The 248,177-nt window shown below is 49.3% G+C and overlaps 3 protein-coding genes and 1 long non-coding RNA gene across 19 annotated transcripts; 1 reads left to right on the forward strand and 3 right to left on the reverse strand.

Moving 5' to 3' along the window:
- The first annotated feature begins 14,448 nt into the window (after positions 1 to 14,448).
- Positions 14,449 to 190,798, forward strand: RAP1GAP2 (RAP1 GTPase activating protein 2). Of its 16 annotated transcripts, XM_047758834.1 has the most exons (25): positions 14,449 to 14,602; positions 18,726 to 18,761; positions 93,811 to 93,895; positions 133,033 to 133,068; positions 137,868 to 137,912; positions 138,656 to 138,688; positions 139,088 to 139,300; positions 140,756 to 140,859; positions 145,180 to 145,258; positions 146,036 to 146,089; positions 149,024 to 149,107; positions 155,652 to 155,752; positions 158,497 to 158,626; positions 160,806 to 160,961; positions 166,650 to 166,721; positions 167,476 to 167,562; positions 168,888 to 169,022; positions 176,484 to 176,621; positions 178,205 to 178,323; positions 181,106 to 181,219; positions 181,463 to 181,580; positions 182,051 to 182,177; positions 185,203 to 185,279; positions 185,652 to 185,690; positions 186,555 to 190,798. In XM_047758834.1, exons 1-24 carry the CDS (start codon positions 14,559 to 14,561, stop codon positions 185,658 to 185,660), a joined length of 2,196 nt encoding a protein of 731 aa, XP_047614790.1. In that variant the 5' UTR covers positions 14,449 to 14,558; the 3' UTR covers positions 185,661 to 185,690; positions 186,555 to 190,798. The 16 variants fall into 16 exon arrangements, 15 of the variants coding, with proteins under 15 accessions (XP_047614790.1, XP_047614796.1, XP_047614800.1 ...); XM_047758840.1 differs by lacking the exon at positions 133,033 to 133,068; XM_047758844.1 differs by lacking the exons at positions 14,449 to 14,602; positions 18,726 to 18,761 and adding an exon at positions 57,388 to 57,792.
- Positions 88,694 to 93,990, reverse strand: LOC125115079 (uncharacterized). Its single transcript, XR_007131979.1, has 3 exons — positions 93,782 to 93,990; positions 89,983 to 90,202; positions 88,694 to 88,722 (listed from the first exon to the last, which is right to left on the reverse strand). It is a non-coding gene; the product is annotated as an uncharacterized LOC125115079 (long non-coding RNA).
- Positions 190,799 to 213,202: 22,404 nt separating the features above from the next.
- LOC125114642 (olfactory receptor 1D2) lies at positions 213,203 to 214,184 on the reverse strand. The gene has a single exon (XM_047758034.1). The coding sequence runs from the start codon at positions 214,152 to 214,154 to the stop codon at positions 213,207 to 213,209; it is 948 nt and encodes a 315-aa protein (XP_047613990.1). The 5' UTR covers positions 214,155 to 214,184; the 3' UTR covers positions 213,203 to 213,206.
- A 16,710-nt stretch (positions 214,185 to 230,894) lies between these two features.
- Positions 230,895 to 231,866, reverse strand: LOC125113890 (olfactory receptor 1D5-like). Its single transcript, XM_047756822.1, has one exon. The coding sequence runs from the start codon at positions 231,834 to 231,836 to the stop codon at positions 230,895 to 230,897; it is 942 nt and encodes a 313-aa protein (XP_047612778.1). The 5' UTR covers positions 231,837 to 231,866.
- Positions 231,867 to 248,177: the final 16,311 nt, after the last annotated feature.

Genomic DNA, 248,177 nt, shown 5'->3' on the forward strand with positions numbered 1-248,177 from the left:
CACCCCATTTCTGGGCAGAGGCAGATGCTAAAGTTGGGGAGGGCCAGGGCTAGGACTTCCACTTGGCCTGTTCAAGTCAATTTGACCCTCCTGCTGTGGTTCCCACCCCCTCTTCTCCCTCTTTCCCGTGACTCTGTCTGGGTCACGTGTGGCTGAGCCCCTGTGGTTCATAATGACTTGAACGAACCTTGAGGGAAGGGGACCTTGGCATGGATGGTGGTGGCAGCAGCAGAGTGCAGTGGTCAAGCACGAAGGCTCTGTGGTCCCCCAGACCTGGGTTAAATCCCAGCTCTACCACTTAATCGCCGTGTCTCCACCTGTGTTCTCCCAAAGCAGAACCCCAGAGGTTTCCTTGGGACGTGGCCTCTGGGAACAAGGGTGGGGCAGGGGGTATCAAGGAGAGAAAAAAATTGTCGCAAGGAGGCATTCTTGGTAATGCTCCCACCGCTCTGTCCTGGGAGGTCTCCCAAGGAGCCTTGCATTATGTGTTTCAGAATGGCCCTGTTGGGGAGAGAAACGGGCAAATGTTCTATTCTGTCCATGGACGTTAACTCCCACGTGCTTCCAGGCATGGGTGTCCCACACTGCAGCTTCAAAGAAGGTCCCACTGGGTCCTCCGTGAAGCATGGCCCCGTGGCACCATAAACCTGTTGCTCGAAGCCTGCAGGGAACCAGTTGTTGTAGAAGTGGCTGGAGGAAGAAGTGGGGTCAGGAGAGTTGGAAATACACACTGACGTGTCTGACACCGCATGACCTTGGGCAAATTGCCTGTCCTCTCTGCGCCTCAGTTTCCTTATCTGGGGGTTTTGGAAATTAAATAAGGTATTTACTAGATTTTTGAACGTGTCGATGGGTCCAGAGTGGGGGCCCCATGAATGGGGTGTTTCAGTGTATTTGGGAGGCCAACACATTCATTTACTTAAGTGGAGGAGGAGGCTGGATTAGGTGACCTCTAAGGACCTCCTTCTTGGTCAGAGAATTTGGGGCTCAGGGGCCAGACACCTGACCTGGTCAGTTCCCCCTGGAGTTGTGGCCATATTTCCAGACTCTCTGAATGGTTCTGCTTCACAGTCTATGAAGTGGAGGCAACAGTGCCCTGCCCCTGAGCTGGCTGCTCAAATGTGCCTTTCCCTGGGTTCTGTCCCTTGGAGGACATGGGAGCCCGGTGGATGGGCAGGGGGGGGAGGGGAGCAAGCAGCCAAGAAGCAGGTGCTTGAAGGAGGAGTCACGGGAGGGTGAATGCTGGCGTTTGGAGCTGGCAGATGGTCGTGGGCACTGGTCTGGGCCACAGTCAGTGGGGAGGACAGGGCAGGGGGTGTGGAGGAGGAGGGCGAGAGAAAACAGAGAACAGGAAGGGAGGGGAGAGCGGGTTTGCAGTGTGGACCAGAATGAAGGAGGACCCAGGGCTTGGGGCGAGTTGGGCAGCCTTGGTGCCCAGGGAGTGGGTGTATCTGGAGTGGCAGGGAGAGGCTGCACCTGTGGGAGAGTGATGGGCTGGTGTGAGGGAAGGGACGGCACTGGTGGAGGATTAGTTGGGGATCCTTGGGCATAAACCAGGGCAGGCATCAGATCAGAGGACAGCACCTATAAGCCTCCTCCTTTTCCTTTTTCCCAGTGCATCTACCTGCCCCTCCTGGGCCACCACCCACTCTGGCAGGTGAGGTGCTGTCTGCAAACACTTGGGTCCCATCCAGTGTCACGACTGCAGAAGGCAAGGATGTGCCTCTGCCAAGACCTGTTGCCATGGTGACCCTTGTCTTCCCATCCTCTCCCATCTCTGAGCAACGTGCCCTCCCTGCGGGGAAGGTGTATAGTGGGGAAGATGTCTAGTTGCCTCTTGCTTGGGCAGGGGCAGCTCGGGCTGGCAACACGAAGGTCCGGGTGTCTATCCCTCTGCCTTCAGGCAGAGTCACACCCAGCCTAGGCTGGGCAAGTACAGCAGCTACTACCTTCACTGACAGTCATTTAAAGACTCCTCTGACCTCTGCAATTTGTAATGCCAGCCTGTCTATCTCCTTCTCCCCCTTTTTTTCCCTTTTTCAGCCGCACCGTGGCATATGGAAATTCCTGGGCCAGGGATCGAATCCTAGCCGCATCTATGACCTATTATACAGCAACCCCAGATCATTAACCCACTGCACCGCAGTGGGAACTCCCAGCTCCTCCCCCCTTTTTTCCCACTTCTGTATGTTTTATTTAATTTCATGATTTAAATTTTTTCCATTATATTTGGTTTGCCGTGTTCTGTCCTCCCCCTTTATTTTTTTATTTTTATTTTTTTTGTCTTTTTGCTATTTCTTGGGCTGCTCCTGCGGCATATGGAGGTTCCCAGGCTAGGGGTCGAATCGGAGCTGTAGCCACCGGCCTACGCCAGAGCCACAGCAACGCGGGATCCGAGCCGCGTCTGCAACCTACACCACAGCTCACGGCAACGCCGGATCCTTAACCCACTGAGCAAGGCCAGGGATCGAACCCGCAACCTCATGGTTCCTAGTCGGATTCGTTAACCATGGGAACTCCTGTCCTCCCCCTTTAAAGAGCCAGATGACCACTCTCTTCTTGTTCACACTTCTTCCAATGGTTCAGTGCTTCTCTAGTGGGAAGTTCTGCATCATGTCTGATCTCAGTCTGCCATGCTGCACTTTTTTTTTTTTTTTAAACTCTCTTTGCCACAACCTTTCACGGACTTCCAGATAAGTTATAAGGAGATTCTACTTTACCTGCTCAAGATGCAAAGTGGCTTTTGGGGCTCCCAAGGCAGGTGGGACACCAAGGCAAGGATTGTGCTTTCAGGAACCTGGCCTGAGACTTGGCTTGGGTTCTGGACTTGTAGCTTGCTCTCAGGGCCAGCTGGTATCCCACCCACTTCCCTAGTTCAGATCCAGGGCTGTCAGCCTCCTTCCTGGATCATGCTGGGTGTGCTGGCTGGGCCCTGCCAGGTCTGGGTCAGCAGATGGCCTCAAGCATGGGCACCTGGGGGACCCTGCCAGTAAGATGAATGGTAGTGAGCAAGAGCTGGATGGGCACAGAGAGGTACACCTGTTTGTGTGCGCACATGTGTTCGTGGAGGGCGTATTGCTGGATCCATGTGTCTGCACATTTCTGTGTGGTTATCTGTGGTCCTTTGATATCTCTGAGTGCTTTCGTGTGTGCTCTGGCTTATTTGTGTTCTTTTCTCTGGGTATGTGTGTTGGCCACCCACCGAGCCCTCTTCAGGGTCCTTGAGGGTGTGACGGTCTGATGGCAGGTGGTATTTTATCCAGCAGGATTTCCTGGCCCCCTGAGGTGCCTGGGTCTTCTGCCCTGCCCAGCTCTGCCCTCTCTCAGGATTCCTCCCTCTGCCTTAAGAACGTTGCTTCTCCTCCCCTGGCAGTGTGGGTGCCTGTGCTGTTTGGGTGGGGCCTGGGGAGCGACAACCAGTCCAATCTCCTGCCCCATCCTTCGAGCTCTGAGCCGAGGGTGACGGGTGGGTGAGCCCTGGGTGGAGGAGATGAGTCAGGATGGCTGCAGCGCGTGGGCGGAAGCCAGACTGTGTGTCAACATCTCCAGGGAGGTGCGTTCCCCCATCGTCCGTGACTTGGGCACCGGTGCAGCAGTGGGAAGGCTCCTCCACCCCCCCATATCCATAGTCTCTTCCCTCATAGCCATGCCTGGCCCAGTTTCTGATGGGAGAGCAGCATGCTGTCTGGAGCTCCAGGCATCCCACTGGCAGCCTTGGCCTCAGCATAATCATTTAAAGTTATGGAAAAAAAAATTATGGCGCTCCTCCTGTGCCAGACCCTGGACTCACACGATACATGTATTAGCTCATTGGATCCTCAGAATAATCCTATGAGGTGGATTCTGAAAGCATCTCCGACTTGTGAGGAAGTAGAGGCTCAGAGAGGCTGGCTCACTTCCACAAGGTCATCCAGCTAAAAATTAGTGGAGCCCGGAGTCCTGTTTGCTCTTGACACTTGCTGCTGCTCCCTCCACTCTTCACAAAGTTGGATCCATCTCATCTTTATAGTTCCCCCTTCCGAGAGGCCGACTCAGATGATCCTGTCTAAATAGGGCTCCCCACCCCCTCAGTCTCCTTTTCCTATCACTCTATTGTAAATACTTGTGCAGCGTGATTATCCCTCTCTCATCCTCCACCTCCCCATTCCCTAGTTCCCCCAGCAGGGATTTGTCTGTCTTGGCCACTGAACTATCCCTCAGCACTAGCAGAGCGCCTGACACACCGTAGGGATGTAATCGGCACGTGATGGATGGATGAAGGTAGGTCTGCCTGCAGACCCAAGCCCCCTACCCCTCCTCTACACCATCTCTCATGGCAGGGGCCGCCGCAGGGTGGCCAGGAGCACAGCTCTGGAGGCAGCTCGCTTGGTTCACTGTTCTGGTTATCTGACGCTGCACAATAAACCACCCAGCAGCTTATGGCCTGAAACAGTGATGTTTATTTTGCTCAGGAATCTGCAGTTTGGGCGGGGCTTGTGGGGATTCTTGGATCTGCTCTGCTATTGTCTCCTGGGGTGGCTCAAAGTCTAGGCGATGGAATTATCTGAAGACTCAATCGGTCATAGGTCTGGCATTTGGTGTTAGGTGTTGGGCGGGAGGTCTTAGTTCCTCACCACGCAGACCTCTCGGTGTGCTCCTTCTGTGTGCTAGTTCTGACTTCCTCACAGCATGGGTGGCTGGGTTTAGGGGCAAGAAAGACCCAGAGTCACTTGGAATTCCGTTGTGTTACAGTGGTTAACGAATCCGACTAGGAACCATGAGGTTGCGGGTTCGATCCCTGGCCTTGCTCAGTGGGTTAAGGATCCGGCGTTGCAGTGAGCTGTGCTGTGGGTCACAGACGTGGCTCGGATCCTGCATTGCTGTGGCTCTGGTGTAGGCTGGTAGCGACGGCTCCGATTAGGTTCCTAGCCTGGGAACCTCCATATACCGAGGAAGCGGCTCAAGAAAAGGCAAAAAGACAAAAAAAAAAAAAAAAAGATCCAGAGTCACAGATCCACATGGATCCAAGAGGAGGGAACATATGCTCCGCTGCTTGAATGGAGGGATGTTAGTGTCACATGGTAAGAAGCGCATGTGGGATGGGGGGTATGTTGTGGGGTGGTGGGGCTTTGGAAAGTATAGTCTACCACAGTCACTTTTTTTTTTTTCCCCCGGCCACACCCACAGCATGCAGAAATTCCCAGGCCAGAGCCTGAACCTGCATCACAGCAGTGACAAGGCCAGATCCTTAACCATTAGGCCCCCAGGGAAGTCCAGCTGTTATTCTTTATTTTTTTATTTTTTATTTTGTGTCTTTTTGCCATTTTCTTGGGCCACTCCTGCGGCATATGGAGGTTCCCAGGCTAGGGGTCGAAGCGGAGCTATTGCCACCAACCTACGCCAGAGCCACAGCAACGCGGGATCCGAGCTGCGTCTGCAACCTACAGCACAGCTCACGGCAACGCCGGATCCTTAACCCACTGAGCAAGGGCAGGGACCGAACCCGCAACCTCATGGTTCCTAGTCGGATTCGTTAACCACTTCGCCCCGACGGGAACTCCCAGCCGTTAATTTTTATAGATGAACAAAGTAAGGTGGAGGGAGGTTACGAGATTTCCGCACAGGTACATTTAACTCAGAATCAGGGCTGGAACGCATGTATTCTGACAGCGGGTGGTTGTTGCTCATTTCCTGCCATGCGGAGAATTCCTCCAGCCCTCAATCGCTTTTGTCAGGGAGCAATATGGCTGCCATCCTAGAAACGCAAGCAAGGAGATGCCCCCTTTCCCTCCTTGCACTACTCAAACTAGCCCATAGAGGGCGCTGATGCCCGCCTTCTTGTCTGTCTGGTGCGGGAAGCTTCCTGGTGAGGCTCTGCAGAGGTCCTGGGAGGGTTGGGCGTGACAAGCTGAATGGCGAAGAGTGAAGAGCTGGCTTCGTGATCTCCTTTAGTGAGAATCGCCCTCAGAAAGGTCCCAGTGCCCAAGCTTTCCACACAGATAACTCCAGGGCCACCAAAGATAATGGGAGTAGTGTAGTGGATTTCATTCCAATGTTTCTCACTGGCTTAGACTCATCTGGGGAGTTTGTTAAAGATACAGATTCTGGAGTTCCCGTTGTGGCTCAGTGGTTAATGAAACCGACTGGCAACCATGAGGTTGCGGGTTCGATCCTTGGCCTTGCTCAGTGGGTTAAGGATCCAGTGTTGCTGTGAGCTGTGGTGTAGGTTGCAGACTCGGCTCGGATCCCGTGTTGCTGTGGCTCTGGTGTAGGCCGGTGGCTACAGCTCCAATTAGACCCCTGGCCTGGGAATCTCCATATGCCGCGGGAGTGGCCCTAGAAAAGGCAAAAAGACAAAAGACAAAAAAAAAAAGATGCAGATTCCTGCCCCACCCCAGAACAATGGGATCCAAATTTTAGCGGTCCCACTGCCCAACAGGTCTGTAGGTCTGTGCCAGGGATCACTCTGAAAGCTTAACACGTATTAACTCATTTACCCCTTCCAATAGCACTGTGAGGCAGTTACTATTAGCATCCCCGTTTTATTTTATTAAAAATTATTTTTTATTTTTTACTTTTAATCTTTTAAGGGCCACACCCATGGCATATGGAGTTTCCCAGGCTAGGGGTCAAGTCGGAGCTACAGCTGCCGGCCTACACCACAGCCACAGCAACGTGGGATCTGAGCTGCTTCTGGGATCTACAGCACAGCTCACGGCAACGCCAGATCCTTAACCCACTGAGGAAGGCTGGGGATTGAACCTGCGTCCTCATGATTACTAGTCGGGTTCCTTGGATACTACTTGGGTTCTTTGGATACTAGTCGGGTTTCAGTGAACAAGACAGAGCCATGATGGGAACTCCTGCAGTCAGATTCTTAACCCACTGCACTATGGCGTGAATTCCTAAAATGTCATTCTTTTTTATGGCTAAGTAGTATTCCATTGTGTGTGTGTGTGTGTGTGTGTGTGTGTGTGTGTGTGTACTACATCTTTATTCATCTGTTGATGGACGCAGGCCTTCCAATACTTAATTTTTTTATTTTTATTTTTTTATGAGAGGAGGAGCCAATGTAATGGCTAGTCTTTATTGGAAAGAAGAAACTTTACAGCGCCCCTTGAGTGAGTGCAGGGGCTCGGTGGGCCAGCTGGGGCAACAGCTTGTAATGGGCTCCACAGCTAGGACATCGCTGGGTCTCGCCTTGGTGCACCCAGAACCAGATGACGGCCCTGTTGTCGTCTTCACAGATGCAGCCCACTATCTGCTTGTTGGGGATGGAGGGAGACTAAATGAGGGTCTTCCTTGGTACGTGAGGCTGCCTTTGGAGCAAGCATATCGTATGGGTCCCGTCCCTTGCGGGCGGCCATCCTGACATCCCTCTCCAGCCCGCATCCGTAGGAACGCCGCCGCCAAATGCCGCAGAGCGCACCAAGGCGGCCGTGCTCCAGCTCTGTGGAGTAGCCTTGAAGCCCTCATGCTCACTACAAATCAGGTCTTCCAATACTTTAAATCATCTCTGGATTGCGTATAATACCTAATGCAATGTAAATGGTATGTAAAGAGTTACCGGTCTGGCAAATTCAAGTTTTGGAATTTTCTGCAAAATTTTTTTTCCTGAATTTTTTCCATCTGGGGGTTGAACCTACAGATGTGGAACCCCTGGATACGATGGGCCCCCTGCACTTCTGCACCCTCTTTGTATTGGCTGAGACAAACTGTGCTGTTGAGAGATGTCTTTCTCTAGCCTAGGTCTTCTGGTGGTAATTTACGTCCTTCCTGGTGTTTTCTAGTTATGACAGCAATGAGCTGGAGACCCTCAAAAGTACAACTTGGCACCTATCTCTGATTTTTTTCCCCTTGGGATTTTTAGGTCATGCATATTTAAAAAACCCTTTTTGGAGTTCTCTTGTGGTGCAGTGGGTTAAGGATCCAGTGTTGTCACTGTAGCGGCCTGGGTCACTGCTGTGGCTTGGGTTTGATCCCTGGCCCCAGAACCTCCATGTGCTGCAGGTGCCTTCCCCCACCACCACCAGTAAAGAAATTAAAAAATTAAAATCCCTTTTTGGGGAGTTCCTGTTACAGTGCAGTGGAAATTAACCTGACTAGTATCCATGAGGATGCAGGTTTGATCCCTGGCCTCGCTCAGTGGGTCCGGGATCTGGCATTGCCGTGAGCTGTGGTGTAGGTTGCAGATGAAGCTTGGATCTGGGATGGCTGTGGTTGTGGCATAGGCCAGCAGCTGTAGCTCCAATTTAACCTCTGGCCTGGGAACTTCCGTGTGGTTTTTGGTGTGGCCCCAAAAAGCAAGCAAGCAAACAAACAAAAAAACCTTTTTTTTTTTTGTCTTTTTGCTGTTTCTTGGGCCGCTCCTGCGGCATATGGAGGTTCCCAGGCTAGGGGTCTAATCGGAGCTGTAGCCACAGGCCTACGCCAGAGCCACAGAAACGCAGGATCCGAGCCGCGTCTGCAACCTACACCATAGCTCACGGCAACGCCGGATCGTTAACCCACTGAGCAAGGGCAGGGACCGAACCCGCAACCCCATGGTTCCTAGTCAGATTCGTTAACAACTGCACCATGACGGGAACTCCAAAAAACCTTTTTATTGAAGCATAATAATAATACATAGCTGTGCACAGGTTTTAAGTGTGCAGGTTGATGTATTTCCACAAACTCGACACCCAGATCCCCATAGCAGCCGTGATCTGCACTGTAGAAGTCCCTTGGCATGTGTGTAAGGATTCTGATGTGTACTGTCAGGTTTCCTCCAGCAAAGTGGTATATTGATCTCCTTGGAGTTTTCTTTTTTCTTTTTTTTTCTTTTTTTTGGCTGCCCTTGTGGCATGCGGAAGTTCCCTGGCCAGGGATCGAACCCACACCGAAGCAGTGATAACACCGAGTATTTAACTGTTAGGCCACCAGGGAACTCCATCCTTGGAGTTTTCTTACTTAAGATTGAAAGGTAAACTCTTTGCTGAAAAGCAGGGTGGATGGAAGACCCATGTGGAGTCAGACACTGAAAGAGAGAGACCTGGGTTCTCCCTTTTTTGGGGCAAAACACACCTTCAGGGTAGAAGAGGTGATCTCAGGCCTGCGATCAGCAGCTATAGTTCCAGCTCTAAATAGTTGAAGAAGGTTTTAAAGAAATGAGCTTTTGGAGAGTTCTCATTGTGGCGCAGTGGTTAATGAATCCGACTAGGAACCATGAGGATGCAGGTTCCATCCCTGGCCTTGCTCAGTGGGTTAAGGATCCAGCGTTGCTGTGAGCTGTGGTGTAGGTCACAGACACGGCTCGGATCTGGCGTTGCTGTGGCTCTGGCGTAGGCAGGTGACTACAGCTCTGATTTGACCCTCAGCCTGGGAACCTCCATATGCCGTGGGAGCGGCCCTAGAAAAGGCAAAAAGACAAAAAAAAAGACAAAAAAGAAATGAGCTTTCGTAGCTTCCTTCTTTCTGCTCTTCTTTTCTTTCTTTTTTCTTTTGCTTTTTAGGGCCATGCTGTCAGTGTATGGAGGTTCCCAGGCTAGGGGTCCAATCGGAGCTACAGCTGCCAGCCTACACCACAGCCACAGCACGCAGCATCTGAGCTGCATCTGGGACCTACACCACAGCTCACGGCCACTCCAGATCCTTAACCCACTGAGCGAGGCCAGGGATCGAACCCGCAACCTCATGGTTCCTAATTGGATTCGTTTCCCCTACGCCACGATGGGAACTCCTTCCTGCTCTTCTTTATCTTCTTTCTTCTTCTTCACAAACCATCTTTTTTTTTTTTTTAACACCTTTTCTTTAAATTATACCATGTTCTCGGTTAAAAAAAAAAAATCAAGCGGCACAGGAGGACATAAAGTGAAAAGTTTCTTCCCCTCAGATTTGCAGTTCCAGGCCCATTCTTTAGAGGTTACCAGTCTTGGACCGTTGCTTCTGTTTTCTTCCGGAAACTCTCTAGGCATATGTAAGAATTTACATATTTATTTAAACTAATAGGATCCTGTTATATGAGCTGTTCAGGGTGTCTTTTTTCTTTTTTTTTATGGCCGAACCTGCGACACACGGAGGTTCCCAGTCCAGGGGTCAAATCAGAGCCACAGCTGCCAGCCTACACCCCAGCCACCTCAACGCGGGATCTGAGCCATGTCTGCGACCTACACCCCAGCTCACAGCAACGCCAGATCCTTAACCCACTGAGTGAGGCCAGGGATCGAACCCGCAACCTCATGGATACTAGTTGGGTTCGTAACCTGCTGAGTGCCAGTGGGAACTCTCTGTGCTTAAAATTTTGATTGATCTTGCCAAATATTTGTGCACTAATGGTGGGGTGCCTGTCTCCTTACACTCTCACACCATTATCAAGTTTTTTTTTTTGTCTTTTTGCTATTTCTTTAGGCCACTTCCCGCGGCATATGGAGGTTCCCAGGCTAGGGGTCGAATCAGAGCTGTAGCCACAGGCCTACGCCAGAGCCACAGCAACGTGGGATCTGAGCCGCGTCTGCAACCTACACCACAGCTCACGGCAACGCCGGATCGTTAACCCACTGAGCAAGGGCAGGGACCGAACCCGCAACCTCATGGTTCCCAGTCAGATTCGTTAACCACTGAGCCACAACGGGAACTCCAAGTTTTTTTTTTTTTTTTAACTCTTCCTATTTGATGGGTAAAAATTATACTTTATTATTAGTTAAAAATAATTTAAAATCATGGTACATGATGTTGCTTCTTTGGCCCACAACCATGAATTGCTAGGAGGTCTCTTGGTAGGCTGGCGTTGCTGAACAAATCAGAGTAAATTGTGCAATCATTGCATGATGGGGTCCTGCTCTTGGAACCGTTTTCACAAGCACTTCTCTTGCAATTTTTTGGGTCATCGTCTTGCTTCTCAGCACTTGTGCAATGGGAAATTCAGTCTGGCCCTTGAGACAGTGTGGGGGGAAGTGGTCAGGACTCTGTAAATCCAGATGCGGATGTTAGATGTCATTTTAGCTCCATCCCAAGGTGTGGGTTCCCAACTGAGGTGGGTCCGCTGGTTGTGAATGCCACGGCGCCCTGTTTTCCCGGAGATCCTCGTGTCCTTCTCTGCCCCTGTGCTTTGTCCTCCACGGGTTATAAAGGAAGCAGAGGCCAACCTAGCCTCCATGTTGAGGCAAGGTCAATGGAAGCCTCCAAAGACCTGTGACCCACTCCAGGTGATCCAGTGGTGGAACTGGGAGCAGAGCTGAACCCTACGGGGTGGGCACTGATGCCAGCTCACGCTGTCTGGGCTGGGGGAGGATCTAGGCTGAATGATCTAGCGCCCGAGTCTCTCAGCATCTGTTTCCTGAGTTTCCTGTAACTGCCTCCTCCCCACGCCTGGGGAAGGAGCTTGTCTTGTCTTTCAGCTCCCATTGGTGGCTACGAGGACAGAGCTGCCCAAGTTGAGGAAACCACACTGACTGTCCCTTCCCTGCTGCCCCCAGGGGTCTGCGGACATGATGGAGGGGTGCTGGCAGGGGCCTGGGCTGCCTCTCCTCCCCTGATCCCAAGCAGCTTTCTCGGCTCCACGTTCCTCTAGAGCCCAGAGAACCGGTTGGGTTCCCTGGAGCGCTCTGTCCCAGGTTGGGGCTCTGGCTGGGTCTTACCCCCTCAGCTGGGCCAGAAACACCCACAGGCCTCCACCAGGGAAGTCAGGGCCTTGTGACGGGGTGACCCAAAGTGGGCCCTTCCTCTGTGGAAGGGCGAGGAGCGCATCCTCAGGAGAGAAGGAGCCCATCTGGCCACGTGTTGGGAGGACTTGGGCAGCTGCTCTTTCCTGCTTTGTCATTGCTCTTTCCTGGCTGCTGAGCTGGGCTTTGCTTTCAGGGCCTTAGATTCCCTGTCTATAAAATGTGCCTTGAATCAGCTTAGCGTTTAGGTAGGTTCCAGAGTCCTGGGGGCAGGTTTGATCTGATGCTCCAGATCATTGTGCAGCACGACGCCTGGGAACTTGGGCTCCGGAGGTAGAGCGAGCTCTGCCACCGTCAGGCTGGATAAATTTCCTCATGTTCCTTAACCTCTCTGGGCCCCCCCGTGACCCCATCTGTAAAATGGGCCTATAACGTTGTGCCGTCTCAGGGGCGGCTGTGAGATGGAAAGGTCAGCGCTGGCCTATAGTCAGCTCCCAGACCCAGGTTCCCCTGTCCCTGTAATTTGTCCTCATTTCCACCCTGAGTGCCAGCGAGCTGAGTCAGCCCACGTCTGGGAGGAAGCCGGGCTGCTCTTGTTGGGGCAGGGGGCTGGGCCTGGCACACAGAATGCTTCTCTTTTTTTCTCTTGACTCACAGTCCTTCCCGGAGCGCCATGGGCCCTTTGCTGCCCACCACCACCCAGAAGAAGAACTGAGGGGTCAGAGCAAGGGTGACGGGAGGCTGAGCAGGACGGAGGGAGGGGGCGGAATCATTCTAGGTAACAACTACAACAGCTCCAGTAACGATGTGGAGGCCCTGTGCTGTTTTACATTCATCGATAATCTTGCAAGGTTGGTGGCGGCCCCCTCCTATTATGGAGGAGGAAACTGAAGCCTGGAGAGGTTAGGTTAGTTGCTGGAGGTCACACAGCTCTAAAGCTTGGAGCCTGAGCCCTGAGGAGAGGAGAGCGGATGTGGCTCTGGAATGGCTCTTGCCTCCCTCCAGAGCTTACGGGGTAAAATGAAAAGCCATCTGGGAACTTCCCTTCTTCCTCTCTTGGGGGCAAGGAGGGCATGGATCTTTCCCCAAGTTCAAGGAAGTCCCAGGATGCTGTGAGTTCTGTGTCCCTCCCTGGTGATGCCGCCAGGCCATTGCTGATCTTTCTCATGTTCCCCGTCTCTGTCATTTCTCTCCCCTGCTTCCCTCTGCTCTCTGCAGCCCCAGGCTTCCATCCTGTGGTTCAGCAACCCCAGGGGTGGGGGAAGCATTCTGGGAATGAGTCCTGTTGGTGCACGTAGGTCTCCTGCTCACTCCTGCACCAGTCACTGCGGCCAGTGGGGGAAGCCCTGCTTGGTCAGGCCTGGCCAGGTGCCCCCCTCGCCCCCAGGAACGGATGGAGCACAGAGCTGGTTTGCTCGGAGGGAGGCCAAAAGGATGCAGGGTAGGCAGGCCCCAAGGTACCCACAGTACCTGTTGAGCATCTCCTGGCTGTGGGGTGGGCGCAGCGGGAGTGAGAGGTCTGAGTGTGGAGGGGATGTCGGGTGGGAAGCCAGTGGTCCATGCAACCCTAGAGGGTGAACCACACGGGCCTTCCTTCCCTGGTGAAGGTGGGCCTGAACCAGGGACTACCAGGCTCCTGTTGAGTGGCCAGCTGCCGTGGAGCAAAGACCCTACACCTGCCACACCCAGCCCTGAACTAGGCCAGGACCCTGTGCCACACCCCTAGGGCGTGAGGCTGCTAAGGAAACGAAATAAAAGTGCCTGTGCCTTTTGTCCACGACCTGGGGATCTGACTCCCAGCTCCGGGGAAGGTGGGCCAGTGCAAAAGGCCAGTGGTGGCCGCTTCTCCACTGTCTGCTGGGACTGGGGGCCTGGCACCCCATCTGTGACCCCTACCCTAGGTTGTGTAGTGTATGTGCCACACCTTTGTATGGGGCCTCTTTAGTGAGTGCCTCTTGTGTACCGGGCACGGTCAGCCCTCGTGCAGACAGAGATCGGGGCCAGCCTGTGGTTCTCGTGGGAAAGAGACGCACACACAGCTCAGCAGGAGCAAGACACATCTGTTTAGACGCTCAAGGGGTCTGAGCAGCGCAGAGCTGGGCCTGGGTCTGTGCCTGTGTCTGCGAGGGCACTTTGTAAGCATGTGTGTGATTTGAGCGTGAGCTTAGATGTGTGCACGTGTATGTTGATGTGTGCGTGTTTGTACAGGGAATTGTATGTGTATGAGGTATACACGCGGGTGTCTGTTAACATCTGCGTGAACCTGTGTGTGTGTGCACTGCCTCTGCACGTGTGTGCCCATGTGTCCCTGTAGGTCCTGTACATACATATGTGCACGTGTGCGTGTGCCCCTGTGCCCACATGGATGCATGTAGAGTTTTGTTCTCATGCACATGAACTGGGGGGGGGGGTGCTGGTTTATCTCGCATAAGATGAGCCATGATGGGGTGGGAAGGCCAAGGTCCCACCTCTGGCAGCCCCGGGGAGTTGCGTGGAGGCGCCAGTCTGCGGGGCTCCGTGAGCCTTCCAGCCAGATCTCCCCCCCACCCCCTCCCCAGCCCCCAGGCACAATCGTGGGAATCCTCCGGCCTCCTTGGGTTCCGGAAAGCCCAGGCTATGTGGGGCAGAGGTGCCACCTTGGGCTGTGGTGCAATCTGCTGGCCGAGCCCCTTCCGGAGCTGTGGGTTCCTCTGGGTGTGGGGAAGCTGCCCTCTGCGACCGCCCCTGCCTGTCTTGGTGCATCCTGAGGGACAGGACACACCTCCCACCCCGCAGCCTCACCCACAGGAAGCCCGGTTGGGGGGCAGGCAAAGGGGGAGGTGCCATGCTAGGCGCCCCGCCCTACGCCTGTGGCCATCAACCCCGCTCCACCAAGGCTGCAGCCGTCGTGCCAACAGCCCCGGGGGGACATCTCTAGACGCGGGTCCTGAGGCCACAACCATGTTTGGCAGGAAGCGCAGCGTCTCCTTTGGGGGCTTCGGATGGTGGGTGACAGATGGGAGCCGGTGCAGGGGTGGGAGCGAGCCTGGCTGTGAAGCCTGGCGGAGCTTGTGGCCGCCGGTGCAGGGGGCTTGGAGGTTGTGCCTGAGACCTGGTCAGGGGCCGGGAGGGACCTTTCAGACGCCTGAGCGGGATGGAGGTGGGGGATCCTGAGGGGCATCCGACACCAAGCTTTCCTCACTGTCCCCTGGGTACAGTCTTCTAGGGAACCCAGAGGTCAGAGCCGGAGCCAGTATGAGTGCGACTTGCGCGTCCTGTGTTGCTGTGTATGTGTATGTGCATCTGGGATGATTGTGAACATGTGGGTGTCTGAGGCTGTCTGTGTAGGCGTGCACGTCTGTGCAACCAGGTGTGAGTTGTGTGCCTGGCTGGGTGGGTGTGCCTATGTGGGTGACCACGTTTGCGCCCTGCGTTTCTGAGCAGGTGCTGGTCTGCCCCTCGGGGCTTCAGTACCTGTGTGTGCTCTTGTTGGCGCGTGTGAGTTTTGCTCCTCTCCGGGTCATCTTTTAAGACGTCGTGGCGGGGAGAGTCTGGTGCCTGCTGGGCCTTTGAATGGCCCCTTCTCCTCAGGCGTGAGCTGTGAGAGGAGGGGACAGACCTGTCTCCAGCGGTCCCTCCCCGCCTCCCTCTAGGGCCAATCCCAGCTCTTCCGGAGCCTGCCCTGCGCTGCTGGGTCTGTGCTCCAGCTTCTTGTCTGATCTTCCGGGCCACTTTTTGCCACTACGCTTCTGTCTGGGGCAAGGAGAGGCTCTTGGCTCCTCGTGGGGCCTGGGATGGGGGGGGGAACTGAGGTCAAAGGCTTGTCTTTGGTGACCAGCTGCTTGCAGCTCCTCCTCAGCTGGGGAGCGGGATCTAGTGGTTTTCATTATCGGTTTCCTTTCAGCCTCTGGGCCTGGGGCCATGGTCAAAGGAGAGGTTCCTACGGCTGGGGGGAGGGTGGCCTGGGCCGTCCTGGTGTGGAAGCTGGGAGGCCAGCGAGGGGGTATAAGAGGTGAGCGAAATAGGGAGGGAGCACAGGGGCTGCAAGACAAGTGCTCGGGCCTCTGGCGGGTGACCTGCTCCCACGCGTGCGCAGATTTTGATCTCTTTCCTCCTCTTTGAAAGCACTTTGCCAACCTTCCTTGGGCAGGAAGGGGTTATGGGTGCTCCATGTCTGGCAGATGGAGCAAGTGAAGATGAGATGATGCCAGCCTAGTGCCTGTTCGGGGGCCCTCCCCAATGCCCCGGACAAGGGGCCGCTGTCCTGAGGGTGGGGTCCAGCCTTCTTCCAGGTCAGGGATGGGTATGTGAGACTGGCCTGGGCTTCTTGCAGGGCAGCCTTCAGGCGGTGAGTTGCTGTCCTCCGAGGCGCAGCTTTCTCTGGAAGGCATAGAGCAGGCAGAGGGCTTGTGCTTGGCTCCTTGTGTGTGTTCAGTAGATGCCTGTGGAATGATGAAGTGAGGTGTTTTCCCCATGACAGGCCTTTGGTTGGGGGCACATCGAGTGGAAGGCCTGGCAGGGCTTCCTGATGGGTGCTGGAGGGTTGGGGTGGGTATCATGTGGGTTTGGCTGTCAGCCAGGAGGGGATATTGCAGTTGATTGAAGGCTAAATTACAGGTTCCTGGAGCCTGGTCCACTCCAGACAGTGAAAAGAATCTTGGAGGTGGTATCTTCTTTCTTTTTCTTTTTTTTAAGGGCCACACCTGCGGCATACGGAGGTTCCCAGGCTAGGGATCGAACAGAGTTGTAGCCACTGGCCTACACCATAGCCACAGCAATGTCAGATCCGAGCCGCATCTGCGACCTATGCCACAGCTCACAGCAACGCCAGATCCATAACCCACTGAGCGAGGCCAGGGATCGAACCCACTCATGGTTCCTAGTCGGATTCGTTTCCACTGCGCCACGAGGGGAACTCCAGGGGTGATATTTTCAAAGCTCCACTGGGTGCCAGGGTGGATGTCCACTAGCCTCAGGGTGGACAAGGTATGCGGGTGAATGGGGTGGAGTGGGGGAGGGACGAGAGAGAAGCTGGCAGGGAGAGCCTGGGGACCCTGGTTTCCTGAAAGGGAAAAAGCCCAATGTCACAGCGCTGCCCTATCTCCTCCATCTCAGCCCTGCCAGGCTGTACACCCCGCCCTTGGGGGCCACACCCCAGCGTGGGAACCCTGTTGACTGAATAGGTGTGGATATGGGTGCCGGGACTGGGGCTGCTGTGACCCAGAGTATGACCCAGAGTGTCGGCAGTGGTGTGGTGGTCAGGGGAGCGGGTGCTGCGCCGTGAACCTGGGTTAAGGTGCTGCTACACCTCTGCTCTTTGAGCAACCTGGACAGGACACTTCCTCAGTTTCCCTGTGTGTGGGAATTTCTGCCTTAACCACAACATAGGAATGTTGTAAGAATTAAAAAAAAAAAAAAAAAAAAAAGGAGTTCCCGTCATGGTGCAGTGGTTAACGAATCCGACTAGGAACCATGAGGTTGCAGGTTCAATCCCTGGCCTTGCTCAGTGGGTTAAGGATCCGGTGTTGCTGTGAGCTGTGGTGTAGGTTGCAGACGTGGCTCGGATCCCGTGTTGCTGTGGCTCTGGTGTAGGCCGGTGGCTACAGCTCTGATTAGACCCCTAGCCTGGGAACCTCCACATGCCATGTGAGCGGCCCTAGAAAAGGCAAAAAGACAAAAGAAAAAAAAAAAGATTACCTGAGAAAATAGAAAATGTAAGGGCTTATGGTTAGGGGTTCCAGTTGGGGTGCTCCAGGATACAGGTGTCACAGCAGAATGCAGGGGTCTGCCTTGGGGGCCCACCTTCCTCCCATATGGTGGGTTGAATGGGGGTGGGGGGAGGAGGATTTGCATTCCAGAGAGGGTTTGGAGCCACTGAGACCCCCAGGGAACTCATGGAAGCCCCAAGGAAGGGCCCCCCCCCATCCCCTGGGAGGCACGGTTGGGGAGCAGGGGGGACGAAGCTGGGAGGAGGGACCTGGACCAGGAGCCTCGGGTGTGGCTTGTTTCGTTATTGGGAACTGAGATCAGAGGATGCTGGGAGTTCACTCAGAGTGAAAGGATCCCACTGGCCCCCAGCTCAAGGGCTTGGTGCTGACTTGTGATTGTTGGGAGAGCTTCACATCCTCGTCGCCATGTGACCCTAACACTGCTCCCCTCCCCTCGCTGGCCCTGGTAGTCGAGTGTGTGGGGAGCTTGTGGCAGGGCTGAGCTGATGGACAGAGGTGGCTCTAAGAACTTGGCAGGATTTCAGACATGCTGGAAGTGGTGGTGATTTTGGCAACATTGATGGTGACGGTGACACTGGTGTTTGTGACCCCCTAAACAAGAGGAGACACAGACGGTGGGAATCTCGCCTACCTTTCTGTCTCTGGGGAGAGGAAGGGGCCTGTTTTATGAGCCATAAGGGCTGGCATATGCCGAGGGTAAAAATAGAAGCCGAGCAGCACTGCCTTGTCTTGCAGCGAGGGTGGGTGCAGGCTGGGGTGGAGGAGCTGGCTGCCAGGATGGTCTCCTGCAAACGTGATCTTGCCTGCCCTGAGCTCCTGTGCCTGATAGAGCCTACCTCCCGTGCACCCTGGAGCCTGCTGTTAGCTTCTGTCCCAGGAGTGGCTTCTTCCTCCTTGGAGGGACCGGCAGCTCCCAGAGCAGAAAGGTCCCTGGTGCTGGAGGGGCTGCCATCTTTCTAAAGCAGAAGCCCAGGACGTATCCATGCATTGGCTGTCCAGCTGCCAGTGGCCCGTGAGGCTGCATTGCAGGGTACTCTTCTGGGGTGTGGGTAATAGAGGGAAAGAAATACAAAGTTCTTAAGTTCCCTGGGTCTGGAGTCAGATATCAGGATCCAGACTGGGCCAGTGATTTTATTCTCCTGAGCCTGTGTCCGCATCTCCAAAGAGGGAGAAGAGCAGGACCTGTCTCAGGGGGTTCTGAGTGGCTGCAGCCCTCCCAGAGCGCCCAGTCCTCCCTTCGTGGGCTGAAGGAGAACTTCCTCCTGAAAGTGTGTCACCCCCCGGCAGGGCCCTGTGGGGCTGGTGGTCTGGGCTGCCTTCGGGACCTGTCCCCAGCAGGGGCTAGGTGGGAGCCTTCAGCCCCCCGCACTGATGGAAGCCCTTGCTTTTCTCTCGGCAGGATCGACAAGACCATGCTGGCGAGCCTGAAGGTCAAGTAAGTAGCCACTTCCTGTTGTGTAAAGGTCACAGGTAACAGCTGACGGAGCTCTGCTGGGGGAGCTCCGGGTTGTGGGCTGTTGCATTTGCTAGGTACCCAGTTCAGGGGCTTCAAGGTTGAAGGAGGCTGGACTCGGCTCTTGATTTCTGAAGTGTGCAGGGAGCGGCAGATGTGGGGAAGGAAGCAGCAGGTACCAGCATGACGTGTGTGTAGCGGTGTGACTTTCAGGTCCCAGCTCAGGGGTGTAAGAAAGATAGTTGTATTTCCCATCATTTTAAGTTTTATATGGCACCTCGGTCCCATCAGGCTGTCTTTCTAAGATTCCTATCTACCTGGAAAATTGTGCCCCACAGTTCTAGGAGCTGACAAAGCACACGTGTGTGTGTGTGTGTGTGTGTGTGTGTGGTTAGTTGGCCACTGAGTCATCTGTTACCAGACACCTGTCATCCTGACCAGCCTGGCCCTGGGGCTCTCTGAGAATTTCAGCACCAGATTCAGGGTCTGAGCATTGCCTGCCTCAGTTTACCACGTGTCTGCTCATCTGTCTGGGGAGCCCTGAGCAGGTGCCCTTCTGTCCCAGAACCTCCGATGGCTCTTCTCTCACCACCTTCATTCCTTTTCCCTTCCTGTTTCTGGTTGAACTATTTCATCTGCATCCGGATCCTCTTTCCCCCTTGAAACTTAACGAACGTCAGCTTGCATCTGCATCCCGCCCTTGGGCAGTGGGCGCTGACCAATAACCTTCTCCAACTGAGGGACTTGGAAAGGAGGGGCAATTCTAGGAGGGAAATGCAGCATTGGTCTCTAGCTCAAAATATTATCCTGCCTTATGGGAATTAGCTTGTGCGTGAAAAATTCCTCTACTGAGTGTCCCCCTTCAGAGGCAGCCCTTCCTGCTTGTTGCTCCTGCCTCTCAGCTGAAAGGTTTTCCAGGACAGCCTCCCTCTATCGTGCCGTTTAGTTGTCAGCACTGACCAGGCATCTTCTGGGTACAGGTCCCTGGACCGAGCACAGCCATGCTTGAGAGTTGGCGCAGAAGGGGGTCAAAACAAGAAAGCTTCCCACTCTGGTTTGTTTTGCTAAGAAGGGTGAGGATGGGCAGTGATGGACAACAAACTGTCCCTGCCTCCTTAGAACTTTTAGTCTCTCTGTGGAGTTGATGCCAGGGATGCAGTCGGAGCAGTCTTGGAAGACTTCCAGTAGGAGGTGACTTCTAAAGCAACTCTTAGGGCGGGACAATGGGCGCACCCGTGGCTGTGCTGGTTGGCATGGGGTGTGCTTCAGCGCAGCCGGGCATTTAGGGCAAGACACTCTTGGGCAAGACACTTCACTTCTCTGGACTTCAGTTTCTGTATCCTTTGTCCAGTGGACACAACAACGTCTGGCCTTCCTAGAGCTTCCTATCTGCATGTTGAATGAGATGCTAGACATGAAGCTGAGTTGCTAATGGGTGTAGAGTGGTAGGAGTTGGGGTTTTTGGTGCTATTTTGGTTATCTACTTCAATTGCACAAGGGTTTATTGAAGGCCTCTTTGCTTTAACAATAAAGATGATACCTGTCACCCGGAAGGAAATTAGTTATAAGGTGGAGTGAGGCATTGGGGGCATAGGCCAGTGTTGAGATTAGGACCCCAGTGGGGTCTTTGGGCCCCCAGGGGACCGTCTGAGGGCTCAGGCCTTGGGGAGGTAGTGTTAAGAGGGTTGTTTGGGATGGCTCGTAGGGCCATGTTCTTGCTTGTATTTGGTTAAGAGTCTTTGGATTGTAAGAAACAGAAGATGAAATTTATGTTAAAAATCCCGGGGGGCCTCAGGGAACCTGAGGGGAGGAGGTGAAGCATGAGCTCAGGAGGGTCGAACAGGAGTTGGAAACCCATCCCCATCAAAATCCCAGCAGGCTTCGTTGCCAAAATTGATAAATTGATCTTAAAATTCTCATGGAAATTCAAAGGATAATCTTGAAGAATAAAGTTGGAGGACTATACTTCTTGATTTAAAATTTGCTATCAAGGGAGGGTTATCAGGAGAGCTTGGTACTAGCATAGGACTGACTTATAAATCAATAGAATAGGAGTTCCCAGCGTGGCACAGTGGAAACGAATCTGATTCGGAACCATGAGGTTACAGGTTCGATCCCTGGCCTCACTCAGTGGGTTAAGGATCCAGCATTGCCGTGAGCTGTGGTGTAGGTCGCAGATGCAGCTCGGATCCCGCGTTGCTGTGGCTCTGGCTAGGCCGGCAGCCGTAGCTCCAATTGGACCTCTAGCCTGGGAACCTCCATGTGCCACGGGTGCGGCCCTAAAAAAAGACACAAGACAAAAAATAAATAAATATAATAAATAGATAAATAAATAATAAATAAATAAATGGAATAGAATTCGGAGTCTAGAAATAAACCCTGTCGTTTGTGGTCAATTGATTTTCAATGAGTGTGTCATGACGATTCAATGGAGAAAAATAGAGTTTTAGCAAATGGTGCTGAACAATTGATATCCACATGCAAGAGAATGAAATTGAATCCCTTTCTCACATATATACAAAAATTAACTCAACGTGCACTCAAAGACCGAAATGCAAGAGCCAAAAATTATAAAACTCTTAGAAGAAAACATAGATGAAAATCTTTGTGATCTCAAATAAGGCAGGGGTTTCTTCGATATGACATTGACAGGATAAGCAAGAACAACAAATTGATAACCTAAACTTTATCAAAATTAAAAACTGCTAGAATTCCTTGGTGGCCCAGCAGTTAAGAATTTAGCATTGTTGGTGCTGTGATGCAGGTTTGATCCCTGGCCTGGGAACTTCCACATGCCTTGGGTGTGGCCAAAAATAAAAATTTTAAAGCCCTTATGTTACAAAGGACATCAGAAAGAAAGTAAAAAGGAAACCCACAGAATAGGAGAAAGTATTCTCAAATCACATATCTGACGAGGGACGCATATCTAAAATATGTAAAGAATGCTATCAATCCACTAATATGAAGACAAAAACACGATTTAAAAAATGAGCAGAGGGGAGTTCTTGTTGTGGCTCAATGGGTTAAGATCCCGACATGGTGTCCATGAGGATGTGGGTTTGATCCCTGGCCTTTCTCAGTGGGTTAAGGATCTGGGATTGCTGTAAGCAGTGGTGTAGGTCATAGATGTGGCTTGGATCCCACCTTGCTGTGGCCGGTGTGTAGGCTTGCAGCTGCAGCTCCGATTCGAGCTCTAGCCCCAGGAACTTCCATATGCCACAGGTGTGGCCATAAAAAGAAAAAAAAATGAGCAAAGGATCTGAATAGACATTTTTCCAAAGAAGATATATAAATGGCCAATAAGGGAGTTCCCGTTGAGGCACAGCAGAAACAAGTCTGAATAGGAACCATGAGGTTGTGGCTTCAATCCCTGGCCATGCTCAGTGGGTTAAGGATCCGGCATTGCTGTGAGCTGTGGTGTAGGTCGGCAGCTGTTGCTCTGATTCGACCCCTAGCCTGGGAACTTCCATATGCTGCAAGGGTGGCTCTAAAAAGCAAAGCAAAGCAAAACAAAACAAAGCAAAAAACAGATAATCACAAGTGTTGATGAGGATGTAGTGAAATTGGAAGCCTTACACACTGCTGGTGGGAATGTAATATGGTGCAGCTGCTTTGGAAAACAATTTGGCAGTTTCTTCAGCATGTGGAGGTTCTCAGGCTAGGGGGGCAACTGGAGCTGTAGCTGCCGGCCTATGCCAGAGCCACAGCAACACGGGATCTGAGCCGAGTCTGCGGCCTACACCACAGCTCACAGCAATGCTGGATCCTTAACCCACTGAGCGAGGCCAGGGATCGAACCTGCAACCTCATGGTTCTTAATCGGATTCGTTTCCACTGAGCCACAACGGGAACTCCCAATTTGGCAGTTTCTTAAAAGGTTAAACATAGAGTTACCATATGACCAGTGATTCCAATCATAATAAGTATATATTCAAGAGAAGTGTAAGCATGTGTCCATACAGAAACTGGCACGTGAATGTTCATAGTACATTATTAATAATAGCCCCAAATGGAAATAATGCGAATGTCCATCAACAGATGAATGGATAAATCAATGCAGCAAACCATACAATGGAATATTATTTACACCTAAAAAAGGATGAAGTCCTGATTCATGCTACAGTACGGATGAACCTTGAAAACATTATAAGTGAAAGTCAGACACGGAAAACCACATATTGTATGATTCCATTTATCTGAAACATCTAGAGTAAGCAGATCAATAGAACCAGGAAATAGATGACTGGTTTCCGAGCACTGGAGAGGTTGTTGGGAGAATAAAGGAGTGAATGCAGGAGTTCCCATCGTGGCGCAGCAGAAACGAATCCGACTAGGAACCATGAGGCTTCAGGTTTGATCCCTGGCCTTGCTCAGTGGGTTACAGATCTGGCGTTGCCCTGAGCTGTGGTGTAGGTCGCAGACATGGCTCGGATCCTTTTTCTTTTTTTTTTGGCCTCGCTTGTGGCATGCAGAAATTCCCGGGGCAGGGATTGAACCTGGGCCATGGTAGCGCCCTGAGCCACAGCAGCGACCACGCTGGATCCTTAACCTGAGGCACCACCAGGGAACGTCCTGTGCTCAGTTGTCATCACACACCTACTCTGAGATTTCACAACAATCTCGAGAAGCAGCTACCACCCTTCTCAGCATTTTGCAGAAGAGAGGGATGCTCGGGAGGGGCGTTTGGTCAAGGTCGTCAGTGAGGAGGTCATCCAGGTGGGATGTGAATCCTGATGCAAATGGAGAGTCTGGTGCTTTGGCCCCAGAATGCTCCTCTGCCTGCATAACCCTGGGGGAGACCCAGGTTGAGAGAGGTCTGTGAAGGATGACCCCGAGAGGCAAGGGATGCAGGGGGCCTGAAGCCACGCAGGAACACCAGAGAGGGGTGGCGGTGGCAGCACATGCAGGAGAAAGTGTTGGGAGGTGCAGGGTATAGTCCCACACTAACCAATGGGCAAATTGTTAACCTCTCCGAGCCCGTTTCCCTGTCCTTAAATGGGAGGGTTGGGCTGGTGTCCAGCCTGTTTTCTTCCAGCTTTGACGTTCTGGGAGTTTGCCCTCGTGCCTTTTGTCTTTTCCTGTGTCTCTCAGGACCTTGATCATCATAGGTGCTTGCTGTTGAATAAGTGAATGCACGAATGAATGAATGAATGTGGGATAAGGTCTGTGTCTGCAGCAGTAGAACCGTGGTCAGCTGGACGCCTGCAGAGGCGACGCCTGCAGAGGCGACGCCAGGTTGGCAGGGCCAGGTGTTTGCTCATGCAGGTCCTTGAAGCAGCATCCAGAGGGGAGGGGCCTGCGTTGGGAACCTCAGATCCTTTCCTCCGCTCTTTTTTTGGCGGCCCCTTGCCCTCCCTCTCAGAGACCCCTGCTTCTCTGCTAAAGAGAGAGGAGTGTGTGTATGTGTCTGCCGCACGGGCTGGTGAGCCATGCGCCAACCGTCTGAGATGACTGCTGTGCACAGACACGCGCCTGGGGTGGTTTGGTGCAGCCTGTCTCCACTGCTGGGGCCACAGCATCATGTACAGTCCTGATGACCGGGTGAGTCTAGAACCCACTACCCTGTAGGGAAAAGAATCCATCCTTTTATGTATTCTTCTATTTACTTATTTGTATTATGTGTTTATATATTTATATGTATTATGTATTTATTTATTTATTTTGGTTTTTAGGGCCGCACCTGTGGAATATGGAGGTTCCCAGGCTAGGGGGTCAAATCAGAGCTGTAGCCACCTGACCTATAGCCACAGCCACAGCAACTCAGGATCCGAGCCACATCTGCGACCTACACCACAGCTCATGGCAATGCCAGATCCTTAACCCACTGAGCGAGGCCAGGGATTGAACCCACGTCTTCATGGATATGAGTCGGGTTCGTTACTGCTGAGCTATGATGGGAACCCTGTAATAGCTTTTTTTAACACATCAGTTGGCGGCCACTGATGAATTATCAGTTCATTTCCCCATCTTTGACCACTGGGTCTTTGTTTACTGTGTGTTACAGGAATCCTTGGGGCACCACAAAGATATGCTAGAACCATCTGGGGCTGCCACAACTCAGTCAGCTTTTTTCCCCGCACACCTCAGGCATCTGAGTTGGCTGAGGTTGATAAGGACAGGGGGAGCTTGCTGTTTTGGTGGGTGAGAAGGTTGTATGCATTCAGCTCCCATTTACTGGGCATCCATATTCCAAGTCCAGTGCTAGGCCCTGGGTTGGTAGGAAAGCAAAGATGAAAAAGACACAATCTTGGCGTTCCCGTTGTGGCTCAGTGGTTAACGAATCCGACTGGGAACCATGAGGTTGTGGCTTCGATCCCTGGCCTTGCTGAGTGGGTCGGGGATCTGGCGTTGCCATGAGCTGTGGTTTAGGTCACAGACACGGCTCGGATCCTGCATTGCTGTGGCTCTGATGTAGGCCGGCGGCTACAGCTCCGATTCGACCCCTAGCCTGGGAACCTCCATATGCCGCGGGAACGGCCCTAGAAAATGGCAAAGACAAAAAAAAAAAAAAAAAAGACACAATCTCTGCTCATGAAAGTGTGCAGTCCCGTAGGGAGGTGGGCAGATGTTCCAGTTGCAATGGACTATGACAAGTGCTAACAGAGGTGTCCTCAGAAGGGATGGAGGAAGGCTTTCTGGAGACGTGGGGGTGCCTCGGCCATCTCCAAGGGGGGGGAGAGGTCCACCTGGATTGCAGGCAGCAGTGGCGCACAGGCAGCGAGGTGTGGATGGAGTGGGCTGGGGGGACCTGGGTGTGGTTATTACAGAAGCCAGATGACCAGGTGGGAATGTGGGGTCAGGCTGGGCCACGTCCAGGAGTGTGGGAGGGCTGTGTAGAGAGGACTGGGCTTCCCTCTCTGGGTGATAGGGAGCCACGGAAAGGCTCTAAGGCAGGGGAGTAATGTGGCCAGATTTGAGTCTGCAGGTTCCTCCGGCTGCTATCTGCTGACTCATTGGAGCTGTTGGAGGCCCGAGCAGTGGGGCTGGGGAGCATAGACGGATTGGAGAGCTCTCCAGGAGGTGGACTCCCTAGCTTGGAGCTGGTATGATGTGGCAGGTGAAGGCCAGGGAGGGGTCAAGGTGAAGACTCAAGTTTCTGGGTGAGCCCTTGAGTGGATATTGGTCCTGTGTCCAGAGATAGGGGGTTTGGGCAGCGCAGGCTAGAGAGAGAGAGAGAAAGGCTCTGACTTCTGCTCCCTCTTCCCCTCCCCTCTTCCATATGGCCGGCTTGGGCCTCAGCTTTTATACCTACCCTGTTCCCCTAGAAGGGCACAGAGGAGAGAAGCAGCATCTTGAGGGGTCCTGGAGCTGGTCTGCGGCCGGGGAAGCAGGCTGGGCAGTGCCCTCTCCCTGGCCTTGCAGGCAGAGCGGGTGGTGGTCCTGTGCTCTGGCCCCTTCCCCCAGCTCCAGGTGTGTGGCAGGTGAGTGCCAGGTGAGCACAAGCTGTTGCTGCTGCTCTTGTAACCGGCAGCTGGCCATACCTGGTGTGCAGGGAACCCACTTCCAGACACGTTCCCGATGGAGCCAAGGGCAACGTCCCTCTTTCTGTCCCACGTATCAGCCCTGGTTCATCGATTTCTTTAGGCTGGTCCCCAAGCCTGAGAACAGTGCTGGCGTGTGTAGGTGTGTGTGGGTGTGTGTGCATGCTTGCCCGTGCAGGTGGACATGAGCTTTGAGGGCCCATGTGGGTGATTGTGTGGTGCCTTTTTTGGCTTTAGCGAGTTCCTATGGTAACCACGAACATGTCTGTTTTGGGATCCGGAGTCGTGGGGTGTGAGTGGCTACAGGGAGAAGCAAGGCGGGCGGGTGCTTTGCTGGTATTTGGGCTGTGGCCTGATTTCATTGCCAGGCACCGGGGAAGCACCTGGAGGTGCCATTTGCCAGGCAGCAAGGTCTGCACACCCCAGGGACTCCTTGCTCCTGACCTTCAACCTGGCCGGTCCTCACCATGCCCAGGAAGCCCTGGTGAGTTCCTGTTCTCATTTCCTGATGGATACGCAGCTCCCTGGGTCTCAAGCAGGTCTGGTGTATCTAGGGATGGGCAGCAGGAAGCTGGCTGGCAGCTCTGGCCAGTAGGTACTGGGCCTTGGGGCTCTTCTGACATGGGTGCGGGATGGTGGGCAGGAGAGGCTTTGCTTGTTCCTGGGGCCCATCGGGGTGTTTTCCATGTGTCTAGTGAGATGAATGGTGCTGGTTGAGCCTGTGGGACAGGCTTCCCTGTGGGGAGCAAGGGCAGGGATACAGGGGAGCAAAATCCAGGTGGGGCAGCCTGTGGCCTGCCAGCCCAGGTCCAACTCTCCCTGGGGGGGCCTCCTTGCCCCATTCAGCTCCCTGAAAGTTCTTGTGGATCCCTGGGGCTCTGGTCATGCCCTTGAGGTTCTTCAGAGGCCTGCTGACCTGGTCTGGATGCGGAGACCAGGGTTCCACGGGGAGGAGGCCAGCGGGCTCTGCTTGGCTCATGGGAGCTGGATTTGGCCAAGACTGGGAGAGAATTGCTCCCATGGGCTTTGGGGAGAGGCTCTGACTCCCCAGGCTGTGCATCCTTTGTGCACCTGTCCACACACTGTGGACCTTTGGGTGTGTTAGGACCCCTGCATCCCCTTGGAGAAGCTGATGGACAGGTTCCCAGGAAGGACTCAGGGGGTGTCTGGAGTTGGGGGCTGCTTGCTTCTTATTGCCTTTCTCCTGCTGGTTCCTCTGGGGCTGGGAGCTGGGAGTGGGGACAGGGGTGTCAGAAGGAGATGTCACTGGCCCCCTGGCTTGCGCTGGGAGGAACCAGCTGCTCCCCCTCTTAGGGGGTCCTGAGTGAGGCTATGTTGGGATGCGGGCTGGGTGGCAGGTATTGCTGGGGCTGGCTGGGGACTGAGGTCCTGGTGATGGGAAAGGAGAGAAGGGAAGTGGACGTTCTATGCTTTTTCCAGACCCTCTTGGCCTTCGCTCTCTGGAAGGCTGAGTCCAGAGCTTACTCCTCAGCACCTTTTCTTGGAAGCATTGGAAAAGGGAGAGAGAAGCCTTCAGGAAAGACCCCCTGATCTCTGGAGTCTTACAATCTTAGGGCTTGAAATAAAAAAGTTAAATTAGCCCCTCTGTGAATCCTTTGGGCCCCTAAGACTAGTCTCCTGGCCTGAGCTTGGTTACCTCCAATGACAGGGAGCTCATTACCTTGTAAAAGATGCTTATTCTACTGCAATACAGCTCTGGTTGTTTAAAGCTATTATTTTCATCTGGAATCTCTGTACCTGCCACTGCTTGGTCCCTCCTCTCCTAAACAAGGCTAATGTTTCTGCTTTCTCCCGAGAGCCCCCTCAGACTTTGGAAGGCGGCTCCTTTTCCCTGCGCCTTCTCTTCCTCTGGTGGGTCATCCCTGGCCTCTTTGGCTGTGTTTGGGATTTCTCACCGCTTGGGCTGATCTTTGTTGGAAGTGTTCAGATTTTGTAGGCTTCATTCAAATCCTGGCCAGACTGGCCTGGGTAGCCTGGCATGTCCTGAAGGACGTGACGATGGACAGTGAGAGGTCGTGGGCTTCAGCATCCTTATTTGCACATCAGTACACTGAGACCCCAAGTGGGGGTGCACTGAACTTGAGATGGCTCAGCTCGAAGGTGGTGGGTGCAGGACCAGGACGTGAGAGCTTGGCTCTTGGCCTCTCTGCAGAGCCTGTCTCCCTTCCTGCTTCCTGATCCACTGTTCCACCTTCCCCACTTTCTGATTTAGGATCTCGTCTCTTCTTTCTGAAGACAGACTGGGTGCCTGCAGGGCCAAATACAGGCATCGGGGGAAGGGGGGGGGGGTCTGGGGGCACCGGTGAGCACACAGCTCTGCCCTTCAGGAAGGCTGCCTGTCTCCTCAGATCTCCCACGTTACAGGAGAAGCTGGAAATCTGGAGTTTTAGGCAAAATCTTGACAACTCGCTCAAGAATTAAAAAAACAAAGCCATCTGTGACCCATCCTGCAGGCCAGATTTACCCCCACCTGTGCGCTTCTTCTGTTCCAGGTGTGTTGGCTTTCCAGGTCCGAGTTCCCCTCTCCCTGTGGCTGACTCCGGGGTCCCTTCTCCCCACGCCACCCCTTCCCCGGTGCTCTCGGCTGCCTTCAGCTGCTGACTGGTCATTTCTTGCTCTGGCCGCAGACCAGACTCATTCTCAATTAACCTCTTCTCTCTTTCAAATCCTGTTCTTTGTCACTGGGTCGTGCAGCCCCTGAGTCAAGGGGGTTGGTCCTCTCCCGCCCTCCTCCTGGGTCAGGCCCGGTATCTCCTCCTGCCCAGACGGAGACAAAGGCTGTCTAATTAACCTCCTCCTCGGGGCTCTGCCAGCTCTGACTAATTCATCATCCCACGGCCATCTCTAACTGCGCCATGGAGGCCTGGAGCCGTGGCACCAAGGATTGACCTTGTTCGTGCTTGTCCCTGGGACCCTGGTAGGGGCTGGGCAGTCTTGGGTTGCATTTCCTCTCCCGTGACTTCTCTTCCTGGCATTAGCAGCCCTAAACATCCTTGGTCCACAGCAGATAGTCGAGCCTTCTGTGCCCCCAACCAAAGCACCGGTTCCCAAGCTTTTCTGCACTTTGGTGTCACCTGGGAGGCTTCAAAAATATCCTCGGAGTTCCTGTCGTGGAGCAGCTGAAACGCATCTGACTGGGAACCATGAGGTTGTGGGTTTGATCCCTGGCTTCACCCAGTGGGTGAAGGATCCAGCGTTGCCATGAGCTGTAGTGTAGGTTGCAGACGCGGCTTGGATCTGGCATTGCTGTGGCTGTGGTGTAGGCCGTCAGCTGTAGCTCCTATTAAACCCCTTAACCCTCCGTATGCCACAGGTGCAGCCCTAAAAAGAAAAAAAAAAGAAAAGAAAGAAAAAGAAAAAAATATATTCTCATGCCCAGGTTGCACAATTCCAGACTTGGAAATCAGTGTTTGGGGTGGGGTCCAGCACCAGGACTTTCTGAAGATCCCCGGGTGGTTTCAATGTGCAGCAAAGTTTGCCTCCCCCTGCCCCGCATCCCAAGGAGCAAGTGAGTGTGATAATACTCAGTGGTTCAGGTGGGGCTGGGTGTGAAAGTGGGTTGCAGGTGGGCGAGTCTCTCTAGGCCAGGGTTTTTGCTCAGCATTTGCGGCTGAAAAACACTGTTGTGGGGGCCTCTCTGGTGCCCTGAAGGATGCTGAGCTGCATCTTTCACCTCTGGGTGTGAGATGCTAGCACCCTACCCCCTCGTAGTGACAATCCACAACGCCTCCAGGCATTACTGAGTTTCTGGGGCAGGGGTCTCGGTGCTCCCCCCCAACCCCACTGAGAAACGGCTCCCAGCCCAGCCAGGTCCACCTCTACAGCATTCTAAAAAGGAGCAGAGGAGAGCGCTACCAGCCGGCGAATCCCATCTGAGTGGTTCATTCGTGGGCTTTGGAGTCAGGCAGCTTATGACTCCATTTCGATTCCACCCACTGGGTGACCTTGGGCAAATTATTTAACTTCTCTGTGCCTTGGTACGTTTCTAGGTTTTGTTTTTGTTTTTTCTCCCTCACCGCTGTCCCTCCTCCTGACCTTTAGATACAGCCAGATGCTGTGCCTTGCTGTTCTCTGTCGCTGTTCAGCCTTGACGTGTGATTCTGCTGTGTGCTGCCCCTCCCATCCCCCTCCCCCCGGCGTGAAAGGCCTTTACTTCCTCCCCCTGCATCAGCACCATCCCCCAGCCTCCCAGGACCCGCTTAGATGCTGCTTCCTCCATGCACACTGCTTTCCCTTTGAGAACAAAACGCTCCCTTCCTTGTGCTCCTGGAGCAGCTGGAACCTCAAGGGTCACCTTTAGCTCCCTCTGCCCCATGGTGGTCCTGTGGTTTCTGACTGTGCCCCTCTCCCCTGGAGGGCTGAGGCTGTAGGAGCCCCTCGGGTGCCCCGCCCGGCTCTGTCACTGTTTGTTGTCCAGGTGAGGTGGCCGACCCCTCCCTGCCTTGGGCTGAGCTGTGAACCCGGCACCTTACCGCATTGTCATCCTCCACCCTGGCCCCCGGCTCATTCTGAGAGGGTGGAGTGGGCGGAAATCCGTGCCTGGCAAGCCACAAAGCCACATAACTGAATTTTGGAGCCCTGCCCTGGGGTGTGTGTGACACCAGCCATTACCTCTTTTCTTGGTTGCCATGTCCCTGGCAGATGCCATCTGGAATTGAGGAGCTTTAAACCCCAGACTTTCCCAGGCCCCTTTCTGGGCCAAGGAGCAGCCCCTTCCCCACCCTGCCATACCCTATCCCACCCTGTCCCCCACTTCAATCTAGTGGACCCGTGGTTGTCAGTGGGCAGTGCAGACCCACCGTGGGGACTCTGCTTCCTCAGGCCTGGGTGGGGCTCAGAGAACCTGTTGTCAGCACCAGAGGTGGTGCTGCTGATGCAGCTGGGTTTGCAGCTGTTTGGGAACTAGTGACATTTAAAGCTTGTTCCCCACAGTAAGAGTCAGTGGTTAGGTTCCTGTGCTCTGGGTGACCTTGGGTAAGTTACCCAACCTCTGCGTGCCTCACTTTCTTCATCTGGGGCTAATAATAGTACCTCTGTGTAGGTCGTAACTGTGCTGAGGTTTAAAGGAGATAGTTCAGGTGAAGCATGGGGCACAGTGCCTGCCACATGGTCAGCGCCTGGTAAATGCTATCTGCCTCAATATTTCTGATATCAGTAATAACAGTCCTGGGCTGTGTGGATACATGTAACCACGTGACACGCCCACACGCATGCAGACATACCCCCGTGGGCAAACCCGAGCCCCGTGCCCCCAGACCCAAGCCTGCTGCTGAGGACAGACACGTGCAGGTGCAGTCACTGCAGGCTCCGGCATGGACACACCATCCCTCGATAAGCATATCAGGAGGGCAGACGAGTGGGGACCCGAGGCCCAGATGATCGGGGCTTTGATTTCATTCACACTCTGACCGTATTCCTGGAGTTAGCAGCACCGGGGCTGAGCTCCGGGTGCTGAAGGGGCCCCTTGTTTCCATAGCAACCATGATGCTGTGAAAGGAGGAGGAGGAGGCAAGAGATGGGAGAGGCCTGATCCAGCTGCCAGGGGCGTCCTACCTGCTATGGGCTCCACAGCCTCAGCCACACTGAGCCTTCCGTTTGGTTAATCTTTTAGAACAACGACCTGGCAAACTGCGGAGGGCTCATGACCTGGAATTGACAGTTAATCTTTCTTTGCGTTTTCACGAAACCTCTTTTAAAAAATTGTGGTAAAGTATCTACAGAGGCATTAACTACATTTATGTTGCACGACGCTCACCACTCTCCATTTCTAGAACTTTTTCATGGTCTCAAATGGAAACCGGGGGAGTTCCCGTCATGGCGCAATGGTTAACAAATCTGACTAGGAACCAGGAGGCCACGGGTTCGGTCCCTGCCCTTGCTCAGTGGGTTAACGATCCGGCGTCGCCGTGAGCTGTGGTGTAGGTTGCAGACGTGGCTCGGATCCCGCGTTGCTGTGGCTCTGGCGTAGACTGGTGGCTACAGCTCCGATTCCACCCCTAGCCTGGGAACCTCCATATGCCACGGCAAGTGACCCTAGAAAAGGTGAAAAGACTAAATAAGTAAATAAATAAAATTGAAACTCTGGCTCCGCCAAACACTAACTCCTCATTCCCCACCTCTCTCCAGCCCCTCGCAACCACCATGCTGCTTTCTGTCTATGAATTTGACTGCACCCAGAGACCTCATACAAGTGAAATCATGCAGTCTTTGCCCTTATGTGACTGGCTATTTTACTTAGTATAATGTCCTCAGGGCTCCTCCGTGTCACAGCAAGTGTCAGAATTCCCTTCCTTTTGAAGGTCGAGTATTAGGCCTTTGTATATAAATGCCACATTTTGTTCATTCAGTCATTCGTAGGTAAATCCCTGGGTTGCTTCCACCTTTTGGCTGTTGTGAATAATGCAGCTATGGGCATGGGTGTGCAAATACCCGAGTTCCTGCTTTCAGTTCTTTTGGGTTATACCCAGAAGTGAAATTGCTGGATCATGTGGTAACTCTATATTTAACTTTTGGAGCTTTTTTTTTGTTTTAAAGAAAGAAATAAAACATAAACCATCATAAAGTTAAGTTCCTTGGAAACTCCCGTCGTGGCACAGTGGAAAATGAACCCCACTAGTATTCATGAGGACGTGGGTTCAATTCCTGGACTCGATCAGCGGGTTAAGGATCCGGCATTGCAGACGCAGCCCGGATCCTGTGTTGCTGTGGCTGTGGTGTAGACTGGCAGCTATAGCTGTGATTCGACCCCTGGTTGGGTGCCACAGGTGCGGTCCTAAAAGACAAACAAAAAAAGACAAACATCATAAAGTTAAGTTCCTGGGAGTTCCCTTCATGGCTCAGCGGTCAACGAACCTAACTAGGATCCATGGGGTTGCGAGTTCGAACCCTGGCCTCACTCAGTGGGTTAAGGATCCAGCGTTGCTGTGAGCTGTGGTATGGGTCTCTGATGAAGCTTGGATCTGGCGTTGCTGCGGCTGTGGTTAGGCTGGCAGTTGTAGCTCCTATTCAGCCCCTAGCCTGGAAACTTCCATATGCCACAGGTGCAGCCCTAAAAAAAAAAAAGAAAGAAAAAATGAATTCTTGGAATCACTCCTTCTCAGCCCCATCACCTTGTCTCCTCCGTTTGTAGAGGTGGGCACTGTCAGGAGTTTGGTGTGTTTTTCTCAGTCAAGTTTTTTTTAATACTTTCAGATCCATAGGATAGATATCTAGAAGCACAATATCCTTTTTTTGTGTGTATTAAAAATTCACATGCATAATGTCCTTTTGAAGTTCTGTGTCATGAGGGTGTTCTGGCTTCAGACTGCTGGGGTTCAGGTCTTGGCTCTGCCACTTAACTGCTGCGAGTCCTCTGGCAGGTTACTTAATTTCTTGGCGTCTCAGGGTAGTCCCCTGTAAAATGGGAATAATGGTAAACCTTCTTGTAGGGTTCTTTTGGGGGTTATGTAAGCTGACATATGTCAAGTGCTTAGAACAGAGTGGGGACACAAGAGTCCCACTCAGTGTGTTAGTTGTCACCATTCTAACTTTGCCTTTCCAAAATCCTGCTGCCTGGATTTTGGAATCCATCCACGGGGCTAGAGAGAGGTCTAGCTCCTTCTTTTGAACGGCCAGGTAGTAGTATTTTGCACAAACATCACATGTTTTGTTTCCTCCGCTGTTTCTCTCCTGTTGTTTCCATTGTCTGATACTGCAAACAATGCCGCAGTGACTGTCCCCTCCCCTGACCTTCTGTGCATTCGTGTGGGAGGTCACACGGGGGGAGGGACCGGGAGGTGGGGCTGCTGGGTTGCAGCTCTACCACATGTCGCCTCAAGAGAGCTTTTACCATCAACGCTTCTAGCCAGGGTGTGTGAGAATTCTAAGGTCTTCGTCCTCCTGTCCTTACTGATGTTTAATTTCGAGTTGACTTGATGGACCACAGCAAGTTCTGTTTTGGTCTTTATTGTACAAACATTACTGTCACTCTGAATAAGTGAATGAAAACATTCATGAATGACCTCCTGAGTCTCCCCCGCCAGGCCTGGACGGATGTGCTTCTGCCCACATTTTTTTCTCTGTTGCATCCAAGAATTTTCCCATATTGGGAGAGTGTTCTTTTCCCCCCTTTAAAAATAACTTTTTTCCTGATTGTAAAAATAGTATGTGCTCACTGCAGATTTAGAAAATACATGCAGGAGTTCCTGTCATGGCTCGGTGGTTAACAAATCCGACTAGTATCCATGAGGATGCAGGTTCGATCCCTGGCCTTGCTCAGTGGGTTAAGGATCCGGTATTGCCGTGAGCTGTGGTGTAGGTTACAGATGTGGCTCAGGTCCTGCGGTGCTGTTGGCTGTGGTGTAGGCCAGTGGCTGCAGTTCCGATTCAACCGCTAGCCTGGGAACCTTCATATGCTGCAGGTGTGGTCTTGAGAAAGCAAAAAAAAAAAGGAAAGAAAAAAGGAAAATGCATAAATGCATACAAATACTAAGATGAAAAAATAAAAACCCATGACCCACTGCCTAAAATGTTCTTTTTGATGTGTTTCTTCACAGTCTTTTTGTGCTTGTTAGCTTCTTTTTAAAACTTACCATATAATGACATTTTCAGCACCTTTAAATATTCTTTAAAAATGTAATTAAAAATATTGCATACCAGGAGTTCCTTGGTGGCCTAGTGGGTTAAGGATCTAGTGTTGTCACTGCTATGGCTTGGGTTTGGTCCCTGGCCTGGGAATTTTTGCATGCTGTGGGCGGAGCCAAAAAAAATACTGCATGCTCTACTAGCATTTTGATGTTTTGTAGTTTATCTAACGACTGTTTTTAGATATTAAGATTCTTTTTAATTTTTAGCTATTAAATTTTTATTATTAAGTAATGTTGCAAAAACATCCTTGAATATAGATCTTCATGTGTATCTTTATTTCCTTTGCCTGTCAATAAAGGTAGAATGTTTTCACATTTTCATTTTTAAATTTATTTGAGAAAATGTTTCTTAGTGACTCTTGCCTGTTTGTCTGTTGGGATGTTCATATTTTTCATGTTGATTCGTTAGTGCTTTCTTTAAAGTTGTTAATTCTGGGAGTTCCTGTTGTAGTTCAGTGGTAATGCACCTGACCAGTATCTGTGAAGACGAAGGTTTGATCCCTGGCCTCCCTCAGTGGGTTGAGGATCTGGCATGGCTGTGGCTGTGGTGTAGGCCAGCCATTGTAGCTCCCATTCGACCCCTAGCCTGGGAACGTCAATATCCCACATTTGCAGTCCTAAAAAGCAAAAAACAAACAAACAAACAAACAAAAACAGCAAAAAAAAAGCTGTTAATTCTTTATCATTCATATTTTTATTTTCAAATAATCTTTCTCAGTTTATCCTTTCTCCATAAATTTGACTCTGTTATTTCAAGAATTAGTACAAAAGTTTTTAATTTTAAGATGGTAAAATCTGGAGTTCCCATTGTGGCTTAGGGGTTAAGAACCCGACTAGTATCCATGAGGATGCGGGTTCGATTCCTGGCCTTGCTCAGTGGGTTAAGGATCTGCCATTGCCTCAAGTTGCGGCATAGGTTGCAAATGCAGTTTGGATGTGGCGTTGCTGTGGCAGTGGGGTAGGCTGGCAACTGCAGCTCTGATTTGACCCCTAACCCGGGAGCTTCCATATGCTGCAGGTACAACCAAAAAAAGAAAAAAAAAAGATAGTATAAAGTCTGTCAGTCTTTTCATTTGTGACTTTTTATTACTTTTATGCCTAGAAAAGTCCTTCTCCATCCAGAAAGTTGGTGGTTGCCTATGTGTTCTTTTCTTTTTTAAAATCGGTTTTATTTCCTTTTTACATTTGATTCTTTAATTCATATGAAATTGAGTTTGGAGTAAGACGAGAGATGAGCTTACAGTTTCATTTTCTGCAAATAATCAGTCAAGTGTTCCAGCACTAGACTTTAGTTTTCCAGGTGCACCACTACAATCTAACATATCCAAAGTTATCTTTCTGGGTTTCTGTTTCATTCCATAGACCTGTCTGTTGAATTCTGTGCAGGCTCAGAGATGAAAAAGAGCAAGGTTTGCTCAGGTAATTGGTGAGGCTGGGCTCTCAGAGGAGTGAGGGTTCGGGTTGAAAGGTAGGGGCCCTACTTGTGCTGGTGGGACTTGAAGGTCAGGTTGTGTTTAGTTTATTGCACTATGCGGAGATGGAGGTTTTGAGTAGGGGTCTGGAGTGGGGCGTCACCGTGGCTGCTGGGGTAGACCCAGTGGGACCTGGTTGGACGTGACATGGACATGGACCAGCAACGGGTCAAGAGAGAGAAGCAGGTGGGTTCAGGTGTGACATGGAAGCAATATATGCTTATAGGATGCTCCAAGGTAGAACCTGAAAAAGGGTTGGCTTGGGCAGAAATGGGGGAGCCAAGGACTCTACCTTGGTATGGCATCTGAATGACCCAGATAATTGTTCTATTCATCAAGTATTTTCCAGGTTGTAAAAACTTAGATCGTGATGGTTTGATATAACACTATGGAGGACTGATAATAATTTTTAGCAAACGTTGAGTGCTTGTTCTGCGCATCTGCCCTGTGTGAGATGTTCTTATGTGCATATCTTGACCCTCCCCCCATCCCTATGAGACATGTGCCCTGATTTCTATTGCACAGATGAGAAAAATTAGCCTTAAGGAGGTTGTCGCTTGCTTCAGGTCGCACAGCTGGCAATCTGGGAACTGAACCACGTTTATCGTGCATCTGCAGTGAAAAGGCACGGAAGGCTCTGGGTAGCTCTCTGTGCACATGGGATCCAAGCTCTTCCAGAGTTGGGCTGCACATGGAGCCCTACCTGGGGCCCACTTGCCGCTCCAGGGCCCTCTTGTCTTTGAGTGGCAGGCCTTCCCTGAGTGTGCTTTCTATTCATAGGCCCTAGAAGATGATCTTTCGGGGTCAGTTGTTTTTCTTCGGATTGGTCAGGACTCTTGGTGGAAGTGGCCAGAACCCAGGTCTCACCAGACTACGTGAAGAGACTGTTTTGGTTTTCAGAACTGGGAGGTCCAGAGAGTCAGTCTATCTGGCCTGAGGCATAGCTGGATTCCAGGGTTCAAACAATCTTCCAGGCCAGTGCTGTCCAGCACGGGCATGTGTGGCAATTTAAATTTAACTTAATTAAAATGAAGTACAATTAAAAAGTCAGTTCCCTAGTTGCTCTAGCCACATTGCCAGTGGTCAGTAGTCACATGCGACTGGTGCTTTCTGTACTGGACAGCAGATACAGAACATCTCCAGCACAGAAAGTTCTGTTGGACAGCACTGGACAGACTCCCCTGGACAAACCCAGAGCTTCTACCTAGACTGTGACAGGTCACATGCTGCATAGAGATGTTCCCAGACCTCCAGAACCAGGTGTCTGAGCTGCATAAATCCAGTGCCACTAGGTGGGGCCAAGGAGGCAGCCGTCAGCAGGCTCTTTGGCAGCTAGGAGCTCACACCTGGCTCCTGTCTCTTTGGGCCTGAGAACAGGTGAACTGGCCAACACTCAGTTCAGATGTAATAAGTTGTGGGCCCTGGCTCCTCCTGCATTCACACTCAGACCCCTTCCGCACACGGGTGCATGCATGCAGACCCAACCACACACACATCTGTCACTCAGGGTCACACTCTGAGAAACACAGCCCCCAAAAGGCATGAGTGTGGTCAATGCCACATTTTGTTGTAACAGCAACAAAGATAGCACCTTCTCTGTTCTCTCATTCCCCTCTCACAACTGTCCCCTGAAGTGGCGCCGGCTGTTCTCCCCATGTTATTTTTATTTTTAATTTTTTTGGCTGCATCCACAGCTTGAGGAAGTTCTGGCGGCCAGGGATCGAACCTGCACCACAGCTGCAACCAGAGCCAGCAGTGACAAAGCCGGATTCTTAATCCACTGAGCCATGAGGGAACTCCTGTTCTTCCCATTTTATTTTATTTTTTTAATTACTCAATGAATTTTATTACATTTATAGTTGTACAGTGATCGTCACAACCCAATTTTATAGCATTTTCATCCCAAACCCCCAGCCCATCCCTCACCTCCCAGCCTGTCTCATTTGGAAACCATAAGTTTTTCAAAGTCTTTGAGTCAGTATCTGTTCTGTAAAGAAGTTCGTTGTGTCCTTTTTTTAGATTCCACATGTAAGAGATAGCACATGATGTTGGTGTCTCACTGTCTGACTAACTTCACTTATCATCATAGTTTCTAGGTCCATCCATGTTGCTGCAAATGCCGTTCTTAGTTTCCTTTTAATGGCTGAGTAATATTCCACTGTGTATATGTACCACATCATCTTGATCCACTCCTCTGTTGATGGACATTTAGATTGTTCCCATGTCTTGGCTATTGTATAGAGTGCTGCAGTGAACATTGGGGTACATGTATCTTTTCAAGTCATGGTTTTCTCTGGATAGATGTCCAGGAGTGGGATTGCTGGATCAAATGGTAATTCTATTTTTAGTTTTCTAAGAAATCTCCATACTGTTTTCCACAGTGGTTGGACCAATTTACATCCCCACCAACAATGTAACAGGGTTCCCTTTTCTCCACACCCTCTCCAGCATTTATTGTTTGTAGACATTTTGACGATGGCCATTCTGGCTGGTGTAAGGTGGTACCTCAGAGTGTTGTTCTTCCCATTTTAAATAGAAAAGGAGGAGTTCCCGTTGTGGCTCAGTGGGAACGAACCCAACTAGCATCCATGAGGACTCGGGTTCAATCGCTGGCCCTGCTCAGTGGGTTAAGGCTGTGGTGTAGGCCACAGATGCGGCTTGGATCCTGCATTGCTGTGGCTGTGGTGTAGACCACAGCTGTAGCTCTGATTTGACCCCTATCCTGGGAACTTCCATATGCTGCAAATGAGTCCCTAAAGAACAAAAAAAAGAAAAAGAAAGAGGTTCATTGCAGCAGCGCTATTCTCAATAGCTAAGACATGGAAACAACCTAAATGTCCATTGACAGATGAATGGATTAAAAAGATGTGGTACATATACACAATGGAATACTACTCAGCCATAAAAAGGAAAACATAATGCCATTTGCCACAACATGGATGGAGCTAGAGACTCTTATACTAAGTGAAGTTAGTCAGAAAGAGAAAGACAAATACCATATGATACCACTTTTATCTGGAATCTAATATACAGCACAAATGAACCTTTGTAAAGAAAAGAAACTCATGGACTTGGAGAACAGACTTGTGGTTGCTAAGGGGGAGGGGGAGGGAATGGACTAGACTGGAAGTGTGGCGTGAATAGATAGAAACTATTGCCTTTGGAGTGGATAAGCAATGAGATCCTGCTGTATAGCACAGGGAACTATATATCTAGTCACTTGCGATGGAACATGATGGAAGATAATGTGATGAAAGGAATATATATTCATATGAGTGACTGGGTCACTTTGCTGTACAGTACAAGTTGACAACACTATAAATCAACTATAATGGAAAAAATGAAAATCATAAAAAACAAAACAAAAAATAATTTAAGCAAGACGGATTTAGATAAAAACAAAATAGAAACAAATACTGTTATATTCTCACTGGAAATAAAATTAAATAGCATAGCCACTGAATATATTGATAGCTTACTTTTCAGCAGCAAAAGTAAGTGGACCAGCTAGGGTATTTATTTCTAAAGAATTTACAGTGTTTTATAAGAAAAATTTAAAGAATGGCAGTATCATTAAATCAAAAAATATTTTTGAAGTCAGATTTATACCAACCAAAAAGGTTTCTATGATTGAAACTATAAATTACTAGTATGTTGACCTCACATATAATGGTATAGTTCAGTCGAAAATTATCCTCATCCTAAGTGTAATATATTTCAGTCTTCATAAAATAATGTAAGATTAAACATGCATTGGGGAGTTCCCATCGTGGCACAGTGGTTAATGAATCTGACTAGGAACCAAGAGGTTGGGGGTTCGATCCCTGGCCTTGCTCAGTGGTTTAACGATCTGGCATTGCCGTGAGCTGTGGTGTAGATTGCAGATGCAGCTTGGATCCCGCGTTGCTGTGGCTCTGGCGTAGGCCGGCGACTGCAGCTCCGCTTCGACCCCTAGCCTGGGAACCTCCATATGCCCCGGGAGCGGCCCAAGAAATGGCAAAAGATAAAAAAACCCAAACCCAAAACAAAACAAAAAACATGCATTGGACGGCAACTATAGTTTTTAGAGCTTTCTGCCAATGTGAGAATAATATCATATTTTGGAAAAAAATAAGAAGAGGAATTCCCATTTTGGCTCAGTGGATTAAGAACCCGACATAGGGTCCATGAGGATGCAGGTTCAATCCCTGGCCTCGCTCAATGGGTTATGGATCTGGCATTGCTGTACGCCGAGGTGTAGGCCGGCAGCTGCAGTTCTGACTTGACCTCTAGCCTGGGAATAGCCTGGGAACTTCCATATGCTGCAGGTGGAGCCATAAAAAAAAAAAAAAGGAAAAAACCAAGGCTGGGGGAGGTTAAGCATCTGCCTGGTCACGTGGCTGGTACGAGACGCAGTGAGTTCTGATTGGGGTTGTCTGACGCCAAAGGCTCTGTCATTCTCTTCTCTCGATCGTACTTAATTTTGAGCACAGGCACAAAGGCAAACCCAGTGATCCCGCTCAGGCAGATTCAGGTGTGAAAGGGTAAAATGGTTCTGCGCTCACCCAGACACCCATCAGTGCTGCTGGTCCCCCAAGGCTCGAGAGGCTCACGGAGCGATGGGGGGAGTAAAGTGGGAGGGACGGCTGCTGCTTCCCAGGGTGCGAGGCACGGTGCATGGAAAGTCTCTTGGTGACGTGTCAAGTGCTGTCAACGGGGGCGGTTGTACCTGGGTCCGGGGTATTTTGAGTGGTATGAGGCTGGAGGATGAAAGTGGGGCTGGCTTCCTGATACCTGACCTTTGCTACTTCCTCTGTTTACACTTGAGCCTAGGACCTCCGGGGTGCAGCCATAACCCCCCCACCCCACCCCCCGCTCTTTCCCTTGGGACCCTGTTAGTTTCTGGTCACGTGGGCCTGGGCGGGCTGTGTTAGAGAAGACACATAAGACAACTCTGTTTTGCATGGCTTGGGCTCCCCCGCTGGGGCCCTTGTTCCTCGGAGTGAGCTGGGACCCAGGCTTTGTCAGGGGAGCCCCTGCAACATCTGCACGCCTGCCCCTCACATGGGGTAGGCTCGGGAATTTAAGTGTCTGAGACAGGAAGACCATGCGGATTCTAAGTTTAAAAAAAACATGTTTTGCCTGTATTTTTGTCGGGTCTCCCGCTCCCACGAGTAGTCAAAGGCACGTATGGAGCAGGTAGGATCGTGTCTGCGTGGCGGGGGCTGAGCATCCAGAATGAGGTGGATGACTGCAGCTTTTCAACCAGCTGCACCCCACCTGCTCCCCTCCAGGTCAGCCACTCGGAGCTCTCAGCCCACACATGCCCTGAGCCAAGGCCCGAGGGGGCAGCCATCTCCCTAAATGGCTGTGTAATACATAATGTAGCTGGAAAGAGTGCAAAACAGCAGAATGGAGAAGCAACGAAACTGAAGAGGAAGTGGTGTATTGGCTAAAGAGTCTCTTGCCTGAGCAGAAGTAAGGAGGTTTGGCTACAGAAGAGAAAGAAGGGGTAGGTAGAGATGATTGTGGCTATTCTGAAAGGGACATCTGGAATTTTTGCAGGATGTCTCTGTACAGCATCCAGGTTCACCTGGAAACATCATGCACCTCCTCTCCTCCCATTTTTATTTATTTTTTCGCTCCCTCTTTTTTTTTTTCTTTTTAGGGCCACACCCGAGGCATATGGAGGTTCCCAGGCTAAGGGTCGAGTTGGAGTTGGAGCTGCCAGTCTACGCCACAGCCACAGGCACAGGATCCAAGCTGCGTCTGCGACCTACACCACAGCTCACAGGAGCCAGCTGTGAGGATATCTGGGGGAAGAGCATTCCAGGTGATGGGAGCAGCATGTGCAAAGATCTTGAGGCTTGAAATGAGAAAGCGGGAGGGGCAGGGGGTGGGATGGGAAGCCGGCATCTCCAGGGGGTGGGCAAGGTGGGAACACAGACAGTTCTACCAGACACCAGCAGGTGGCGCTGCTTGCGGGGGACTGCTAACTCTTTGGCGGCCAGCAGAGTGGGCGGGTGAGCAGGTGCGCTTTGACTTCAGGTTTGTAAGTTGAAACATGGGGAGACTGACCAGGGCCAGCAGAGCAGGTGATGATTTCCTGACTGTTCCGATCCCTCAGATGTGTGGTTTGCAGGGTTTCTTCGCTCATCTCTTTGGTGGCTGCTGGGTATCCGCGTCTTGCCCCTCTCCCTTCGCTTCTCGCTCTTGCTCTCTCATTCTCTGCTTCTCCTCTCTCTCTCGCTGAGCCCTGGTGCAACTGGTTCCTATCTCAGAGATTATTCACTTGCTTTCCTGATTGGTAGCTCCGGTGGAAGGTGTGTGAGTTGGAAGAGACTGTTCATCACTTTTGTGCCTGCCCCTCCTTCCTGGGGCTCCAGTTCTCCAGGGAAGGTCAGGGCTCGGGCACTGACCCCCATCAGAAGAGAATGTTGCTGGGGACCCCTCACTCCAGGACCCCTGGGGCCCGTCTCCCAGTGCTGGCCCTGCTCACCTCTGGCACCTCTGGCAAGCAGCTGCAGCCGCAGCCTCTCATCATCCCTGACAGTGGGAACCAGGGCTTGAGCCGAGACAGGAGATCTGGACAGCAAAACAGATGGCACAGGACAGCAGAGGATCAGTCACCGTAGGGACTGTTATAATGGGTCATTTCAGCTGGCCAAGATAAAGTGTCTCCTTTGCCCCCATTAGGACATGCTCTTTGAGTTATTTCTTGGCAGAGAATGAACTGGCTCCAAGCTGGAGTTGACCTCCTGGCTCCGCTCAGGGCTAAGGGTGTGGGGTGAGCATAGTGGTTAAGAGCTTAGTGTTTTTATGTCTCCTGCTGGGTGGGAAGTCCAGCTCTGCATCTTACCGTGGGACCCCAGGTCAAATGCTTAACCTTTCTGTCTTTTGGCTGCTTCATCTGTAAAATGGGAGCACCAGGAGTAGCACCATATAGGTTGTCCTGAGGTCTGAGTCAACATGTGTAAAATGCTTCCCACGGCACACGTGGGGAATGCAGTGAAATTGCTTGCTCGCCTAACTCTATCTTATTTACTAATAATTAAGGCTGTATTATTACTTACCCCGTGTTGTTAATTTATTGATGTTAATAAAATAACAGCAATGGAGTGGTGACATTATTAGTAAATATATAGAGCTTTTGGGTCGACCTAGAAAATAGGACCGAGACATTTGCTTCAAGCTCACCTCCCCATGCTCACCTTGGTACTTAACACGCAAAAATCAAAAATCATTATCCATGTATGCAGGTCTGTGTATGCAGGTCTGTGTCTTTACTGGGAAGGTGATATCACCCACTGCTAAAGAAAATGTGAGGAGTTCCCGTCGTGGTGCAGTGGTTAACGAATCCGACTAGGAACCATGAGGTTGTGGGTTCGGTCCCTGCCCTTGCTCAGTGGGTTAAGGATCCGGTGTTGCCGTGAGCTGTGGTGTAGGTTGCAGACGCGGCTCGGATCCCACATTGCTGTGGCTCTGGCATAGGCTGGTGGCTACAGCTCCGATTAGACCCCTAGCCTAGGAACCTCCATATGCTGCAGGAGCGGCCCAAGAAATGGCAAAAAGACAAAAAAGAAAAAGAAAAAAGAAAATATTTTCATAGGATAGGCATAGGATAGTAGTTTTCAAAGTGACAAGTTCCTGTTGTGGCTTAGTGGGTTAAGAACCTAACACAGACTCTGCCTTGAGGGTCCCTCGGGCCTAGTTTGGAGCCCAAATGCATTTCCTTTGCTGATTAACTGAGAGGCCAGTTCTCACTGGTCTGGTCTGGGGTGTTGCCAGCCAATCTCAAACCCAAGGTCAAATTCTCAGGTTCCCTGAAAGGCCAAGAACTGGGCAATTGAGTGGGAAGGGGGTGACCTTGGCGACAGTTTCTGTCACCTATACCCACATCCTTAGAAAGGAACCTCACGGGAGTTCCTGTCATGGCTCAGCAGTAATGAACCCAAATAGTATCCATGAGGGTGTGGGTTTGACCCCGGGTCTCCCTCAGTGGCTTAAGGATCCGGTGTTGCCATGAGCTGTGGTGTAGGTTGCGGATGAGGCTTGGATCCCGAATTACTGTGGCTGTGGTGAGGGCCAGCAGCTGCAGCTCTGGTTTGACCACTAGCCTGGGAACTTCCATGTGGTGCGGCCCTAAAAAGCGGGGGAAAAAAAAAAAAAGCAAAAAAAAAAAAAAAAGAAAGGAGGAGCCTTAAGATAGTAAAGACCACCTCATCTAGGCTTCCGCCTTCAGTTCTTAACCGCTTGTCTTCACTGTCCTGCCCCATCCACCTCAAACCTCATTCTGCATCTCGTGGGTGTGCATAGAACTTGCAGCCCTCATTTTACAGCTGAGAAAACACTGCGAATGTAAGAAGGAAGGGGCGTATGGATACTGAGAGGACAGATCCGCTGCAGAAGCAGGTTCTCCTGACCCTGGCCCAGTGCTCTTTGCACATGCATCTGCTGGGTCACGGTATGCACGCATGTGAATACATGTGCCTTCCCCACACACGTGCACATGTGTGTACATTTGAGGATGGGTATTGGCAAGGGTGGTGTGGGGTTTTTTTTCTTCACCTTTTTGTTTTGACGATGACCAACCTATGCAAAAATGAGAATAGCCCAATGAGAGTCTATATTCACCTAGATTCATCACTTATTAACATTTGCACAGGGAGTTCCCATTGGGGCTCAGCGGCTTAGGAACATGACTAGTATCCATGAGGATGTGGATTTGACCCCTGGCCTTGCTCAGTGGGTTAAGGATCTGGTGTTGCTGCAAGCCGCAGTGCAGGTTTCAGATGCGGCTTGGATCCCATGTTCCTGTGGCTGTGGCACCTGCAGCTCTGATTCTGCCCCTAGCCTGGGAACTTCCATATGTCGCAGGTGCAGCTCTAAAAAGAAAAAAATTGGGGGCTCCCGTTGTCGCACAGCGGAAACCAATCCGACTAGTATCCATGAGGATGCGTGTTCAATCCTTGGTCTTGCTCAGTGGGTGGGGGATTCCGTGTTGCTGTGAGCTGTGGTGTAGGTGGCAGATGCAGCTTGGGTCCTGCGTGGCTGTGGCTGTGGCTGTGGCGTAGGCCAGCAGCTGTAGCTCCGATGAGACCCCTAGCCTGGGAACCTCCATATGCCTTGGGTGCGGCCCTAAAAAAAAATTGCAGTTATTCTCATTCTTTTTCTATATAATGAGAGTAAAATAGAAAGAGTTAAGTTGCAGACATCGTGATACTTTGTATGCCAATATTTCAGCAGATGTCTTTCCCAAATAACATCATTTTCTGATATAACTACAATATTATTATCACATGTAAGAAAATGAATATTAATTTAGCAGTGTAACAATATGTTGTCCATATCCAAATATTTCCCAAGTTTAAATATGGATTGTATATTAAATTACATTATTGCCTTATTATTAATGGTCTCTCTTTGCACTTGGTTATCACATCTCTTTAATCCCTTTAAATGTGGCTTGCAAAGTTGTTTTGTGCAATGTCCCACATTTTTGGATTTGTCCAAATGTTCCTTTTTTTCTCATGTTTCCCTTGAATAGGCTTGATTTTACTGAAGGAAAATAAAATGAGTGACCCATATGCTGGCAGTGAGGAGGAAAGGAGAAATTCCAGTTTTATCTTCGGGGGCAGATTTAGGCCATCCTACCTTCTGCTTGAGTAGGGTCCAGAGGATTGTCCCAAAGCCTGTCACTCATGGGCTGGGTTGTACATCTGGGTCTGTTTGGTGTTTCCAGGGCCTCTTCCTGGAAAGTTCTCCCTTTGACTCACTTTGGGGGATGCTCCCCTTGGGTGAAGGAGTGATGTGGTTTTCTTACTTGTCTGAAGCTATTATTTTGCTCCTTCATGTGTTTCTTTGTCCATTGGATGGAGATCTCGTATGTTAATCCGCTAGCTTACTAGTGACAGACATCTAACTCAAACTAGTTTAAGAAAAAAAAAAAATCTGTTTCCCAAAGGGATAACAGCTTCAGGAATGGCTGGATCCAGGTGAGTCAGAAAATATCATTAATTTGCTTGTCCCTATCTCTTGGCTCTGCCTTCACTTCACTTATAGGCAACTCTCCTCTCATAAGATAGCTGCTGACTTTGGAAACCCCAGGGGTAGTAAGAAAAAATTAAGGTTTTCACTTGTTTGGACCTACTTGGTTTATACGTCCATCTCCAAAGTAGTCACTGTGGCTTGATGAGTAGAATACATGGATTGGCCAGGCCTTGACCAAGTACCTACCCACCCAGAGCTCCAGGGTGGGTAGGTTGAGAAAGGGGCAGCCCCATCTGAACCACAAAAACCAACAGTGGTGTCAGGGTACTCCCCAAGGGAAAATCAGGGCCTGGCAACCAGAAGAACAGCCCTGGTGTCTAAGCTGGCAGAAAAACCAACTCCACTGCACGGGTGACAGGCATGGTGAGCCTCTGATTGGTTGAGTTCCCTCCTAAGCCCCTGGGCTTGCCATCCTCTCCATTTTGTGGGAGTCAGCGACTACAGAAGTCACTTGTGTCTGGGTCCCAGCTCTGCTTCTTCTTCTTCTTTTTTTTTTTGTCTTTTGTCTTGTTGTTGTTGTTGCTATTTCTTGGGCCGCTCCCGCGGCATATGGAGGTTCCCAGGCTAGGGGTTGAATCGGAACTGGAGCCACCGGCCTACGCCAGAGCCACATCAACGCGGGATCCGAGCCGAGTCTGCAACCTACACCACACAGCTCACGGCAACGCCAGATCGTTAACCCACTGAGCAAGGCCAGGGACCGAACCCGCAACCTCATGGTTCCTAGTCGGATTCGTTAACCACTGCGCCACGACGGGAACTCCCCCAGCTCTGCTTCTTTGGAGCTGTGTGATCCTGGTCAGAAGAGGTTACCTCTCTGGATCTCAGTTTACGCATCTAGCAAACAGGGATGATATTAATATTCCTTCCTTACAGAGCTGCGAGTATCCAGTGGAATAATAGGTGTGAATGTGCGTGCAACTGTAAAATGCTGCATCAAGAGGGTGGTGTTTGTTAGCCCCCAAGGTGTTTCTCCTGCTTCAGGGTGAGCAGAGCCTGCCCTTGAAAATGCTCCCGGGACTGTTGGGATGGTGCCTGCATCAGGCTGTGGACCCTCGCGATGGGTGGGGTGATTCCTCCACAGGTGACCATAGAATGGGGCGCAGCACTTCCTGCAAGGGGACCATCTGAGCCCTTGTCGTTCTTTGAGCCCCAGATGAGGAAGGGATGATGGTGGAAGTAAATGGGCTGGAGGAGAAGGCTCCCAAAAATACTTTTCCTCCAACCCTGGAAGAATCAGAGCCGCGTCTGCGACCTACACCGAAATGCTGCATCCTGAACCCACTAAACGAGGGCAGAGATGGAACATGCAACCTCATGGTTACGAGTTGGATTCGTTTCTGCTGCGCCACAACAAGAACTCCAAGAATTTTTAACTTGTTTGCACCCCCTCCCTGTCACCCAGGTGTAGACCCTTAAGTCAGACTCAGCTTGTCCAGTGTTGGTCCTAGAGAGGTCCCCCCCTCATTTAGAAACAGGAGACAGATACTAGTATCTTCCTCCATAGACTCGTCTAACAGCTGGGGGAGGGCAGGGACTTTTGGGTGCCCTGAAAGGGACTTTGGAGTTGGATCCACTGCTTTGAGGTCTCTCCTTGCCAGACTCACACGGCTGTGCCAACCTGGACAGGGGCTTCCAACGTGGACCTCCTCTCAGTCACCCTGTCTGAGTGTTCGCCCCCCGTGAGAGGGTGGAGGGTGGGTCTCCAAGCCTGCGTCAGCGATGCGCTGCCCTCCCCTCCAGCCAATCTGGTTCCATGTCGCCAAAAACAAAAGAACACAAACCAAACACACACAAAAACCTGGGAGAGATTTTTCAGGGGCCAAGGAAGCTCCGACTCCAGGGCACATGGTGCCCCTGGTGGGACTTCCCTCCCTGCCTTCCTTTCTCTTGCTCCTCTCCATCCTTACTCCCAACAAGATTAATTGCGAGCGAGCGTGCCTTGGCTGTCATCTTGGCGGTGGAGGTGACGGTGACCTCTAGGACCTCTGCCCTCCCGGGGTGTACGGTGTACGTGTACTGTAACAGACAGACCGAAACACGCAGCAAACAGACAAATGGATAAAAACCCCTCAAATCCCCTCCTGAAGCTAGAATACATTGTCACAGAGGAAACAAACCCGGGGCCAGATGCAGAAAAAACCAAAGGATGTGGTCTAGGTGAGGGGTCAAGGAAGGCCTGTTTGGGGAGAGGATCTTTGGGACAGGTCAACAGGGGCCAAGGGTCATTTCCCCATTGGATCTTCGGGGGTTAGCCTGCTGGATGCCCCTTCTAAACTCATTCCCACACATCCCACTGCCTCGACAGCCCGATGGGTCGAGACTGTTTTACTCCAGGGTCTCTAAGATGGGACCCCTGGGAGTTCCCATGGTGGCACAGTGGTTAACAAATCTGACTAGGAACCATGAGGTTTCCGGTTCGATCCCTGGCCTTGCTCCGTGGGTTAAGGATCCGGCATTGCCTTGAGCTGTGGTGTAGTTTGCAGACACGGCTCAGATCCCGCGTTGCTGTGGCTGCAGTGTAGGCTGATGGCTACAGCTCCGATTTGACCCCTAGCCTGGGAACCTCCATATGCCGCGGGTGCGGCCCTAGAAAAGGCAAAAAGACAAAAAAAAAAAGACCCTCACGAAGGTCACTGCTGGCCTTGGCTGGAGACAGTTGTATGGCAAGTCTCACGTGTTCTCTGCGTGACAGGTTTGATGGATGGTGTTCACACACAGCTGGCTGCTGAGCCCAGCTGCCCATAACCTTGAAACTGCTCTAATGCATTCAGAAGAAGGAAATAATTGGGAACTTGGGTCCTTTAGTTATTAGCTGTGACCCCAGCAGCCTCATGACTGTGAGTGAGGAGGGGGTGAGGCAGTGGAGAACACTGATGGGAGCAAAGAGTTAGGAGCCTTGGGGTGAAAGGGAAACAGCTGGTGCAGTTTCTGAAGCTGCTTTGGGACTTGGAAGAGGAGCAGGATAGCAGGAACTAAATGGGGTTTTCTTAAGGATGGAGGGAGTTGCTCCTCAAAAGGGCTTAGAGTGCAACAGGGGTGATATAGGCTAGACAGCTGGGAGAACTTTCCTGGTGGGAAGGGCAGAAAGGCCCCAGAAAGGAATCCTGGTGAAAAGCTTGCAAATTGCAGACTCTGAACTGCTCAACGGGAGGCCTCAAGCTCCTGGCTGGGCAAAGCTCAGGGAATCTGTGTCTATAAGGAAGATAAGCTCTGTGTTTGTCTTAAGGCTAAAACGACTTAAAGTCAGGGTGGGAAAGAGCAATTAAACACATCAATGGGTTAGAGTCCAGAGTCCATTGTGGAGCAAAACTCCAATTCTGTTTAGATAAAAAGGCTTTGATTATTCCCGCCCGTAGGGGCAATTCCCCCTAGAAAGGAGTCTCCGAGCCAGGGTGGGTTCTTTCGGGACCCGGAGAAGCAGATTAGTTTAGATAACAGGAAAAAAAATAATTAGGATTTATTGGGAATCAGGTCAGTGGGGCTACAACCTATGACTTTTCTCCTTGACCTGGCTTGTGAATGATCTGTGGTCCATACAATGTGATCTCTATGTTCTGCTTTGACACACACACACACACACACACACACACCCTACATTACTGTTGGGCTTCACCCCACAGGCCTGCAAGCCCTGTACTTGCCCAGCCTTGAACGGGAAGAAAGAGCCCTGAGTCAGCGCCAGAGACATCCATCGATGGTTGAATGGATGGAGGATCTTAATGTCTGAAACAAGGTCCTGGGGTGACACCCACTGTGTGAGGCAGATGGAGGGCAGGACACGGCAGCAGTCTTTGCTCCCGGAGAGGACAGGGAGGTTACCAGTTATAAGGGGGAGCTGCCATCAGGTTGGCTCATTGGTTACCAGGGAAACGCATAGAGAGGGGCACCCCTCCACCCTTTGGTAGGCGAGTAGAGATGCTCTGATCGAAAGATTAGAACGACCACTCGCTGGGGCCGAGGTCAGGTATGTAGGCTTACTGATCAGGAAGGTCAGTCCTATGAGTAGGATGTAGGTGAGGCAGGTGCTGTCCAGTAGGGGATGTACAGAGAGCAAGAGAACGGTCATCTTGGGGGGGGCTGACCATACACGCTTCGGGACGGGTAAGGTCCCCATCCATGCAAACTACTGCCTTTGGAACGGCTGAGCAATGAGATCCCGCCGGGTCGCACTGGGAACTCTGTCTAGTCACTTAGGATGGAGCATGATAATGCGAGAAAAAAAGAACGTGTCCATGTATGTGTAACTGGGTCCCCATGTTGTACAGGAGAAAAAAAAAATTGTATGAGGGAAATAACAGTTAAAAAAAAAAAAAAAAAGATCCCCAGCCATTAGACCATCGATATCTCTGATGTTGACTCGACTCTGGTCTCCCGGCTGGACAAGAACAGGGCTGGCAGGTCTGAGGGGTACAGCCCATCAGACCCCCATGGAGTGTGTCGGGAATGCACACGCATTGCACAGGCCATCTAGATCCTTGGTCAGCTGCGGTGTCTGTGTGTCCGTGTGCAGTAAACCACCCCACCTCCGGCCGGTAAACAGGAGCACCCCGGTCTCTCCCAGGGCTTGTGCAGACAGTAAGCATATACAAGTCAAAAGGGAAAAAGGAGAGCCAAATCGAGCCTCTAAAGTTAGAGTCAGAAACCCCCTCAGGTGCTTGTCCTCTTTTTAATTTTTTTTTTTTAAGGGCCGCACCCTCGGCATATGGAAGTTCCCAGGCTAGGGGTCCAATTGGAGCTGCAGCTGCCGGCCTACACCACAGCCACAGAAATATGACACACCGAGCTGTGTCGGTGACCTACACCGCAGCTCACGGCAGCACCGGATCCTTAACCCACTGTGCGAGGCCAGGGATAGAACCCATATCCTCATGGGTGCTAGTTGGCTTCTTAACCTGCTGAGCCACAATGAGAACTCCAGCTTGCCTTAATTTTTGTCAAGCTGGGTTACAGGCATACTCATTTCATTGCACCTCACTTTCTTGCATTTCGCAGATATTGCATTTTGTTTTGTTTGGTGTTTACAAATTGAAGGTTTGTGGCAACCCTGTGTTGTCAGATGATGGTTAACTTTTTTAGTAGTATTTTAATTTTTATTTATTTGTTTATTTTTATTATTATTATTTTTGTCTTTTTGCCTTTTCTAGGGCCGCTTCCACAGCATATGGAGGTTCTCAGGCCAGGGGTTGAATCGGAGCTGTAGCCACTGGCCTACACCACAGCCACAGCCACACCAGATCCGAAACACATCTGCAGCCTACACCACAGCTCACGGGAGCGCTGGATCGTTAACCCACTGAGCAAGGCCAGGGATCAAACCCACAACCTCATGGTTCCTAGTCGGATTCATTAACCACTGCGCCACGACAGGAACTCCTAGTGGTATTTTTAAATTAAAGCATGTGCATTCTTTTTTTAGACAGAGCGCTATTTCACACTTAATACACAGTCTAGTGTACATGTACCTGTTCTGGAAAACCAAAAATTTCATGTGACTTGCTTTCTGGCGGTAGTTGCTTTTTTGCAGTGGCCCGGAACCAGACCTACAATATCACCCAGGTATGCCTGTGTTTGGTTTCCCAGGGCGCAGTCCCTGTGAGCAAAGACTCAAAACAGCCCACTGAGAATGGCCACTTAAAGAGGACTTATGAGGTGCTTTTGCAGGCATGCTCATTTAATTAATGATAACATCCGTCGTTTTAACTTATTTATAAAACTAACATGTGGTCCTTATAAATTTATAAGTAGAATTGAAATACCAAGACAACAATAAAAGTCATCATAATTCCAGCAATAAGCACCATTAATGTTTTTTTCCTCACTGTGGACATTTTATCTATACTTTTTATTGTGGAAAATATGAAGCATACACCAAGTCAGAGGAACAGCGTAATGAAGGCCCCCCCCAATTATCCACATTCTGCCCTTTTTGTCTCATCTATACCTCTACACACGCCACATGCCCACTCTAATATTATTACTCATATTATTAATTTCTTCTTTGAGGTAAGATTTATATATGTTGAAATGCACAAATCTTAATTATATATTTTGGACACATGGATCCCGCCATCCCATTCTGATAGAGAACCTTTCTATCTCTCCAGAAAATCCCCCACCCTCCGAGGCAATGACGGTTCTAATTTTTTTGCACCTCAGAGTGTCTAACTCTGTATAGATGGAATCATACAGTAAGCAGTTTTTGTATCTGGCTTTTTTTTCCCCCACTCAGTAATGTTTTGGAAATTCAGCCATGTTGTCGCATGCGTCAGGATTTTGTTCCTTTTTATTGCAGAGTGGTCTTCCACGGTGTGACCAGATTGCAGTTTGTTGATGGACCGTCTATTTTGAACAAAGCCACTTTGAACCTTTTCGTACATGTCTTGGTGTGTGGACCCTGCACGTTCATTGCATCCTTGCAAGAACCTAGCGGGATGGCACTGTTGTTACCCAGCGTTCTTTTACAGATGAAAAAAAACAGGCTCAGAGAGGTTACATTTGTAGCCCAAGGCCACACAGGTAGTAAAAGATGAAAATAGGGTTCTAGCTCAGGTTTATCTGATGGCGAGAGCTTTTAGTTTTTTTTTTTTTTTTTTCCCCCCTTATTGCAGTATCTTTGCATCACAGCTGACTGAGGTCAGGAAGTATAGGCACAAATGGGTCCTCCCCTCAGTGGCCTGTCATTCATAACTGAGTTTCAGCTCAAGGACAGCAGGTGGTCTTGATGATAATGACCCTGAGTCACCAAGAAAAGATTCCATTAAACCTATATTTGAAGAGGACAAAAATACAGAAGACATTTTAGAGATAGTTGGAGCCAAGGTCCTTACAATAAAAGCCAGCAAGCAACAAAGGAAAGTTGTGCTACTCAAAGCTCTGTTGTCTAGAAATCTCACTTAGGTGTAGTATGTCTTCTCCTGAGGAAAAAGGAGGTGTTCCTGGGTATGTAGAAAAGGATATAAATAATGCATGTATAAGAAACCACTCTGGTCTTTGTAGAGACAAATAGAATAGGTTTTTGGAGCGTCTGCTGGTTCCTGCTTTGCAAGATGTTGCTAAGCAATGCTGCTAACATTATGGAAAGACAGCTTTCCTCCCCACTTTTCCACTCACCCCAGACAGCCTAGAGTTGAAAGTGTCCTCAGTGCCCGTGTGGGTTTGTGAACCAGTGAGGTGGGGACAGACAGAACAGGGACGCTGGATGTGAGGGGACTGTGCTGCAGGCCACCCGCCTGCGGCCTCGTCTGCTCCCACTTCTTTGGAGTGACCCCTGGGCAGCCTCCGTGCAAAATCTACTTCTTCATGTTCGTCAGAGCTTCCACACATGGAGGGGTTCCCGTTGTGGCGCAGCAGAACCGAATCCGACTAGTATCCAGGAGGATGTAGGTTCGATCCCTGGCCTCGATCAGTGGATCGGGGATCTGGCGTTGCCGTGAGTTGTGGTGTAGGTTGAGGATGAGGCTCGGATCCCCGTTGTTGTGGCTGTGGTGGAGGTGGATGGCTACAGCTCCTGTTGGATCCCTAGCCTGGGAACCTCCATATGCCATGGGTGCGGCCCTAAAAAGCAAAAAAAAAAAAAAAAAAAAAAGTAAAATTTCACACATGGAAGAATCCTTTTGAATGTTTCTACTGTGGGAAATTATAGCCGTGCTGCTTAGAGTCGTGGATCCAAAATTCCGTAACTAGACCAAAAAGAAATATTTAAAATAACTTCGGTAACCCAAGAAATAGATGAAGAGCTCCTTTCTTCTTTCTCTTACCCCCTTTTTGTGACTCCTGAACAGGAAATCAGCAAATTCTGATTGACATCATGTGTCGCATGCGTCGCAGGCTCTGGGTACCAAATGATGTGCAGCGCAAGGACTGGATGCCTGCCACTGAGTGGGATCTGTGGGTTTCCTCGGGCATGGTTTCCTTTCCTTGGAGCTCGGAAATGCCATACAAGTCACCAGGATCTGTTTCCAAAATCGGAGCCAATTTCTTCGCAGATCCTCTGTGCCACATGATATGCATGGCTCAGGGAGGTAGGCTGAGCTGTGTTCCTCAGTCTTGGCTCCCATGCTGTTCTTGTCACTGAAGAACCCTGTTGTGGTGGGATGGACCCCTTTGGGGGCTGGCGGTGGGCTCTGGGAGGGGAGATTAGGAGCTGGGAGGAGAGTCAATAGGTTGGCAACGATCTCTCTTGCGCCTCGCTCTCTTTTCAAAATAGAAACGGCTTCCCTACCTCAGATGACCTTCCCAATCTTTCCCTCCCCTCCTCCCTGCCCTTCCCCCTCCTCTCCGCCTTCCTCCGCCGTCCCTCTTCCTCTAGCTCCTTTTCCTCTTAAGGTGGTATCCTAGCGATGCAACTGTAACGTGGCCCGGCAGGGGGCGCTAACGTACGCGCCAAGGATGAATGTCAGTCGCCTCCCCACCAGCACAGGTGTGAGTGCGGAAGTAAAACATGAAGGGCGTGCTTCTGAGGGATTTCTCCGAGCTGGTGTGTGAATGAGTGTGCCCCAAAAGGCATGATAGAGTGAGGTTGCCGGCCTGTCCTTTGCAGGTCTGAGTCGTATATGTATAACTCCTGCATTGCTCTGACGTTTGTGTGGTCCAGGGGGGTCGCTGGGGACACTGTCTCCTGCAGAAGGGGCGGAGCAAGACATCTGAAAGTAGCTAGTTTGGGTAAAAGGCCCCACCCCATGGCTCCCCAGCCCCTCTGGCCCCACACCTGCCCCCAATCCTAGCCTAGAAGAGGTGCATTCCTTTTGGAGAACAGTGGAGGCACTGGGAGTTGGAGGTGGGGTGGAACCGGGAGAGAGCACTTGCTCTGGGCTTGCTCTCAGACCTGGGCGCTGGCAGCAGGGCTGAGTCCCGGTTTCACACGGATGTGTCTCCTGGAGCGGCTTCCCCGGGCACAGAAGGCCCTTTTCTTCACGATCAAGCATGCGTGTCTGTCTGCCTCACCCCCACTGGCCCATTAGGAAGGGGCTGTGCAGCTGTCTGCCCTGTGTTCATGATTAACTGCCCTGCCCGCTCTTCACCCTCAGCTCCCACCCAGGCCCCCTTGGCCCCGGACTGGGGTAGAGACCCAGGCTGGCAGCTGCCTGGCACTTTGTTCTCAGGGACTGTGGGCTGGAAAAGGGGGAGAGCTGGAAGTGTCCAGCCTTCTTAATACACCTCCGAGCGCCCCACGGATGTGACCCTCGAAGACTTCTAAGTCACTTATTTGAAAACGTGTTCTCTTCCAAATGTTATGCTTTCTTCAAAGACGGTGTCTTCTTCTGGTGCAAGTGTACAGGTGTTAACCAAACACTTGTGTATTTTTCTCTTGTAACAGAAGTGCTTCAGGTGCTGAGCCTTTGCCAGGCAACCGTATTTGGTTAGAATTTCATAAATGTGTTTTTATGGGATGAATGACAGGTGACAATAGATTTTCATTTGGGGTGGTAATAATGTTTTTCTTTTGAAATTAATTAAGGAAAGAAGTGAGTGGATTTAATTAAAGCAAAATAATAAGTAAATAACCAAGTAGTATGGTGTAAGACACAAAAATTGTGAAGGTGGTACGTGGATGGCCTAATGTGGGGGAACAGTGGCTGGGCCACTCGCCCGTCGTGGGATGGTTTTACGGTGTCATGTGTGTTAGCCCTGTTTGTTCTGAGCAAGGATGGTCTTACATTTCCATAGCAGTTCTCGCACAAAGCTGGATGCATCCTAATTTTTTCACAAATATTGGTTCAATGGGCACGTCCAGCATAGATAGCCATTGCATTCTCTGCCATGGATGGGTTTCCTAATGCGTTGGTGTTACCTGTGCGGGTGTAGGCAGAAGGAAGGACTCCCCCAGCCCCAGGAAACTTCTCTCTCCTAGGGCCCTAGGAATCAGAAACCAGGTTATGGTCTCTTGGGGACAACCTTGTATTTCAGCCCCACTGGTGCTGGAAACACTGGGGTTTTAGAGGAGCTGAGAGGGCCTGGAACCCCAGAACAGCAAAGAATAACCTTACCTGCTAGGTGGAAAGAGTTTCCACTTTCTTCCCAATGCCCTGTTGCCCACAGATGCACTTGAGCTAAAATACCTCCCAGGCAGTGGGGCATGGGTGGAAGGCATCCATCCCTCCCTGGGAGGGACTCAGGCCTTGTACTGAGATGTGCCCTGCCCCTGTGTTTGGATAAAATATACCCTATGCTGGCCTAGACCTACAGTCAGTGCCCCCAGCACCCTACCCACCATGGAGAGGTTCTGTGTATGACAAAGGCCGGAGAAGCCCTCGGCTATGTGTGCTTGGGCTCTGCCCTCTTCCCCACTGAGGACACACTCATTTCCCCAGTCTTTTTCCAGACTGATTCTCAGGTCACTTACTGGTGTAGTCCTTGCTGCCAGCCTAGCTGCAATCCCAGGGGTGGGGCCTGGGGCACTCACTCTCTGGCTATAAATAGACGTCCATGGCTATATCTGTGATACCCCACCACCCAGGCAGACTCAGGGGGGGCCAAGGCTCTTGCTAATGGATGCTTCATAAATAAACCAGGCACGTTTTGGCACCACCCTGGTGCTTCCTGCCCTCCTTCCAGTTCCATTGCCAGCCAAGAGCTGTGCCCATTGGAGAGGTGGGGTTAAGGCCTCAGGCCCTTGAATTCATTCGCAGCCCCTTCCTCTCTCCAGCCAGGTCCCTTTTCCTGGCTGGCTTTTCTGTGCTTTCTTGAACACCAGACAGTAGAAAAAACAAGGCAAATTGCCTCAGGGACCTCTTTGGCCCCAACAGGGCTGTTTCCAAAGATGGACTAATTGGCTTGTTTTAATTCCCTCCAGCCCTCTGCCCGATTACCTTCCCTAGGGGGCTGGAAGGAGAAGCAAAGCCAGTAGTTAAGGACGGAAGAAGGGGGAGGTGGGGGTGGTGAGAGGGGCTAGGCTTCCTGGCAGCAGATGTAAGTCAATGAGTGGGGTTTAGGAGCACCCCGCGCCCTCCAGCCTGTAGTAGGAAACAGGCTAGGGCCCTTTTCCCACGGGCTGGCTTGACCTTCCCTCTTTGCGTTCTGAACCGAGGAGGAAGCGTGCAAGCGGTGTGCAGGAGGAGGGGAAGAATGCACGCGGGGTGTGTGCGGCAGCCCGCGCTGGGGCCCCGGCTGCTGGTAGGGTAGGGTCTCCACCCGCCTCCGCCCTCCCCCCGCCCCCCGCCCCGACACCGCGCCTCACGTCTCCCTGGCAACCTGGGACTCAGAAGTGCAGTGCAGGTGTCGCCGCGGGGACATCGATCGGGGACCCTAGGTTGTGTCAAACTCCCAGGTCCAGGAAAACCATTGTTAGCCAGAGGGGGCTGAAGCCAGCCTCTGTAGGCGCGGACTCTGCAGTGAATCCTTCCTCCACCCTCGCCCCACAATCCTTTCCCGAATTTGGGAAGATGTGAGGTGTAGCATCCGGTCGAGTCAAAACGCCAGGGAGCCCCGGCCGCGGAGGGCGGGCGCTGCGCACTTGGCGCGGGATGTCCTTCTAACCGCCCGGCAGCCTGGCCTCGGGCAGCGGAGGCCGCGGCGGTGCCCGCGCGCGGGGGCAGTTTCGCTTGGACTGAAGAAGCGCATTTCCTCTCGGTGCATGTTTTTCCTCCCTGTTTTAAAGACAGTGACAGCATCGGAGAAGTATCCCGGCGGGCCGGGCTGGGAAAGCGCGTCAGCCGCCTTTGCCCGGGGAGAGAGCCCGGGGCCCGGCCGGCGGGGGCGGGGGACAGGGAGCGCGGAGGAGGGGACCGAGGGGGAGAGGCGAGGGAGCGCTAGGGGCCTGGCCGCCCAGCGGGATGGGAAGGAGCCCGGGCGAGGGGTAGTGGGCGAACGCGGGCGCGTAGCCCCGAGAGCGCTAAACACTAGCCGTCCTCCTCCCTCCGCCGGCGGCTCGGCAGCCTGAACCGCCAGCAGCCGGGGCGCCCCGGGCCGGGGCCCGGGAGGCGGGGCTGGGGCGGGGTCCAGGGCGCGGGCGGTGCATTGGAGCCGGAGCCCCGGAGCCGCCCGTCCGCGCCGCGCCCGGAGCGAGCCTTGGAAATGCCCGCGCTGGGCAAGCGGCCGCCAGCCGCCCGGTGGGCCCCTAGGAGACGCTGAAGGTCGCAGGGAAGTGAGCGCCCAGTCACCTGACCCCCGGGGCGCACCTAGGCGGGGCGGGGCCCATGCGAGCCGAGCGGACGGGGGCCCGGGCGCCGGCGCAGGGGCCGGGAGCAGGCGGCGCAGAGCCGGACCGGCGGGGGCGCGCGGCGGGCGGGCGAGGGCGCGGCCGGGCACCGCCGGCAGCCTCGCCATGTCCCAGCCCGCGGGGAGGATGCATTGCCGAAAGGCGGGGATTCGCGCCGCCGTGGTGCTCATCGGACTCCTGCACAAATCTCGAAAACAGAGTAAAGAGAAAAGGTAAAGCGTGGCAGCGCCACCTCCCCCTTCTCACCGTTCTCGGGCTAAATTCTGTTTTCTTTAGGGTGGACTTTCCCACGAGGGCGTTTGGCTCAGAGCTGAATAGGAAAAAAGCCTCCACTCCGGGGGCTGTCCGGGGAGCGAGTTTGGAGCTTCGTCCCAGACACTAGCTGTTGTGAGAGAGCCCAGGCAGGGCATTGGTTGGGTCCGAGAGCGACTGGGAGGACCCTTCAGACTTCCTTCCCAACAGAGGGGCACCAAGTCCTTCACCCCCACTCCCGGCTTTTGCCTATCGCGGCGCCCTTCCCAGAGCCTGCAGCGTGGGTAGCATTGATCCGACCTGGGCGATAGTCCCTGGCGCAGGCCCAGGTGGCCCAGTGCGCCGGGGATGCCATTTGCTTCTCTGCAACTTGGCTGAGCCCTCGAGTGCCGGCCAGACCAGGGATCTGCTAGCTTTTGCGCACGGTGCCGGCAGGCAAGGAGCAAGTTTGGAGGGTGCCTACCATCCCTGGCCCTGCCTCCGTGCCTCTCTGTCTTTGAGTTTTTCTGTGTCAGGCTCTTCATCTTTTTAAGGTTTGCTCCTGGGGTGTTGAAAATCGTCCTCTCAGGTTATTTCAGACCTCACCTGTGGGGTGAGAGATGTAGGGTTTGGGGTGGGCAAAGGAGCTTTGGGGCCCGCTTCCTGGGCTCCAGCCCCTAGCTGCAGGCTTGATGTCCACAAGTCCCCAGGGAGCTGCCCACACAGGCTGGCACAGCCTCCTTCCTCTGCTAGGGTTCATGAACCTAAAGCTTCCCAGCAACTGGGGGTCATTAGAGTTGCCTGTCCACAGAGATGTTGTGGGAATTTGGGGCAGCCTCTCTTTGCCCTGCTGGGTCCTAATTCCCAGAGGGGTTCAGAGTGGTGAGTGCTGCATTCTGCATAACAAGGGCTCAAGTAAGGGTAGTGGAACCAGAGATGCCTGGGTGGTGACTGGTGGCCCCTGGGCTTGCCCAGAAGCTGGGTGTGCCTGGGGGAAGTGGCAGGCAATGAACTGGCTGGCGTTAGTTGCACTTGTGCTGTGGTTGTCTCCCATCCCGTCTGTCCCCTTTCGTATAAGATAGTCTGATTTGATGTTTCCCATCGTGGAGGATGCTCCACCGGTGAAGTAACTGAAGGTGGTTAAGCATGAAATAACATTGAGTCACTTAGTGAGAAAGTCCTTCCCTTTTCAGTTCTCTGCTGATCCTTGTGATTTCTTTAGGGGGAAAGTTTCAGGTTGGTGCTAGTCTGGCTTTAACACCTTTTTAACACTTGCTAGTCTCCCTTTTATAACAAGGAGAACAGACCTTTGGCTCAGGGCCTTTAAAGGGGAATGGTGCCTGTCTATAATTTAGTTTACTTTTGTACTATTTAATTTTAGGATCCTATCCTAGTTATGGCCAGTGGGACTGATGTCCCCCCTTGCAGTGATGCTATAAAGCATCATTTTAAATGAAATGTATTGGAGTTCCCGTCGTGGCGCAGTGGGTAACGAATCCGACTAGGAACCATGAGGTTGCAGGTTCGATCCCTGGCCTCGCTCAGTGGGTCAAGGAGCCGGCGTGGCCGTGAGCTGTGGTATAGGTCGCAGACACGGCTCGGATCCCCGCATTGCTGTGACTCTGGTGTAGGCCGGCAGCTGTAGCTCCCATTAGACCCCTAGCTGGGGAACCTCCACATGCCGGCGGGAGCGGCCCAAGAAGAGGCAAAAAGACAAAAAAATAAATTCATTAAATGTATTAAGTTGCAAGACCGAGTCTATTTAGTAGGAATAGTAGTAATAATACCAATGGTATAGAAAATGGCAGAAATCCTGGAGGTGATCTAGGAATGGCTGATGCTGGGCACACAATTGTCTAGCAGAAAAAGCTGCTAGCAGGACTCCAGAGCTCAAGACTCCAGGTCTGGGCCCCATTCTCCCCTGGACTTTGGTTTTCATCCATTCTCTGCCAGTGTTTTAGCTGGGCAGGGGGGATGAGCAAGCCAACCCCCTAAAGTCAGAAGGATATGGGTGGGCTGTTCTGAGACAACCTGGACCTGTTTTGAGGGATGAGTAGTGAGATGTGCTCCATAGAAAGGCAGATGTATCAGACCCGCTCCTTTCTCTGAGTACAGAATGTGGAAGCATGGAAAAGGCCCTGCACAGGGGGCTAGAAGTTCTAGTCCTGGTTCCTCTGTTGACTGTGATATGATAGAGTCTGGATTTCTTCTCTCTGATCCTTAGTTCCTGCATCCACACAAAGGATGCGTGTGGCTCAAGGGAGGTCATGTGGGTGAAGATGCATCTGAAAGTTAGGAAGGGCTTCATGGGGATGGAGGGGTTTGATTAGAACTTCTCCCATTCTCCTCTCTCTGGACATGTGTCCTGAAAACCAAGGTAAGATGTCTGGTGGTAACAGCCCCACCGGTAGTCCAGACAAGCCATGTGTGGGCCAAGGAAGGCACCCATTGCAGGCACGGACCTGGGCAGAGATGGTCTGGGGATGGGAGGCTGCAGTGAGGCATAGGGAAGGACCTGGACAGGGAACAGGAAGGAATTGGCTGGGATGAGGATGCCCCAGGCTCCTGGTACTTGTCTTTCCTCCTGGATGCACTGTGCTCTTCCCTGCAATGCAGGCAAACAGTGATGACCCTCTCAGCCTCTGCCTTCGTCCCATTCTGCTGTTGCTCCTGCCATCCTCATGGCTTTGGCCATGGACTTAACCAACCAAGGAGAGACGGAGCTTGCTTTCACGTTGGTGCTAAATGACCTTCACTCCCCTTGCTGTTATCTGGAGTTTCTTTGTCTTTAAGCATCTGAAATCAGTGCTGTGCACATGATTGACCCTTGCTCAGCAGGCTGTGGCCGTGGGGGAGCCTGGAGCAGGCTGCAGCTGCCAGCCTCTCTTAAATACTTCCTAAACCCCATGCTGGGTGTTAAATTTGCTGAGTTCCTCCTCCCCACCCCCCTTCACAGGGTCATATCAGACTCAGGTCCCTTCCTCATCCTTCCCAGAAGGCTGGATTCACCCATCGATCTTCCCAGCACCTCTAATTGACAGGCTTGTGCAGATACCGCTCCTGGCTCTTGGCCATAAGGGATATAAGGTCCTGTGCGGCTTGCAGTAATAGCCCAGTGGTCCTTGTCATCCTCTTGCCCTCCTCGGGCCACTTGGGAATGCTGTATGTGGGGTGCAGGTAGGGGTGCCAGGGAGAATGACGGTGACACAGGTAACCCATATGGGCCCAGAAGCAGGAGACTCCCAGGCGCTCTTGGTGGGTCCCAAGAATTGTACTCTAAGCTCCAGGCTCAGTCTGTCTCCGAGAAATGGGAGCGGGGCTCCTCACTCTTGCCTTGACAGCTCTATGGGGATTGTGGGACAACCTGGAGCTTCCTCTTTCTCATGATCTTCCAGGAATTTCATCACCTGCGATCCTATAGAAGCAGTGTTGTGTTTGAGAAGGGATTGAATGTGAGCAGGGTTCCAAGGAGGCACCAGAGTGAAGCCATCCTTGGAGATGGCAGTTTTATTTTATTTTATTTATTTATTTATTTTGTCTTTTTTTGCCATTTCTTGGGCCGCTCCTGCGGCATATGGAGTTTCCCAGGCTAGGGGTCTAATCGGAGCTGTAGCCACCGGCCTACGCCAGAGCCACAGCAATGCTGGATCCCGAGCAGCGTCTGTGACCTACACCACAGCTCACGGCAATGCCGGATCCTTAACCCACTGAGCAAGGCCAGGGATCGAACCCGCAACCTCATGGTTCCTAGTCGGATGCGTTAACCACTGCGCCACGATGGGAACTCCAAGGAGATGGCAGTTTTGAAAACTCCAGTAATGCAGGGCTCTTTTAAACTCTCTGATTTTCTGAACATACAGGTGTGACAGCTCAGGGTCAGATTCAGAGCGCCCCTTCAATAGTAAAAGTGGGCGCTGAGCGGAGCGGTGCCCTCTGGGGGAAATAGGCACTTTTGATGGGAAGGACCAAGGCAGAGTTACCCAGTCAAACTATGTACCTCTGAAACGTGGATAAAGTCAGTAAGGCTTTGGGTATGATGTTCGGAACTGGAGAGAGGTCAGTTAGCATAAATGAAAGAGAAATCCACATCTTCCAGGGGGTAGTTATTTGGGGACATATTCCACTCTTGGGTTTATGACGAGGAAAATAAAAATGCACTCATCATTCAGCAAATTGTTAATGGTAGACTCTGGGGGCGGAATAATGAATCTGATCCTTCTCTTGTGGGGTATAATGTCTAGTGGGGTATTTCTGGATAGGTTATTAGAAAAAGCTCACCCCTAGTTGCTCCCCCCCCCCCGCCCCCACAGCATGGGGAAATTTCCTGGGCCAGAAATTGAACATGCGCCGCAGTTGCAACCTGCACCACAGGTGTGGCAACGCTGGATCCTTAACCTGCTGTGCTACATGGGAATTTCCATCCCCTGGCTTAAAAACAAAACAAAACACAACACATCTTTTTATTGCAGAAATTTTCAAGTGTACACGAAAGTGGAGAGAATAGTATAATACCGTTTTAGCCATTGTCAACTCATGGCCAATCTTGTTTCGTTTATTTTTCAATCCACTCCCCCACAAGATTACTTTGAAGTAAATCCCAGACATTATATCATTTCATTCTTACATATTTCAATATGCATCTTTAAAATTAAAAAAAATTTATTAAAGTGTAGTTGATTTACAGTGTTGTGCCAGTTTTCAATATGCACCTTAAAGAATTCTTGGAGTTCCCATTGTGGCACAGTGGAAACGTATCTGACTAGGAACCAAGAGGTTGTGGGTTCGATCCCTGGCCTTGCTAAGTGGATTATGGATCTGGCGTTGCTGTGAGATGTGGTACAGGTGGAAGACGTGGCTTGGATCCTGAGTTGCTGTGACTGTGGTGTAGGCTGACGGCTACAGCTCTGATTTGACTCCTAGCCTGGGAACCTCCATGTGCCTTGGGTGCAGCCCTAAAAAGCAAAAAAAAAAAAAAAAAGAATTCTTCTCAAAAACTACCAATTGTCATACCTCCTAAGTAAACAATAATTTCTTCATATTATATTCAGTGTTCAGATTTTTGTAATTGTCTCATAAAAAATTTTCAAAAGTTTTTTGAGTCAGGATTAAAAAAAATCCAATGTGATTGGTGTTTATAAGTTTTCTCCTCCAACTTTTTTCCCCCTTACAATTTCTTTCTTTCTTTCTTTTTTTTTGCTATCCTATGGCATATGGCGTTCCCAGGCCAGGGATCAGCTCCGAGCCTCAGTTGTGACCTCTGCTGCAGCTTTGGCAATGCCAGAGCCTTTAACCCACTGTGCTGGGCTGGGGATCGAACCTGCATCCTGGTGCTGCAGAGATGCCACAAATCCCATTGCATCACAGTGGAAATTCCTACAATTTCTTTATTAAAGAAACTGAGTTACTTGTCTTAGGGAATTTGCTACAGTTAGGATTTTGTGGATGGTGTCTCCTGGTGTCATTTGACGTGTTCTGCTGTCCCCTATGTTACTGTAAGTTAGTATTTAATTTTAGAGGCTCTGTCAATTTTTTTTTTTTTTTGGCAAGACTATGCCAGTGGAGGTTGTCCGGTTGTCTGCTTTTGTGATGTTAGCAGCCGCTGACTGATTTGTCCTTTGGCTTTGAAGGCTGGTGTCATGGAGGATACTTGGGTTCTCACCTGGGAGAGCCGGTGACAGCCCTGCGAGCTGGCTGGATGAGGGGGTCTGAGTCTGAGGCGTGTCCGTGAGTCCTGACCTTAGAGTCTCAGAGACCCAGGGCTGGAAGGGGACACAAGGCAGGCGCTGATCTGCTCCCAGGCCTAGAACAGATGGCTGCTTGTTCTCTTCCTAGGAGGTGGCTGGGTTCTGCCCTCTGTGGAAAGGCCTGTTACTCGTCCTTTCTTGTCTCATGTTTGACCTGGTTGGCTGTCCTCGCTTTAAAGAACAAACATCTCCCTTTACCCAGCTTCCCATTTGAACCTCACTGTGAGTCTGAGGAGCTCACGGACAGAATTTGAGGCATCAGTGAGTTTATTAGATTTCTTTTGAGCCACTCTTTTAATCTTCTGTTTGATCTCCTCGCTTCTTATCCCCCTTACTCATTCTGATGGTGGCCACAGTGGAGTCTTAAAAATTCAAGTAATATCAAGTCTGTCTACTGCAGAAAACTCTCCATAGGATTTCTTTTTCCTTTTTGGCCACAGAGTGCAGCAGCTTGATGTGGGGTCTCAGTTCTCAGACCAGGGATTGAACCTGGACTGCAGCAGTGAAAGCGCCAAATCCTATCACCAGACCACCAGGGAACTCCCAGCCATAGGCTTTCCATTATACCTTAAACGAAATCTAAACTTGGAAGGTGGGCTGCCTGGTTTTATGAACTTAGCACTCTCTCCCTACAGCATGCAGAGGTTCCTGGCAGGGATCGAACCCACGCCGCAGCAGCTACCTGAGTCACAGCAATGACAGTGCTGGACCTTAACACACTGAGCCACCAGGGAACTCCTGAACTTACCTGTCATCATGTTCTCCCACACCCACTGTGTCACTGTACTTCTGTTGCAGAGGCCTTCTTTCCATTTCTAGAACATGCCAAGCTTGTTTCTACGACCCAGGCCCTTTACACATGCTTTTTATGGTGATTTCGTTGACTGTGGTTCCTCATTATAGGGCTCTCAACTCAAATATCATCTCCTCCGAAAGGACTCCAACGACGGCTGCATCTAAGCAGCTCTCTGCCGTCATTATTACTCTACCCTGATTTATTTCCTTCCTGGCACTTATCACCAACTGACATCACCTAGTGTAGGTAATAAACAATTTATTGGCCATTCCCTCCCTTAGAAGGTGAACTGCCTGAGAGCAGGGACTTTGCCTTTTTCACATCTGGGTCCTCATTCCCTGGAATCAGAGCGCTCAGCAAATATTTGCTGAATGAACAGATAGCTGCTCCGAGACTCACTGACTCCCCATTGCCTCTTTTTTTTTTCTTTTTTTTTCTTTTTGCCTTTTTCTTGAGCCACTCCTGCGGCACATGGAGGTTCCCAGGCTAGGGGTCTAATTGGAGCTGCAGCTGCCAAGCCTACGCCAGAGCCACAGCAACGCTGGATCTGAGCTGCGCACCGCAGCTCACGGCAACGCTGGATCCTTAACCCACTGAGCAAGGCCAGGGATCGAACCCGCAACCTCATTGTTCCTAGTCAGATTCGTTAACCACTGCACCATGACGGGAATGCCTCCCCATTGCTTCTTACCTGAGGTTCTCTTAATACTGCAGTGCCCTCTGACGCAGGCTTCACGGTGCCCTTTTCTTGTTAGAGATTCCCCCCCCCCCCCTTCCCCTTCCTTTCTTCCTTTCCAGGAAGAGATTTTGGAGAGAAATGCACCCGATCACTTGCACACATGTACTTCCATTGTTATTCTTCTCCTTCCTGTCTGTGCGTGGTTTGGGGACCCATAGATGTGAGGGTCCGGGCTGAGTTCAGCCATCCTGAAGCGGAGGCTGGGCGCCAGGGCTGTCCTGACTCCGGGTTCCTAGATTTCGGGTCCTGGGGCTGCTGTCTGATAGGCAGAGGCGGGCTCCCTTCATTCATGCCAAAGAGGGGCCAGTGGGCGTCTGAATTAGTGAACAGTCGCCATTAGCGAATATGTATTTTTTTTTCCTAAATGCAGCTTTATCTCTTGGGAGCCCGCGTAATGCACAGATGGCTGGTTACCAGGATGTTGCCAAATAGAGGGCTTGCCAGGCCTGCTTGGTTAAACCAGCGAAAATCACTTCTTTGCAAATGGGGGCTGCTGAAGGGCTCAGGAAGTTTCTCAGTCATTTTAAGCAGTCGAGGCCCTCCCTCGCCCCACACCTGCTCCACACACCGAGTTTATTTGCCTCCCGAGTCCATAAAAAGTAAAGGAGGTAGGCAAGATGATTTCAGGTGGACAAGTGCTTGTTCTTCTACTAGCTCTTTAAAAAAATGAATTCTGGCAAGTGATGCTGGTTTTCCACGGACAACAGTTACATAACATTTTTAAAAAGTAGATTTGTTTAAAGTAAAAAATTGCAAGTCAATTTAAAGAAAGCGTTAAGAAAAGTAATAGGTGGTATGTGGATTTGGGAAAAATTGGGACGATGACGTGGAAATGCCTGTGGTTTAAGGAGCGCCGTTGGCAGGAAGGGGGCACATTTCTCCTGTGTTAGAGTGGACCCTTTGGCCCCAGGGTTCCTGGTTGTCGATGACTGAATGATTGTAACAAGCCCGCAACCTTTTGAAGTTTACCATCTGCAAGGCCCTGTGCTGAGGACTCACGTGCACGTCTGTCTGAATTCTACACGTTATCATCTTTGTTTTCCCGCGGAGGGACAGAGGCTCAGAGGTCGAGGAGCGTGATAGGGGCGGCATCGGAAGTGGAGGAACAGAGATTTTTAACCTGTTTCTCTTGAGGTCCAGAGGCTGTGCTCTTAGATGCTGTATTTTTCCGAACCCGGGATAAGCACTTACGAGGGGCCTGGCTTCTGAGAAGTGCGTACTCCATGCGGCTACTGTTATTGCAAAGGTACTGAGTAGAACCTCCGCAGAGGAAATGCACAGCTCTTAAAGGTGCAGCTCAGTGAATTGCCGTGTATCCACCAGCGTAGACACTACCCATTTTCCAGCACTCCAGCAGCCCCCCTCATCCACAGTCCAGTTGGAATTACTGTGGAGTCGGGTCGATTGCCTTGCAACTGGGTGGCGTGTGGGGTAGTTTTGACACCCTTGGTAAAGGGAATGCCTGTCCTGCATTGGGATTTCTGAGTGGGGCGTCCCCGGTCAACCCTGGAGAGGGTGGTGTCAGACTCCACGCTGGTTTCTGGGGGTGAGTGAGCCTGCTGTCAACCTTCCTGTCTCCTTCCAGACACACTCAGTGGGGACCCGGAGCCAACACTGTGTTTATTCGCTGCCCTTGGAGCGAGGCTGGGTTGAAAAATTGTCACTCGCTTTTAAGCTTATCAGTTATGAACACGCTGTTTCATGAAGGCTGCAGCTCCAGCCAAGTCCTTCCCGCAGCCCTGGGGCGGGGGGTGCTGACCCTGCAGGGCTGTTTCTCCAAAGGCCGGAGGGAGCCAGCTGGTGGTTAGAGCCTCGCCCTCCCCTGGCCTTCCCCTGCTGCCCACGTTTCTGTTTCTTTGATGTAAAGCTCTTTTCCAACCCCACGTGAATGCCCGTGGTAGAATCAGGGCGCTGTACTGATACCTGTTGTCACATGCGCTTATTCTCAGGGCTGAAGCCACGCGTACCAGACCCGGGGCAAGGGGCAGCTCTTCCTTGATTTCAGGACAGACTCTTGCAAGGGTGCAGGCCGGACCCCTCTCATTTTTCACTGTCATGTGCTATAACACCACACTGCCCTGTCTGCAGAGAGCCGGGACAGCAGGACCGCTGGCCCCCGGGGGTTTGTAGTCTGAGGCAGAGGTTGGAAACTGGCCCTTGCAGACTCCTCAGATCTTCCCGAAGCTTCCCCTCCGTGCCAGACCCTGTTGCAGGCGCTGGGGAGGCAGCAGGGAACAGCAAGGAACCAAGCCCTGCCCATTTTCCAGGGGCTTGTTAGGCCCACATATGTTTTTTCCCTTTTAAGCTGATATTTTTAAATTGGAAGGTTCCATGTTACAAATGTGTATTTCAGCCTGCTCTTGAGAAATCAGAAGCTCTGGCAGCACTGGCTGGGCCTGCCTTCCCACATCGCATCCATGCTGCCAGCTGCTGGCTCCAGGCAGGGCTGGTGTCCTCCTGCTCACCCCAGCGCCCACACCTGGCTGCACTTGTGTGGGAAGCAGGGGGCTCAGGGTTGGGGAGCTCTACGTGTACTTAACGGAATGTGGAGGCTGGGGGTCAGGTCCTAGTTCTGCATGCCTGTTGGGGCTGCTTGGTTTGGGGCAGGTGCATTGTGTTTGGAAGTGAGGGGTCCTGGCAGCCTGGTGGGCTCCCTGCCGGAGCTGGGCTGCAGAGGGGCCACTGTTAATTTGCTTGTAGATGTTCCTTCTCCCCAGTCCTTCCTAATTATCCTCCAATAAAATAACAGAAATTATGGGAGGTTGGATTTTATGGAACAAAAACTCAGGAATCCCAGGAGAAGGGACAAGGATGGGGACTGGTATTGAGCTTCAGTCCGGGCGTGGCACTGGGCTGGCACTTAAAACCTCACTAATTTCACTCTCTGCATAACCAATCCTTGTCCTCTCCATTTTTTCATAGAGGAGAAAATGGAGATTCAAAAGGAGTGGCATATCCAGTGCCACTCAGCTTGTCCAGTGGAGCTGAGATTCAAACCCAGGTCTGTCTGATGCCAAGTGCCTTTCTCTCATTGCCTATTCCGTTGGTGACCCTGGCTGAATTACTTGACCTTTCTGTCCTTGACTTTCCGTGTCTAGGAAGTAGACTGTGAGGCATACCAGGTGTATGCAAAGGCTTCAGATTATACAGAACCACAACGCCTCAGCACATTCTCGTTACTGTGTGGAAGGGACTAGATAGGTCTCTCGGGCAGCTGGGCTTCTTTTGAACACCAGCCCTTAGCTGAGGGGGAGGGGGCGATGGAGCCTTGGGTGGGGGAAGGGTCTGTCCTGTCAGGCTTCAGATAAGCTGAAAGGTTTCTTGGCTGCTGTCCTCACTAATTAGAACAGAAATTCCCATTCCTGTGTGAGAACGGGAGGGTCTGGGCTGGAGCCCGGGTTACCTGTGCCATCTGTATTTTAATAGAACATGTATTTTAATAAGATATTTAATCCGAGATGCAAAGGCAGACACAGTGCATAAAGCAAGAGGTAACTGAAACAGGCTGTCTGAAAACTCTGTCTGCAAAGGTGCCAGAGAGGGCTTTTGAGTGTGTCACCAACAAAGGCCAGTTACTGATAGCCGAGACAGTCCCCCAAGGGCACAGGGACACGGAGCAGGACACAGGCTGTGCTGTAAGCGGTGGGAACAAGGCCACCTGGCTTCCGCGTCTCAGGTCTTCTGACCTCTCCTTGCTTCTGGAAGGTGCTGCCACCCGCCTCTGCAGCATTTGCCCTTTCTTTCTCCTCCATAAATGCAAATGCAGGTGACAGTCCTGCTTCTGAGTGGGTTGGGTTCCAAACCTTCACTCGGGCTGTTCCAGTTCACTTCCACTGGTACACGTGGAGCCCCAGATGTGTACCAGGCCCTGGACGACAGGCTCTAGGAGCAGAATGAGAGGCTCTTCTTGCCTCAGGCAGTCTGTACTCCAGAAGGAGAGACCGGGCATGCAGGGTGAACCCAAGACTGGAGATGCTGGGTGCTGGGGAAGCTTCGGGGCCTGGCATCCTGGAGGCCACCTGAGGAAGGTTTCGTGGAGGTGGGCCACGGAGGTGGGCTACGGAGCCTGGACAAGTCTTCTTCTTCTTCTTCTTTTTTTTTTTTTGGTTTTTTTTAGGGCTGCACCTGCAGCATATGGAGGTTCTCAGGCTAGGGGTTGAATCGGAGCTGTAGCCACCAGTCTACGCCAGAGCCACAGCAACGCAGGATCCAAGCTGCATCTGTGACCTATACCACAGCTCATGGCAACGCCAGATCCTTAACCCACGGAGCGAGGCCAGGGATCGAACCTGCAACTTCATGGTTCCTAGTCAGATTTGTTAACCACTGCGCCACAATGAGAACTCCTAGGCAATGCTTCTGAAGGGAGAGATGGAATGGGGAGGCACATTCTAGTTCGGTGGGATGTGTAAGTGGAGGAGTGGAGGTCAGCATGCAGTTGGATGGTGGTGTGGCTTTCACGTCGGGGAAGAGCAGGACATGAGGCTGTCCAGGTCACCTGAGACCGCCTTGTTTTGGGTGCTGAATGTCAGGGAGAGAAGGGCAGCTTAGGCAATGGGAAGCCTCTCTGCTCTGGGCCTCCCCCCACACCCCTGTGGCAGTTTGGTACCCCAGGCAGCATAGGAAAGCAGAATCAGTCCATGTCACAGTGAATATAGAGTTTTGTGACATTTATTTTTATTTTTTTGGCTACACCCACAACATGTGGAACTTCCTGGGCCAGGGATTGAACCCTCACCACAGCAGCGACCTGAGCCACTGCAGTGGCAATACCAGATCCTTAACCCACTGTGCCACAAGGGAACTCCTGTAACATTTATTTTATTGTAACCTAATTAATCAGGGGTTTGTGTTGAAGTGGTAGTACCTCTAAAATGACTCTTTGGATGGGCAGTTTAGCTGAGTTAGTCAGGAATCTTTTGGTTGCAAATGACAGACCCCCATTCAAATTAAAAAAAAAAATATTGGTTTAGGTCACTGAAAGTTCAAGGGGGTACAGGTTCAGGAATGGCTGGATCCAGGGCTCTAGTGGTGTACTTGGATACCAGTTTTCTTTCTCTTTCTCCAGGGTGTGTTTTCCTTTGAGTTGGCTTCATCCTCAGATAGGTTATCCACTAAGTTGGATGATGGCTGCTTTAGGCTTACATTCTGCCAGTTTAGCCACACCAATGGAAGAACACATCTATTTTCCAGTAATTTTAGCTGGAGTCCCAAGGATGACTCACACTGCATACAGTGGGCCATGTGCCCATCCTTAAACTTTGGCCAGAGGGATAGAATACATTGATTAGCCAAGCCTGGGTCTTATGCCCACTCTTGGTTCCAGAGATGGAGTCACTTAGGCTAAGACAATAGGAAGGGTGGGTCACTTAAGGAAATTTGGTGTGTTGCAATCAGAAGATCAGGGAATGGAAGCAGGCAGGAACAAAACCAATAGCTGTCCCTTTTCTTGGCACCAGTGTCTAGCTGATCTTGGTCTGGTCTCGGTTCGGTCTTTGCTGGGGGCTGCAGCTGCTGGTCCTCTCTTAATGCAAGATGCCTCCTTCCACCTCTGCCGGGTAAGATTTTCACGCTTCTTCCCTGATGCAGCATGGTGAATGCAGCCTTAGTAACCAGGCTCCCTGGGCCACCTTTTGCCTGTGTTCATCCTGAACTTTGAGGCAGGGAGACATGTGACTGCCCTAGACCTTGTCCTAGAGGACAGCCTGGCCTCCCTCAGGAGCAGCCTCAGCACTGGGGGTGGATTCTACTCTGAGTCTCCTTTTGCTGATGCATAGTGAGGCCCCGTTGCTCTTCAGCCCTGAAAGTCTGGATTCCTTGCATACAGATTGCCGCGCCCTCCAGCCATGTAGCCGATAGGTGCCCTTGGTCCTGGCCAAGAGTGATCCAGCCCCCTGTTAGAGGCCCAGGTCCAACAGGTCTCAGGGGTATGAGACTTAGGGGCCCCTTGATAGCAAGGACGTGACTGTAGAAAGGCAGAGGGGTCGCTTGAAGCCTCATGGAAAAACCGAGGGAAGCAAGAGCATATGTGATCTTCAATGCATAGGATGTTCAAACTGGGGCCCTCAGTTTCCCTGTCTGTGAAATGGGACTAGGACTAATGAATGATCGTCACTTGTTCTTTAGTGGAATTATTCATGCAGATAAAAATCTTATTTGGCAATTCCATTCCTAGGTATATACCCAAAAGAATTGAAAGCAGGGACCTGAACAGATATTTGCACACCTATGTTTATAGCAGCATTAGTCACAATAGCCAAAAGTGGAAGCAGCCTGTGTCCTTTAGCTGATGAATCTATAAACAAAATGTGATATATCTCTATCTCTACTTCTATCTATCGATCTATCGATCTATCTATCCATCCATCCATCCATCCATCCATCCATCCATCCATCAATGTATTCAGTCATGAAATAGAATGGGATTCTGATACAACATGGATGAGCCTTGAAAACATTATGCTAAGTGAGCTAAGCCAGACACAGAAGGACAGAAATTGTATGATTCCACTTATTTGAGGTACCTGGAATAGGTAAATTCATAGAGACGGAAAGTAGAATAGAGGGTACCAGGAGCAAGGTGGGTAGGGCGGGGAACGTTTTTGTTTCGTGGATACAGAGCTTCTGTGAAGAATTCTGGAAACAGTTCTGGAAACGAATAGTGGTGATGACTGTGTGTACTGCATGATGCACTTAAAAATGGCTAAAGTGGTAAGAGAAAAAAAGTCTCATTCAGGACCCTAAAATATAAAAGCAGATAAAAGAGAGTGTTTCCCTGGGTAGAGACGGGGTGGGCGGGTAGGGGGTGGCTCTAGTCCCGTCTCTGTGAAAACTGAGATACGCTAGGAGCCAGAGTGCCTTGGGGACTCCAGGGAAGCGACAGCCCTTCCTTCCCTAATCCTCCGTTCTGAAGTTGGAGGTCCCCAAGGCCTTTGTCCTGCCCAAGCTTCACGCCCTACTGCTGGTCCTGTGCTGCTGGGCGGGTCAGCCCAGGGGGCAGGCACTGGAGGGACTGGGCCACCCCGTGTAAGCTCACCTCGTAGCCCCAGTTTCCTTTTCCTGCAGTCAACAAACAGCTCGTGCATAGGCGTTTGCCAGGGCGTTAGGGGCACCCCCACCCCCACCCCCAGGCTGAGGGGACTGCCCGTGGGAGGGGATGACGGGGGCTCAGCATGGGCTCTAGGAGGAGCATGAAGCCTGGGCTCTGTGCTGATCTTGGGGCACAGACCAGAGCCGGTGGCCACATGATGTGGGCCTGGGGTTTGTGCCCATAACGTGACCACCTTTAGTGACCTGCCAGCTAGCCCGAAGCCGGGCATCAGCCACCCCAGGGTGCACCGACCATGCAGAGCCGTCATCTCTGCGGTCTCTGACCACTGCACATGCTCCGAACCTTCCTCTGAACACTCACTGGGCTGCTTCTTGCTGATCTGATTTTTTTAAAGAAATGTTTATTATATTTTTAAAATCCGTGTTCCTTGCAGAAAATTTGGAAAACACAGAAAAGTACAAAGACTAAAATAAAAGTCATCTGCACTCCCAGATGGGGGATTTGCAGAGATAACCACTGTTAACATTGAATATATTTTCTCTGGTCTTTTTTCCTATCCAAACACACAGCCTCCCACACAGTATATTTACATCTGCATCTACATCTGTTTCTCTGTATGATAACACAATTGGGATTATACTTTATACACACTGTATTAATTAGGACTCTTGAGGGCAAGTGACAGGTTGAATTAGCCAAACAAGATTGGGGGGATTTATTGGCTGGCATAACCCATCTGCAGAAATAGCCCAGCCTCAGGAACAGCTGGATCCAGGACCACGAGCCGTCTCTCTTCTTCCCTGTCTCTTGTGTCTCTGTCTCTCTTTGTGTTGGCTTTATTCTTTTAGGCCATCTCTCCCCATGATGTTGAAAGCACTGTTTCAGACCACCGTGAGTTTATATTTTAACCCCTTTTCCTTCAGAGAGGGAGAAATTGTTGCTTTGCACCAGCTCTGGTTAGACAGATCCCGAGGAGGAGTTCTGATTGGCCTGGATCATGTGCCCATCTCTGCATCAGTCCCTGTATGGTAGTGGTGGGTGGGGAACTATGATGACCCAGCCTGAGTCAGGGGCTCATTCCTGTGGCCCGTGTGGGTAATGCGACTATGAGTCCTTTCCAGTGGGAGAGGACCAGACCCCTGAGGTAGGGGTGGGGAGTTTTATTACCAGAGGAAGGGATAAGACTGAATTGGACAGGTAAAGCCCCAGGCAAAAGTGGCTTTGGCATTGGTTCTAGACATAAGGTCTAGCGCAGTGTGTTGGGCGAGCATGTGGGCCCTATTCTTGTACCCATTTAATGGGAGATCAGGTGGTACCATCTCATGAGCAGCACAATTTGACAGCCCTTATTATTATGCATGCAGATCCCTTTGACCCGGGGGAGCCACTTTTGGGGATTTACCCAGAATGTTTATTTCCATACATGTGGAAGGATGGAATATAGGATCGGTGCAATGCACTGTAATTTGAAGTAGCAAAACATTGGAAAACAACCGAATGCCCATCAATAGAGAACTGGTTACCTCAATTATTTTGCATTCATGCCATGGGCTACTCTGTTCCTTAAAAAAGAATGGTGACACTTTTTATGTAAAGATAGAAAGTTCTCCCAAGATATTCCGAGTAAAGCAAGCAAGGTGCAAAATGGAATATACAATATATTACCTTTTGTGTAAAAATGGGAAATATAGGACCCCATCTTTGTATTGTTTTGTATTTGCATAAAGATACTGCAGAAGGATGTGTAGAAACCATATCTTGGGCCACATGGGAACTAGGCAGATTGGGACAAAGATTAGAGGAGGCCTTTCACTGTATGCTTTCTAATAATTGTCGGCTTTTGAACTACACAGATGTATTACTCATTCAGAAATCAACAAGTCAGTGTCCTTTGGGGCTGATGAAAAAGTTCAGGAACTAGAACTTATGTGATGCTGATGGTTAGAAAACATTGTGAATATACTTAAAGCCGCTAAATTGTATACTTTAAAACGGTCAGAATAGCAAATTTTTTTTTTTTTCTTGTCTTTGTAGGACAATGGAGGTTCCCAGGCTAGGGGTCTAATCGGAGTTGTAGCCACCAGCCTACACCACAGCCACAGCAATGTGGGATCTGAGCTGCTTCTGTGACCTACACTGCAGCTCATGGCAACGCCGGATCCTTAACCCACTGAGCAAGGCCAGGGGTCAAACCTGCATCCTTATGGATGCTAGTCAGATTTGTTTCCGCTGAGCCACGAGGGAACTCCCAGAAGAGTAAATTTTATGTATGTTTTACCACAACTAAAAAAAAAAAAAAAAAAAAAAAAAAGTGGAATAAATAGAAAAAACATGGCACGAGGGTCCTGGAGTTAGACTGCCTGGGTTCAAATCCTGGCTTGGCCACTTCCTAGTTTTATGATTGGATAGATAAACTACTTAATTTCTTGGAGAATCAGTTGAGTCATTTGTAAAGGGCGGGTAATAAAAGACTGTAATCTGAGAATTGGATGAGCGGTAAAGGGTTTAGCTGGGGAACTGTAGGCTTCCCTGTGGGTCGGCTCTCCAGAAAGATGAGGATTGTAAGTCAGGCCCCCTCCTAGCCAGAACATTTGCATTTTAATGGAAACTCTTGAGGACTAAAAACCTTTGCGGCTCAAAGGGAGGAATGGTTGGAATTTCAGAAAAATTTATAGCTCCCACCTGGGGAAAATGAGGTCTGGTCTTTTCCCGGGCAGAGTTAAACTTTTACCGTGTCCTTACCTGTGGCCCCAGCTGTTTGAGTTGGAAGCACAATGAATGGCTGGCGAATGGAAAGGGAAGACGATGGGCAAGGAGAAGGGAGGAGTTCCTGTCGTGGCGCAGGGGTTCACGAACCCCACTTGCATCCATGGGGATGCGGGTTCGACCCATGGCCTTGCTCAGTGGGTTAAAGATCTGGTGTTGCCGCGAGCTGTGGTCTAGGTCGCAGATGTGGCTCGGAACCCGAGTTGCTGTGGCTGTGGCGAAGGCCATTGGCTACAGCTGCAGTTTGACCCCTAGCCTGGAAACCTCCATAGGCCGTGGGTGTGGCCCTAAAAAAATACAATAAAATGAGCCTCCAGGTGCTGCCCCGCTACAGACCCATGGATTGGTCTTGGGATTGGATATCAGGTGTGCTTGGGCCTTTGAGAGACAGAACCTGGTGGGAATAATACGTTGGGGGAAATGATGAGGTCACTTTTGGACATGCAGAGACTCTGAGATCCCAGAGGAGATGTGCAGTTGGCCGTGGGGTCTGAGGCTTAGAGGCCTGAGCTGGTGGCAGAAATTGGAGGGTCATCACAGGACCGGCAAACCCAGCCCCATATGGGTGAGCTGAGTGGGGACAGGATGGGCAGGGCTGTGGGGAGCCCTCTTCTCTCCGGAAGACTCATTGCCAAGGGAAGGGCTTTGGTTAAGACACCTGACCTTGCTGGTTCAGTAGGCCCACGAAGAAAACAGCAGGAGCCTTTTCCCTGAAGGAGGCATCCAGCCTGAGGGCACAGGAGGGAAGCCAGACAACCCTGGTTCCCCAGGAGGTGGTGGGACATGCTCCGGTTTTGGTGCAGTGTCTCAGGAGGCCTGTCCTGGAGCATCTGGGTGAACCTGCTGCCTGGGGGTCCCATTAGGACTCAGGCGAACCTGGGTGCAGATCCCACCTTCCCCCTGGGTGGCTGGGTAACCCTGGGCAAGGCACATCCCCTCTGTGGGCTTGGGTTTTCTCATCTGTGGGATTGGGGTAGTTACAGTAGTGGTTGCGAGGGTCAGGGAGGTGGTGTGTACGGTACCATCTGAACCCAGAGACTGGTGCCGCCCAGAGCTCAGAAAGGTTATAATCATCTCCAGGGGGTGGCGGCACAGTCAGGACGGATGGACACCGGCCTTGCCTCCTCCCTCCCTGTCTGCTCCCTTGCGTGCTCTTGGCTTGGCTCCACCTCCAAGCACTTCTCACGTTGAAAGGCCCTGTGTCCTCCTCAGTCCTTCTTCTGGGCTTGAACCTCTTGTGGAGCTCATAGTCCAGCGGGAGAAGCTGGGGAGAATGGCCTTTGGGTGAGGGTCTGACTTGCTGGGCAGTCAAGGGCCGAGGACTCTTCTGAAGCCCCCGGGCTTGGGGGAAAGCACTTCCTGTCTTTGGGTCACTGGGATGTCAGGTCGCTGCTGTTCCTTGATGGGACACGCAGGGTTCTCAGAGCTTTCCTCCATTCTTGCCACTTCTGTCTGGGTTTTGGGAGGACTTGGAAGGACCTGGCCCAGCCCTTTGTGTGGTCGCATTGATGGTCCTGCCACAGGCCCTGCTTTGGGTGCCGCGCACTTGCTGGGGCTTCTCCAGCTCTGTGGCCTTTGCGCTGATGAGTCTCGGCCGTGATGGGGAAGGAAGTCTTCCGTCTAAAAGCTTCCAGAAGCTTCCATTTTCTTTCTTCCCCCCTCTCCATGTTCTGTCATTCCTTCCTTTTCTCCCTCTTTTTTCTTTCTCTGCCCTGCTGCCCCTGTCCCCCTCCCCCAATCCCTGTTGTGTGCATTTGTCAAACAAACACATTAAAAAAACAACAACCCAAGGAGTTCCCATCGTGGCGAATCCGACTAGGAACCATGAGGTTGCGGATTCGGTCCCTGCCCTCGCTCAGTGGGTTAACGATCCGGCATTGCCGTGAGCTGTGGAGCTGTGGTGTAGGTTGCAGACGCGGCTCAGATCCAGCGTTGCTGTGGCTCTGGTGTAGGCCGGTGGCTACAGCTCCGATTCAACCCCTAGCCTGGGAACCTCCATATGCCGAGGGAGCGGCCCAAGAAATAGCAACAACAACAACAACAAAAGACAACAACAAAAAAGAGACAAAAGACAACAAAAAAACAAACAAACAAAAACAACAACAACAACAACCCCTCCTTTGCGTATTCCATCTGCAGCTCAGAGCAGGATAAAGCTACGGCCTCCCTTGGGAGTTGGCTTTTGAGCTTCGGGTCTTAGTCAGCTCTGTTCCTGGGGCGATCGCTGACAGAGAGTCCCAGGTCCCTGCCATGTGGCCTGGGGCCTCATCAGCCAGGCCTCAGAGGCTCTGACCCAGATAGGCCCTTTCTCTCTACTGCGTGCTTTACCTTCTGGTCTGGAGAGGGACTCCGAAAGAACAGGCAGGGGACCGGGAGGCTTCAGGCAGCCTTTGAGTAACAGTAAAGCTGGGACAGGCTGCGGCAGGCACTCCTGGTCTTTGGGGACTGTGGGCTCCTTGGCAGACCTGACCTCTGCCCGCTGTCCTCTCCCAAGGGAGAGCTGGGGCCACAGGGATGATCTGCAGGGGTGAGGGGGGCACCTCCACCTGACGGATGCCTTGTGTTCCTGGTCTAAGTGGACACAGGCGAACCGTGCAATAGCAAAGGTGCTGCCCCAACTAGGACACCGTCGAGTCCTTTGCTCAGCCAGACGGGAATTTATCGTTCAGCACTGCTGACGTGCAGGGTGCGAGGCCGGCTGTAAGGAGCTCAGGGTGTGGTCCCTGGAAGCCTGCCTGGAGTTTGCCCTGCGAGTGAGAACCATCCTTGCTCGGTGGGACCCTGATGGAGTAGGGAGAATAGGCAGTGATTTCTGTGCTTTGCTGTGGGAAGGCCGAGGTGGGAGAGCTCAGGGGGGGATGCAGCCATCCTTTTCTTCATCCTTTCTGTGGTTCGTTGACCACACACACACACACACACACACACACACACACACACACACACACACACCCCCCAGAGCCCTCGGCCCACAGACCTTGAGTCATTCTTGAGTTTGAGTTCCAGTCTCTCCACCAACTCGCTTTAGCAAATCATTCAGGCTTCCCCAGGCCTCAGCTGACTCATCTGTATATAAGATGAAAACATCCCTCCTTGTCCGAATCATCTTCACCAAACTGTGCCTGGCAGAGAAGGCGATTGATAAACATCAACCGTGCAAATTGTTATTGGAAGGTAAGGTTTTAGTATTGACAGTTTTGAGGGCCCGCAATGTCCCAATACTGCTCTGGGCCCAGTGGCCAAGACCATCCCTGTCCTTCGAGCGCTCACAGCCTTGGTCTGCAAGTAGACTCATTTCTAGGAAGCTCTCCCTGGAAGGTTCTCATCATGCCTCCCTCATGGGGCACTGACCCGTCCTAGCCCTTAAGCTCTTCAGTTCATGTAACAGGTAGTTACCAAGGGCCCAGAGGAGCTGGGCCATGTGCAAGGAGCCGGTTGGAGGCCGGCAAAGGGCCTCTGGGTCCCCGCTGGGTCTTGGAGCTGTGCCCGGCTCCTCTGGCAGAAAGTGCTGCATCCTCTCCCCTTGCTTGCTCCTCCCGTCCCATCACACACACTCAGTTTCAGCAGCGCCTTTTTATCAGATGATTTTCTGGCTGGCTCAGGAGTGGCCTCTTCTTTTCGCTCTTTGGTCCGGCCGCCTGGGTCAGGGAGTAGATCTGGGAAGGGCCAACAGGGATCCTGGGCTGGGACCCTTCCTTCTCAGTGGCCCCAGCTGCCTGTCAAGGCTGACTTCATGCCTCCTGGGGAGAACAATGCCGTGTCCGTGGACAGACCCTTCTAGCATTATTGACGTTGATGCATCATCTTGTCACTTAAGTGACCAGGGCAGCTGGAAATGATTCAGCAGGAAGGCTGAAACAGCAGCCTTTTCTCAGCCCTGATTCCCTGTGGCAGGTGCTGGGTCTGCTCCCTGGGGCCTCGTGTGCTCTGGTTTTTGATGGGTCGCATCAGAAGAGCAGAAAGCAGATGTGGCAGGGCCCCTCCTTGCCTCCACCCCACTTCGTGCAATGCCTCTGGGTCCTCTGAATTTGTTCCCAATGAGTATCTATTAATATTTACACTGAAAATGTGGAAATTAGAAATAGAAGGATAGTTTCTCACTAGTGGTGTCCTTCGAAACAATCCAGAATAGATTGTATTGTTTTAAGGGATATTTTTGTAGCCATTTAAAAATGAAAAGTTACTTTCTCTTAAAAAATACTCATCCCAGGAGTTCCTGCTGTGGCCCAACGGGCTCGGCAGCATCTTGGGAGCAATGGGTCGCAGCCTGGCACAAAGGATCTGGTGTTGCCGGAGCTGCAGCTCGGATCTGATCCCTGGCCTAGGACCTCTATATGCTGCGGGGTGGCCAAAAAAGAAAAGAAAAGAAAAGAAAACAAAACAAAACTCATCCCAGGCCCCTTTCCCAAGCAGCATTGCTTTTGCGCCCAGGTTGGTGTAGGAGGGAACCTCAGGGCACTTGAACTACCCTTTTCCCAGCAGAGGATTTAAGTAATGATTCCGGTGCCCCAGGTGCCAGCTCTCAGAGACCAGGGCTGCAGGGCTGCAGGGGTGAGGAGTAGGATCGATGCTGGGGCCTCCAAAGTAGGTGTGCAAAGAGGGGAGCCATCCAGAACTTGCCTTGCAGGGTCCCTTAGAATCCCAGCTTTGGCACTTAGTTGCTGTGAGACCTTCCATGAGTCACTTAACCTAAGTCTCAGTTTCTTCATCTGTAAAATGACAGAATACTTCTGTATCCACCCCCATAGGGTTGTTGATGAAATGAAACAGTGCACGTAAAGAGCTTCGCATAATATTAAATGCATCTCAGCTGGTATTATGATGGGGATGAGGATGAAGGATGCTTCTGGGTCCATGTCCAGAGGAGTGATCCAAGGGTGGAAGCAGAATCCACTTCCCAGGGTGGAAATACTGTAAAATTGGGTTGTGATGATCGTTGTACAACTATAAATGTAATACAATTCATTGAGTAATTAAAAAAAAAGAGAGGAAAAAGAAAGAATCCACTTCCAGGGAATGACGTGAGCTTAGTAGCAGATCACACTGGGAGAGAATGGGTTAACTGTGCCTCAGACTCTTGAGCAGGGCATTGAGGTCAGTCAAAGCCACAACAGTGAACAGACCAGATTGTAGTGGAGACAGCAGCCTCATGCTGCTCCAGCTCAGCCCTCTAGCTCTGAAGGTCTGGGAGTGCCTCGTTACCTTATTCAGTTCTTGATTCATTCAGCGCCAGCCATTATGCTGGGGATGGGCATATGCCAGAGACAGTGAAGGGACCAGATAGGGGTAGCTCATCAGGCGTTCTGTTCTCACTGATTCAGGAGGTGGGCCTGACCTGGGAAGTAGGTTTCTGTTCATCACGTGGGCATCTTGGTTGTCCAGGAGGGCTCCAGGCTGCCAAACTCTTTTGCTGAACCTTCTGGTCTTAGAATACTCTAAGGAGCACATCTAGATTCCAGGATACCCCAGGAGGTTCTCGCAATGATCCTTCCTGTCCTAATGTCCATGAGAAAGAAGCCAATGGTGGGAGGAGGCAAGAGGTTGGATATCGCTGGTTTGGTTTATCTCCTTGGGTTCTGTAGGCTGGTTTAGAGCATGTTGGGAAGATGAGATGTGGGCTGAGTCAGCTCTGTTTGGCTGCTTAGCCCCAGGCGGATCCCCCTTGCCCTGAACATTCATATCCCAGTGATGCAAGAATGAGGGTGGGTCATGTGCTGGTATTGGAAGACAGCTCCAAGCATTTGTCTCTCTAACGAGGCAAACTTTCAGATCCGGCATGGCATTATTACTTGAAAAGATCAGACACTCTTACCCTGAAATGCTATCTATGTATGATCTGTCCCCAATGGGACTATCATTTAGTTTGAACTAATCATGAAAATCCTCAAGCTGGTGTCACCAAGTAACAACTTACTCAGAAGAGTCAAGAATTAAGAGGCTGATGCTTAGAGGGATGTTTTAGCTGGGAGGTTGGTCTGCTCTGTGATAGGGTGACTCTTAGTGCCAACAGACCCTTGTGGTGGTTTCTTAGCATGGATGGGTTAACACACCCCTGTGCTAGGCACCATGGAGGTAGAGTGGGGAGGAGGTTCTTCTTTGCTCGGTCTTACCAAGAATTCAGCCAGGATCTGGGGCTACTTAGTAAGAATGTATCCTTCCACCAGCACCATTTTTGGGGTTCAGTTCAATTGTCAGTGTTTACTTATTGTGACTGTGTAAATGTTATTTATTGCAGAGCCAAGCAGGGTGCTATGTTTCCCTTCTTGTGTAACTCTTTATTTTTCCTTGAGTTAGTGATCACCTTGTTTCTCCCATGAGTATAGTTTTCTATGTCCCTATATTAATTTTTCTATTTTGCTATTTTTATTTATTCTACCATAAGTCCTTTACTTATTTATTTATTGGCCACACCCATGGCATGCAGAAATTCCCAGGCCAGGGATTGAACTCCAGCTACAGCAGTAATCTCAGTCACAGCAGTGACAATGCTGAATCCATAACTGCTAAGCCACCAGGGAACTCCCATGGACTTTTCTTTCTTTTTTGTTTTGGTCTTCAGGGCCGCACCTGCAGCATATGGAGGTTCCCAGGCTAGGGGTTGAATCAGAACTACAGCTGCTGGCCTACGCCACAGCCACAGCAACACCAGATCTGAACCATGTCTGCAACCTACACCACAGCTCACGGCAGCACCGGATCCTTAACCCACTGAGCGAGGCCAGGGATCAAACATGTGTCCTCATGGATATTAGTTGGGTTTTTTAACTGCTAAGCCATGATGGGAACTCCGACTTTTCCTTTTTAATAGTACCCTTCTGAGAAAGGGAGCAAGGTGATAAGTTTTGGGGGGCTCTTACATATTTCAGAATATCTTTATTCTCCTCTCACACTTGGTTGATAGTTTGCCTGGGTATAAAATATTAGGTTGAAAATAATTTTCCTTCAGAATTTTGAAGGTATTACATCATTGTTGATACTAGATTCTATAATTGCTATTGAAACGTCTGAGGACATGTTGATTTACATTCCTTTGTATGTGGCGTGTGTATTTATATTTTCTTTCTGGAGTAGTTGAGGATTTTTCATTTACTCAGGCATCCTAAAATTTCCTGACAATATTTGAGGTGGATCCTTTGTCAGTCACTGTGCTGGGTACTTGGTGGACCCAGAGACTCAGGCCTTTTTCCTTCTGTTCTGGGAACTGTCCTTGTATTGATTCTCTGATACTTCTCCAGCTAAGATGAAACAACCACCCTTTTATTATGCTCAAATGCTGTGGGTTAGGATTTCAGGAAAGGCACGTGGGCGGTGGATGGCTTATCTCTGCTTCATGATACTTGAGACCTCGTCTGGAGATGGTTGGGATGCTCAGCTGTGGCCATGCGTCCAGGGCCTTGGCTCTGGCTTGGTTCCTCGGTTCTTCTTGTGGCATCTGCTGGGGCTGAAATGTCCAAGATGGTTTCTTCACTCGCATGGCCTGCCGTGTCTGGAACATCTGGGAACTGGCTGGGTGACTATCAATCTCTCCGCGTGGCAGCCACAGCACAGCAATCTCGGGATAGCCAGACTTCTCACATGCTGGCTTGCGTTCCCTAGAGCAAATGTTCCTAGAGATGGAGGTGGAAACTTCAAGGTTCCTATGACTCAGCCTTGGAAGTTAAGGAATGTTACTTCTTTCCCGTTCTGTCAGTCAGAACTGAGTCATGGGGCCAGACTGAAGGTGGCAGGAGGAGGGAGCAAGTGCGTCCGTACCAAGAGGGATCCTCATCCGGAGGTCACCTTGGGAGATGAGCTGCCACAACTCCCCTCTCTCCTCTATTACCTCTTTCTGGAAATTTCATTGGTCAGATACTGAATCCTCTGATGTTTTTACCTTTTCTCTTTCATTTTCCATGTTTCCGTCTTTTTGTCCTACTTTCGGGGAGAATTCCTCAACTGCTTTATATCATATTTCTTGCAATCATATTTCTGTTTTCTAAGATCGCTTTCTTTCCTGATCATTCCATTTTTATAGCATTTTCTCCTTTTGTCATACATACAAAATCTTGTCTTATATCTGAGGCTATTCCTTTATAGTACACACACACACACACACACACACACACACACACACACACATTTTTGGCTGTGCCCGTGGCACGTGGAAGTTTTCGGGCCAGGGATCAAGCCTGCATCACAGTGACAATGCCAGATCCTCAACCTGCTGAACCACTAGGAAACTCGTAGAGTATATTTTGAAATTTCCATTGATTCCTTGCATTGTCTGTTTCAGGTTCCTTTTGTTAATTTTGATGTTTCTCATTTATGTTAGAGGCTTTCCTCAAATGTCTGGCCATCCTTAGCTGTCTCTCTGTACCCAAGAGTGAGGCACTGGAAGGGGGTTGGGACCCCTCTGTGCTTGGGCTGGCATTTCACTTGGGGGCTTCCAGGCAGGGTTTGGGTAGCAAGCTTCCCTTTGCATTGGAGGAAGCTGGATGTTGTCATTTCTCAGGCATGGTTTCATTTCTCAAGTGATAGTGGTTGGTGAGGTCATGTGGCGGGTGAGGAAGTGAAAGGTTGGGCCAGGGGTCTAAAGGCTGAGTGTCTCAAGTATCAAACACTCTCCCAGGTCATCCATCCTTGGTCTTTCTTCCAGGCACCTGTAATCTCTTATAGGCTGAATTTTCCTCTTCCATTGCATTTGCTCTCATTAATTTACAATTTTTTTCCTTTAAAATTTTTGTATTTTTAAGGGGCTTCAGAAGCAGCAGCATAAATGCACGTGATCAGTCTGATATGTTCATCATAAAATCTCAGCAGGCTTAAGACTCCATCTTTATCTCTACCTCCGTATCCATATTTGTGACCATCTCGCCTAAGGAAAGTGAGAGAGAACTACTTACAAATTATGTTTTATTGTGAGACACATCCTCCATCCAAACCGAATCATGAACTAAGCACCTAAGTCCTTGCCATCCAGGTCCAGAAATACTCACAGGCTGGGAAAATGCTGATCTTCGGTGCCTTTGTGACGCCATGGCTTTACGATTTTGATTCGGAAGCTGTCTGGGGCCGTGACCTTGTAAGCTGGCCGCCTTTGCTTTGACCATGATTTAGCTCCCTCCGTTGAGGCCAGGCAGTGCCAAGCAGACGGCCGACCACGTGAGGGAAGCCGCTCACTCAGCAGTTTTCAAGTGATGCAGTGCGTTCAGGGCTGGATGACATACACACCTAAGTTATTGCCTCAGTGTTCCGGGAGTGGAGCCTCTCGGACGATGGGGTGACTTCCCCGCCATCGCCCCCTTGGCATTTACCGTTTCCTCGGCTTCCACACTGCACCTCATCGGGGCATGGTCCTCTTGCACAGCTTTCCTTCTCTGCCCTGCTGAGGGCTCCTGTTCCTTTTTGCCTCTTCGGCCCTACCTGTTCTCCCTGGGGGCCTCCTCTCTGCCCACGGCCTCAGCCTCCACCTCTGTTCTCCTTACATTTGTTTCTCCGGTCAGGCTGCGGTTCTGTTCTGCTCCTGCCTGGGAATCCCAGGGGCTCCTGAGCGGCAGCACGTCCAGGATGAATGCTTTATCATCTGCCTCTGCAAACGCCTCCCGTGTCTGTGTCATGGTCGAAGCATCACTCATTCAGTTTTCTGAAACCCAAGTCTTTCCACACTTTTGCCCCCCCCCCCCCACTCTCTCCTTTTCCTTCCGTCACCGAATGCTGTTAATGTTGCCTCTGAAATGCCTGAGGGAGCTGACACTTGCGTTTCATTTTTGTGGCCATAAGCAGAGAGGAGCCCCTCCCATGCCCTTCCTTCCTGTGCCCCTTCCCTTCCAGGCACTGGGTTCTCCTCTCTGCTGCCTGGAGACCCCCCAGCAAAGCCCCGCAGGTCAGCCACCTGCCTTCCACAGCTGTGCTCCCCTTTGCCCACGAGACAGAGTTCAGATGGTTCAGTCTCTGTTTCCCAAACCACCTTCACGTCTTCTGTCATGTCTGTGTGACACCTCTATCCATTACTTCATAGTTTCCTTTAACTGGCTCCGTTTTCAAAACTTGAATGAATTCGTTTATGTCACTACCATGAAAGGAACGTCAGGCTGGCCTGCCACAAATAGAAGGTCGCTGTAAAAGATCAGTAACTGACTGTTGCAAAATAGAGCACCCCAGGTCTCAGGTGCTAGTAGGAGAGCAGGCCCCCCACTCTGGGAAAGTGTGATGGGGATGCGCTTCCTGAGTGGGCCCCGGCTCTTCCCCCACATCTTCCAGGATGGCACAGTGGTCAGCATCATGGACTATGCAGCCAGACTGCCCGGGTCCAAACTCTGCTCAGCTCCGTTCCTGCTGTGGGAACTTGGGCGAGAAACTTAAACTTTCTGAGTCTCAGTTTCCCCATCTGTAAAATGGGCTTATTGATATTTGCTGCAAAGGACTGTTGTGAGTATGAAATGAGATAGGACATACGGATCACTTCCAACAGTACCAAGTGCATCATAAGCCCCAAAGACTGATTGCTAGTTTTCTTTTCCTTTTTGAGGGTCTACTAAGTGCCAAGCGTGTGTTTCCTCTCTGGCCCCATAGTGCTCCTTGCTTTCACGCCCCTGGGCCTCTGTTCTGTGCCTTTCCCCTCCTTCTTTCTCTACCAGGCAGATGCTGAACTTTCCCTCCAGGTCTGGGGCTCAGCTCTCACTGCCTTGGTTACTGATCCCCCAAGGAGACCTGGCCCCCTTTGCCCTGTGTCCCCACGGCCCTTTATCCTGTATCTGTTCTAAGCAGTAACCCACAGCGAACATTTGGCAAATGGGTCTTTCACATGCGCATGCTGTGCCTTCAGGATGATCGTTGCATTTGCACTCTCCCACCCGGATTGTCTTCTCAGAAGTAAATAATCCAGAGCGCGCACCTGAAGACACGCAGCCCACCCTTGGTCCCCAAGAGTTCAAGCTCAAAGGACCTGGGAAGGTGCTGGCCAGTGTCCTCCCTTCAGATCCTGCTGTGCCGCTCCGGCCAGGCAGGGCTGGCTTTCTCATCGTGATGGAAAAGAGCCACAGGATTGGAGTCTTGGCGATCTGGGGGTTGAGGCCCAGCTCTCTGGTTTTTTGACTGTGGCCTTCAGGCCCACATGGAAGCCCTCTGAGTCTCCGCTTACTCATGTGTGAACCCTACGGCATCAGTCGGTTCTAAAGCTTGTCTGTTCCGTAAGGGCTTATTTTCCCAGGAGTGTGGAGGTTTGCCCGTGTGGGCGGGCTGGTCCGTCAACCCCGAGACGTAACGCAGGGAGGGCCTCTGTCAACCCCGGCCAGGGGCCACGCTGGCTCTCATGGCTGGTGTGCCCAGCTCCGTCCGGCTCCTCTTGGCACCTTCCCTTTCTCCTACCCCTGGCCGAGTGCAGGGATTCAGGGTCCTCAGGGAAGTGCAGGGCCATCCTCTCCCAAAACACCCAGAGAGAAGCCAGCATGTTCTTTGCAGCTGCAGGCACGGAGCATCACCCAGGCCTCCCCTCGGTCCCCGGCACGGGCCTCTGGCTGAGTCCCGGCTCATACAGCTCCTGTGTAGCCCTGGCCCCTGCTGTCAGCCCACCACTTATGGGGGACCTGTAGACCCCGGGATCCCCGCCCCTCCTCTCCCCTCACGTAGACCCTGGCCTTCATGCTCTCTAAACCTTTGTCCATAAACCAGCTGTGCTTCCTCAGGTTCTTTCACGCCCAGCGCTCATGCTGGGGTGACTGGGGAGCTGTGCCTTTTCTCAGGAGAAGGGGACAGAGGCTCTCGGTGGCATTTGGGCATCTCCCTCTGCCTCTCTAGGCCCCTGTGTCCTTGTCACTGTGACTAGGCTGTCAAGTGGCTTCTCTTGGTGTCTCCCTTTGTGTCCATGAAATTAAGTGGGCCGGGTGGGGTCGGGGCTGCATTCCCTGGGGAATTTTGCATCTTCAGTGGCCAAGAATTGTGCTCTGAGTCTCCTGGGTCCTATTAGCGTGTACATAGGACGGATGTGTCACCAAAGTCAGCCCTGCCAGGTGCTGACAGGTGAGTAACACCTGCTCCTTCCCAAGGGGCCCTCCAAGGGGGGGATCAGAACTCAAGCTCTCTACCTTTTGGAGTCTCTCCTTCCTGAATCCTGTACCGCCTTCTTTCCCTCCATGCCCCGAACGCTCTGCTGCTGGGCTGGCGTCCTTCTCCCCTTCCACATGGGCCCTAGCACAGCACGGACCGTGACAGCCTCACCTCCATGTCTGTGTCCTTGGGGCTTGGAATCGAGCCATGCACACAAGCTCAGGACCTGGTGGCTCACACACAGCCACTGGACTCTCCTGTCTGAAGTACATGGGCATCCGAGTTGAAGCCGTCCCTGCCTCCTCTCCGCCCTCTGGCTTTCTGCCTTGACGCCCCCTCTACCACGCCCACACCCTCCAGCTCATCTGACGGCAGCCTTGGCAACCACAGTGATGGCCAGGCATTAGGGTTTTGCCCTGTACCAGGCACTGTGCTAAGTGCTTTATGGGTCTCATTCAGACCACCCAGTGAGGTGAGTATTATGATACCATTGTACAGATGAGGAAGTTGAGGTGCAGAGAGGTGAAATAACCAGACCAAGGTCACACAGCTCATCAGGGATGGTTCTGGAATTCAGTTCTAGGCCTGGGGAGTTCCCGTTGTGGCGCAGCAGAAATGAATCTGACTAGTATCTATGAGGATGCAGGTTTGATCCCTGGCCTCATTCAGCGGGTTGGGGATCCGACGTTGCGGTGAGCTGTGGTGTAGGTCGCAGATGTGGCTCAGATCCTGCATCGCTGCTGCTGTGGTGTAGGCCAGCATCTGTAGCTCCGATGCGACCCCTAGTCTGGCAACTGTGGGTGCAGCCCTAAAAAAAAAAAAAACAAAAAAAAAAGGAATCATAGCATATGTGACCTTTTGTTTCTGGCTTCTGTCACTTAGCCTGCTTTTGAGGTTCATCCATGTTGTAGCTTGTGTCAGTACTTCACTCCTTTTTATGGCCAAATAATATTCCACGGTGTGGAAGGACCACGTTTCGATCATCCATCCATTGGTCAATGGACACTTGGGTTATCTCCACTTCTCATCTGTTGTGATGATGCGTCTCGTTCCTTTTGGTTTGGTTTTCCTGGGGAGCTCTTTGTAGCGGCTGGCTGTCTGCATTTGTCTAGCGTGGCTGCTTGGAACGCAAGCGAAAACAGGGCCGAGCATGGCAGGGTGGCGGGGGAGCTGGTGTCGTGGGAGATGTAGAGCAGGGGGCTGTGGAGGTCTGGGAGAAACTCTGTGCCAGAGGGAGGGCTTAAACCTGGCCCCAGAGCCACCCCCTAACACGGGGGATTTTGCCTGTTGTTCATTATTAACCGGTGGTTACGATCCTGACAATAGATCCCTGGGGCTAGAACGGGTGCTTATTCGAGATGCCAGAAATGTTTTCGAAGACATGTAAACAGCCCCGGACTCTTGTTTCTCTCTTTTCACTTGGAAGCCTGATCACCATTTTCTGAGTTATACGAACGGTCTCCATTTGTCTAGGACTGTGGGTCGCGTTGTGGGTTTGGGACCCCCATGCCCTCAGCGCTGCCTGTGAGCTGGCTTAATTGGAGAGGCAGCTTTCAACCTCTGTGCTGTGACACGTGTCAAGATCACTAGGGCTTATGGGAAAGTCATTACAAACACTAGTGAGGATACCGCTTCTGCTAATAACTTACCTCTTGCTAATAGTTAGTTAGAGCAGATTCAAGGTTATCTCTTGATATGATCATGTTACTTTCACTGCTCGGTATATGTGCTATGTTTACCTGAGAAAGGCCTGGAGTTGCATGGAGCACCGTGTTCTCACTCTGTCTTATCTCCACACCAGCTGGTGGTTATGCTGGGCCTGGCTGTCCTTGGGAGGGTGGCTCACACGCAAATGTCATTGCTTGCGAGGGCTGGGGCAGGACGAGGTCGAGCCCCGTTGACCACAGCAGGGGTCGTGAGGCTGAAGCAGGGATTTCATCTTTTTTGGTTTGGGTCCTCCAGTTCCAAAACCAAGGCTAGAATGTGGGACTCGGGCGGTGTGTTCGTTTCCTAGGGCTGCTCTCACCATGTATCATCAACCAGGGAGCTTAAAACAACAGGCACTTACCGTCTCGGTTCTGAGGGTTAAAAGTCCAAAATCAAGGTGTTAGGTGCTCCTTCTGAAGGATTCGGGCCAGAAGAATCCTTCTTTGCCTCCTGTAGCTTCTGGTGGTGGCCCGCAGTCCTTGGTGTTTCTTGGCATCCCAGCGGCATCACTCCAACCTCTGCCCTCGTTGTCCCGTGGCATTCTCCTGTGTGTCTGTGTGTCTCCACGCAGCCCCCTTCTCCTGTTATAAGGACGTGTTAAATTAAGGGGTCACCCTAATGACCTTGTCTTGACTTCAAAGACTCTTACTTCCCAACAAGGTCACAAGTAACAGAGGTTAGGACTTCAGAATATCTTTAAGGAGGTTCACGATTCAACCCATAGCAGGCAGTTAGCTCTTAAATGGCTCCCAGGAGGAGGGAAGTCAAGAGCAGGATGGGTGCAGGAGTTCCTGTTGTGGCTCAGGGGGTTATGAACCTGACTAGTATCCATGAGGATGCGGGTTCAATCCCTGGCCTCGCTCAGTGGGTTAAGGATCTGGCGTTGCTGTGAGCTGTGGCTGTGGCCAGCAGCTGCAGCTCCGATTCAACCCTTAGCCTCAGAACTTCCATATGCCGCAGGTGTGGCCCTAAAAACAAAAACAAAAACAAAAAAGAGTAGGGTTGGTGCAGTGTGGCCCATCCCCTCCCATAAGAGCCACTCCAAGCCATCCGGCTGCCAAGGCAGGGTTGATTCTAAATCTGTAGCCAAGGGCCCGTGTGTGGGTTCTGATCTTTTTGAGGGCAGTGGTCATGGCTTCTGCACAGCCTGGTGTCCCCTCTGGAGTCTTGGACGGAGGCCTGGAGCCGGCAGGAGGCCGATGGCCACGGGTGCTCCTTCCTGTTCCAGCACCTTCCAGGCTTCAAGCATCATTTGGGAAATCCTTCTGGCAGAAGATACCTCATGCTCCCTCTTGATAGTCCTCACCACTCCCTGGAGACAGATCCAGAGAGAACAGGTTGGCACAGGAGAGAGGGGCTCAGCCACAGAGAGCTGGGTATGGAGGCCCTCTGCCCGAGACTCAGGACCTCGATAATATCTCGTCTGCCTCTGGTCCCCTGGAAGGGGACATCTTGCACCTTATGGAGAGAACTGGACAGTGTGATTATGTATGCGAGGCTTGTCTGACCTCTGATGGTAAAAGCCTGCTGGCATTGCCCTCTTCTAGGGTTTGTGTTCTTGGAGAGCCAGGGCAGCTGTGGGTCAAGTGTGCCCAGGAGCCATCTCAGGGGAGTAAGCCAGAGGTCCTCCGCTAACCCCACAGCAGTGCTGCGGATTCTAGGTGGGGCTTGTCTCCCCTCTCCTCCCCGCATGGTTTTCCCTTCCAGGCTTCCAGTCTGGGGGGGGGAGCTGCCCTCCTGTCTGTTCTCACCTCAGGGGCCCCTTCCTCCTTCACTTTCCCCCATGATGGCTCTTGGCACAGGTCCGTTGAAGAGGAGCAGTGGCTGTTTGGAAAGGATTGAATGGTGGCTGGAGGGGGTGAGCTTGTCCCAGACCCAGCTCTGTTGAGTTCACAGCTGGGCTGGACCCCACATGGTGACGTCCAGCAGAAGGGGAGGCTGATGGCTCTGGCTGAGAAGTAGAGGAGCTGCATCCGTTCTTTTGTGTGTGAGCGTGTGTGTGTGTGTGTGTGTGTGTGTGTGTGTGTGTGCCCAACAGTCACACGTGTTGAGTCCTGGCCCTTTGGTTCTTGTAGTTACAGTCTGGATCAGGTGTGAGGGGAACGCTGCTCTCCAGTCATCAAGTGAGCCCGAGGTCCAGGAGGAAAGGAGGAGAGAGGCAGATGGGGGACTGGCATGACTGAGGTTTGGGGTCACACAGACCCTCTGCTAAGTGCGGTGTTCACGCAGCCTCCTTACCTGGCTTCCTGGAGGGCAGGCTGCAGGGGCAGGCAGGGCTTGTGCCAGGGTAGATGGAGCCTGCCTGGGCTGAGGGGAACCAGGCTGGGGTGGTGTCTGGGCCCCAGGGCCAGGGTTTCCTCTGGAAAGATGGGGGTTTGGGCTCTGTAGGGAATGTGGCTTCTCTCACGAAGGGGACTTGGGGTTGGAGCTGTCATCACTGTTGGCAGGATGGAGCCGGGACAAAGTATGGAAGCATTCTCTCCAGGTGGCAGTGGTGGTCCTTTGGTCATTTAAGTGGGAGCAGGCGGGGGCCTGACTCTCTGGGCTGCTTCGAGGTGGGGCTCTGGAGGAGGAAACAGTTCCAGAATTGGGGCCTTTGTGGCTCAGCCCAGTCTTCTTAGGCTCTTAATGCTGTTATGCTTGCCTCTCCCTCCTGTCCTACGATATAGCTGGGGCTCATCCAGGACAGCAGAGTCCCTTGTCCCGGGACTCCCCCAGGTTCTGCCCAGCTGGCCCTGTTGCATAACCACCACTCCGAAGGCTTATCCACTGCAAACATTCTGCCCAGTGATCGGGCTGTAAACCAGCACTCCATGGTCACCAACAAGAGCCAGATGGAAAGTGGGGAGTGTGTGGACTTGTTGCAATCGTGTTGTCATGGTGACACAACTCCGTTTAGCTGCCTCTCCACAGTCCTAGCCCACATGGACTAAAATAAGTTTTACCTGCAGCTTGCACAGCAGGCAGCCCTGTCCTTCTAAAGTCAGCTGTCTGGCCAGGGCATGTTTATGTGTGTGTGTGTGTGTGTGTGTGTGTGTGTGTGTGTGTGTGTGTGTGTGTGTGTTTAAGGACAGAGGGACCCCCCGGGAGGATGAACTGAAAACATTTACCCCGCTCCCCTTCTTCTCCCACCTGGTCCTGTATCTCTCTTTTGTGTGTCTTTTTATGGCCGCACCTGTGGCACATGGAAGTTCCTAGGCTGGGGGTTGAATCAGAGCTGTAGCTGCCAGCCTACACCACAGCCACAGCCATGCAGGGTTGGAGCTTCGACCTACACCACAGCTCATGGCAATGCTGGATCCTTAACCCACTGAGCGAGGCCAGGGATTGAACTGCGTCCTCATGGATGCTAGTCAGATACGTTTCCTCTGCGCCATGATGGGAACTCCCCTGTATCTCTTTAGATCCATGGTTCTCAGCCCTCAGCATGCATCACATTCACCTGGAGAGTTTTGTTTTTTTCTTTTTTGGCGGCCCTATGGCATAGGGAGTTGGAATTAGATCTGAGCCACACTCACCACCTAGGCTGCAGCTGCAGCAATGCTGGATCCTTAACCCACTGTGCTGGGCTGGGGATTGAACCCAAGTCCCAGCTCTCCCAAGACACAGCTGATCCTGTTGTGCCACAGCAGGAAATCCATAGATTGTTAAAATACAGATCCCTGGGAGTTCCCGTTGTGGCTCAGCAGGTTACGAACCCGAGTAGCATCCATGAGGATGCGGGTTCGATACCTGGCCCTGCTCAGTGGATTAAGGATCCAGTGTTGCCGTGAGCTGTGGTGTAGGTCACAGATGCAGCTTGGATCTAGCGTTGCTCTGGCTGTGGTGTAGGCCAGCAGCTGTGGCTCCGATTGGACCCCTAGCCTGGCAACTTCCATATGCTGCAAGTACGGCCCAAAAAGCAAAAAAAAAAACAAGGAAAAAAGGACAACCCCCCCCACACCACCACGGATTCCTGGGCCCCATCCCTGGAGAGTCTGGTGTGCCCCTGAGAACATGCATTTCTAGCAAATGTCCAGGTGATGCTGCTGATGCCTTAGATTTTAGTGCATCCCAGTAAAGAAATGCACTGGCTCTACTTTCTGCAGTGTGTGTGAGACTGTCCTTAGGCTTAGCTGCTGTTGGAGGAGAGGGAAGGGCACGGGGAGGTCCCCACTCACCTCTTCTGTGTTCTGTGGCCTCTTCACAGGAAGCAGGAGCTGGCCAACAGCTCGGACGTGACCCTTCCGGACCGGCCGCTGTCCCCTCCTCTCACTGCGCCGCCCACCATGAAGGTAAGAGACCTGGGGTCGGTAAGTGGGGAGGAGGAGTGGGCGGGGAAAGTGCTGCTGCTTTGGCCGCAGGCCCAGCTGCTTCTGTCCCCTGGGTCCGCGTCGTGTCCCCACACCTCTGGAGGCAGCGTCCACTTGAGATTACCAGTGTGGGAAGACAGTGCGACTGTGAGATTCAGGGGTGTCAAGCGGCTGTGAGGAAATAGACTGCTGCCGAATGGGGGTGGGCAGGGTGCTTGGTGATTGGCGAGAGGTCTTGTGGAGCTGTAGGTTCTGGAACGAGGGGCCCAGGCGGGAGTAGGTGGGGACACTTAGAATGCACCTGGGTGCCTTAAGGGGCCACTGTCCAGAAGGGCTGCCTAGGGCCGGGGGTGGGGAAGGAGGGGTCCTGTGAGCTTGGAGCCTCCCGGAACTTGAATGGCACTTACATGCTGGTCTCCCTGCCTCTGACTGGCCCTCCTGTCACCCCAATCCCTGAGGGCGAGTTGCCTTTGGCAGTTCTGGGGAGCCAGTCATTCTTTACCTGTTAGCACTTCATTCACAAGCCTCTTTCCTGGGCGACTACATCCCGGGACCCTAAGGGGCCAGCATCCTCCCCGCCCTGAGCTCTCCCCCTTTGCCTTTCGGTCCCTCTGCAGGGTGGCCATATGCACCTGAACTGGCCTTCCGGGAGGAGTTAGGCGCAGTCAGTATTCCTGCCTAGGCAGCAATGCACCTCCCTCCCTCACACTTTGCCAGGTGAGGACTAGCTCTGAAGAAGTCACCTGCCTCCTGAATCATCGGAGGGGACATCGAGGCCAGCCCCTATCTTTGTCTTGGGGCTCTGCTATGAGGTGCCTCAGGGAAATAATTAGGTGTCTCTTTCTTGCTGGCCCATGTTGCACCCCATCTACCCTGACCTAATCTCTTGCAAACGGATGCCTTCAAAGGATGCAGATAAAAGGCATCTTCCCATTATTATCCCATATTGAATACCCACCATGCACAGAGCTGTGTGGTTTGCAATGAGGGGGAATACATGGAATGGCAGCCAGAGCCTGTCCTGGTTGGATTAGGAATTCAGGAGTGGGTGGGGTGCAGGGCTGAGCTAAGACAGCCATCCCGGTTGGGTATCCAGGGGCATTGAAAGCCAGACCACCGTCATCAGCCTAGTCACGGTGCTGGCATCTGAGCCAGGGGCTGGGGTGGCTTGCTTGCACAGGGTAATGCTGAGGCATATGGCCATTCTGGGTTTCAGCCCCTTGGTCTGCAGGGTTGGGTATGGAGCCTTGTCTCTGCTCATGGATGGCGGGAGTTTGCAGGGAGGACTCTGAAAGTCTCCCGGGAGGAGTCACTGAGTTCTCTTGGCAGGGTTTACTTATGTACTCAATTTATTCAACACACAGTATTTATTTGAATGTTGTATTAGTCAAGACTCTTGGTGGCAAGGGACTGAAATATAACTTATTTTGGTTTAGGCATAAAAGGAAATTTATTGCCTTCGTAATGGCAAGTGTAGACTCCAGGCATGGCTGCATCCATGAAATCTGTCTCTTGCCATTTCTCTTCCGTGTTTTATTCTTTGTCAAGCTCTAGCTTTGTGTCAGCAGATGGTAACAACAGCTTCTACTTGTTAAGTACCTCCAGTGGAAAGAAGAGTATCTTTTTTCCCCCAGTAATTCTAATGTAAGTCCCAGGGAAGAAGCTCATTGGCCTGGTTTAGGTCACATGTCCATCTCTGAACCAATCATTGCAACCAGAGAGATGGAAGGCTCTGATTGGCCAGACCTGGATCACCATCTAGATGGTAAGGATGGAGGCAGGGGTAGCTCCTTAAGGGAAAATTGAAGGTTGCTGCAATGAGAGGAGGAGGAAATGGATCCAGGGCAGGCCAGGCCAGTAGCTTTCTACTGCAAGGGCTGACCATGTGCCAGGCCCTGTGCTGAGCACTGGGGACCTAGTAGTAACAGGGCAATATGATCTCTGTTCTCCTGGAGTTTTGTCATCTAGTGAGGGAGACAAAAGTTGAAAAAAAAAAATTGCAAGAATGGGGGATTGGGCATTTGCATCGTGGCTTGGGGAAATGAATCTGACTAGTATCCGTGAGAACGCGGGTTTGATCCCTGGCCTTGCCCACTGGGTTAAGGATCCGGCGTTGTTGTGAGCTGTGGTGTAGGTCGCAGACATGGCTTAGATCCTGTGTTGCTGTGGCTGTGGTGTCAGTCGGCAGCTACAGCTCCAATTGGACCCCTAGCCTGGGAACCTCCATATGCTATGAGTGTGGCCCTAAAAAGAGAAAAGGCCAAAAACAAAACAAACAAACAAACAAAAAAGCACAGAGTAGCTCGGGGACAATGTAAGGTCTGGACGGGGGAATCTAACCTGATCTTGGAGAAGGTCAGGGAGGGTTTTGAGGAAGTGATACTTAGGTTAAACCCTGAGCGTGGAGGAGGACTTAGTGAAGCAGAGGCACAGTCAGGGAGGAGAGGGTTCTAGATGCTTGCTACTCGAAGCGAGGCCCAGAGACCAGCTGCACCTGCCTCATTTGGGGACTCCTTCGAGATGGAGACTCTCAGGCCTCCCTCCAGACCACTGAACGGAATCTGCATTTTACCAGCATTCCCTAGTGGTTCCCATGCATGTTATAGCTCAAGAAGCTCTGTAGGCGCTGTCCCATGAGGCAGGAGAGAGAAGCTTGCTCTGGAGGAACCAGGATCGCTGGAACACCCACAGTTAGGGACAAAGAGGCAGATCTTCGGAAGTTTTGCTCAAGATTTTGGACTTGATCCTAACTAAGGGCATTAACGTCATTGAAGGTTTTAGTCAGAAGTGTAAGAGGATGGGACTTTTGAAAAGTCACCTTGGGGAGTTCCCGTTGCGGCTCAGTGGTAATGAACCCAACTAGTATCCTTGAGGATGTCAGTTCGATCTCTGGCCTCGCTCAGTGGGTCGGGGAGCCATTGTTGCAGTGAGCTGTGGTGTAGGTCGCAGACGCAGCTTGGATCTGGCGTGGCTGTGGCTGTGGTGCAGGCTGGCAGCTACCGCTCTGATTTGCCCCCTAGCCTGGGAACTTCCATATCCTGTGGATGTGGCCCTAAAAATACAGGGAAAAAAAAAAAAAGGCCCCCTGGCCTGTGTGGAGGATGTGTGGGAGGGAGGGGCATGGGAATGGGGTGGGGTGGGGGCCCCTGCAGGAGTCCCCAGGGGAGAGGCTGGTGGCCTGACTCTGAGGGGCCTGTTAGGGTATTTGGAAGTGGTGAGATCTCAGATTTCCTAGGAGGTGGGTTGGTGAGATATGAGGATTTGGGGAGAGGTAGGAGGCAGGAATGGCCCCAGGATTGGAACAACTGGATAAATGTCACATTCTCTGGGAGGGAGTGGCCTGGGAGGAAGGCCGAGGGCTGAGGTTCTAAGTGCTGAGTTGGACGTGCTTGAGGCCCAGTGTCAGTGAGCAGCTGGGTGTTCGGGGGGCCAGGCCTAGAAGGTTGGACTAGAGATAAAAATCTGGAGTTGGAATTCCCGTTGTGGCTCAGGGGTAATGAACCTGACTAGTATCCATGAGGATGAGGGTTCAATCCCTGGCCTCACTCAGTGGGTTAAGGATCCGGCACCGCTGTGGCTGTTGTATAGGCTGGCAGCTGTAGCTCCAGTTTGACTCCTAATATGCTGTGGGTGCGGCCCTAAAAAGACAAAAAAAAAAAAAATCTGGACTCATTTTTGTAGAGACAGGAATTGAAGCTTGGGGTGGAGGGGTGGGTGGGGTGGTGAACTCTCCAGGAAGGGTATGGAGTGAGAAGATGAGATGCCTCGAGTGGACTCCCCAGGTAAAGGCAGGTGTGGAGGAGGCGGGGGACATGGTGAGAGGGATGGGCAGAAGCGTCAGCCACTCTGAAGAGGCCAAATACCATTCGGAGCTCACAGTGGCCTCTGGGTTTAGTGGCCTGCTGGCTACTTAAAACCGCAATGCTCAGGAGTTCCCTTGGGGTGCAGAAGGTTAAGGGTCTTTCATGGCTCAGGTTGCTGCAGTGGCACATGTTTGAATCCCTGGCCTGGGAACTTCCACATGCCATGGGTGTGGCCAAAAAAAACCCCCAGACCAAAAAACCCCTCAATGCTCATTATTTCCTGCAGCCTGCTCAGCACAGAGGGAGGAGCTGCTTTGCAGCTATACTTATAGAATCAAATGCCTGTCATCCAGTGTGTCCCTACACTGAATTTCCTGAGACCCGGGACCCCTTCCTGTTCTGTGGGTCCCCCGTCTCGGTAGATGTTTACGGTGCGTCGATTTTCTGGAATCCAGGTTGGAGGAGTAGGCACTTATCTTCCACTCCTCTGGTTGTGCTCAAATCTTCCATCCCAGCAGCCCCTCTTTCCCCAGGTGATACGTTTCTAAATTAAGCCTGAACACATGGATTCTTTAAGATGTGGACTGAAGCCCTCTCCCTCCTCATCCGTCACACGTGGAGTCACCCATGCAAGACCTGGGCTCCCACTGGCAGTGTGCTCTCCAGGGTGGGGTTAAGCCTCTGTTTGCTGTCCTCTCCAGACCTCCTCAGGTTACACTGCACACTGAAGTCTGAGACGCCAAGCGTGGAGGGAGGGAGCTCTCTCCAGGGTCAGTGGCCCAGGAGTGGCATCCGTCCCCCACCCTCCCGGCATCTGCGCAGTGCAAGAGGGTCTCGCTCAGCTCCCTTCACAGTGCAGGCTCGGGGTGGTGGGAGCAGGGAAACCCCTTTGGTATTGATCAGCTTGGGAGTCACAAAATGTCAGGGGTGGGGGATCATGAAGCTGGAGACCAGGGGGTGGGACATGTCTAGCCCCAGGTCCCCTCAAACTTAGCTCTGTTTCTCCTACAGTCAGAGACTAATTTCAGTTCTAAGTCCCAAACAATTTTTGTTAATATGCTCTCATTCTGGAATTCCCATTGTGGCGCAGTGGTTAACGAATCCGACCAGGAACCATGAGGTTGCGGGTTCGATCCCTGGTCTCGCTCTGTGGGTTAAGAATCCAGCGTTGCCGTGAGCTGCGGTGTAGGTCGCAGACATGGCTCAGATCCTGCGTGGCTGTGGCTGTGGCTGTGGTGTAGGCCGGTGGATACAGTTATGATTAGACCCCCTAGCCTGGGAACCTCCACATGCCACGGGAGCGGCCCTAGAAAAGGCAAAAAGACAAAAAAAAAAAAAAGATGCTCTCATTCCAACCCCCACACCAGGGACAAGCAACTTCCTCTAGCTGCTTCTCTGGAAGGGACTGCCAGAGCAGAAGCTGGCCTCCAGCCTGAGAAGTGTCCCCCAGGCCCCTTCCGCCCCCTCCCACCAGCACGCCTGTTGCAATTTGTCCTTTACACCCCCTCCCCCAGCTCTTTGTGTCTGTGGTTTTCGAGGGGATTTTTTCCTTGCTAATATGAAACTGAGAAAAAGCCACCAAAGAGAGGCTGAGCAGATGGGCAGGACGAGAGCCCGGTTCCCAGCCAGAATTCAAACTGTGGATGGCGCAGGGTGGGCTGGGAGAAAGATTTGGGGCTGTCTCCCTGGGAATGCGGTGGATGGCTTCCAGGCCCACATTTTTGATGATCTGCTTTTCATACCCAAATGTATCACACACACCAGGGAGGGCGGGTGTGTGTGCCCAGCCGTGCCCCAGGCCCCGCAGGGTCAAACGAAGGCTGCAGTCCTCGTCCCTCCAAGAACCTGCTGTCTTCAGGGGGCCTCAACTGAGCAGAAGAAACCATATGGCTCAGCATGTGACCGGCTCAGTGTGTCATGTGGCTTCTCCGTGGGGGGAGAGGAGTGAGGATGGCTTCTTGGGGACGCGGGTGCCAAGCCTGGGGGTTGGGGGACCCCCTGGAACGAACATACAAACAACCTTTTGGGCTCGAAGGGGTTAGGCTTGACCCTCCTGAATCTTTCCCAGGGCACAGTAGTAAGTGCACGGGGCGTTCTGTTGAAGGTGATGATGCCAGGACGTGATGTGACCTGGATCTGAATTGTCACTCTTATCTCTGGAGCCCCACCAGGCCTGGACTGGCCTGGTCAGCTGGGAGGTGACCCTTGCTCGACTTCTCCATCCCTCTTTGTGCAAATCAGAGGGCACCTCCCTGGAGACCTTCTTTCCCAAAGAGAACAAGGAGGCCTGGTGCCTCCCGCCCCCCCCCCCCCCCCCCCGGTACTTGGCTCTCCATCACTCACTAATGCCCCCGCAGCCCTCAAGGTTATGCAGGTATGAAGCCCCCAGATGCTGGGGAAGAAAGTGGCCCCAGAGGAGCCTTCTCTGCACCCCTTCATTGTCTTTGGGCAAAGCCGTGCCAGGTTTCCACCTCCTGCCCTCCCAGGCCTACTGACTGCCCACCAGCTGCTCTTTCTCCTGGGGGGTGGGGGCTGGGGGCTGGGGTTTCCTTCCCAGCTTGTGGCACAGCTGGGGCACAATGCCATCTCTTACTGTGCCCTGGTTCCTGTCCTCTGTTTTCTGAACCCACTGGGAAGAGAGACCACCTCTCCTCTGTCAGGGTTGAGGGAGGGGGTTTCAGCCCCCGTCAGATGTACGAAGTTTGTATGGATGAGGCGAGCAGGTGTTTGTGGGAAGGTTGCTGGGACCCCTCTTGGGTGGGGGTGGGAAGGGCCCAAAGACGCCCACAAGGAGCTTTGGTTTCCCCTCTTCAAGAAAGTCTGGGGAGGGGGATGCCTGAGAGTTAGGACAAATATTCATTCCCCGCATGACCCCCGCTGCAGCAGGTACAGCTGGCTTTCCTGTTGGTGCTCCTGGCAAAGCTGTCTCTGGTCTCCACACAGACCCTCTTTATGTCACTGGTCCAGATGCCATCTCCCTCAGGAACCACTTCCCAGGAGCCCTCTGATTTCGCACATGCCGACAGACAGGGGAGCCCAAGGCAGCGCGGCCCAAGGGGGGCTTACCTGGGTCTGCATCTGTAGGGGGCGCCTTGGAGGCTCAGAGACGCGGCGAGGTCTGCGTGTGCACCACCTGTACGAACCCACCCCTCATGTGTGCGCATGTGTACATTGGCCTTGATTTTGTTCATTGTCTTAAGGCCAACTAGCCTACACTTCTTGCAAATCACTTAAAAAATTTTTTTTTCTTTGTAGGGCTGCACCTGCAGCATATGAATATTCCCAGGCTAGGGGTCGAGTCGGAGCTCCAGTTGCCAGCCTATACCACAGCCGCAGCCATGCCAGATCCAAGCCGCACCTGTGACCTATACCGAAACTCACGGCCATGCCAGATCCTTAACCCACTGAGCAAGGCCAGGGATTGAACCCACATCCTCATGGATACTAGCCAGGTTCATTACCACCGAGCCACAACAGGAACTCCCTTGCAAATCACTGTAGGTGGACCTGCATTAAAAAAAAAAACAAAAAACAAAAAGCTTTGCTTACTTTGGAATGCATAAATCTTAACTGTATCATTTTATTAATGGATACACCCTTGGGGTCCATGCTCTGATTCAGATATAGGACCTTTCTGTCTCCTCAGAATGTTCCACGGTGCCCCTTCCTATCACCCTCTCTGGAAGCAACCAGTGTTCTGATTGTTTTTTCACTGTAAATTAGTTTTCCCTGTTCTAGAACTTAATTTAAAAGGAATCGCATTGTATGTATTTGTCTGCATCCAGGGCAGCATAACTGTGAGCTGCTTCTGTGCTGTAGGGCATATCAGTAGTTTGTTCCTTTTTATCCCTATTGTACGAATCCAGAACAATTTGTTTTTCTCCGGTTGGGGGACACTTGGGGTGTTTCCCCGTTGCGGCTCTAATGAATAGCCAGAGGCGCTGAATCTTCTGATGTAAGTTTTGTTCTGGATACTTGTTTTCATGTCTCTTAGGTAAATGTCTAGAGGAAAACGGCTGGGTCAAAGGGAGGGGAATGTTTACCTTTATATGAAACCGCCAAACTTTTGGCCAGATGGCTGTACCATTATCCGTCCCTGTTGGCAATATTATGAGTGCTCTGACTGCTTCGCATCCTTGTCAACATTTGCTATTGTCAGTCCATTTAATTTTAGCCCCTTGCGTGGGCCTGTAGGGAGGGGTATTTCATTGTAGTTTTAATTTGCACTTGTCGGATGACTAATGACCTGGAGCATCTTCTCTCCTGCTTGTGGACCATCCTGGCAGGTCCTTTGCGCCCTCCTCCCTTTGTCTTCCTGTGGGCCTTCTGTCTCGTTCTTTGTCTTAACAGGGCCCTTGATGAACAGAAGTTTTAATTTTGATGATGTCCAATTTCTGGATTTTTTTTTCATTTTGTGTCTATAGCTTTCTGTATCCTACGCATTATTTGCTGACTCCACATCACAAAGATTTTCTGTCCTGGTTTCTTCTAGAAGCTTTCCAGTTTGAGCTATAGTTCTAAGATCCATCTCAAGGTCATTTAATTGTGGTGTGATAGAGGCATTGTTGGGCTGTACCCCACAGGCTGGCCAGCTCTGTCCTTGCTCAGCCTTAAGACTGAAGAAAGAGCCTAGAGGCAGTTACAGAGACATCAAGGGTTTAATGGACAGGGGATCTTACAGGTCTGAAGCAAGGACCTGGAGTGCCACGCGGCTGTGTGCTGCAGACACGGCAGCAGACTTTGCTCCTGAAGGGGACAGGGAGGTGACCAGTTATGCGGGAATGGACTTGACATCAGATGGGCTCGCTGGTTACCAGGGAAACCAGCAGAGGAGCGTATCCCTCACTGCACCTTTGCCCCTTTGATAAGCTGGCGTGGTGGAGAGGTTCTGATCTAACGATTAGAACAGTCTCTAGCTGGTCGGGGGGCAAGTATGTAGACATTTACTGATTAGGCTCTGTGATTAAGAGAGAAAGCCTGTAAGGTGAGTAGGATGTAGGTGAGGCAGGACTGGTTGAGCAGGGAGATGTTCAGAGAGCCAGGGAACAGCCTTCTTTTTGCCTTTTTTTTTTGTCTTTTTGCGATTTCTTGGGCCGCTCCCTCGGCATATGGAGGTTCCCAGGCTAGGGGTCGAATCGGAGCTGTAAGCTGCCAGCCTACGCCAGAGCCACAGCAACGTGGGATCCGAGCCGTGTCTGCAACCTACACCACAGCTCACGGCAATGCCGGATCGTTAACCCACTGAGCAAGGGCAGGGATCGAACCTGCAACCTCGTGGTTCCTAGTTGGATTCGTTAACCACTGCGCCACAATGGGAACTCCGAGAACAGCTGTCTTGAGTGGCCTGATCATATAGGCGTCTCGGCCCATTTACTCCCATGTGGATATCCTGTCACTGAAAAGACTTTGAGTTGCTTTGGTATCTTAGTCAAAAGTCCCCCGGCCATATCCGTGCACCTATGCACGTGCACGGGTGTCTCTATAAGCCATGGTGTTTCTCTAGCTCAGGGATGGCAGATATGTGACATTTGGGCCGTCACCCCAGCCTTCTGCCCCTACGGCAGATGTTAGCAATCCATCACGGCACTCTTGCCCATGAGTTGAGATGTGGTCTCAGAATCCTCTCCAACAAAGCCCCGCAGGCAGCCGCTGCCCGTCATTTGGAGCTGCCATGTGAGATGAATTGCCTCTGGCATCTCTGATCGAGGTTGGCGGACGAGGTTAAGGTCTTTGCTCAAGGTCTCACAGCTGCTGAGAGCGGAGCCAGGGTTTGGACTCAGGTCCATCTGTGTGGTTCCAAAGCCTGTGCCGTCCTGGGCATAGTCCCGACTGCTTTGCTTGAATCGCGTGCGGGTGTTCCTTCATCTCCCTGACCTCCAGTTTCTTCCTGTGTAGCATGGGGACAGTGGCCACCTGGAGGAGCAGGTGTGAGCAGTGATGAGGTTAAACCACCAGGCGGCTCGTGGGCTTCCTAACACATGGTAGGGGCTCGGCAAGGGGTTGTAAAAATAATGATGATGTGATGGCGGTGGTGATGGTGACAAGGACAATGACAACAGCCACGACGATGATGATAACGACGTTGCTCTTGCCCTTGAGAAACGTACAGAGCGCTTCCCCCTAGGGAACTGGGAGCCACGAGCCCGTGAGAGTCCCCTGCTGCTCCTGTGGAGCCTGCTGAGCTGGAGGCCCCCAGAAGGGAGTCCTAATGGCTCCTTCCTAGAAATTGCTAATGGAGCCCAAGCTGCAGGCCTCGGCCTAGGCATCTGGGCCATGCGGGCCTTATTCCTTCTCTCTGTCTGGGGGGAACAGGCTAACTGGGCTTCCAGAATGGTCTTTCTGGGAACCCTCTTCCCCCTCCTGTGATTCTCCAGCCCCTCTCCCTCTCCTTCGAGTAGGTGTGTGATCGGCCCCACTAGGCCGGCGAGTCCATTTCCTTTGTCCGGGACCTAGATCCCTTCAAGGTTCTTTCTCAAAAAGGTGAGGCAGTGTGGAGCAGTAGTTACGAGCAGTTTCTGGATCCAGCCTGCTTGGCCTAAGGCTTTGCAGCCTCCCAGCTGTGTAACGTCTTGGAGCCTCAGTTCCCTCATGCGTAGGAATCTGAGAGTTGCTGCCGCAGGTGGATGCGACGGGGATGAATTGAGATGATGGACACTTAGCATTTGGAACAGAAGCGCGTGGTGTGGGCTGCAGACGTGTTGGTCACTATTATTCCTCCAGAGAAGAGCAATGCTCAGAGGGAAGGTCGGGAAGGAAGTACACCGATTTTTCTATTGTTGGTATAGAATTTTCAGGACTCCTTGATTGCCAGCCCTGCCTGGTACCATGGCTGAGGTGCTTATCCATGTCCAATGAATAAAAATTGAAATCGCATTTTGTGTGACTGACCCCACCTGAGTCCTGTGTATTTTTTTTTTGTCTTTTTGTCTTTTCTAGGGCTGTTCCCGTGGCATATGGAGGTTCCCAGGCTAGGGGTCGAATCGGAGCTGTAGCCGCTGGCCTACACCAGAGCCACAGCAACATGGGATCTGAGCCTCGTCTGTGACCTACACCACAGCTCATGCCAGATCCTTAACCCACTGAGCAAGGCCAAGGATTGAACCTGCAACCTCATGGTTGCTAGTCGGATTCGTTAACTACTGTGCCACGATGGGAACTCCTATTCAGTTGATTTATAAGTCAGTCCTATGCTAGTACCAAACTCTCCTGAGCCCTGTGTATTAAACTGAAAGCCTGCCTGATAAATGTGGATGGCAGGGTATTGGAAGAAAGGCCAAAACCACAGATTCTGCCCAACAAACTCAGACAGACCTGGGGAAGGGGTCTTTCGGGAGGGAGCATCCCTTTGGATCATGCTCCCAGCACTTGAAGTCAGGCTACCCTGAGTCAGTCGGGGTTCACAGGTCAGGTGGTCTCCATGGGGACAGGGAGAGAACCTGCAAGGCCAGTGTCCTCATGGAGGATTTGGGGATTGGACTGAACGGAGACTTGGGGAATTCAAGGCCGTGGAGAGTCCCAGGGTTGGCCTTGGAATGCATTTCATGATCTGTTTGTCCCCATCAGAAGGTTCCTTCCTTATTCTCTTTGCTTGCAGCTGATATTAAATGAGTCTATATTTCTAGATGGATGCTGACCTCGTGCCCTGACAGAGTAGTTGGTGTCAGGGCCTCTCCTTGATAATGTGGCATTGAACAAAAAAGCCCAGGATTGGAGAATTTTTATAAGACTTTTTTTTTGCCAGTACAGCAATAAACTCCCCAAATCCACACCCTATTTTAAATAAAATGATATATGCTCTTATGAAAAATGTAAGCAATGGTAAAGTGTAAAGAAAATAAAACAAAACAGAACCCTGATCAAGAAGGCTACTATCCAGACACACCCATCCTTACTGTTTTCTAAGTGTCCAGACATCTTGGCATCATGCACACAGACAGAAGCATAAATAAATGGGATTGCACTGTTTCTGCTCACTTGTAATAAAAAGAGTTAAATTCAATTTCTTTGCATTTAACCAGCGAAGAACAAAACAGGTGGCTCAGAAGTTACTGGAGTTTAGATACATGTTTCTATAAGAGATAGTAACTCCTGTTAAGAGTCCTCTAAAAGTGAGGAAAAAAATTAAAAAAAAAAACAACCCCGCAAACCTTTGAGAGTGGAGACATTAATTTTTTAAAAAGCTAAATTATTTCAGCTTTGGAATTCTCTGGTGGCCTAGCAGGGTAAGGATCTAGCATTGTCACTGCAGTGGCTGGGGATTCGTTCCTTAGCCTGGGAACTTATGTATGCTGCAGGTGCAGCCAAAAATTTATTTCACGGAGTTTCTGTTGTGGCTCAGTGGGTTATGAACCCAACTAGTATCCATGAGGATGCAGGTTCAATCCCTGGCCCCGATCAATGGGTTAAGGACCCCATGTTGCCCTGAGCTGTGGTGTAGGTCGCAGACACGGTTTGGATCCTGCGTGGCTGTGGCTGTGGTGTAGGCCAGCAGTTGCAGCTCTGATTCGACCCCTAGCCTGGGAACTTCCATATGCCACAGGTGCAGCCTTAAAAAGCCAAATAAATAAATAAATACATTTATTTCAGCTTTGTATGTAGTGTTTGGCTCTCTGCTTTGAAGTATGAGCACCAGGGGATTTTGGAGGCGAGGTGCTGTAGTCTGTGAACTTGGCCCTTGGACGGCGGGGGCATACTCCTTTCGAGGGGAACAGATACACCCTTAACAGCAGCCTGGGCCAACAGGGTCGTCGTCTCCAGGTACATGGAGAGATGGAAGAAACCTCCCAAGAGCCCCGGCTCAGCTCCACGTGGAAATCAAGCAGAGCCCCGTTGCGGGAGTGAATTGGATTTGCTGGCAAATGAAACGGCTGAGCTGATTTGATTTGGCAGCAGGACTGAGACGTTTCTGAAATGTCAGATGTTAATATGATGGCTGGTTGGCTCTAAATGGGAAGCCAGAAACGAGGGGTGGGTGGCTGGGTGGTGTCATCTGCTCTAGAAAGGGAAAAGAGGAGGGCCTGGGGACAGAGCACAGAGGAGGTGGGGGTGGGCCTGGGAGAGGAGAGGGAAGGAAGAGAAGACGGTGGGAAAAGGCAGGAAGGGGATGAGGGAGCCGAGGTGAATGGCTTGGGTTTCAGTTCACTGAGGATCACTAGCTGGGAGGCCTGGAACCAGGCGGCCTTCAGATATGGTTTGTTTGGAGTTCTCGTTGTGGCTCAGCGGGAACGATTCTGCCTAGCATCCGTGAGGACGCAGGTTCGATCCCTGAACTTGCCCAGTGGGTTAAGGATCAGGCGTTGCTGTGAGCTGTGGGGTAGGTCAGTGGCTACAGCTCCAATTTGACCCCTAGCCTGGGAACCTCCGTGTGCCTCAGGTGTGGCACTAAACAGACTGAAAAAAAAAGAAAATCGAAAAAGTGGTGCAGATATGCTTTGTTGACCAACATGGATTTCAGCGCCCTTGGGAAGGATGTGCTTTCTCCTATTTTGCCTCATCCTCCCTGGCTCCTAAAGACATCAGGTTTGGGACTTTTGCCAGATGCAAAGGAAGTCAGAAATCGGAAATGGGTCTTCCTGGGCTAAAATCAAGGTGTCCACAGGGCTGCATTCCTACCGGAGGCTCTGGGAGAGAATTTATTTCATTGCCTTTTCCAAGTTCTAGAAGGCTACCTGCCTTCCTTGGCTCCTGACCCCATTGCTCTGTCTTCAGAGGCAGCAACATTGATTGGGCCAGGTGCTTCCCACACTGCCGTCTCTCTGATTCTCTCTCTTCTGCTTCCTTCTATTATAAGGATTCTTGATTATACTGAGCCCTGCGGGACAATCCAAGATCCTCCTCTTACCTCAGGGTCAGCTGATGAGCAACCTTAATTCCATCTGCACCTTAATTCCCCTTGAGGATTAATTCACCTTAATCCTCACAGGATTCTCAGGTTCTGAGGATTAAGGACAAAAGCATCTTTGAGAAGTGGGTAATATTCAGCTTATGATGAGCTCAGGCTACCTGCAAGGTTCTGTAGGAGAGACCACGTTAGACTCATCTTTAAAACGTGGGAGCTTCTCCCCTGCCACTGCCTGGTGAAAAGCCTAAAGGCCGATCATACGGTAGATCTTCCTTCTGTGGGATTCCACGGTTCTTTGACTGATCCTTCGCCTGCCTGGTTTCATTGCTTTGTGAGCTCATGACTGGTTATGATGGCACATGTCCTCCCAGACCATGGGATTTGAAGGGCAGGCATGTCACGTGTCCCTAAGCTTTTCCACAGAGAAAGGAAGAACACAACACTCAGGTCCACAGTCTAGAGCTGAGATGTGACCTTGATTTTGTTACCTTCAGTCAGCAACTTCTTGATTCCCCATCCAGGTGGAAAGATAACCCCTCATGGAGGGGGAAAAAAAAAAAAAAAAGGCACATGCTAGCTTCCAGCCCTGATTTAGTACTGTCCACTCTTTCCTTCTAAAGTGGTGCCATTCCAAAAAGCACATGAGAAGATGCTCAACATCCCTAATTATGAAAGAAACGCAAATCAAAACTACAGTGAGGTATCACTCCATTGGTCAGAATGGCCATTATCAAAAAGTCTATAAACAGGAAATGCTGGAGAGGGTGTGGAGAAAAAGGAACCTTCTGACACTGTTGGTGAGAACGTAAATTTGTACAACCACTATGGGAAACCGTATGGAGGTTCCTCAAAAAATTAAAACTAGCACTACCATGTGATTCAGCAATTCCACTCTTGGGCAAGTATCTGGAGAAAACCGTAATTTGAAAAGATACATGTACCTCAATGTTGCAGCACTATTTGCAATAACCAAGACATGGAGACAACCTAAAAGTCCATCGGCAGGAATGGACAAAGAAGATGCGGTACATATACACAATGGAGTACTACTCAGCCATTAAAAAGAACAAAATCATGCCATTTGCAGCAACATGGATGGACCTAGGGACTATCACATTAAATGAAGTCAAGGAGTTCTCTGGGGGTCCAGTAGTTAAGGATCCAGTGTTGTCACTGTCATGGCTTGGGTCCCTGCTGTGGCATGGGTTTGATTCCTGGTCAGGGAACTTCTGCATGCTGTGGGCAGGGCCAAAAAGGAAAACAAGACTTCCCAATACTAAGTGCAGTGAGTTAGATGGAGAAAGACAAATATATGATATCATGTGGAATCTTAAAAAATGATACAAATGAACTTCTTTACAAAACAGAAATAGACTCATAGGCAGAGGAAACAAAGTTATGGTTACCAAGGGGGAAGGTGGTGGGGGGGATGGATTGGTAGCTTGGGATCGGCATATGCACACTGTTGTATACGGAATGGGTGGTCCACGGGAACCTGCTGCATACACAGGGAAATCTCCTCAATATCCTGTGACAACCTATATGGGAATGCATATGTGCATGTGTGGCTGAGTCACTTTGCTGTAGAGCAGAAATTAACACAATGTTGCAAATCAACTATACATCAATAAAATTAAAGAAAAAAGAGAGATACCATTGCCTGCCTCCAATCACACAGGGTCCTCTTCCTCTCATCTGGGAAGATTCCTCTGACTCTCTCCTGCTGCAGTTTCAGCCTGGCTCTCAGTTTGGCTGGCAGGGAAACAGCAAAGCTGGCTGCCAGGTCGATAATGACACGAGACCCTGGTGATCGGCTTCTAACAGATCCTTTTCTTACAGTGTCACTAGTTCTGTCCCAGGACCACCCTTCTTGCTGTCGGAGTGGACCATCTGTCATGGGTGTGGGGTCACCTGGGGGTGAGGGTGGGAAGGGGCGGGAGGGGAGGGAGGCACTTCATTGTGCTGAGACGGGCTGTGCTTGGATAACCTTCCCCAGGTGACCTGCCTGGCATGGCAAGTCCCCCTCCTGGTCCCCCAGGTCAGATAGTGTTGCCTGGCTACCGTGTAGCCAGCAAGGCTCTGGCAGGGAGAGTAAACAGGCACACATGTTTAAAATTCAGTATCCCTGGGAGGGTAAACACCCAGACAGGGCCTTCCAGCCCACTGATAATCTCTGATTCTCCTTGCTCCATGAGTCTGTGTGTGTGTTTGGGCGGGGGGGCAGATTGCTGCACCAAGACCCAGATGGCCTCTTCCGGGAACTGGCCATCAGCTGTTGTGAGGGGTAGGGAGGGGATGGGTGAGTTACAGCCTTGCCCCATGAGGACAGTCAGCCTGGTCAACTGGGCAAGATTCCTGGGAGACCCTGGGGTGTCCTTGACTCCTCATCTGTACGGAGTGTTGTAGGCACAGGCCCTTGGGGATGGCTGCTCGGGATTCTGCCTGGGACTGCAGAGAGCGGGCTGTGGTGGTGCAGGCCCCTGCAGAAGGCGTGAACCACCCAGGGCATCCAGCACAGGAGATGAGTGGGGACCGAAACGGACCCTCTGCTGGCCAACGGGATATCCTCGGAGGGGCTGTCTTTTCCTAATTGGCCCAGAGGGGTACTTCGTAGGTGAGCCTTGGTCCTGCTAAAGGGAACCTCATTGTGCCGGTTGAGTCCCAACCTGCAGGATGCTGCGCATTGTGCGGCTTGTTCCCAGGCAGCCCCCTTGCCTTCCGAGGGAGAGCAGGAGTCCCAGAAGCTGTGAGACCTGGGGAGGGTAGGCCGGCATCCTCTTAGCTGGAGGTTCCCAAGTGGCTGCTTGGGGCATCTCCCAGCACCTAGCTGGGGAGACCCCGGGGTGGTGTCCTAGTGGGGTCATTCCTGGCAGGGATCACTTCACAGGAAGGGGTGGTCTACAGACAGGGTGCTTATTCTCCCTGAGTGTGGTTTGTACTTGTTCCTCTTCCGTTGCTTGGGCTTCTTACCCCCCACCCGCTATCCTGCAGCCTCCTTGCTTCTTTCTAAACCTTCTCACCCAAAGGCACAGCTTGGATGCCACCTCCTCCATGAAGCCTTCCCTGACTCCTCTAGTAGGAATTTGTATTGCTTTTGCTCTTTTGCCCAAGAACACTTTACACATGGAAGTACCAGTGAAATCCTTTCATCCACTTGGCAAGTATTTATTGATCACCTGCCAGGAATTAGGGACGGCTTCAGGGCCTGAGGACGCAGCAGTGAATGGGGCAGACACGACTCCTGCCTCCATGGGGCTCACTCTCCAGTGAGGGAGGTGAGAAAGTCATCAGACAGCAGCACCTTCTGCTCAGGGTCCTGAAGAAAGAAATAAACGTGGTGTCTGTGGTGTTTGGGGGGGGGCCATCATTTCAAGGTGCTGTTTGAAAATATCGTGTCTGTGGGTCTGTGGGAGGGAGAAACGGCTTTGCTCAGGGGCTTAAGGAAGGCCTGGAGGGTGGTACCCGCCTTCCGAGCCAGGCACCAGCACTGCTTCCCACTCGTCCACTGGATGCATGGATCCCTTTTAGTGGAAAAGGAATTGGATCACGAGAAACTGCAGCCTCTGACTTGGTCCTCCTTCACCTTATCTGCCTTCTTAGTTGTGTGTCTGCTTTTGAGGAGGGGACCACTGGGCAGGCATCCTGCAAACAGCAACAGACGATAACGGTTTATAGCAGGCGGGTGTGTCCAGCTGGCTAATGGTCTTCGGCTTGGGGACCCATAAACCTCTCAAGGACTAGGTGTGTGTGTGTGTGTTTGCATGAGTGAGTGGTTTTGTGTGTGTGTGTGGGGGGTGAATGTGAATGTCTGGGTAACTCGTTGTACCATTGTGTGTTTGGGGGAGTCCATTTGGGGGTGGGTGCTGCGGGGCTCTGCTTTGGTGGGAACATCTTTGCCACCGAATGCCTCCCCAACCAGGGCAGCTGGGCCTGGGATGGGCAGCCCAATGGCCCTACCTCAAACCTCGGGAGGGCCTGCATTTGCCCTGGCACCCCATTCATCAGCCCCAGCTGGCAAAAGGGGAGGGGAAATCGTGTTATCCGGCATATGGTTTATGGAGAAGAGGGCCGTTCGGTGTCACAGTCCCCCGGGTTGTGTATGTGTAATTAGGCTGTTGGAGCTTGGGGACTGACGGCTAGAAGCACTCGGGACCAAAGCATTTATTTAGGTAATCATTAACTAGATGATGGGAACGGAAAAGAACCTGCAATTTGCTAACCTCCCCTTCTTGCAGGTTAGTCTGAAACGAAACTCCCAGCAACCTTCCTCCATCGTCCTCTGGGGAGGGGCAGGCTGGGACCTTTTAGGGTCCCACTAGGGTTGACAGGGGGATGACTTGGATGGTTTCTTTCAGGCATGTCCGGGAGCACAAGCCCCCAAAGTTGCAAGTTTCCCAAGGCTTCTTTTCTGATATTGCCTTTTGCTCAGCTAAGCACAAAACATGTATCGATTTATTCAGTTCTCAGCCTGGTACGTCCGATGAGAATCACCTATGTGTTCGGCAAATGACTGGCTCCAGTGAGATCCCAGTAGCCTGTTGTCCTGGGTGCAGGCTGGTGTTAATAGGAAGAGCCTAGACAATTGAGATTCTGGCTCAGATAATCTCTAAACCTTTTTTTTTTTTTTTTTGTCACTTACTAACAGTGCAGATGTGTGCTTGGGGGGTGGAGAGCTTTGTTTTTCTTCATCTTACAGTAGAAGTTGTGCAGCTGGAAGCATCTCATAGGCAAGAGGGTGCTGGGAGCCGCAAACAGCTTGCTGCTAGGGAGAAGGCACCCACTGGTCCCTCTGGGGTGACAGCTCAGCCTCAATGGAGGGAAAGGAAGAGCAGCCACCTGCACATCCCATAATGAGTGTGGAAACTGAGGCACAGAGGATGGGGGAGGCTCGTGGAGAAGGCGTGTTGGTATATGGTATATGTCTTGGTATATGGCGCTTCCTACTTTAGAAATGTGTGCGGTTGCATCCTTGCCCTCACTCAGTCTTGCCTGAATCGCCGTAGGGGTGAGTTGGGTAGTGAGAATAAGATGAATCTTTATTTTGGAGATGGGTGAACTGAGCTCCTGTCACAGCCACGTGACTGGCAGCCCAAGGCCACCTCCCGTGGTAGCTGGGTACATTCATGGGTCCTTGACATGATGCTAGACTTTGCCAGGAGGCAGGGACACTCCTGTGGGGTGGCGGGGATCTGGAGGGGGAGCCTTGGGCAGGAGACAGCTTCTGGGATCAGGGAAGGGGAGCAGGGTCTGCTGATGGGGCCCCAAGTTCCACAATGACTCAGTGATGGGTTCCCTGTGAATGGGAAACCCAGGAGCCTCTGCTGCTTCTTTTCTCTCCCAGGCATATGTCAGGGCTGGGACTGGGGCGGGGAGGCTACTTGGTCCCAGGTCTTTAGTGTTTGGTTCTTTTTTTTTTTAGGGCTGCTTGTGTGGCATGTGGAAGTTCCCAGACTAGGGGGTGAATCGGAGCTGCAGCTGCCGGCCTATACCACAGCCACGCCAGATCTAAGCTGCATCTGTGACCTACACTGCAGCTTGCTGCAGTACTAGATCCTTAGTCTATTGCGCAAAGCCAGGGATTGAACCTGCATCCTTGTGGATGCTGGTCGGATTCTTAACCCACTAAGCCACAACCTGAACCCTCCCCCCCCTTTTAAAATTAAAGTATGCTTGATTTACAATATTGTGTTATTTTCAAGTGTACAGCAAAGTGATTTAATTATATCGTATGTGTATATGTATTTATATTCTCTTTGGTTCTGAAAACTTACTTGGTGGAGGGAGAGGTGGCGAGGTGGTGGCAGGGCTTCTGCTGCTCTTACTGTAAACCCAGTGTCCAGATGTGCTGGGCAGTGTCCACCCTCAAAGAGCCAGCAGGAAAGTGGGCAGGACTGGGAGGACCAGGGAGAAAGAGAGGGGAAGGACGGGTAGTGATATGAGGGGTGGGTATGTTGGAGGGACACTGGCTATGTGGGGACCTTGCTTGGGGAACAGGGGCCACCAAGGAGTGATGGAGAGAGGGACCCATGCTTTTGACACCGGCCAGACAGCCACCAGCGCCAGTTAGGAGAGACACAGCTGTGGAGCCCAGCCACTGCCTTTTGGGGGAATCGGGGCTGGCGGGGAAGCAGATGGTTTTCTGGGAGGCCAGCACTGCCTTTGGCCCTACCTTCTCCCCCTCAGCATTGCTTTATTTCCTATTCCTCAGGGCAGACACGAGCTGGGGGATCTGGGCCTCTTGCTTGGGCTGCAAGAATGGCCACCAGTGAGACCGAAGCCACACGAAACCTCTCATTTTCCTGCCGCCAAGCGTTTGTTGAGGCCGTTGCCTCTCGCAGGGCGCCCAGCAAGCCTTCCTTCAAAAACCCAATGAGGTTCACAGGCTGTTTTTTCCGGTCCCCCCGTGGGGAGGCTCAGACCTGAAGCTGGGCCCAACTCTGTGGGGGAAGACTACTGGACATTTCAGGCCGTAGACTGCATCAGAACCAGAAGCTCTGCCGACTGGCACCCCAAAGCCTGGCTTGGAGGGTCTCCACGGTGTGGAGGTGGTGATTCTGTAACCACCGCTGGGCTGGGATCTAGTGGTTCCAGGGTAGGGACAACTTCGAAGGAGTAGTGCTGGTTATTTCCTAGAAGACAAGGCTGGATCGCTCCAAGGCAGGGCTCCAAGGCAGCCCTGGGGGTCTGCTGGCATTGCTCGTTCCTGCCAGTGGTGGCCATGGGCTCCTCTTCATCCTGTTGGCACTGTAGGTTGGTACAGTGCTGTGCAGCTTATAAAGCCTTTCCTTGTACTCTTCTGGTTCTTAGCAGCCACCCGAGAGAGAACCGTTTTGGCCACATTATGGCTGAGAAGCTGGGGTCTTAGAGAAAGGCAGCCAGCTGGTAAGACACCAGCTCGAGGCTTGGGATTTCAAGTTAGCATTCTTTCTGCTACCCCGAGAAATAATTACCGAGTACAAATAATTACTGAGTATCTCCTGCTGTATTTCACCATTTCGAAGACACCCTCCTCCGCCCCCCCTCCCCATTGAAATCTCCAAAATCAGGCTGCATGTCACTAGCAGTTGTACCATAGTTTGTAACCGGTGGTGTCTTTGTTTTGTTGGTGGCACATAAAATAATGTATAGCTTACAATGGATGTTACTTGAGACTTGATGAAATGGGGCGTGTGTATAACTCTGGTGTATGTAGATGTGGCTTCTGCCTGCCAGGAGTTTTCAGTTTGGAGGCAAGATTGGACCATCCTAGCCATTCAGAGAAACAGAATAAGTTGTGCACCCAAGTCGAGGCATGTGCTCTGGGGATTCTGGCTGAGGGGTTTCAGAAAGACTTGGGGGGATGATGGGTGGGATTTGAGCATCCTGGTTCTTGTGGACCAACCAGCTCGTCTGAACCATGCACCCAAGCCCTGGTAGCATGGTGGTTCAAAGCTTGGGTGCTGCAGGCTGACCGGGCTGCACATGACGTCAGCCTGTTGACTGAGTTATTTAACCCTCAGCCTCCGTGTCCACACCCGAGGCTGGGGATGCTAAGAGTGCCTGCCTTGCGGGGGGGTTGGGGGCGCGATAAAAAGATACACATAATGTACTTAGTCAAGGGCCTGGCACCTTTAGTGAGGGTTCAGTTAACGTCAGCTGCTCCTGTCACAAAACGAAGCCTATAAATTGGACAGATTTCGAGCTGTCCGGCTGACCAACATTTGTTGATCAACTGCTGTCCCTGTTAGGTGCCGGCACATTTGTCATCTCATTTCCTCGTCACCAGGAAGGTGGGGAGCATTATTCCAATTTTACAAATGAAGAGAATGGGGCCCGAGGTCACAGCTGGCCAGAGGCCGGGCTGGGATCTGCATGCTGGTCTGTCTGAGTCCCAGTCCGGCGCTCTTTTCACTGAACCACAGCTGCTGGAGAAGAATTACAGGCAGGAAAGGAAACCCTGCCGATCCCAGGGGCCTTGCTGCAGGCAGGGTATCTTATAATCTCATTACTGCTACTGTTGGGCATTCTTCATAGTGGGTTTTCTGGTGTTTTAAGAAAGAGAGGCCTCATTCAGAGGCGTGGTGGCTAATGTGACAGAGGGGGACTTTGCCCAGACCTTAATCTCCCCTTCCCATCTCCCATGCCCCACCAGAACGGCTGTTGGTCGCTCTGGCCCCTGTTCCTTCTTTTGGGCTTGCCTGACCTCAGGGCTCACCCTCCTGGCCTGTGGGCTGTCCCCCTGCCCACCATGGAGAGACCGCCAGTGTGTGGTCATGCCAACACCGTAGCTTGGGACCCTGCCAGGGGCTGTGGGCCTCCTCGCCTGGAGTCTCCTCCCTGCCCTGTGAGGTTAACACAAACACATTTATCTTCTCTCCCTGCCTCTCTCTTCTCTCCATCGTATCCCCTCTTTCACCTGGAACACATAGGCTGTGTGACCTTAAGCAGATCAATTGACATCTCTGAGTTGCATTTCCTACCTCCTCTCCAACTGGATCATCTTAAGGATCAAATGGGAGGTAGTAGGAATGAATCCTGAGTCTGGATCTTGACTCCTGCGCTACCACTGTGGGTCCTGGGATGTTGAACCTGATATTCTTCTACCTCTGTGGCCTTATCTGCAAAATGGGAATAGCAGCCTCTCTGCGAAGGTCCCTTTGTTACAGCACAGCCAGTGTCCACTCCTCTGTGCATCCATGCAGGCGTTGGCTCAGCCCCATGACGGCTCCTCTTTTATTGGGTTCTCATTATTTATTTCTGTGATTGTCTTGGTCGCTAGATGGAAATCCGTTCCTTTATTCAGTCTTTCATTCAGCAAGTAATTATTGCGCACCCATATGCCAGGTGCTGAGCTTAATGGATGAAGTGGAGGAAATAGACAATTAAATGAGACATTACAATGCAGAGACATCAGTGATTCGAGAGGGCATGTGCAGGGTGCTATGGGAATACCACCTGGGGAAGGCAGGAAGGCTTCCTGGAGGAGGTGATCTCTAAGCGAAGACCTAAAGGACAGGCAGACATCAACCAAGTAACGGGGAGTGGGTAGGAGGAGAAGGACTGAGGGTGGTCTTCCCAGGTCCCCAGCCCTGAGCCAGTGCCTGGCCCAGAGTGGATCAGTAAGTTCGTTGCCTATCTCATTCCTTCCTCGCCTCCTCTGAATGTGTTCCTGTGCAGCATCAGGGGGCTTGGACCACAACGCTTCCTGGGCCCTGGGGTGCTGTGGCCAAGGGGGTTGCCCAAGTAGCCTGGATGTGGCATGTCTTAGGGAGGCTGGCTGTAGGGTTGGGGCCGGGGGCAGGAGTGGGATCTGCTATTGACCCCTTGGCTTTGAGCAGAAATGCAGATGAGCCAAAAGCAGGTGTGGGAGGAAGCAGGGTGGATGTTGAGGATGCAGGAGCCTTCCTGAAGTTTCCTTTCTCCAGGGGAAGGAGAGAAGGGCCCATGAGGGACAGCCTGCTCTGGTCCCTTTAGGGGCAGGGAAGCTGGCGAGCTTGACCACATCTCTTCAACCTGACATGGTTTTTTCTAGCAGAACTGTTTAAGAGCTGGAAGGGACATTGCCAGCCTTCTCTGCAGCCAGGGTTCCCTCTAGCACGTGATTCCTCCACATGTGTGAGATGGCCCAGTTCACATCCTAGGACTCTGCCCTCTTCCCCGACCTTCACTGTCACTTGAAGCCCCCAGGGATGGACCCATGCCAAGACCTTCTCTGACCTCAATTGAGCTGTGCCCTCCCCCAGTCCCTGGGGACACTGCCTGGCCTCTCGGATCTCCCGTGGTTGCAGCTGGAGTTTCTGGAGCTGGAGCAAGTGCAGGATGGGGCTGGGCTGTGTGTCTGGCGGCAGGCTGGGCTGGAGGAGGGAGAGCAAAGATAAGATTGGTGTCCTGGGTGAGGCTGGGCAGGTGGTGGGGTACTTTTCACGCTGTGTTGGGGGCCAGGGCATGAAGAGGACAGAGCTAGTGCTGGGAGAAAGGAATGAGGGCTCGTCGTGATTGCCATTTTCTGAGGGTAATTGTGCCTCTCCCTCCCTGGACAGAATATGTATACACCACAGCTTATTCTACAACCACTGTGTAAAGTGGGTCAGATTTCTCCGTTTTACAGATTTGAAAACTAAGGCCCAGAGGCTGAGTAACCAGCCCGCAGGGCTCATAAGTAGCAAAGCCACGGGTTCAAATCTTGTCTGCTCTACTGTAATTCTTCCACAGCAGGCTGCCCTTTATTTTATTTTTTTAAGGGATATAAAAATTCATTCCTTTGCTTTTGAGCCAGGACACTGCTTTTCTCCCAAAGCTGGAACAGGACCGAGAGCTGTGGGTGGACATTGAGTGCGATGTGTTCATTAGTGTTAGAAGAGGCTCTGAGACCCAGGGGAGCCCTGGGCTGAGCTCCGGGGCCAGGGTTTCTCACTCTTGTTAATAGCACAGTGCTTGGCACCTCTGAGCCCTCGGCCTGTAGATACAGTACAGGTCTTCCCAAGCCATTTATTTTATTTATTTCTTATTTTTCTTAGGGGATAGCCACAGGATATGAGGCCTGCTCTCTCTTTTAAGGCACATTAAAAAAATATTTTTAGGAGTTCCTGTTGTGGCTCAGCAGGTGAAGAACCTGACATAGTCTCCAGGAGGCTGCGGGTTTGATTCCTGGCCTCGCTCAATGGGCTAGGAATCCGGCGTTGCCGTGAGCTGTGGTGTAGGTCACAGATGCGGCACAGATCTGGTGTTGCCCTGGCTGTGGCATAGGCCGGTAGCTGCAGCTCCCATTCGACCTCTGGCCCAGGAACCTCCATATGCTGTGAGTGTGGCCATAAGAAGAAAAAAGAAAAACTAAAAAAAAAAAATTTTTTTAAACCACAGTAATGCATGCAATGATTGAAAAATAAAACGGAGGCTGTTTTGTGAAAGAAAGCAGTTCACCAAGCCTCTGCCCCCTCCTACAAGCCACACCTGCAGAGGAACCACATCTTACTCTTTAGCTGTTTTTTTAAACCTTTGAGTAGGAGGTTTGGGCTCTGTGATGGCCTCGCGAATGCCCTTAAAGATGCAGGCACCTGGAGTTCCCATCATGGCTCAGTGGTTAACGATTCCGACTAGGAACCATGAGGTTGCGGGTTCGATCCCTGGCCTTGCTCAGTGGGTTAAGGATCCGGCGTTGCTGTGAGCTGTGGTGTAGGTCGCAGACGCGGCTTGGATCCCGCGTTGCTGTGGCTCTGGCGTAGGCTGGTGACTACAGCTCCGATGGTACCCCTAGCCTGGGAACCTCCATATGCCACGGGAGTGGCTCAAGAAATGGCAAAAAAAGACACACACAAAAAAAAGACCAAAAAAAAAAGATGCAGGTACCTGCTTGCTTTCTTTTACTTCATTTTAATTCTCCTTACCTGGAGAGCTGCTTACTTCGAAAATGGGAAAATTGAGGCCCCCCCCAGCCATTTGGGCCCGCCCTGAGTCCCACACCATCCGGTACCCCCGTCTGCCTCCCATCACCCATAACAGGGCAGCAGCATTGAACACTCACCCAAGATAAGGATGGAAGGACAGGGGTGCTTGCTGGACCCTCACTTTCACATACCCCCGCCCCACATGAGTCTCCTTTTACACATTCTGACATGGTGTGTCTCCCCTGGGAGGGACCCCTTGCCCTTACTGCATATGATGTGTGATGGCGCCACCAGCCCTGGGCTCCCCAGAAAAACAGCACGGGCGAAGGAGAGGTCAAAGGGCAGGGTAAGTCAATGTGGAGTAACAGCTCCGGGCGGACACCCAAATCCTGCAGTTCCTTGTTTGATCTTCAGGAAGTTGTCCAACGTCAGCAGCAGCAGCAGCAGCAGCAGCAGCTGGGGTGGTTGCAGCCCCAGCTACGGTGTTGCTCAGGCAGACACACAGAGCCCCCCGACGCGCAGGGGAAGGCGCTGGTGGAAGATGATGGATTTCTTAAAGACCCTTTTGGTAAGTGTACGAGGCTACCTGGAAATAAATGCCTTTCTACACAAGCTGCCCCAGGTGGCGCGTCAGGGAGGAAGGAGCCAGAACCCCTCCTGCTGTCACCTGGCAGGGAGCCCCTGGTGGCTGCTGGCCTATGTGGGGTATGGAAGCCACCTGTCACTCAGGGGAAGGAGGAGTCAAGATCAAGGACAGAGGGGACTGTGTGTGCTGAGGGGGATGTGTGAGGGGGTGGACAGAGTCGGGGACCAAGACCCTTCCTCCTCGGCCTGGAGATCTGAAGTGGCGGTCCTGGTATGGGACTGGGCAGCGCTCACCTCTGTGCTCCTCTGCCAAGGCTTCCTGATGCTGGGTGAGGGCCTGAGGGGACCCTGAGCTGACTGTGGGCTGTGCCAGTTGGGGCGCCAGGGCGGGAGAGGGAGGGACTCTGTAGCTGGGCTTCCGCCTGGCCCCAGACACTTGGAGCGGGCAGGCCAGCCCTGTGGGTCCAGCCCTCTCCCCTTTGTGCTGTGTGCCAGGATGGCCCTGGCAAGGGACTCTGTCCTGTCACAGAGCCTTGGAGCTGTGCAGTTAGTGTGACACCTGGGGGTGGCATGTACGACATTCCGGCTGGTCTGGGAGTTAAGGTCTTTTCCTGCCAAGTCAGACGGTCCCTAGAGGCTCTGTGGGCCCCTCTGTTTCAGCTCTGCCAGGCCCTTGTGCCCAGACTGGTGAACATGGGTTGCGACTGCTGGCCTTTTCTCATTCACAACCTGCCTGCTGCAGGCAGGGGGTGGGCTGTGTTCTTTCCTTCCCTTCCCTTCCCTTCCTGGGCTCTAATTATCTTCCTTTCTCTAGGGTGGCTGAAGGTGACAGTTTAGGAATGAGCACGGGGGGTGGGTAACAGGACACTTGTTTAGGGTTTGGGCCAAGGAGTCCCCCCATCTCAGGCTGCGCCAGGGGTGGGGTGTGAGCCTGGCGACCCTCTTACAAACAGAAATGGCCTGACCTCCCCCGACCCCGGACCTTGGCAGGGTGTGGAGTGGTACATTGGAGGGTTTTAAGCCAGAGATGTCATCTGAATGGATTTTCAGGAGGACCGTGTGGCCGTTGTCCGGGGAGCTGCAGCACTGGTGCGGAGGCCCGGAGGCTGGGGAGGAGGCTGCATGGTCCTGATGAAGGGCAGTGAGAGATGGCGGAGGTCGGGGAGCTGCTGAGAAGTGCTGAGGCTTGGGATATGGATATGGATATTTTTTGACAGGGGGCTTACAGGTTGATAGCGAGTAGAGAATCAGGAAGAAATCAGTGATGACCCTGGGCGTTTTGTCCTGAGTGTCAGGCTGTGTGGACAATGGGCAGACTGGCTAGGGTGGAGGAAAGTCTTCGAGGGAAAGAGTTAATGAGTGTGCTCTTGCGCCCGATTAAGTCTGAGATGCTTATCAGACACACACGCGAGACACACACACTGAGTTGGCAAACCCAGATAGATCTGGACTTGAATCTGGCGAAGGGGGTTCACTTTGGGTAAGTGGCTCAATCCCTCAATCTCTCCTAGCCCTCTATCCCTCCCTCCCTGGGTACTTGTGGGACTTACGGGTGGCATTTGGAATGTGCCTGATTCAGTACCCCCATGCCTGGCACGTCACTGTGTCCAACAGAGTATATATACTTGGGACACTCCAAACTGCTCATATCTTCTCATTTGTCCACTCAGGACCATGCAACGGCTCCCTATGGCACAGAGCAGAGCTTGGAGGTTGGGCCTGGTGGACCGACTTAGCTCATAGATGAATTTTGTTTGGCCCACACGGAGACTTAAAAAAATTTGAATTGTTTATCAGTGTATAAAAATTGGGAGAGGTCATACACACATTTGGATTTCTGGCTTATCTGGGTAAGTTGAAAACTCTGATAACACTGAGCCTGCATCTCTGCCTTCAGCCTGGCAGAGATGGGTAGCAGCTGCCCCTTTTGAACGGAGCGAGCACTCTTCAGTTCACCGTTGTTTCACTCTCCAGCTCTTGTTGTTGTTGAGGGGAAATGTATATATCATACAATTAATCATTTAAAGTGACAGCCCAGTGGCGTTTTATACATTCACAATGTTGTGCAACCGTTGCCTCTGTCTAGTTCTCCTGTTTCCATCACTCCCGGATAAAATCCCGTTAAGCTATTGCTCTCCATTCTCTCTCAACTCCAGTCCCTAGCAACCATTCATCTGCTTTCAGTCTCTGTGGATTGATTTCCCTATTCTGGATATTTCATAGGAATGCAATCATATAACATGTGGCCTTTTGGATCTGGCATCTTCCACTTGTTTTTTTTTTGTTTGTTTTTGCTTTTTAGGGCTGCACCTGCAGCATATGGACGTCCCCAGGCTAAGGGTCGAATTGGAGCTGCAGCCGCTGGTCTACTAGGCCACAGCCACAGCAGTGCAGGATCTGAGCCACGTCTGCAACCTACACCACAGCTCACAGAAACGCCAGATCCTTAATCTACTGAGCAAGGCCAGGGATTGAACCTGCGTCCTTATGGATACTAGTCGGGTTCGTTACCGCTGAGCCCCTTAGGAACTCTCCACATGGTATGTTTTGGAGGTTCATTCGCATTGTAGCATGTGTCAGCACTTCATTTTTTTTTTTTTTTTGGCTGAGTGATATTCCATTGCATGGATATACAATTTGTTTATCCCTCCCTCCCTCCCTCCATCCATATGCTGATGGACATTCTGGTTATTTCTACCTTTTGGAAAGTGTGAACAGTGATGCTCCTTCGTGTACAAGTGAATGACATTCGTGTTTGAGTACCCGTTTTCACTTCTTTGGGCATCCTCCTAGGAGCGGAATTGCCGGGTCCTGTGGCACCTCTGGGTGTAACTTACTGAGGAGCTGCCAAACTGTTTCCCACAGCAGCTGCACCATTTTACAGTCCCACCAGCAACGTGTGAATGTTCTAATTTTTCAACATGCTTGCCCACACCTGCTATTTTCTATGTTTTGATTGTAGCCATCCTAGTGGGTGTGAAAGTGGTATCTCATTGTGGTTTTGATTTGCATTTCCCTGCAGCTAATGATGTGGAGCATCTTTTCATGTGCCTGTTGTTCATTTGCATATCTTCTTTGGAGAAACATCTATTCAAGTCCTTGGCCCAGATTTATTTTATTTTTTAAAAAATTTTATGGCTGCACCTGAGGCACATGGAAATTCCCAGGCCAGGGATTGAATCCAGGCCACAGCTGTGATCTATTCTGGGTCCTTTAACTCACTGTGCTGGGCTGGGGATCAAACCTGCACCTCCGAAGTGACCCAAACGGCTGCAGTTGAGTTCTTAACCCACTGTGCTGCGGCAGGAGCTCCTGCCCACTTCTTTTCCCATTGATTGGTCTTGGCATCCTTGTCAAACTTTAGCTGGCCGTAAATGCATGGATTTACCTCTGGACTCTAAAGTTTGTTCCATTGGTCTGTACGTATGTCCTGAAGCCAGTATCACACTGTTTTGATCACAGCTTTGTAGTAGTTTGAAATTGGGAATTGTGAGTTCTTATCCAAGAATGTTTTGGATATTCTGAGTTCCTTGAGTTTGTATGTCCACTTTAGGATCAGCTTTTCATTTCCTACAAAGAAATCCAGCTGGGATTTTGACGGGAATTGGACTGAATCTGTAGACCACTTTGGGTGGTCATTGCCATCTTAATACTAAATCTCTCAAGGTATAAACAGGGATGTCATACCATTTATTTAGGTCTTTAATTTCTTTCATCAGTGTTTTTTAGTTCTTTTTTTTTTTTTTGGCTGTGCCAGTGGCATGTGGACGTTCCTAGTCCAGGGGTTGAACACTCGAGCCACAGCAGGGATCAGAGCCACTCCAGCGACAAAGCTGGATCCCTAACCCACTGTGCCACAAGAGAACACCAGTGTATTTTAGTTTTCGGTGTACACATCTTTTACCTGCTTCGTGGAATTGTTTTAGATATTTTATTCTTTTTGGTGTTCTTGCAAATGGAATTGTTTTCTTAATTTTCATTTCAGATGGTTCATTGCCGGTGTATAGAAATACAAATGGCTTGTGGGTGTTGATCTCATACTCTGCAATTCTCCTGACTTCCTTTATTAGCCCTAGTAGTGTTTTTGTGGATTCTTTGGATTTTCGATATTGAATCATGTCATCTGCAAATAGAGCTAGTTTTATTTCTTCCCTTTCAATTTGGGTACCTTTCTTTCTCTTGTCTAATTGCTCTGGCTACAACTTTCAGTACACTGAATAGTAGTAGTGAAAGGGGGCATCCTTGATTGCTTTTCTCTTCATTCTTTTGTGTTACGTGCCTGGTACTTGTAGTCGTTTGCATTTTCAAATCCTCTCCTACAGATTTGAATATAAATCTGCCTAATTTTAAAGATGTCCTAGGAGTTCCCCGTCGTGCGTGGCTCAGTGGTTAACGAATCTGACTAGGAACCATGAGGTTGCAGGTTCGATCCCTGGCTCAGTGGGTTAAGGATCCGGCGTTGCCATGAGCTGTGGTGTAGGTTGCAGACGCGGCTCGGATCCTGCGTTGCTGTGGCTCTGGCGTAGGCCGGTGGCTGCAGCTCCGATTGGACCCCTAGCCTGGGAACCTCCACGTGCCAAGGAAGTAGCCCAAGAAATGGCAAAAAGACCAAAAAAAAAACCCAAAAAAACAAAAAAAACCCCGAAGGCTGTCCTATAAAAACCCAGCTATCCTCCCACCCTTCCTCCCTGCCCCGTCTCGGCTCTGGCCAGGTTGGTCCCTTTCACCCCGTGTTTGATGGTGGTGAGGTGTTGACGATGAGGTGTTTGATGATACACCCCGCGTCAAACACGACTAATTCCAAAGGTCAGTAGTTCTCACAATGTGGTCCCTGGATCAGGAGTGTCAGTATCACCTGGGGGGAACTTGGTAGAAATGCAGCTTCTCTTGGGGTGGGGCCGGGAACCTGTGTTAACAAGCCCCCCAGGTGACTCCGTTGCAGCACCATTGCCCTAGGTAGCAGAGAACCTAGCAGCCTCCTGGCCCAGGTTGACATGGCTGAAGTCCCTCTGCAGGACTCCAGCAGCTGAGGAGCTGTCTTGAGTGTGAGCCGGTGGGAAAGGAGATCAGAGAAGGGAAGAAGGAGCATGAAGGCTGTTCAGGGGCGAAGTGGGGGCGGCTTTGTTGGAAAAGGGCCTGTGACTGGATGCACCTTATTGGAGGCACCTGTTGACTGTCTGGGGCGAGGGGCACAGTCTGTGGCCAGAGAACAGACAGCACTCACTAGGGCATACGTCGCTCTATTTGGCCCTGACTGCAGCCGTCTCAACGAGCCAGCCCTGGCCACTCCCAGGCCTAGGACTCAGTCTCCTTTGCCCACTTCATTCTCACTCTTATTGGGCATGGTGTTCAGTCACTCATTTCAGCAAACGTCTCTTGAGCACCTACTCTGTGCCAGGCAGCTGTAAGCCCAGGGATACGGCAGTGAACAAAATAATCAGAGCCCTGGGGTTGAGGACCTTCTGCTCTAGTGAACCACCCTTTGCTCCAGCATCTTCTGCAGTTTTGGCAGCTAATTGTCCCTCAGCCTGCCATCCTATGGATGGGGGCCTCTGAGCCAGCAGCAGAGCCAGGGTGGTGAAGCATGTGCTAAGTGCCGTGATTGGGCAGCCGTGGGACACATCGATCTGGCGTCCACTGGGGTATGTTCTCTGGGTTCCCAGCTCCCCTCCCTTTCCAAAAACCTGTCTACAAAACTCTCCAGAAATATGATTCTTTTGTGGTGTCTTCTCCATGGAATGAGAAACTTGCTCAGACCCCTGCTTTCTTCCTCCCCCCTGTGTGGTCCAGCCCACAGCTCCATCCCCTTTTCCTGGGACCCCTGTGGGGTGGAAAGCATCCTATCCTCCATCCTTGTTTTGTTTTAACGTTCCTGGCCGCTGTTGACCTGCCTTTGGCTCCTCGTGTGCGTCCTGGGTGCGGGTGGGATGAGGAGACAGTTGCCGCTGTACACGCAGTGAGGTCTGTGTTGGGTGCTATGCCGGCTCTGCAGACAGGCTCACGTTGTCCCTCCACAGCCCAGAGCATTTGGCACTGTATGAGCCCCCGTTCTAAGGGGCAGGTGCTCAGACAGTGTCGTCCTGTGTGTGAGCAGTGGGTGTGTAGTACCTCCTGGGCAGGGGGATAGGGAACCACCCAAACACTGCTTGCCTGCAGGAGGGGAGCAGAGGAGCCCAGAGCTAGGGCAGGACCCCCAGCAGGGATCCAGTGGGCAGCAGGTGGGTAGCAGTGGGTGTTTCTTTTCCAGCGAGGGTCAGTGAGGAGGAGGAGGAGGAGGAGGGAGAGGGGCATGTGCTGAAACTCCAGGAACTCCAGACAGCACTGCAGCACGAGAACAGGTGGTGCCCGTCTACAGGGAAAGGCCATGCCCACAGGTAGAGCTGCGGTGGACCAGAGGGAGGCAGGCCAGGCTGCTTCTGCTTCTGCTCGCTGCGATGGGGCGGTGGCCCTCCTGTACTCGCCTGTGATGTATTCCCTCCATTGCTCCTGCTCCTTCTGCCTTGGAGCCTTCCCCCACAAGGCCTCGCTTTGTCCTTCTGAAGGAAGACCGGGTGGTTTTTATACTGGGAGGTGGGGAGGAAGGGCTTGAACCTGGACCAAACCTTGGGGCCCAGCCTGTGGTTTCCTCGGCTGGGCGCTGGCCCTCCGTGATTATTTCATGGCCTACGTGATGGGCTGTTAAAGCAGAGCCCAGGGAGAAACGCTGGCCACGGCTCTGATTTGGGGGGCCGTGGCTGTTGCTGATAATAAGTTAGACAGCTGGGCCACTGCTATTGATGAGGAGGCCAAATGACGTTTCTCGGTGAAAATCCAGCGCCCCGCTTCCCGACGGAGGGGGATCCCCTCCCAAAGGATGCCCTGGACAGGACTTTGTTCTGTCCGAAAGGACCCATGGGGCACTGCCAGTGAGTCAGTGAGCATTTATTGAGTGCCTGTTGTGTGCGTGAAGCAATCTCAGTGGGTGTGGACGAGGGTGGGACTGAATGGCTGGAGCTACTGTTCTAGGCTGGCCTGAGTCACTCTGCTTCTGGGTGGAAAAAAGACTTACTCTTTGCCAAGGCTGGAACTGTCCCATTGGAAAGTTCAACAAGTCACCATGAAGTGGGCCCAGGCCAGCTGAGGCCAAGTTGCCACTGGCCGCTTTCTGCTCTTGGATGCTGTCTACACAGCAGTTGTCCACCTAGTGGGTTACTCAGTGCTGAGGCTGAATCACAGCCCTTTCACCTCACCACCTGCATCAGCCCCAAGGCCGTGGAGCATCTTCATTTGGGAAATAGACCCGTTTTTTGTTTTTTGTTTTCTTATTAGGGCTGCACCTGCAGCATATGGAAGTTCCCAGGCTAGGGGTCGAATTGGAGCCACAGCCACAGCAATGCCAGAACCTTAACCCACTGAGTGAGGCCAGGGATAGAACCCAAATCCTCATGGATACTAAGTCAGGTTAGTTACCACTGAGCCAAAAAGGGAACTCCAGAAATAGACTCATTTTTAACAGTAATTGTCTCTGGAAAGACCAATGAAGTCAAGAAAAGCTAATCTAAGTATGGAAAAGCTAATTATCCTGAAACTACTAGACCATCTCCCAGCAGGACAAAGCTTGTTTCCAGAGCGAGCTTTTCAATAGTGTAGGAATTGTTTTTTTTTTTTTTTTTTTGTCTTTTTGCTATTTCCTGGGCTGCTCCCACGGCATATGGAGGTTCCCAGGCTAGGGGTCGAATTGGAGCTGTAGCCACCGGCCTACGCCAGAGCCACAGCAACGCAGGATTCGATCCGCGTCTGCAACCTACACCACAGCTCACGGTAATGCTGGATCGTTAACCCACTGAGCAAGGGCAGGGACCGAACCCGCAACCTCATGGTTCCTAGTCGGATTCGTTAACCACTGCGCCACGACGGGAACTCCTTTTTTTTTTTTTTTTTTTTTTTGATTAAGGTATGGTTGATTTGCAATGTTGTTAGTTTGGGTGTGCCACAAAATGATTCAGTTATATATAGATACATACCTACTCTTTTTCAGATTCTTTTCCATGATAGTTTATTACAAGATATTGAATATTGGAGTTCCTGTTGTAGCTCAGAGGTTAACGAAACTGACTAGCGTCCATGAGGATGCTGGTTCGATCCCTGGCCTTCCTCAGTGGATTAAGGATCTGGTATTGCCCTGAGCTGGGGTATAGGTTGAAGACGTGGCTTGGATCCTGCGTTGCTGTGGCTGTGGCATAGGCTGGTGGCTACAGCTCCAATTCGACTCCTAGCCTGGGAACCTCCATATGCTGTGAATGCGGTGCTAAAAAGCAAAAAAAAAAAAAGAAGATATTGAATATAGTTCCCTGTGCTGTGTAGTAGGTCCTTGTTGTTTATTTTATGTATCGTAGTATATCAGCTAATCATAATTTATCATGTATCCCTTCCCCTACTTTTCCCCTTGGTAACCATAAGTTTGTTTTCTATGTCTGTGAGTCTGTTTCTGTTTTGTAAAGAAGTTCAATTGTGTCATTTTTTCAGGTTCCACATATAAGTGATGTCATGATATTTGTCTGAGTAGTTTTTTAAAAACAGCTTTATTGAGGTGTAATTCACCTACCATAAAGCCACCCAACGGAAGTGTGCAGTTTAATGGTTTTTAGTATATTTATAGACTCGTGGAACCATCACCACAGTCAATTTTAGAACATTTTCATCACCTCACATAGAAACCTTATATCCTTTAGCTTATCATCCTGCAAATCTCCCATTTCTCACAGCCCTAAGCAACCACAAATCTGCTTTCTGTCTCTATAGCTTTGCCTATTCTGGGCATTTTATATTAATGGGGTCATACACGTGTGGCCTTTGGTGCCTGGCTTCTTTCATGGAGCATAATATTTTTAAGGTTTATCCATGTTGTGGCTTGTGTCAGTACATCATTCTTTTTTTTTGTGGCTGCACCAGTGGTGCGTGGATGTTTTCAGGCCAGGGATTGAACCCATGCCACAGCAAGTGACTCAAGCCCCTGCAGTGACAATGTCACATCCTTAACCTGCTGAGCCACCTGGGAACTCCCTATTCTTTTTATTTTTGTTGTGAATGGCTGAATCCCATTCCATTGTATGGGTGTGCTCTAATTTGTTCATTCAAAAGTTGATGGACGGGGAGTTCCCGTCGTGGTTCAGTGGTTAACGATTCCGACTAGGAACCATGAGGTATCGGGTTCAATCCCTGGCCTTGCTCAGTGGGTTAAGGATCTGGCGTTGCCGTGAGCTGTGGTGTAGGTTGCGACGCAGCTCAGATTCTGCGTTGCTTGGGCTGTAGTGTAGGCCGGCAGCTGCAGCTCCAATTCGACCCCTAGCCTGGGAGCCTCCATATGCCGTGGGAGCGGCCCTAGAAAAGGCAAAAAAAAAAAAAAAAAAGACAAAAAAAAAAGTTGATGGACATTTGGGTTGTTTCTACTTTTGGGGTATTATGAATATTGCTGCTGTGAACATGGGTGTACAGGTTTTTGAGTGGACATATGTTTTCATCTCTCTTGGGGGTGTGTAGCTAGCAATGGAGTTGCTGGGTCAGGTGCTAATTCTGTGTTTAACTGTTTGAGAAACCGCCAAACTCTTTTCTGCAGTGGCTGCAGCATTTTACTTTCCCATCGGCAACATATGACAGTTCCAACTTCTCCACATTCTTGCCAACATTTATGATTTTTCTCTTAGGTTATAGCCATTCTAGTGGGTGTGCAGTGATCTCTCGTTGTGGTTTTGATTTACATTTCCCAGTAATGACTAATGATGTGGAACAATTTTGCATGTGTTTATTGTTCGTTTGTATATCTTCTGTGGAGAAATGTCTTAACTCAAATTCTTTGCTCATTTTAAAATTGAATTATTGGAGTTCCTGTCGTGGCTCAGCAGAAATGAAATCTGACTAGCACCCATGAGGATGCAGGTTCAATCCCTGGCCTTGCTCAGGGGGTTAAGGATCCAGTGTTGCCATGAGATGTGGTGTAGGTCACAGATGAGGCTTGGATCCAGCGTTGCTGTGGCTGTAGTGTAGGCCGGCAGCTGTAGCTCCAGTTTGGTCCCTAGCCTGGGAACCTCCGCATGCCACGGGTGCGGCCCTAAAAAGACAAAAGACAAAAAAAATTAAAAAAAAGGAATTATTTATCTTTTTATTATTGAGTTTGAAAAATTATTTGTATTTTGTAGATATGAGTCTTTTATCAGATATATGATTTGGAAATATTTCCTCCTGTTCTGTGGTTTGTCTTTTCATGTTCTTGGTGTATCCATTGAAGCAGGAAAGTTTTAAATTTTGGTGAGGTCTTATTTGTTGATTTTGCTTTTGTTTTTGTTGCTTATGATTTGAGTGTCATACCTAAGAATCCATTGCCAAATCCAAGAAACATTTACTTCTGTGTTTTTCTTTTAAGAGTTTTGGAGTTTTAGCTTTTACATTTAGGTAGTTGATCCATTTTCAGTTAATTTTTGTGTATTGTATGAGATTAAGGGTCCAGCCTCATTCTTTGCATGTGGCTATTTAGTTTTCGCAGCACATTTTGGCAAAGAGACCTTATTGAAGAGTCTTAGCAGTCTTTGTTAAAAATCAATTGCCATAAATAATATGGATTTATCTCTGAACTCTAAACTCTATTCCATGGATATATATCTACCTTTGTGTCATTACCACACTATCTTCATTACTTTTGCTTTGTCGTAAGTTTTGAAATTGGGAAGTGTGAGTCCTTTAACTTTGTTCTTTTTCAAGAATATTTTGGCTAAATTATTTGTTGATTGTATATAGAAATATAATTGATTTTTGTATATTGCTCTTGTATCTTGCAACCTTGCTTATTAACTCACTTATTAGTTCTAACAGTTTTTCTGTGACTTCCTAAGGATTTGCTATATACAAGATCATGTCATCTATAAATAGAAATAGCTTCACTTCCTCCTTTCCAATTTAGATGCCTTTTATATAGTTATTTTTGCCTAGTTGCTCTGGCTAAAACATCCAGTACAATGTTAAATAGAAGTGTTGAGAATGAATATCCTTGTCTTTTTCCTTATCCTGTTGGCACAGTGTCCAGTCTTTGATTATTAAGTGTGATAGTAGCTGCGGGTTTCTTGTAGATGCCCTTTTCATGTTGAGGAACTTCCCTCCTATTCCTAGTTTGTTGAGACTTTTTTTTTTTAAAAAAAGGTTTATTCATTTGGTTGGTTGGTTATTTATGGCTGTTTCTGCAGCATGTGGAAGTTCCTGGGCCAGGAATCAAACCCACACCATAGCAGCTACACAAGCCACTGCAGTAACAATGCTGGATCCTTAACCTGCTGCACCGCAAGGGAACTTAGATTTTTTTTTTTTAATCAAGAAAGAGTTTTGGGTTTTTGTCAAATGCTTTCTTCATATCTATTGAGATGGTAATTTTAAAAAATTCTAGTCATGTGGTATATGACATTAATTGATTTTTGGATGTAAAACCAACCTTGCATTCCTGGGATCAACTCTATCCAGTCATGTTGTGTAGTTCTTTTTATGTTGCTGGAATTAGTTTGCTACCTTTTTTTTTTTTTTTGAATTTTTGCATCTATTTTCATAAGCTATGTTGGTCTGCAATTTTCTCTTCTTGTGATGTTGTTGATTTTAGTGTCAGTGTAGTACTAGCCTCTTGGAATAAGTTGGGAAGCGTTCCTTCTTCTACTTTTGGATGAGTTTGCGAGGAATTAATAATACTTCTTCAGGGGGTAGAATGTACAGCTGAAGCCATCTGGACCTGGGCTTTTCTTTGTGGGTAGTTTTTTGACTACTAATTCAGTCTCTTTATTTATTATTATAGGTCTTTTTAGGTTTTCTGCTTCTTTCCAAGTCAGTACTGATAGTTTGTATATGGCTAGGCATTATCAATTTAAAGTTACCTAATGTATTGACACTCAGTTGTTCATGGTATTTGTATTTTATTCTACGTAGTTTTTCCTAACCACTTTCCTATAGATTGGCATTTAAGGTGTTTCCATTTTTTGCTTTTACAAACAATGCTTCAATGACGTTTTCTTGTATCCACCACTGTATTCATGTGTAAGTGTGTTTCCAGCATCCCTTCTTAGAAGAGGAATGGTTGGGTCAGAGGACTGTGTGTTAAAATGTTGATTGTTTTACCCCCTTGTCTTCTTTCTGCTCTCATCTTTCTAGCCTCCCTGATACATGTGAGTTCTTTATATCTATTGTTTTTGGTGTCCTGGAGACTGGAGTTGGTACGAATGCATAGAGCAAATGGAAAGGATAGGTTTGAGAGCTGGGTGTCTGGTGGCTACTTCTGGTCAAGGGTGCTTGTCCTCAACCCCATACATTCACACATGGAGTTTCCAGACCCTGGAACCTGAACCGCTAGGGGATTAGAGCCTTTGCCTCTGATGGGCCAGCTTTAACTTGGAAGAGGTCACATGGGGCAGGTTTCTGCAGGTGACTCCACAAGGTGACTCCTTTCCAGATGATTCTCTTCTGAGAATTCTGAGGGTGGCAGGGGCTGCAGGCAGTTCTGGCCCATTGATGCCTGCGGGGGTGGGGGTGGGGCGTTGAATGTTCTCCCTCTGTATGAAGATGCAGCAGGGACATGCTCAGTCCTCCTTGTCACTGCTTGCTTTTGTCTCCCGTTCATCTGGGGGCTGTCTGTTATGGGTGCTCATTTACTCAGGGCTTGCCAGTGCCCAGATGTGGGCACTGATGTTACAACAAGAAAGTGTAGCTGTTTTCACCGAATAGGAAGTAGGGACACTTCTGGGGGAAATTCTGCATATGTTTTGTTAGGGTAGAGCTTTCAGCCCCTTCCATCCTGCTTCCTTTTTCTCCTTTTGGTGTTGGAGTTTATATCAAAGTCGGTTAAAAGTTTGGACTTAGGTAGTTTATGATTTTAAAAATAGCCTATCCAGGCCACGGAGGCTGTAGTTCAATGGTTTTTAGGCTTTGCTCACAACTTCTCAGGTCCCCAAAGGTGCCTTGGGGACGGGGGTCAGGGACAGGCTGAGGTGGCACATCAGGGCCTCAAGCCCCCACGGTTGCCTTGGCCAGAGCAGCTCTGCTTTTCCTGGATTTGTGTATTCGAGTTCTAAGTGAGACTTTTGTGAGGAGACAGAAGGGTTGTGTGTTGCCACAAAAGTTGGAAAACTATGAGTGTGGGACATCTTGGCCCCACTCTTGGGTTGGAAACATTCCAAATGTGAATCCCACTGGGGGCTGAATCTCAGGGCTGGCCATCGCTTTGGAGACCTGGGCTTTTCCCAGGGGCCCTTCAGGCCCCTCCCTCTCGACAGAGACTGGGTAACTGTTCTCCCAGGGCCATGTGCCAGCCTGGGCATACTTTTTCCCTCTCCTGTTGTGTGGGGTGTTCTGGCTCTCCAGCCCTGCAAAAGCAAAATCAAATTATCTTCTCTCTTGATCCAAATGAATTTTGTCCCTGGGGAAGTCCTGGGCCGAGCTTTCAGACAGTGGTGGGAGGCTTTCTCAGCAGACCTCCTGGCTGACACCCCATCTTTCTCTCCCCACCCTCTTTATGTCTTTCAGTCTGCAGAGTTCTTTGAGATGCTGGAGAAAATGCAGGTGAGCATCCCCAGAGTCAAGGAGCCGAGCCCTGGGGAGGGGTGCGGCAGTGACCTCGAGGGATGCCCCACCGGGCAGAACGCCTGGGCAAAGTTTGGGGGCCTTGGAGAGAGGGCAAAGAAGAGACAACTCACAGTCCTCATGGCCTGGACCACCTGAGGCCATTTCCATGTTGGACAGCGCAGAGGATTCTGGGATGGCTCCTGCCTGAAGGATGGAGAGAAGAGAAACAGAACCTGGCAGCAGGGGTGTGGGTGGAGGGGTAGTTGGAGAGGGTCTGTTGTTCCTGGAATGGGTGGGAAAGAAAGCCCTTTCTTAGCGGAGTCATCTCAAGTCTGGAAGGCAGAGCAGTGGTGCGGGAGACAGACCTGAGTTCAAATCCTGCCTCTAACACTTGCTAGCACTAATTCCTTCCCTTTTCTAAGCCTCTTGCTCCTGTTATCTGTCTACTCACAGTACTCTTCTCACTCACACTGACACCAGACATGTGGCCGTCTCCCCACGCCAAAGAATTCTGCGACATCAGCTGGGGGCCCTACAATTTCACCCAGTTGTCACACTGTCTACCTGGAGATAGAGTCAGATACCGCAGCGGAGGGGCTCAGCCCCCCAAGACCTCCCTTCTCCCCTGACTTAGACATCAATGTCACGTCCAGTGGTCTCTTATGCTTCTGACTCACCAGCTTTCAACTGGAGGTTCCCATGACCCCCTCCTCCGATTTGATTAATGTGCTATAGTGGCTTACAGAACTCAGGAAAACAGTTTGCTTACTAGATGATCAGTTTATTATAAAGAAGCTATAACTCACGAGCAGCCAGATGGAAGAGCGGCTGAGGGCAAGGTATGTGGGAAGGGAGGGGTGTCAGCTTCCATACCTTCTCTGGACACAGCATGTGTTCACCAGACCCTATCCTTTCGGTTTTCTGTGGAGGCTTCTGTACATAGGCATGATCAATTCAATCCCTAGCCATTGGTGATTGATTGACCTTCCAATGGAGGTTGGGGTGGGGCTGAAAGTTCCAACCCTCTAGTCAGGGTTGGTTACCCTGGCAGCAAGCCCCCATCCTTAGGGGCTGTCCAAAAGCGCCTCCTTAACATAAACTTACAAGTAACAAGACATTCCTCTCACCTTTATGGCTCTGGAGCAGTTTCAGGAACCAAGGACAAAAGGCCAAATGCTATATAATAAAAGATGTTCCCATTGCTCTTATCTCCTAGGAAACTCCAAGGGTTGTAGAGCTCTGCCTCCAATTGCATGAAGACCAAACACATAAATCACACTATCACAGCTTCTATAAATAAGAATGCAAATACCCACTTACCTAGTTGTTGGGATGAAATGAGAACTATGTAAATACTCGGTAGGCACTGCACAAAAATGTCTTCAGTGTGGACTTGGGGATCGTTTATAATCATCTCTCACCCACGCGGGCAGGGCTCCCTGGTAAGAACCGCTGCCCCAGGGAATATGGGGAGAGTTCCAGAAGGCCTAAAAGATACACATGGAAAGAGTAGGAAGAAGATGCTGATAAGAGCCCACATGTTTCAAGCACTTCTCTGGGCTTAGAGGTTGACAGTGTTATTTCTTCCCGACAAGGCCCACAGGAGGTCATGATAGCGTTATTATCATCATCCCCATTTCACAGGCGAGAAAACTGAGGCGCAGAGCTGTTAAAGCACTCAAGAGATGTGGGCTCGTAAGCAGTTTCAGAGCCAGAAGGCTTAGCCATTACATGACGGTGCTCTTTAAGTAGATGCCGCAGGCTCCCGGAAGACCGACTCTGCAGTGCTGGTCTGGAGGCTGTAGGAGGAGAGGCAAATAGAGTGCTCGCAGCTGTCCTGAGATGCAGCTGGAGCGGCTGCGAGGGCCGCTGCCATCAGCAAGCGAGCAAGTGTGGTCCTCACTGGACGGCCAAGCCTTCCTAAGGGGCGGGGGAGGGGCCGTTTGAGGGAAAAATATTATTAGTGGTTGCGTCATTATCATGAGCAAGTTATTAAAGCCCCCCTCTGGGCCCAGCAGTGTGTGGACTACAAACTAATTTACATGCATTTAAGGAACTTCCAATCAAGTTGCGGCAAAAGGGAGGGCGTGGCCTTGGCAGCGAGCCGTGGGGGGCGGGGGGGGGGGGCAGTGTATACAGACGTACTGAATTGATCAGAGGAAAGCTGGGATTTTCACCTCCAGCCGTGGAATCCGTGCACTCTGGCGAGCTCGTGGGGAAGGTGCGGCTCACCTCGACGTCTTTCTGGTTATTCCCACAACCTGCGAGCCCCTCACCCCTAGCCGGTGCCCCTGGTCTCCTCAACAAAAGGCTTCTCTGTGTGAGCACAGAATTCAGCCCTGCTTCACTGGACTCATCCTTCTTTTGTTTCGAGGCTGCTAGATTGGGAGCCTGTCAAGGGCAGGGGGCTGGTTTTTATGCTGCCTCTGGGTCTCCATGGCAGCAGATGACACCTGTGCATGGTGGGGCAGTTCCATCTCAGTCGAGACTGCTGGAGGCTGCAACCAGGTGTAGCCCTCTACCTTGCGCCAGTGGACCCCAGCCTTTGAGTGGCCACAGTTTCCAACTCCTCTGTGTGTATGGGACTCACATGGAGGAGTGGCTGGTGTGAAGCAGGCTGCACCGCGTGGCTAGGCTCTCCCTGAGTGTGGGCGCTCTCTCTCAGGCTGTGGCGTGGAGACGGAGCCCCTCAACAGTGAAGGGTCCAGGGCGCTCTGAGAGTTGCGAAGATCTGAAACTAAGATCCAGGTCCAGACCTCCTGGACCCAGAGTCTAGGTATTTGAGAAAGGGTGCAATCCCATGAAGGAACGGGGGGCCAAGTGCACAATCTTTGGATCCCTTTGGTCCTGGGTTCAAGTTCTAACCCTGACACTCTCCTGCTGAGTATCCTTGGTCAAGGCACTCTACCTCTCTGAGTCTCAATGTTTTCACGGCTGGGAGATGGGGGAGGAGGGCATAAGCATAAGACCTATTGCAAAGGATGACACACAGAGAGGCCCCGGTGCCAGGCGGTGGCTCTCTCGTGGGGGAGGGCCTGGGAGGAGGTTTGCTCTCCTGCCCCGGGGCTATTCCCAGGTAGGGATGACTAATGCAGGACAAATAAAACAAACTGACATCACCTTGCTCCCCATCCGCCCAGTTTACCTCCCTGGACAGGGTCTGCTGGCCACTCGGGCGGTTTTCTCCCTGCGTGGGGAAAGGAGCACCTGTCCAGTGGGAGGGGCCCTTCCCGGGAGGGGCCCTCCCACATCCTCTTGAACAAGGCTGCAGGTGACTCAGCCCAGCCAAGTCTGGAGAAGCCCAAGTCTAAATCCACCAGTGAGCAGCAGTCCTGGGCTCCAGGGGCTGCAGGATAGGACCACATACTTGGAGACAGACAGATGATGTGCTGTCAATGACCAGCTGTGCGGCATTAGGCCAGCGGCCTCCTGCCTGGGCCTTGGTTTCCCCGTTGGTAAGAAGATGCTGAGGGCTTCAAAGGAGACAACAGAGGGAGCGCTGTGGACGGTCGAGACCCTGATGCGTATTCTCATGATCAGGCGACGGCTGTTTCTGGACTCTTCTCTCTAGAGGAGATCTGTTTTTTCCCAGCGTATCCCAGCATCTCACACCCTCGCTGGATTTATTCAGACAATCTTGGGAACACTGTGTCCCTCTGACCCCCTCAAAACCCAGTTAAGGAGTTCCCGTCGTGGTGCAGTGGTTAATGAATCTGACTAGGAACCATGAGGTTGTAGGTTCGATCCCTGGCCTTGCTCAGTGGGTTAAGGATCTGGCGTTGCTGTGAGCTGTGGTGTAGGTCGCAGACGTGGCTTGGATCCCGTGTGGCTGTGGCTCTGGCATAGGCCGGTGGCTACTGCTCTGATTCGACCCCTAGCCTGGGAACCTCCATATGCTGCGGGGGCGGCTCAAGAAATGGCAAAAAAAGACAAAAAAAACAAAAAACAAAACCCAGTTAGGTCAGGACGTGACTACGGACCCTCTGGACTAGGCTCGGTGCCCCAGAAGAAAGAGCATTTTGCAGCTACCTGCAGATGATCCCCTTTAATCCAGGCCCAGTCATGGTGCCTGACCCTTGCAGTGACACATCTGTGAGGTGGGGGGGGGGGGTGTTAGAATCCTCATTTTGCAGATGCAGCATTTGAGGCTGCAAGAGGCTCAACTTTCTCAAGGGTCACCAATAGTAAGACAGCAGCAGCATGAGGACCAGGCTGCCTGCCTGTCACCCGTGGGCCCTCCCACCAGGAAGGGATGGAGCTGGTGTGGTGGGAGGGCCAGCATGCTGGCACCGACAGCCCTAGACGTGGGTTCCCATCCTCGCCACTCACCTCCTGCCTCTGAGAGAGAGAGCCTGGGGAGATATTTAAGCCCCAGGATGAAAATGCTGCCTACCCATAGCTTTTACTGTATACCAACCACTCTTCCGAGGGCTTAACACATTCTCAACATTTAGCCTTCACAACCATAGTAGGTACCGTTTTCATTCCCATTTTACAGATGGGACCACTGAGCTACAGAGAGGTTTTGTGACTTGCCCAAGGTCATTGGGGTGTAAGTGGCAGTGTTGGGATTTGAACCCTGGTGATTCGGCTTGAGTCTGTGCTCTTAACCCTGTAGCCTGCTGCCCTGCCTGAGGCTGCTGTGAAGACTGAGTGGGTAAGGGCCCCCGCACACGCCAGCTATTGCTGTTATTGTTACTAACCCTCGGCTAAGGCAGCTGCTCCTGAGAGACGCCTCTGGCCCGTCTTCTGTGACCTTTGCTTGTCCATGGATCCTCTTTTCCTTGTTTCTGCAGGGGATCAAGCTTGAAGAGCAGAAGCCGGGACCCCAGAAGAACAAGGTGGGCTGGGCGGGCAAGGTGGCAGCCAGGTGGTCCCGGCAGACGGGGGCGGGTGAGAGAGGCAGGGGTTGCAGCCGGCATGCTGGGGTCTGCTAGTGTATACTGTCTAACTCTGATCTTCACCACGAGCCACTGCACTGTGTTGATTGGCATACAGTGGGCAACAAGGGGAGCCCTAGCTTGATGCCTTTAGGGCAACTTCATGGGGGGCTAGGGTGGAGGCTCGCAGCTCAGCCTGGCTTCTCTGCACCTGCTTCTGCAAATGAACCATACTAAGCACGTCGGGATGTCAGGCTCTGTGCTCCAGGCTCCTGACCCATCAGCTCTCAGCTTCAGCTTCCGTTGCTGAGGCCCAGAGGTGCAGCTCATCCCTTGGAGGTCGGCCCCCTTGCCTGGAGGGGGCTGGGTGGGACCAGAGGTTATTCTCCCTGTACAGCATCCTAGGGTGAGAAGCTGGGTCACCAGGGGATGTGGAACTCAGCGCTTTGTGTGCCGCATCTTCAGCAGGCAGGGCTTGTACTCAGGTTCGGTCCGTTTGGGGAAGAACTCAAGCCAGATCCCAGAGCTGCCTCTAGGCTATTTTTCTGTCTGGTGTTCTTCCCGCCGATGCGTCCCGAGCCCTGGTGCCGCCTGCCAGGCCCCTTCGCCTACCTCTCCCCCATCTGGGAGAGGGGAATGGAAACAGATCAGACTTTGTGGGCGTTGCTGGGACTAATGGTGACACCGTCTGGTTTGTCTTGCAGGACGACTACATTCCATACCCCAGCATTGATGAGGTAGGAGCCCCCTGGCCGCACTGCAGCTCTGGGTCCTGTCTCTGGGGTGGGCCCCGGGAAGCTGTTGGTGATGCCGTTCAAGGTCCCCGCCCTGCCCCACGTGGGAGGGAACCCTGGGCTGGGACTCGAGGGCCTGAGGCCTCTTCCCTTCTTTCCCTTCGTGACCTCAGCCTTTCCATGTTTACATGGGGGGCACCCACCCAAGCTTTGCACCTCTGACGCCGCAAGGTCGGTGAAGCTGGAGCTGTGGCAGGGCTTAGAGGAGGGGGCCGTGCTACTGCTCTCGGCCTCCCCTCCTGGGGGCCGTCCGGAGGTTGAGGGCCCCCACCCCTGGCACCCGTCCCCTCCTCCTGCAGAGCCAGGGCAGGCCGCAGTGCAAGACCCTCCCTCTGCCTCCAGGTTGTGGAGAAGGGAGGCCCGTACCCCCTGATCGTCCTGCCCCAGTTTGGGGGCTATTGGATTGAGGACCCCGAGAACGTGAGCACACCGACCTCGCTGGGCAGCAGCATCTGCGAGGAGGAGGAAGAGGACAGCCTCAGCCCCAGCACGTTTGGCTACAAGCTCGAGTGCAAGGGTGAAGCCAGGGCCTACCGCAGGCACTTCCTGGGGAAGGTGAGGCCCACCGGAGGAGGGGGTGCCCCTGGGACCCCAGCGGCCCCCTCCAGTGCCCCCTTCTCTCTGTCTCTCCTCTTGCAAGTCCTGCCCGCTGTCCGTGCGGCCCGGCTCTGTCCTCGTCGGAGGGGTCTGGCTGGCTCTGCTCCTGGGCGGGGGGACAGAGGGCGTGCAGGAGTCAGGAAGGCTCTGGGTGTGAGGGGTCCTGGTGGGGATCACCTCCAGAATATATTCGGGGAGGTGATGGAATGGGTAGTGTTTGGGGGGCGAAGGAGGGTGGAAGGAAAAATATGTTCTCACACCTTGGAAGTCTGTCAAAAGTGTGCAAATCTCTCGTGTCCTAATTCAAGCAAGTCCCCCCAGGAACTTGTACTGGATGATGTGCTGTGAGCCTCTGATGGCTTAAAAGTGACAAAGCTACATGTCTTTAAATATATTCTGCCCATCAGCCGTGCCAGATTCTGGAAGTCCCGAGGGCAGATCCTGGAACTTTCCAGCCTAAGGCAGATTTTCAGTCTCAGGAACTACCTGATTAGAACCCTCCCGGGGAACATGTTGCAATGCAGATTCCAGGGCCCCAGCCTGATACAGCAGGCCTGGGATGGGCTCCCTGGGCCAGAGAGGGACCCGCTCTCCAAAGGACCTCCAGGCTCCCCTGGGGTGGAGGTGCCAGGGTGCTTCCTCGCTTCCTTTCCACAAATGGTCTGAATTGGCCAGGGTTGCCCCTGGGAGCAAGGAAGTGGACTCAGTATCTCAGTATCGGTGAAGCACTTGCACTTTGGTCAAGACAGATGTAGGTTGGAACCCTGGCTTTTTCACTTACTGGTTGTGTGACTCTGGACACAGTTTACCCATCTGTGAAAGGGGGCTGAGGATGTTTTCTCCTGCATACAGTTCTAGTTGGGATGAAAGGAGATAAGGGGGGAGTTCCCGTCGTGGCGCAGTGGTTAACGAATCCGACTAGGAACCATGAGGTTGCGGGTTTGAGCCCTGGCCTTGCTCAGTGGGTTGAGGATCCGGCGTTGCCGTGAGCTGTGGTGTAGGTTGCAGACGCAACTCGGATCTGGCGTTGCTGTGGCTGTGGTGTAGGCTGGTGGCCACAGCTCCGATTAGACCCCTAGCCTGGGAACCTCCATATGCCGTGAGAGCGGCCCTAGAAAAGGCAAAAAGACAAAAACAAAAGCAAAAAACCCCAAAAAAGGAGATAAGGGCTGCCAGGCCCTTACCCCAGTGCCTGGCACATCCTTGGACGCGGCTGTTGGAATCGCTATGTGGCCCTTCTCCTCCTTCCCCTCTGCCACCCCCTCCCCATCATCATCAGTAGCAGCCACAGCAGAGCATCCTTCTCTTCCTCAGGGATGGGGGGGGCTTCTCGCTCCTGGGGCAGGAGGTGATGTGAGGGGCCGTATCCGGAGGGTCCCCTCCTCCCCGCTAACACCTGATTTCTGTTTCTAGGATCATCTAAACTTCTACTGCACCGGCAGCAGTCTGGGGAACTTGCTGCTGTCCATCAAGTGCGAGGAGGCCGAGGGCATTGAGTACCTTCGGATCATTCTCAGGTGGGGCCTCTGCTCTGTTGGAGGCCACGCCTCCAGTGGTGGTGGCCGGGACCCAGAAATACCAGTCTGACCAGTCTGGTCTGGGTGTGCTGGGGGAAAACCAGCCGGCTCCAATCTTGGGGCTGTGTCAAGTTGCCAGGCAGGGAGACCAGGTGTTTCTGCCAGCTGGCTGAGGGCAGGAGTCAGAGTGGTCTCTGGTCTCAAGGTCACCGAGACCAAACGCCCCACCCGCCTCTCTTGGGGGGGACTGTGACTCTGAGGAAGGGGGCTCATCCTCCAAACTGTCCTGGGAGAGAGGTTGCCGGAACCCGATCTACAGTGTGCATCCAGCCAGGGAAAATAGATCCCCAAGCATCTGTGTGTTTCCTGGGTTCCCTGAGATGGAATCATGGCCACAGCAGGAGCTCCGATGCACAGCTAAGCTGGGGCCTGCTCTCTGGATTATGACCTCGTCAAGGGCAGGGACCGTTACCGGTTTCTGTTTGCTTTGAATCACGTGTTTTGGAGAACCTGCTTTGTACCGGGAACTGTGAGGGGTCCTGGGGGTGCCGTAATGAGAGCAACACAGAGGATTTTAATATGTAGCACAGGTATTATTTTACTGATATGCACTGGACGCTGTGGGAGCACAGAGTCTGCTTTATTCGTCTCTGTCCCTGGTGGGTCGATAAGCTAGGAAGACTAGTGCTGGTTCTTAGCTGTGTGCCGTGAACCTGTCAAGCACCCAGTCCATATTTGTGAATCTGATTGGAAGTCCTTGAAGATATTTGGAAGAGAGCAATAACTTTTTTTTTTTTAATGCCCAAATTTTGAGATAAATATAGGAGGGAACAGGGACACACAGCCCTGCTATGGGAAAGATAGGAGGGGAGCTGGTACGAGGAAATTGTCAGCACCCATCCAATTTTGATTCACTTTGTATTAAGAAAGGAAGCAGTTTTCTTTCCTGAGGCTCCCCTGGCTAGAAATGATGTTTGCAAGGCAAAGAAGAGTCCATTAAATCGCTAGACCCATTTTTCTGAGAGAGTAGTATCTGGATCCCCATCTCCTAATAGGATTTTGAGCTAGGTGAACCTTTGTAAAGAAAATTTCTTCCTTTCTTAATAAAAATCAGGCCCAGATGGGGTAGGATTCCTGAGTAAGATGACAATTGAACACAAGGATCTAACCCTCTTTTTCTAATCCTATATCCTGTCTGAAATGCTGCATCTGGACTGAAAATTAGAGAAAGATGCCGGGCACACAACACACTTTGATGATTTCAAAATAAAATCTGGAGTTCCTGTCGTGGCTTGGTGGTTAACGAATCCGACTAGGAACCACTAGGTTCGCTCCCTGGCCTCGCTCAGTGGGTTAAGGATCTGGTGTTGCTGTGAGCTGTGGTGTAGGTTGCAGATTCGGCTTGGATCTGGCATTGCTGTGGCTCTGGCGTGGGCTGGCAGTACAGCTCCAATTAGACCCCTAGCCCGGGATCCTCCGTATGTGGAGGGTGCGGCCCTGGAAAAGGCAGAAAGACCAAAAAAAAAAAAAAAAAGCTAGGAAAAATAATATGTATAATATGTATAATATGTATACATATGTATACATATGTATACATATGTATAATATGTATAACTGAATCATTTTGCTGTACACCTGAAATGAACATTACCATAAATCCACTATTCTTCAGTTAAAAAAAAGAAGACAAAAATGGCAACAATGAGAGATGGGGAGTTCCCATAATGGCGCAGCAGAAACAAATCCGACTAGGAACCATGAGGTTGCGGGTTCGCTCTCTGGCCTCACTCAGTGGGTTGAGAATCTGGCGTTGCCGTGAGCTGTGGTGTAGGTTGCAGACGTGGCTTGGATCCTGCGTGGCTGTGGCTCTGGTATAGGCCAGCGGCTACAGCTCTGATTCGACCCCTAAACCTGGGAACCTCCATATGCCGTGGGTGTGGCCTTAAAAAAGATAAAAAAACCCCCAAAAAACTAAAAACTAAAAAAAACCAAATGAAAGATGAATTTACTGCTGATGAAAGGCACATAATGGTAAACTTTCAAAATGACTTAAAAAACATATCTTTAAGACCCTAAAAAGATAAAGAATGAGTAGTATCTATAAAAGGGATAATAAATTATGATACAATGAATAAATAGAAATAAATCAAGAATGGATGCACATGGGTATAAGAAGAAAAATATTGGAATAATTGGAAGTAAATAGTTGTTGAAATTTTAAAAAATCAATACATGAGATAAAATCTAGTCTTATATATTCAGGGTCAAAGAGTGAATCTGTGAATTGGAAGATGGTCTCGAGGAATTTATCCAGGACACAGTGAGATATAGTGATTAAGTCCGTGTAAGTGAAGATGAGATACTGTCTTTTACATTATTCTTTATTATAGGATTGTTTTCCTTTGTAAATGAAGATGAGATTTATCCATAATGGACTGAGAGGCCACAGGTGTGGCCTTAAAAAAAAAAAAAAAAGGCTTGCTGATGGTTGTACAACTGTAAATGTAATGAAATTCACTGAGTAATAAATAAATAAAGCTGATAGGAATATAAGAAGTAGACAAATTCTCAGTTATAGTGGGAGATTTCAGTAACATCTCTCAGGTACTGATGGACCAAGCAGGCAAAAAGTTTGAGGATATAGAAGATTTGAACCACACAGTTTATAAATTTGATCTTGTAACATACATTCCTGAACTCAACAACAACAAAAAATACATTCTTTTCGAACTCACATGGAACGTGAAAAAAAAAAGTCCATGCAAATTTCAAATAATATCATATGGATTACGTCCCCTGAATATACAGAAATTAGATTAGCAATCAACAGTTAACATACCGAAGAATAAAACGCATATATTTGGAAAGCTGAAAAAAAAAATAAGGAAGACTCTTTTAAATAACTCATGGGCTAAAGGGGAAATCACAAAAGAACCATCAAAATATTTAGGGCTAAATGACAATGTAAATACCACCTATCAATGTGTGCGATGCAGTTAAAAGTGGATACTTAGGGAGAGATGGATAGTTTTAAATGCATTTGCAAAAAAGAAGAAAGATTCAGTGTGTAGGCATGCAGGTCAGGAAGTTAGAAAAAGAATAATAGGAAAAAACCCAAAGAAAATGGAAGGAAAGAAAAAAGGCAATAACCCAGTGAGGGCGAAAGTAAAAATGAAAAGGAATAGAGGTAATAAAACCAAAAGCTATCTATTTGAAAAGATTAATGGACTAAACCCCCAGCAAGGCCTGATTACGGAAAACAGAGAAAAGATACACACGGGTAATATTTTGGCCATGAAGGAGGGGACACAACTACAAATAAAGTCAAATCAACTTTATATCAAGGCATTTGGTGTATAATTTCATAGAAAAAACATAAATGAACAAGATTGGCTCAGTAAGTAGAAAACCTACATGTTCACCATTAAAGAACTGAACTGGTAGCCAAAGGTATCCTCCCCCCCCAAAACCAGCAGGCCCAGAGATTTCACAGATGAGTTTTAGCAACCTTTTAAGGAACAGAAAATCCCTATGGTATACAGACCATTTCAAAGGATGAGAAGTTCCTCGGCAGTTTCATGAGGCTGGAATAACACCTCGCTATCCAAAGCTGACAAGGGAAGTACAGGAAAACCAAATAGGCAAGTGTGGCTCTGTGAGCATAGATGTGAAACTCAAAATATCAACACATTAAATTCAGCAGGATGTGAGAAAAAGAAGCGATCATAAACAAGTGGAGGTTTACCCATGGAATGAAAAGATGGCTCCGCAGAAATGTAATCCACCAGGTTAACAGAATAAAAACGGTATGATTCTCTCAGCAGATGCAGGGAAGCATTCGGTCGAATTCAACACTTTCATAATGTGCTGAATGAATCAGGGGAACAGGCTAAATTTAGAGACCTGTGGTGAATCCCTTTAGAAAGCAACTTTTCTCGCATTTGTATTTTGAGTAAGTCCAGACTGTCGAATATTAGTTTTTCTTTTCATGTGAGTTTAATTGCACATCAGACCCAAATATATTGCGAAACGGTGCCCTGTTTCTTCGGAAGAACACAAAAAGTCCCCAGTAAACCAGAAAATAACGGGGAACGTGAAGGTGGCTGTTTGCATTTCCTGTATTTCAGTTGCAGTTAGCTGTACCATTTCTTGTGGGTTTCCCGAGGTAGGATTCCATTTTCTTATTTGCATGAGGTGCCCAATAGCTGGGTTGGGGGGACTGAGGCAGGGTCTGACCCAGGGGTGATAGGACCTCAGCCACCTGCCTCCTTGACTTCATTTTTGAGGATGCCTGTTTCTCCTTCTCATCCGCTTGTGCAGGTCCAAAGTGAAGACCGTGCATGAGCGGATCCCCTTGGCTGGACTGAGCAAGCTGCCCAGTGTCCCTCAGATCGCAAAGGTAAAAGCTGACCCTGAGAGGAGGTGGTTTCTCTTTTAGGCCAGGCCTGGCCTCTGGGGGTGGGGGTGGGGGTGCAGGCCTGTCTTGGGTGAGCGCTGCCCTTGGGGAGGGGACGGTCGCTGTCCTCTTGGGCCCTTGCCTACATGGCTGGAGTGGAGGGGGGGAGCTGTTGGAAAATGCCCCAATTCCCCTCCACCTTCCCCAGCTCATCCTTGCTGCTGAGGCTGCTCAGGGAGCAGAATAATCCCTGGTCTCTGCCCCACGCTAGGCCAGGAGACAAGGGAAGTGGGAAGATGAGCCTGGATGTGGAGAGTGATACAGGACCTCAGAGGAGGAAGGAGGGGAGGGGGCTGGGAGGAGTTGGGTAGAGGGTTGGCGAGGCTTTTGATCCAGACGGAGGGCTCCCTCAGGTAAGGAGCCATCAGCTGGCGGAGGGGCCCATGTTCCTGCTCTGCGATCCCGGGAACTTGGGAACTGAGTCCGCAAAGTGGGGCTGGGAAGGATGGTCAGCCGGGTTGGGTCAGACCCACAACGTGGGAGCAGGAATGCCAGGCAGAACTGTGCCACCTACCTCCGGTGGCCTGACTTAGCAGGAAGCCCCGGGAAGGTCCCTGGACTTTCCTGACCACACGTGAGTGAGCAGCAGAGCCAGGATGGACCCTAGGACCCTGACCCCACAAGCCTTGGGCTCCACGCTCTTTCTCTGGGTGGGCAGAGGAGCCCCAACGTTCCCCACGGACACGGCCCTGACCCGTGTGTTTCTTTCTCTCCGCTTAGGCGTTCTGTGATGATGCAGTAGGGCTGAAATTCAACCCTGTCCTGTACCCCAAGGTGAGCACCGCCTTTCCCGGCACCCCTGCCCTTACTCAGGGCTCTGCAACTTGGCATGGATTTGCGTGCCCATGGCTCTGGGGGCCGTGCTCTGCATCTTGGTGGGGTTTTGTGGGGTCTCTGTGATAAACCTCCATGTTCTCCCCCCTTACCCACCCCTGTGTAAGCTGATTTGCTGCTGAAAACCCATCTTCAGTCATGCCTGGATCCCTGGCCCACTCGAATCGGTCCCCAGCTGTGTGGCAGTGGCAGAGGGATGGCAATGCTGCAGCTCCTCCATCTCACTCTGGTTGTGCCTCCCTGAGGCCAGTGCTGGGCTGGGGAGTGATTCTACCTCTAGCGGAGAGGCTGTTGCAGATCCAACCCCTAGCCTGGGAACTTCCATATGTCATGGGTGTGGCCCTAGGGGAAAAAAAAAAGAAAGAAAGAAAAAGAAAGAAAAGGCCAGACCTTGGCTCCCCGTTGCCAACATTACTGTAGGGCTGAGGCTTTACAAGCCCCAGCTGGACCCTAGTTAATAAACTTGGCTGGTTCTCTATTAACACCTCCCTTAGGATTGGCCTGATCTTGACCTTGGTTCTGATGTGGGGGTGTGGGTGGGGAGAGAAGCAGTAATAGCAAAATAAACTCACAAACCCACTCAAGAACAGTTACACTGCGAGAGGACTGCAATCAGCCACGGACGGACGGACAGCGAATTGCTTTAAATTGGCCCCAGGCAGAGACCCAGGACACTGGCTGTACCAGCTGCTGCTTCGTGAGCCCGCAGGGTCTGGGGAGAGGCCGTGGGAGCTGGGCAGTGCTTCTGAGCGTCCACTGGGGGCCAGGCCGGGGCTGGCTGGGGCTGGTTCCGTTCATTCCCTGGGTGGCGGTTCTGACAGCCAGGCCCTGGGAGCTGAACTGTGTGGTGAAGAGGGGCCCCGTCCGTCCGGGCTGGGACACCAGAACTTCCTGGAATAAACACCTCAATCTCCTTTCTTTCTTTTTTTTTTTTAATTACTCAAATGAATTGATCACATATGTAGTTGTATAATGATCATAACAATCCACTTTCACAGGATTTCCATCCCATAACCCAATCAATCTTCGTGATTGGTCTTGACACATAGTTTCTCCCCATGTGGTAGCTGAGCGGATGGCAGGGTCCTCCCCTGCATGGAGAATGTTCCCGAGCCCGTCTCTTCTTAGACACCCTGTCCCCCCCTGAGCACTTCCCAATAATATGCTTCATGCAGTCCAACATTTTCTATCAGAAAGCCCTCCCCTTTATAGTGAAAGCTGAACTAGTGAGGCTTAAACCAAACGTCAAAACCCCGTCATAGAGGCTTAACTTAACTACATGTTTGGCAACTGGTGTTGTCAAGCCAGAGCCACTGAGAGAACCCAGGACTCTCATGTTTGTGTCATTCTGTCTATAGCTTGGAAAGCCTCAGGCTCTGGTCATCGTGGAAGAGCAGCTGTATTTTCACTTTTTCTAGATTGGGAGGACTGCTTCATCCGGCTGGGATAGTCATCTGGCTGAGATGTGTGTGTGTGTGTTTTCATAATTCACGGTATTTAGAACGTTCCTTGGAAGGTGACCAGGCCTCGGTGCCTCTTCCCTGGTAGAGCAGCTACTCTGAGCCTTTGACTCATGCCAGGCGGGAGTGAGGGGGTCCCTTTGGGGTCACGCAGCGATGTTCTTCTGGGGGAGCTGAGAGCCACACAGAGATGTGTCAGGGACAATCTGACATGGGCCATGTACTTGGGCCAACAAGTTGTGCCTGGTTTGTTCTTCCTGAAGCCTCACAGGTGGTCAGATCCCTCCTTTTGGTCGAAGAGACTGTCCCAAGAGCCCTGGAATTTTCTCTTTCCCACCAAGCTGGTCCAGCTCTGATCTTTCTGGAGGGTCTATGTAAACGATGGTGATAATAGCTGCTGTGTGCTCAGCACTTCACGCGCCTGATCTCCCTGAATCTTCAGAGCCACCCATCTGCATTTAACAGATGAGGAAACTGAGGCCCAGGGAAGCTAAGTGGCTCCCTCAAAGCCTCACAGGTAAAAGCAGTGGATTCAAAGTTAGACTTTAATGTTTCTGAGCAACTCGTTGACGCACAATAGAAAATCAGACAGAACCAGTGGTCAGCGTTTTTGGTTTGTTTTTTGTGTGTTGAATCAGGACAGGTTCCTCCTTAGAGACCACCTCTTATTTTAGGGAGAAGGGAGACTGAAGTCTGGGCAGGAGCGGTGCCCTGCTCAAAATCACCCTGCTGATTAGAGGTAGGATTGGAGCTAGCATCGTCCTCATGGACTGGTTTTGGTCCTGGCTTCACTTTTTACTCCCCAGATTAAACACAGGGGTAAAGTCAGTTCCCCCAGTCATGCTGGACCCCCTGGGTGCCCAGGCCTGGGCTGGCATATCTGGGTGCACATGGAACGGGTGATCCAGAGGCTTGGCTCCCAGTGAGGGGGAAGCCTGTGGGCTGGGAACTAGCTGAGACCTTTGGAGTTGGATCCTGACCAGGTGCTTTTTTTTTTTTTTTTTTTAGGGCTGCCCTCCCGCCCCCCGTGGCATATGGAAGTTCCCAGCTAGGGATCAGTCAGAGCTACAGTTGCCAGCCTACACCACAGCCACAGCAACGCAGGGTCCGAGCCGTGTCTGTGACCTACACCAGAGCTCATGGCAACGCTGGATCCTTAACCCACTGAGCAGGGCCAGGGATCGAACTGGCAGCCTCATGGTTACTAGTCAGATTCGTTTCCGCTGTGCCACAACGGGAACTCCCGACCAGGTACTTTTGACGTCACCCTTTCTCTCCCTCCATAGGTGATGTCTCCTCTTGAGGGGCGGGGGCACCGTCTCCGATGAAACGGATGCTTCCCCTTCTATCTGCCTCCTCCCTTGGCCTCCAGGTTAACAATCTGATTTTTTTATTTTCTCCCCACATTTCCCAGGCCTCCCAAATGATTGTGTCCTATGATGAGCATGACGTCAACAACACATTCAAGTTTGGGGTTATTTATCAAAAAGCCAGGCAGGTAAGCATCACGAATCCATACTGGTCACTGTATCCTGTGGTTTCTTGCTGGGAACTCTCGTTTTTCTCGTCCCTCAAGCACGGAAGCCCTGCATGGGCTTTTTTTAAATTTTTGTCTTTTTGCTATTTCTTTGGGCTGCTCCCATGGCATATGGAGGTTCCCAGGCTAGGGGTCGAATCGGAGCTATAGCTGCCAAGCCTACGCTAGGGCCACAGCAACGTGGGATTCGAGCCACGTCTGTGACCTACACCACAGCTCACGGCAACACTGGATCGTCAACCCACTGAGCAAGGGCAGGGACCGAACCCGCAACCTCATGGTTCCTAATCAGATTCGTTAACCACTGCGCCACGACGGGAACTCCCCGCATGGACTTCTTAAACCCTCTGCCTACAGTGATCACCTTGACATGTGTGTTAGGCTGGTGGTGGCAGGATCTTCAAGGGGGGCTGCTCCTCGCAAGAAGGCCTGCACACCCTTTTATTTACACCAGGGAAATGGGCAGACACGAGGACGGCTCGTGTGTTTTTTTTTCTTCGAAGAGCCAGTTGTTAAAAATTTTATCAGCATGCACTTCTCACCTTCCTCTGTCTCTTGCAGCGCTTACGTGCTGCTTGGGAGTTAGTTGACCTGAATAGTGCTTCTCAAAATGTGTTTTTCATGAGACACTAGCCTGGTGAGGTCCCCTGTGAACAAATACGTTTCAGGGGGAAGTGGTCAATTGTGGGGGAATATTTTCAAGGTTCCAAGAGCCCCGAAGGTAGAGAACGCCTGATAACTTCAATGAACTTGGTGTTTCGCATACCTCTGTGACCACAAACTTCCCATCTTTCTTCCCATCAACATTTATTCACACCCTGAGAAACGGTCTGCTGAGCATACCGATATGTCCTTACCTGGGTTGTGTGAAAGGAGGTTCCATACCCATTTCCTCTTGGTATCATCCAAGAGATGATTTTCTATAATTTTTTGGTTATGTGAATTAAGGAATGAATAAGAGTGTTGGCCCTGCTAATGGTAGGTCGATAGTATCTTTCAATATTATCTGTCATCTTTTGTGTGTGTGTGTGTGTGTGAGATGGTGTCTTTCTTGGCTGGATGATAGCTGATTTGCTTGTCTAAAGATATTAGACCGCAAGAGGCACGTGTTCACTTAAAAGCACTCTAATTAATGAAGGCTTGAGGAGCTGAAAGAGCAACACAGATGCATCTTATAATTTAAGGGGATTATTCAGGTAACCGCTCCAATTATTTTCATATATTGCATTTTTATGTTGTATGGCTGTGATCACTTATTAAAATTCTTTGCTTGTGAAATTTGCCAAAGCAGATCTCATAAGGTGATTACACGCCAATGTTCCAGCAAAGTTATAATCACTGAACATTAACCAGCCACCTCTGAGAAGGAGTCCGTGTGTTGTTTAGGTACCTGACACTGCCAAGGCAAGGTGGGGGCGCAGATAAAAGTCTTTAAAAGAAAAAAAGCAACAACAAAACCCTCAAGATTGTTGTTTTGCAAACCTGCTTTAGAGGGAATTAATATGAACATTTGTTGCATGAAAGCCCTGTGCCCATCTTAGGATATAAATAAGCCCCATCTAACTCTATTTGTCGGGCACTCTGCTAAGTACTGTGGGGGATACAGTGATGACTAAGAACCCCTCCCTGAGTGCATGGTCAAGCTCAAGGCCAGTATAAAAATAAAGACAATGCTAATACCAGGCTGGGTGTAAATCCTGGAGAGAAGTACACAACCCAGAGCCTGAGCTGGATTGTTTTCCCCGTAGGAGATGTAGGTTGCCTGGAAGCAGCTGTTCTTCCGAACCCTGGCTTCACAACCTGGGGCAAACAGCCTGCTAGGCTAGAACTGTGATGCTCTCATAGCATATGACAGATCAGGGACTGGGAAATCTTTTCTGTAAAGGGCCAGAGAGTACATATTTTAGGCTTCGCAGGCCACGTGGTTTGTGTTGCCCCTGCTCAACCCTGACTTTGTAGTGAAAAAGCAACTGTAGATAATACTGAATGAATTGGCCTGTGTTCCAATAAAACTTTATTTATAAAAACAGGCTACGGGCCAGGCTTGGTCCCTACCCCCCACCACGGCCATGGTTTGCTGACCCTGCTAGAGACGAGTGCCTCCAAACTTCAGACATTCACAAACCACATCGAAGGTCATATCATTCTACGCTTTCATGTTTTTATTGCACGAGTACCATTAACTCCTTCACATTTGCTTTTAAAAGTCTTCTTTTGGAGTTCTCTGGTGGCTCAGGGGGTTAAGGATCAGGCATTGCCCCTGCTGTGACTTGGATCGCTGCTGTGGCATGGGTTCAGTCCCTAGCCCAGGAACTTCTGCATGCCACAGCCATGGCCAAAAAATAAAAAAAAAAATGAAAAGAAAGAAATATTAAAAGTTGAACTAAAAAAGTTTTATTTCGATAAAATAATGCCCTTTGCAGCAACATGGATGGACCTAGAGATGATCATTCTAAGTAAGTCGGAAAGAGAAGGACAAATACCATACGATGTCATATGTGGAATCTAAAACATGACACAGATGAACTTATGTATGAAGCAGAAACAGATTCACACATAGAGAACAGACTCGTGGTTGCCAGGGACGGATTAGGAATTTGGGATTAGCAGAGGCGAACTGTTATATATAGAACAGATAAACAGCAAAGCCCTACTGTACACGACGTTGTAAACCAACTGCACTTGAATAAAAAAATTCAACTAAAACAAGCAAGGAAAAATTAGCCAGATGTCGGAAAAAAATCCCGAACCCAGAGTCCCACTGTACAGCTCAGGGAATAATATTCAACATCCTGTGCTAAACCGTAATGGAAAAGAAGATGAAAAAGAACGTATATTAGTATGGGTACCTGAGTCACTTTGCTGTATGGCAGAAATTAACATTGTAAATCAACATACTTAAATAAAATTAAGAAATGTTTTCTTTCATCCTAAACTCATTTTTTAGAAGACATTTTGTCTCACTACTCTAATTGGAAAATCAGTATCACTTACATGAGATGAAGGTAATTCTAAAAAAAAAATACTGGAGGGAGTTCCTGTTGTGGCACAGTGGAAATGAATCCAACTAGGAACCACGAGGTTGTGGGTTCGATCCCTGGCCATGCTCAGTGGGTTAAGGATCTGGTGTTGCCGTGAGGTGTGGTGTAGGTCGCAGATGCGGCTCAGATCTGGCATGGCTGTGGCTGTGGTGTAGGGCACAGACGCAGCTCAGATCTTGTGTTGCTGTGGCATAGGCCAGCGGCTACAGCTCCGATTGGAGCCCTAGCCTGGGAACCTCCCTATGCTGTGGGTGCGGCCATAGAAAAGATAAAATAAATAGATAAATAAATAAAATAAAAAGAAATACTGGAGCTCCTGTCGTGGCTCAGTGGAAACAAATCTGACTAGTATCCATGAGGGCGATGGTTCGATCCCTGGCCTCTCTCAGTGGGTTAAGGATCTGGCATTGCCGTGAGCTGTGGTGTAGGTCACAGATGCTGCTCAGATCCTGTGTTGCTGTGGCTGTGGTGTAGGCCGGCAGCTACAGCTCTGATTCTAGAACCCCTAGCCTGGGAACCTTCATGTGCTGTGGGTGTGGCCCTAAAAGGACATAATAATAATAATGAAGAAAATACTATAAAAAAACAAAATAAAATTATTGAAACCTAGCTAGATTCTGTTGCCTATTGAAGGCTTAGAACCTGCAGTCTCTTCTTTTTTCATATGAAGCAGGCATTAAGGAGATGTTAAAGAATCTCCTATTGGAAACTTTCTCCTTAAAGTGAATGCACAGACTGGGGCATCGTTGTGTCCTCTGCAGCTGTTCATTGCCATCTTTGGTTGTTTGCAGAACCTTCAGTTGTTTGCAGAGCCTACCACTGTGGGCAGACCTGTTGATTAGGCAGGGCCACTCCGTGTTTTAAGCCTGTTGTGATTGTAGAGCTTGCTGCTGTTTTCAGCTTTGCTTTCTATTTTTTAAAAAAAATGATTAAACTTTAAATTTTTAGATATTTCTGGATCTACATGCAGTTGTAAGAAATAATACAGAGAGATATTGCGTACCCTTTCTTTACCTGGTTTCCTCCAAAGGCAATGTCTAATAAAATGATAGCCGGGGTGCTAATGGTGAAACAATCCACAAATCTTATTCAGATTTCCCCAATTTTACTCATACTCATTTGTGGTGTGTCTGTGTGTGTGCATTTCATTGTATATAATTTTATCACATGTGTAGATTCTAGAGTCAAGATACAGAAGAATTCCACCACCAGGAGGATCCCGGTGTTTCCCATGGTTTTATAACCATGTTAATGTCCCTCCTGCCTTTATGCTCCCCTACCCACTTCCATCCCTAACCCCTGGCAACTGCTAATCTGTTCTCTAGTTTCTACAACTTTGTCATTTCAAAAACGTTATATAAAAGGAATCCTACAATATGTAACTTTTGGGTACTGGCTTTTTTCTACTGAGCAAGATTCTGGAGTGTATCAATGCTTCATTCCTTTTCATGGCTGAGTAGTGTTCCATGGTGTACATAGATGTACCACAGTCTGTTTAACCATTCACCCACTGACCACCCACTGACATCTAGGTTGTTTCCATTTTTTAGCTATTATAAATAAGGCCACTGTGAACATTGGTGTACAGGTTTTCGTTTGAGCAGAAGTTTTTGAATGCTTAGGAGTACGGCTGCCTGGTTGTGTGATGATTATATGTTTAGTTTTGTAAGAAGCTGCCAAGCAGTTTTCTAGCATTGTTGTTCCATTTTACGTTCCTGCCAGCAGTGTGTGCATGATCTGTTCTCTCAACATCCTTGCCAGCATTTGGTGCTGTTGCTATTTTTCATTTCAGCTATTCTGATAGATTAGTGAGATCGCATTATGGTTTTAATTTGCACTGTTCTAACGCCTAATGGTATTAAACATCTTTTCTTATTTGAACATCTTATTTACCATCTGTATATCCTCTTTTTTTTTTTTTCCCCCCTTTGGCCACTTCCATGGCATGAAGAAATTCCCAGGCCAGGGATTAAATCCATGCCATAGCTGTGAATCAAGCCACAGCAGTGACAATGCTGGATCCTTAACCTGCTAGGCCACCAGGAAACTCCCTGTGTATCCTCTTGAATGAAATGACTGTTCATGACTTTTTACCATTTTCTTTTTCTTTGCTTTTTCTTTTCTTTTTGGCTGCCCTGTGGCATATGGAGTTCTCAGGCCAGGGATCAGATCCAAGCTGCAGTTGTGACCTGTGCCTCAGCAGGGGCAATGCCAGATCCTTTAACCCACCTGCATGCTGGTACTGCAGAGACACTGCTGATCCCATTGCACCACAGTGGGAACTCCTGACCATTTTCTAATTGGATTTTTTCCTTCACTGTTGAGTTTAAAATTTTTAAATAACAGCTTTATTGACATGCAATTCATATACCATACAATTCACGATGGTATGTGACCTATGTCTCAATAAAGTGTAAAATTCAGTGGTTTGTAATACATTCAGAGTTGTGCAACTATCACCATTATTTAACTCTAGAAATTTTTCATCACCCTCAAAAGAAACTCCATTCCCATTAGCAGTCAGACACTCCTCATCATCACCATATTCTGTTGTTCCTGTCAACCACAAATCTATTTCTTTCTCTATGGATTTTCCTGCTCTGGACATTTCATACAAAGGGATCATAGTATGTGGCCTTTGATGTCTAGTGCTTTTACTTAGCATAATGTTTTCAAGGTTCACTCATGTCATGGAATGAATCAGTACTTTATTCTTTTTAATGGCTGAATTATATTCCCTTGAATGGATATACCACATTTGTTTATCCATTTAATGGACATTTTGGTTGTTTCTACTCTGAGACTCTTGTGAATAATGCTGTTACTATTGTTTGTGTAGAAGTTTTTTTTTTTTTGTATGAACTGTTGTTTTCATTTCTCTTGGGTATATTCTTAGGAGTGGAATTGCTGGGTTACGTGGTAACTCTGTACTGAGGCTTTGGAGGAACTGCCAGACTATTTTCCAAAAGGATAGCACCATTTTACATTCCCACCAGCAACGTATGAGGGTTTTGATCTTTTCACATCCTCATCAATACTTGTTGTTTCTTTTTGATTATTGTGTGAAGTGGTATCTCACTGTGGTTTTGCTTACTATTGAATTTTGAGAGTTCGTTATATATTCCAGATACTAGTCCTTTTTCAGAAGTCCAGCAATTAATTATTCATTTTGCACTTGGGTTTTGGTGTAAGTCTAAGCACTCTTTGCTTCAGCTTTTTTTTTTTTTTTTTACTTGAGCAGCAGCTTTTGTTCAAATAGATAGTGCTCATTGACTGGCACCCCCAAATCCAACTCTGTTGAATGAGCCTTATTAGTCCTTGCTCCAGTGGAAGACAGAGCCACTGGATGGTGAATGTGATGGGGGATGGGAAGGGAGGAAAGGAACCAAGTATCTGGACAACCACATACCTTCCCTTGGCACCAAGAAGGTGCACTCCAGCCCCTGATCCTGTTTCTCTTTCAGACCCTAGAGGAGGAGCTCTTCGGGAACAATGAGGAGAGCCCAGCTTTCAAGGAGTTCTTGGATCTGCTGGGGGACACCATCACGCTTCAGGACTTTAAAGGGTGGGTTTTAGCCACTTGATAGCTCTAGCCCCATTGATGAAGCCTAGAGGGTGAGGGGCAGCAGCTGAGTTTGGAGAGGGTGCACGTGGGAGTTAAACACACACACACAAGGAACATGAGATTACTTTTAAGCAAATGATCGGTATCCATGGATTGCCTGCCTAAGGAATCACTGGTACAGGGGATAATCTGGAAGGGCAGCTGATCTGAAATGCATTGACTTTTGCCTTTAGGAAGCATGATGAAAATAGCTCCACCTCAGATTTGCCTTCCTAATTACAGGGGGCTCAGATCAAGAGTGAAATAAATCCGCCTTCCCTGTCACTCACCTGCGAGGCATTCTGGAAAGAGGGTCCTGTGTCATTTTGGGAGAAATGACCCATTTTAGATAAAACACAAAAAGAGTGGATAATTAAGAGTTGAGGCAAATACCGTAATCCCTGTGTCAGGAATCTATGCAATAGTCTCTGGTTCCCTAAGTGAAAGAATATCAGGGCTCTTGCTTGGAAAGCTCTGGCCCTTGATTCTCCTTGACAAAGGGAACACTTGGGGAGGGGCTTTGGACCTGGCCAACCTGTTCTCTGTTTTGTGCTGGGCACATGGCTGGGCCCTCAGAATCCCTACACGTGTGAGTGCACCTTGATCCCTGCCTGGCACGGAGTAGGCGTTCAATAATCACTTCCTCTGCTCCCTTCTCTCCTCCTCTTCCTTCTCCTTTTAATCTCCCTCTCTCCCTCCCCCTTCAAGGTCATTGCTGCTATCTGGAGTCAGTCGCACATGGGTCAAAACCCCATCTCCACCATTTATTAGCTCGATGACTTTGAACAAGTGACTTCATCTCTGCAAGCCTCAGTTTCCTTGTCTGTAGAAAAGACGATAGAGATAGTACTAAGCCCACAAGCTTGTTGGAGAACTAAAATAGATAATGCACACGGAGCCCTGAAGCCAGTGCCATGCACAGAGGAAGCACTGGTCGTCGTTGTTATTATTCTTATTATATCACCTTCTGTTGGCTCTGAGATGCAGTCTTTATGAGATGTATCCTGATTTCAGAGATAATAAATTGCGAAAAAATGTTACATCTTGCAATTGATGAAATAAAGTGTATTCAAGCCAGGGTGGACCCCAGAGATCAAGTGATCCTATCCCTTCATTTTCTAGAGAAAGGAAACTGAGCCTGGAGAGATTAAGTGATATGCCCAAGGTCACGTGCTGACTTGGTGGTGGAAGCTGGTCTAGAGCCTGGTGCATCTGACTCCTCGCCTCATGTGCTTTCTGCCCTGTGGGGCTAAACACAGTTTCTGTATTTCTTGTATTATAGTGCTTGGACTTAGGGGAGGGACTGATGTCCAGGGTCTATTTTATTTCGTTTTCTTTCTTTTTTTTTTTTTTTGTCTTTTTGTCTTTTTAGGGCTGCACCCCTGGCATATGGAGGTTCCCAGGGCAGGGGTCGAATCAGAGCTGCAGCTGCCGGCCTACGCCAGAGCCACAGCAACGCCAGATCTGAGCTGCGTCTGCGACCTACTCCACAGCTCACAGGAACGTCGGATCCTTAACCCACTGAGCGAGGCCAGGGATTGAACCTGCAACCTCATGGTTCCTAGTCAGATTCGTTTCCACTGCGTCATGATGGGAACTCCCTATTTTATTTCATTTTCTTTTTTTTAAAAATCATTTGTTTATATATTTTTTCTACTGTACAGCCTTGTGACCCAGTTACACATACACGTATTCATTCTTTTTCCTCACGTTCCGTGTCCCATCATAAGTGACCAGACAGAGTTCCCAGTGCTACACAGCAGGATTTCATTTTTTTTTTTGTCTTTTTTGCTATTTCTTTGGGCCGCTCCCGCGGCATATGGAGGTTCCCAGGCTAGGGGTCGAATCGGAGCTGTAGCCACCAGCCTACGCCAGACCCACAGCAACTCAGGATCCGAGCCGCGTCTGCAACCTACACCACAGCTCACGGCAACGCCGGATCCTTAACCCACTGAGCAAGGGCAGGGACCGAACCCGCAACCTCATGGTTCCTAGTCAGATCCGTCAACCACTGCGCCACAATGGGAACTCCTGATTTCATTTTCTTAAAGGGACTTGCATCCTCCTCCCCTTACTGAAGAACGGGATCCATGTGTTAGCATCCCGGAAGCCCGCCCCGTTCCTTAGTATCTTCCTGCCTGTGAGGAGGTAACCTGAGAAGGGCCTTCCTTGGGCACCCCCACCCCCCAATCTGGGTGCTACCCCCAGTCCTCTCACATCAGGGACTGGCTGGGCAGGAGTCAAACATCTGTCCCCTCTTCTGGCTGACTCTGGATCCTCCCGTGGGGCTCGCCACCATCCAACAGGAGGGCCAGCTGCCCTGGCTCCGGGCTGAGGACGTGGACACAGCTTTGCAGAGAGCAAAGGCTTATGCCCAGCCTTGGGGGCCACTGGCATCTGGGACAGCATTTGTCTGGGATTGTGGACGGATGCCCTCTCTTCTCATGTGTGGAGGAGGGGCCACAGCCACAGCTGGGAATGGAGGGTCTGCCTTTGTCTTTTAAATAACTTATGCTTAGGACACCAAGGCTCAGCTGGTCCGAAGGGCAGACCTACCTGTTTCGCTGCCTCAGAATCGATCCGCTTTTAACTTTTCCGTAACTTCTCATTCATTCTCCTGCCCCTGTGTCCTTAGGGAAGGTCGTACCAAATTGACTCCCTCCCCTTCTCTCTTTCCCCTTGGCACCTGCCTGTTTCCCCGACAGTTTCCGAGGTGGCCTGGACGTGACCCACGGACAGACGGGGCTGGAATCCGTGTACACGGTGTTTCGGGACAGGGAGATCATGTTTCACGTCTCCACAAAGCTGCCCTTCACCGAGGGAGATGCCCAGCAGGTAACCGGGTTCAGGATGGCGTTGGCTCCCCAGGGCGTGCCAGGCGAAAGCCTGCGTCTGGTCTGGTCTCCCTGAGCGACGGAGGCCCCTTTCCCCATTTTCGTCATCAAGAGGCCTGTCTGTTCATTGGCATTCCTCTTATCAAAACCCGTCCTGTTGCATTATCTCACCAAGGCCGCAGGTCAGCAGCCTGTGCAGGAGCTGGGACAGGGCTCCTGGTTATCCTACTGGGACCAGTGGGGAAGCTGCAGCTCCACGCCGTTAAAAGACTGTTTCCCAGGTGATCAGAGCAGAGCCGGGAGCAAAGCCTGATCACATAGGGTGGTGGCAAAGAGTACATGATGGCATCTGCAGATGGCAGCTTGATGCCAGTGCGGCCACGCAGGGGACCGAGATGCTGGGCAAGCCGGTTAACCTCGTGGCTTCATTTGCCTCCTCTGTAGAAGGGGGGATAACACCACGTAAGTCAGAGGGTTATGGTGGGGCTCGTGTAACGTTCTGCATACAGGGCTTAGCATAATGCCTGGCTGGCAGCAGGCTTCCTACCTAATGGCTGTTCACTGTCCAGGCCATTCTTCCCAGCCTGGAGACATAAAGCAGGTTATTGCATGAAACACTCCCTGCTCCTGCCCCTCGTCCAGCTTTTCTGGTCATACAGCCTCACCTCTCCCCACATCTGCCCTGGGCAGGAATCCAGCCCTTTCCTTGACTGCAGAGCCCTGGATGAGACCTCTGCTCCCAGTGTATTCCTCTCCTTTGCTGCTTCCGACAGTCACATGTCCCCAGGGAGGATCTGGCTTTTTTTTTTTTCTCACTGAGCCCCGACACCAGCATCTGGTCTCTTGCTGCGGCCCCACCTGCCCCGTCCCATTCCTTGTACCTTTTCAGTCTCTAGGGAGGTAAGAAAGGCAGTTCGGTCTCCCCCCAAGCTCGGACCCGTTTGGGTCTGAGCAGGAAACCTGGGAGGGAGCACAGATGTAATATCGTAAACATAGCGCCTGGCGTCTTAGGAAAAAAGGAAATTGGCAAAGAAGACAGTGCTTTGGCTCAGAAATAACTACTGAATGTCCCAGAAACAAATAGCAGGATTCCTTGTGTAGCCAAAGTAGGTTTTCTCTTGGTGTTTTTTCCTCAAGTCTCTGCTCCCTCACGGCCCCTGAACCCCTTGCCCCAGCCTGAGGCTGAGGGCTGTGCTCTGCCTGGCTTGCTCTTAGCGTCACCTCTGTTAAGTGGGACATGCACAGAGCTTGGGTCTCAGCAACGGCTGAATACATAGTGATTTTCTCTCCCTAAGAAATGGATGATGTATGAGGAATAAGTGAGACAATTTGTAGAAGTGCCCAGCATGGGGCTTATTATATAGCAGGTGCTGAGTACGGAGAGGCTCAATGGGACACATAGAGCTCGCATGCCATAGGTACTTAATAAAGGAACAACATGTGGGTAAGCCCCTAGCCAGGACTTAGTGTATAGGAGGCTCTAGATATGTGTGAACAGTCCAGCATGGTTCCTGGCACACAGTAGGTGCTTTGTGTTGGAGATCATCTGTGACAGCACCTGGCAGAGCATGGGGTGCTGGATCGGGGTGGGATTTCTCTCTCCCCCATGACCTCCGCCAAGCCAGATTGCCTGTATTTCCTAAGCATGGGTCTTCTCCCTTCTGGTATAGGATGATTTGCCCCCGTCCCAATGCGCACCCACATTTCCTCCCCTCCTGCCCCATCTCCTCTTCCAGGAAGCCCTCTCAGATTACCACTAGGCCTCTAATTTTTGCCCTCTTCTCTGTCCCTATAGCATCAGGTCCTTCGAGGGCAGCGGGATTTGCTGGCCGCTGCCTTAGGGTTAGTGTTCTCAGGTGGCTCCACCCGTGTTTGTGTGTCTCCCCCGTCAATCCATCACAGGCTCTCCCAGGGCAAAAGTCAGCCTCCCCTTTTAACTCTTCTCCCCGAGTCCTGAGTCAGGGCTACCTCTGCAGGCCAGCCTCTTCCTGACAATTAGGCATCTTCCTCATTTTTTCCTTTTTCGTGGCTTCTAAAGAGGGAAAGAAGAGGCTTCCCAGAGAGAGAGATCTCAGGGTTCCAGGGTTTATGTGTAAAGATAGAATAATGAGGCATTCTATTTTCAGGATGTTTCTAACTGGCGTGTGACAGTGGAACCTTTTGTTTGTTTGTTTGTTTAGCTCCAGAGAAAGAGACACATTGGGAATGACATTGTGGCCGTCATCTTCCAAGAAGAAAACACGCCGTTTGTCCCAGACATGATCGCCTCCAACTTTTTACATGCCTACATCGTCGTGCAGGCTGAGAACGCGGGCACAGAGACCCCATCCTACAAGGTAGGAGGACGTGATGGGCCGGGCACGTCACCCCGCTTTATAGAATCCGCGATACCGAGGAATAGCAGGGCTCCGTGGCTCCTAGGCCGTTCTCCAGAGTATGCTGGATGTGCCGTGACTTCTTGGGCTTTTGGGATGGAGGAGCTAGACTCTTGGAGAGCCACTGCTGAGGTCACCTCAACCGTCTCGTGGCCTCCAGGCTCCGCCGCCTCTACGTCAGGGGTTGAGCAGCTGCTTGTGTTCCTGGTTGAAGTCGGGTAGCGCCGTCTGATAGGGGGAGGCAGAGGCAGGGGAGAGGAGAGGAGAGAAAGCAGAGAGGGTTGTCAGCAAGGAGGGCATAACAAAGGGAAGGAAGAAAAAGGAGAAACGTTCCTGGTAAGACGGGTGGAGAGCCTGGAGCCCGGGAGACCCCGGCCCCTGGGCGGGGCCCCCCCTGGGTTGGCCATACTGGGTAAATGATCCGTCTTCACCGGGAGCCTCCCGGGGGGGTAGGGTTGTGAGCATCTGGGTCTAAGCCTCTTGATTCGCTAGTGGAGTTTCACCTTGACTCAGAATCTCCACCCCCCCTCCCGGGCCCCTATGTAGACGAACCTCCCTGCGCTCACCCTGCCTCCTCCTGATGGCCGTGTCGTCACCCCTCGCCTTTGCTTCTCCAGGAGAAATAATCTCCGCCTCTCGGGCAGCAGTTTTTCTATTTCTCAGTGGCGTTGGGCAGGCATGGGACTCAAGCGAGAGGATAGACCGAGGAAAGGGTTTTAAGGTGGATGTTAAGTCTTTGAGCTCCTTTTCGATAAAGTGCAAAATGTGGAGTTTAAGTGCTTCTTTATGTATCCTGGGGAGAGAGGCCGTCGCTCAGATGCTCAGATCCCTGCTCCCTGCTCCCCATGATATTAGGAACCCCTGTTGGAAGGGAGAGGGAAAAACAGCCTGGGAGAGGGAAACCATGAGGCCTGAAATAGTTTCTACATGATACCTTAGGCCAGAGCTGCTTTCCAGGGGTCATGAGGCCATAGCCCTTCATGGCCATCTTTATAAAATATCCATTTAGCTTGAATTATTCTGGGAAAGAAAAATGCTGTTATATAATTCTTATATAATTATATAACAATTATATCTACACAATGACGTAGAATTGTTATATTGTACAATTGTTGTATCAGTACAAACCCAAGTATATTAAGTACAAATATTTGCATTGGCTTTAGGAGTTCCCTGACGGCTTAGTGGTTAAGGATTTGGCATTGTCACTGCTGTGGCTCAGGATCGATCCCTGGCCCAGAAACTTTTGCATGCTGTGGGCACAGCCAAAAAAACACATTACATTGAACACTTTACTATGTGTCATTTGTTAAAAAACATTTTGTATCAGCTTTAAAGCCAAATAGGAGGCCTCTAAAAACAAAAGGAGCCCACACTCTCTCCTGTTGAGCAGAACTAACTCCTTCATGTGCTCATGTTCACGCTTCTCTGTCATTAAGTTGAAGACGTCTTTTTTTTTTTTTTTTTGTCTTTTTGCCATTTCTTTGGGCCGATCCTGCGGCATATGGAGGTTCCCAGGCTAGGGGTCGAATTGGAGCCGTAGCCACTGGCCTACGCCAGAGCCACAGCAACGCGGGATCTGAGCCACATCTGCGAGCTACACCACAGCTCATGGCAACGCCGGATCGTTAACCCACTGAGCAAGGGCAGGGACCAAACCCGCAACCTCATGGTTCCTAGTCGGATTCGTTAACCACCGCCCCACGACGGGAACTCCTGAAGACGTCTTGATTTGGATATTTCCTTGAAGGCTTTGGCCGACATGGGCATTCACGTCAAACAGCTGCTTGATTCATTTGTTGGTGGCAGCAGGTGTACTCATTCAGTGCCTGCTGTGTGGGCAGGGGGAAGGGACATAGAAGCAGCTTCAGGGAAGGGACAGGAGAGGCTGTGAGTGCAGGTCAGCCCCTCCACCAACTCTTTTCACAGCCGGTGGAGGCAGAAGGTTGTGGAGAAGGATCTGCAGAGTAAAGCTGTGTGATACGAGGGCTCCCAGGCCCGGCCAGGCAGTCATGTACGGCTGTGTGGCTTGTCTGCTGGGCCTCTGCTGGCAGGATGAGGCCTCTTGTGGCCATTTAGTGTTGCTTTTGGTTTCCTCGTAGAAAATGGAGTTCTGCTAACCGGCTCTCCACTTTCCTAGAGCTTTAGCAGAGGAGGAAACTAGGAAAGAGGAAAATTAAGGATCCCCCAAAGCCCCACCCCACCTCCGGCGCTGAGGCTGGAAGTCTTTACCGAGTCTCCCCAGCCGGAGTCTCTGGTCCAGGGAAAGGCACTGTCCTCAGAGAGGTGGTGAGAAGCACAGCTCCCAGGGAGGAGAGTGGGGCTGTGCCTGGATGTGGGGCCTTAGGCTCCACCTGCCAGGCAAAACCTTGAAGCTGGAAGGTGAGACCTGGGAGTGGGGGCCAGGTGGGGGCACAGAGGGCAGGGAGGGAGATCAGCCTTCAGAGGCTCTGTCCATGCATGCCCTCTGCAGCACCCCAGTGATGGGCGGACTGATGGGACCTGGTTAGATCCCCCAGGGAGTCCTGGCGACGTGAGACCTTAGCTGACCCCTGTAGGCTTAGCGGCTAAGGCAAAGGAGGGTGAGGTTTCCCTCGGGGCTGAGCAATGACCCAGGAGGCCCCCACTGGGGAGAGTGAACAACAGGAAAGAAGAGGAAGTGGGGGAGGCCCGGGGCGGGGATGTGCAGAAAGGAGCCAACTGAGAAGCTCTAGAATCCTGGCCCTGCCTCTGACTGCTGTGTGACCTCGGGCCAGTTCCTTCCCTCTCTGGGCCTCTGTTTCCATCTGTGTGAAATGAGGAAGTTGGAGCAGGCAGCCTCTGAGCTTCCTCTAGCCCTGACACGTGTGGAGGGGAAGGAAGGGGAGTTGAGAAAGAGGGGTGTGTATGTGGTGGATTAGGAAGTGGTTTGGGGAGCTCTGTAGTATTTCAGGCGTCTTTATTAGGTGCAAGTCAATAGGGAAAGTGAAAGGGCACCGAGGGACCACGGTTACCCCTCACCGGGTACTTGCTCTGTGCTGTGCACCATGCCAGGCCCTTAAAAGCAGCCTTCTCGAATTCTCACAAGCCTCTGGCCAGGCAGGCCTCCCGTTGGCCCTTTTTATGGGGTAGCAAATTGAGACTGACAGCTTACGCTTCTTAAGGCCACAGAGCCTGGAAACAGTGGCGCCAGAGTCCCGTCCAGGTCTAGCTGTGGTCTCATCACCCAGCCGTCGGAGCTGGTAGGAACGTGGACCCACAAGCTTGGATGTGCACGAACCAGCACCCTGGATGAGTGCGCAGACAGGAATTTCGTCCCCGTCCTGCTAGCCTTGAAGGAAATTCCAGCTGAGTCCCCGCAACCCTGTCTGAGCTTACATTGCCCCAGTGCCTCAAGCCCTCCAAGGACGTCAGGGATCTTGCTTGAAGCTGCCCAGGGGCCAGGCTGCCCTCTGTGGTGCCACTTTCCCCACAACTGCTCTGTCGTGTGAGCAATCGCGGGGTCCTCTAAGGCTTTCAGGCGAGGCTTGGACAGACCTGGGGATCTTATCACACCTGGAGTCGTCAGAGGCTTCCCGCATCCCGGGCGCGTCCTTATTACTCACACACCCACGCCTCCTTCTGCTTTCCAGTCTCCAAGAGTCTCTTCCCCAGAGTCACCTGCGGCCTCTCTCCTTCTGAGCCCTGCCCCAGCTACTTCTGGGAGGCCCTGGCTGGATTTAGAAAAGAGGAAGGTGAGGTTGTGTTCAGGCAGCTTCTGCTTTCAGCCCAGCACCCCAGTTCTCCCCAAGAGGAGGAAACCACAAAAGCCGGGGTATTTTTTCAGAAGTGGTCAGGAGCAGGAGCACATGGGAATAGAGAATGGCCATCAGACGAAGGATACCGTCCCCTGCCTTTCTGAATTGGCTGCTTCAGGGGGCTCATGGGGCCTGTCTGCTGGGAGATTTGGGTGCATTTAAGAGCCTATCTGGGAGTTCCTGTCCTGGCTCAGAAACAAATCTGACTAGCATCCATGAGGATGAAAGTTCGATCCCTGGCCTCACTCAGTGGGTTAAGGATCCGGTGTTGCCGTGAGCTTTGGTGTAGGTCACAGACGCAATTCAGATCTGGCGTGGCTGTGGCTGTGGTGTAGGCTGGCGGCTATAGCTCCAATTCAACCCCGAGCCTGGGAACCTCCATATGCCATGCGTGCAGCCCTAAAAAGACAAAAAAAAAAAAAAAGAGCATATCTGAATCTACTTACCCAGTCAGCACTGACCACTCTAACGCAAGCCTGAGAAGGAGGGGGCGTCAGGTGGGAAGAGGGCAGAGCCAGGCCTGGCCTCTGGCCTTGTCCCCATCAGCAGCCTCTCAGCAGCCTTCCCCCTCCCACTACCCTGGCCCCAATTTTGGCTCTTTGGGTGGAATTCTTGACTTGTGCCATGGGTGCACAGTGGGTGGCCGAGGGGAACTATTTGGCAGCTGGAATCAGCCAAACACACATCCTTTCCTGACTCTGGGCACTGCAGTGTGGGCCATGCAGACAGCCTTGTGCTTGGGGAGAGAAAGTCATATTGACCAGCCCCCCTCCCGCTCTCCTCCCCTCCAGACCCTGGCAGGGCCTTTCCTTGGCCCAGCTCCAGCTCTGAGCTGCCTGTTCACCCCGTCTGGCAGACTTTCTGCATCTGCCCTACTTCACAGGCCTGGGAGGCTGGCGATGCGCCAGGGCTGGGCTCACGTCAGCAGCCACCCAGGGAAGGGTGAGAGCAAACTCTCCAGAGAGGCCTGCAGTCTCGTGGGCTGAGAGCAGGTGAAACCAGGACGCCATGCAGAGAGGGGGGGACGGAGGGGCAGGGCCTGTCCTGAGCCTGGGAGACCCCCACACAGAGCACCTTGGTGTCCCCCCAACTCCCAATTCCCAGCCTGGGCCCTGGTGCTCTGTTAGTTCAAGCCTCACCCAGACTGACCAACCCTTTGTGTCTGAGACCAGGGCTCCCAAATACCACACAGACGCTCCTAGGAGTGTTTAACAGTTGCATATTCTTGGCTCCACCCCAGAGCTGCTGATTCAGTAGGTTTGGGGTGGAGCCCATGCAATTGGTATTTATTTTTAAACCCTCGAAGTTATTCTGACGCGTGGCTAGGTCTGAGAGTCAGTACTGTGGGAAAGAATCCCAGAGAAGGGGCAGGTAGCCCTGGATTCTCTGTTCTCCTCTGGGGCTAACGTCCTGCGTGCCTTTGGGGTGATGACTCCATGGCTCTCAGCATCTGCCTCGGCACCAGGAATACAGGACTGATAATTCTCCCTGTGCCTTCTCGGTAGGATTAGCATCCCGGTGGAATGAGGTAATGACATAGCATCTCCTGGGCTCTTGCACTGCTTTGAAAGTAGGGTTCCAGGCTGCTCCTCAGCCCTGTGCAGTCATCTTGCCAAACTTGCTTCCGGCCTCCAGGAATGCAGATGAGGGCAGGGGATGGCCCCGCGGTATCCAGCCCCACTTCTAGGAACAGGGCCTCGAGTGTGTGGGCTGTGGCTCAGGAGGCATTGCCTTTGAATTCTGGGACGGGGAGAAGAGAGAAGGGGAGTAGACCTGCATGGGAAGGGGGCTCCCCCAGAGCCCGGGCTTGGGATGCTTGTCATCCTCAGCCTGGATCCGCTCCCTCCTGGCCCACACCAAGCCTCTGTTTTAGGTCGCTGTCACTGCACGGGAAGATGTGCCTGCCTTTGGCCCACCTCTGCCCAGCCCCCCTGTTTTCCAAAAGGTAAGAACCTCTCCTTTCTGCCTCTCTCATGTCAGTTTCTACAGCCCTGGGGCCGTGGTTGGAGGGGGGCTGAATTGGGCTGGGAACTTCAGGAGAACCTTCTTCCCTTGGGGTGTTTCCCCCCGTCTCCTCGTGCTGCCAGCCTGACCCAGCACAGGGCCTCTTGCCAGGGTGTTTGATACTGGGGTTGCCTTTCTGCTAAAGAAGGGTGTTTGGAGTGTCTGTTGTGCCTCAGTGGGTGATGATCTAAACTAGTATCCCTGAGGATGCGGGTTTGATCCCTGGCCTCGCTCAGTGGGTTAAGGATCCAGCATTGCTGTGAGCTATGGTGTAGGCTGCAGATGCAGCTCAGAGCCCGTGTAGCTGTTGCTGTGGCTGGCAGCTGCAGCTCTAGTTCAACATCTAGCCTGGGAACTTGCATAGGTCGCAAGTGGGGCCCTAAAAATGCAAAATAAATAAATAAATAAATAAATCAATCAAAAAAGGTTTTTATGCCATATTCCAGACCCAGGGCACAAACGGCCTCCAAGTCATGGAACTGCCACCCCGAGTGTGGAGGGGTTTATTTTCCAGCACCAGGGAAGCTGGTTTCCATGTTGGCACCTGAGCAGATAGGCTTGGGCTGGGCTAGAAAGGATGAAATGTCAGAAGGGGCCCTTTCAGGGGCTCTCCCCGGGTCCCCTATTCTGCCGACCTCTTATCGTGGCTGAAGGCCTTTAGGCGACAGCTGAGAGCGGGGTCTGTTCTGTTCCAGGGCCCGGAGTTCAGGGAGTTTCTGCTCACCAAGCTCACCAACGCAGAGAACGCTTGCTGCAAGTCAGACAAGTTTGCCAAGCTGGAGGTGAGAGCACGGTTTCTGGTCTTGCTCTTGCCCTCCCCGCCAGCCTTTCTCGGGGGGCTGTTCTTTGGGGCTGTGTAAAGTGGGAAAGCACCATCTTGGCGCCTCGAAGCCTTTCTTCCTGTGGGAACGTCATCCAAACTTTAGGTCCCTTCAACCATTCGCTCATCATTTATTGAGCACCTACACTGTGCTGGGCTCTGTGCTGTTCCCTGGGCGAATGGGAAAAGTGAGACATGATTTCTGCCCTGATAGGGCTCACAGGCTGATGGGAGACAGGTATGATGTAGTGCCCTGGACTCGGGTGGAAGCCAGCACGGAGGCTGCTTCTGTCTATGGGGAATGGAGGGTATGTTCGGGGAAGACGTCCTGGAAGAAGTGGCCCTTGAGCTGCTGAATCTGAATAGCTAAGGAATTTTCTTTTCCCGGGAGGAGAGAGTGGGGAGGGTTATGCCAGGCCTGGGGAACAGCAAAGCGAAGGCCAGGCAGATTCAGAGCATGCTGTCCTGAGGGAGCTCCAGAGGGCTGGATGATTCCAGAGGGTTGGATGAATCTTGCCTGAGAAGATTTGCGGTGGGGATGGAATGGTGGGAGGCCCAGATGGAAATGCTAGGTGAGGGAGGTAGATCCAGAAAGGCTTTGAGCTAGAAGTGCTGAGGCCCTAATAAAGTGTAGTGGGAGGTGGGAGTGGGGCAGGTTGAAGGGAAGGAGGGCGGGAATGGTGGCCAGTCAGAAGCTATTCCCGGAGCCCGGGAGAGACAATGACAGCTTGCTTATCCCGGGCACAGGACATGGTCGGAGTCCGGAAGACTTGGACTCCTGTGGATGGGATCGTGGGGTGGCTCTTGGGCCTTTGGCTTGGGCTCTTTGCTGACTTGGGAACACCTGGAGATGAGTTCAGTTTGGACTTGCGGTTTGGAGGTGCCCACGAAGGCCGAGTTGCTGAAAGGGCTGGTCCTGGTCTGTGTGAATGGCGCCCCCTGGAGGTTGTGTACAGCCCTGGACGCACATCTGGATGGAGAGGAGCTGTGGGCAGTTGGGTACCTGGAGGTGGCGCTTGGGCAGATCTGGGATGGGAGTTATCAGGGCAGAGCCCTAGGAGGGTGTGGGTGCCTAGGAAGGGGGCAGAGGGAAGAGGGCAAAGGGCTGGGCACAGAGCTGCAGCATTTGTGAGTGTAGAGCCCAGCCTGGATGTGGCTCATTCCTGTCACCTGGGTGCGGTGGGCCAGAATAGCAGCCCTTGGGCCATGTGTCTGCAGCCGCCCAGGGAGAGGGCACGCCTCTGCCGTGAGTGCCCGCTTCACAGCCCCCACCCTTTTCCCTTCCAGGACCGGACGAGGGCTGCCCTCCTGGACAACCTTCACGATGAACTCCATGCCCACACACAGGCCATGCTAGGACTGGGCCCCGAAGAGGACAAGTTTGAGAATGGGGGCCACGGGGGATTCCTGGAGTCTTTTAAGGTACAGGCACAAGAGTGGCTGGGGATTGCTAGGGTGGGGAGGGGGCGGGGTGGGGGGCATAAGAGAAGACAACAGGGCCAAGTCCACGTGATCCTGACTTCAGAGCCCAAGCGTCAGCCAGAGGTGGCAGGACCAGCAGGGACACTGCAAATGGTTGCAGAGGGCAGGGGCGTTGGGAAGTGTGAGCGGTCAGAGCAGGCAACAGTGTTTTCCTTGTCTGAGCTGGATCATCTCCCGGCTCAGGAGTCTGCTAAGCAGGGGTAGGGGAAGCATTAGCAGCAGGAGAGGGGCCCAGGCAAAGCAAGAACATTACTGCTTCCATCTGCTTCTTTCTGCGGTTGGGGAGCCGAGGGTGGGATGGCAGGAGCAAGGACACGAGCCTTAGGGGTCTTCAGCAGCCAGAGCGGGGGGGACTGCAAGGATTGTTCCCCTCTGGCAGGGCTCTGGAGGATCTGGGCAGGGCTGGTGGGATGGAGTCACAGGCACATCCTTGTGGACTTTGCAAAGGAAGGACTTTCTAACCAGAATGAGCTACTAAAATAAGTGGTGAGCTTCCTGTCCCTGGAAGTATTCAAAGGAGGCTCGAACAGACAGCTGGCATGGGATAAAGCCATGCTGGCCCAGTGCTTGTTGGTTCACACAGCACATACATCTAGCCTCTGATTTGAGCCTGGCTGCAATCCTGTGCAGTTGGCAGAACTTGTGTCTTGTTATTTTGGCTCACGCAGGAGGGGATGGGCTGAGAGAGGACAAAGGGCTGCTCGAAACCTCATACCTGCAATAGAGGTAGGGCCTTGTTTCCAACCCAGGTTTTCTGGGTTTTAGATCCGCGTTCTACTGGATTTCCCATTGCAGAAAGAGCTGTAAAAGCTACCATTTTGGTGGCAGTGTGTGTGTGGGGTTAGGGTTAGACGCGGCTGTCTTAGAATCCCAGCTCTGCGTGATCCTGGGTATGGTCTTTCCAGCCTCTGAGCTACAGTTTTCTTATCAACAACCCAGGGATGATGAGTAGAACCTCGGCCGTGGCGTCAATGGGAGAACTCATTGAAATAACGCCCGGAAAATACACACAGCCTGGAATACAAGAAATGCTCAGCAGAAGTGTGAGCGGTTATAATTGTTTCATGGATAACACACATTATCCCATCGAAAGCCTCACGACTGCCCTCTGTGCCCTGTAAGGAAGGCTGTTATTATGGGCGTAAGAATTTTGGTCTGATAATTCAGACTCAATTTTAATAATGATGGGTATGATTTTACATGTGAGGAAACTAAGACTCCAAGAGACAAAGCAATTTGTCCCAAGTCAGCCAGTAGCCATGAGAGTTGAATCCAGGTCTGCTGGATTCCAAAGCCCCTGCTCTTTTTTTTTTTTTTTTTTTTAAATTTTTAAGTTAGAGTTGATATACATTGTTCTGTCACTTTTTGCTGCACTGCAAAGTGACCCAGTCTTATGTATATAGACACACCTTCTCCTTCTCATATTATGTTTCATCATTTTCTATCACAAGTGATTCCAAAGCCCCTGCTCTTCACAGCTCTGTGACGCTGCCTCCTGGTTCCCGACTCGATTTCAACTCACCGTGCTAGCCCAGCCTGGGCAAGCCTGGGGTTAATCTCTCGCTGCCAGGCTGGACCGCAAGAGCAGGGCAGGGCTCTGCTGGCCCTGATCGGGGCCAGCTGCTGAGATTCCTCACAGGGGTGGGGGTAGGGGCCAAGCACTTGCCTAGGCGGGTGGGAGATTCCTGGGGCATCTGTTTTAGTCCTGATGGACAGTGGAGCCAGGATGAAATAGAAATTGGGAGATAGGAAGAAAGGGGAGCAAGGGAGAAGAGGTAAGAAGAGAGGGGAGGAAAGAGGGAACCAGGCCCGCTGGCCCAGCCGTGCGAGGGGTGACCGTGAGACCCTGTAATTAGGAAAAACCTCTGTAGTGCCCCCCCCCACCCCGCAGTAAGCCTCGCACACGGCTCCTGCATCGTACAGTCAATATAATTTATGTCAGACTTGAGCTGCTGTTGACAAGCTAACTAATGTTGTATTTTACAGACATGTAATGAAGCATGTGTTGCTTTCAGTGTTGCAGCTTTCTTTCTGTATTTGGGAATTATTAATGATTATTATATATATTATGTTATTATTATTATTATTTTTTTAGGTTTCAAATATTTTTATGACCTGGAAAAGCTTGTAGGCTGTGGACACTGTGCCCACGGTGCCCAGTGGACAAAAGGGCCTAGCAGCTACAGACAGGTTGCGGGTTTAGGGGAGAGTGGCCTGAGGCCCTTTGTCCAGGCCCCTCCCTTCCGCAGGAGAATTGGTTGATTTGTCTTTGATTCCAAGGGGCCTGCCTGAAGGGCTTTCTGAGAGAGAGGCGTCAGGACTTCATCCCTGCTTGTCTTTGATCCCATAATCCAGGGAATTCATCTTTTCAACCCTAAATCCTTCCAGCTGTAGGCTGAGATAGACCAGCTTCTGTGTTCTTGTTTCCCTGTGTGTCTCCGAGGCAGCACTGCAGGGCGAGGGAGGGGACGGTCACAGTTGGTCACACAGAGTAAGCCTTCAGAGCTCTGCCAGTTATGATCAGTTTTTGTGCAGCCCCCCGCTGGGAACCCAGGCTCTTCCACCCTGTCCTTTTCGTCGCTGCCCTCACGTCTCCCAAGCAGGGTGTAGACCAAGCACGGAAGCCTGGAGCCCAGCCACTGGGTGTTCTGATGTTTGGGCTGTGCCTATGGCCAGGCCTGTGGTCTGATGCAGCTCAGGAACTCATCTCTAGTTTTGATATTTCTTCTTGGGGTCCCTGGGATGGAGCTGTGTGTCACTGGCAGTCCCCTGGAGTTCCTCACCCAGACCCCCATGGAAACCCTCTTGAAGGGAGTGGTATATGAAACGACTGCAGGACGAGAAGCTGAAAAATACTGATCTCTAGACTATTGTTCTCAAATGCCCTTCTCAGCCACCGCCAACTGTCGATGAAGTTTTTATTGGTCCATGATGAAATGGAAGAGTGATGCTATGTGACGTATCCACTTGCTGTGTACCTAAAACATGTGTGAGCCACGTTTTAAGAAGCCCGGAGCTAGCCCTGACCTCTGCTGACCTCTTCATGCAAAAGGGAGATGGAGGACCAGGGAGGAGAAGGCACGGTGGGCAGCAGGGAGTTGTCAAATGACTTTGTTCCAGCCTCCGAGGGACTGGGATAGGTGGGGATGCCTTGGTCTGATCTGACCCCTAGTGGCAGGAGAGGAGCACCAGGCTGCAGAAATCTCCTCCAAAGCCCTGTCACTCGTGGCTTGGAGCTCTGGTCTGTCTGCGTGGAGATGTGGAGGGATATTTCCTGTCCCACCAGGTTGCTGGAGGAAAGAAGACCCCATTCTGAACCTTAGGACTTTCTGACTTGGAGCCATCTCAGCCGACCTTCAGTTAGCATCTTCCTCTCCAAGGGCTCCTGCCGCTGTTGCGTGCCTGGTGCCCACTGGCACATCGCCCTTAGTGCTCTTCCTTGTGCACTGTGTCCCTTAAGGCGAGTTTGTTCAATTGCAACACTTGCAAAACCCATTTGTAAGCATACGAGGTTTGTTGGTGACCTGGAGGAGATGTGCTCCCTCCGTGACACTAGCTGGTGTGTCGAACCCTGGGCTGACATGAAATGACACAAGCGGGCCCCGAGAGAGGGCTGCCTTCTCCCCACAGGAGAACCCGTTTGAAGGTAAGCCTTGAGGTGACCTGAGGGCTGGGAAGCCCCAGTGACTGAGCACAGTGATGCCATCAGAGGTGACTGGCTAGGAAGAAGCAGGTTGTGAGGACAGGTAGGGACCTGTGGAACAGTCAGGTTCCAAGACTCCAAGGCATAGAAATGGTAAGATTTCAGGTTGGTGCCTAGAATTCTTTTCCAGAGGTTAGGCTGTCCACAACTGGATCTTGGAAGCAGTGAGCAGCCCATCCCTGGGAAAATGCAGGCAGAGGGGGGATGCACGGTGGCCCAGATATATAGGGGCTGAGTGGGAGCGGGTCCAGCTGGTCCCTGCAGAGCCGATGTCCATGGAGAGGCTTCACTTGCCTGTTCCCTCCTGCCCCTCTTTTCCCTTAGCCCTGGGCTCCGTTCTTGTCTCCGCCCTTGATGGGGTCTTCCGCTCGGCTTGAGAAGGTGGTGCGTCCAGCTCTGCGTCAGGTTGAAATCTGGAAGACTTGAGTCCATGTCACTGGATGATTTTGTCCAAATCAAGCATCATTATTATTTATTTATTTATTTTTAGGCCACACCTGTGGCACATGGGCGTTTCCGGACTAGGAGTCGAATTGGACCCAAAGCTGCTGGACATGGCCACGGCCACGGCCACAGCCACGGCCACGGCCACGCTGGATCTAAGCTGCGTCTCTGACCTACTCTGTGGCTTGCAGCAACACTGGGTCTTTAACCTACTGAGCGAGGCCAGGGATCGAACCCGTGTCCTCAGGGATGCTAGTCGTTTTCGCTAACCGCTGAGCCACGATGGGAACTCCTAGGGGCCTTTTCTATCAGTGCCATCCTCTCTGCATTTCTGAGGGGCGGGATTCAGTAAGTCCATGTCTATGGAACTCCGTGGACCGGATAGCATCACACAGGGCTTATTACCCATTTCCAGCCCTTTTTGCAAAGAGATAGGAAGGAATACATCAGGACATAAATGATAAATTGACATGTCACTGTTGGTGATGATAGTGCTGGTGGACATGAAATGATGCTGAGATTCCAGGAGCACTTGACTCATTTAAGAAACCTTGATGCTTATCCAGGGACCTCTCCGAATCATGCCCCCAGCCTTTCTGCCCTCCGTTGTTCAAAGGGTCCGTGACTTAATGATCTTTGCGTGATGAAAGGAATAGAATGTGCTGGGTGTTTTAAATGTTGCAGAAAACTGTTGCTAGGCGACTCTGTGGTATAGTCTAGAAAGGGAGAGGCAGAGAGAGATGACGTTCCCTTTTGGGGTGTCTTTGGCTCAGACGAGCGAGGCTAGGTGACACCCAGAATATGAGGCTGGTAGGCTCTGTGTCTCATTCCAGGGTAATTTGTTTCTAGGGCGGTCATATTTACAAACAGTCCTCCTTCCTGAATCGGCTTCCCTTGTCGAGAGAGAAAGGCAGGCAGAATGCAGTCCTTGGCGGGTCCTGAGCTTGCAGAATGCCTGACCTCAGGGAACGATCCAGGAGGAACCTGCTATTTGGGTTGGAGCAATATTTATGCTCTTTTCTTGGGACCACCATGCCATAGACCAGGCTCTTCCCTTGAAGCTTGAAGAGAGGAAAGGAGATTAATTCTTCCATATGAGAGCATCTGGAGGCTGGCACGTGGAGTGTGGACGCCGACACGTGTGTGTGCGAGTGTGGGAGTGAACCCAGTGAGGACGGGAGCCGTGTCCACATGTTCGTCCTTCTGTGTCAGTTTTCCGACACACAGTAAGGAAAATCCATCAGCTCACCTAAAACAGAGCCCGAGGTGACTCATGGTCATCCAGTTTCCTTCTCCTCTCCCCTCTGCCCTCTCCTGCTTGTCAGCTTTGCCCCTCAGGCTGACCCCTCGCACCTCCAAGGTGGTGGCTGCGGTTTCAGGGGCAGACAAGTCACATCTCTTTGGGGACCATTGAGGAAACCTCACTCCAAAGCCAGCAGATGTCCCCTCATGTTCCCTTGGCCAGGGGGTGGGTGACTGACCACCTTAGATGGATCACGAGACTCTTTTCTCATGGGGGGAGAGGGGACATTGGAGCAACCGCGGCTCTGCCAGCAAGGGACGTGGGCGGGGAGTGGCACCTGTATGTGAGTAACTGATAATGCTGTCATTTGTGTGGCTTTGCATGTGTGTCCGAGGCCCCAGGGGACAGCTAATGAAAGCAGAGGGCACACCCCTGAGGCCCTGGGGCCTTAGCATCGCTCTGCTTTTAGGAATGCGTCTTGTGCCCCCAGCCGACTTGTATGCCTCTTGGAGGTGAGGCAGTGTCTTTCACTTCTTTAATTCCCTTCCTGTAATTCTCCCTGTTTCTGGCCCAGGGCTGGGCACACGGGAAGCACACAGTAAATGCCTATGACTAATGATGAGAGGAGCCACGTGTATGGGGTTCTTCCGGTGCGCAGGGGCCTTTATATGTATTCTCACCACAGCCCCGCAGCGTAGGTCTCCTCCATCCCATCTCACAGGTAAGTCTCAGAAAAGCCGAGGACCCTCCCAGGGGCACCAGCTCACGGCTGTTGGAGCAAGGGAGCCCAGATATAAATCCTGGCAGTTGGACCCTGGCACCCCAGGCCTGTGCCTGCTAAGCCGCATTACCACCTGACCATGTTGTTGAGTGACTGACTGATTAACGGGAAGTGATGGGAGGGTTTGGGGGTCCCTGGAGCAAAACTTCCCTTCCTAGATGCTCAGGTCATCTTTGAAGGCCTCCGGAGCCAGGGAGCATCATCCACATGGTGGGTGGGATCCCCGGGGACCTCCCTCATCAGGAGGTCCTCCCGCAGGTTGAGGTGAGAGCTGCCTCACTGGGACGGCTGCCCTTGGGTCCAGTTCCAGAGCACCAGAGGCCTGCGGGTCCGTCCCTGCCGAGGGCTCAGTGATCTTGCCTTTAGCTGTGCTTCTTGTCCCCGCGGGCACTGTGACAAGCCCCCGATGGTCCTGGTTGTCCCCTCCTGCACACTTCTCTCTGTTTGCCCATGCGCCCTTTGCTCCTTGGTGGCCCTTTGGGGGCCTGGGCAGTGTGTGCCCCCGAGACCCTGGGCCCCTGTCCAGTCTGAGCAGACATCTTCTCCTCCAGCAGCGGTGCTGGGCTGAGGGCTTGTCTTCACGGCCTCTTAAGTCCCTGCAAGCACAAGGGAAGGCTCAGCACGTGGTTTAGTAAGAGCTCCTGATGGTTCAGCAAGGAGAACATATTCCAGGTTGCACAGCATGCACTTTGGGATGACGGTGCAGGGATAGCCAGTGTGTAGATAGAGAAGCACACTTAGCTTTCTGCAAAAAAAGAGTCCCGTTGGGGTTGGGCACATGACTGTCTTCAGTCCCCATGTGATCCTGTGCGGAACACGTCACTCCCGTTTAACTGACGAGAAAGCTGTAGCTTAGCGAGGTGATGACTAGACCAGGGTCACCTAGGTTTGGTGAGCCGTCCAAGGCTCACTTTCCTCACCGGTAAAATGGGGACACTAGCCTTTGTCGCCCTTGCAGGGAGCTGGGACACTGACCCCTCAGACTCCGCTGGCTGGTGTCCTCTCTCGCCTCTGCCTGCAAAGAGCCACCACACCTAGAGCGTGGGATGGAATATATGACAGTTCTCTGCAAACTGCTGTGATTGTAGCGGGGGCCACCGAGGGCGCGGGTGTGCGTGACTCTGCATCCACGTGCCGCGGGCTGCGTCTGCAGACCACATCAAGCAGGCAGGGTCGTCCGGAGGGACCAGACTCCACCGCTGAGGCTCCTGTTGCCTGCTCTCCCCACAGAGGGCCATCCGCGTGCGCAGCCACTCCATGGAGACCATGGTGAGCAGCCAGAAGAAGCAGCACAGCGGGGGCATTCCCGGCAGCCTCAGCGGGGGCATCTCCCACAACAGCATGGAGGTCACCAAGACTACCTTCTCGGTGAGAGCCCAGGGCCCTGGGGCAGCATGGGGGCCCCCGGGGAGGGTCCTTTGGGCCCCTCGGGCGAGTAGAGCAGGATGACAGAGGGAAACAGACTGTTTGGGAGGTGGGGGGCAGGCCCTGCCCTCTGAAATGCAGCCGCCATCCCAGGCAGAGCCTGGGGTTGGCCCAGACCCCGGGCCCTCCCATTGCCGTCCTGTTCTCTGAGTTTCCTTGATCACTGGGCCGCCTTCTCAGGGCCAAGCCTGCAAAATGGCCTGGAGGTGAGTTTCTTGGCCCAGGGGCTGTGTGAGGAGTGTCCTTGCTTGGTTATCAACAATAACAGGAGTTCCTGTCGTGGCGCAGTGGTTAATGAATCTGACTAGGAGCCACGAGGCTGCAGGTTCAATCCCTGGCCTTGCTCAATGGGTTAAGGATCCGGTGTTGCTGTGAGCTGTGGTGTAGGTTGCAGACGAGGCTCGGATCCAGAGTTGCTGTGGCTGTGGTGTAGGCCAGCGGCTACAGCTCTGATTCAACCCCGAGCCTGGAACCCTCCATATGCCATGGGAGCGGCCCAAGAAATGGCAAAAAGACAAAAAACAAACAAAAAAAGCAAAGTGACTCTGGATTTCTATTAGGCTTTTCTTTTCTTTTTTCTTTTCGTCACAGACCGTATCCAGCATGATACTAATGATCAGTATTATAAATGCTCATGCATAATTCATTGAATGTACAGAATATTTTCATAGCTCTTATCTAGTTCCTCCCGGAAGGTCTGTGAAGTGAACAGGGCAGGGCTCCATTCTGCAGATGGGGAGACTGAGGCCCAGAGAGTTTTGCCACCCACCTGAGGTTGCACAGCACGTGGATGGCAGAAACTGGGGCCTGGGTTAGAGGGCTGGTGGGCTCTGAAGATTAGCCATAGGCTTCCCTCTCCCCCTCTCAGTCTCCCACCTCTTCATGGTCCCCCCGGCATGTGGGGGAAGCAGAGGCACATTCTTGGGGAGCTCCCCCTGCCTGGGGCTGTGGGTGAACCTGCCTCTGCTGCTCTCAGTCTGTCTTATTTTTGAGACACCAGCTTGGACCCATTTCTTTACGAGCAGTAGATGCAGAGGCAGGAGCCCTGGGCCCTTGTGCTCGTCTGCTGGTAATTTGCTCTCTGACCTTGACCGAATCTTCTCATTCCTCTGCTCCTCAGATTCCTCACTGGTAAAGCCAGAGGCTGGACCAGAGGCTCTCCCAGGGCTCTCAGCTTTGTGTTTGTCTGTCTGTGACCCCTTGAATCATCCTGTCCTTCTAAATATGCAGGGCTCTCCTTATGGTGGCCTTGACCCTGTGTTCCTCCAGGCATTCTGGTCCTTGGTAGATTATTTCCTGGGGCCACAAGGTTCAGGTTAAGAACACAGGAAAACAGGCTGCAGGTGGCGTGAGTCTCAGGGTCCCAGCTCCTGTTGCTAGACCCCCCACCTTCCTGGCTTGCTTGCTGTCTTCTGGGATCTCCTCCAGACCAGCTGGGGGATTGCAGGACCTCGTTGTAAATTGGAAAGGGGGGAAGGAGACGGGGTCTGGTAGGTCAGCACTCACTCTGGCGCTTTTATCCGCAGCCTCCAGTGGCGGTGGCCACGGCGAAGAACCAGTCTCGGAGCCCCATCAAGCGGAGGTCGGGGCTCTTCCCTCGTCTGCACATGGGCTCTGAAGGCCAAGGGGACAGCAGGACACGATGGTAACGCTCCGTGGGGGGTTTGCAGCTCTTGCCACTGCTGCAGCCGTCAGATGCCCACCTTGGGGAGGGCTCTGTGTAGATTCAGGAGATGGGTTCCTTCCGACCCTCGTCCCCACTTCCGGCACCTGCACGTCTCCTGTCACTCACTCAGCTCTTTATCCACTGAGGCAGATTTAACTTGGTCTCAGCACGGGACTCTCCAAAGTTAGCCTTGTCTCATTTGACCCAAACTAGAAACATCGCTTGGATTCTTTGCTTTCTTTGCCTCTTTTTTTTTTTTTTTTTTTTCCCAGTACTTAAGCAAATGTCCATGCTTATGGAAGCCTTCCCTGATTCTGCCAGGCAGAGTTCATCGAACCATCCTCTAGGCTTCTGGAATGTTCTTTCTTTTCTTTTAAAAAGCAGCTCTCATATTGCATTATACTTAACCTGTCCCTGCCAGTGATCGTTCCGATCCTTTCATTGCTGAGCCCGCTTGTCCCTTAGTTCCGTGAGCAGCATCTCCTGATGGCTGCCACCTCTTGGGCTCCGTGCTCCGACAAGAGCTACAGAAGATGCAACCCTGCCTTCCAGAAGCTTACAGTCTTGTGAGGGAAAGGGGGGCACTTTGGTTTTGACGTCCGGGTCTCCACGTTGTCTGTCAGCAGCCCTGAATGGTGGCACCATCCCCTGAGCTTGGGCATGCAGGACCAGGGTCGGTTTATGGAGGGGCTGGAAAGCTCTGTTTGGAACCTATACATGTAGGTGGGTCCTTGTGGGGCCCCCAGGAGAGAAGGACAGAGCTGAGAGTGGTCAGAACTGCAGGTATTGAGCTTGGGAGAGAGGCCTTGACTGGAGGAGATGAGATGGGCATCTCTAGGAGTGGAGGTGGCGTTTCAAGAGGTGTTTAGAATGCCTGGGGAGGAGTTCCCGTCATGGCGCAGTGGTTAATGAATCCGACTAGGAACCATGAGGTTGCGGGTTTGATCCCTGACCTTGCTCAGTGGGTTAAGGATCCGGCATTGCCGTGTGCTGTGGTGTAGGTCGCAGACGCGGCTCGGATCCCGCGTTGCTGTGGCTCTGGTGTAGGCCGACGGCTACAGCTCCGATTGGACCCCTAGCCTGGGAACCTCCATATGCCTTGGGAGCGGCCCAAGAAATGGCAAAAAAGACAAAAAAAAAAAAAAAAGGAATGCCTGGGGAAGACCTGCATTTAAGGGCAAGTGGAGAGAGGAGAGCTGGTGAATAAGATTGGAAAGAAGATGAGAGAGGAAAGAGCCTGGCAGTGTGGGCTGGGGCGTAGATCTCAGACGCCAGGAGAGGGGACAGTCCAGGAGGGAGGGTCAGCTGTGGCAGGTGTGCAGGGACGTCTAGCTTCATGATCCAGACTCCTGCTTGGGCAGGTCATTAGGAAGTCATTAGCAACCTCATTAAAAGTGCATTGAAACACCTCTTGCCTCTGGGATATGGAGAGTGCGTAGCTGATGGCAAAGTCAAATGATGCAGCTGCTTGGGAAAACAGTCTAGCAGTTCCCCAGAGGGTGCAACAGAGAATTATCAAAGGACCCTGCCATTCCACTCCTAGATATGTGCTTAAGAGAAAGGACACATATGTCTACCTAAAAACTAGCACGTAGGTGGTCTTGGTGGTATGATTCATAACAGCCCCAGGTGGAGGCGGTCCAAACGTCTGTCACTCGATGACTGGATAAATACGAGGTGGTATATCCAGAAAATGGAATCTTATTTTGCAAGAAAAAGGAGCGACGTACTGATACCTTCTAGAAACATATGAGCCTCAAAAACGCTATGCTGAGTAAAAGAAGCCATTCGCAAAAAGACCACACTGTACTGGGTGATTCCACTGCTGCGGAATGTCCCACCCAGGCAAACCCAGAGGGGCAGAAAGTAGACCAGTGGCCCAGGCGGGGGGCGGGGGGTAGAATGGGCAGTGATTGTGAGGAGATCCTAGAGTGTTTTTAGCGGGGAGGACTGAAATATTTTAACTTCACATTTTGGTGATGATTGCACAACCCTGTGAATATAGTAAAAACCGTTGAATCGCACACTTGAAAAATGGGTGAACTGCATGTGGATTTCAGTACAGCTGTTATAAAAATAGAAGTGCACCGCGGATGGGGCCAACATGTCCCCAGGAGGGGGCACAGGGCAAACAATGGGCATCAGTGGGTTTTGTTAAACTAGAGGAGGAAGAAACCCTGGAGCCCCAGGCTGTGAGTGGCCCCCTTATCCAGATGCCCCCTCCCAGCACCAGGGCCACTTCCACACCCGGATCCAGGGAGCCCATTTTACAGTCTTTGTGAAGTGGGTTCCCTGAGTTAGGCAGCAGGTGGCCCTGCCGGCACCCCGAGGACCCCACGTGCATTGGTTTTTTTCCCTGTCGAGGGGTGGATGTCCCAGGCCCCCTCCGTTCCCTCTGGGGCCTGTCGTGGACCTGGAGCTCTGCCAGGTGGGATGACCAGCTTGGATGGGGGGTGGACTTGGGCTCGGGGGCATCAAGCCAGCACTCTTACATGGAAACTCTTGACTCTCACCAGGAGCCTAGAGCAGCCCCTGATGGAGCAGAGCCTTCTGTTGTCTGCTGCAGTGTCTGGGGCGGGGAGGGGGGGGGGTTCCGGTGGCAACGGAGGTCCTGGTGGCCGTGCTCTGGTGGGGGGGGCTCTGACCCCACCAGCGCCCATGGTGCTGAGAGCTGGTCAGGGCTCTTTCTCCGGCCTGCAGGTGGGGTGGGGATTGGGGTCTGGCCCCATGGCCTCACTCCTCTTCATCCTCATTTCCTCAGTGACAGTGCATCCAGCAACCCCAAGACCCCAGAGGGTGGACACTCTTCTCAAGAGATAAAATCTGAGACCTCATCTAACCCCAGCTCTCCGGAAATCTGCCCCAACAAGGAGAAGTAAGAGAGTGGGGGGTGGGAGAGGGGCTGGCTTTAGCCACCTGCTGTATATGCACTCTGCTCCAGGCAAGCTGAGAGCCAGCAACTCTTGCCTTGGAACTCTCTGGAACAGAAAAGCCCACGGGCAAGGGCATGGGGTGGGGGGGTGGGTCTGCTAGGCCTGACCTGCCTTCAGTCCCAGGGGGAGCCTGGGGAGGTGTCTCCGTGTGTGACCAGGGCCTGCCTGACTTCCTGTTCTTATAGGCCCTTCATCAAGTTGAAAGAGAACGGCCGAGCCAACATCTCCCGCTCCTCCTCCAGCACCAGCAGCTTTAGCAGCACGGCGGGGGAGGGCGAGGCCATGGAGGAGTGTGACAGTGGGGTAGGTGTGGCCCTGTCCGACCCTGGGGAGCAGGGAGGGGCGCCCTGGGCCCAGCCAGATACCGCTCGCTCTTAAAATAGCTACTGTGGGCAGAGCCCGGTCTGCGGATAGAAGGGGAAGTGTGGCAGCAAGAGGGGGTCCAGTCAGCCGTCACCCTCTGGGAGCAGTGGTGACCTAGGAGCTGCAGCAGGGGTCAGAGACCAGACTGAATGGTGTCCCTGCCTCGGGGTCTCCAGCTGGAGGAGAGAGTCATCAGCCCTCCCTATGGGGCTGGGTGAGGGTTACTTCTGGGGGCGCAGGGCAGGAGGTTGGAGTCGGGTTGGAGGCAGCAGAGGCAAAGAGCAGGTGTTAAGTGGGGAGCGGGAGTCGGCGGCTACCTTGGACCTGCCTGGGGGGGAGGGGAGGGGAGGGGCCTGTGTCAGGCCTGCTGAGGTCAGGGCTGGCCTCGTTCACCCCGTCTCTCTCCCCAGAGCAGCCAGCCATCCACAACCTCACCCTTCAAGCAGGAGGTGTTTGTCTACAGCCCGTCCCCGAGCAGCGAGAGCCCCAGCCTGGGGGCATCCGCCACCCCCGTCATCATGAGCCGGAGTCCCACAGGTTAGTGGCGTCCTGTGGGTGGTGTGCACAGGGTGGGCGACAGGGGGCAGGCTGTGGCTTGGCGACTGTGGGTGGGGCGTGTGTCCCAGGTGTACTGGCCTGTTTCCATTCCAGTCCCACAGAGGTAGGGCATCTGTTTATCACCCATCAGAGGCCTGTGTTCTCATCCTCTCCTTATTCATGTGGCTGCTGAGGCTCAGAGGGTTCAGGGATTGGCCAGAGGGGATGGGGTTGTGTGATTGCAAAGCTGAAGCTCTTTGCTCTGACATCTCACCCCTCCCTGTCACCAACCCAGAGCCCCTTTGTCACAACGACCACCCTGCAGTGTAAGGGGTGGGAAGAGTGTTACGGGTGGATGGAACAGCAGTGGCGCCTCCTGGGGGAATCCAGAGGCCACGTTCTGATTCAGTGCAGCTGGAGGGTGGGGAGGGGCTATGTGAAGGAGGAGACAGTGGTTAGAGCAACCGACTGGGGCCACCGCAGGACCCTGGTGAGGATTTTGCATTATCCTGCCAGCAGTGGAAGCCATTGGAGGGTCTTTAGTCTTGAGAGTTCTTAAGAAGAGAAGCGCCATCTAGAGGAGAGAGATGGCGGCTACAGATTGATGGGGAGTCAGCGCAGGAGGGAGATCAGAGAGGGGTCACGGTGGGCAGTGAGGGGTGATGGGACAAGGACGTGGATTCAAGGATTGTCCAGGCCCAGTAGTGGGGCCTCAGGGAAGGCAAGGAGTCTGGCTTTTCAGGGTTCTGTGATCCCTAAAGTCGGGCAGAGAAGCGGGAAGGGTTGGAGGCTGAGGGGCATCCAAGCGGAGGTGTGTAGGCACCGCTGGGCCCTGGGGGTGCCTGGAAATCAGAGCTTTGGGCTCCCCTGCAAGGAGCACAGCTGAGTGTGTGCCAGGACACTGGAGTCTGAGTCCAAACCCTGGATTTTCCCCTTACCAGGGATGTGCCGTTGGGCAAGTTACTGAGTCTTTCTGTGCTTCCGTTTCCCCCAGTGAAAGAGGGCGGGAGCAGAATGGTTTCTTTTTCTTTTTTTTTTTTATCATTTATTTACATATATATATTTTTTTCTACTGTACAGCAAGGGGACCCGGTTACACTTACATGTATACATTCTTTTTTCTCACATTACATGTTCCGTCATAAGTGACTAGACAGAGTTCCCAGGGCGACACAGCAAGGATCCCATTGCTAATCCATCCCGAAGGCAACATTCTGCATCTGTTTACCCCAAGCTCCCAGTCCACCCCACTGCCTCCCCTTCCCCCTTGGCAACCACACGTCTGTTCTCCAAGTCCATGGTTTTCTTTTCTGTGAAAAGGTTCCTTTGTGCCGTACATGAGATTCCAGATATAAGTGATATCGTATGGTATTTGTCTTTCTCTTTCTGACTGACTTCACTCAGGAGGAGAGTCTCTAGTTCCATCCATGTTGGTGCAAATGGCATGATTTTGCTCCTACCAGATATGGTTGGTTGTGTGAAGAGTAAATGAACTTACGGTTAGAAGAGAGTTGGAGCTGTTAACCGAAGTATTTGTTAAATAACAGGAATAGGACAGTAGTGTAGTCACTGGGTCTCACCTGGGGGCGATGTTGCCCCCCAGGGCACGTTTGCCAGGTCCAAGAATTTTTTTTTTGTCTTTTTGCCTATTCTAGGGTTGCTCCCGCGGCATATGGAGGGTCCCAGGCTAGGGGTCTAATGGGAATTGTAGCCGCCGGCCTACACCAGAGCCATAGCAACGCGGGATCTGCAACCAACACCACAGCTCACAGCAATGCCGGATCCTTAACCCACTGAGCAAGGCCAGCGATCGAACCCGCAACCTCATGGTTCCTAGTCAGATTCGTTAACCACTGCGCCACGACGGGAACTCCAGGTCCAAGAATTTTTTATTTTGCTTGTGGAAGGGACGTGTGCTGCCGGCATCTAGCGGGCAGAGGTCAGGGAAGTTGCTACCCATTCCTACAGCGGACAGGGCAGCCCCTCCCACGAAGAGTTATCTGGCTTAAAATGTCAGCTGGGTTGAAGAACTCTATAAATCCCACAGAGCCAATTGATTCTCACAAAATGCTTCTATTGATATTTTCCCAGCCTCTTTGTATCTGTAGAAAATGGAAGGTTTCAACTGATGAACAAATGTAGTTCTGACATGAATGAGGATTGAAATTATTTTGTCAGTGCTGGGAGCACCTGCTTTGTGGAATCAGATACTGGAAGAGGATTCTTTTACTTTTTGGGCTATTCATGATGTAATGGCTATAGACAAACACATTTTCTTTTTCTTTCTTTCTTTCTTTTTTTTTTGTCTTTTTGCCATTTGTTGGACCGCTCCCACGGCATGTGGAGGTTCCCAGGCCAGGGGTCGAATCGGAGCTGTAGCCGTCGGCCTACACCAGAGCCACAGCAACGCGGGATCCAAGCCGCGTCTGCGACCTACACCACAGCTCACGGCAACGCCGGATCCTTAACCCACTGAGCAAGGGCAGGGATCGAACCCGCAACCTCATGGTTCCTAGTCGGATTCGTTAACCACTGAGCCAGGACGGGAAGTCCTCCCCACTGATTTCTTAAGTATAGACAAGAAAACAGTAAATTAAGCTCTGACTCATAGCATTTGCTAATTTCTGTGATGCGAGTATTCCTGCCGTGGCCAATCTCAAGCATCTAGTGTGACGTGGAGTTGAGAACAAACTACTAGACAGATATAATAGATGTAAATAACCCGAGGAGAATAGATAATAGTAAAATGTAGGGAAATAACTAGGAAGTGATGCGTTCTGAATATTTATTACCTTTGATGAAAATAATTTATTGAACTGTAAGCTTAAATAATTGGGAAAAAAAAACAAAACCTGTTTAACAACCAGATCACATTTCTAAAAATTTAAGAGCTGGCGCTCATGAACAAGTCAGCTAGAGTGCCTAGTGGAGAGGAGGCCCCCCTTCTCCTGGCCTCCCTATCCAGCCCCCCAGCCCAACCTCTGTATCTCCACCTTCCTCTCAAGGGCATTCTTCTTTTTCCTAGAAGTCAAAAGCAGAAACTCCCCGAGGTCAAACCTGAAATTCCGCTTTGATAAGCTCACCCACGCCAGCTCCAGTGCGGTAAGGGTCTAGGGGCTTGGGGGTAGCAGGGGGAGCTTCCCACCCCCGCCCCACATTCCATCCTCCTCCAGAAGCCGGCTGTCCTTCCTGGGGGGAGAGGAAGAGGGCCCCTCACACCTCACATTTGGGGAACGCTGATCGGATCTGGGGGTGATGCTGCTCCCCACATGGTGCAGGCATCAGCCCGGGGGTCACCAGCCACCTTTGCAACACTTCCTGTGTTGGAACCACACCCATAGCGGGCTGGGAACTGTTGGCTTCTGGGGCCTCACGCCCCTTCCTGGGCTCCCTGGAGTGTTGAGCGCTGAACGTACAGAAGCTGCGATTACGTCTAGTTACTGAAAACTCTTGTATGGATTTTTCTTGAAACAGGGTCACTAATGGGAAAGAGGAGTCCTTCGCTTGTCAAAGGTGGGTCAAAGGTTGGTCCTGCTGCGGCCACGAGGGAAGGCGTGTCACTAAGGTCTGGGTACTGGTGGCCTGATAACCTGAGAGTGGCCTGAGAGGTGCTGATCTCTGGGGAGGGCCCGCCACCTCTTCCGCAGAGCCTCTGTGAAGGGGTCCAGGTCTGGATGGGCAAGAGGGCAGACGGCCTTGGGTGCTGATGGGAAGGGTTGCTTGTTAGGAGGGGGCCAGATTTGCTGAGTGGGTCTCCCTTCCCTCGAAGGAGCTCATTCCAGCAGGTAGAGGGCAGCAGCCCAGAGCCTTCCTTCCTCAGTTGGCCTCCTTGCCTCCACATTTTGGTAGCCTCTCCTTCTGTGTGTCTTTAGACGCATCCTCCCTGTGCATGCAGAGATGCCCTGATTCCCTAAATGATGTGCGAGACGAGTCCAAGGGGGACCCTGCGCCCAGCCTCGGCTGGGGGCGGGGGGGGGGGCGAGGTTTTCAGCAGAGCAGGCCATGGGTCCCGCTCTCCATCGCCAAGGCCTGGCCTCCTGCTGGGGAAGTTGCTAGAGACCCATCGGATCTCCCAGCCTCCCTGCCTGTCACATGTGGAACCAAGGGGAGGGTCACAGCTGAGCCCCCATCATATGACCCTCATGTATGAAAACGGGAATGTTGACACCCACTCCAACTCCTGTCATGTGCTCAAGATGCCTTGTTCACCAAAGTAACGTTTAGGCCCAACTTCTCAGGCCGTAGAACGTCTGAACCCTTGTATCTGGCAGCCTCCAGTCCCAAATGTGTTCAGTGTGCGATGGCTACGGGCGCGCCGTCTCCTCCCTGCACTACCTACTGACTGCTCATCCTCTCCACTCTCCTTGTCTTTTCCAGGGAAGCCCCGATTCTGTCTCGGAGAAGGCTCCTATTCCAGCAGTTTGGGGGTGCCGTCCACTACTCTGTCACAGGCCTGCTTCTCCACTGGCCACCTGCCCACCAGACCAGCGGTCTATCCCAGGGTCCCAGGCTGGCCACAGCCTTGCCCATCCCCGCCAGCACTTCCCCATCTCTGGACCAGGCCTCATGCCTCCGGGCTCCCCCTGCTCCTGACCACCCGATGTGCTGTGTGTCTGGGTCACTTGTCATCATGTTTTGTCTGCAAGGGAACGAGTTGGGCAAGGGGGTACCTGGGGCCCCGTCAGAGACCAGAGAGGCAGAGAGAATGGTGAGGCGGGCAGCAGAGGCCGACAGCAGGCACTGCGCCCCAGGGAGAGGCGACACTGTGTCCTGGACGTGGTAGGCAGGAGGCTGTGGCCACAGTGCAGGCATTTAGTGGTGGTAGAAGGAGCACCTTTCTAGGAGCCCCAGTTGGTCGCTGTTCTGGAAGGCGTCCTGATAGAAATTGGTTGTGCTGCTTCCGCGTGTCCGGAGCTCCCAAATGTCTGTTTGCATCTGTGCTGGGAGCTTCTTACCCATCTGCCGACCTCAGGCCCAGGCTGCCTCCATCCCTGTTGCCCGTGTGTCTCGAGCTGCGTGGCCGGTTGAAGCTGAGACCCAGCTGGGCATTAGGCTCTTCCTGGATGGCCTCATTTCCTGCAGGCCTATGTGGTGGCTCTGGGAGGCGCCATTGGTCTCTACCCTGTGAGCAGACACTTTTGCCGTGAAGAGGTGGGCACAGGAGTGGGAAGGAATTCAGGGAAAGGCAGCAGCTGGGACCAAGGGAAACCTCAGGGCTGAGGGCTGGGCTGGGATTCAGGTCTCTGCCGGTCGTGGAGGTTCTTTGGAGGCACAAAGAGTTACTTCGGCCTCTGACTTAGGTGAGGGCCCTAGAGCTGAGGTGGGGGATGACTGGCAGGTTGGTCAAGCTACGTGTGGGGAAGGAGCAGTTTCGATGCCTGGCCTCTGTAGGGGGCCCAGTGCTGCCTTGTGGGGCGGGGGGCTCTTTCTAGCTACCAAGCCCTTTGGCCCTACCAGGGCTTGCTCCTCAGCCCCCACCCCCAAATCTTCGTGTTCCCCTCTCCAGCCGCAGGTCTGTAGACAGTTGTCACGTCGGTGGGATTCCTGCACCCTGGGCCCTAGCTGGGTGCCGTTCAGACACCACTTGTTGCCTGTACCCTTAGCCAGAGCCACCTTGGCGGGGCTGAGCCAGCTCACACTCTGGGAAGCGGCCACATCCTTCCTTCTCCTCCGTCTGAGTCTGCGGTGTGATAGGTCATTTCCGCTGCCTGGCAGTGGTGGGGTGTCAGGCAAGGCATCTTCCAAGGTAAACAAAGTCTGAAGAGCAGACCCTTGAGGTGCTACAGCTCCAAGTACATACGGGGCCTCAGTGACATGGGGCTGCCAGGCTGACACAGGCTGGGCTCCTGCTTTAATGAGCATGCGATAAAAATTTCCAACCAAATGCTTTATTCGCCTTGGGATCTGGGCCTATTCCCAAGGCAGGACATGTAAATGTTACTCTCGATTTTGACGGATGTGGCAGTTGCCCCATTGCTTTTACTGTTACAGCAAAAACCTTGATCCTGCATCCCCAACGCACGTGGACTTTGTGGGACCCAGTTTGCAGCCTTGGGTGGACCTCTCCCCTCATACTTTCTGGAAAATATGTTTCCTTCAAGTACTAGCCTGGTAAGATTGATTCTAGTTAGAAGGTCAACCAATGTCTGTTTAGCTTTTATTAAAAATCCCTGTAGCAGCACCCGCTGCTGGAATGAGGCCCGCGGATTCTGGCAGCGTTCTGTTGGCTGGGTTTCTGAAGGAACTTGAAAGGTCAAACTGCATTTCTTTAAAAACTGTTCCAGGTTCTGGCTCGCGTCTCTGGGTAGTTGGTATTTACAGCTGCCTGGTGGTTGTGCTGTGCTGTGTTTGTCATGGTTTAGGGGTCGTCTGGGGTTTTCAGGTTGTCCCCGTTCTGTGCTACTTGGGAACCTTCTATCTACCTTCCCCAATGCTCTGGCTGCTCACCCTGCAGCCCCCACACCCAGCGGCCAGGATGGCGAGGTGTGTGAGAGGCATAGGTGGGCCCCCCAAGAAACTGACCTTAGAAGTGGCCTCTACCCTCTGTTTGCTAATGGCGTGCTCCTGGCAGGATCTGAAATGTCTCTCCCTTGGGTTCTGCCTCATCACACCTAGAAAGTTCATCCTGTGGCTTCCAGAGTGTCCAGGACCAGCCCCCACCTCAGGTCCCAGGGCTAAAGGGGAGGCGGAGGACAAGGACAGGCCAGTTTCCCCTCATCCCTCTGGACCACAAGACAGGCAGCCTGGGTCCAGGAGGCTGCTTCCTTCGCACCCCTCGTGCATCTGCTTTCCTCTAAAATGTCTTTCCTTTTATTGCCCCAGCTGGTCTTGGGGCTCAGCGGTTGCTCCAGCCTCACTGGTCCTTGTGACTAGGCTCATCCTGCGGTGCTCTTACTGGTTTTTGAGGCGTCCCCCAGGAGAAGTGTCTCTGGCTCTGGGACCTGCGTGACTCACAGAAGAAGCTCTACTTTTCAGGCTCTGTAGGGCACCCACATACCTCTGGTGACTTGATGCTTAAAAACAGATACAAAAAGAGCTCAAGAGAGAAGGTCTTAGCCAGCGTTTCTGTCTATGCTCATGAGTGGAAATGGTGTTTCTGGAAAACTAGTCTATGGTTCAGCCTTGTCAGCTTCATCTCCACGTCCAAGCCTTCTGGGCCCCTTTTAGCATCGCATCCAACCGTTTCATCTTCCAGGTGAGAAACTTCAGCTCCAGCAAAGGGAAAACAGCTTGCTCGAGGTTCCGTAGTCAGCTAGTGGCAGAGCTGGGATGAGAACTCACGACCCAGGGGTCTGTTTTTGGCACCACCTGTGGGGGTGCTGCATTTCCTGGGGCCTTGAGTTTGGGAGAAGCCAGGTAGCTGGTGCCTTGACACTGGCTGGGAGGTGTCAGCCGCCTAGGGTGCTGGTGGGCCTCTGTCTTGCTTCTTTTATCAGGAAAGATGCTCTCTGAGATGTTTTCCATGAGGGCCCTGGGGTCTGGGATGTAGCTGGGGGCAAAAAAAAAAAAAAGAGGGAAGGAACAAGCTTCCAGGAGACTGTTCCAGTGACATCCATTCTTCAACCTTTGTCTGTAATGGGGGAGGAGGTCAGGACAAAGAGGCAGTGAACCCGACCTCACTTTCCTTTATTTTTGCATTGAGGAAAAGCGATCCAAGAAAGCTCTTTGTCCCTCACCCTTAAACAAAGGTGAAAACCTAGGCTCAAGAGATCGAGCCCGTTTTATTTTCTTAGCCTGATTGTTTAAGCTGCCAATCCAAACACTACCTTCATTCCGTCCTCAGTCAACAGAGACAGGTCTGTTGTCGTGGGAGACTGGCCAGAGTTCAAGTAGATCTTATGGCTCTTGGTGGCCTGCAGGGACCCCCATGGCTCCTTCCCCCTCCCCCTGGCCTCTAGGGACCCCTTTCTCAGAGGCAGGGTGAATCAGCAGTTTGCCAGGGCTGTCCCTGCAGCCTTGGGGCCCGGCTGGGCATTCTGCTAGGCTCTGCTAGCTGTTTTCCCACCAGCGCCTTGCCCGCCCCACTCCCACATCTCCCTCCTTTCAGCTGGGCCATGAGCCCCTTTGGGAGAAAGGAGACAAGTCCCACGAAGGCCGAGGACAGTGGAGTCCTGCCTAGTGAGAGGCCGTGGGGGCAGCGGCCCCAATCCTATATACATTGTCAGCCCCGGGGAGAGGATGTTTGGCTGGAAGGACTGGAATGTAGATGCCATCATTTCTGATTTTGTGACATTTCCGCTTGGAAGGGTCCCATCCCCGCTTCCCACTCCTCAGCACGTGTGCCAGCTCTCCCCTGTCTCGGGCGTGGTCCTTCCGCACTGCCGCCCGGAGTGCTGCCGTTTAATTGTGAAGAGACGCCTCTGTGTGCTAGAACCCCAGAAGTGTAGCTTGGAAACGGTGACCTGTGTGATGATGACTTTTCTGTTTTTCCTCTTGGCGAGGAGGTGATTTGTAGACCCCCGACTGCCTAGGTCATGTAAATAGTGTACATCTAATTTATTGCTAGGGTAGCATATTGTATTTGTTAATGTATAAAACAAATTCTAAAGGTCGACAAATGTATATTTTGTTGCTTACATGTGTCTTTGCAGAAATTGACAATAAATAAGATATTTTGTGTCCGTCAGTGTTCAGTCGTCTTTGCTTCCGCCGCCCTAGACCTGAGCATTTCCTTGCAGGTCACAAGAGGTTGAATACTGGCCGCCCACGGACTGTATCTGGCCTGTGGATGTGTTACCTTGACCTGAGAAGTGTTTTATGTTTTTTAATTTGTGGCCGATGTTTAGAAACTTGACAGCAATTAAACTATTTTTTTTTTTTTAAACCTAGGAATTTCCCATGGAATCTGAAATTTCTGCTTCTCTTAAAAATCAGATGCGGGGGAGTTCCCGTCGTGGCTCAGTGGTTAACGAATCCAACTAGGAACCATAAGGTTGCGGGTTCGGTCCTTGGCCTTGCTCAGTGGATTAAGAATCCGACATTGCTGTGAGCTGTGGTGTAGGTCGCAGACGCGGCTCGCGTCTCGTGTTGCTGTGGCTCTGGCATAGGCTGGCAGCTACAGCTTCGATTAGACCCTTAGCCTGGGAACCTCCATATGCCCCGGGAGCGGCCCAAGAAATGGCAAAAAGACCAAAAAAAAAAAAAAAAAATCAGATGCTGGATCACTCCTTAGGCGTGGCTCTCTTGGTTAGAGCTCCCTAGAGGCCACCCCTTTGGTGGGACCTGAGTGTACCGTGGGCCCTACCTTCCTAAGTGTTTACACCTGGAGCATTTCACTCCTTTCTGTTATTTGCTTGGCCTTTGTAGACATGTGAGTTTGAGATCCGCTGCTATTCACTGAATCGTCTCTATCCTGCAATTTTTTCCTCTCTGCCCACTTTCTTTCCACATTCCCATTCACCTCTTCAAGGATTCTTTCATGATGGAATGCTCGCTCTCCTATCCCTCTGTGACTCCCGAACGCCCACACTCTTATGCACATTTTGGTTTACAAAATTTGGATGTAGATTTAGAAGTCATCTGTATTTCTCTTAAGAAATTTGAAAGCCAGGCACAGCCCTTACTTTCTAGGTCTTGGTTATGTGATCTTGGGCAAATGGCTTACCGGGATTTGGATTTTCTTTTAGGTAATAATAGGAAAAGTAATCCACATGCAAAGCATGAGGAAAAAAGTGAATTCATAATTGGGAAAGAGCTTTGCGAAAAAAGGCCGAGTGTTATTCAAGCCTCCGAGTTTCAATAATAATTGTTATCGCCATAATAATAATAACCACTGGCATTTATTAAAGACTACCATGAGCAGTCTACATACAGTCCGTTCTTCTACAGCATTACATACTAATTTCTAAAAAAATCACCACTCTGCAAAATTGTGCAACCACAGGGCTTAGGGGACAAAATAAGGCTGGGCACACAACGCTTAAGAACTTAGTGGCAAACAGAAATAAATGGAGAGGAACTTGGTGAACATTGTAGCATGGTTTTATATGCATTACGTGGTTAAGACATCTGTAAACACTACAATAAATGCAGTATTTTACTTTGAAACAGACTTGGAGTTTGATTGTGGAAGTGGGTGTTGGAAGGTTGTGGGTTATTGTGAAAAAGGAGAACGAGAGGTTTTCTGAAATTGAATAGACAGTCCTACCAAGACGGATGGGTGTGGCTCATAATACACATGGGGCGCCGAGGCAGCTGGCAGATGTTTGAGGTATGTGCATGTGTGTTTTGTGTGTTCCTTTGCAGCTTGATTCATCTGGGTGTGGTTTTTTGTGTGCACCTAGTACTCCTCATGCAAGAGCTGCATAATCAAATGTGCATTTTGCATTATGCTCAAAATTTCCCCTCACAAGCCGATTTGCATTGGACCAAATTCCCACTTTCAAAGTAAGTATTACAACAGAACTGACTGTATTATCTCATTTATTCAATCAAACAACCCATTAAAGTGTGTTCTTATTTTTCCCATTTCATTGAAAGGACCTATCAAACTTCAACTTGAGGAGTACCCGTCGTGGCTCAGTGGTTAACTAATCTGACAAGTATCCCTGAGGACGCAGGTTCAATCCCCAGCCTTGCTCAGTGGGTTAAGGATCCAGCCTTGCCGTGAACTGTGGTATAGGTTGCAGATGGGGCTTGGATCCTGCATTGCTGTGGCTGTGGTGTAGGCCACCAGCTACAGCTACAATTCGGCCCCTAGCCTGGGAACCTCCATATGCTGCGAATGTGGCCCTAAAAAGTCAAAGTAAAAAAGAAAGAAAGAAAGAAAGAAATTCAACTTGAAAAAAATATAGATGCAGATTTACATGGATGTGCCGATCTCAATATAAAGTTTCAGACTGTGGAGTTCTAGATGCACGGGGATATACCTGATAAAGTGCATCCAGCCCTCTGGTTTCTCTGCCCAGCTTGAAGCCTCTGTCCTGGAACTGTCTGCAGCATCTGCGGCCGCTGTCATCATACCCACACTATGTGATGCCTCCTCAGAGCCCATGGCGTTAGGCTTCCTATTTCTCAGAGATTTACAGTCTACCTGTGGAGCCTGCCTGGCTGTAAGCAAAGTATTCTTTCATACGGGCACTCCATGCTTGTCTGCACCTCATGGTTTGGCTCCTTGCTGGGCTAAAGCTGGGAGATCGCTGATTCCAAGGGCCTTTGTGGCAGCAGACCGTTTCCTGTCTGCGTGGGAAGTGTTGTAGGAGGTATGGATGTCATTTAGCTGGGCCGGTTACCGTCACTCCAGACCTTCCTTCGTCCTGTCTGTCCCAGGGCACTGCATGCTCACCTTCCATCCTGTGTTTAGGTGTTTCCGCCACTAGATGGGGCACTCCTCCAGGTTAGAGACTCATGGTTCTGGAACCCTAGTTGTGCACTGCAGCATCCAGCAGCTGGCAGCAGTCCCTGGACATCTCAGGGGATTTTATCCCGCCTGCCACGTGGGGAAGGGCTGTCCTGAGAATCCTGCTCAGGTCATGCTTAGATTTTCCTTCAATCTCATTCTTCGAGGACCTGCTCTGTCTAGCAATGATACCAGTGGTTCTTGGATGCATTCTTCTGTGCTCTCTGGGTAGCTGGCTCCAATAGTGATATTGCAGTTCAATTCCTGAACTTTGTTTTAATAACTGACAGTTACCGAAATCTCAGTTCAGTTCAGAATCAGTCCTGTTTGTTTCAAACTTCAATGCACATTCAATCCAGAGCCTCCCTACCATCCCTCTGGGTCAGGCTTGCCAAGTGGGTTCAGTGTCTTTGCTTGGGGGTGTGGCCAGAACTCTCAAACTTGACCGAACTTTAGTCAGGCTCCTCTGAGCCCTCTTCAACTAGGAATCATTCTTGGCTTGTTTTGGCCAGCCCATCCTAGTTTTTTTTTTTAATTTAATTTAATTTTTATTAGAGTATAGTTGATTTACAGTGTTGTGTCAATTTCTGCTCTATGGCGTAGTGACCCAGTTATTGATACACACAACACACACACACACACACACACACACACACACACACACACACACACACACATTCTTTCTCTCATGCTATCTTCTATCACGCTCTGTCCAAGAGATTGGATATAGTTCCCTGTGCTGTACAGTAGGACTTCACTGCCTATCCATTCTAAATGGAATACTCTGCATCTCCCAACCGCAAACTCCTCATCCATCCCATTCCCTCCCTCCCCTCCCTTGGCAACCACAAGTCTGTTCTCTACGTCTGTGAGTCTGTTTCTGTTTTGTAGACAGGTTCATTTGTGCCATATTTGAGATTGCCCAGACGAGTTTTAGCGAACTGGCTATCAAGAATCTTCCCCACTCCAAACCTCCCACCCCAGCTTCATCCTTGATTGCCAGTCAAATGGCTCTTCCCTCACCCTGGATACCTAACCAAGGTCCCAACACTCTTTCTCTTCTTCATCTACCTTCTCCTTTTCCAGATCCTAGCAGTGACAGGTGGCCTTGGCGAGCAATGTTAAGGCAATCACCACATCTTGGGTCATTAGTGGATGTGTTTGGAGGACCCCCAGTCTTATAGGAATAGAGAAGGACAAGCCAAAGGCTCTTTCTCTTTCTTGGAGCTAATCCCCCTCTTACACTGCCTGGGGAATGAGTGAGGCATTGGTTTTATTGCTGGTTCTAATGAAACGGTGCCTCTCCGCAAGCCTCTGGTGGCTCCGTGGCTGGCTCCAATGACTCCAACAGTTCTCAATTTGAAATGTGGATTCAGTGGGTCACTGCTATGGCTCATGCAAACATCATTATGGATGCATGAATGATCAGGGCATCCTATAATAAGAAGCACTAAGAAATAAAATGAAGTCACACATGAAGCAGAGAGAAAGGATTTGGTGAAAAGAAGAAAAAATCGGATCCTGAGAATTGAAAATTAAATTAAAATGAAAATACAACTAGGGCTTCTTTCTTCAAACCCAAACAAATTATCAGATGAGAGATGTGCCATGAGATTTTGAAACCCACTGGCAACCTTGTAACAAAACAGCTGCTGGAAAGGGCGGAAGATGACACCCCTGGGTGACATGTTCCCTGTCACTCACGATGTTAGAGGCAAAGTAATCTCGTAACTACAGTAGGTAAACAAAAGGACGTGGTTGATGAATTGACTTCTCCGAGGGGAATAATAACACAAAACAGTCCATATAAAAGAACTAGCAGAAATGAGTTGCCGCATAAATCACTCCACATGAAAGCATAGAAATGAATGACTAGACAGACGTAAGTGAGACTCTGTTATGGAAAAATGCAGACACTTTATGAGAAAGATCATAGAAAACGTGCTCAAATGATTGGCTTGGATGGATTGTACTAATCACGTTTAAGACATTATATTAAAATATTTTTTTTAAAAAAGATAAGACTAATGAGGAAGTCTTTATAACCTTGCTCTAACATTTCAATTGGTAGGTTTTTTCCCAAGAACTTATCGCGAATAAGGGATCTGAGGAAAAGTCCAGGTAAAATGGACAACAAAGCCCAGATGAAATCCAGCTATGCCACTTTGCGTAATAGTGGATGTAATGGAAAGAATTTTAACTTTTTTAATTACAGAAGTTTCTACTAAGGAAGAGCATTTCCAAAAACTAGAAAGGATAAAGTTCCAGCAGACGCAGACTACTGTAATCTATTATAAGGACTCAGCAATGATAAAATTATGATCTAAGATTTTAATTCACTGACTACTTCATGCTAGCCCATGTTGATTAGGATGTCTTTTATTGCAGACCTTGAAGCCGGCACAAACTAGTTTAAACTGACAAAAAAGGAAGCATTTGTTAAAAAGAGCAAAAATCTATACAAAAAATTGATAAGCAACAGAATTCACTGTATAGAACAGTGACCTATATTCAATATCTGATGGAAAATAATCTGAAAAGATAACTGAGTCACTTTGCTGTATAGCTGAAACTAAAAAAGTGTTATAAGTCAGCTACACTTCAATTAAAAAAATAAAATAACATGAGAAAAAAAAAGACAACAACCAAAGGACAGGGATACAGCGGGGCCACCAGAAGGACAGCAAACGTCATCAGGCCCCTTGACTATTTCTCATCTCCGCTTTCTGCTTTCTGTTTCTCTGTGCTTCTCTGTGTCTGTGTCTTTCTATTGGGTTGTCAGTCTCCATATGGATATGTGATGGATTTTTGTTTAGCTTTATGCTCTCCCTGAAGACCAGCTGGACTCATCTCAGCACCGTTTTCCCTTCAATGCTTAGACAAAGAAATGGATCTGGGTCCTTGAAATTTTTTCCAGCTGGTGCGATGTTCAGTTTTGTCAGTAGAGGGTGCAAGAGAAGCATTGCAGGAGGAAAGGAGTTTTTCTGGTTCTCAAGCGCAGACTCGACAGCGCCAAGCAAACAAACACTTGGAGCACAGGCGCATGCGTCGGCTCCAAGTCTGGCTCCGGGCTTTGCTGGCAGCAATCCTGGCACCGGATGGCTGTGGGACACACAGCTTTTCTAGTGCCTGGAGCCTGTTGCGCTTGACAGCGCGCAGCGGCCAGCGGCCGCTGTCCCAGCCAACCTCTTGCACCTGCTGGTTCCTCCCTCAGGAGTTTCCCGTGAAACTGGCCCCCTTGTACATGGAGAGGAAGGAGATATGGAAGAAAGAGGCAAACCACTCCAGACTGGTAGGTGCGGGTTTAATAAGCAAGGGAACTTAGGAGGTTTATCTTGGGCTGCCGGGGGGCCAAGTAGATCTCCACCGCCGCCTGCCAGAATCTTAAAACCACATATAGAGGTTTAAAGTGGAGTCAGACGTGTGTGTCCAGACGGCCTCCGCTATATGTTACTCTCCCAAAGCTGTGGACTTGAGGCAGCTTCCAGTGCGGGAAAGGCAGGTGGGGTGCATGTTCCAAAGACAGGAGGGTGAGAAGCCTCTGATTTGCCAGGTTCAGCTCTCTGGTCAGCCGGTGGTCCTGTCTCCTCCATGGCCTCCTCTAAAACCCTGCTGCCCCCAGTGCCTGGTGGTTTCTAGCATTGAAACAGTTGCCTGAAAATAAGAGGGTAGGTTTCCCGCAAGTTCCGCTGCCATGGAACCATGGCGTTTCCTTTGCTTTTTCCTTGGAGTGACTCAAGGCCAATAGCATCCAGGTCTCAGTCCTGAGGGGAGCCTTTTCTTCAGGCACCAGATCTCAGCCCCAGGGGTGGTGGCTCCTCCTTACTTCTGCTCTTCCTCTGTTCTTCCGTGTTCTCTTCACTACCCAGCAGCCAATTCCTCATTACTCCAGCCCCCTGTTATGGTTAATAATTCTTTTTATTCAGGCTACTCTGTGGTCTCTCTCCACACCACTATGGGGTGTCTCTTGTTATCAGACCCAGTCTGATGACCAGCTTTCTCATTTTCTCCGGTAAAAACCTTTTCATAGCACACAGGTCCCCATCATTCTCATTAAAGAGTCAGCCCCAGGCCAGAATTTAGTTCTCTGCAGCGTCCCATGAGGGAGAAATAGATTGACCTCAGAAGGTCAGGTGATAACCTAGTCCAATCACCTACATCCAGGGGATTGGGGCCTGTGGCTGCCACAAATAAAAAGCAATTAAAGACTCATTGGGAACTGCACAGCTTCCAGCAGGTAGCAACTGCAGAACCCTGTTTATTAAAGACAAATGAGGAGTTCCTGTCGTGGCTCAGGGGTTAACACCGACTAGGAAGCATGAGGTTGTGGGTTCAATCCCTGACCTCACTCAGTGGGTTAAAGATCCAGCGTTGTCGTGAGCTGTGGTGTAGGTTGCAGATGCGGCTTGGATCCTGCGTGGCTGTGGCTCTGGCGTAGGCCGGTGGCTACAGCTCTGATTTGGCCCCTAGCCTTGGAACCTCCATATGCCGTGCGTGCGGCCCTGGAAAAGACCAAAAAAAAAAAAAAATCGTATCTATTTAAGGTATACAACTTGATGTTTTAATATATGTATATGTTGTGAAATGATCACCTCAATCAAGCTAATTAACATATTTGTGACCCCACACAGGAACCATTTCCTCCTTCCCTTTTTCCCTTTTCTCTTCCTCCTCTCACTGCTCTTCCACCTCTTCCTTCTTCTTTCTCTCCTTCTCCTTCTTGGTGATAATACCGAAGAGCCACTCTTAGCAAATTTCAAATATGCAACACAGGGGAGATTCCATCATGGCTCAGTGGTTAACGAATCCGACTAGGAACCATGAGGCTGCGGCTTCGATCCCTGGCCATGCTCAGTGGGTTAAGGATCCGGCGTTGCCGTGAGCTGTGGTGTAGGTCGCAGATGGGACTCGGATCTGGTATTGCTGTGGCTGTGGTGTAGGCCGGTGGCTACAGCTCCTATTCGACCCCTGGCTTGGGAACTCCACATGCTGCAGGAGCAGCCTAAGAAAATGGCAAAAAGACAAAAAAAAAAAAAATACAATACAGCAGTGTTAACGGTATTCCTGTACTGTACACTAGGCCTCCGGGAGTTATTCTTTCTGCGTAACTGAAACTTTGTACCTTTTGACAAACAGCACCTCATTCACCAGCCCTCGTCCCACCCTCCGGCAACCACCATTCTCTCTCTGCTTCTGTGAGTTTGACTATTTTATTTTATTGAAATGTAATTGATTTACAATATTTTATTAGTTTTAGGTGTACTATATAGTGATTTGATATTTTTGTCGATTATATTCCATATAAAGTTATTATAAAATATTGGCTGTATTCCTTGTGCTGTGCAGTATATCCTTGTAGCTTATTTTATAGATAGTAATTTACACCTCTTAAACCCCTACTTCGTTTTTTTTTTCTTTTTTGTCTTTTTAGAGCTGTGCCCATGGCATATGGGGGTTCCCAGGCCAGGAGTTGAATCGGATCTGTAGCTGCCGGCCTACACCACTGCCATAGCAATGCCAGATCCCAGCCGCATCTGAGAACTACACACAGCTCATGGCGATGCTGGACCCTTAACCTACTGAGCGAGGCCAGGGATCGAACTTGCGTTCTCATGGATGCTAGTTAGATTCGTTCACTGCTCCTTAATCCTCTACTTCTATTTTGTTCCTTCCCCCTTGCGTCTTCCTATTGATAACCACTAGTTTGTTCTCTGTATCTACAAGTTGTCTTCTTTTTGTTTCGTTCATTCATTTGCTTTATTTTTTAGATTCCACATGTAAGTGAAAATATACAATATTTGTTTTTCTCTGACTTATTTCACTAAGCATTAATACCCTGCAGGTCCAGCTATGTTGTTGAAAACGGCAAAATTTCATTCTCATGATGGCCAAGTAATAATTCCTTTGTATATATACTACTTTTTAAAGATTACAGTTGATTTACAATGTGCCAATTTCTGTTGTACAACAAAGTGACCCAGTCATACATATGTATGTATTCCCTTTCTTATATTATCTTCCATCATGGTCTATCCCAAGAGACTGGACACAGTTCCCTGTGCTATACAGAAGGACCTCATTGCCTATGCAATATAAATGTAATAGTTTGCATCTATTAACCCCAAATTCCCAGTCATCCCACCACCCACCCACCCCTGCCCCACCATGGAGACAAGTCTGTTCTCCATGTTTGTGAGTCTGTTTCAGTGCTGTAGATAGGTTCATTTGTGCCATGCTTTAGATTCCACATATAAATGATTTCATTTGCTATTTGTCTTTCCCTTTGTGACTGACTTCACTTAGTGTGAGAATCTCTAGTTGCATACATGTGGCTGCAAATGGCATTATTTCATTCTTTTTTATGGCTGAGTAGTATTCCATTGTACATATGGACCACCTCTTCTTCTTCTTTTTTTTTTGTCTTTTGTCTTTGTTGTTGTTGTTGTTGTTGTTGTTGCTATTTCTTGGGCCGCTCCCGCGGCATATGGAGGTTCCCAGGCTAGGGGTTGAATCGGAGCTGTAGCCACCGGCCTACGCCAGAGCCACAGCAACGCGGGATCCGAGCCGCGTCTGCAACCTACACCACAGCTCATGGCAACGCCGGATCGTTAACCCACTGAGCAACGGCAGGGACCGATGCTTTGTTGTTGTTGTTGTTGTTGTTGTTGCTATTTCTTGGGCTGCTCCCGTGGCATATGGAGGTTCCCAGGCTAGGGGTTGAATTGGAGCTGTAGCCACCAGCCTACGCCAGAGCCACAGCAACGTGGGATCCGAGCCGCATCTGCAACCTACACCACAGCTCACGGCAACGCCGGATCGTCAACCCACTGAGCAAGGGCAGGGACCGATGCTTTGTTGTTGTTGTTGTTGTTGTTGTTGTTGCTATTTCTTGGGCTGCTCCCGTGGCATATGGAGGTTCCCAGGCTAGGGGTTGAATTGGAGCTGTAGCCTCCGGCCTACGCCAGAGCCACAGCAACGTGGGATCCGAGCCGCATCTGCAACCTACACCACAGCTCACGGCAACGCCGGATCGTTAACCCACTGAGCAAGGGCAGGGACCGAACCCGCAACCTCATGGTTCCTAGTCGGATTCGTTAACCACTGCGCCACGACGGAAACTCCAGGACCACCTCTTCTTAATCCATTCATCTGTCAGTGGACATTTAGGTTGTTTCCATGTCTTGGCTATTGTGAATAGTGCTGTAGTGAACATAAGGGTGCATGTATCTTTTTGAATGAAAGTTTTGTCTGGATATGTGCCCTAGTAGGATTGCTGGATCATATGGTAGTTCTATATTTAGTTTTCTGAGGAACTTCCATACTATTTTCCATGGTGGTTGTGCTAGTTCACATTCCCACCAACAGTGAAGGAGGACTAGCTTTTCTCCACACCTCCACCTGCATTTGCTATTTGTAGACTTGTTAATGATGGCCATTCTGACTGGCATGAGGTGGTACCTCATTGTATTTTTTATTTGCTTTTCTCTAATAATTAGTGATGTTGAGTTTTGTTTTTGTTTCTGTTTTTTTTTGTCTTTTTTCCATTTCTTGGGCCGCTCCGTGGCATATGGAGGTTCCCAGGCTAGGGGTTGAATCGGAGCTGTAGCTGCCAGCCTACGCCAGAGCTACAGCAATGCAGGATCCGAGCCATGTCTGCAACCTACACCATAGCTCCCGGCAACACCGGATCCTTAACCCACTGAGCATGGCCAGGGATCGAAGCCACAACCTCATGGTTCCTAGTCGGATTCGTTATCCACTGCGCCACGATGGGAACTCCTGTTGAGCTTTTTTTTTGTGTGCCTACTGGCCATCTGTATGTCTTCTTTGGAGAAATGTCTGTTTGGTCTTTTGCTCATTTTTTTGATTTGTTGTTGTTGTTGTTGTTGAGTTATATGAGGTGTTTGTATATTTTGGAGATTAAGCCTTTGTCAGTTATACCATATACAACTATTTTATCCCATTCCATAGTTGTCTTTTCATCTTTTTATGGTTTTCTTTGCTGTGCAAAGCTTGTAAGTTTGATTAGGTCTCATTTATTTTCATTTTTATTTCTCTTGTCTTGGGAGACTGGCCTAAGAAAATATTTTTATGATTTATGTCAGAGAATGGTTTGCCCATGTTCTCTTCTAGGAGTTTTATGGTGTCATGTCTTATGTTTAAGTCATTAGGCCATTTTGAGTTTATTTTTGTGCATGATGTGAGGGTGTGTTCTAGTTTCATTGACTTACATGCAGCTGTCCAGTTTTCCCAGCACCACTTGCTGAGAAGACTGCCTTTTTCCCATTTCCCCATGCTACTTCTTTATCCATTTATCTGTTGATGGACACATAGGTGAACATATGGAAGTTGTTTCCATATCTTGGCTATTGTAGATAATGCTGCTATGATCATTGAGGTACATATATATATCTTTTTGGATTAGTATTTTTGTTTTCCTTGGGTGTATATCCGGGGTGAAATCATTGGATCATATATTAGTTCTATTTTTAGTTTTCAAGGAACATCCATACGCTCTTCATAGTGGCTTCATCAGTTTACATACCCATCAACAGTGCAGCAGGATTCCCTTTTCTCCACATCCTCACCAACATTTTTTTTTTTTGGTCTTTTTAAGGCCTGTAGCACATGGAAGTTCCCAGGGGTCAAATTGGAGCTGTAGCTGCTGGCCTCCACCACAGCCACAGCAACACCAGATCTGAGCTGCGTCTGTGACCTACACCATAGCTCATGGCAATGCCAGATCCTTAACCCACTGAGCAAGGCCAGGGATCGAACCCGAGTCCTCATGGATCCTAGTTGGGTTCATTACTACTGAGCCACAATGGAAACTGCTCACCAACATTTGCTACTTGTCATCTTTTTGATAATAGCCATTCTGAGCGATGTGAGGTAATGTATCAGTGTAGTTTTGATTTGCCTTTCTCTGCAAATTAGTGATGTTGAATGTCTTTTCATGTGTCTCTATGTCCCTTTGGGAAAATGTCTATTCAGATCTTCTGAGCATTTTTAAATCAGACAGCTGACATTCCCTTGCATACAGTGCTGTCTCTCTGTCTAAGAAGGAGGGCTGGCTACACAGCTTCTTTCCTCATAAAGTTTTGTATCTCAGTAAAAAAAGGAGGCCCAACTTTCCGCCTTTTTTTTTTTTTTTTTGGCAACACTCGCAGCATGTGAAAATTCCTGGGGATCAAACTTGCACCACAGCAGTGACAGTGCTGAATACTTAACCTACTGAGCTTCCAGGGAACTCCTGCTTTTTCTTATAGAGCCCTGTCACTGAGTTGGAGGAGGAGGGCTAACCCTCCAGCGTTTTCCTTCCTAGCCAGCTGTCTCTCTCTCTCCGAAAAAGAGTGCATGCTGGCTATCCAGCATTTCTCCTCATAGAGTCCTGTCACTGTATAGGCCAAGAAGGCCTGGGTGTTCAGCACAATCTGTTCAGGAAGAATTCTCTCTCTCTTTCTTATTCTTGGAGTGTTGGCCACCTGATATTTCTCCTCAGAGCACCCTGTCATACTTTCTGAGGTGGAACCTGATCACCCAAAGTTTCTCCTCAGAGAGCGGTCTCTCTCTCTGAGGTGGAGGGCCAGTGAACAGATATTTCCCCTCAAAGAATGCTGACTCTCTGTATGAAGTAAAAAACTGGCTATGAGGTATGATTCCCTGTGGAGAACTCTCTACCTATAAGGTTAAAACCACCCATTTGGCATTTCTCCTCAGAGGGTGCTGTCTTTTCTTCCTAAAATGAGGGCTGGCCATGCAGCATTTATTCACACATGTTTCTGTGATGGAAAGAACACCGGCTTCTTGCATTTCTCCTGATAGACCTCTGTTTCTTTGTATGAGCTGGAGGAATGGCCATTTGGACATTTCTCCTCATGGAGGGCTGCCTTTCTGTTTGATAAGGCATACTGACCAACAAACAATTGTGGTCTGTCAGACCTGTCTATGTTTTGAAGTAGGAGGGAGAGCTGCCAACATAGAGAGCTGCTCCCTATATGAAAAATAGAGCTGGACATCTGTATTTTTTTCTCACAGCACTTTGCCTCTGTCTGGAGAAGAAGATGGGCCATTGGATTTCTCCTCATAAAGCAACATTTGACTTTCTGAGGTAGAGGGCTGGTAATCTGGCATTTTGCCTGAGAGGGTGGTCTCTCTGTATGAGGTACTGAAACAGCTCCTGTGTATTTCTCGGCCCAGAGCTGTGTCTCTCTGACTGAAAAATTAAGCTGACCATACAGAATTTTAACTCAGAGAACTCTCTCTGTCTGAAGAAGAGGGCTTGTTGTGGAGCCTTCTTCTAGTCTTCTCCTAGAGTGCGGTCTTTAACCGAGGGGAGGTCTGCCCTCCTACTTTTTTCTCAGAAAGCTGTTTCTCTGGATGAGCCAGAATGCTGGTCGCTGGGCATTTCTCTTCATAGAAGGCAGTCTTTCAACTTGATGAAACCAACAGACCATCATGAATTGATTTCTGTCAGCCTAAGCTATCGTTGAAGGAGGTGGGCTGAGACTCAGGCATTTCACCTCATCAACAGGTATCTCCTTGTGTGAAAAAGAGAGCTTGGCATCATGTTTATTTTCTCGGAGAGCTTATTCTCACTCCAGGGAAGAAGACAGGCGATGTGGCATTTCTCCTCATAAAGCCCTGGCTCCCTTTCTGAGAGAGAGGATTGCCCACCTGGTGTTCCTCCTCAGAGTGCATTCTTTCTGTCTGAGGTAAGGAAATGGCCATCGTTTACCTCTCTTCATAGAGCTTTGTGTCACTACCAGAAAGGTAAGCTGTCCATCTTGAATTTCTCTTCATAGAGTTCTGTCACTTTATGAGAGAGAGGGCTGGCTGCATAGTCTGTTCCCTCCTGGAGAGCTCTCTTTGATTGAGGGGAGGTTCCTGCCTTTCTCCCCAGGAACCTCTGTGAGCAAGAGGGCTGGTCATTGGCTATTTGTCATCATAGAGCGCTGCCTGTTTGCTAAAGCATTCCGACAAACAAGGATTTGTGCTCTATCAGTGCTGCCTTTGAGCTGAAAAAGGAAGTTTGAAAGGAGTTCCCACTGCGGCACAGTGGGTTATGATCTGGCTTGTCTCTGGTTCAGTCTGTAGCCCAGCACAGTGGGCTAAGGATCCAGCATTGCTGCAGCTGTGACATAGCTCCAGTTTGGATTCAATCCCTGGCCTGGGAGCGTCCATGTAACTTGTGTGCAGCTGTTAAAGGAAAAAAAAAAAAAAAGAGGTTTGAGCCTCTGACATTTCGACTTATAGGGAGCTGTCTAACACTAAAAAAAAGTACCAGACATCTTTTACACCTTGCACAACACTTTATATGAAGAAGAAAGTTGGCCACTGGATTTCTCCTCCTAAAGCACTGAATGCCTTTCTAAGGTAGAGTATTGGCAGTCTGGCGTTTATCCTCAGAGCGCATTTTTACTGTCCGAAGTGAAGAACTGGCTGTCAGGCACTTACAGCACAAAGCTGTGTGTCTTTGACTGAAAAATGAAAAATGGATGGAATGTCCATACCGTCCTTTCTGCTCCGAGAGCACTGTCTCTATCTGAAAAAGAAGGGAGGCTTGTGGAACATGTATTCTCCTAGAAAGCTACCTTTGATGAAAGGGGAAATAGCTCCTTCTCCCTTCTCCTCAGAGATCTCAGATACTCTGGATGACCCAGGGGGGTGTCCACTGGGCATTTTTCCTCATGAAATAGGGTCTTGTTCATTGAAAAAACATACTAGGGAGTTCCCGTCGTGGTGCAGTGGTTAACGAATCCGACTAGGAACCATGAGGTTGCGGGTTCGATCCCTGGCCTCGTTCAGTGGGTTAAGGATCCGGCGTTGCCATGAGCTGTGGTGTAGGTTGCAGACGCGGCTCGGATCCCACGTTGCTGTGGCTGTGGCGTAGGCCGGTGGCTGCAGCTCTGATTGGGACCCCTAGCCTGGGAACCTGCATATGCCGAGGGAAGTGGCCCTAGAAAAGACAACAAACAAACAAACAAAAAGACATAGACATCACGATTTTGTTTTCTGTCTGCACCCTTTATCTGTGGAAGGAGGCCTGCTGAGCCTCTGGTGTATGACCTTAGAGAGAGCTGTCTCCCGGTGAGAAAAAGAAAGCTGGGCATCGCATTATTCTGTCAGACAGTTTGTTCTTGGTCTGAGGAAGTAGAGAGGCAAGTTGATGCTTCTCAGAAAGTGCTGGCTCCCTTTCTGAGGTAGAGTACTGGCAACATGGCATTTCTCCTGAGAGTACATTTTCCTTATCTAAGGTGAAGAATTGGCTATCTGGCACTTCTAGGAACAGAGCTGTGTGTCTCTGATTGCAAACTGAGCTGGGCATCCTGAATTATACCTCCATGCGCACTGTCTCTCAGAAGAACAGGGTTGGCTGTGGCATCTGTCTTCTCCTAGGGAGTTACCTTTAATGAAGGGGAAGGTCAGCCACTCTTGTCTTTCTACTAGAAGAGCCTAGTTTCTCTGGAAGACCAAGAAGCCTGTCCATAGGGCATTTTTTTTACTTATGGAAGGTAATCTTCCTCTTTGAGAAGACTTATCTACCATCAAGAATTTTTTTTTTGTCAGCACTGTCTGCATGTTGAAGAAGGTGAGCTGTGCCTCCGACAGTTTCACCTTGCATACAGCGGTCTTTCTGTGTGCAAAAGGGGGTTGGACATCAAGTTTTTCACCTCAGACAGCTTGTTCTCAGTTTGAAGAAGAAGACCGGCCATTTGGGTTTTCTCCTCTTAAATCGCCATGTCCCTTTCTGAGGAAGATGGTTCCCAACTGGTCATTTCTTCTCAGAGTGTGTTTTCTCTGTCTGAGGTAAGGTAGCAGCCGTAGTGCATGTTTCATAGAGCTCTTTGTGGGTATCTGAAAAATGAGCTGTTGGTACCAACTTTCTCCTCAGAGGGCTCCCTCTGTCTGAAGAAGAGGGATCCTGCCAGTGTGTCTCCTCCTAGAAGCAGTCTTTGACAGAGAGGAGGTCTGCCCTCCTGTCTTTTTACCTCAGGAAGCTCTGTTTCTCTGGATGAGCCAGAGGACTTGTCATTTGTTTTCTTGGAGGTCCTCCTTTTTCCTTGCTAAAGCATTCCGACCAACAAAACTTTGTGCTCTCTCAACGCTGTCTTTGTATGGATGAGGTTGGAGCCAGGAGCAGTTTACCTGGTGGTGAGCTGTCTCCTTCTCTGAGAAAAAGAGCTGTACATGTGTCTTCACTTCTCAGAACACTTTGTCCTTGTCTATAAAGACTGTTGGACACTGGGTTTCTCCTCATGGAGTGCTGACTCCCTTTGGAGGGAAAGGGCTGGCACTCTGTCATTTCTCCTCAGAGTGCACTCTCTCCATCTGAGGTGAAGAACTGGCCATCAGGCACTTGTTGGCATAGAGCTGCGTGTCTCTGACTGAAAAATGAGCTATCCATGCTGAATTTTTCCTCAGACAGCCCTGTCTCTCTGTGAAGAAGAGGGCTGGCTGTGGAGCCTGTCTCTTCCTGGAGAGCTGCTTTAGATGTTAGGGGGAGATATACCTCTCCTGCCTTTCCTCTCAGAGAGCTCTATTTCTCTGGATGACCAGGAAGGCTATCCATAGGGCACTTTTCCTCATGGAAGGTATTCTTTCTCCCCGAGAAGAACTATCTACTTCAAGAATTTGTTTTTTTGTTAGCATGGTCCACATGTGGCAGGAGGTGAGCTGCTCCTCTGGCAGTTCACCTTATACAAAGCTGTCTCTTTGTGTGCCAAAGAGAGTTGGGTATCGCATTTTTTTTATGTCAGAGTTTGTTCTCAGTCAGAAGAAGAATAGGACAGGCGACTCAGGGCTTCTTCTCATAAAAGGCTGTCTCCCTTTCTGAGGGAGACGATTCCTAATCAGTTATTTTTCCTCAGAGTGTGTTTTCTCTATCTGAGGTAAGACAGCAGCCATTGTACACATATCATAGAGCTGTTTGTGTGTTTCTCAAAAATGAGCTGTTGATTCCAACTTTCTCCTCAGAGATGGCTCCCTCTGTCTGAAGGTGAGGGCTGCCTAGGGCTGCCTGTGAGTCTGTCTCCTATTAGCTAACACTCTTTGACAGAGGAAAAGTGTGCCCTCTAGTCTTCTTTATTCAGAAAACTGTGTATCCCTGGGTAAGCCGGAGGGCTAGGCATTGGCCATTTGTTTTCTCGGAGGGCCTCTTTTTCTTTGCTAAAGCTGACAAACAATACTTTGTGTTCTCTCAGTACTGTCTTTGTGTGGAAAGGCTAGGATGGAACCAGGAGCAGTTCACCTGATGGAGGGCTGTGTATCTGACAATGAGAGCTGTACATGTATCTTTAAATCTCAGAGCATGAGTCTTTGTCGATAAGACCATTGGGAACTGGGCCTCTCCTCATAAGGAGATGATGTTTCTTCTGAGGTAAAGAAATAGCACTCTGGGATTAATCCTCAGAAGGCATTATCTCTAGCTGAGGTGCAGAAAATGTCCTCATTGTGCTGTTTGTCCTGACTGAAAAGTGAGCTGTTCATGCTGCATTTGTTGCAAGAGAGTCCTGTCTCTCTGTGAAGAAGCAGTCTGTCTGAAGAAGAATCGGGCACTTGGGGTTTTCACCTCATAGGTGGTGATTGGCTTTCTCAGGGAGTGTGCCAGCAGTCTGGCTTTCCTGGTCAGAATGCATTCAGTCTCGCTGAGGTGCAAAAATCGTGATCAAGCACTTGTTATCTCAGAGAAATTTGTCTCTGACTGAAAAATGAGCCGTCCAGGAAAAATTCTGGTCAGAGAGTCCTGTCTCTCTGTGAAAAAGAGGGCTGTCTGAAAAAGATTCAGGCCTGTGAGGGTTTTTGCTCACAGGTGCTGACTGGCATCCTGAGGGAGCATACCCGCAATCTGGTTTTCTTGCTCAGAGTGCGTTCTATCTGTCGGAGGTGAAAAAACGGCCATCTGGCATTTGTTGGCAGGCAGCTGTGTGTCTCTTAGTAAAAAGCGAGCTGTCCACCCTGAATTTCTCCTCAGAGAGGTCTATCTCTCTGTGAAAAAGAAGGCTGTGTGAAAAAGATACAGGCCCTTGAGGATTTCTCCTCATAGGCACTTACCAGCCTTCTTAGGGAGCCTGCTGGCAAGCTGGATTTCCTGCTCCGAGTGCTTTCTCCCTGTCCGAAGCCAAGGACTGGCCATCCGGCAGTTCTCAGAAGGCAGTTGAGTGTCTCTGAGTGAGAAGCGGACTGTCCACCCTGAATTTCTCCTCAGCGAGGTGTGTCTCTCTGTGAAAAACAGGGCTGTCTGAGGAAGGAGGCAGGCCCTCAGGGGCTTCTCCTCAGTGGTGCTGACTAGCTTTCTGAGGCAGCATGCCGGCAATCTGAGATTCCTGCATAGCGTGTCCTTCTCTGGATCACATAAAGAAATCTGTACCAGACATTGTCCACAGAGTGCTGTTTGTCTTTGATTGAATAGAGAGCTGTCCACACTGAATTTCTCCTCTGAGAGTTCTGCCTCTCTGTCAAAAAGAGGGCTGTCTGAATATGATTCAGGCCCTTGAGGATTTCTCCTCATAGGTGCTGACTGGCATTCTGAGGGAGCATACTAGCAATATGATTTCCCTGCTCAGAGTGCCCTCTGTCTATTGGAGGTGTAGAACTGGCTCTTCGGCAGTGGTTGCCAGGCAGTTGTGTGTCTCTGGGTGAGAAGCAAGCTGTCCACCCTGAATTTCTCCCCAGAGAGGTCCATCTCTGTGAAAAATCGAGCTGTCTGAAGAAGAAGTCAGGCCCTTGGGGATTTCTCCTCAAAAGTGCTGACTGGCATTCTAAGGGAGCTTGCGGGCAATCTGGGTTTCCTGCTCAGTGTGCGTTGTCCTGTGTCTGAGGCAAGGAACTGGCCGTGTAGCTGGTGTTGGCATTGAGTTGTGTGCCTTTTAGTGAGACTGAGCTGTACATACTGAATTTCTCCTCTGAGAGCCGTGTCTGTCTCTGAAAGAGTGCTGTCTGAAAAAGAAGGCATACCCAAGAGGATTTCTCCCCAGAGGTGCTGACCGGCATTCTGAGGGATCCTGCCGGCAATCAGGGTTTCCTGCTCAGATTGCATTCCCTGGGCCAGAGGCAACGAACCTGCCATGAGGCAGGTGTTGGCATCGAGTTGTGTGTCTCTTCGTGAGACTCGAGCTGTCCACAATGAATTTCTCCTCAGAGAGCCATGTCTCTCTGTGTGAAAGAGAGCTCTTTGAAAAAGGATTCAGGCCCATGAGGATTTCTTCTTCTAGGTGCAGACAGGCATTCTCGGGAAGCCTGTGTGCAATCTGGGCTTCCTGCTCAGAGTGCTTTCTCCCTGTCCGAGGTAAAGGCCCAGACACCTGGCAGTTGTCTGCAGGCAGTTGTGTGTTTCTGAGTGAAAAGTGAGCTGTCCACTCTGATTTTCTCCTCAGAGAGGTGTGTCTGTCTGTGAAAAAGAGCTCTGTCTGAAGAAGGAGACAGGCCCTCTGTGGATTCTCCATCTTGGTGCTGAGTAGCCTTCTGAGGCAGCGTGCTGGCAATCTGAGGTGTCTTCTCAGCGTGCACTGTCTGTCTGCGGCTGACGTGAAGATCTCTGCAGGAGGCAATGTCCAGAGAGTGCTGTTTCTCTCTGATTGAAAATGAGCTGTCCATCCTGAATTTCTCCACAGAGAGCCCTGTCTCTGTGCGAGAAAGAGAGTTGTCTGAAGAAGAAGTCAAGCCCTTGGGGATTTCTCCTCAAAGGTGCTGACTGGCATTCTGAGGGAGTCTGTCGGCAATCTGGGTTTCTTGCTCAGAGGACATTCCCTGTGTCCAAGGCAAAGACCTGGCCTTGAGGCGGTTGTTGGCCTCAAGTTGTGTGTCTCTTCGTGAGACCTGAGCTGTCCACCTGAGTTTCTCCTCAGAGAGCCGTGTCTTTCTGTGAGAGAGAGAGGTCTCTGAAAAGGCCATCAGGACTACGAGGATTTCTCCCCAGAAGTGCTGATCGTTATTCTCAGGGTGCCTGCCAGCAATCTGGGTTTCTTGCTCAGAGGGCTTTCTCTCTGTACGAGGTGAAGGATCTGACACGTGGCAGTTGTTGGCAGGCTGGTGTGTGTCTCTGAGTGAAAAGCGAGCTGTGCACCCTGAATTTCTCCCCAGAGAGGTCTGTTTCTCTGTGCAAAAGCTAGATGTCTGAAGAAGAAGTCAGCGCTTGTGGATTTCTCCTCATAGGTGGTGACTGGCATTCTGAGGGAGTCTGCTGCTAATCTGAGTTTCCTGCTCAGATTGCATTCCGTGTGTCTTTGGCAAGGAACCTGCCATGTGGCAGGTGTTGGCACTGAGTTGTGTGTCTCTTACTGAGACTCGAGCTGCCCACACTGAATTTCTCCTCAGAGAGCCATGTCTCTCTGTGAGAGAGAAAGCTCTCTGAAAAAGAAATCAGGACCACGAGGATTTCTCCTTAGAAGTGGTGACCATCATTCTCAGGGTGCCTGCCAGCAATCTGGGTTTCCAGCTCAGAGTGCATTCCGTGTGTCAGAGGCAACGAACTGGCCATGAGTTTTTGGCTGAGTAATATTCTATTGTGTACCACATCTTCTTTATCCATTCATCTGTTGTTGGCAACTTAGGTTATTCTCTATTCTTGAGTATTATAAGTAATGCTGCTATTAATGTTGGGCCCATGTATCTTTTAGAATCAGCCTTTTCATTTTTTTTTTGAGTAAATACCCAGGAGTGGATTTGCTGGATCATATGGTAGTTCTATTTTTAATTTTTTGAGGAACCTCGTATTGTTTTCCATAGTGGCTGTACCAGTTTACAGCCGTGCCCGAGAACTCCCTCCTCATTACATCCCTGCCAATACTTGTTACTTGTTGTCTTTCGGGCACTAGCCATCCATTCTGACAGATGAGAGGTGATATCTCATTGAGATTTTGGTTTGCATTTCCCTGATGATTCGTGATGCTGCTCATCTTCTCCTGTGCCTGTTTGCCATCTAGATACCTTCTTTAGAAAACGCCTCCTCAAGTTCTTTTCCTATTTTTTAATCCTTAAATAAATATTGAGTTGTATGAGTTCTCTATATATTTTGGATACTAACTCCTCATCAGACATATCATACAAATGTCTTTTTCCATTCAGCAGGCTGTCTTTTCATTTTGTCGATAGTTTCCTTTATTGTGTGAAAACATTTAAGGTTGATGAAATACCACTTGTTTATTTTTGCTTTTGTTTCCTTGCTTGAGGAAACATAAGATATTGTTCAGACCCATGTCAAAGAGTGTACTACCTCTTCTTTCTTCTGGGAAGTTTATAGTTCAGGTCTTACATCAGGGTCTTTAATCCCTTTTAAGTGTGCTTTTGTGTATGGTATGAGGAAATCTACGAGTTTCATTCTCTTACATGTAACTGTCTGGTTTCCCGAGCACCCCTTACTGAAGAGACTATCTTATCCCCGTTGCATATTGTTGCCTCCTTTGTTAATATGACCATGACCATATGGTCACACAACTTCTGGGTGGGTGAACTGTGGAGATTCAGGTAGAGTGGTGTCCCCAGAGAGGGCATGGAAGTTCCATGTCTCTTCCCATGTACCTTGCTCGGTGGGTCTCTTCCATCTGACTGTTCCCGAGTGTGTCTGTTTAGAATAAGCTTGTAAATGCGCAAGTAAAATGTTTTCCCTGAGTTTTCTGAGCTGCTGTGGCAAATTGATTGAACTCAAAGAATGGGTTGTGGGAATCTCCTGTATACACCTGGTCAGTCAAAAGTGCAAATGAGAACTTGGACTTGTGATTGGCACCTGAAGTGGTGGGGGTGGAGGTGGGAGTGCTGAGCTGTTATCCAGTGGGATCTGACACCATCTCCAGGTAGATAGTGTCAGAATTGAGTTGAAGTGCAGGGTACCCCGATGGCCTAAGAGAATGGCTTAGTGTTGTAGAAAAACACACACGTATCAGAATTGGTGTCGGAATTATAGAACCTAAATAGAGATTGAGTCTCCCAATGACCTCCTCCCCGTGTGCTGCCTCCACCCTCACATCTCGTTGTGAGCATGTGTTGATAAGCTTGAGAGTTTTGTTTTGAGGGAATGAGGAAGAGGTGGGAGGGGAGGAGCCCCAGAAATAAGGGGCAGGAAGGACTTCCCAAGGACAAAGTCTGCCTTCTCTCAGAGAAGAAGAAGGCAGGAAAAAGGCAAGAGAGGCAGTATTACTTTGGAGCCCAAGGAATGAAAATCACCCCAGAGCAAAAGAGAGAAATATCTTGCAGTTCTTACCTGAAGACCAGGGCTGTGTGTAGAGGGACTGTGGGTCAGAACTGAAGCATGGGAGTGGGGTCTGGCAGAGTATCAGGAAAGGCATGGCCTCACCCAGGGTACCTGCAGTAGATGTAGTGCCAGGTTTAGTCTATGAATGGCCTGCAGGCAGCAGGCTCCTTCAAGAAGGAATATGAGTGAATGTGTGTAGGAGAACACAAGAGACCCACTAAGCCATACATGGGTCTCTCTGAATAAGGCTGGGACTGTGGTCTTGTGTCAGGCGAAGCTGAAGGAGGTTTCCTACAAACCTCTCCTATTAGTGTTAGAGAGACCTGACTTATTGCCACGGCTGGTGAGGTTAGGTGGACCTTGGGTTACACGTTCATGTCTTTATTTCATCACAGACATACGAGCTCATTGTGAGCTGGATCTATGCTGTATCCCACATGGGATAATGCCTTGCACATGGTGAAGGGAATCCCCAATCTCTACCTTAATGCACTTTCCAAAATTATCCCCATGCCAACCTCCGGAAGACTTTCCCTAAGAGGAGTCTTCCCAGAGCCCCATGCATGTCCTTGTTCCTCAGGCTGTAGATGAAAGGGTTCATCATGGGGGTCACCACCGCGTACATGACTGTGGCCACTGAGTCCTTCATGGAGTAGGTGTGGAGGGGCTGCAGATAGACCATGCAGAGCGTCCCGTAGAAGAGGGAGACCACAGCCAGATGGGAGGCACAGGTGGAGAAGGCTTTGTATTTGCTCGAGGCTGAGGGTATTTGGAGGATGGCTCTGACAATCCGGACATAGGACGTGATCATGAACCCGAAGGGGGTGAGGAAGATGAAGGCTCCTGTGGCAATCAGCACTGTGTGATTGACCTGGGTGTCGGAACAGGCCAGCCTCAGCAGGACATACATCTCACAGAAGATGTAGTGGATCTTCCGGGACCCACAGAAGGTCACCCTGGTCATGAGGAGGGTGTGGATGAGGCCGTAGAGGACAGAGAGTGCCCAACACAAGGCGAGGAGTGAAACGCAGAGCCGAGGGCTCATGACGGTGACATAGTGGAGGGGTTGGCAGATGGCCACATAGCGGTCATATGCCATTGTGGCCAGGATGAGGTTGTCCAGGGCGACCAAGGAGACCAGGAAGTAGAGCTGTGTCAGACACCCTGCATATGAGATAGCTTTGTTCTGGGACTGAAGGTTCACCAGCATCTTGGGGATGGTGTTGGTGACGAAGAAGAGGTCAGTGAGGGAGAGGTTGGCCAGGAAGAAGTACATGGGGGTGTGCAGACGGGAGTCAGAGCCGATGGCCAGGATGATGAGCATATTTCCCACCACCGTGACCAGGTACATGGACAGGAACACCCAAAACAGGACCCTCTGCTGCCCAGGACTCTCTGAGATCCCCAGGAGTAGGAACTCGGAGACCCTGCTGTGATTGCTTCCATCCATTTTTCCAACTTACCGCAATACCACCAACCGGTGTTTACCTGTGTGCCTTTAAGTGAATAAGAGCATTCAAATAAGCATTTCAGCTGTTTCTTGTCATTAACAATATCCTAGGCTACATTTTATACTATTTTTGGTATAAGAGTTAGTGTAGTAATAGACACAAAACAGAACATGGAAATCTTCATGCACTTTAGTCATTCCAGAAAGTTCTAATCTAGCATACTCAATATTTTTGGAATTGCGCTTATGTTTTATTTTAAATCACCCCCTATTACAACTTACCTAAGGGCTTACAGCTTAGTGTGTTGTGATATCATATAGGTTTCAATGATATTTAAAATAGATGTCTGCACTGTGAGAAGCTGATGTTATACAATGGACGAGGGGAAAAGTGAACATATTGGAACGGAAATGGAAAAACTCTCCTGATTTGCTGATAGGATTATCCATGTGGGAACCTGAAAACAATCAACTGCAATGCTCCCAGAGATAAAAAGGGGATTTCAAAAAACTCGAAATAAAGTCTGGGCTCTCTGACACGTTCTAGCTGAGAAGCCTCTGGTAAGTTACCTTGCTCTTTATGACTCCATTACTTCGTGTGAACCATAGGCTGTTGTATTTAAAGAATTAAATATGGGTCAGTGTGGTTGGGGTGAAGAGGAGGGTGGTGAGATATGGGCTTGTCGTGTAAGCAGGTCCTTCAGAGCCTTGTTAAGATGGAAAAATTTTCCTCAAGTGCAGTAAAGAGCCTTGAAAGGTTTAAGCACAAGAGGGTGTCTCTATGCAGCAACTATCCTTCTGTTTGTACTTTGCTCATGATATTTTAATAATTAGGTGTGTCTTTTCACTTTTAATCCAATGACTTTTCAGTGCCTGCTGCATGAACAGCTCTGGTAATGTTGAAATGCATTTCCACTCCCAGTTTATACTGAAATCGATTTGCAGTTGTTGCATTTAGCCTTTTGTAGTCATAGTTATAAATGAGGTTTATCTGTAGTTTCTTTTTTTATGTGCCATCTTTATCACTTTTTGATATGATGTGTTTGCATTATCTTCCATCTTAAACTTAGATTCGCTTATTGTCAATTTCTGCCGTTTGGAATTTGTTGAAACTTCTTCAACAGTTTAAGATGCACTTTTTAAAAAAAGTCGCATGGGTAGCCTTTAATACGTTGCTATCTGTTGATTCTAAGCAATACATTCCAGTGTAACTAATTCCAGCGATAAAGAACAATTTTAATTGAAAAAAGTGAATGTCCACATATCAGTGATATCATATGGTATTTGTCTTTCTCTTTGTGACGCACTTCACTTAGTGTGAGAGAACAGACCTGTGTTTGCCGGGGGCAGGGGAGATAGATGGGAATGGACAGGGTGTTTGGGGTTGGTAGATGAACACTATTACATTTAGAACGGAGAAGTAATGGAGTCCTCCTGTACAGCATAGGGAACTGTGTCCAGTCTCTTGGGTTAGAACATGATGGAAGGTAGTATAAAAGACAGGATGTGTATATGTATGTATATGTGGCTGGGTCACTTTGGTGTACAGTGGAAGTTGAGAGACCACTGGAAATCTAATATACTTTAATGAAATTTTTTAAAAAGTAAATGTCACCCCAAATTCTGCCATGTGACCCCTATTAACATTTTGGTGAGCATACGTTCTTTTCTTTCAGTCGTCTTTATTCGCTCAACAGTGTGATAGAGAGCTCTCTAAATGTCAGCATTGTAATTTATTACCTGCTTTTTTTCCTCTTGAATAACATATTTCTATCTGCATAATATTTTCTTTAATCTTCAAGAACTTTTATCCGGTTCTGTTTGGGAATTACATTGAATTCCACTACACGGAAATAGATAAAAGCTCTTCACATTTCGATGTTTGTATTATTTGAGATCTGAAGGATGTTTCTCCTTTATTAATTTCTCTGACTTAGAATGTCTTTTCCAGTCTAAAATCTATGTCTGCCCTCATTTCATAAGAATCTTCATTTTTTTCTTTATTTTTCCTGCACTATTTCTTGGGATTTATAGTATATATTGAAGAATCATTAGCATTTCCTACCCATGAGCCCATAGTAAACCCCAAGCTGCCTCTTTGCAAATGACGCAACAGTTTTAACTAGTGTTTTGAGCAGACTAGATAGACTCAAAGGGGTACTGTTGCAAGTATTCACGTGAATAATCCTTTCATGCACAAGACGTTTGTTATCGAAGAAGACAAAACCTACAATAAATTTCTTCATGGTATTAATGGGAGGAGGACGTTGTACCTTTCAAAAGTGTATGCTCCTCTGTCATGAAATTTTGCTTTTGAGTGCAAAATAAGATTATGAATTTTAAAAATGTAATGGATTTGGTGTTTGACTTTTGTCATGACAGTATGAGGAGCTCACTGACCCATTCCCTAGTGGCACTTTGGTGGAAGGACTTTAAAGCTGTGGAAGTGGTCCTGAGGGTAAAGATGAAGTGCAAAACATCTACTGAAGAACATCTTTGAAGATTTCGCAGGAAATGTTGAACGTGAGAGGATGGGAAAACATATAACCTGCAAATAGTAGCCATTGAAACCCTAGGCTGTCTGTACATTAGTTTTAAATATCAAAGTAGATTTAGGGATGAAAAATAGGCTTCAATTAGAAATGTTACTAGAGATAAGGGGGGCATTTTATCATGAGAAAAGGGTAGATTGATCAGCAAAGTAAAAGAATTAGAAACACATATGCACCAAAATAGACAAGGCAAAAAAGGAGAAATATATAATTGAAAGCGAATAGGTGGAGAATTCAACATCACACTTTCCATAGTGGATAGAACAACTAGGCAGAAGATCAACAAGGCAACAGACGACTTGAACAACACCATAAATCAACCGTATCTAATCAACACTCTGGCCAACAACGAGAACAAGATTTTTTCCAAGTGCCATTGAAAGCTTTTCCAGGATAGATCTCCAGAGTGGCCAAAACAACCTTGACAAAAAACCAATCTAACCGGGGAACTCCCATGTCCCAAGTTTAGGACTTACTACCAAGCAACAGAAATGAAGACAATGTGGTACCAGCACAAAGATAAACCTGTAGATCGATGGAGTAGAATGAGAGTCTGTAAACAAATGCCTGTGTCTGTGGTTGGCTGATTTTCAACAAGTATGCCAAGATCACCTGTGGGAAAGATTCACCCAATAGTGTTGGGACCCCAGGATAGCCACCTACCAAAGGCAGACCCTTAACTCACATAATACGCAAAAATGAGTATGAAATGGATCAAAGATTTAAATGTGGGAGCCAAAGGTATAAAACTCATAGAAGAAAACATAGGACAGCCTTCATGATGTTGAATTTGGTGAAGGAATCTCAGCTCTGGCACCGTAAGCATAAGCAACAAAAGAAAAAAAAAAACTCATTCATAAGAATGGCATTGATCACAGACAACACAATGAAAAATTATGTTCCCCTGTTGAAACATCATAAATAAAATAACTAAACACAACAAAAAAGTGACAAAAGAGAAAAATACTTGCCGTTGTGTGGTAGACAAAGGCTTAGTAGTCCCAATAAAGACCTCGTATAAACTGATAATGAAATTATCACCACCCCCCACTGTGGGAAAATAGCAGCGGACACAAACATGCAATTCATAAAAGAAGAAAGTCCAGGTCAACAAAAACATGCACAAACATATAGCTTCACTACTGATAAAAAGGTGGGGGGAACAGGCAGTTTTATATCTGATGAAAGGAAATAACTGGGTACAAGAGGGAAACTTGACATTCCATGTTATAAGCTCTTAAAAAGGATGTCACTCTGAGCATTCCCAGTTTTAAGGATTTATCTTAAAGTATAATCAGACAGAAGCATACATATGTGTGTTTATCTCTGATAGTACGTACGTGAAGCTTCGAGTTGAAGAGGCTGCTTGTCTGTTGGAAAAGCAAGGAGTTTCAGTGACAGGAGGGACCTGATGGGCTCGTCCCAAGATCCCCAAATTGACCTGAGAATGAAAAAGTGCATCATGGTGACAGACTTAGTGACCCCGACCGTGAACACACCTGGCCACCCCTGTTCCTGCGATGGAGTCAAAGGTCTTTCCCTTCCTCAGACCTTATCAGAAATGACCTCTTTTCACAGTCCGTTGCCCGGATTCAGGACCCTCTGGGGCATCTGCCTGACAGGAGGGAGGCAGGCATGAGGACTGGGAAAAGTCAGAGGAAGCCCGAGGAGTCTCTACCCCTGCCCTAGCCCTCAAGACAGTAGTTTCCCACACTTTAATGTGCATTGGCAGTCACCTGTGCTGCTTGAAAATGAAAAGTCTGTTTTCTGACCCCTTTCCTTGAAATACTGGCTCTGTTTTGGGAACAAAGCCCTTTTTGAAAGCACTTGGTAGTTCTGATTATACACTTTGGGAAATGCTGTTTTTTGTTTGTAAGAGTGAGTGGGTTCTGAAAATGTATGTGGTCAGCTGGTTTTAGAGACACAAACCCCTCCGCAGTGTGGCTGGGTGGAGAGGGGAGATGGTGTGGAGGCAGCATGGAGAAAAGGGGTCCAAACTCAGCATTAGAAAACTGTCCTTTTGCACCTGCTGTGCTGCTGTCTAGCTGAAGGACCCTGAGGAGGGCATGCAACCTCCTTGAGCTCTTCATTTCACCTGAAAAGGCTTTCTTACCTTTTTGAGAATCATGTGCAGCAGGGCTTGTGACAGCACTTTGGAAAGTATAGAGTGCTAACAAGATTGGAGGGATTGCTAATTACCTGCAAGTACTAAGGAGTTGGATTATATGCAGTTTATCAGTGAGTATGGTTTTGAGAGAGGGCGAGAGAGAGTAAATGGAGAGAAGATAAGAAAGGGGACAGAGAGAGAGAGAGAGGGAGGGAGAGAGAGAGGGAAAATATGAGTATTTCTGAAATGTGCAGACCCTACCCACTGTTCCGTGGTGGTCTCTGGGTTGCCTGTTTCTGTTGCTTCTACTTTCCTTCTACACAGGATGAAAATTCCGTCAAGACATATAGGGCCCTAAGGCATTGTTTCTGCATGGACCTTGGTGATTCATCCCAGCTTCTGAAATTGGGAAGGAGGGAACCGGTGCCTGGATTTTCTGTGCCTACATAGAAGAACGTAGGTCTGTGGATGTTCTGATGAGCTTGAGGAAGCTGCAAACTGACCCGGGGATACCAGGCTCCTGAAGAAGGGAGCTGAACTGGAGCCACATCAGGCCTATTTGTCAGTTTTGGAGAGGCCTTAGGGATGCGGTCCCCAGACAGCTTGTTGAGATGAACCTGGATAATTGCTCCAAAGTTAATATCTCTAAGCCAGGGTCTTGGGAAATGGCCTTATCTACAAGAAGTAAACCAACTCCACATTGGGCATCAATCCTAAGGGTGCCCTAGGTGTAAGGGTAAACCCTAATCGAAGAAAACATCACACATGTGTCGTCGCCTGGCTTTGAGGCATCAGGAGTCCTGAGCAATCTCAAGAAGTGACCTTGAATTTCGATGATTCCAGATTGCTGGCGACTCCAAGTACTAAGCAAAACCAAGTGAAAAAAATCCCACTTGGAGGACAATAATGCCGTCTTAGACCTCAAATGATTTCTCTTAAAAAAATTTTTTTTTAATACCCAGTATCTGGCACATACCCAATGACAAGCAGGCACACAAGGGGATAAGATTCCTAAAGCAGGAAGCAACAGCTGAAAACATACAGGGACTGCAGATAGTATAAGAATCAGACACAGACTGAAAAGCAATGATACTTAGAACGTTTTTGGATCTAGAACCAAGGATGAGAAATTTGGCAGGATTTTTTACAAACGGAGCAGATGTTGAGGAGCCAGCAGTCACTTAAAAAACACATCACTAGCCCTGCAGAAATCCTGTCATGCTTTCTTCTAGTCACGGTTCCTGCAGGGGAGTCGCTCCGCGGACACCTAATAGGAGAAATTGGTTTTACCCGTTTTTGCACTTTCTTAAATGGAAGTGTCCCCTTTGTACTCTTTCTTGTCGGCCTCTTTCACTCCACGTTATGTATGTGAGATTCATGCACACCGTTGGATGTGGCTGCAGATCGTCCATTTTCATTGCTCTGTGGAGTTCATTCTTGTGTGAATATGCCATTAAAAACTCCTTTCTACCATGGACGGGCTTTTATCTTTTCTAATTTTGGCTGTCAGGAATAGTGAAGCTACATGTTCCTCTTGGGTGTCTATGCAGAAGAGTGGAAATTGTGGATAATAGAGCAAGTGTTTGTTTGGTTTTGTAATTATCATCTTCCTTGTGACAATGTTTTCGTCTTGTTCCACATTCTTCACATGATTTGGTATTTCCCATCCTTTTAATGTGAACTTTTTAGTTGGTATGCAGCGGCATCTCATTGTGGTTTTAATTTGTATTTCTTATGACTGATGAAGTTAAGCCCTTTCATATAATTATTGCGTATAGCTTTATCATCTTTGTACATTACCTGGTCAAGGCTTGTGCCCATTTTTCTATTGTGTGCCTATCTCTTTCCTGTTGATTTGCAGGAGTTCTTTATGCATTCCAGTTATGAGTTCTTGGTCAGATGTATGTAGTAATAACCTCTTCAACTTTATGGTTGACTTTTCTTCAATTAATGGTGACTATTTAAAATAGAAGATTTTAATTTTAAAATGATCCACCTTGGGGTTCCCATATGGCTCATTTGGTTAAGGATCCAGTGTTGCCATTGCAGTTTTGATTTGCATTTCTCTAATCATCAGGGATGTTGAGCATGTTTTCATGTGCTTGTTGGCCATCTGTATGTCTTCCTTGGAGAATGTCTATTCAGGTCTTTGCCCATTTTTCAACTCGGTTGTTGGCTTTTTTGCTGTTGAGTTGTATAAGGTGTTTGTATTACTTAGAGATTAAGCCCTTGTCAGTTGCATCATTTGACATGATTTTCTCCCATCCTGTAAGTTGTCTCTTTGTGTTCTTTTGGTTTCCTTTGCTGTGTAAAGGCTTGTCCGTTTGATTAGGTCCCATTGGTTTATTTTTGTTTTTATTTCTGTTGCTTTGGGAGACCTGAGAAACGTTTGTAAGGTTGATGTCAGAGGATGTTTTGCGTATGTTCTCTTCCATGAGTTTGATGGTGTCTTGTCTTAAATTTAGGACTTTCAGCCATTTCGAGTTTATTTTTGTGCATGGTGTGAGGGTGTGTTCTAGTTTCATTGATTTGCATGCAGCTGTCCAGGTTTCTCAGCAATTCTTGCTGAAAAGACTGTCATTTTTCCCATTTATGTTCTTGCCTCCTTTGTCAAAGATTAGTTGACCATAGGTGTCTGGGTTTATTTCTGGGTTCTCTATTCTGTTCCATTGTTCTGTATGTCTGTCTTGGTACCAGTACCACACTGTCTTGATAACTGTGGCTTTGTAATATTGCCTGAAGTCTGGGAGAGTTATGCCTCCTGCTTGGTTTTTGTTCTTCAGAATTGCTTTGACAATTATGGTTCTTTTGTGGTTCCATATAAATTTGGATTGTTTGTTCTAGCTCTGTGAGAAATATCATGGGTAACTTGATAGGGATTGCATTGAATCTGTAGATTGTAGCATGGCCATTTCAAAAATATGAATTTTTCCAACCCAGACTCATGGAATAGCTTTCCATTTCTTTACATCTTCTTTCATTTCCTTGATTAATGTTTTATAGTTCTCAGCATGTAAGTCTTTCATCTCCTTGGTCCGGTGTATTCCCAGGTATTTGATTTTTTTGAGGTGCCATTTTAAAAGGTATTGTAGATTTGTATTCCTTTCTAATATTTCATTGTTCTTTCCAGAAATGTGACCGATTTCTGAATGTTACTCTTATATCCTGCTACTTTGCTGAATTTGTTGATCAGTTCAAGAAGTTTTTGGTTGAGTCCTTAGGGTTTTCTATATATAGTATCATGTCATCTGCATAAAGCAACAGTTTTACCTCTTCTCTTCCTGTTTGGATGCCTTTTATTTCTTTTGTTTGTCTGATTGCTGTGGCCAGGACTGCCAGTAATATGTTGAATAAGAGTGGTGAGAGTGGGCATCCTTGTCTTGTTCCAGATTTTAGTGGGAAGGCTTTCAGCTTTTCTCCATTGAATATTATATTAGTGTGGGTTTGTCATAAATGGCTTTGATTAGGGCAAGGTATGTTCCCTCCATACCCACCTTGGTAAGAGTTTTGATCATGAATGGATGTGGACTTTGTCAAATGCTTTTTCTGCATCTATTGAGATGATCGTGTGGTTTTTGACTTTTCTTTTGTTAATGTGGTGTATGATGTTGATTGATTTGCATATGTTGAACCAACCTTGTGAACCTGGGATGAAGCCCACCTGGTCGCATATAAATTTTAAGTAGGCCTGTCAGTTTCCTTGAAAAGATCTACTGGGATTTTGGTTTGTACTGTATTAAACTAGATTAATTTGGGGAGAATGGATATTTTTAACAATATTGCATCTTATAAACCATGAATGTGGTGTATTTCTTCACTTTTTGTTTAAAAAAATTTATCTCAATAACATTGCATAGTTTTCAGTAGAGTTCTTCCTCATCTTTTGTTAGCTTGTATATATATATGTATATATGTACGTATGTTATTTGATGCTTTTAAAATGCTGTGGCAGATGATAACATTGTGAAGATTTAGTTTCTACTTGCTGCTCAAATGTAGCAATACAATTGATTTTTGCATATTGATCTTGTATCTGGTGATCTTGCTGGAGACACCTATTAATGCTATTGATTTGACTCTAGATTATATTCCATTTTATGTTTACGCTTAGGTGTCTGAAAAATGACATTTTTCTTGCTTTTCAGTCCCTGCATCTTCTGGTTCTCTTTCTTTCTTTCTTTTTTTTCTTTCTTTCTTTTTTTTTTTTTTGTCTTTTTGCCATTTCTTGGGCTGCTCCCGCGGCATATGGGAGGTTCCCAGGCTAGGGGTGTAATCGGAGCTGTAGCCTCCAGCCTACACCAGAGCCACAGCAACGCGGGATCTGAGCCGTGTCTGCAACCTACACCACAGCTCACGGCAATGCTGGATCCTTAACCCACTGAGCAAGGGCAGGGATTGAACCCGCAACCTCATGGTTCCTAGTTGGATTGTTAACCACTGCAGCACGACGGGAACGCCCCTAGTTCTCTTTCTTTTTTTTTGTCTTTTTTTTTTTCCCCCACTGTACAGCAAGGGGGGTCAGGTTATCCTTACATGTATACATTACAATTAATTTTTCCCCCAGCCTTTCTTCTGTTGCAACATGAGTATCTAGACAAAGTTCTCAATGCTATTCAGCAGGATCTCCTTGTAAATCTATTCTAACTTGTGTTCTTTCTTGACTTTTGTACTAACTAGACGTTCCAATACAATGTTGAATAAATGATGTAATAAATGACCCTTGTTTTATCGCTGATATTTCAAGAAAGCTTTAAATATTTTACTATTGTATATGTTGTTCTGAATGAGGAGTAAGAGATTATAGCTTGTGAGTAAAACATAGTTGCCACTTGTTTTTTAAAGTAAATAGTATTGGAACACAGCCAGACCCATTTTTTACATATAGTTTATGATTACTTTCATGCTAGAATGGTAGGATTGTGTATTTGTTTACTTGAAGTTTTTACTTAATCTTTGTTGATTTTACTTTTATTCTCCTTTTTTTTGCTTTTTATACTCTGAAACTATCTTTTCAGGCAGATATGGATTTAGAATAGTGATATTATCCTGCTAGATTAACCTCTTTAATGATAAAATATTCCTCTTTAATCTCTACTAATAATCTTGCCTTGAAAACATCTCCATTGAATATATTTTATTTTGATTATTGTGTAGAGGGTGTAATTTATCCAATCCTCTAAACTTTCTGAGTCTTTGTGTTTGTTAAGTGTCTTTTGTTAGCAGCATATAGCTGGGTTTGGTTTGTTCATAAAGACCTGAATAGACTGTTCTCCAAGGAAGATATACAGATGGCCAGCAAACACATGAAAAAATGCTCAACATCGTTGATTATAAGAGAAATGCAAATCAAAACTACCATGAGATACCACCTCACACCATTCAGAATGGCCATCATTAATAAATCCACAAATAACAAGTGCTGGAGGGGCTGTGGAGAAAAGGGGACCCTCCTGCACTGTTGGTGGGAATGTAAACTGGTACAGCCACTATGGAGAACAGTTTGGAGATACCTTAGAAATCTATACATAGAACTTCCATATGACCCCACAATCCCACTCTTGGGCATATATCCAGACAAAACTCTACTTAAAAGAGACACATGCACCCGCATGTTTATTGCAGCACTATTCACAATAGCCAGGACATGGAAACAACCCAAATGTCCATCGACAGAGGATTGGATTCGGAAGAGGTGGTATATATACACAATGGAATACTACTCAGCCATAAAAAAGAATGACATAATGCCATTTGCAGCAACACGGATGGAACTAGAGAATCTCATCCTGAGTGAAATGAACCAGAAAGACAAAGACAAATACCATATGATATCACTTATAACTGGAATCTAATATCTAGCACAAATGAATATCTCCTCAGAAAAGAAAATCATGGACTTGGAGAAGAGACTTGTGGCTGCCTGATGGGAGGGGGAGGGAGTGGGAGGGATCGGGAGCTTGGGCTTATCAGACACAACTTAGAGTAGATTTACAAGGAGATCCTGCTGAGTAGCATTGAGAACTTTGTCTAGATATTCATGTTGCAACAGAAGAAAGGCTGGGGGAAAAAATGTAATTGTAATGTATACATGTAAGGATAACCTGACCCCCTTGCTGTACAGTGCGAAAATAAAAAAATAAATAAATAAAAATAAAAAGTTAAAAAAAAGAAAATTTTAATCTTAATTGGAGTACTTAACCTTTTGGGTTTTATTTAATTACTGATATATTTGGATTTATATCTACCATATAATTAAAAATTTTGCCCATCTGTTTTACATTCTTTTTTCTCTGTCTTGTCTTCTTTTGAATTACTCTAATATTTTTATTATTTATCATTATATAAACTTATTATATACGTTTTTTTCTTGACTTCTTGCAATTCAATACAAGTAATTTTTAAAACCATTTTCATGATTTTACTAGAATCTTGCCATATTTAGTAACCATCCTTTCACCTTCACTTTATGGTTGTCCAAAAATTCCATTCATTTTTGGAGAATACTTTCGCCATATATGTAAGATGGTATTGCATTGTCTTTTGGTTTCCATCATTTCTGATGTGGAGTTAGCTACTGTTTTAATTGTTTTTTTTCTGTTCCACATCCATGATTTCCACCCATCTGTCATCCACCTCGCATATTCGTTCTTCTGCCTCCTGTATTCTGTTGTTGACTGCTTCTAATGAATTTTTTTATTTCAATTATTGTATTTTGCATCTCTTCTTGCTTAAGTTTTATATCTTATATTTCTTTGCTCAATGTTTCCTGTAAATTATCCATCTTTGCTTCCAGTTTATTTCTAATGTCTTGCATCATCTTCAGCATCAACGGTCTAGTCTTTTTCCTGGAGGCTGGAATCTCCTGATCACTTAGCTGTTTTTCTGGGGTTTTTCCTTTCTCCCTCATCTGAGTTATAGCTTTCTGTCTTTTCATTTTTATAGGTTTTTGGTATTTTTAAAGATAATAGAGTTGTAGCTTCTCTTACTTCTGGTGTCTGCCCCCCTTGTGGCTCAAGTTGGTAAGGGGGCTTGCTGTAGGCTTCCTGATGGGAGGGACTGATGCCTGCCCTCTGGTAGGTAGAGATGATTCCTATCCCTCTGGTGGGTGGGGCTTTGTTTCTGGGTGAGATTAGAGGTGGCTGTGTGCCTGGGGGGTCTTTAGGCAGCCTGTTTACTGAGGAGTGGGGCTGTGATCCCACCTGGATTGTTGTTTGCCCTGGGGCTTCTCAGTGCTGATGGATGGGGCCAGATTTTCCCAAAATAGCCACCTCCAGAGAAAGGCGTGCTGACGAATATTCCCAAGAGCTTTGCTTCCAGTGCCTTTCCCACACAACAAGCCACATTCACCCCCTCTTTTCTCAGGAGATCTTCCAAGAACTGCCATCAGGTCCGACCCAGATTCCTGTGGAGATGCTGCTTTGCCCTGGGCCCCAGTGCATGTGAAAGTCTGTCTGCGCCTTTTAAGAATGGGGTCTCCGTTTCCCCCAGTCTCGTGGAGCTCCTGAGCACAAGCCCCACTGGCCTTCAATGCCAGATGCTCTGGGAGCTCTTTCTCCCAGTGCCAGATCCCCACATGTGGTAGTTTGATGTGGCTTTGATGTGGGGCTCAGAACTCTCACTCCTGTAGGTGAGTCTCTGTGAAACAGTTACTTTCCAGTGTGTGGGGCTCGTATGGGGTTGCTTATATGGGGTAATCGCCCCTCCTACCTTTCGATGTGGCCTCCTCTTTGTCTTTTGGAGTAGGACAGCTTTTTGAAAGTTTCTGGCCCATTTGGTTGAAGATTGCTCAGCATTTGGTTGTAAACTTTGTTGTTTTTAGGCAAGAAGTTGAGCTCCAGTCCTTCTGTTCCACCATCTTCTTAATTGTTACTCCCATGAAGATAAATATCCCCACTGTCACCTCCAGCTGCCTTTAAGATTTTTCTTTGTATTTGTGTTTTGAGGAGTTTACTCTTGTATGCCTAGATTTTGTTTTGTTTTGCATTGTTTGCATTTATACAGCAGAGTTTGCTAAGCAACTAAATCAGTGTGTATACCTTTTATTGTTTTGAAAAATATTTGGTCATTATCTTCTCAAATACTTCATATCTTTTTCCATTTTCTATCTCCTGGTCTTTCTGGATTCCAAGGATACGTACACTAGACCCTCAGTGTATGTCCCATGTATCTCTTAAGATCTCCTCTGTTTTTTTTTTCTTTAATTTTTGGATTCAGGGTATTTTGAATTGACATATCTTCTAGTTTATTAATCCTGTATCCTGCTACTTCCAGTCTATTGTCAAACTCATCTAATGAGTTTTTAGTTCTACATGCTCTATTTTTCACTTCTGGAATGTCTATTTTTTTTTCTCAGTCATTGTGTCATTTTCTGGTGAAAACTATACATCACTTTTCCACTTTCAGCTGTCAATTATTGTATTTTCCTCATCTGCCACCTCTAACTTCAGGCTCATCTTTGCTTCTTCTTCCCCCCCCTTCTTCTCCTCCTTCACTGTTTTTGGTTTTTCTCTTCATTATTGGGAATTAATTTTGGTTCAGGGTCAGGTTTCAGTCTTAGGAAGACTATGTTTACTGCTTCCTATGGTGTGTTCTTCCCAGGGTTTAGATTGAAAATCTGATGAGTTCCTCAGTGCTAAAAGAGAATGTGGGACTCTTTTTAGAGTTTTTTGGTTTTTTTCTTCTTCTTCATCTCTTTACCCTCTTGCTCCAAGAAGCTTCAAAATTTGTCAGATAATCTTTATGGAAATGTCAGACATGTTTGAAGAAGGTCTCCTCCATTGATGAGTTCTGGATTCTCAGTCCTGAAAGAGTGCAGGCCATTTTTGCTTTGCCTTTAAGAAGACTTAGCCTAGCTCTCTAGGATTCTACAAGATTCAGAAATGGCCCATGAGAAAAAAAAATCCATGTGTTTGTGTCTCCTCAAGTTTCCCGTTGGTTATTCCATTACTGTATCCCTGCTACAGGCTTTGATGCTTTCTCTTTCCCCAGAGGAGATCTTTTGCCTCAGTCTGTGCCTAGATTCAGCAAATAGTTAGTCTCCTATTTAAAAGTAGCCAGTTGACCTCACTTCAAATCAGAAGAGTCTTTCTCTCTCTGGAGCTTTAATTTATGCAGGTTTTGTTGCTTCTGAAACTCCCAGATGCTTTTCAACTCTGATTTTAAAGGTTATCTGTTTTAAAAATTGTTGCAGCAGGAACGCTGCTTGCTGTAACCCTTCTTCTCTGGTTTTGAGGTGATGTTCCCAAAGCAATAACTGGACTGGATGGAACAGTAGGTTATCAGTCTTATGCGTCTCTGACAGCAAAGACTTCAGAAGTGAAAATAACAAAGAAGCCAGAGAAGGAAGAGATCTTCTGGGCTGTGGTGGCCAGGGCAGCCTTCCTATGGGATTAAGGCATGAGTTTTCATCCTCCGCTACCTGTAAATAGGGCTAGTAATTAAGAAATACCTTCCCTAGATCTCCTTGGGGATTTGTCCCAGAGAAGCAATGAAATTTACTTTGCTATTAATGAGTTTTTCATGTCCTAGGTTACACTGGGAACTAATGTCCCTTAGGCTCAGGGGGATAGATTGAGAGAAGTTGTAAGGGAAGTTGCAGAATCAGGTGATAACTACAGAGTCTATTCCCACATGCCTATAATGAAGGAAAGAGTGAATGATCCTTGGCCAAAGCCTTGAAATCACCTGCAGACATATTTCGTAAGTTAGGCTGGAGAGTGCATGCCGTAGGGATCTTGCAACCTTAGCATCCGGACTCCTGAGGTTCTATGACTGGACTCTATGGACTTTTTCTTCAGACCGACTAAAAAGAAAGCACCTGCTAAGTATTCTAGAAATACTATGTTGATTAGTGTCTACCAGCACCAGACCCAGTCTCTCTATCTATATAATATTTACAAGTATTTCATAAGAGAGTCCTCTATATATTTTATAAGGGATGCTCAAAAGAGATTTCAATTACTTAATCATTAAATACATTATCATATTGTATTTCCTTTGATTTGGAAGCAAAAACTTGGCATTTTTTTCCTTTTTTTTTCTGACCGAGATGTTAATGTGAAGCCCTTTGTTTTTCTCTTGAATTTTTTTCTTTTTCAGTCATGCCGTATGGAAGTTCTTGGGCCAGGGGTTGAATCTGAGCCTGAGCTGTGACCTACGCCACAGCTATGGCAATGTAGGATCCCTAGCCCACTGTGCCACAGTAGGAATTCCCTCTTGAATTTTTAACAGAAATTCAGGCTCAAGTCCAATAACTGGTAGTGATATTTATATTTTTTTCTGTTTAATAATAGACAAGAGCTGTTCACAAATGCATGCACTTGGAATATGGATCAAATCTTTGCATGAATATTTTTGTATTTCAGGTCATTTTTCTTTTTTCTTTTCATTTTTTTTTTGTCTTTTTGCTGTTTCTTGGGCCGCTCCCGCGGCATATGGAGGTTCCCAGGCTAGGGGTCCAATTGGAGCCGTAGCCACTGGCCTACACCAGAGCCACAGCAACGCGGGATCCGAGCCGCGTCTGCAACCTACACCACAGCTCAGGGCAACACCGGATCGTTAACCCACTGAGCAAGGGCAGGGACCGAACCTGCAACCTCCTGGTTCCTAGTCGGATTCGTTAACCACTGCACCACGACGGGAACTCCCTCTTTTCATTTTTTAAGGCCACACCTGATGCATCTGGAAGTTCCCAGGCTAGGAGTCTAATCAGAGCTTCAGCTGCTGGTCTACACCATAGCCACAGCAATGCCAGATCTGAGCTGCAGCAACCTATCCCAGTATGCAGCAACGCCAGATCCTTAACCCACTGAGTGGGGCCAGGGATCAAACCTGCATCCTCGTAGATACTAGTCAGATTTGTTACCACTGAGCCAGAATGAGAATTCCTCAGGTCATTTTTCTAACGATGAAAATAGATTTCTGATATCCTAGTGTTGTTGGAATGTTTTTTCAGTCTTAAATTGCACTGTTTCATTAACTTTATTTTTTTACTCTTTATTGACAGCATCACATTAATTGAGGAAGGTGAACAAAAATGTTCACGTAATACACGATATTGCTTTATTGTCATATAATTGAAAATAAATGCACCTTTTGAAAAAATTCATCCTTTAACTATAATTTTAGATAATTTTATAGAGGTTATTATTATCATTTCTGTAACTGCGTTTTAGCTGTTCTGAGCAGTTTGCATTATTCTTTGGCAAATTAAGTTTGCAAGGGCATAGTTTTTTTTTAAAGGAGTCAATTGAGTAATATATATGTAGTTATTTGTAAATGCTTTTACAGAAAACTGTTCAGACTGGTTACTTATTTTCAGTGTCAAACCAAGGCCATGTATTTAATCAGATCTTAACAAGTTATATGAAAGTTAAAAAGAATTTTTTTGCCTGTGTATTTTCTGCTTTCGGATGGAATGTTCTCTATGCGTCTGTTTAACCATTTAGTCTGTGGTGTTTTTCAAGTCTACTGTTTCTTTATTAACTTTCTGTCTGGATGATCGATCTATCCATTATTGAAAGTGGGATATTGAAGTTTTCTACAATTATTGTATTGCGGTCTCCTTTCCCATTCAGGTATGTCGATACTGTTTTGTGTACTCAGGTGCTCTGATCTTAGGTGCACAGAGATTTATGTTTTCATTTTCCTGTTAGATTGACTCTTTTACTATTACGTAGTATCTCTCTTTGACTCTTGTGACAGTTTTGACTTAAAGTCTTCTTTGTTTGATAGAAGCGTTATACATATGAATATATCATGCAGACATTGCCTATCTTTTAGCTAGTGAGGTTATTCCATTTACATAGATTTCAGCTAGCTGGATGGGATTGTGGTACTGTGGTCAGATAAGTTGAAGGATCTGGTCTTACGAAACCAGTATTACTGTTAGTGCGACCTATCTATTTCCAAGAATTTTGTGGTTAGGGACTTTGGTTTACATGTACATCTTTCCTTCCCAGATGTATAAACTCATTCTGCGTTAAAGCTATGTCCTAGTCATGCTGTGTATCTCACAAGATGCCTTATACATGGAGGAGGAAATTCTCAGATCTACTCAATGCCCCTTTTATACTATTGCCCTCATATCCACCGATGAAAGCCTTTCTCTGGAAGGAGTCTTCCCAGAGCCCCATGCATGTCCTTGTTCCTCAGGCTGTAGATGAAAGGGTTCATCATGGGGGTCACCACCGCGTACATGACTGTGGCCACTGAGTCCTTCATGGAGTAGGTGTGGAGGGGCTGCAGATAGACCATGCAGAGCGTCCCGTAGAAGAGGGAGACCACAGCCAGATGGGAGGCACAGGGGGAGAAGGCTTTGTATTTGCTCGAGGCTGAGGGTATTTGGAGGATGGCTCTGACAATCCGGACATAGGACGTGATCATGAACCCGAAGGGGGTGAGGAAGATGAAGGCTCCTGTGGCAATCAGCACTGTGTGAATGACTTGGGTGTCGGAACAGGCCAGCCTCAGCAGGACATACATCTCACAGAAGATGTAGTGGATCTTCCGGGACCCACAGAAGGTCACCCTGGTCATGAGGAGGGTGAGGGTGAGGCCGTAGAGGACAGAGAGTGCCCAACACAAGGCGAGGAGTGAAACACAGAGCCCAGGGCTCATGACGGTGACATAGTGGAGGGGTTGGCAGATGGCCACATAGCGGTCATATGCCATTGTGGCCAGGATGAGGTTGTCCAGGGTCACCAAGGAGACCAGGAAGTAGAGCTGTGTCAGACACCCTGCATATGAGATAGCTTTGTTCTGGGACTGAAGGTTCACCAGCATCTTGGGGATGGTGTTGGTGACGAAGAAGAGGTCAGTGAGGGAGAGGTTGGCCAGGAAGAAGTACATGGGGGTGTGCAGACGGGAGTCAGAGCCGATGGCCAGGATGATGAGCATATTTCCCACCACCGTGACCAGGTACATGGACAGGAACACCCAAAACAGGACCCTCTGCTGCCCAGGACTCTCTGAGATCCCCAGGAGTAGGAACTCGGAGACCCTGCTGTGATTGCTTCCATCCATTTTTCCAACTTACCGCAATACCACCAACCGGTGTTTACCTGTGTGCCTTTAAGTGAATAAGAGCATTCAAATAAGCATTTCAGCTGTTTCTTGTCATTAACAATATCCTAGGCTACATTTTATACTATTTTTGGTATAAGAATTAGTGTAGTAATAGACACAAAACAGAACATGGAAATCTTCATGCACTTTAGTCATTCCAGAAAGTTCTAATCTAGCATACTCAATATTTTTGGAATTGCGCTTATGTTTTATTTTAAATCACCCCCTATTACAACTTACCTAAGGGCTTACAGCTTAGTGTGTTGTGATATCATATAGGTTTCAATGATATTTAAAATAGATGTCTGCACTGTGAGAAGCTGATGTTATACAATGGACGAGGGGAAAAGTGAACATAGTGGAATGGAAATGGAAAAACTCTCCTGATTTGCTGATAGGATTATCCATGTGGGAACCTGAAAACAATCAACTGCAATGCTCCCAGAGATAAAAAGGGGATTTCAAAAAACTCGAAATAAAGTCTGGGCTCTCTGACACGTTCTAGCTGAGAAGCCTCTGGTAAGTTACCTTGCTCTTTATGACTCCATTACTTCGTGTGAACCATAGGCTGTTGTATTTAAAGAATTAAATATGGGTCAGTGTGGTTGGGGTGAAGAGGAGGGTGGTGAGATATGGGCTTGTCGTGTAAGCAGGTCCTTCAGAGCCTTGTTAAGATGGAAAAATTTTCCTCAAGTGCAGTAAAGAGCCTTGAAAGGTTTAAGCACAAGAGGGTGTCTCTATGCAGCAACTATCCTTCTGTTTGTACTTTGCTCATGATATTTTAATAATTAGGTGTGTCTTTTCACTTTTAATCCAATGACTTTTCAGTGCCTGCTGCATGAACAGCTCTGGTAATGTTGAAATGCATTCCCACTCCCAGTATAAAATACTGAAATCGATTTGCAGTTGTTGCATTTAGCCTTTTGTAGTCATAGTTATAAATGAGGTTTATCTGTAGTTTCTTTTTTTATGTGCCATCTTTATCACTTTTTGATATGATGTGTTTGCATTATCTTCCATCTTAAACTTAGATTCACTTATTGTCAATTTCTGCCGTTTGGAATTTGTTGAAACTTCTTCAACAGTTTAAGATGCACTTTTTAAAAAAAGTCGCATGGGTAGCCTTTAATACGTTGCTATCTGTTGATTCTAAGCAATACATTCCAGTGTAACTAATTCCAGCGATAAAGAACAATTTTAATTGAAAAAAGTGAATGTCCACATATCAGTGATATCATATGGTATTTGTCTTTCTCTTTGTGATGCACTTCACTTAGTGTGAGAGAACAGACTTGTGTTTGCTGGGGGCAGGGGAGATAGATGGGAATGGACAAGGTGTTTGGGGTTGGTAGATGAACACTATTACACTTAGAACGGAGAAGTAATGGAGTCCTCCTGTACAGCATAGGGAACTGTGTCCAGTCTCTTGGGTTAGAACATGATGGAAGGTAGTATAAAAGACAGGATGTGTATATGTATGTATATGTGGCTGGGTCACTTTGGTGTACAGTGGAAGTTGAGAGACCACTGGAAATCTAATATACTTTAATGAAATTTTTTAAAAAGTAAATGTCACCCCAAATTCTTCCATGTAACCACTATTAACATTTTGGTGAGCATACGTTGTTTTCTTTCAGTCATCTTTATTCGCTCAACAGTGTGATAGAGAACTCTCTAAATGTCAGCATTGTAATTTATTACCTGCTTTTTTTCCTCTTGAATAACATATTTCTATCTGCATAATATTTTCTTTAATCTTCAAGAACTTTTATCCGGTTCTGTTTGGGAATTACATTGAATTCCACTACACGGAAATAGATAAAAGCTCTTCACATTTCGATGTTTGTATTATTTGAGATCTGAAGGATGTTTCTCCTTTATTAATTTCTCTGACTTAGAATGTCTTTTCCAGTCTAAAATCTATGTCTGTCCTCATTTCATAAGAATCTTCATTTTTTCTTTATTTTTCCTGCACTATTTCTTGGGATTTATAGTATATATTGAAGAATCATTAGCATTTCCTACCCATGAACCCATAGTAAACCCCAAGCTGCCTCTTTGCAAATGATGCAACAGTTTTAACTAGTGTTTTGAGCAGACTAGATAGACTAAAAGGGGTACTGTTGCAAGTATTCACGTGAATAATCCTTTCATGCACAAGACGTTTGTTATCGAAGAAGACAAAACCTACAATAAATTTCTTCATGGTATTATTAACGGGAGGAGGACGTTGTACCTTTCAAAAGCGTGTGCTCCTCTGTCATGAAATTTTGCTTTTGAGTGCAAAATAAGATTATGAATTTTACAAATGTAATGGATTTGGTGTTTGACTTTTGTCATGACAGTATGAGGAGCTCACTGACCCATTCCCTAGTGGCACTTTGGTGGAAGGACTTGAAAGCTGTGGAAGTGGTCCTGAGGGTAAAGATGAAGTGCAAAACATCTACTGAAGAACATCTTTGAAGATTTTGCAGGAAATGTTGAACGTGAGAGGATGGGAAAACATATAACCTGCAAACAGTAGCCATTGAAACCCTAGGCTGTCTGTACATTAGTCTTTAAATATCAAAGTAGATTTAGGGATGAAAAATAGGCTTCAATTAGAAATGTTACTAGAGATAAGGGGGGCATTTTATCATGAGAAAAGGGTAGATTGATCAGCAAAGTAAAAGAATTAGAAACACATATGCACCAAAATAGACAAGGCAAAAAAGGAGAAATATATAATTGAAAGCGAATAGGTGGAGAATTCAACATCACACTTTCCATAGTGGATAGAACAACTAGGCAGAAGATCAACAAGGCAACAGACGACTTGAACAACACTATAAATCAACCGTATCTAATCAACACTCTGGCCAACAACGAGAACAAGATTTTTTCCAAGTGCCATTGAAAGCTTTTCCAGGATAGATCTCCAGAGTGGCCAAAACAACCTTGAAAAAAACCACAATCTAACTGGGGAACTCCCATGTCCCAAGTTTAGGACTTAACTACCAAGCAACAGAAATGAAGACAATGTGGTACCAGCACAAAGATAAACCTGTAGATCGATGGAGTAGAATGAGAGTCTGTAAACAAATGCCTGTGTCTGTGGTTGGCTGATTTTCAACAAGTATGCCAAGATCACCTGTGGGAAAGATTCACCCAATAGTGTTGGGACCCCAGGATAGCCACCTACCAAAGGCAGACCCTTAACTCACACAATACGCAAAAATGAGTATGAAATGGATCAAAGATTTAAATGTGGGAGCCAAAGGTATAAAACTCATAGAGGAAAACATAGGACAGCCTTCATGATGTTGAATTTGGTGAAGGAATCTCAGCTCTGGCACCGTAAGCATAAGCAACAAAAGAAAAAAAAAAAAAACTCATTCATAAGAATGGCATTGATCACAGACAACACAATGAAAAATTATGTTCCCCTGTTGAAACATCATAAATAAAATAACTAAACACAACAAAAAAGTGACAAAAGAGAAAAATACTTGCCGTGTGTGGTAGACAAAGGCTTAGTAGTCCCAATAAAGACCTCGTATAAACTGATAATGAAATTATCACCACCCCCCACTGTGGGAAAATAGCAGAGGACACAAACATGCAATTCGTAAAAGAAGAAAGTCCAGGTCAACAAAAACATGCACAAACATATAGCTTCACTACTGATAAAAAGGTGGGGGGAACAGGCAGTTTTATATCTGATGAAAGGAAATAACTGGGTACAAGAGGGAAACTTGATATTCCATGTTATAAGCTCTTAAAAAGGATGTCACTCTGAGCATTCCCAGTTTGAAGGATTTATCTTAAAGTATAATCAGACAGAAGCATACATATGTGTGTTTATCTCTGATAGTACATACGTGAAGCTTCGAGTTGAAGAGGCTGCTTGTCTGTTGGAAAAGCAAGGAGTTTCAGTGACAGGAGGGACCTGATGGGCTCGTCCCAAGATCCCCAAATTGACCTGAGAATGAAAAAGTGCATCATGGTGACAGACTTAGTGACCCCGACCGTGAACACACCTGGCCACCCCTGTTCCTGCGATGGAGTCAAAGGTCTTTCCCTTCCTCAGACCTTATCAGAAATGACCTCTTTTCACAGTCCGTTGCCCGGATTCAGGCATCTGCCTGACAGGAGGGAGGCAGGCATGAGGACTGGGAAAAGTCAGAGGAAGCCCGAGGAGTCTCTACCCCTGCCCTAGCCCTCAAGACAGTAGTTTCCCACACTTTAATGTGCATTGGCAGTCACCTGTGCTGCTTGAAAATGAAAAGTCTGTTTTCTGACTCCTTTCCTTGAAATACTGGCTCTGTTTTGGGAACAAAGCCCTTTTTGAAAGCACTTGGTAGTTCCGATTATACACTTTGGGAAATGCTGTTTTTTGTTTGTAAGAGTGAGTGGGTTCTGAAAATGTATGTGGTCAGCTGGTTTTAGAGACACAAACCCCTCCGCAGTGTGGCTGGGTGGAGAGGGGAGATGGTGTGGAGGCAGCATGGAGAAAAGGGGTCCAAACTCAGCATTAGAAAACTGTCCTTTTGCACCTGTTGTGCTGCTGTCTAGCTGAAGGACCCTGAGGAGGGCATGCAACCTCCTTGAGCTCTTCATTTCACCTGAAAAGGCTTTCTTACCTTTTTGAGAATCATGTGCAGCAGGGCTTGTGACAGCACTTTGGAAAGTATAGAGTGCTAACAAGATTGGAGGGATTGCTAATTACCTGCAAGTACTAAGGAGTTGGATTATATGCAGTTTATCAGTGAGTATGGTTTTGAGAGAGGGCGAGAGAGAGTAAATGGAGAGAAGATAAGAAAGGGGGCAGAGAGAGAGAGAGAGAGAAGGAGGGAGAGAGAGAGAGAGAGGGAAAATATGAGTATTTCTGAAATGTGCAGACCCTACCCACTGTTCCGTGGTGGTCTCTGGGTTGCCTGTTTCTGTTGCTTCTACTTTCCTTCTACACAGGATGAAAATTCCGTCAAGACATATAGGGCCCTAAGGCATTGTTTCTGCATGGACCTTGGTGATTCATCCCAGCTTCTGAAATTGGGAAGGAGGGAACCGGTGCCTGGATTTTCTGTGCCTACATAGAAGAACGTAGGTCTGTGGATGTTCTGATGAGCTTGAGGAAGCTGCAAACTGACCCGGGGATACCAGGCTCCTGAAGAAGGGAGCTGAACTGGAGCCACATCAGGCCTATTTGTCAGTTTTGGAGAGGCCTTAGGGATGCGGTCCCCAGACAGCTTGTTGAGATGAACCTGGATAATTGCTCCAAAGTTAATATCTCTAAGCCAGGGTCTTGGGAAATGGCCTTATCTACAAGAAGTAAACCAACTCCACATTGGGCATCAATCCTAAGGGTGCCCTAGGTGTAAGGGTAAACCCTAATCGAAGAAAACATCACACATGTGTCGTCGCCTGGCTTTGAGGCATCAGGAGTCCTGAGCAATCTCAAGAAGTGACCTTGAATTTCGATGATTCCAGATTGCTGGCGACTCCAAGTACTAAGCAAAACCAAGTGAAAAAAATCCCACTTGGAGGACAATAATGCCGTCTTAGACCTCAAATGATTTCTCTTAAAAAAATTTTTTTTTAATACCCAGTATCTGGCACATACCCAATGACAAGCAGGCACACAAGGGGATAAGATTCCTAAAGCAGGAAGCAACAGCTGAAAACATACAGGGACTGCAGATAGTATAAGAATCAGACACAGATTGAAAAACAATGATACTTAGAACGTTTTTGGATCTAGAACCAAGGATGAGAAATTTGGCAGGATTTTTTACAAACGGAGCAGATGTTGAGGAGCCAGCAGTCACTTAAAAAACACATCACCAGCCCTGCAGAAATCCTGTCATGCTTTCTTCTAGTCACGGTTCCTGCAGGGGAGTCGCTCCGCGGACACCTAATAGGAGAAATTGGTTTTACCCGTTTTTGCACTTTCTTAAATGGAAGTGTCCCCTTTGTACTCTTTCTTGTCGGCCTCTTTCACTCCACGTTATGTATGTGAGATTCATGCACACCGTTGGATGTGGCTGCAGATCGTCCATTTTCATTGCTCTGTGGAGTTCATTCTTGTGTGAATATGCCATTAAAAACTCCTTTCTACCATGGACGGGCTTTTATCTTTTCTAATTTTGGCTGTCAGGAATAGTGAAGCTACATGTTCCTCTTGGGTGTCTATGCAGAAGAGTGGAAATTGTGGATAATAGAGCAAGTGTTTGTTTGGTTTTGTAATTATCATCTTCCTTGTGACAATGTTTTCGTCTTGTTCCACATTCTTCACATGATTTGGTATTTCCCATCCTTTTAATGTGAACTTTTTAGTTGGTATGCAGCGGCATCTCATTGTGGTTTTAATTTGTATTTCTTATGACTGATGAAGTTAAGCCCTTTCATATAATTATTGCGTATAGCTTTATCATCTTTGTACATTACCTGGTCAAGGCTTGTGCCCATTTTTCTATTGTGTGCCTATCTCTTTCCTGTTGATTTGCAGGAGTTCTTTATGCATTCCAGTTATGAGTTCTTGGTCAGATGTATGTAGTAATAACCTCTTCAACTTTATGGTTGACTTTTCTTCAATTAATGGTGACTATTTAAAAATAGAAGATTTTAATTTTAAAATGATCCACCTTGGGGTTCCCATATGGCTCATTTGGTTAAGGATCCAGTGTTGCCATTGCAGTTTTGATTTGCATTTCTCTAATCATCAGGGATGTTGAGCATGTTTTCATGTGCTTGTTGGCCATCTGTATGTCTTCCTTGGAGAAATGTCTATTCAGGTCTTTTGCCCATTTTTCAACTCGGTTGTTGGCTTTTTTGCTGTTGAGTTGTATAAGGTGTTTGTATTACTTAGAGATTAAGCCCTTGTCAGTTGCATCATTTGACATGATTTTCTCCCATCCTGTAAGTTGTCTCTTTGTGTTCTTTTTGGTTTCCTTTGCTGTGTAAAGGCTTGTCCGTTTGATTAGGTCCCATTGGTTTATTTTTGTTTTTATTTCTGTTGCTTTGGGAGACCTGAGAAAACGTTTGTAAGGTTGATGTCAGAGGATGTTTTGCGTATGTTCTCTTCCATGAGTTTGATGGTGTCTTGTCTTAAATTTAGGACTTTCAGCCATTTCGAGTTTATTTTTGTGCATGGTGTGAGGGTGTGTTCTAGTTTCATTGATTTGCATGCAGCTGTCCAGGTTTCTCAGCAATTCTTGCTGAAAAGACTGTCATTTTTCCCATTTTATGTTCTTGCCTCCTTTGTCAAAGATTAGTTGACCATAGGTGTCTGGGTTTATTTCTGGGTTCTCTATTCTGTTCCATTGTTCTGTATGTCTGTCTTGGTACCAGTACCACACTGTCTTGATAACTGTGGCTTTGTAATATTGCCTGAAGTCTGGGAGAGTTATGCCTCCTGCTTGGTTTTTGTTCTTCAGAATTGCTTTGACAATTATGGTTCTTTTGTGGTTCCATATAAATTTTGGATTGTTTGTTCTAGCTCTGTGAGAAATATCATGGGTAACTTGATAGGGATTGCATTGAATCTGTAGATTGTAGCATGGCCATTTTCAAAATATGAATTTTTCCAACCCAGACTCATGGAATAGCTTTCCATTTCTTTACATCTTCTTTCATTTCCTTGATTAATGTTTTATAGTTCTCAGCATGTAAGTCTTTCATCTCCTTGGTCCGGTGTATTCCCAGGTATTTGATTTTTTTGAGGTGCCATTTTAAAAGGTATTGTAGATTTGTATTCCTTTTCTAATATTTCATTGTTCTTTTCCAGAAATGTGACCGATTTCTGAATGTTACTCTTATATCCTGCTACTTTGCTGAATTTGTTGATCAGTTCAAGAAGTTTTTTGGTTGAGTCCTTAGGGTTTTCTATATATAGTATCATGTCATCTGCATAAAGCAACAGTTTTACCTCTTCTCTTCCTGTTTGGATGCCTTTTATTTCTTTTGTTTGTCTGATTGCTGTGGCCAGGACTGCCAGTAATATGTTGAATAAGAGTGGTGAGAGTGGGCATCCTTGTCTTGTTCCAGATTTTAGTGGGAAGGCTTTCAGCTTTTCTCCATTGAATATTATATTAGTGTGGGTTTGTCATAAATGGCTTTGATTAGGGCAAGGTATGTTCCCTCCATACCCACCTTGGTAAGAGTTTTGATCATGAATGGATGTGGACTTTGTCAAATGCTTTTTCTGCATCTATTGAGATGATCGTGTGGTTTTTGACTTTTCTTTTGTTAATGTGGTGTATGATGTTGATTGATTTGCATATGTTGAACCAACCTTGTGAACCTGGGATGAAGCCCACCTGGTCGCATATAAATTTTAAGTAGGCCTGTCAGTTTCCTTGAAAAGATCTACTGGGATTTTGGTTTGTACTGTATTAAACTAGATTAATTTGGGGGAGAATGGATATTTTTAACAATATTGCATCTTATAAACCATGAATGTGGTGTATTTCTTCACTTTTTGGTTTAAAAAATTTATCTCAATAACATTGCATAGTTTTCAGTAGAGTTCTTCCTCATCTTTTGTTAGCTTGTATATATATATGTATATATGTACGTATGTTATTTGATGCTTTTAAAATGCTGTGGCAGATGATAACATTGTGAAGATTTAGTTTCTACTTGCTGCTCAAATGTAGCAATACAATTGATTTTTGCATATTGATCTTGTATCTGGTGATCTTGCTGGAGACACCTATTAATTCTATTGATTTGACTCTAGATTATATTCCATTTTTATGTTTACGCTTAGGTGTCTGAAAAATGACATTTTTTCTTGCTTTTCAGTCCCTGCATCTTCTGGTTCTCTTTCTTTCTTTCTTTTTTTTTCTTTCTTTCTTTTTTTTTTTTTTTGTCTTTTTGCCATTTCTTGGGCTGCTCCCGCGGCATATGGGAGGTTCCCAGGCTAGGGGTGTAATCGGAGCTGTAGCCTCCAGCCTACACCAGAGCCACAGCAACGCGGGATCTGAGCCGTGTCTGCAACCTACACCACAGCTCACGGCAATGCTGGATCCTTAACCCACTGAGCAAGGGCAGGGATTGAACCCGCAACCTCATGGTTCCTAGTTGGATTGTTAACCACTGCAGCACGACGGGAACGCCCTAGTTCTCTTTCTTTTTTTTTGTCTTTTTTTTTTCCCCCACTGTACAGCAAGGGGGTCAGGTTATCCTTACATGTATACATTACAATTACATTTTTCCCCCAGCCTTTCTTCTGTTGCAACATGAGTATCTAGACAAAGTTCTCAATGCTATTCAGCAGGATCTCCTTGTAAATCTATTCTAACTTGTGTTCTTTCTTGACTTTTGTACTAACTAGACGTTCCAATACAATGTTGAATAAATGATGTAATAAATGACCCTTGTTTTATCGCTGATATTTCAAGAAAGCTTTAAATATTTTACTATTGTATATGTTTGTTCTGAATGAGGAGTAAGAGATTATAGCTTGTGAGTAAAACATAGTTGCCACTTGTTTTTTAAAGTAAATAGTATTGGAACACAGCCAGACCCATTTTTACATATAGTTTATGATTACTTTCATGCTAGAATGGTAGGATTGTGTATTTGTTTACTTGAAGTTTTTACTTAATCTTTGTTGATTTTACTTTTATTCTCCTTTTTTTTGCTTTTTATACTCTGAAACTATCTTTTCAGGCAGATATGGATTTAGAATAGTGATATTATCCTGCTAGATTAACCTCTTTTAATGATAAAATATTCCTCTTTATCTCTACTAATAATCTTGCCTTGAAAACATCTCCATTGAATATATTTTATTTTGATTATTGTGTAGAGGGTGTAATTTATCCCATCCTCTAAACTTTCTGAGTCTTTGTGTTTGTTAAGTGTCTTTTGTTAGCAGCATATAGCTGGGTTTGGTTTGTTCATAAAGACCTGAATAGACTGTTCTCCAAGGAAGATATACAGATGGCCAGCAAACACATGAAAAAATGCTCAACATCGTTGATTATAAGAGAAATGCAAATCAAAACTACCATGAGATACCACCTCACACCATTCAGAATGGCCATCATTAATAAATCCACAAATAACAAGTGCTGGAGGGGCTGTGGAGAAAAGGGGACCCTCCTGCACTGTTGGTGGGAATGTAAACTGGTACAGCCACTATGGAGAACAGTTTGGAGATACCTTAGAAATCTATACATAGAACTTCCATATGACCCCACAATCCCACTCTTGGGCATATATCCAGACAAAACTCTACTTAAAAGAGACACATGCACCCGCATGTTTATTGCAGCACTATTCACAATAGCCAGGACATGGAAACAACCCAAATGTCCATCGACAGAGGATTGGATTCGGAAGAGGTGGTATATATACACAATGGAATACTACTCAGCCATAAAAAAGAATGGCATAATGCCATTTGCAGCAACACGGATGGAACTAGAGAATCTCATCCTGAGTGAAATGAACCAGAAAGACAAAGACAAATACCATATGATATCACTTATAACTGGAATCTAATATCTAGCACAAATGAATATCTCCTCAGAAAAGAAAATCATGGACTTGGAGAAGAGACTTGTGGCTGCCTGATGGGAGGGGGAGGGAGTGGGAGGGATCGGGAGCTTGGGCTTATCAGACACAACTTAGAGTAGATTTACAAGGAGATCCTGCTGAGTAGCATTGAGAACTTTGTCTAGATATTCATGTTGCAACAGAAGAAAGGCTGGGGGAAAAAATGTAATTGTAATGTATACATGTAAGGATAACCTGACCCCCTTGCTGTACAGTGCGAAAATAAAAAAATAAATAAATAAAAATAAAAAGTTAAAAAAAAGAAAATTTTAATCTTAATTTGGAGTACTTAACCTTTTGGGTTTTATTTAATTACTGATATATTTGGATTTATATCTACCATATAATTAAAAATTTTGCCCATCTGTTTTACATTCTTTTTTCTCTGTCTTGTCTTCTTTTGAATTACTCTAATATTTTTATTATTTATCATTATATAAACTTATTATATACGTTTTTTTCTTGACTTCTTGCAATTCAATACAAGTAATTTTTAAAACCATTTTCATGATTTTACTAGAATCTTGCCATATTTAGTAACCATCCTTTCACCTTCACTTTATGGTTGTCCAAAAATTCCATTCATTTTTGGAGAATACTTTCGCCATATATGTAAGATGGTATTGCATTGTCTTTTGGTTTCCATCATTTCTGATGTGGAGTTAGCTACTGTTTTAATTGTTTTTTTCCTGTTCCACATCCATGATTTCCACCCATCTGTCATCCACCTCGCATATTCGTTCTTCTGCCTCCTGTATTTTGTTGTTGACTGCTTCTAATGAATTTTTTTATTTCAATTATTGTATTTTGCATCTCTTCTTGCTTAAGTTTTATATCTTATATTTCTTTGCTCAATGTTTCCTGTAAATTATCCATCTTTGCCTCCAGTTTATTTCCAATGTCTTGCATCATCTTCAGCATCAACGGTCTAATCTTTTTCCTGGAGGCTGGAATCTCCTGATCACTTAGCTGTTTTTCTGGGGTTTTTCCTTTCTCCCTCATCTGAGTTATAGCTTTCTGTCTTTTCATTTTTATAGGTTTTTGGTATTTTTAAAGATAATAGAGTTGTAGCTTCTCTTACTTCTGGTGTCTGCCCCCCTTGTGGCTCAAGTTGGTAAGGGGGCTTGCTGTAGGCTTCCTGATGGGAGGGACTGATGCCTGCCCTCTGGTAGGTAGAGATGATTCCTATCCCTCTGGTGGGTGGGGCTTTGTTTCTGGGTGAGATTAGAGGTGGCTGTGTGCCTGGGGGGTCTTTAGGCAGCCTGTTTACTGAGGAGTGGGGCTGTGATCCCACCTGGATTGTTGTTTGCCCTGGGGCTTCTCAGTGCTGATGGATGGGGCCAGATTTTCCCAAAATAGCCACCTCCAGAGAAAGGCGTGCTGACGAATATTCCCAAGAGCTTTGCTTCCAGTGCCTTTCCCACACAACAAGCCACATTCACCCCCTGTTTTCTCAGGAGATCTTCCAAGAACTGCCATCAGGTCCGACCCAGATTCCTGTGGAGATGCTGCTTTGCCCTGGGCCCCAGTGCATGTGAAAGTCTGTCTGCGCCTTTTAAGAATGGGGTCTCCGTTTCCCCCAGTCTCGTGGAGCTCCTGAGCACAAGCCCCACTGGCCTTCAATGCCAGATGCTCTGGGAGCTCTTTCTCCCAGTGCCAGATCCCCACATGTGGTAGTTTGATGTGGCTTTGATGTGGGGCTCAGAACTCTCACTCCTGTGGGTGAGTCTCTGTGAAACAGTTACTTTCCAGTGTGTGGGGCTCGTATGGGGTTGCTTATATGGGGTAATCGCCCCTCCTACCTTTCAATGTGGCCTCCTCTTTGTCTTTTGGAGTAGGACAGCTTTTTGAAAGTTTCTGGCCCATTTGGTTGAAGATTGCTCAGCATTTGGTTGTAAACTTTGTTGTTTTTAGGCAAGAAGTTGAGCTCCAGTCCTTCTGTTCCACCATCTTCTTAATTGTTACTCCCATGAAGATAAATATCCCCACTGTCACCTCCAGCTGCCTTTAAGATTTTTCTTTGTATTTGTGTTTTGAGAAGTTTACTCTTGTATGCCTAGATTTTGTTTTGTTTTGCGTTGTTTGCATTTATACAGCAGAGTTTGCTAAGCAACTAAATCAGTGTGTATACCTTTTATTGTTTTGAAAAATATTTGGTCATTATCTTCTCAAATACTTCATATCTTTTTCCATTTTCTATCTCCTGGTCTTTCTGGATTCCAAGGATACGTACACTAGACCCTCAGTGTATGTCCCATGTATCTCTTAAGATCTCCTCTGTTTTTTTTTTCTTTAATTTTTGGATTCAGTTAGGGTTTTTTGAATTGACATATCTTCTAGTTTATTAATCCTGTATCCTGCTACTTCCAGTCTATTGTCAAACTCATCTAATGAGTTTTTAGTTCTACATGCTCTATTTTTCACTTCTGGAATGTCTATTTTTTTCTCAGTCATTGTGTCATTTTCTGGTGAAAACTATACATCACTTTTTCACTTTCAGCTGTCAATTATTGTATTTTCCTCATCTGCCACCTCTAACTTCAGGCTCATCTTTGCTTCTTCTTCCCCCCCCCCCGCCCTTCTTCTCCTCCTTCACTGTTTTTTGTTTTTCTCTTCATTATTGGGAATTAATTTTGGTTCAGGGTCAGGTTTCAGTCTTAGGAAGACTATGTTTACTGCTTCCTATGGTGTGTTCTTCCCAGGGTTTAGATTGAAAATCTGATGAGTTCCTCAGCGCTAAAAGAGAATGTGGAACTCTTTTTAGAGTTTTTTGGTTTTTTCCTTCTTCTTTATCTCTTTACCCTCTTGCTCCAAGAAGCTTCAAAATTTGTCAGATAATCTTTATGAAAATGTCAGACATGTTTGAAGAAGGTCTCCTCCATGGATGAGTTCTTGATTCTCAGTCCTGAAAGAGTGCAGGCCATTTTTGCTTTGCCTTTAAGAAGACTTAGCCTAGCTCTCTAGGATTCTACAAGATTCAGAAATGGCCCATGAGAAAAAAAAATCCATGTGTTTGTGTCTCCTCAAGTTTCCCGTTGGTTATTCCATTACTGTATCCCTGCTACAGGCTTTGATGCTTTCTCTTTCCCCAGAGGAGATCTTTTGCCTCAGTCTGTGCCTAGATTCAGCAAATAGTTAGTCTCCTATTTAAAAGTAGCCAGTTGACCTCACTTCAAATCAGAAGAGTCTTTCTCTCTCTGGAGCTTTAATTTATGCAGGTTTTGTTGCTTCTGAAACTCCCAGATGCTTTTCAACTCTGATTTTAAAGGTTATCTGTTTTAAAAATTGTTGCAGCAGGAACGCTGCTTGCTGTAACCCTTCTTCTCTGGTTTTGAGGTGATGTTCCCAAAGCAATAACTGGACTGGATGGAACAGTAGGTTATCAGTCTTATGCGTCTCAGACAGCAAAGACTTCAGAAGTGAAAATAACAAAGAAGCCAGAGAAGGAAGAGATCTTCTGGGCTGTGGTGGCCAGGGCAGCCTTCCTATGGGATTAAGGCATGAGTTTTCATCCTCCGCTACCTGTAAATAGGGCTAGTAATTAAGAAATACCTTCCCTAGATCTCCTTGGGGATTTGTCCCAGAGAAGCGATGAAATTTACTTTGCTATTAATGAGTTTTTCATGTCCTAGGTTACACTGGGAACTAATGTCCCTTAGGCTCAGGGGGATAGATTGAGAGAAGTTGTAAGGGAAGTTGCAGAATCAGGTGATAACTACAGAGTCTATTCCCACATGCCTATAATGAAGGAAAGAGTGAATGATCCTTGGCCAAAGCCTTGAAATCACCTGCAGACATATTTCGTAAGTTAGGCTGGAGAGTGCATGCCGTAGGGATCTTGCAACCTTAGCATCCGGACTCCTGAGGTTCTATGACTGGACTCTATGGACTTTTTCTTCAGACGGACTAAAAAGAAAGCACCTGCTAAGTATTCTAGAAATACTATGTTGATTAGTGTCTACCAGCACCAGACCCAGTCTCTCTATCTATATAATATTTACAAGTGTTTCATAAGAGAGTGCTCTATATATTTTATAAGGGATGCTCAAAAGAGATTTCAATTACTTAATCATTAAATACATTATCATATTGTATTTCCTTTGATTTGGAAGCACAAACTTGGCATTTTTTTTCCTTTTTTTTTCTGACCAAGATGTTAATGTGAAGCCCTTTGTTCTTCTCTTGAATTTTTTTCTTTTTCAGTCATGCCGTATGGAAGTTCTTGGGCCAGGGGTTGAATCTGAGCCTGAGCTGTGACCTACGCCACAGCTATGGCAATGCAGGATCCCTAACCCATTGTGTCACAGTAGGAATTCCCTCTTGAATTTTTAACAGAAATTCAGGCTCAAGTCCAATAACTGGTAGTGATATTTATATTTTTTTCTGTTTAATAATAGATAAGAGCTGTTCACAAATGCATGCACTTGGAATATGGATCAAATCTTTGCATGAATATTTTTGTATTTCAGGTCATTTTTCTTTTTTCTTTTCATTTTTTTTTTGTCTTTTTGCTGTTTCTTGGGCCGCTCCCGCGGCATATGGAGGTTCCCAGGCTAGGGGTCCAATCGGAGCCATAGCCACTGGCCTACACCAGAGCCACAGCAACGCGGGATCCGAGCCGCGTCTGCAACCTACACCACAGCTCACGGCAACGCCGGATCGTTAGCCCACTGAGCAAGGGCAGGGACCGAACCTGCAACCTCCTGGTTCCTAGTCGGATTCGTTAACCACTGCACCACGACGGGAACTCCCTCTTTTCATTTTTTAAGGCCACACCCGATGCATCTGGAAGTTCCCAGGCTAGGAGTCTAATCAGAGCTTCAGCTGCTGGTCTACACCATAGCCACAGCAATGCCAGATCTGAGCTGCAGCAACCTATCCCAGTATGCAGCAACACCAGATCCTTAACCCACTGAGTGGGGCCAGGGATCAAACCTGCATCCTCGTAGATACTAGTCAGATTTGTTACCACTGAGCCAGAATGAGAATTCCTCAGGTCATTTTTCTAACGATGAAAATAGATTTCTGATATCCTAGTGTTGTTGGAATGTTTTTTCAGTCTTAAATTGCACTGTTTCATTAACTTTATTTTTTTACTCTTTATTGACAGCATCACATTAATTGAGGAAGGTGAACAAAAATGTTCACGTAATACACAATATTGCTTTATTGTCATATAATTGAAAATAAATGCACCTTTTGAAAAAATTCATCCTTTAACTATAATTTTAGATAATTTTATAGAGGTTATTATTATCATTTCTGTAACTACATTTTAGCTGTTCTGAGCAGTTTGCATTATTCTTTGGCAAATTAAGTTTGCAAGGGCATAGTTTTTTTTTTAAAGGAGTCAATTGAGTAATATATATGTAGTTATTTGTAAATGCTTTTACAGAAAACTGTTCAGACTGGTTACTTATTTTCAGTGTCAAACCAAGGCCATGTATTTAATCAGATCTTAACAAGTTATATGAAAGTTAAAAAGAATTTTTTTGCCTGTGTATTTTCTGCTTTCGGATGGAATGTTCTCTATGCGTCTGTTTAACCATTTAGTCTGTGGTGTTTTTCAAGTCTACTGTTTCTTTATTAACTTTCTGTCTGGATGATCGATCTATCCATTATTGAAAGTGGGATATTGAAGTTTTCTACAATTATTGTATTGCGGTCTCCTTTCCCATTCAGGTATGTCGATACTGTTTTGTGTACTCAGGTGCTCTGATCTTAGGTGCACAGAGATTTATGTTTTCATTTTCC

Source organism: Phacochoerus africanus, chromosome 14 (assembly GCF_016906955.1).
Source record: "Phacochoerus africanus isolate WHEZ1 chromosome 14, ROS_Pafr_v1, whole genome shotgun sequence".
Taxonomy (NCBI): Eukaryota; Metazoa; Chordata; class Mammalia; order Artiodactyla; family Suidae; genus Phacochoerus; species Phacochoerus africanus.

Coding starts and splice junctions, on each gene's coding strand:
- LOC125113890 (XM_047756822.1), bottom strand. CDS start 231,836: ATGGATGGAAGCAATCACAGCAGGGTCTCCGAGTTCCTACTCCTGGGG.
- LOC125114642 (XM_047758034.1), bottom strand. CDS start 214,154: ATGGATGGAAGCAATCACAGCAGGGTCTCCGAGTTCCTACTCCTGGGG.
- RAP1GAP2 (XM_047758833.1), top strand. CDS start 58,672: ATGTCCCAGCCCGCGGGGAGGATGCATTGCCGAAAGGCGGGGATTCGC. Junction 155,753..158,496: donor ACGCTTCAGGACTTTAAAGG/GTGGGTTTTAGC, acceptor TTTCCCCGACAG/TTTCCGAGGTGGCCTGGACG. Junction 167,563..168,887: donor ACAAGTTTGCCAAGCTGGAG/GTGAGAGCACGG, acceptor TTTCCCTTCCAG/GACCGGACGAGGGCTGCCCT.